The sequence below is a fragment of the Phaenicophaeus curvirostris genome, chromosome 19 (assembly GCF_032191515.1).
Source record: "Phaenicophaeus curvirostris isolate KB17595 chromosome 19, BPBGC_Pcur_1.0, whole genome shotgun sequence".
NCBI lineage: Eukaryota > Metazoa > Chordata > Aves > Cuculiformes > Cuculidae > Phaenicophaeus > Phaenicophaeus curvirostris.
The window spans coordinates 10,587,575-10,872,014 of NC_091410.1; the positions used below are offsets into that span (position 1 = coordinate 10,587,575).

The following is a 284,440-nucleotide window of genomic DNA, read 5'->3' on the forward strand; positions in this document are numbered from 1 at the left end:
TGGCCCAGATTATAAAACCTGGGTTACTAGCTGCTTGCTGGAGATAGCACACCCCAGAGTGCCCAAACGCAGAGGAACAATACTGCCCTCGGATCTGTCCTTTTCAGCCACAAAATTAATGTTGGTGTAATCAGAGGGTGACCATTATTTGCTATTGAGCATCATAAAAATGTGAGGAAAGATGTATGCATTTTAATTAAGTTCTGGGATGGGGAAAAAAAAAAAGTGTACCTGGCTAGACTCATTACATCATCTGCATCTCAGTCCACAGCCTGTTTTCCTCTGCAACAGAATGATCAGCCTCGGCTGCAGACAGGGACTTTAAAAAGCAAATAATCCTTCTGGAAGAGCCAGGCCAGCACATTATAATCCCTGCATCTCTGAACTGGGAGTCTTCATACAGAAACATTTCTAGTGAGATTGATGGAAAAGCATTCAAAAAACTTAGAAATGTGGGACAGCACTCCCCAAATCAGGGGGTCAGAAGGGGAGCCCGACTGAGCTCGCTACAGATTTTTCCAGCAGCCAGATGGCTCTTGCAGCTGCTGGACTTTTCCATAGATTACCCAGGTCTGATCTTCTGCTATGAAGGAAGCAGCGCCTGAGTTGCCCTTTTCATCTCAGGAATGCACAGCTGTGAAAGTGAGGTCCCAGTTCGTCTTGCAGAATGTGGCTCCAGGAGTGCCCAAGCCACTAAGGTCACACTGTGAATGGGGTCACATTCGTACTTACGCTGCAGGTGACAAGTGAGGGACGGGTAGGTGGCAGACACAGACACCCAGTTGCCTTTGGGTGTGTGGAAAAAAGAAATAGCAAAAGTCACCCAGAGTTTGAACAGCAAACTAAAATAACCTAAACTCTTAACAAGATCTAGAAAGTTTTTAGGGCATAGAGGAAAGAAACAGCAATCAGCAGTAGCCTCCTCTCCCCTAGAAGTCTGCTGAGCATCAGAAAACACTCAGATCCCCTGTGAAAGTCACTCTTCCTCCAACAGAATCAGATACGGTGTCTGTGGGCTTTCTAAAGATTAAATAATCCATTTGCTACGATTGCTGCTAGGTCAGAGCAGGTAGATCTCGTGCTTGAAGGCATTAGTCAATAGTCCCAGGCATCAGAGAGGTAATCCAATGTGCCTCCTGATGGCCCTGCACAGCCAGATCCACTGAGATCTCTCCGCAGACAAAAGTTTACACGTGTCTAATCCCCACGGAAGTTTTAGATGCCAGTGCTGCCCAAGGTGGAAGAGTGGCCAGAGCAGGTCAAGGGCAAAACCCTCACATTTCACAAGGAGCTGACAAAAATCGGGCAATATTTAGTCTCTATCAGTGAGATGATCTTTGCAGGCAGGGAATTGAACCAGTTCCTAGAAGCAGCAAGACCCAAGACCACATCTCTGAAAGATGCTGGCGTGTCAAAGCTGCAGAGGTTCAGCTTCGCCTAGCACGGACACAGGCTCCCGTCCTGCTGGGAAGAGCTTGGCTCCAAACCCAGCAGGCCAACCACAAGCCCCGTCTGCATGAATATATTTGTTAAAACGCTCATTCACACTGTAGCCACAGCACTGGCTGGAAGAACATATATCAGGCTTTTTGTCAAACAAAACCCATTCCAGCTGTCTGGGAGGACGGCAAAGGCTGCCATCGCGCTGCTTTGAAGGCTTTACAGCTCACTGTAGCGCTTTATATCTGCAGTTGTTTCCATAACTAAGTCCAAGAGAGACTGTGAACAGGGAGGAATTAGGCACTCATGCAAAGACCATTAAAGTCAAGGGGGCTCTTTCCATTGACTCGAGAGCATTTGGCTCTCAGCCCTGCATATCAAGGTCTGTTGTGTGGGATTTCGAGCAGGAAATGGGAGAGGGACTTTGCAGATTTGCTCAGCATTTGCTACAGAGTTTAGCACAGAAGTTCTCTGTGCCCACTTCCCCACATACAAATTAAGAAGTGACTGCTCATCTGAGATGCAAGGCCATAATAGACCATCTTTCTGTTCATTCTAGGCACCTCTTCCATCCTTCCTAGAGCAGAGTGACCTCAGACCATAAGAAGTCAGACTAGTTCATTCACACGGGCAACAAGATTCCTTTATGGGTCCTGACATGTCAACCTCTGACGCAAAACTCACATACGATGTGTCAGTCCAAGAGGCTGGATTTAGGAAAACAGAGGTGAACAAGCCCTGCTTCAGCCTTCAGTGGGAAATAGAGAGACAAGGGTGTGCTTAGCTGCAAGAAACTTGATCCCAGAAAGAGAATAAAGTAGGGTGGGGAAGGAAATGCAAACCAACTCTGCACAGCCAAGCTCTGCCAACAAACTCAAGAAGCCAGATACAACAGAAACATGTGAAGAACTGACTTCTTGGTGGCTGCAGCCTCATGTAGGCTGTGCCACTTTCAGCGGGACAGGCTTCCAGCAGCGAGTCTCATGTTGCTAAGATGAGCAGACAATGATGTGCCAGTCCAAAGATCACCTCTGCAGAGCAGCGCTCTGCAGGTTCCCTGTGCAGAAGCATCCAACCCCACACCCAGGCACCTCCAGTAGCCTGGAGGGAGATGCGGTTGTCCCACCACAGGAATTCAGGCGTGCCTTTTTGTTTCCAGAGGAAAGAGGTTTTCGGAAATGAGCTTTGCTACCACCTGCTGCAAGTTCACCGGTTTAGTGGGACAAATTGCCAAATTTGACAGGAACTAGGGTCTCGTTAGCATGACTGAGGCTTTGGCAGAGGGAAAGCTTCTCAGCTTCCATTTATAGGACAAGCTGAGAGATGCTGTGGCAGGAGTTCAAGGCAGGGCTGTGTGCACCGTTACATTATGAAGTCTAGACAGCGCTAGAGTCCTGCAAGGCTGAAGAATGCCTTTTCCCTACCCTTGTGTACTGTTCAAAACCCAGCAGCATTCCTCAACCAGGAGCGATAAGGGAAATATTTAATTCCTTTGTTCAAACAGACCTTTCTGCACCATTGCCTCCCTCAAAAACCTCCATCTCCAAAGCTCTGTCTGGAAAATGGGAGGTTGCCAGCATTGCTGCACGCGCCCCAGCATGAATTCTCATTTGACCGAACGCTTCCAGGATCCTCAGAGGAAGGAAGCAGGGAACAAAAATTTTTGAAAAACTGCCTAAGCTCCAAGTTTTTATTCCTACCTGGAATGAAAACAGCACCTTTGGAGCAACTCTTGAAACGTACGCTTTTAGCTAGCTTTATTCCTCCCTTTCTTCACTCTGAGCTGAGGGTGGAAACTCACCTGCCTGAGACTTCACTGCCTCCCTAGACCTCCAAGCAACACTCCCTCCTCCCTTAAAAGACATTCAGCTGAAAAGCCTCCAAGCAGTTATGTTCATCGATACCTGCAGCCAGGCTCAAAGGGAGCAGGCAACAGCTTGGACCTAAACAAAAACAATAACAGAAATAGTTCTAATTTATTGGAAAGATTCTATTGGGCCTTAACTGCTAAATGTGCTTTTCATGAGCTGAGGGGCAATTTGGGCTTAGATAGCATTTCAGCAGCTCCTGAAATACAGCCTGGGGGATATGTGGCAGCACTTTCCTACCCATCACCAGAAATGGGGATGACATCTGGCATTGCTTCCACACCTTTAACTGCTCAAACTGCAGCAGGGTCCGGTGGCAAGGACTCAGTCATTCAGCAGCAGTTCAAAGGGAAAGATAGGATCAAATGTTGATCCTTTAGAATTTGCTGGGATGCTTCTGACTGCACAGTGAGCACATATGCTCTTCTTTCCTTAAGTGGATTGATAAGCACTCTGAATCAGTATTAACACATGCTAGATGCTGGGGAATCATCTCCTACTTATGGCAATCACGAGAATGTCCCAGAATCCAATAAAGCAACTGAGAAGATGAGCATCTGGCTGTGGTTGTCAGGCCCCGACACAACAAGATAAATCTATGTAATAAAGAGGTGTGATATTTTTTTTTTCCACTTGAGTCATATGCCATTTAGCACTGGATATACGTGATTCCTCCTCCCTTCAAGGGTTCTCCTTGGGAGGAGATGAGCAGAGCATCCTTCCTCCGGCGGGATGCTGAGCTGCAGTCCCCTGCCCTTTCTCTACTGTAATCCAGCTGCCACGTGCTGATCCCCAATCTCAGCATCACTCAGCCATAGTTCTTCAGAGGGAACTGTGCAAAAAAAAATGCTGTACAGACATCAAACAGCACCTCCAGCCTCAAAATCACCAGGTGAGACCATCTCCCTCTCTGACTTTGTCCACTCCACGCTTCCAGCCATGGACAAAACCGCACAACTCAAGACAAGAGAATCTGCCACACGTTCAGATTTGTTAAAAAACACACAAAGTGATGAAGCAGCAAAGGCTGCTTCATAAGTCAGCCAAAAACCAGTCATTGTGCATAGTGAACACTTTGTGGATTATGCAACAGCGATTCCATCAGGCACAAACACAGGGGCAAACATATGGCTGAACAGCATATTAAACATGCCTAATGGATGCTTCCTAGAAGTAACAGCCAGCAAGTTTTATTCATGTGAAAGGCAGTAGAGCTGAGCTGTATTTAACAGAGGAAAGAAGATAAAAGTAATCTCCAAAGGTCTGATAACACAGACTCTGTGCTCAGATATACGTCAGTATATCTTTATGCAGTAAATGCCAGCATAGCTACAAGGAGGTTTTCCTCAGTTTGGATAGCAACTCATTGGTTTTAAGATCAGAAGCAGCCATTAAAACATCTCATATGTGCTGCTTCCCACCACAAGCCAAAGTGTTTAATCCCATGACTGAAGAGAGTCAGAGGTTTGATAATTTAGAGCCATTCACAATGAGCGACACATCAGCCTTTGCCTACAGGCAAGGGCCAGCCTAGCTGCTCCAGCTGCTCCCGTTGCCAGGACCTTCTCCCACCAAGCCTGCTCTTTAACCCATCCCCTGCCCTCACAAACAAAGTCTGCTCCCATTTTTTTTCCCCCAGAACTTTCTCAGACAACATGCAGAAAATAAGCTGAGGTAAAGCACACATTGGAGGACCTTCACTGCCAGAAAATCCACCCAGCTGGGACCATGTCTTACCTCTGGAAGCCCCAGCAGTCACGGTGAGCATCCTCCCAGGCTCCCAACCCTCTTACCTCACTGAAATGCATCCTTCCAGGAAGGTTTCCAGAAGACTCAGCTGTGCCTGAAGATCAGCTCCTTCTTTTCATTCCATTTTCCTTTGGGCTTTTCCTGAAGCAGAGCTTTTTCTCCTTGTAATTTCCTACAAACATCTGAAAATAAACACCATCAGCATCTGTTTTAACAGCAGCCTCCATTTAAGCAGCATCAAGCAAACCCAAAGTCACAGAATATACTTATAATGTCACTCACAATGTTAACACTGAAATAATGGTAAAAGTCAATTATTATGTAAATTTGTGGTCATTGTTTATTTTTGGTAAGATTAAAATCCTTGGCACCTGTTCCAGGTTTTCAGAACTGCGGATTCAGTTTGCAGAGGGTGCCTGGGAGAGATGCAGATGTTTTCTCCTAGAGAATAACACTGCTTGTTTGAAACACCTTAAAGGCTATGAAACCATCATTGGGGATCCTGGCTTGTGTGAAAGCCAAAGCTTAAAAAAAAAAACCCTAACATTTAGAGTCAAACTCGCCTTATTCTCTTCACAAAGCTGCTGCTTTTCCTCTTAAACCTTTGTTTAAGTTTGATCCTTTCTGTGTTTGAGACCTGCCTGTCTCTTTGTGTACCCATTACCTGGGCTAATGAGTTCCCTTTCTCTCGCCTGGGATCTCTGACAGCACAGTGTTACAACTATATTAACTACATGAAATGTGCTTTTAATGTTCCCACTAGGCAACATTAAAAAGGGGCTTTAAAGTATAAAATTAATGGCTTTGGATAAAATTCAGTTCATACACAATATTTGACTTTAAAAGCACTGTGTAAATATTTAACCAATTAATGCACCTAGTCCCATTGCAGGGAACACTGTTAAGAGGGTTTGGTTCCCATCTGAGACAGAACTTTCCTAAGCATTTGATGCAAATCGCTGCCAACACCAGCAGCTGCAAGGCTGTGCAGAGAGAGGTGCTGTGCTTTTGGGGACCCAAAAGGTCTGACTGCAGAAGCCCAGTGCTCCACGTGGCCAAGCCACCATCCCTCAGCTTAACGAAACTCAACCATTTCACCCGGTTTAGGGACCTCTACACTGTTTAATAGCATAGAGTGTTAGCATTAACCAAGACGACAGAGCGAGGCTGCTGCTGGGGTGCTTTGCTCCACTGAGGTGTGTGCATGGGAAGGAAAAGCGTGTGTTTGTCCAGCCTTCAGAAAACACACTCGTCTCAGTGCCTTTGGATAGAATCATAGAATAACCAGGTTGAAAGAGACCAACTGGATCATTAAGTCCAACCATTCCTATCAAACACTAAACCATGCTCCTTAGCACCTCGTCCACCCGTGCCTTAAACACCTCCAGGGAAGGTGAATCAACCACCTCCCTGGGTAGCTGAATGACAGAAAATCATTTTACTTGTATCAGACCAAATCCATAAAGTATCAAGCCTATAATTAGCTAGAATTAGAAATCCACCCCAGTTGTGTTCCCCCAGGCAGAATCCATACACACCCACATATGCTCGGGTGCTAAAACGATGCTGGTAGAGAAACATGGGATGATCACTTCTCTTGGGGGTGGCCTGTGTGCTCACTGCGAGCCCTTGTCCCTCACAAGGGGCAGGAGCCAACCTTACACCAAGGCTTATTCGTGACCACCCAGATGCCGAGCAAGGAAATGGTTTGTATCACAGTGTCCCTACAGCCAGCTGCCCAAGAAGCCATCCCCTCCCAGCCATGCCAAGCCTCAGGCCCAAATTCCCCTTGGATAAACATATAGTTATATTTTGAATGTGTCTGTAGCTTTTCTGTCTTTAACAAGACAAGAAAACCTGCTGATGTAAGATCCCATGGTGAGCAAAACCAAACGAATGCTCTGGTCCCTACTTCAGCCCTTCCTCTCCACCATCACTCAAATATAAACAAGCTCCCAAAACAACAATGTGGATGTGGCCAAACCCAGTGCTATTTTTGCATTGCTAATGCCCCTCAGAGCCTGTGCCAGCTCTCAGAATAACATCCAGAAGATAACGGGAGAAGCTCAGTCCACACAAAGAAAGAATCAGTTGTCGCCTTATTTTCAAGGAGATTTTGTGCTTGTGATTCCCTGGTGGTTAAGATGTGGTTAAGCAGGGAGCTTTCAAAATGCATCTCCATCTAAAGCTAAACATTGCTATATGAGGAAAAAAAAAAAATGCCAGTGCTTATGAGATCTTGATACTTAGGGATGTGGTAAAATGACAGCAACCTCAGCTATAATTACTGCCCTGTAATCTGCATGTCATGAACAACTACATAATTCAGCAATAGCTGCAATCACTGCACAAGGTTGTTTGTTCTTTGCATTGAAATAAAATGGTGGGGAAGATGGGCAGCAGTTGAGTGCTGTGTAAATATGCGGTAATTTTCAATCTTTTACCATCAATCTACAGACCTTTAACATTTTTCCTGGGCAGGTCTCACACGACAAAGAGAGCCAAGAAGCCCACGGGCTTTTCTCACCAAGCTCCATGCTGAACACCCCCCCAAACTCACCCATCAGCCCCAGTGCAAGCAGAGGGCTGGGAAGAAAGGTGGATCATTTGGAAAAGGAAAAAAAAACTTTAACCACAGTTAAAAATGAGTCTTTTCTCTTGCTGTTCTTTGAACCATTTGGTTCGGAGATGTTTTTAACAGCTTTCAAAGCACAAGAGTGTGCCACCAGGGCTTCCACACCACGGCCAAAGGGAAAATTCGCTATTTTGATCTTGCTTTGGGCACATGGGCTAAATATCCATGCTTTGCGTAGTGAAAGTTACTGAAACTTTTGATTTGGAAACCAGGAGAAGCCCCATCCAACTCATGCAAGGCAGTGCCAGGGTGGAGGTGGTGAACGGACACCTCTTGAACCTTCCAGCTCTGCTAGGAGAGGTTATTACTTCCAGCTACTTATCACATCTTTGCACATGAGCTGGTTTCCTCTATCACTTATTTTTCACAAAAAAAATCCAACAGGTTAGCTCTTCAGCCAAGCTCTGCTCTTTAAAATGCTTACAGCCTGCTGGTACCTCCACTGGACTGAGATGGGAACACTCAGAGAAGGAAGTCCACAGAGAGACCAGACGGACCCCAATCTTGGGCACAGGTGATGCTGAGGGTGACACCAGCTCAGGACCCACAACTGACCCATGTCAAGAACATAGACTCACAGCTGCATGGCAGGAGGCCCCACGCTGCAATTCCCACGGGGCAGGTACAGATCAACCTCTGCACCTACCCAAAAAGAAACCTTTCCATGTCCTCAGTGATCAGGTCCAGCAAAACCAAAGCTGTTGCACAAGACCACACAGGCCTCCTACAACTGCAATTTCCACTGCTAAATCCACATGATTCTGTTGCTCATAATGGATGCTTATTTAATTCCATACAGTTCAAGTCCTCTCAAGCTCTTAGTGCCTGCAAATGCCTCTGTGTGCATATTAGCAGCAGAAATGGACTAAATGGGCATTCAGAGGTCTTACAGATCCTTCTTTCCCAGCACCTCATTTGTTCATAGACTAAAGAGACCTTGGCATTAATAATTACTTATTTTAAATTAAATGCAAGACTAAGGAGAGAAGAAAAATCTTCCTAAGTGTGGCAGACTTCTTTATATCTCACTAAAGCTCCCTCCAGAGCTGTAGCTGTTGGTACTGAGAGAGAAGATCAGCTGAACCAAGGACTTACCACTGGAGCAGAGCAACAAGATGTGCAATAAGAAAGTGACGCCCAGTAGTTCATTGGAGAAATGTGATGCTGTAGAAATACTTTGTCTCCAGCTGAATCCATGTGTGAACATGAATTGTTAAGTGGAATAATTCATTGTGCATTGACTTTCACCACAGGCCCTGAGACTCAAATCCATGTTCTTTCAAAATTACTGTAATTTTCAGCCTATCTCCTGTGATGATGTACAGAGCCAGCCTGAAATTCCCCTGTAGCACTTTAATAAATAGTTTAAACTGAGATATAATTTACTAAGATTTAAGTGCGTGCTCAGGAAGATCTATTTCTGTTGCAGGAACTTGTACTAAAATTGGCATCCCCTCTCTCCAAGGCTCTCTCCACCGAGCACACAGTGCTTGGGTGAAGTCTTCTTGTGCCCTTTCCTGCAGAGGCTTGAAAATACAGAGAGAAAAAATGGTCAGAGGCGTTTTCCACTCTTAAAGGTCCTAAAAGAGGAGAAAAGTGACCTTCTCAGGCGTTGTACAGAGACCCTGGCTGTACCTGTTATCCAGGCTTTCATCACAGCACTTAAAACTTCACACTGCTGGGACACAGCACAGAAGGAGAAAGAGGCATAGCTTCAAGTGACTAATATTGTCCTAAAACCCAGCAAAATATGACATGTAGGAATGATTAGCCACTAGAAATTCCAGACCAGGTTCAGTGCTGACCCCTGCTCACCTGGCTGAGATTAACCAGCTTGTTCCCCATATCCCCTCTTCATAAGCTGCCCCTGACACCCATCCTGGTCCTTTACTGTCCACTTCAACCTGCTTCAGTCAACAGCTTTGTTCATAGAATCATAGAATCACTAGGTTGGAAAGGGCCCACTGGATCATTGAGTCCAACCATTCCTATCAAATGGTTGTTCTAGTGCTTTTCTCAGGGGCTATCGGGAAAACCTGTTAAATTGATGATGTGTGTGGTAAATCAGCACAGTTGTGAGCAGTCCAGGTACTTCTGTATTCACCCTGTTTCCCAGATCAACCTTTCCCCTTCAGACTGCAACTCATTTTCTGCTCTACACAGTGTTGTCTGCCCTGGAGCTCATCCAGTCTTAGTGGTGACTAAGAGTTAATAAGAAAGTCAGGGAAGGACTGAGAGGAAAAACAGCTGAATTTTCTGCTGATAAGAGTCTCCTCCTTCTAAGGCCCATTAAAACTGTCCTGATTATTTTCTTGCTTCAAAAAAATATCTTATTTCTGGTTCTATAGCAAGACAGTGTGTTTTCTGCATCAGCATGAACCAACTCAACAGTCAGGGTTAATGACCCCTAAAGCTGCACTAGAGGGGAGATTAAGTCAAAGATCATCATCCTGGCTCAAGAACCCACATGTAAAATGCTAGAGGCATTTTATAAAGAGATATTGGTACCTAAAAGAAGTCCCAGTGCCATAATTCCACCTTAATTTGATCTGAACGACACGATTGTGCTGAAGACAGACACAAGCTCCTCCCAGGAGAACACACCCAGGCTCAGCAGCATTTCAGCCAGGTGCTAATTTTCAGTTAGTGCAAGAGAATCGCTGATTCTCCTTATTTACATCCTACTGGTAAAAATAACCAACCTCAACATCGCTGTTGACTTCCATCAATGCGAGAAAACAGAAAGCAAAGCTGACAAGCAGTTAAGGACCAAATAGTTCAAACTGGTTTGATGGCAAGAAAGCCAGAGGAGCTGGCAGGCAATCAATCTGGACATCGATTACCCAGAGCCAGCAAACACATCTATTCTGAGATCATTAGAGCTGTTGTCCTCTTGAGATCCTTCCCAGCCTCTCCATTTGTTCTGATTTGTTTCTGGGTTATTTTAAAAATTTATGGTCATTTATTGCAGAATAAGCTATTTAATAAATTCTTGTGGCATAGCTCCCTATACAAGCGCTCTGTTCCAAAATCATTATTTTTATTACCTAATACTGTGGACACAAAAAGAGCTCCCACAGAAGAGTTATTGCGAAACAGCCCGTTCCCATCGGCTGTCCGGCAGCCAGCTGCCAAGCCAAGGTTAACACGACCCTGGTGAGCAGCAGAGATTAATAGAGGTAGGAAGGGGAAAAACAAATACAAACACCAAAAAAAAAAAAAAGAGAGAGATAAAAAAAAAAAACTCAGAAAAAGCTGGGAGGTGATATGGTGCTACAAAGACTGCCTGGGAAGAGGAAGGATTTTCCCCACACTGTGCTCGTGCACACATCTACAGTATCCTTACTTCGTGGGAAGGAACAGATTGCTGCTCTGCAGTTTGCTCTTGACCATCCTAATTCGCTGGTGCTTTTTAATTAACAACTTTAATTGTGGATTGAAGTCAAAAGGGCTTTCCCTCCTCTCCTCAGTTTAACAAAATACCAAAAAAACAGACTGTGATGGAGAAGTTCACACTTCTTCCATTTTTATCCCTTGCAGTTTTGAAACGTAAGGGCATTTCCAAAAAAAAAAAAATCATGATATAGAAAGGAGCTGGAATGAAACACTGATTTTTCTTTATTATTATTATTAATAGTAGTAGATGCATCCAGCTTGAACAGAAACAGAAACAGTTTCTCCATATCTTTCTACTAATAAAATGCCCATGGTTTTCACCGGGACAAGAGAGAATTGTGATAGCCAACACCAGCCAAGATTGTAGAGACTCCTCTAAATGATTTAAAGCCTTGTTCTTGCAGACAAAGAGGACTCAGCCAGCTTCCTCTATGGAGGGGCGTAACGTACAAACTACATTTAACTCATGAGATAAATTATCAGTAGATAAGTTAATGGTGCGAGGGCTTTTAAAGAATAGATACTCTTGAGGAAAAAGGTGTCCCAGATGCTATCACATTCTACCACGCCCTAAAAAACAGAGATTACCAATTTTATTATTTTTTTGTGGTCTGGATGAACTGGTACTGGGCTGGGAGCTGGAGGTTTGGGATCCATCTGTGATTCTCCCATCAATGGAAGAAAGCACAAACCCTTTCATTTCCTCTGGTTTGTAAACAATCATTGTCCCATCCACTGACACACTTCCAAATCCTTATATAGGGAGCCCCACACCAGCCCTCAGTGGTTTTACTACGAAATTGGTGGGCAGATGAGCTATTGCAAGACTTGGAAAATGTGACAGCAGCTTCAGACAGAGGTTCAAACCCTTTGCCCTCATGCTGAGTGCCCAGCCCAGACAACAATAAAGGGAACATCTGTGCCTCTCCCTAGCCCTTCTGCTTGGTTCCCACTGTACTGTCTGCTAACATAGAAAAGAATAATAAAAGTTATCTTTGAAAGCCATTAAAATTAAAAAAAAACCCTCTACAAACAATCTGCATTTTATCTTCTTAATGGCTCTAAAGCCTCCACTTGTATCCAAAAATAATTGCACTCAGCAAGGGTTGAAGAATATTTCTTTTGAATCATGGACCAGATGTTCCACCGAGACCATTCCACAGTTAACTACCAATAAAAGTAATTCAACAAACCAAATACTGATTAAAGAACGCGCACGCAGCCCAGCACCATTTGCAGACAGGAAATGTGATTTGCTGTCATTTAACCTCCAGTGACACAGAGACACTGTTCCCTTCCTCCTTGGCAAAGCGACGCCAGCCAGCGAGCCCGGCTGTTGGCGGGGACCCTTCTGCTTTTACTGTCGTGGAAATCGGATCTCATAAACTCAACGTGAGCTGAGCCACTGGCCAGACAGCCAAGAATCCCCAGTTTTGCTTAAGAGGTCAGTGCTGATTTCCAGTCATAGAATGACAGAATCACCAGGATCATCATAGATCCACCGGATCATCAAGTCCAACCATTCCCATCAATCACTAACCCATGTCCCTCAGCACCTCATCCACCCATCCCTTAAACACCTCCAGGGAAGATGACTCAAACACCTCCCTGGGCAGCCTCTGCCAGTGCCCAATGATCCTTTCCATGAACATTTTTTTCCTAATGTCCAGCCTAAACTTCCCCTGGCGGAGCTTGAGGCCATTCCCTCTTGTCCTGTCCCCTGTCCCTTGGGAGAAGAGCCCAGCTCCCTCCTCTCCACAACCTCCTTTCAGGCAGTTGTAGAGAGCAATGAGGTCTCCCCTCAGCCTCCTCTTCTCCAGGCTAAACACCCCCAGCTCTCTCAGCCGCTCCTCATAAGGCCTGTTCTCCAGCCCCTTCACCAGCTTCGTTGCTCTTCTCTGGACTCGCTCCAGAGCCTCAACATCCTTCTTGTGGTGAGGGGCCCAGAACTGAACATAGGATTCGAGGAGTGGTTTCACTAGGGCCGAGTCCAGAGGGAGAATAACCTCCCTGGTCCTGCTGGTCACACCATTTCTGATACAAGCCCACCCCAGACAAACAGTCCCGTGTTACCCACTCTGCAGAGGATGCAGCTTTGCCCATGCCCTGGGCTGCACGCAGGTCCCCACCACCTTTCTCTAGGAGTTTTGCTTCTTACAGACCCCTTTTTAAGCCCCAAGGGCTGGTGATCATCACCTGGACTTTGGACAAGAGCAGGTACCTGTGCAGAGCAGGGAGCGCAGCCAGAGCCTTCTTGGACCCCATGCAGGGTTTCATGACTTAGTAACCATCCACACTGTCCCTCCTAGGGCAGGAGGGTCTGGCAAGGGGACTGACTGTGAGAACCTGCCACAGTCACCCAAGCCTTTGCTATAAACACACACCAGCTTCAGAGACACTTAAAGGGAGAAAGGCGCAGCAGGAAAGCAAAGCTGCACTGGAAGAGGCAGCCCAGAACCATCCCCAGCACACACCAGCTGCTCTCTTGGACCAGGGAGATGGTTTTGTCTAGTTTGTGCTTAGCAGTACAAAAGCTCATTGCCAAGTAGGAGAGGAACCGCCCGGTCTCCCAAGCCCAGAGCAGCTGAGAGCTTGCTGAGGCCAAGGGGACGAGCCTGGAAGAGCAGCCAAGAGAGGTAGACAGGAGGAAAATGAAACCACGAGCCGATGGGAGCTGCTGCCAGGTTGGATGGGGAGGTGTCAGGGGGTGTTGTGCCTGGGGCATCTCTCACATTCTGCCTTCCTTATCCCGCAGCAAAGGAGGCTTCAGACTTCATTCCCACTTCGCATGTTTCCAAATGCTTCCTTTTATGCTCTATAATTGCATTTTTGTATAAAAAATAAAAATCCTCTGGGGTGAACAGGCCTCCTCTCTCAAAAGGATTCATCTCCAAAGCAAGTGGAGAGGCACTAATTGCCCTATCAGGATCTCCAGGGCTTTTCTCCATATTGTTAATGAACAAGAATGTGTTTTTAATTTAAGCGCTTAGCCCAAATATTTCATTTTTAATTACAAGCTGAGGCAGAACACGAGACAGCCAAGAGCAACATAGAGCACTTCCCTCTCCAAACCGGCACAGCAAAGACTGTGAGAAGATTTCCCACAACCCCGGGGTGAGAAAAATGCAGCACTTGCTAAGGGGAGTCAGGCAGAGAAGACCCCACCAAACCCCCAGCGTGGGGCATTACCTACCCTCTTACCTGGGAAATGAGCCCCAGCAAGGATGGAACGCTGCACCCAGGCTAGAAGATGCACTGCAATAAACACCACTCCAATAAACACCATCACAATTCCCTCTCCACCTGCTCAGAGCACTTTTATAGGCAGCACCACTCCCTGCTTGGCTCTTCCTGACCACACCTGCTGGGCTGGGCTCCCATAGCCAAGGGGCTGGCAGTGACCCCTGCCCACCACCTCCACCTGCAGTCCCTGCCTGTGCTGCCAGATGCGCTGCAGCTGGCAAAGGGAGGACCTGCTGCTCCTCAAACAAGGGGGGAACTCACAATGTGACCTGCCAGCCAGGGAGTTTGGGTTTGGCAGCCAGGCTGGGAGCGGGCACTTGGCCCCAAGAGCAAAGGGGAAAGGAGTGATGAAGCCCCATTAGGGTCTCAGACACTTCCCTGAGCCCTGGTCGCATCAGCCAGCACATCTGTGCTCTAATGGGGACCCTCCCTTATCAAATATCAGGGTGGGATGCAACCACTGAGCCTCCAAGACAGGGCAGGAGCCTGGGCCAGCAGCAGCAGCATCTTCCAAATCACATTGGGGTGTGCAAGAGGAGGGTGGTGGGTGGCTGGCTCCAGAGGAGATCCCACCTGGACTCACAGACAAAGCCCCATGGAGGATGGGAGGGAGCAGCCTGACAGGCAGGGACAGCCCAGCTGCCAAGCCACAGGGTCAGGGAAACAGCGAAGACCTCACACATGAACTCACGTTCCAGAAGAGCTGCAAATCAGCCTGGCTTTTCCCTGGGAAGGTCCAAGCTGCAGCTTTGCCTCTATTCCCAGCCCTGTACAAATGCTTGCCCAGGCTCCCTTGCTCCCTGTGGGTTTTTCTCCCTCCTCACCAGGGATACAACCTGGAATCTCCTGTCTTGAGCAGCTCCACGTGCTAAAAAGCCCTTTCCCCACCACACCGTGGTCTCCCTGTACCCCAGACCACGGCTGCCAAGGGCACAGAGGAGATCTGATATATGAAGGAGAAGCTGGACGTGATGTTCTGAGCCCTGACCAGATCAGCTGCATCCGGACCGGGATTGGAGCCGCAGCATTTGCTCAGACACATCTCGATAGTGAAGCAGCATATGCAAAACTTGGCTCCTCCAATTCATATTTTTATTTTCTTTGTAATGTTGTGTAGCTGCCTTGGCATTTAATCCTTGTGATTAATAACAGAGAGAAAGGAATCGTTCTCCTCTCTTTCTGCCTTTTACAAACATTTTAATCTGCAGGGTGGGACTGGGTCAGTTCTGTAGCATTTCAAGTAGAGTAAAAAGACAAAAAGCACCAGACAGAGGCGTTTACCTTTTGGCAAGCAAGACGTGTCTCAGAGGAAGATGATTTTTAAATCACAACGTGTGAAAGAATTCAAATTACATACTTGCATCTCCAAATATTTCAAGTTGGGCATCTGGAAAAACAAGAGGAATATCTTCTGTTTATTAAAAATGACTTTGAAAATGACCTGGCTGGTTACTCTCTGAAATACAAAGAAAGTCTTTTTTAGCACAAGATGTCATCATACATTTATTTAAAGCTTTAATGATATGTTTTGGAACATCAGCTATGCCTGAATATTTCTCCATTGCAGTTGTCTGAAAGAGGAAGGGGTTTTTTTTTCTTTTTGTCTTAAAATAGTAAATGAGGCCAATTATCTCATGGTAATTCCAAGCACTAATTTGATTCCGCTTTAGCTGCCAGTGGCCTATCAAATCAAGTTTTGCAGGTTAATTTTAGGAACACACCTACCTTTTTCAGCCCGCTTAGATGAAGCAAAGCTCATCTTCCAACACAGCCGCTGCACCCAGTCCAGACACAGCCCAGCAGCAGAGCAACAAAATAAGAAACTAGAATATGATGAGACGAGCTCCAGCAGCATCCCCCTCCTTCCATGGGACTCCAAGCCACGGCTGAGCCTGGAAGCAGAGCTGGGCCAAGCCCAGGTAGTCCTGGCATTGCAGGAGCATCGCTTTGATGCTTTAAATAATAATGAGAAAAGCGATTTTGCATTCCAGCTCGTTAGGAGCTGGCAGGCACTAATACTTTGGGAAGGACCGTGGTGCTTGAATTTATTACAAATCAATGGGATTGATTTATTATTTTTTGTTTCTTTTTAATTAGCCTCATTAGAAGCGAAATGATCTTCCTGTGGAGCATGCTAATAACACAAAGACACAGCCCCAGCTGATGTTTTGTTCCGGATGCATTTGTTCGGAATTAGCGTTGCAAACCAGGAAAGATTTAATAACGGTTTCTGGGAGAGATTAGCAACAGGGAAACAGTTTAGGGAGGATTAAGAGCGAAGCAAATATCAGCCAGTTTTTGGATGGAGCGTTTGTCAAAAGTTGCTCTTTAAGTTTAAAGCGAGTCAACGAATGCCCTTCAGAGGGCTGGCAGCCACCGAGCAGCGTTTGCTCCTGGTGATGCATTCAGGCCTGTTGAATTCAAGAGTTTCTGAACTTCAGTTGGTTCAACTCGCCTTTTTTTAAATAATAATAGAAAAAGAAGGATCCTACGGTTAGACACAGGCCGTTGCTTATTATCAGGCTTATGACGACATTGGTTTGGAGAAGCTGCCAAGCTCCCTGGCACATGGAAGGGCTGAAGACCATGGATTTAAGCGTAGAGCGTGCTGCTGCAGTACAACACCCCTTTGCTCTCTCCTAAGCTACAGAGCCAGAGGGCTGGAGATCATTTTCCCCCTCTTTACATTCACTTTTATGTCCTGAAAGCTTCTGCTCTGCTTTGATGCCAGGAGGATCAGCTCTAAGGCTGGTGGCAGCCCTTCCCATCCTTGAGCGTGACCTCCATCCCTGAGTCTGAGCCCCCATCCTTGAGCGTGACCTCCATCCCTGAGTCTGAGACCCCATCCTTGAGTGTGACCTCCAGGCCTGAAGAGTCTGAGCCCCCATCCTTGAGCGCGAGCTCCATCCCTGAAGAGTCTGAGCCCCCATCCTTGAGCGCGAGCTCCAGGCCTGAAGAGTCTGAGCCCCCATCCTTGAGCGCAAGCTCTATCCCTGAGTCTGAGCCCCCATCCTTGAGCATGACCTCCATCCCTGAAGAGTCTGAGCCCCCATCCTCGAGCGCGAGCTCCATCCCTGAGTCTGAGCCCCAATCCTTGAGCGCGAGCTTCATCCCTGAGTCTGAGCCCCCATCCCTGAGCGTGACCTCCATCCCTGAGCCTGAGCCCCCATCCTTGAGCGTGACCTCCATCCCTGAGCCTGAGACCCCATCCTTGAGCGTGACCTCCATCCCTGAAGAGTCTGAGCCCCCATCCTTGAGTGCGAGCTCCAGGTCTGAAGAGTCTGAGCCCCCATCCTTGAGCGTGACCTCCATCCCTGAGCCTGAGACCCCATCCTTGAGTGTGATCTCCATCCCTGAAGAGTCTGAGCCCCCATCCCTGAGCGTGACCTCCATCCCTGAGTCTGAGCCCCCATCCCTGAGCGTGACCTCCATCCCTGAGGAGCCTGAGCCTGCTCTCGAGGGTGCGAGCCCCCACCCTTGAGCCCCCCTCCCCACGCACGACTCCCCTGCTCCCCTGCCCGCGATCCCGCAGCCCTCCCGGGGCGGCTCCGCTCGGTGCCGGGGCGATCCCCGCGGCGCCTCCCCCCGGTCCCCGCCCCGAGGTGCCCGCGGCTCCGCCGCTCCCCGCGCGGCTGCGGGGCGATGCCGGGGCCGCGCCGGGGCCGCCGGGCCGCGCTGCCGCTGCTGCTGCTGCTGCTGCTCGGGGCGCTGCTCCTGGCCGATCTCTGCCTCCACCTGTGGCCGCGGGCGCGGCGGGAGCTGCCGGGGAGCTGCCCGTGCGCCGCCCGCCCCGCGCCCCGCGCCCCCTCCGCGCTGCGGCGCCTCTTCGCGCACCCGCTGTACCGCGCGCAGCCCCGCGCCGCCGAGCCGCTGCTGCCCGCCCGCTCCGCGCTGCGCTACTACCGCCGGAGAGCCGCGCGATGGAGCAGGTGCGTCCCGCGGACCCCACCCCGGGCTCCCCCTGCTTGGGTATCTCCCGGGCACCCCCTGCCCGGGCACCTCCCGCTGGGGCATCTCCCACTTCGGCATCTCTCGGGTACCCCCTGCCTGGGCACCTCCCGCTAGGGCACCTCCAGGCTACCCCCTGCTTATGCACCCCCTGCTTGTGCATCCCCCACTTCAGCGTCTCCCACTTGGGCATCTCCCGCTGGGGCACCTCCCGCTGGAGCATCTCCGGGGTACCCTGCTTATGCACCCCCTGCTTGTGCATCTCCCGCTTCAGCGTCTCCCACTTGGGCATCTCTCAGGTATCCCCTGCTTGGGCACCTCCTGCTCGTGCATCTCCCACTTCGGCATCTCCCGCTGGGGCATCTCTCAGGTACCCCCTGCCTGGGCACCTCCTACTAGGGCATCTCCGGGGTACCCCCTGCTTATGCAGCCCCTGCTTTTTCACCCCTTGCTTGGGCATCTCCCACTTGGGCATCTCTCGGGTATCCCCTGCTTGGGCATTTCCCACTTCAGCAGCTCCCACTTCAGCATCTCCTGGGTACCCCCTGCTTCGGCACCCCATGCTTGTGCGTCTCCTGCTTCAGCATCTCCTGCTTCAGCATCTCCTGCTTGGGTATGTCCCACTTGGGCACCTCCCCCTGGGGCATCTCCGGGGTACCCTGCTTATGCACCCCCTGCTTGTGCATCTCCCACATCAGCGTCTCCCACTTGGGCATCTCTCAGGTATCCCCTGCTTGGGCATCTCCCACTTCGGCATCTCCCGCTGGGGCAGTTCCCGGGTACCCCCTGCCTGGGCACCTCCCGCTTGGGCATCTCTCGGGTACCCCCTAACTGGGCGCCTCCTGCTAGGGCATCTCCGAGGTACCCCCTGCTTATGCAGCCCCTGCTTTTTTTCACCCCCTGCTTGGGCATCTCCCACTTGGGCATCTCTCGGGTATCCCCTGCTGGGGCATCTCCCACTTCAGCATCTCCTGGGTACCCCCTGCTTCGGCACCCCATGCTTGTGCATCTCCTGCTTCAGCATCTCCTGCTTGGGTATCTCCCGCTTGGGCATCTCCTGCTTCAGCACCTCCCGGCCACCCCCTGCCTGGGCACCCCCTGCTCATGCATCTCCCACTTCAGCATCTCCCACTTGGGCACCTCCCGCTGGGCCATCTCTGGGGTACTCCCTGCTTATGCACCCCCTGCTTTTTTACCCCCTGCTTGTACATCTCCCACTTCAGCATCTCCTGGGTACCCCCTGCTTGGGCATCTCCCGCTTGGGCATCTCCCAGGTACCCCCTGCTTGGGCACCCCCTGCTTGAGCAGCTCCCGAGTATCCCATCCCCAAGTACCCCCTCCCCAGGCACCCCAGCATGGGCAGCTCCCAGGTACACCCTCCCCAAGTGCCCCAGGCATGGGCATCTCCAGGGTAGCCCCTGCTTGGGCATCTCCTGCTTGAGCATCTCCCAGGCACCCCCTCCTCAAATAACCTCATGCAGGGCATCTCCCCGTGCACACCTGCTTGGGCACAGACCAGTTACCCCTCCCCAGGCATCCCTGCCTTGGCACCCCCTGTTTAGGCATCTCCTGGGTACCCCTTTCCCAAGTACCCCTGGCACGGACATCTCCCTGTGCACTCCATCCCCGGGCACCCTCTGCATGTGCGTATCCTGCATGAACATCTCCAGAGCACCCCCCACCTCCTCGGGCACCCCCTCCATGGGCATCTCATGCAGCACCCGCTCGCCAGGCACCCCCTTCGTGGGCTCCCTGTCTCACGGGACATTTCAGCAAACAGTGCAGGCAGGATTTCCAAGGAAGCCCTCTGCAACCAGACTGTGGGATGTGTGGGGCACTTGGGGGCTGGTGCGGGGCAGAGATCACGAGGCTGATGAGAGACGTGGGAGATGTTCCCATTGCTGCCTCAACTCGGTTCCAGGCAGGAACCAATTACGTTCAGTTTCTTTCCTGGTTTAAGCAAGTATGACAGAACCTCCCACCTTGTCCACGCTGGTGTGAATTCCTCTTTTTTCTGTGGGACTCATCCAGTTCCAGTTTCAAGCACGATTCACAGGAGGAGACAATGGGAAGCGAGAGTGGAAGGAACTGAAGAACGCCCTCCGTGTCCTGAGCAGAGCCTGGAGCCACCCTGTGTGTTCAGCCAGGGGTCACCCCTTGCGGGGCTCATCCCTTGCTCGAGTCAGTCTGGAGCACATTGCATCCTCCTTCACGTTGCTTCAAGTCCACAAATGGTGGGTTTGGGTATCCTGGGGACACGCTCCATGGCCGGGCTGTGCTGAAGTGCCACAGACTCCCCTCAAGTGCATCTTCTCAGAGCTGAGCGATGCCTCCTGAAGACAGGATTTCAGCAGCAAGACAGATGTTTCCCAAGCAAAATCCTGGTGAGGATGGCAAATTTGAACTGAAGGAGCTCACAGCACGTACTCGATGCTTCTTGAGCACCACCAGAAGCCCTGAGCACCCAGTGCTGAGCACTTGCAGCCGTGCTGGCATCACATCCACACCGGGACAGCCCCAGCTATTTGGTAAGAAGTCTGCATCTCTGACTTTATTTACTGCTTTGTTTAAAAGTGCGATTGAAACGAAGCCCTGGCTGCTCCTTGCCTTTTGTTCTGAGATTCACTCATGATGTGGCCAGGAAGAAAGCCGTGATGCTGTTTGCCCTTGACTCCGCGTTGCACCTCCAAGAAGGAGAAGGAAGGCAGAATATTGATTATTCCTCCATCACTTTGAAATGAAATATGTGGTACTCATGAGCGGGTAAAGCCTTCAGGAAGCATGCGAAGACTGAGGTGACACGCAGCCTTTCCTGCCACCGTCCCTGCAAATTGAATCTATAATAAGACGGCACTTGCCAGGGCTGATGCATTTCTTAAGACTGTGAATTTGCTGTGGGCGCAGAGGAATTTCTGCCTCACCAGAAGAGCCCATATCCTGTCCAGCGTGGTCAATGAGAGAAGGAGTCTCTACATTTGCTGAGAGGGAAGGGCAGTGTCCTCTGTGGAACCCAGGAACCCCTGGCTTTCTCTCCCAATCCATATGTTTAGCTGCTGTTGAGGACTGAAGATAGTGCTGTAGGACAACCAGATCTCACCGAGGTGTGACCACATCTGCTACCAGGCACTGCTGAGTATCCCCTCCTCGGCTTGACTGGGCAGCAGGACACAGCTCTGCATCACATGTAGGTCTGGCTGTCAGCAAAGCAGCTTTCGGAGTGGCAGGATGCTCCCCTTGAGTGTAACGTGCTGTCACTCAGTGCTTTACCTACAGCCCAGCGTGCCTGTCTTCATTTCTGTGGCCAGATGGACATCAAGTGGAGTGGGATTCTCTGCCAGCTCACGGAGTGGCCCCAAGATAGAGCTGGTTTCGGGTACCCGCGGCAGGGGAGCACAGCAGCATGTGTCCTAGCTCCTCAGAGGCAATCCTACCTTCTCATGTGTCCTACCTACTCCTGGCTGCATGCTGGCTGCTGCCCGTCACCGTGCTTTTTCCTGGCACTTCACTGAGGACCAGGCATTTGATTGCAGGATGCAGAACCAGATGGAGAGACTGGGCTTGCAGGAAGGAAACAGCAAAAAAAAAAAAATCCACACCTCTTCAAAACCAAAAAAAAAAAAAAATTCAAAAACCCAGAGCTAAAAACTCCAGAGCTTATTTTTATCCTGGAAAGAGCAGCTTCAAAGCCCCAAACTCTGTAACCCACTCAGTGCCAGGGGAGGCACCGCCTGCAACCAGCATCACCCCACGCTGTGCCCCTCGCAGCCCAGCCGAGAGGCAGGGCAACCCCGGGACTATTGTAACAAGTTAGAAATGAACACAGTTTTTATATCATTATGTCTTTTGCAGAGCTCTGTTCATACAGGAAATATTCCAGGAATCCTGAAGAAAACAGGGAAGCAGAGGGAGCTGGGTTTTGCTGGCCCTGCAGCAGCTCGCTTGGGGCAGGGACCGCGCGGGCACCGAGCTGGGAAGCAGCCGCTGGCTGGGAGCTGCCTCCCCTTGCACAACCGCTGCATTTTTTTCCCCATCAGTAACATATTGCTCACTGCCACCCAGAGGGGGAACAGCCTGCGCGTACAGGAGGCAGAAGAGCAAATATGGTAAAATATTTAGGCAGCTTCCCTAGGGAAAAAAAGTCTTGAGTCATTCTAAATTACACTGGGGACTTCATTGCCCCTGGCTGCAGCTCAGGGGTCAAGGTTGTGCCTCAAGGACTTGCCCACACAGGACTTGGAAGGTTGAGACATGTCCACTGGAGCTGACAGCATCCCATGGCCACATCTTTGTGTCCACCCTGCCAGCCAAACCTGCCAACGAGTCTTCACACACTCCTCTGTCCTGACTCAGGAGGTGTTTATGCCTCCTTTGCAGATGACCTGTGCAAAGAGCTGGACGCAGAGAAAAATGCTCCAACCCCCTTCTTCCTAACCACACACACCTGGACTTCGTGCCTGTAGCTGACCCAGTCCAGCTGAAAGGCAAACAAACTGGGAGAGGGAACAGCCTGCTCTGACCTGCAGATACGCCACATCCCTCCCTTTCCTAGATTTCTCCCAGGACTTTACTGAAACGTGTCCCTCACCCCTAGGAGGGTTCATCCCTTGCTCATGGTTAGACTGGACTAACCACACTGTTTAGCCTGCTTAGATGGAGGAGGATAATGGAAAAAAAAAAAACAACCAAACCCCAACGCTTCACTGGTGGTTTGAGCAGGGAAGTAAAAAAAAAAACAAACCAGCAGCGCCCATGAACCCTTTCCAGCCACCAGCCACCACCTCTCCTTGGTCAATAAATAACTAGGTGCATGGTTGGCACCCACCTGCTGCAAGTGTGCAGTGTGGCAAACTCCAACAGAGCCGCGCTGCCATCCCAGAGGACACGACTGGGGGTGCCTACACGTGCTCCCCGCTCCCACCGTGCTTGAAAAGCCTCCTTCTCCCCCCTGCTTTAGCTTTTCTGAACTGGGCAAAACCTTAAAAAATAGGAAAAAATAGGAAAAAACTAAAGGTGAGCAGGGAAAAGTCATCTTTCTTTTTATTTTCGTCTTTCTTTTCATCTTTTGTGTTTTGCTGAGGGTCTCGATTGGGTCTAGCAAGGCACATGGCACCTCCCTCTCTCCAGCTGCTCCATCCCAGCCTTCGTTAATGCCCCCCTCGTTATCAGGCCCCAGCTCCTGTTTCCTTTCATGGATGTATCTTGGCATTTTCAGGCAGCACAGAGTTTGTGAGACCTTTGACCATCTTAGTCATTGCCCCCTGCCTCAGTTTCCCCTCAGGTGGCACCCAGAGTCCTTACCCACCCCTTGTACCCCAGCTGTGCTCCCCAGCATCCTCCGGGCTCTCTAGCAACCTCTGGGCTTGGAGCAGTAAGGGTTTCTGTCCCAGGGCTCATCCTTATTACTGCTCTCTTGCAGGAGACACAAGCTTTACAGAGAGGAGCTCAACCTAACCTCCCCAGCAGCACCTCTGCTGCTCCGGCCAGATGCCAGTTGGCTCCAGTTCCACCTGGGCATCAGCCGGGATGGGCTCTACCCACGCTCCAGCCCCGCTGTCAACAGGCTCCTGCACGATATGCAAGGCTTCACCACCATCAGTGCTGGTAAGCACCCTCCTGCCACTGGGAGCTGCGTGGGACTGGGGGGCTCTAACCACTCCCAGGTCACTTTTACAAACAAGTGAGGGGCTGTCGCTCACCTGAGGGAGTCCCGAGCCCTGTGCTGGCTTCCCAGCAGGTTTTGTGCTATGCAGTTGCCATGCCCTTACCTTGAAATGAGAGGAAGGACTCTGCTGTAGCCCTTGATGCAGCATCTTTTGGTGCAACAAGCTTCCTCAGCTTCCCCGGGAGGACGGTAGCCCTCTCTCTGCACCGATGGCATCGGGACTGCCAGGCTGGGGCAGCCCAGGCAGCGCTCTCCTGCGTGCCCAGAGCTGGAACGGGGGTCAGCAGCAAGAGACTGAGCCCTGCAGGACCTCACTGTTCCTTCTGCCCTTGCAGACTACAGCCAGGATGAGAAAGCGCTGCTGGGGGCCTGCGACTGCAGCCAGAGTGAGTGCGATGCTTCGGGTCCCCGCTCTTCCTCCCAGCTCCATTCCTTCAGCCACCCTCAGTCCCCAGCTGCTCCCCCCTAACCTCAGTAAGGGAAACATAAAGCCAGGCAATGCCAGGCTCTTCTCCTTCCAATTAAACCCCACTGCCCCTATAGAAGCTGGGATGTGCATGGCAGGACACCAGTACACCACTGGTTTCTACTGGGTGTGGGGAGGAAATCCCCAAGAGGATGTAACAAATAGCAGTTGGGAGAAGCACAGGAGGAAAATCTCTATGGCACAGCTCAGAGAGAGGAAAAATACCTGCAGAAGCAGAGGAGAGAAGCACCAAAGCAGAGGAAAGCAGCTGGAAGGAGCTTTGCAATGCACTCACCAGGGTGGAAAACCAAATAGTGCTGGAGTGCATGGCGGCTTCTTCACCGGGCACTGGGGAGGCTTTCCAGGCTAACGTCCCGTTTCCTCCCCAAGTCGTGAAGCCCAGCGGCGTGCACCTGAAGCTGGTCCTCAGATTCCAGGACTTTGGGAAAGCCATGTTCAAGCCCATGAGGTAAGGCAGAGCCCCCACCGAGCCCCCTGCCACCCTGTGCAGCCGTGAACCAAGGACCCTCGCCAGCGTCCTTAGCAAGGAACAAGCACACCCCAGCCCCACCTTTTCTCTCCTGCACTCAGCTACCTTGACAGCTGGAAAGGTTTAATTATTACGGCTGCTTGCACCGTCCCAGAGATGCACGCGTGTTCCCACACTGCTTATTGACATTGGAAGTTTCTTGGTTCGTAGATGCTAGATGGTGAAGGACCTTGGGGCTCTTTGCTTTAGGGAGACTGCCTATTTCTCCCTCTTCCCCAATGCGCTTTGTGTTTTGCCTTGTTTCTCCTTGGATTCCCCAGAGAACTTCCAAGAAATAGCTATCAGTCCCTGTCACCTCAACCAGGAGTTTTAAATTGCTTCTGCACTTACTTGTAGCCCTTTGGGACTCTTCACATTTATCCCCAGTCACTTTACTTTCTGTGCACAAGCAGGGCAGCTGACAGCACGCCAGCTGGGATGGTTTGCTTGTCCAGGAAGCAGCCAGCTCCTCTCACTTTGGTTTCCATCCACCTCTGTGCTGTGTTCAGCAGGTTTGGAAGGGCAAAGAAAGCATCCGTGCCCCCAGCTGAGCCAGGAGGGCTCAGCAATGCCTGTGGGCTTCCCTGCGATACATGACTGCTTGGGAGGCAAGCATGCGAATTCAGTGCCCCAATATGTGTAGCATGTGTGTGACAACCAGAAAATGAAATTAAATAAGCTGGTGTTCCCATCTCAGGGATATGAGAGCATCAAACCTTGTGTGCGTGGCCACACAAGAGCTGTCCTCCAGCAGGCAGGCTGGCCCTGGGTGCTCTGTCCTTCTGCCACCACTCCCTGTCCAGGGTAGGTGCCCAGACAGGTTAACCCCCTTGCTCTCTCGCAGGCAGAAACGTGAGGAAGAGACTCCCGAGGACTTTTTCTACTTTGTTGATTTCCAGCGGCACAACGCGGAGATCGCTGCTTTCCACCTGGACAGGTAGGGGCTGCCTCCTCCATCTGCCAGCTCCTCATCCTCTGCCCGTAGACACAAGACAAGCTGTGCTGAGCTCTACACAGCTTTCTGGCCCTAGATAAGAGATTGCTTTGCAGCACTTGGGAGCTGATGTGTTATTTGGGGAGTGGGCAGCTCTGGCTCCATCCAAAGGTCAAGAGTCAGCTTTGCCTTGGTCCCTGCACAAAAAGAGGCTGGCAGGTGAAGTCCAGGTTGAGAACGGGTCAGGTATTTGCCAGCTGTCTCACAGCCACAAACACACGGTCCCTGCCAAGCATCGAAGTGCAATGATGAGCTCTGGGTGCAGCCTGGATCCCCTCCCGGTGAGGGAGTCACACGCTCAATCAGCAATCAAGGCATATTTTGGATTGAGATAAACTGCAGCGGTGCAGTTTCAAGCATTCAGCTAATGAGCAATTAACCTGGCACCTCTTCCCAGCAGGCTTTGTGTTTAATAAAATCAAAAATGCCCTTATTATAAGGGAGGGCAGCAGCCTTCTTCCCCTCAGTGGGATAAGTATTGAAGATCAAGGGAAAGGGATCCCTGATGATGATGGTGGATGAGGGTCTCCAGTTCCCAAGCTCAGCTTAAACAACAAGCAGGACTAGACTGCAAGTCCTATAGCTCAGACTCTGAGCAAGGGGATGAAGAGAGCTGAAACCCCTTTCCAGGCTCCGTGGTGGCTCTGCTCGACTCAGCTCCCATCAGCTTACCTCTTGGCATCTCAGCTCCACCACCAGAGAAATGAGGCCGGACTGATTTTCTGAGGTGCTTTGTGTTTTTTTTAGAGCTGAATGATGCTAGAGGAAACCAAATATGTGGGTTTTTTTCCTTTAAATATTGCTCAATAAGTAACAGGCATTACCCAAAGAGCAAAGCACAGCATTAGCTGGTTCACCCCATGTTACTGACTCAGCAATCAACAGCAGCTTTCCACTCGCTGACACGAATCCCATCGTGCTGCAGGCCTTGGTTTTTTTAGGAGTATTTGAGATGAATCAGCTGGACATGAGTGTGACACCAGTGTCTCTGGGTGGGGCGATGCCTCCTCACTTCCCGCTGTCTCAGCCACATTGTGCCAGGTTCACCACATCTTTGCCCCATGTCAAGCCCAACATCATAGAAGGGCCTGAAGGGCTGTTCTGTCTCTCCAAGGACCCAGCTTGCATGCGAGGGGAGGGCAGAAACCAGTTAGGGAAAAGATATGAATCCTGGAGAACATCCAATTTGCTCCAAGCAGCAGCTATTAAAATACCAAAATCTGAACTCAGCCACATTTTGGTCCGTAGGGCAATATGATCCTGGCTATTCACTAGAAAAGAGCTGGAAGGAAAACAAGGTGGTGGCACAGTCATCAAAAGGCCCCTGGTCTACCCAAGGGTAGCATCTACCAACCCACCTTGCCATCCTGTGCAGTAACATCCCTTTGCACCGCAGGCTCTGAGCAGCCGTCCCTTTTGTGCAGGATCCTGGATTTCCGGAGGGTGCCACCCACGGTTGGGAGGTTGATCAATGTCACCAAGGAGATCCTAGAGGTCACCAAGAATGAGATCCTGCAGAGCGTCTTCTTCATCTCACCAGGTAGGTGAGCGCTCGGCTGCCGGGAGCTGGGATTAGATGTGTTGGTCCATGGTGGGTGGAAGGGCAGGGTTTGCATGTGAAGTGGTTTGGCAGGGCTCATGCTGCTGAGCAGAAATTAAATTTTTGGGTGACATGGTTACAGCAGAGGTGTCCTTCAGCTTCCAGCTGGAATTATCTACCAGATCTTCTCACCTGCGCAGTTTTCCCCCAGTCTCTCCCCTTCCATGGCACCAGATCTCTCTGTTGATCAAAATCCAGGTATCCTTCACGATGTGGCAGATTCACATCCCTGCTGTGGTTACGTACACTAGAGTATATGCAGTCTCCACCACATGATGGGGTAGAGAACGATCCAGGCTACCTTGCAGCCTCCTGCAGATCACAGCTCCCCTCTTCTCCTCCCAGCCAGCAACGTGTGCTTCTTTGCCAAGTGCCCGTACATGTGCAAGACCGAGTATGCTGTGTGTGGAAACCCTCACCTCCTGGAAGGGTCCCTCTCCGCCTTCCTTCCATCCCTCAACCTGGCGCCACGACTCTCCATCCCAAACCCGTGGATCCGGTCCTACTCGTTTGATGGAAAAGAAGAGTAAGTGGGTAAATGATGCTGTTTGCCGTATCTGCATCGCAGGGAGCACACGGGAAGGAGAACGGGCAGGGGACAGATACACAGATAGAGAGTGCCCGTAATTAATCTGATAACTCTTAACGTCTGGGCATTGACTGGGTTTGACTTCCAGTCTCCTGAATGCACAAGGAGTGAGACTTACATCCTCCCCTTCTCCATCTCCGCAAGGGAGACCAGCTTTGGGGTGCTGTTGGGGCACCGCAGCAGCAGCCACTGAGTGAATCTCCCCCTTCTCCTGCCTGCAGGTGGGAAGTGAATCCACTCTACTGCAACACGGTGAGGGAGATCTACCCCTACAGCACCGGCAACCGGCTGCTCAACATTGTTGACATGGCCATCTTTGACTTCCTAATAGGTATGATGAAGGGGGAAATAGCATTCCTTCCTTCCACGTGGGTCTCCAGCACCAGTCTGTCCACCCTTCTACACCACGGGGATTCTGAAACCCATCCCTTCGGCTCCATGGATAGTTTTAGGAGACTGTCTCCCCCGAGCCAGTACAGCCCTCCTGACGTGCAGGCAAGGGAAGCCCCCAAGCCTACCCTAGCCCACTCCCCAAGGGATCCAGCAAGAAGGAACCAGCAGCTCTGAGCATCTTAGACACTGCCAGCGAGGCAGCAAATGTTTCATGCAGATCTGAAAGGAAACGTAGGATAGAATCATAGAATCACCAGGTTGGAAAAGACCCATCAGATCATCGAGTCCAACCATTCCCATCAAACACTAAACCATGTTCCTCAGCGCCTCGTCCACCCGTCCCTTAAACCCCTCCAGGGAAGGTGACTCAACCCCCTCCCTGGGCAGCCTCTGCCACTGCCCAATGACCCTTTCCGTGAAATATTTTTTTCCTTATGTTCAGCCTGAACCTCCCCTGGAGGAGCTTGAGGCCATTCCCTCTCGTCCTGTCCCCTGTCACTTGGGAGAAGAGCCCAGCTCCCTCCTCTCCACAACCTCCTTTCAGGTAGTTGGAGAGAGCAATGAGGTCTCCCCTCAGCCTCCTCTTCTCCAGGCTAAACACCCCCAGCTCTCTCAGCCGCTCCTCATAAGGCTTGTTCTCCAGCCCCCTCACCAGCTTCGTTGCTCTTCTCTGGACTCGCTCCAGAGCCTCAACATCCTTCTTGTGGTGAGGGGCCCAGAAAGTTCAAAAAATTACTTGCCACGTGCAAGGGAAACTCTATTCCTCTGTCTGCCCTTTCCAGGGAACATGGACCGTCACCACTATGAAATGTTCACCAAGTTTGGGGACGACGGGTTCCTCTTACACCTGGACAACGCCAGAGGGTGAGGCTGGAGGACACTGGGGAGGTGGGGGAGGCACCGGGCGGGCACTAAAGCTCTGCACTCTCTGCTTACCCCAGGTTCGGGCGGCATTCCCACGATGAAACCTCCATCCTGGCCCCGCTCTCCCAGTGTTGCATGTAAGTGGCAGCTTCATTTTCCTCCCCAGCCACGGTGTTCCCACCACAATGTACTGGCAGCACTGTGCCTGGCTCCATCCAGCAGTGCAGGGAAGACCTCCTGTTAATCCCAGACAAAAGAGCAGGTCAGACACCAGAGCACAGGCATCACAAATTGTCCCTGAAACAAGGATTAAGCTTTTATATCTGTTATTCATCTCTGTTGCACTGCAGCCTGCTATGGTTTCATCCAGCTGTCCTTCCTAGATACTTTCTCATCAAAGCTAAAAGGCTCTGCAAGGGTAAAAAGCTTTCCCCAACAGACCAGGAGACACTGTCCACTGGACCAAACCTCCAGAAGGGTCTCCTAGCATCTCCCAGCCGATCGAGATGAGGTGCTATCAGCCCCGTTGATCTGACATGAAGCTCAGAAATCCCCATCCAAAAGCCTGGTAGAACTTTAATGCAGTTAACAAAGTTTTTTTCTTCCCATGGCATTAAGCAGCAGGTCCTGAGTTTTACTATTTGAATCCTACCTTCTCCCTTTTATTAATTCATATAAATCATAAGCTGAAAGTTAAATTTAAGAGACAGAAAAAGCTCCTCTTTTCTGTGGTTTCTCTTTAGGAGATGCTTAACCTATTTCCTCACTGTATCTGCTCTGTTTCAGCCTCGGGGTGTTAACTGCACTCTCTCCCCATACACCTCTGCCACTAGATCTAATTTTAAGAAATGTTATTTACACCCTGTGAGTCTTTTAACTTAGAATTGCAGGCTCACAGTGAATCCTTCTCACAAACTTCTATTTTGTGTAGTTTAAATTAACTCTGCCTCTTAACTTGACCTGTATGCAGTGAGATCCACAGGTCAGAACCTTTCTGTTCTTCCAGATCCACATCCCAGAAGCTCTTCTTAATTTAGTTCCCCTTGCAAAAGACAGTAGTAAGACAACCTGCAAGTTGCACCTTGTAATAAGGCAGCTAGGGCCAAGAACAGCATAAAAGCAACTCATGCTGCCTGAGGGAGACACACAAAACTTGGGTTTCCCACAACAGCCCATCCATTTGGAGTGGAGGAGCATCCAGAAACACTTGGAAAGGAAATAAAAAGGTTTCTTTGAGTAAGCAGAGAGATTTCAGCGTACCCTAAGCAACTAGTCTGACAGCCCACCAAGCCACCTGCTTGTTCCTATGTGAAGTCAAGCTGTGTACACCTAAGCAGGACAGTCCTGCAGCTCCTCCAGACAAGAGGGACCGCTCCAGTCACTGGGATGCTGATGCCTGTTAGCTTCCCTGTTAAACACGTTCGTTCCAAGCCGAGTCCTTCTCTAAATTTGGCTTCCAGCAGATTTAAGTCTCCTGGTATTTTTAGCTGTCTCGCAGCTCCCACGCCAGCCCCTGTCCCACATGTCGCAGCCTCCTGCTCTCCCACAGTGGCTCCGAGTGCTGCAAATGGCACAAATGCAGCCATGAAGTAAGAGAGAGTCCTATTCCTGAGAGGGTCAAACCCCTCAACAAGGCAGACAGGCCTGAAGACAGCCCCCAGGTCATCTGGAGCATCTATCTCCTTGGCTGGTGGAGTCCCTAGGACTCTCTAGGTCAAATCTTCACCAATTCACTAGTACAACAGGGTTACAGCTGCCCTGTGGGACAGGAGCAGCATTTCCATCTCACCTTCCTTTCCGTATTCCGCCTGTTACAGCGTTAAATAAGCCGTTCCCTGTGGGGTCAGGCTATCCTGTTTCTCCACCTTCAAGCCCCAGCACTGTTGGGACCAGGACAAACACAGCTGGTGTTTGCCCAGAAGGGGCACGCACTCTCCTTTGCTGCAGTTCACGTCTGTGCTGCATGAAGCTTCCCTCTGCACTCCAACAGGGATTTAAAGCCTCACTGCTTAGCACTTGGCTAATAGATTTATTTTTGCAGGGCTATTAACACGAGCCTGGCAGTGGGCAGGCAGGACAAGGCTGCAGTTCACATCCAGCACCCTTCTCCCTCCCTCGTGCGACGCAACAGGCATCAGTGACCGCGAGCACGAGCCTCGCTTGGCTGCTCCAGAGCCCTCCAGCCCCTGGTGCCATTCTGCAACTGCTCAGCCAGGCAGAGCAGCAGAAACAAGCCTTTCCCCTTGCATCCGAGCAACACGTGTCCTATTAGAGTTGCAGAGAGCTAGATATTGTTCCTGTTCGATGCTCGGGGTAAATAACAGGCAAATCCTAGAGCTGGTTAAAATGTTCCTGACCACACCTTTTTCCATCTGAAAATTCTGTCTCGGCTAAATAGCTCCACAAACAGGGACTACTTTGTTTCCAGAATTTAAAGGGCAATAATTAAAACCACAGATTAACTTTAGTACCAGAGGTGCTGAAGTCAAAACGCTTCTGCTGAGGTTTAAACAGATGATTTCAGAATACTTAGTTTCATTCCCAGAAGTGTTCCAAGATTATAGCTTTTCATCCCACTTTCTGTCAAAGGGAAATAATATTTAAATCTCAGTATCTGTTGAGGTAAAAAGTCACAGTTTAATCAGTTCCAGGGAATATTCCCCTCTTCTTGCTCAGGACTTCGACAGAAGATTTTTTTTCTCGTTCTTGCCTCTTCCTTTTACCTTTCTTCTGCCTCCACCCCAGAAATGTCAACCTTGGGAAAACAGCCCCACCCTGCAGTAATCTGGAGAACCGCATCATCTCTGACTCAGAAGAAAAACACTCATTGCTGAGAACTTCTAGCTTGTTTTTCTCTCTGATGACAGAAACTTGCAGTGCAAATACTCTGCAGGCTGGAAAAAAAACAAAGGAAGAAGTAGAGGTTTCTGCATATTAAAAAAAAAAAAAAAAATCATTCCAGAAGGGAAAGTTTTTGTCTCAAAATTCTTTGTCAAGTATCTTCACCCATCTCTGTCCTCCCTCCTTCCCCTACCAGCAAGGGGCTTGTACAGCCAGTTCTTGCTAGGATGTTGCAAGAATTTTGCATTAACACATCTGATTTTTTTTTTTCCCCAGAATAAAGAGGACAACGTTATTACGACTCCAGCTCTTGGCTGAGCCTGAATATCAACTCAGCAACGTGATGAGGGAATCCCTCCTGCAGGACCCCCTGGCACCTGTCCTCACCGAACCCCATCTCTTGGCCTTAGACAGACGGTTACAGCTCGTTCTGAAAGCTGTGCGGAAATGCATAGACACATATGGAGAGGCCAAGGTGGTGGCCAACGACACCACGCAGCCCAAGGCTCCCGTGTTTGACAGAGTCAAGCTGAACACTTAAACAGTCCTTAGCTCACGCTAGAGGTGGGAAAAACCCCTGCAAGGCAAGTGGCAAGCTTTATTAGCTGGGAATTTCCATCTCCAAGCGCTTGTGGGACAGAGGGGAAGACTCTTCCAAAGATCTTCAGGAATCACACTGGGTTTCTATGCTGGGTGCTCAACCAAAGCTTGACCGTTGTGTTGGTAAGTTGTGGTCTGGCTGCAGCAGGCCCTTACACCTCAAATACCAGCTCTCTGGTGGAAAAGCGGTGATCTCTGTTTCTGTAGCTGGTCGTGCTCTTGGGAGGGTGGAGGGAACACACGGCCATTGGTTTGCTGAACCTGCATGAGATCTCAAGTCTTGCTAACGAAGGACACAAACTAGATGCAAGGATGAGGCCTGAATAAAGAGATGCTAAGACCCTTTTCCCGTTATTAAGTGTCTCTTCTGAAATCAAGACTATGCATTTGAGAAAAGAGCAATCCTGCTTCACCAGGGCAGCACCAGCCCCCGAGACAAGGCAGCACGTTGATTCAGCATCGCAGTATTTGCCACCAGACCTGGCTGTTGCTTCTTGGTCTTTTCAACAGTGAACAGCTCACACCAGTTCATCCAGTGCACGTCCACCCAACAGTCTGCTGCCTCCCAGAGCAGCAAACCAGTTTAGGTTATTAGAGAAAGGCAGGTATGCTTGCCTAGGACCCCAAGGAAACAAAACCAAACAAAACAAACTGTTGAGAGCCACAGAGGTGTGTTTACAATTCAAGGAGCCGCCCAATTCTGGTGAAAACATTTTGTCAAAATGGGGAGGATTTATCTCAGGTCATCTCATAGTTTTAAAATCACTGCAGTTGTCAGAATTCCCTGGAAAATACACACGGTATCTCCCCAACCTCATCTCCCTGCATTCTGAAGAGATGCAATAGGAACTGGAGACGAAAAGAGCATGGGGAGAGGGTTATATCTTTCAACTTGTAGCGTTCCCCTTGCCTCCCAGCAACATGGCTTAAGAATAACTTGATTACTAAAGCTCTCTTAAATAGTTTTTCCTTTGACTGTTCAAGAACGATTGCACTGAGCTTTTTGGCAGCCTAGGGAAAGTAATTGAGAACTCTGTTGATAATTTATCATCCGTGAGGAAAAATAAAAGCCCCACCATAACGAATCTACCAAAAGCTCATTCTAAACTAACCTTTAAGTTAAACAAAAGCCATCTACAAACACTCCAGACCTTTCAAGGAGAATCCTAACACCATTGTATGAATATTGTCAGGCAGCAGTTGTTACCAGGCTCTCAGCAAGCTCCGGCACTGACCCACTGGCTCATTTTCTTGCAGGCTGGCATTTTTCCCTAAAGGGAACTCAGTGATGCTGGCAACAAGAGCCTGGATCATGCAAGGAAGGAACAAAGCTTTTTTTGTCCACAGGTATCATTTTTCACAGGTACCATAGCGATGCTTAATTCAGCTCCAGAATAATTCTACAATACACCTGTCTCCACGCTGTAAAACTACAGGAGAGAAAGTAGTTTTGAGTGTGTCCCTACAGGTGCCTATTCTATTCCACTTATTTGTATATTTGAGGAAGTTTGGAGTGTTTCTACTAGCAAAGAGATTCTTCCACCATGCTGAAGCCACAGAGGTCACCTAAAAGCCCCCCACAAAAACCCAACCAACCAAAACCCAATAACCCCACACCGTGCTCCTTTAGTCTCACCTGACTTGCAATTCAGCCCTGTCCTTCCATTTCCAGCTTTCACAAAAGAAAGGTTTCAGTCAGTCTCAATCAAAACAGAAAGAATTGCTGACTTGCAGGGGCTTAGAGACTTTTTCACTCTTGTGGACAGAGAATAGATGAAAATGAAGAGGTTTAACTCACTCACAGCACGTGCGGTGCGGCAGTTAGAACAGGATGCTGCATTCCCAAAGTTTTATCTCCCTCTACCGGTGACTTTTTGAGCACTTAGCACACATGACGAGCCAAAATGTTATTGGTGTCATGGAATGGTCACCGTTGGCTGCTTGAACAGGAAGAACATGGCAACAGAAGATAAGCTTAAAAGTTATAAGTTTGGAAGGGGAAGTTTCAAAGTTTTCTTTTAGATAATAAATAAGTTTCCAGCCTTTTTTTTTGTTGGTCAAAGGGATACAAGAAGGGAGAACCCGAGTGAAGGAAACAAACCCACGGATATTTAAATGGTTGGTACATTAACAAGGCAGTTGGTGGAAAAGTTGCTTTCTTATACATTTCTTATACTCTCCCATACATTATAGTTTTTTAATTTCTCTTCAAACTGCGGTTCTCAGAGCTCAGTGCAAAACACAAGCAGCCTGAGCTGCTTCGAGTCACCACTTCTCAACTTTTCCTACTTCATCATAGTAGGAAAATCCCCCTTTTCTATTTCTCACTGTCTGTCCACCAGAACTCTTCAATGATTAAACATCACATGTTCAAAACTTTCATTAAAGCTACACATAGATGGGAGCAGACAACTCACAGAAGCTTCTGAGCTCCAACAACAGTGGCTGTGACAGGAATTCACAACTTAACAAGGGATCAAAGAAGCAGACCTTGAGTTCTTAAAAGACACTCAAGCAAGACACAGGTACCTTCTCACTTCACCAGCAGTTGTGCACACCAATGCCAGAACTTCAGAGAAGGGCCCAGGTCACAGGCTGGATCATGGAGACCAAACTCCCCTACAGGCTCTGGAGCAGAAGATTCAGTTGTGCTGTAAGCTGGGACTCGAATTCAAGCCTCCAGAGTCGATACAAAGCTAATCCATTAAGATGCTTAGTTTCTACCACCTCATTAATAATGTATCCTCTAAGGCCAAAGGAAAACACAATACAGGGATGTGGGGGGGAGGAAAGAGAAGAGACTGATTGCATTTAAGAATTTAAATCATTTTATTGCTTTACCTGCCATTAGGACAATCTATAACAAAAGGAATATAATATAATATATTAGCACATACAGTAAATCAGACTTATAGAGTCAGGTAACAATACAAAAATGGTCCTCTGGTTGACTATAGCTTTCTAGGGCAATAGACTTCTTAAATTCGCTAAAGGTGGACTAGCAAAAATTACTTCTAAAGCCCTGAATGTTAGCTAAGGCAAAACTATGCCAATTGTGGTTTCAAACATATTTAAATTGCACACAAAGGTAAAGCTGTAATTGTGATTAATATTTAACTCAGACTTAGATTTATCTTAAAATCTTGTAGGTAAAACTACAAAAGGGAGTAAACAGCAAGCTAAAAAGATGCAGTAGTGAAACTTGATTAGAAAGCCTTATATAAAAAAAAAATGTGCATTTTTTTGTGGAGCACTACCTAGTTTACACAGTTTTTGGTGCTTTAAAGTAACACAAAGAACGCATATGAAGAAAAAACCTGGATAGAGTCAAAACTCAAGAAAATAGTTTTACCAAAACAAAAAAAGAAAGGTAGCATTTGCTTACTCCTTAAGGACTCAGGCAGAAATCGTCTACTCAACATATCCTGAACAGAGAACTCAAATCATAAGCATTTAAATCCCGTTATTGGGATTTCAGGTTCAGAAATACCCTGAAACCTTTTGTAAAGGCTTGTTACCCTCAGCTTTATTTCGCATCAATTAGCAGAATCTTTCTGATTATCTACACGCCTGGGAGAAAGTGTGTTGAATTTGAATCCCTATCACCTCAGAAAGGAAATAAAATGAGGGCTCCATCATTAGAAGTAGTTGCACAACAAATGCAAAACTGCTTGCTGTCACTCCCATATACAAACCTACGCTACTTTATATAAATTACAGTTTAAAGGAAACCTTAAAAATTACCTACCATTATTGACCTGTGGAATTCAGTAAAAACTGTTGGGAAGTATTGATGCGCACAGAATAATGGAACACAAAGCTGGTAAATACTGAAATACATTTAAGACTCCGCAACATATTGAACTTGGAAAAGAGTGAGTATGAAATATGTGTCGTGTGAATTCATTAAGCAGGGAAAGAGAATGCACCCTTTGTGTTTAACTAGATCTACAATTAACCATTTTGAAAATTATGAAGTGGCTGATTTAAAAACTTAAAATAACCAAGTGTTGCAGAAAAGTTAAAACATTCACTTTCTGCCTCACATTCTCTACCAAGAATAATGGCATCTATGTAGACCAGCAATCCTGCCACCTGCAACTGATGCTGGCCATAAATACTCAGCATTTATTTTCCCTGGTAACAGAGTCACTGGAACTGATGATCCTTTAAAAAGTCAACTGAGGGATACAAAGCAAGCAAAAGTCACAGGGAAAATAAAGTATTTGCTTCCAACCTCTACATCAACCTAAGTACTTGAACATGACTAACAGCCTGACAGCTGCACCATTCTCACACCCATCTATGGACTAGAGAGCAAAGTTAGGCATTTAATGTAACATTTGGTTCTTGCCACTTTGAACAGGAAGTTTTAAATGGCCTATCTATCGCCAAAGAAAGAACGAGAAAAAAAAATCAGTTAGGGCAAGTCAGCAAATTAAGTAACAACTGCAGTAGTTCACCAGAACTATAAACCTTGAAAGCTTTGATTTACACTTGACAAAAACATAACTAAGCAACCTTAAACCAGTAGACACAGGAACAATGATACTGTTAGATTCCAACTGTGGCTTTCTTAGCAGCTGATGCCTCACGACTGAACCCAGGATTACAGCACCCAGAAAATTAAAAAAAAGAAGACGACCTCAAGCCCCAAGAAGCTCAATTACAAGGGCAGTTCTCATTTGAAAAGAAATACAGCAGATTATGACTTTAAAATCTGTCCAATAACTCAAGAAACACCTTTAAAAACAAAATTTCCCCCCCATCTACTGTCACCTCCCTTCTCTATGGCAACTGGCATGGGGCCAGATTTCTCCCTCACAGAAGCAAGGCTGCGTTTGCCCAAGTTGGACAAAGTTGCACAGAGAGAAGCCATAAGAGCAAACGTCCCCATAGAACTTTCTCTATTAATTTAATGGGACAGAGAGCACAGAACTAATATGCTCTAAACTTAAAAACAGTGCCATGAGAAGCATTTTTTTTTCTTTTTTTTTTCTTTAAAACAGACAGGAAGCTGCAAATGCCAGTGGCAATGTGGCTCTGCACAAGGGTAATAAAGCAGTCTGCGTTCGTGAAGCAAGTTTTGGAGAGGGAGGAAGGTTTCAGACAGACAGTGATACAAAACTGTTGTACTGCTGGATGTTTCGCTTGAGAATATCCGAGCACGGACCCAGGACACGTTCAAATCGAGGTCGATCAAGCTTTACACATTTCAACAGGCCACGAGCAACAACTGTGGCGGCGCGGGGACGATTCATCAGCAGCGCTATTTCACCTAGAGCAACATGAAAGCGTGAACAGTGTTAAAATCAACGCACAAAAGAGCTGAAGAAGTTACCCTATTGTATCTCAAACTGCTGCAGGAACTTTTTTTTTGAGAGAGAGGGAAGTTTTCAAACACTAAATAGTAGGTTTTGAACAGGTTGCTTGCTTTGTTTCAGAACTGCAAGCCACTTTTCTTCTAAACACAAAACAAGGCTACCAGGAATATCTTGTTATACACTGTTACATTATATTCCAGGAATGCTCTCATTCTACACATCTAGCACTTATTTGCAATCCAAAACTAAATCAACATGCACTGGACAAGTGATTAGTTCCACATGAAGACTACTTCAAAGTTTTCAGAAGTATGTGTTTACAGTAGGATCTTAGGCTTTCTCTTTGCCAGCATCCATAAGCTTTTTCAAGCCAAAGCAACTTGCATACTATGTAAATTTAGCTGAGTAAGAACACCTTCAACAGAGGGGAAAAAAGACCCTGATCTGGACTTGGGAGACTATGCCCAGAGCATCCCACAGTTTTGGGGGTCCCAGTACAAGATGCCGACAAAGCAGAGCAGGCCCAGCAGTGCCATCCAGATGATAAGAGGACTGCAGCACAGGGTGAACAAAGACATGCTGAAAGAGCTGGGTTAGTCTGGCCTGGAGAAGAGAAGGCTAAGGAGGGAATCATATTGCTGTCTTCAACTATGTCATCAGTGATTATAAAGCCAAAACTAGTCTGCTCTCTGCACAGTGGAAGACAGGCAGAAAGCAACAAGTTGTAGAACAGGAAATTCTTGTCAAGTTTAAAGACAAAAAAATTATTCACAGCAAGGCTGGTTAAACAGCAAAAGAAACTGCCCAGGGAGGTCGTGGGATCTCCACCTCTGGACACATAAGAAACCCAACTGGACACAGCCCCGAGCAATATGATGCAATTTCCAAGTTCGCACTGCTCAGAGCAAGGAGGGGTCTGACCAAATCCCACCAAACCCCTTCTACATTACTGTAGCCTAGATCTCTGTGACATGCGTACACACCTGAATGCCAGGTGACTCTAATACTCACCTGACATTGAGCAAAACCACAAGACTTAGCCAAAACAGCAATTATGCAAATCCATCCCATCGTTATCACCCACAGTACCCATCAACACAGCACAAGTACAATGGTGACAGGAGCGTTATGTCATCATAGTTGTCACTACATAACTCACCAAAATAATCAGAAGGTGCCAGTCTGCCCACTTCAACAAATTCTTCATTTTCTGATCGACGCTGTAACACTGCAGCTGTGCCCTTTAATAAATCACAGCAATTAAACAACTGGAATTTCCAGTTAAAGCATTGAATTCCACAAGAAACCAGTTGCTTTGCAGAAATAACTGTTATGGTGTCTCAAGTCTTAAAAAATTAACACTTCACACAGCTCACCAGACAGCTCTACAAGAGCAGCTGGTCCTCCCTCCTCTCTATGTATAAAATGCTTTGGGTATTTACCTATCCACAGCACCAACTTCTTCCTATTATTCCTCATAGTACAATGAATATTATGGTATGGCTAACAAAAAAAAAACAACAAACAAACACCCAACCAGCCCAGACAGAAGACAATGACAGCACTACCAAGACATTACTACCCATGTAGAATGGGTCTCTGCCCCCCTGAAAAAGATCAGCTGGTTTCAGCCAGAAACTTGTTACTTTTTTCTTGGAAATACTATTTGTAAAAATAGCAAAACTAAATATAAGCTTCTGCGTGTCAAGCAAGATTATATTTCTTTAGGAATTCTCTATAATCCTACATTTCATTTTCCTCCAAGTGACTATTTAAGGGTAGAATAAGCCACGTTAAAAAAAAGTAGTAGTAAAGTTTTTTAAAGAGCTTTTACTTTTGATCTTCCTTACCTCCAAGATGATGAAGAACTCATCTCCTGGCTCTCCTTGGACCACAATCTTCTGCCCATCCTCAAATTGTACCGGTTCCAATGCATCAGCTACAGTGAGACGCTCCCACTTGTCCAGAGATTCTGTAGAGTTAATAATAGTTCATTAACAAAGGATCTTTTCTAGGCACGGATTATACTTTTTACTCTGCTTTTATACAGAGGAAAACCTATTTATGGCGACATTTGTGCATCAGATATCAAGACCTGAATTAGAATTGTTTCTGGAATCATGCAGAAAAGCAGTTCAGGCTTTGGAGTCAGTTTTAACTGATCACCACAACAGCTGTAATCATAAAAACGTTAGGTAACAGCTTTATTATACATGGCAATTTGTTCCACTTCAAGAGTCTTCTCACTTACCCAATATGGATACTTTACTAAGGAATTCCTCATACATTTTTCTCTTTCTCAAAGTACTTCCCTACAAGAACAACAAAAAAAAAGCACACAAGGTAAGTTTTCTTTCTACCTCAGGTTTTACACGAGGCTTCAAGTAAAATTCAATACAAAAATAAATATAACCAGACATACCTCATTCCTGTCCCACAGAGCCCAAATACACAACATTAAGTGTTTCCAAAGTTAATTATTTCAGTCATATTTCAGAGTTCAGCAATCTTCATAAAGTGCTTGGCATTACTGCAGCCTTAATGTTTCTTAAATGCATTTGAACCATATAACCTTACCAAAACTGACAACACCTACTCAAGTTACAACTGTTCACACATACTACTCACAAACAGCAAGCTAAATGCAGAGCAGAATCAAAACATCCAAAGCGTTTACCAGCAGGTATTACATTTTCACTCTAGTTCAATACTGCACTGGCATTGCTTTGTTCACTAACGCAGGATTCCCCACATGCCCGTGCCTTATAAATGTATGCCAGATGATCAGCTTTCTGATCACAACAGCTAGCAGGATTTTGAATAAAAAACTCCAGCAAACAACATGCATAGATAGGAGCTCAGATGACCGGAATAAGTTGAGTAGATACTAAAACCAAAAGCATAATTCCAGGTTATACACAGAGCTATTGAGTCAGTGGCATAAACAACACATCAGCTAGAATAACACTTGCCATCAGAATCCTTCTATAGCTGTCTCTATCAATGCCCCACAACTTCACATTCGTCTTCGCTTTGACGGTTGCAGCACGAGGAGTTCCATATATAAGGGCAAGTTCTCCAAAGCTTCCACCCTCACCAACACTGGTTGCCCACTCGTTGTTCACATAAACCTGAAAGGCAGTATGTGGTAATAAGCCAAGGCCCACAGTGTCTTGTCAGCTGGTCAGACAACATGAAGGTCCATCCACACTATTTCCTTTACAGTAAAGGGAAATTCTCATGTCTGTACAATCAGCTGACCATTTCACGGCTTCATCAACACTTCATAGACAACCACAGCCCCGGTTTACTTTAATCAACAAAGGGACTCTCTTCTAAATCACATGCATGGAGACTACACCCTTTGTTGAGGCTTTATTTCCTATCCAAGCCTCTGCCAGAGAAAGCTATGGATTAGTCGGACTGGAAAACAAAAGGCCTGGTCATCCCTGAAGCCTGCCCCACACTTCAATTAGGTTCGACCCTCCACTTGTAAAGCATTAGTATTACGTCAGTGTTGGAATCGTTCATTTTGAAACTCAACTCTCGGTCTGTGCAGTCAGACTGAGCTGCTAAGGAGCAAAGCGGCTCCAAAGCAAAACAAGCTTCTACAGGTAAGAACTTATGAGAGAAGCTGCTACAGGAAGAACCTGTAGAAGAACCCTGCAAAAGTCAGGCTGTTCTACTATGAATGAACTTATCATTAATAAACTACACTTACATCCATTTCTCCTTGATCAACAACATAGAAGTTATCTCCTTCATCACCTAAAGAGGAAAAGAAAAATTGAATACATGCTAAGAAGAAAGCAAAGCTATGCACATATTCACATTTCACAGAACTCGCATCCCTGCCAACTTCAATGTTTAGAATCTAATAAGGCAGAGACAAATTTTGCCCAGCTTACAGGGTGAAGTATCACATTTTCCTGATTTCACACTCCTCTATGTCCTGAGAAAGTGGCCATCTACTGGTATGTGGGAGATCAGCACCACTTACAACACTACTGGAAAGGCATACTGACTCCATACACTGACATGACGTGTTCTCCGAAGCCACCACATCACCATCTTTCCAAAAGAAAACACATGCAATGAAACTACATCTTCCTACTATTGCTTCAGTCCTTACTTTCACATGAGCTGTGCTTCAGGTAACTTAACAAGAAAGGGTCACTGTATCCAGACAATGTTTTTATTTTCACAAAACCCCCAAATGAGCAAGAGGACTAGGCCAGGCTCTGCCCACCATCTCCAACTTATGCATCGATAAACATTGTCACTTGCCTTGCTGTATGACAGTCTCTCCAGCAATGTAAGTGACAGGGAACATCGCATCAAAGATGTCACTGAAAAAAAAGATATCAAAATTAGATGACTGTGTGGACAGCTGTCAGGCATGCATCCCACAGCCCACCAGTACCGCTCCTACAATTCTGCACCCCCAACCCATCGGTACTGTTACTGCAACTCTACGGTTACACCAGCTGCTGTGAAAAGGTTGCACAGCTTTGTACATTATGACACATTCAGCCCTTCTGAAGTCTGCATTTCAAGACGCTTTCTTCAAGCCAATAAAGATATATTCCTACCTTCTTTCATTATCATCAAGATGGGCAAACAGCACATTCTTCTCAATAGCTTTGGCCAAAGCAGCCATAGTCTTATAATCTTTTGGAATAACCTAGGACAGAATCAGAAACAAACTGATTAATTTTGATGAAAATTTTCTGCATTCTCCTGAGTAAATAAACTATTCAATTGCTACAAAACGCTGGCTGAGCTTTTCCAGTTTCTTTCAAGCATTATAGAGCTAAATCCAAATAAAGTCAACGCTTACAGCCAGTTTATGCAAAAGGTAAATAAAATCTTGTTGTAAAAGCACCATTCCACACTAAGTTTCTAAGTTTTTTTGCAAAAGTGTATGTATCTGTTCCACCTGTGTTTGCCTATGAATAGCAAGTCTGCTCTGCCATTAGGCAAAATGTAACGTTGGTGCAGCTGTCAAATAACTGGAAGCACTTTGTTTATATATATAACATATATGCACATATAAATATATATATACTACTTCAAAGGGAACAGGTCTACGTTATGTATAAATGGTTTAATTACATGCCAGCTTATTTCAGCCTCCAATTAAACACCTATATACACGTCTGCTTTTTACAGTTACCACAAGACTTTAACAGGTTACAGGAGCTGTGTTTTTTAACACACTGGATAGAACGTGGTCTCAAATAAATTCTTGGATTGTAGATGCAATTTTAAGCAATGTTTAAAAGTTAGGGCACCTTTCTAACGTAAGATGCAGCATCCTCTTCTGTATAGACTTCTGCACTGATGGCCCCACGCCTTCTTCGACCCTTAACCACAGGGTTCATGGGAGGAGGAGGAGAGATTTCATCCTCCCGTGAGTCTGAGCGCGAACCAGACTTCTGTTGATTCAACAACTGTTTTGTTTCCTCCTAAACAGGAAGGAAGACATGTTTGTGTCACATAATCCAGCAAAAAAAAAAAAAAAAAAAAACAAACCATTCCACATTATATTCCGATATAGCCTGTGAGTGCAAGACAGCTTCCTGTGTCCTGTTACTCTGGTGTTAAAACAAACAGGAGACTACAGCAACCAAGATCAAAGGCCTTTCAAAACAGATGGCAGATATGCCTTTCACTCATAACATTCATGCCACAATGATATTTATTTTCATAAGCTACACTACAGTTTAATAAATGAAGTATAAAACAAATCGACTCTGCTTTGCACTAGCATATTTAACAGACAATGAAGAAATTCTGCAAAGGACAAAGACACTTTCCCAACTGTAAATTCAGCAGTTCTTCCTCACTGCTGCAAGGTGTTAAGCCTTTTTTGATTTGAAAGGCAGAAGAGCAGCTCCTCAGAAATCCATGTTACATGAGAAGCTTTTGAAACAAGGTCAAGTCATGGACCAACTCAATAACCTACAGTTATTTTAGGAGACGGAAACATGAATACCACTTACAAAAGAGCTGAAGGAAGGATGCTAGAGGCCTAACAGCAGGTTTGTTCCTCAAGCCACAAATGTGCCAACTTTGTAGCATGTTACACCTTTTCCTTGCTTCCCTCAGCTGCCTGTCCTGCGGTGTTGCAGTGATATAGTAGAAGACTGGTGTACTTACAAGCAAATGAAGTCTAACTCAACACAGAAATTTCATTCTTCTGTGTACTAGAATATTCACCTTAATCAACTAAAATCAAATTTAAAACAAAAAAAAGCAAACCTTGAAACCTAAGCATTTGCATAACAGACCAAATTACTTTCCCAGTGTTCAGGAAACACGGGTTGGGGACATGCCTTAAAAGAACAAGTTGTCATCTGTTCTCCAAGAGCTCCTCACACTTTTAAAAGCTGGGTTTGTCCCAGTGTCCTTGACCAAACAGTCCCCTGCCCAGCTGGACAGCTTGCTGCCTGGCTGCCATGCTCCACTCCAGGGGCACAGGGGCTAAGTATAACAACAACACTTTGAGGAAAGGGACATTAGATAACCATTGCAGCGAGTTTACATTTTACATGTCTCTGACAGCCAAAGAGCAAACACTCATCCGCTGAATTACATTTCACTTCCTGCTTTTTGCCCATTGATAAAATAGTGCCACATTTGCACATGGGAGCAAAACATATTTCAAACCTTGCTTCTACCTTCTGATTTTAGAGAAACAAGTTTCAACTGAGATGAGGTTAAAAATAGCTTGAGTTGTACTAAGCATTGGGTTTAAACTGCCTCTCTACAAAGCATGCAACACCATCAACCACAGAAACACGTCTGTTGATGCATTAACCCGTAAAACACTTACACTTTTTAAATAAGTGAGCACCAGTTGCTCTATTTTCTCCAGTATCTCATAAAGCAGTGTTAAAAGCTCTTCCCTAAACTCGCACTGCACAGTATCCTCCTTAATGACTATATTTTGCAAAAGAAACACTTAAGACATCAGAAAATATTCAGGTATATATCTGTGGATGCAGGGCAGGTGATGGGAAACAGTTACAACAACCAGATGGCAACTGCACTTCCTACTTCCAGCTTTCCATAGAGCCTAATATGCACATAACTGAATTACAATATTTCAAACACACACTTATTCCAGTGGACAGCCATGTCCAATATCCAAGATTCATCTAGCAGGCTGTAATAACGATCTCTACATCAAATTTCCATAGCTGAAACTACATAACACGGCCAAGCACGGCACAGGATAACTATTAGCATTTTGTGTGCACTGGTTTTACCAGACATGTTTGCACAGCAAAAAGAACAGAGGCCTTGGTACACCACAAACAGACAAAATAAAAACATTTACAAAATCAATGTGTAGTAATTAGATTCACATAACAGCTTTCATAACTCTGAAAAGGACATCTGAATTCCTACCATAGCTATAACAATTGCAGACACAGTAATTTTAATGTTTCTGAATGTAAATTCAAACGCTTATTTAAATGCCTTCAATATATTTAATAACATGACAGTGAATCAGCTCTGTGTATGCTGTGGAAGAGATGACTTCTCAGGGTAACTAGAGAGAAAATAGCAACTGCACTTCAGTTTTAAAAGGTGTTCCTTCAAAATTCAGTCTTAAAATCCCAACACTATATCTCAACCTCAATTTTATCCAGTCTCACGGATGAATGGATGTAGAAAGTACTTTGGAAAGCTGCTCTGAGAAGCTATTAAAGATGTAACAGGCATCAGTTCTGGAAGGGGAAGCAGATTCCATTTCAAACATTTGTGCTCTACCAGAGCTAAGGACTGGGCTAGAGGTGGTTAATAACTATACTGCGCATCTGTGCTTTCCAGACACAGATGTCAGAGGTGTTTGCTAACACAGCACAGGATGTTCATGTTCTGTTATTTGATAGCTATTAAGGTACTGCATTTCCTGGTTAAACAGAGATCAATCCATTAGACTGGATGGTGAAATTCCTTAGAGAAAGCTGCAGCAATGTTTGCAGAAGGCAAGAAGAAAAATGCTAGAGCTTCACTTTTAGCTATAGCTGCATTAATAGGAACGTATTACCCAGGCCAACACAATGCATAGAAGATCATGACCAAAACTGTAAGAGCAATTTAAGCAGAAAACACATTACCTAAACAGTTTTATTTTGAGCTTCCTTGTAGGCTGATAGAGTACGTAAACAGCCTATTTGCACCAGAATAAAATCATCAGGAGTTACTCAGCTCCCGAATATATGTGATTAACTTCAGAGCTAGACTTGCTGTCCTGCTAAAAACGAATTCCACTTCCTTTAATCTTAAACACAGTGTGTTGACCAGAAGTTGACCTCCCAAAAGCATCCAAATATTCCTATTTTATTATATCCCTACATATGGATTGGTCTACAATTTATTCCAAGTGCAGTAATGCAGTTTACTTTGTTAAGTTTTGTCTATCCATACTTGTGGTGATTAGTGTCTAAACTAGCAATCTATCAGTACCTATAAACTCAAGAATCCAGGGTGGAAGAAGAGGCACAGTAACAGAGAGGGATGACGGATTTTTAAGAATCTGATCAGTACCTGTTTTGCTGCTGGCATTCTCTCTGAGAGAGAAGGTAGCCAACATGCAGACAAAAGAAGAAACTAACATTCAATGAACAAGAACTCTGTAGTATAAGCAAAATGTTCCTCAAATACACAACAAGTATGGGAGGTCAGCTTGCAGCATCTGGTCGTTTTCTAGTACCTACTTCGGATGCTTTGGTAAAAGATAATTTCCACTACACACACATGATCTCTAGCATCAATTTTTCTCCTTTACATCAGCAATTAATACCCAGCCTTTCCTCTACATTAGCCTTTAAAACTTCAATTTTCATAGCATCACAGCAGCTTCTTTCCCATGTATCAATATATAAAATTAACAGTTCAAAAGAACATGAAATAACCACTTCAAATATGACCACCGAGATGACAAAATACTTTCCATTCTCAAGATCCCAGAGTGCTTCCAACAACAACAAAACCACCTAAGAGACCTTAAGGATAAACGCAAGAGGGACAACAAAGCAGAACACCAACACCAAGCTCTGAAAAAAGGCAGAAACAGGCACAGTCTCCTAGAGATTCAGAATGCAAATACTTCTGTGGGACTTGAGCTAGACCTGAATAACTACCACAGGCCTCCTGCTTCTGTGCTGTGTTGGAATTATTGCGAGCCATTTGTCTCAATATAAGAAACCAAATGCCTATTGCCAGTGTCTAACCAAGGTCAAACACCATGGTTATCATCCAGCTACAGACACAGTCGTGTCTGCTATCTGTTAGCTTCCATGAGTAAGCAGTAGACAGGGATTACACCTACATCCCAGCTGAGTGAGTCTCCTTGCCAGCCCATGTTCTGCCCTACGTGCTTTGTTGCGACAGAGATGCTTTTACACAGTGATCAACAGGCATCAATTACTGGAAAACAGGACTTGCTTTCCAAAAGCATCAGTTCCAAACAGCCAGTACCAACGCTAGTCAAATCTGAAGTTCAGTCTCCAAATCACAATGAGACAAGGTAAAAGTTCCACTCTCCTTCCATCCCGCTAGGTATTTTTACCTTCTCCAATCTTTCAAAATATTCTCTGAGGAATCCCATGGGTCTTTCAGGTCTCACTGTGCATAACTGTACAATGCAATCCTTCAGAAGTTGCTGGATGTTGTGTTTTTGGACGTAAAGCTCGCATTCCCGAAGACTACGCTCCTCCTCACTGCTGCTGCTGCTAGAAGCTGCCATGGCTGAAGAGAAGAGAAAGAGAAGGTTAAAAATCCAGTGGAAATACTGCTGGCAGTTAGGCACATTCTGCTGCATCATCTACTGACATCACAGTATAAAATTACCCTTATCTGTAAGACTAATAACTAAGATAAAGCATGAAAGAACTTATTTAGCACCTGGAAATAAAAAAAACCCCAACACTGGGTGATCTACAGCCACAGGCACAAAAGGAAAAGCATTTGACTGAGCTGGAAAAGCTTTAACAACTCAAGCCCTGTGAGCAAAGTCAGGGAAGCTTCCAGCTAAACTTTCTGCTGATTAAATCTAGCATCCTGGAGGATCAGAGGTTACTTTCACAGAGCTGTATGGGATCACATGGATGATGACCAGGAAACAGGTGGGTGGAAGCTGGGAATCTGAGAAGCAAATATGAAAAGTATTAGGAAGTAAAGCACTTAAAGGTTGAAGATGAAGCCAGTTCGCCAAATGCCGAGGCAGAATCCACCAACGGAAGTTATGTAATTAGCGGTGTCACTCTGAAAAAGCTACTCTCTGGTTTAAACTGCTCCATACTGCCTACCTCCACAGATACATAACAATCTCAAAAATATTTCTTCAACTGAAAATAATCAAAAGTACATCTCTAAACACATCTGTTACAATGCCAGCTTTTTAAAAGACTTCAAAATTACGGTGTCAGCTGTAACACTTCCTAAAGCACTCTTAAGCAGGCTTTATCCCCCCTTTCAGGTTACAGAACCATTTTAACATATACTTTTACATTTTATACATATATATGAAATATAAATTTTACGTCAACACCAGGAGAGCTAAAATAGAAATAGGAAAGGATTTCTTGTGGCATTTTTGATGAAACAAAGAAAGTTACCTGGTACAGGGACAGTGGCAACAGCTTATGAATACACAGCAAGACACGTTGATCCCAGGATCAGCTTTTGAAAAGGAAAAAACAGATTCAGAAGAATTTTGAGAAACAACAAGTCACTGAAAAGCCAAGCAATGCAATCTTGTTACACTTACTACCCTACTGAGGCAGCAGATTGAGAAACGCCGGCAGAAAAGCACTGTGCTCCTTCAAATTATACTACTGGAGATTACTGGTGCACTCTAGTTAATACGGAATTGCTAACACTTCAAACAGGTTTTGTTCTTGTCACAGTTAATCCCCACATAAGTACACACGGGCAGATGCATTATGTGTTGCATAAACACTGAGTACGGACTTCACATGGACTGAGAAAGTGTCTTAAAGCTCTCCAGTTACTTCTTTTGTTTTGACAACTCACATAGTGAAGGTCAGTCCTAATTAACAGCCCCAAAGAAAGCCGGCTCCATGTCAGCCTACAAATTACAACCCAAGGAACAGGCCCTGCTGCTGTTCCTCAGAAGAGCAGGAAAACCACAGAAATAATAAAAACACCATCATTTCACACAGTGTTTTTCCTTCACATCACACACCCACCATTCCCCAGGGCCCCTGAGGCACAGCTACACTCCAGCTCCCCCAAAATCGCAGGATCGCTTGCCCCAGGGTTAACTCTCCAAGCCCAGCCCACCCCTCACTGTGGCCCCAGGGTGAGGGGCAGCACTGAGGCAGTCCTGGAGGATGGAAAGAAAACTATAATCCCACCTCTCTTTCTTTTTTTCTTCCTCCTCAGTAATCAATTCAGATATTGATGGAATAAATCATCAGCCTCATATGGTGATTTCCCTCTGCTTCAAGCTCACCTTAAGTCTCTTTTGTTGGAATGAAGCAGAAAACAGGATGCTAGGAGGGCTCACAGTGCTGGGGTTGCATAGATAAGTTTGGATGATATCAGAGAGGATCCTTCTCAATTAGATAGGATCATAGAATGGTTCAAGTTGGAAGGAACCTTTCAGCCCACCCAGTTCCAACCCCCTGCCATGGGCAGAGACACCTCCCACTGGATCAGGTTGCTCAAAGCCCCATCCAAGCTGGCACTGAACACCTCCAGGGATGGTGCAGCCACCACTTCTCTGAGCAACGTGGACCAGGGCGTCCCCATCCTCGTTGTGAAAAACTTCTTCCTAAGATACCATTTAAATCTTCCCCCCTACCAATTTAAATCCCTATGGTTTAACAGTGGGCAGTCACAGCCGGAGTGGATGATCATAAAACCAAAGAATGGTATGGGTTGGAGGGGATCTCAAAGCCCATCCAGTCCCAACACCTCTACCATGGGCAGAGAGACACCTCTCACTGGATCAAGGTGCTCAAAGCCCCATACAACCTGATCATCATAGTATCACAGAATGGTTTGGCTTAGAAAGGGCCTTAAAGATCAATTAATTCCAACTCCCTGCCACGGGCAGGGGCACCTCTCACTGGATCAGGTTGCCCAAAGGCCTTGAACCCCTCCAGGGATGGGGTAGCCACGGCTTTAGATAACGCCAAGGGTGGACCTGGATAGGCTTTAAGGTCCCTTTCAACCCAAAACACTCCGTGATTCTACGATCGCCAGGTCGGACGGGGCTTTGAGCACCCTGACCCAGCGGGAGGCGTCCCTGCCCATGACCGGGGTGGGGTGGGATGGGGCGTGGAACTGAACGGGCCTTGAGGCCCCTTCCCACGGCAGGAGGGGCGGGACTGGCCGGGCTTCGAGGCCCCTTCCAGCCCGAACCGTTCTATGATGGGAGACGGGGGGGCGGCGGCCCCGAGGCTCCCCCGGGTCTGGGGCCGCGAGAGGGAGTGGGGGCGAGCACACCCGCCGCAGGCCCGCTCGCTGCCGGCCCCGGGCCCGGGCCCCCGCCCTCCGCCCCACAGAGCCCCCCACCCCGCTCACCTGGCGCGGGCGGCTCCGCCGGGCCCTCTCCGCCCCCCGCCCGTCCCGGCGCGGCCGCGGCCTCAGCGACAGCAGCGGCGGCTCCGACCGGAAACCGAGCGGCGCGGCCAATCAGCGCCCGCCGTGACGTCAATGCGCCTCGCTCTCGCCCGCACCCGTCGCCACGGTAACTCTTAAAGGGGCAACGAAGGGAGGAGCCAGGCCCCTCGAGGCGAGGGCGGCGAGCGGGATGGGGCCCGCGCGGCGCAGAGCCGGCGGGCGCTTTAAGGCGCGCGAGGGCGGCGGGGAGGGGCCGGCAGCGGCGCCGCAGGAGCTGGGGGCGGCGGCCGAGCCGGGTTGGGGCGGGGCGGGGTTCGATAAGGGCTCTGAGGGAGTGAGGCTGGATGGGGCTGTGAGAGGTGCCCCTGCCCGTGGCGGCTGGTGGGACTGGGTGATCGTAACATCACAGAATAGTTTGGGTTGGAAGGGGCCTCAAAGCTCATCCAGTTCCAGCGTCCTCCCACTGGATCAGGGGCTCCAAGCCTCATCCAGCCTCGCCTTGAACCCCTCCAGGGATGGGGCAGCCACAGCTTCCCTGGGAAACCTGGGCCAGGGCCTCCCTCCCTCATGGTGAAGAAATTCTTCCTTATATCTAGTCTAAGTCTGCCCGTGTCCAGTTTATACCCATTGCCCCTCATCCTCTCACCACAAGCCTTTGTGAACAGTCCCTCCCCAGCTTCCCTGTAGCCCCTTCAGGAACTGGAAGGTCGCTATAAGGTCTCCTCGGAGCCTTCTCCAGGCTGAACAACCTCAACTCTCTCAGCCTGTCCTGATACGCGAAGTGCTGATCATCCTTGTCGCTTCCTCTGGACCCATTCCAACAGTTCCATCTCCTTCTTACACTGAGGATTCCAGAACTGGACACAGTACTCCTGACAGAATGGTTTGGGTTGGAAGGGACCTTTCAGCCCACCCAGTTCCCCCCTTCCACGGGCAGGGACACCTGCCATGGATCAGGTTGCTCAAAGCCCTATCCAGCCTGGCCTTGAACACCAAGGATGGGGCAGCCACAAATTCCCTGGGCCAGGGCCTCCCCACCCTCATCATAAAGAATATTTTCCTAATGTCTCATCTAAATCTTCCCCTCTCCAGTTTGTGCCAAGTGATCCTTAAGGTCCCTTCCAACCCAAACCGTTCTATGATACCTCCGAGCACCTCACTCGCCTGTCTTTTAACCACCTCCCTCTGGGCAGCTGGTTCCAATATTTCACCACGCTTTCAGCAAATAAATTTTTCCCCAAGATCCAATCTAAACCTCCCCTGGCACAGCTTGAGGCCGTTTCCTCTCATCCTATCACTTGGGAGAAGAGACCAACACTCACCTCGCTACAACCTCCTTTCAGGGAGCTGCAGAGAGCAGTGAGAATCAAAATCGCTAGGTTAGAAAAGATGCTCTTGGCCACCTGGGCATGCTGCTGGCTCATGTCCAGCCAGCCATCAGCCAACACCCCCAGGTGCAATGACATCCTCACAGAGCTGCCGTGGGTGGCAGCAAATGCTCTGTTATGCGTTAACTAGAAGCCAAGGATTTTCTGACACCACGCCAAAAGCTAGAGGTTTTACAGAAAAGAAATCGATTCCATCTCAACATGACTTGTAAGGAATCATTAATGCTTGTAAAATACTGTCAGAGTGCAGTGTTATTAAATGTCAAATCTACCTGCTTACCAAGTAACACAGATTTTCCTTCTGTAACTGAAAACTACTGGAAGCTTCAGAACACTGGAAAAAAGTTGTGTGCATTCCCCACTACACACTTTTTTTCCCCCTTGCTTTTTATCTTCCCTTTTTGCAGGCTGCCTGCTAATGTCACATCTCACTCTTCCTTGTTTGGACAAGTCTTTTTGGGATAGATCCCATCTGGAATAAAGATCAGACCCATACGTAAAACCTGCTCTGCAACATTCTCTTTATTAAGAAAACAAGTATTCTGTTGTACAGCCCCTGATGCAATCCTTTCTCGAGCTCTGGAGCCAGAGAGTTCAGAGGGCAAGGCAGGAGTGTAATAAAGGGAACAGAACCAGCTTTCCAAAGGAGCCTTGTGGTGCCAGCCTGAGGTCCCTCTTGTTAACTGTGTGCAGCTCCTTCATCGTGACTCAGGACCAATTTATCTTTGAAAGTTAGCATATGTTTGTACATATTCATATGCTAATTCTTACACTGTCAAAGACGTAAGAGCAATTAAAAACAAAGCAAAGCCTGTTCCATTTGGTCTGGATTACAGTCAGACCTAGGCCTTAACTGTCTAATTAAATAATAAGCATTCCCAAGTAAATAACTTGCATTACCGTCAGTACTATTCCCACAACTTTCATTTCAAACAATTTTATGCATCAGAGTCTCTCATGAAGCAATCTGCTGCCGGAGGCTGTGGCTGCTGAAGAGCAGAGCTGCCCAGGCTGCCAGCACCGTGCACCACCACGAGCACCAGAGACACGGCGTGACACCTCTAGCAAGTCACCAGAAAGGGGGATGAGGTGGAGAACCGTACCGGCTGCTTATGGTTACATTTACTATGAACTCCATAGAGCTTTTTCTCTAATTCGGTATCATCTCCAATCCTGAAGCAGAGCCTGTCCAAAAGCATCACTATATCAGGGGAATCATCATGTGTCACAGCATGGACTTGCAGAGAGCTGCATATAGGTCTTCTTGATTTTAGCAGCCTAATTGCTCTCATTTTAAAACCAAGAAACACTGCCTGAAGTATGATATTTCTAGGCAGATTCTGGATGAAGGTGTCCACAGATATTTAGGTCCCTGCAAGTTAAGAGGATTTGGCTGCCTGACTACCTTGGAGAACCTGGACATCTCACCCATTCATTTTTGTAAGGTACTCTACTGTTGGCTTTAAGTATTTAGCCACTTCTGCTTCAGCCTCATAAAGAGGAATCAAAAGCACTATTTTCATGATTGAAAGCACCAGCCCTCTTCAAGATCATCACAATTTCTTCATCGACTGAGTGATAATGCCACCTCATCATTCTTGGGCATTTGGCTCATCTCCATTCTGCATTAAGTCACGTAGCATACATATTCCTGGTCTCATAAAAGACCAATAAATTTGTCTTCAAAAAGCATCTGAAATATCCCAAGTGGGAAGATAATTTGTTTGCTTTTTAACAAAGCTTCCCAGAAGTCCTTACAATGACTAAATCTATTACTTTAATTTTTATGGTGCTATTTATCAACACAGTGATCAACAGTAATAGAAGCAAAGAATGGTCACTGGGAAGGAAAGAAGGCAAGGCTTTTTACTGTGCTTACCATTCTGCAATCATACAAACCCCTCAGAGATACTGCCTGACTCAGTATTATCCTGCAAGCATAAAGCATTGCGGCGTTCACTGAAGGAGTACACAGCCATAGCAGGTTAGCTGAGGAGAAGGATATCCAGGCCAAGGCAGCCGGGTAAGAAGCCTGAGCATGGAACAGTGAGGACCACATGGGAAAAGAGCACAAGTAGCAGTGTTAAAGGTGTATAAAAAGCAGCTTGAAGCTGAAGCGGCTTTTGGATCCATCCGAAAGGAAAACAAACAAAAAATCATAGACTAGACCAGAAAAAAATACCTCCATGAGCAATTGCACTCTGCCAGGAATAACAGTGGGGCAGCGATCGTGGAGCTCAGGGGGAAAACGGTTCTATCACTCACATGAGAAATAAGAGTGTAGACACCATCCACTCCTGCAGCGTGAATAGAACAAAAGAAGCTTCCTGACGGGTACTTCAGTGGCAACAAAATTAACAGCAGTTGTGGGTATCACTGGGCTACACGGCAGTTGTACCAGCAGGGTTTACACTGAAGATACCATCCCAACTTAGTATCATGCTCTGCCTGTGAGGTACCACCATCTATCTCAGGCAAGCCACTGGGACTGAAAACAAATGAAGAAGTGTCAGATTGAAACAGCTAATATTCGTGTGCGTGTGTCCCCAAGTTCTACATGTTAAATCATGCAAATCTACCATCCCTAATGTATAAACAGATCCAAAGAGGCACAGCCCAACATGAAACACTTGATTGGGGTGACTGCTGCATATGCACCATCTTGGGATGAATGGGAAATGACGAAGTTTAGGGTACAAAAAGGTTTCATACACCAACAGGAGCTGCCGTTAGCCCCAACAGCCCTGAAATCCACACCGACCAGCAAACAGAAAATCAGTGGAACAAAAAGCTGTAGCATCACTGCAGACCGTGATGATGTCAGAACTAGAGTTCACCCTGTGTCCTTTGGGCACGTCTTCTTGCATTTTGTTTAAGCTTTAACGAGCATGGAAAATAACAGCCTATTGCTGCTGCACACCATGTGTTGCTGAGACCATACACTGTGATTCATAGAAAGATCCATGGATTAGGAGCCAAAAAAAGAAGGAAAAAACTCATATTCCTGTTTAACAATGGGCTATTTGAGGGCTTCTGGGTTCCAGGCCAAGCTCTGGAGTTGACTGTACAAACTTGACAGCTTTCAGTGTGACGTTTCAATATACCTGCCTGAAAGCAGAGAAAAAGGGTGCTTGCCACACAGCACCCAGCAATGCACAATGTTTGCAAAGTAGATTGAGCTCCTGGATGACTTGCAGCATAAATAAATCTGGTATCCAGGTCTAATTTTGCCACAAGAAAGGTGACAAAGAAACAAAGCAAGGAATTGATGCAATCAAAAACCACACAGTCTGAAAGACAGCGCTTGAGCTTCTGCTCTAACCCCATCATGACCTGTGCCATGGGCTAAAAACCCACTCTGGATTCTGAAAGATGGTGCATGGAAGTTGGCTTTGGTTTTGCTGCACGTCAGCTGGGCAGACAGCTGTGTGAAATGGTCCCCAGCACAGAACAAGCTGGCTTTGAGCAGCAGATCTCAAATCATTTCCATATGTTACTTTGAAGAAGTAAATGACTGGTAAGACTCAAAACAGAGTAACCAAGAGCAAAGAAAAAGAATGCCCTGAAGTGCCCAGATCTTCAAGATAGGCCAGTCAAGGAATCCATTTACATCTGCAAGACGTGCCTGCTGCGACACAGCCCATCACAGCTCAGCGTGGTTCCCTGCTGGAAGGCTTCCAACAGCCAAGGAGCAACGTTGGGAACATTTTACCTCCCTGAGTAAATGCTAAACAGCTCAGAAGCATGAGGGAGGCCGTGCAGCTAGCCTCGTTATTATCTGAGTTATGTCACATAGCTCCCTTGTGTTTGCCTAAGGACAGGCTCAGTGACACTTAGAAAAAGCCATGACACCCTGATTAAATTCTAACACGGATAACTGCCTGCCACCCAACCATGCTTAACTTGAACTCAGTGTTCTCTCTTTCTTCTGACCTAAGGAGTCGTGTCTAGACCAGCAATTAACCTGCACCTCAGCAGTGGGGTAAGACATTTCTAGGCACCCTCCTAGAAATATTTATTGGAAACTCCTTGCCTAGGTGTCCGTGCACAAGTCAAAGGACTTTAGGGACTCGCTCTGCTCAACTCCAAGTGAGGACTGTAATTAGCACAGTGAGAAACAAATGCATGTCAGAGTGCTAAGCTGCCTCACAAGAGCTGAGAGACAGAAAACGGCAACCAAAGCACCACAAAAAAGACCCCACAAGGCTCAGTCCTCCAGAGAGAGGGAAGGAGATGGGAGAGCAGCAGGTCTTGCCTCCTGCAGTTTGGATGTGAACTGTCTTTGCATTGTTAGCTTTGTACAACGTCTAGGCTGCTTCAGCAGTTTGTGAACTGCCCAAACATCTGCAAATGTGATTCTTGACTTTACAATCTGACGCAAACAGAAGAGCAAAGAGATAGCGTGCAGCCACTCTGACTTCTTTTCCGAGAAAGCATGTGAAGTACTACCAGTGTTTGTTTTGTAATAGAACGTAAATACTCCCATTCAAAAGAATCCTCAGTTCCCGTGCTTTTAACACAGAAGCAGTCTGGGGAGAGCTCCCTCTTGGAGCATCATCTGTGACACAGTTCTGTTGCAAGCTAAATGCACACATAGAAGTCTTCAGAACAGCCATGTGCTTGTCTCTGAAAGCAGGTGGCAATATAAACACATCATGCAGTCGGTCAGATCCACTATTCTTGGCCTGGACTGACACCTAAAACAATGTCTGGACCGACATCTAACAAACTGGCTCCAGAATCAAAAGATTTCTGATGCAAGTTTCTGCCTCCCTCCCCCTAAGATAATAGAGCATTTTCCCAGATGGAAGGAACCCACTTTAAAAACAATAGGTCTTTGAAATGTCAGCTATGGCTTGCTTGGCATGCGCTGTGTGCCACAGGAATACAATATAGCCTTTTTCATCCTCCAACTGTAGCCCTTAAAACTGAATGGGCAAGATTATTAAGAGACGCAGGTCTAGTTTCCTCCTCTGCTACTGATTTCCAGCCTCTCTGTGGAAGTGGAATCACCCTTTCCCCCAGCAGGATGAGGATAATAGTGCTTTCTAGGCAGATAAAGCCACGCTCATGAGATGTTTACATGCTCCAGTAAAGGGGATCAGTAGTTGAATTGCTGGAAGAAGCTTTAAGCCAGTTACAAGAGAACTGGTTCTGTATGGTTTGCAAAAGAAGCAATGAAGCTGCATCCCCATGAACTTGGAGTCTGTAGTGAGCAATAGCCACGGTTACCTTGACTGTGTACACCACAGTCCAGTAGGCAGTGTCCATGCCTCCCTGCACTCTCTCTTTGAACAAGAACCAAGTTGTTTCTGCTATGAATGTATGCATTATACTAACATTTTGTGCCATTTGTCCCCAGAGCTCCTACTTGTCTCCTCTAGCATGAAAGGGGAGAAAGTCACCCAGGTCATGAGACTTACTTATGTGCTAGGAGCTTGGGCAGTGAGCCTCTCTCTCCCACAGTGCTGTCCCTCCACAGCCTTACCAAGGGGAGCTGCTTCTCTGGTCTAGTAACACCAGGCTGTGCAGGAACCTGATGTTCTTCCATCTGTTGGGACCTCTGTGTGCTCTCAGACTCCCTCTCACAATGTTACTTGTTCTGATCTCACGTAAGAATATCCTTTGATCTTTAGATAATTGCAGAGGAATTGCAATTAGTGCTGTACCTAAGAGTTAAAGGGAAGGCAAAAGTTTCTTGCCCCCCCATTCCAGTTTTAACTCATTTGTTCCCTGTGGTGCAGGTCCCATGGTTCTCAGCTGAAGAGACCAAGACTTTAAAAAGCCCAGTGTACACCCCAAAGGGACACAAAGATCTGCCACCCTCAGCCCATATCATTGCCGTAAGCAGCATGTCAAACCTCCAGTGAAAGCCTCCAGCAAGATAATCCCTTGCCAAGGTAAGTGTGATGTCCTAATCCTAGTTAGGGAAATGGGATGTTTGCCAAAGTGAGGACAAGATAAGGAACATTAATCCAACTTACAAGGAAACGCAGCCTTAGGTTGCAAGCCCTTCTCTGACCTTGTTACGCACTTCTGAAAGGGCTGCTCACAAATGACAGCTCGTTAAATGGCACGACCCAGCTCAGGGTCAGCATCTAAAACTGAAAAGGAAAAACTGCAAGAAGCAAAGTTCTCAAAACTTTGGTGACATTTAGACTGGCTGTGCAGTCGGGCACAATGTTCCTGTCCTTCTGTCACCCTGACTGATGTAAGTGCCAGCAGATGGCTCTCGTCTCAATGCATCTTTCCCAGATTTTATACCTAAGGAGAGTGCAAAGCACATGGCACATACACTTCCACTGTATCCCCCTCCCCACACTAGGACAGTACCTGTCCAGTCAGTTTAGCAAGACAAGCCACTGTGCTGGTGACTGTCATAAATATGATCTGCCCATTGTTTTGCTTTCCCACATTATGATATCTGATACAGGAAACATGATACCAAAAAAAATGTAAAAAAGCTTTGAACTGATGACTTCTCTCGTGTCTAGATCTTATGATCAGTGTTCTTCCAAACAGAGTGGCCTCTGACGTGTACACCCCAGCCCTCCGTTTTCTTCTCACTTTTCCACTGTATAAAAGATAAAAACCTTATCTGTCCTGATATAAACAAGAAATAACTCAGGGCAAGACGAGAATCCAAGATACAAATTCCACATTCCTCTCTACAGCATTCTATAAGCAGGACACTGTATTTTCCTACAATAGTACTGAAAGCTAGTGGAGGTGCAGGTAATCCACTGGATAATCCAAAGAGTGAGCAAAGACTGCTCCCTCCTTTACACAAGTAAAGTGTAGAAACATCACTGAGTACTGGTGCCAGGTCGGCACGGACAATGTGTGCAGCCAGAGTCGGGGCACCAGATGGCAGCATTTATCGTCTGGAGATCCTAGAGCAGCTGGGACTGGCAGGTCAGTGCTTGACAGTTTATGCTATTAAAGCCCCTAACGGCTGTAGCCCCTTTTTCCCCTACTGCCTCAATGACCTTGACACCACTTGGTAAGGGTAATAGATAAGAGCTGAGCAAAGTGTATGTTCCTCCTCTCCCCAGTCCTTCCACATGCCAAAGATTGTTTCCTTGCTATGAGAAATGCTTACTCTTCTTATTAGATGTTTACCTTTTGCCAGTTCCTTTCTGTTTTTTTAACCTGGAAAGCTCATTAAATAACCATTGTAAGCAGCTAGCTGAAAGGAAGCTTGACCAACACAGTTGCGTCCCTCAAGCTAAAGAAATAACTGTATTGCCCAAGTCTCAGATGTTTCAGTGGCTCTGCGTTATCAAGGCTTCATTTTAAAACCAGCTTCTGGTTTTAAAGCAGCAAACATCCAACCTAGCAGTTGCTCAGAAAGTGTTTTTTGAAATACAAGGCACTGACTCTCTGGTTTTATTTGCTGGGGGGAAGGGTTCTTAAACTTCTTCCTGCTCTGCAGCCCTATTTTCTATCTGACATCCTTGTTGCAAAATCAAACTATGCTGATCCACAGGGACAGTCTCAGGACATTCAAAAACAGCTTTTCCATTTCATTTCTGGGTTTTATTAGAGTGTCTTACCAGGCATCTATTGAGTAGATGATGTTTTTCCCCTAACCGTGATGATTCCCCTCCTGTCTTTGCAGTGTCACTCACGTACTCTGTCCTAAGGACAATCCTTAGCCTCACTCCAAGCTGATCCTGTTTTGAAGCTGTGTGTTTTGATGCTTCCTCCCAAAAATCAATCATCTCCACTGATGCAGTTTTAAACTCTGTATCAGGGGGATACTACAGACACTCAAAGGTCCACATGCCACAAAGGGGGAATTAACCTAGGCAGATATATGTGTCCACATGGAATCTGTCTCATTTAGATGGCATTGCCTGTGGGGTCTTTTATTTCCCCAAAAGTCCTGTTGTGCACATCAACTGATCAAGGCCCAATGACTTCAGCACTCACATGAGGATTACTCATCTAATTAGGGGGTTTGCAGGCTCTGCCCCTGATGCTGTGCACTGTTAATGTCGTTGTACCAAATTCTGGAACATTTGCCTTTTAACACCAGCTCTGGGGTTTTTTTTTATTATATATTTCACCAGGTAGATTTGACTCCATGAGGCAACAACGATGTTAATCAGGTGAACAAAGCTGTTCTGTGCACAAACACATGCAGTGTAAAGTGTAAATCTTGCGAAGAAGGGAAAACCAGCCCCATCCCAGCACAGTTTAGCTCTTACGGAGCTGCCTCAATTGCCAGTCAGCACCATCACTGCTTTCCCTGCACCACTGAGCCATTCCTCACCCCAGCCCCTTTCCCCGATGCCAAATGCAGCCCCTACACCCCCTTGTTGCTGCCTGAAGTGTCAGGGCCTGATATGGGTGACCCATGGATAATTCATGTTGCATCGCTACGTATACTGTTCCTTCTGTAACTTTTCACATGGCTACAACCAGTACATTTGTGCTGCGCTATTCTTAATACTTTAAGAGTGTAAGGAAGTGTTTTATTACCTGCATGTGCTGTGCTATTCTTGCTCCAAGAAAGCATGAGAAAGAGAGGCAGTGAGCAGCTGGGGCCAGAGACTGCATTTTGGGGGGGATGCAAGTTGTTTGTTTAATGGTATAAAAGCTAAGCCCCCCCGCAATGGCTGGGAGACCTCACCCACAAGTGAATACACTGCGTGGGGCTCCCAGTTGCTGAGACAGCCTCTCCAAATCCTCGCTGTGAAAAAGAAAGCCCCCCCACTCCCCAGACTGAGGGTCTGGATGATAAGAAAACAACTGGCGATGCATCTTTCTTAATCACTATACTCTTGATTAGATGCATTGCCTTTACGAGCTATTGCTGTTAAGATGTTGTTGATCACTACTCATCATTTGTTTTCATTCTTGTTGTAATGACTTCAGTAAAACTTGATTTCACAGAGTATTTGAGAGTTTGGGCTTTTATAGAATCATAGAATAGTTTGGGTTGGAAGGGATCTTGAAGATCATCCAGTTCCACCCCCCTGCCATGGGCAGGGACACCTCCCGCTGGATCAGGGGCTCCAAGCCCCATCCAACCTGCCCTTGAACACCTCCAGGGATGGGGTAGCCACAATTTCCCTGGGAAACCTGGGCCAGGGCCTCACCACCCTCATGGTGAAGAAATTTCTCCTTATGTCTAGTTTAAATCTGCCCCTCTGCAGTTTATACCCAATACAGCTCATCCTATTGCTCCAAGCCTTTGTGAACAGTCCCTCACCAGCTTCCTTGTAGCCCCTTCAGGTTCTGGAAGGTCACTATGAGGTCTCCTCGGAGCCTTCTCTCCTCCAGGCTGAACAACCCCAACTCTCTCAGCCTGTCCTCGCACGGGAGCTGCTCCAGCCCTCACATCACCCTTGTCCCCTCCTCTGGGCCCGCTCCAACAGCTCCATCTCCTTCTTATGTTGATGCCTCCAGATCTGGACGCAATCCTCCAGGTGTGGTCTCCCAAGACAGGAATAAATATATGATGAATTTTTGATAAAGGCTCCTGGGGTCAAACATCGCCCCCACCCCTCAAAGCCGCCCCTCCCGGGTGTGCTCCCCCCCTCACAACATCTGCCGGGGCCGGTCTGATGCAACCACAACATCACCACGTGGCCTCGCGCAGCTGTTCCCCCCGCCGCCAACCAATCGCAGCAGCCGCCGCCGGCTGGGGGGCGGGGCCTCTCCGCACTCCGCTCTCCGATAGGCTGAGCCGCGCGTCCATCAGCCCGCGAGCCAATGGGAGGCGGCGACGCCCGCACTTCCCCCCTCCCTTCCGCGGCCTCACCCCCCCCCCCCCCCAACCCCGGCCGCCGCCAGCGGAGCCGGGGCCGCCGCGCCCGCTCCATGGAGGCTGCGGCCGGGGCCTCGGCGGGGCCGGCAGCGCTCACCTGCTTCTCCTACAACCAGGACTGCACGTAAGCGGGGCCGGGGAGGGGCGACGGCAGCGGGGGGGGGCGGTTCTATAGGGCCCGGTGCTCCCCCCAAACCTTACGGGCCCACCCGGCTCTATAGGGCCTGGTGCCCCCTCCACATACGGACCCACCCGGTTCTATAGGGCCCGGTGCCCCCCCCCCCCCCCCCCCCCCCACATACTGGCTCGACCCCAACGGGGCCCCTCCTGTCCCATCAAGGCCGCCCTCCCCGCTGCCCCCCTGGGCTGCCCCAGCCCCTCTCGGGGAAGCCCAGGCCCCCACTGCACCGGGGAGGCAGCCACCCGGCTTCTTTTCCACCCCAGCGCCCTAGGAAGCCGTTTGGGACATCAAAAAGACAGCTTCTTCCAATGGTTTTGTCTCCTGACAGCCCCTCCGTGCCAATATGTGTTGTGGCCACCTTGTAGGTGGCCAGGTTGCCCAGGGCTTCACGCTGAGAGCCCTGCGCAGCCCCTGCCAAAGTGCCACCGCCTCGAGACAGAGGGTTTCCTTGGAGCCTCTCACCCTCACGGTGTTGTTGAAATACAGTTTATCCATTTCAAAGCTGATCATTTAAAAACCGTTTCCAAGTGGGACGACAGACATCCTGAAGCCACGATTCCAACTGGGACAACAGGCATTCTGAAGCATCGAGGTGCACGGCGTCCAGCAATCATAGCCCAGAGCAGCCTAGGCTGCGGGATACCAGATAAGAATTGCAGATACTGGTCTCACACCTGGAAATGTCATTACCCTCGCATTTACTGTGTCTAAACAAAGAGTGCTTTGATGGGTGGCAACGCGCTGCTGACGTGAACCTGCTGGCCACCGCCACAAACACTGTGTGTTGGTATTCTGGGTCAGCTGTTGATTTAAGACCTAGACGTTGCTGCTTGCTATATCTAGAACTGGGCAGAGCCAGCACTTGGCATGACTGCACCTTGTGCTGTGTGCCTGCACCCACTGCCCTGAGCAATGAGAGTAGAGCTTCCCCAGCCCTCACAAGTCAGCGCGCTGCTGGAGGTTGCAGGGACCTTAGATGGAAGGCAGGATGTTTGGGCTTGTAACCTTATATGCTTTAGGTCGAGAGTGGAAACTGAAGTTGCGCCTTTGCAGATCATTGCACCAGGAGCTACACATTTCCTCTACCTGCAGGAACTCTTGCTATCACCTGGATGCCACAAGATGTAAACTAGCAAGCTTTTGTCTTGTCTTTGCAGCTCCCTGGCAATTGGAACAACAACTGGATACAGGCTTTTCTCCTTAAGTTCTGTGGAGCAACTGGACCAAGTCCATGAAAGCAGTAAGTCTCCCGTTTCACTGTGGTGGAATATCAACTGACAGACTTAACCGGTGTTATTGCGCTTCCTTCTGCCCCGAGGGGCGATTCTGCTCACCACCATAGCACACAGCATCCATTTCTGCTGTACCCATGTCAGGAAAGGAACAGTTCTGGTTATTACCCTGCGCACAGCAGCCGTTAGAGTGAGCTGCAGCCTGGGAGAAGTTTCTGAACAGTCAGCAGTACTTTAACATTAAAGGAATCACACGTGTTTAGAGTCCAGCTTCTTTTTCACTGCTGTCAGTCTGACAGCAGCAGTTTGTCCTGCAAACCAGCATTCAAAGGCAGTTTACCACTAGAATGTTTCAGATACACAGGAGGCTGCAGAATCCCAGCACGGATGCTGGATAACTCTTAGGCTTTTAGTCCAATGTAGTATTTACAAGCAAGATGTTTTTAACAGGTTTTCCATGTAAGAAGGTCATTCACAGCAGGCTTTCAGCTATTAGCTGTGTTCAAAGCAGCATGCGATGCATTTAACAGCCCAAACAAGACAAGCCTCTGGTTCAAACCATGGCCAGAAGTGTTTCAGCTGAGATGTACCAGATGCACCTCGCAGTTGGGAGATGATAGTCTCTCTCCACCGGCTGCAGAGGGAACCTCAGCAACTAGACACAGCCACATTACCTGGAACAAAGTCCAGACTCCTGTCCTCTTTACCCCACAGGGGAACTCAGCTGCTGTAGAGCAGCAAGCCATAGATGATTTGTAAAATTATTTAGAAGCTTTGATTGCCCCCAGAGTCAGACCAAGAGCCAGGGAGAAAGAGATCCCTGCTAGTGACAGGCTCAGGGTGATGATGGGCTGAGATCCCAGCAGTCCCTGTATCTCCAGCCCAGCCCAAGCACTGAGCACCATTCAGGGCTGTCTACACCAGGAGCCATAGAACGTGATTTAGGTACAGGTCCACCAGGACTGTTGTAAAGGTGCTGTCTCAACAGAGCAGGAGTCATCCCAAACGTGGTCTCTGCAAGACACTGCACCACTGTTCACCACAGCCATGCTAGGGCTTTCTGTACAGAGCAGAGCCCAGTAACTGAGAGGTCTTAAGCATATCAGCCTTCCCTAAGGAGTCTGGGAAGAAATCAGGCACCATGCAGGATAAACACACAGCTTGTTCCTTACCTCAGTGAATTCTGGCTTGTTTGCTTCCACTAGGAAAGTCCCTGACCACATCCTCCCTTATTTTCATAAGGGTGAGCTCCTCCTTTTTATATCCCCTTCCCAAGAATTAGATTCAGCTGGAGGGCCCTGCCCAGAAGAAGCACAGCAGCTCTGTCAAAGAGGGCTGGCTTCAATTCTGCCTTCAGGGAAAGGTTCATTAACCTCTTCCTCCTCTGACTTAAATACTTTATGCCAGGTATGAGACATTTTTAACAAAAGCAGATGTTGAACACCTTAGCACTGAGTATTCCAACCTGATTCCCTCTTGAGTTGAGTCTTACTTCTTGTTGCAATCAAACCAACCATAAGCCAAGCTAAAGACTCTGTCTTGCTTCCCTTCTGTGCCCAGATGAAATCCCAGATGTTTACATCGTGGAGCGTCTGTTCTCCAGCAGCCTTGTGGTTGTGGTCAGTCATGCCAAGCCACAGCAAATGAATGTCTACCACTTCAAGAAAGGGACAGAGATCTGCAACTATAGCTATTCCAGTAAAATACTCTCCATCCGGCTGAATCGTCAGGTGAGAGGCTGGGAAAAGGGTTTAGCCAGAGTTGTCCCGCTCTTTGCTGGTGTTGATTTTCCATCTATGACTCCGCTTTTCCTCTTCCTCCCTCCCTTGGATTCCACATCCTGACTTCAGGCCCACTTCTGCCATCTTGCTTGCAAATGAGACCTTCAAAGTTGGTAACAAAACCCAGGAGTAACTTGAATTCTGAGGTAAAAGGCTGCTTCTCAAGTACTGCTAGCAGCCTTGTTTTATTAGTAAAGTTATAGAAAACATTCAGGCCACTTAGAAGAAAGCCTTTAGAGTGTTATTCTCTGAACTGACACAGCTTCATGCAGCCCTGAGCCCTTTTGGAGGATTTTAAATCATCTTTTCTTTTTGTCCATGCTTATTTTCAAAGTATATGCCATAAGAAGCAGTGGACATTTTACAATGAAGAAATAAGCAGTCTGTGTAATTGTATATAATCAGCCTCTCCTCAGTTAGCAACAGTGAGTCCTGCAGTCAGGCTCTCATAAGGAAACTCTGGGTTGAGTTTCCAGTAAAGCTGTGTTTGACCCAGAAGTTCCTGTACTACAATTAAATCTGTCCTAAATTTTTTTTTTTTTCCTGCTTAAACTTACGATGGAGCTGGCAAAATGAGGATTTCTTTGAATTGCAGATAGGTGTATAAAAATAAACTGGGAGGTGCTGCTTAGCAGCTCTAGATCAGTGTGAGAATAAAATAGGTTCAGGCTTTTCCCCTTGTGCTCCTCTGGAGGTTGCTTGAAGATGATGCATGGGCCTGGCTTTGCAACAGTGCTTCTTGGCTGCTGTATGAGCTTGGGTTCAAGTCCTGGGCTTAGCTCATCCTCCATCCATAACACAGACAAACCTGGAGAGATTTGAAGATTTTGCAGATACTTGGGTAGATAGATGAGAAATCACTGTTTCAATCTACATTCAAGATTTAAACTGGTGGCAGTTGGGTTCTCTGTGTGCTGTGACATTGGAGCCTTCTGCCTGGGCTTCTGTATGAAAACTCTTATTCATTAGAAGTCCATAGAAAGCCAATTTACAGTGGCAAATTAAACAGGAGCAGGTCTCAAACTAGTGTGCATGTTTCAATTTGATGCCTCTGTGAAAAAGTCCTCATTGTGCAACTGAATAAGTACCTCTGTTGTTGATCCATGAGAATTCTTTGTTCCAAGCTCTTTTATAACTCTGAAACATGTTAAGGTAGATCGTGATTTCTTTCAATGTGGGGAATAAGGCTGTGCTGTGGGACCAGTGATAAGCTCTCTTGCAACCTTGCTGGGTTTTCATTCTCTGCTGAAACCGTGCTGAGCATTTTGGAGAGGTTTGATACTTTTCCCTGGCTGTATCCATACCCGGCACATTCAAATCCTCAACATACAACTCGGTTGTCTAACACGATTCATGTCAAACTGAAGTACCGAAGAAAAATACTGGTGAGCGGCAACATTTTATACAAGGCGCAGTGCTTTGAACTGTCAGTAGCCATCAGAGCACCAGACACCTTCTCTGAGGCTCTGTCTGTGTGCATAGCTAGGATAAAACCCATTCCTCATCTCAACAGGGTTTAGATGATGTTAGCGTGGGCTACAGGGCTGCATGGAGGGATCCAGCCCTCTCCAACTCCTGGTGAGCTTTCCAGGTCTCCCTTGCCTTTTCACCTTCCATGCCCATCACTTTCCTGGATTTTGTCCCTGTCAGTGCTAGCATCTTTTGCTGCAGCTCTGGCTGCTGCTTTACCATCATCTGGAAACCTCCCTTCACCTGTACGTGAACAGCAGGGTGTTTCGCAGTTCTGGGAAAGCCCACGGTGGCTTTGCCAGAATCAGCTGTATAAATATTACTCTGAAGGTCTCTGCTAGCAAGTTGATGGCTGTTATTGTAGAAAAGGCAAAGTCTTCCTGGAAATGCAGAATGGTTCTGACACAGCCCCAGATGCTGTGGTTAGCAGGAATAGAAGTGGGAAAGAGTTTGATCTGAGAGTAATGGTGGAGCAAGGCAAAGATTTTCTAATGTGGCTGTTTCAAGTTAGTGACTAAGCTCCACATTTAGATACTAAATAAGTGGCCTTATTTCTAAAGAGGTGGAGGCTTCCTGTACATGGATTTGGGTGCTTCAACTTAAGGAGCCTGGATGGAGTCTGACCTTACGATTTTACTGGGAGGTTTTCAGTGCTTCTGGACACTTGGCACTAGCGTGGGTGGAACTGTGCACCCACTGGACTTAGAAAGCACAACCCTTCAGCAAGATCCGAAACCTGGTCCCCAAAAAAGCCTCTATGCAAAATGCCTCTGTAGTAACATAATAGAGATCCAGACCAAGCTGAGACACAAAGCTGAGTGGGCATGGAGATGGCAGCCTAGTGCTAAGGCTACGGAATTAGGCTTCCTTTTTATTTATCTGCTTTTCCTGCTCATTGCTTAGCAGCTCCTCTCTTAGCAGCTGCCTATTGGCTGGGTGGGTGGGTGTTCCTGATGAGTTCAGCAGAAGAGATACAAGCACATTAACTTGGAAACACCCTGCCCATCTGCCAAGATGGTGTAAATATTCAGTGTGGAACACAAACCACTGCAGCTTCCCTGAACAAATGTATCCCAGCCCAGATTTTATGCAATTCTGCTGCACAACTTGGGGCACATAAAGCAGAGTCTCATCTGCTGATGTCAAATGGGAAAAGAAACATTAATTTGCTGAACAGGTAGGTTTAGCAGCAGTGGGAGGCCCATCACCTGAATGTTCACTCTCAAATCAGGAAGAAATCAGGGCAAGAAGCATACTGTAGGCATACTGACAAGCAGGACTGGCAGCCTCTCTGCTGCCACTTCTTTGTGATCAAAAAGTAATTTGCTGTAAAAAGAACTGGGAAGAAATTTGGAGTAGGAATAGATGGTGATCATGGCCTGTGGCTAGGGTATAACCCTGATGTGTCTTCCTGTTCCTGGGCCCCTGGGATGCAGAAGATCAGCTCTTAGAGTAGCAAAGAAGTCATGATGTTGTACCTGCTTTCTAAAACAAGAAAAGATGCAGGCAGCTCTCAAAAGCAGAGCCGTACAAAATCGAAGGCTGTCCAGTAAGCGGGGATGGAGGAGCAGAAGAGATCATATTGTTATTAAATTTCAGTGTGTGAGGTTTTCTGGCAGCAGAGATTTGGGTTTGTGAACTGAGGGAGCAGCAGACACAGGCACCGTGCCCATGCTGGTGAGGTTCTGTACGTGTCCCTTCTGTCCTTGCAGAGGCTGGTTGTTTGCCTGGAGGAGTCAATTTACATCCATAACATTAAGGACATGAAGCTTTTGAAGACTGTTCTGGATATACCTCCAAATACAACAGGTAAAGCATGGGAGACATGTGAAAGGGAGAGATCAGCTTTGCTGGAGCCTTGCAGAGCCACAACACTTGTGTTAGAATTTAAACAACCTTGTGGTTTGTGTATGCTAATTCAGCACCAGGGAGCCAGAAGTGCATGGAGGTGGTCAGCTGGGTTGGGAAGAGCAGAAACCCTGCTCTGTGCTGACCAAATGCATCAAAGGAGAACAGAAATGGTCAGTGTGGTTTGACTTCACTTCCCAGGTTTAGTCCCTTCCTGTCTTTGCCTGGGATGTCTGTGCAAGCTCACAGCTTGCCACAGTGTGCCTTTATTCTCTTTCACAAGCAGAAAGCCGTAAGGCAGGCCAGAACCACAAGTTTCCCTCCACACGTAGGACAACTTAAAACTCTCTCTCCGGGGCTCACTGCCCTTTCTTCACCGTGCCCTGCGTCAGAGAATCCCGCAGCATTTTTGCTGTCTGGACAAAGGAGCCCCGCGTCCCCAGGCTGCCAGCGTGAGTCAGCTCTGCAGCGTCACGCTGTGCTGCAGAGCTCGGCACTCCCTGCAGACATGCGGTTAACCCAGGTTCTCTCTCAGCCAGGGACAGGCACTGCCATGCTAAGGTAGGAAGCTCCTGTCATTATTTACAGGCTTGGGGTCAGCTCCCAAACTGATTCGCACTGTGAAGATCACCCAGGGCAGAAAACACAGCCAGGCACAGTCCTAATTCCCTGCCAGGGAGTTCCCAGGAGCCCAGGCTGCCACCTTATATTATTCCACATACACTGCAAACCCGAGGAGCAGGGCAGGTGTCTGCAGAACAGATCTTCTCTGTGCAGAGTAGGGTGAATCCGGCTTTCCTGCTTGTGGAGAGGAGCTATTTTTAGCCATGGAGAGGGAAACTTGGCCGAGTGCCTGTGGCAGCGCTGCTGTGCGTTGCTGTGATATCCTAGTCGGTCGCAGGCTGCAGCATCGTTTCACGGGTGGTTGATTGGGAAATTGCTGATGTGCTCACGCCTGGCTTCTGGGCTTTCAAGGGATGGTCTTCCGGTGGCTCCCCTGACCTACTTCAGGTCTCAACAGATGGCCTCTCCATGTGGATTAAACATACTAAATACAACAAATATAATTAAAGTTTAAAACCCTCCTCAGAAAACCCCGCAGTGGCAGGAAGGGCAGGGATGCCCAGGCCTGAAGCTGTTATGCAGTGGGGCTGAATTATTAGATTGTGGTTTAAGAGGAACAGCAATCATCACTCACCAGGACAGGACTAGGCTGGTGCGGATCACAGGACTCCATAGGGGCTTAATTTTTTAAAACCCTTTTACTGCAGCAGCTGTCATTGAAATGAGCTGAGCGACAAGTGCTTGCCATGCGTGCTCCCTTTGTCCCTGGACCATCTGCTTTGGTCCCTCACCTGACCTCAAGGGCAGTGCATGCAGGAGGCCAACACAGTCAAGCCTCCTCACTCCTTGGACAACCCTTTCAGAGCAGGGATCTGTGGTGGAGGGGGTGTAGGATCACACAGCAAGCCTGTCAACCCCTCCAAAGTGTGCACCAGGGGCTCACGAACGCCAGCACAGTGAGAACTGGGGTTTGCTGCACACCCACTGACCAGTTGCAGTGAGACCCTGGCGTCCCTGGCCAGGACCTGGCTCCTGGTCAAGACTCCTCCATACAGGAGAGGAAAATGCCCATGGTGGGTGAACCTGTTATTTTTCATGTGTGCAAAAACATGCTAGTTTTCATGAGGCTTATTTGCACTGGGGAGATTACAGTGCTTGCACCAACATGCGTGCCACAGGGGCATATCTTGGGGAGAACTGAAGTTTTGGAAACTGCCTCACATGGCTCTCCTGAAGTTCCAGATCTGCCTGGACCTGCTGGCCTGGGGACAAGGCCAGGCGTCTTGGATGTGGTGGCTTTTTTCCATGCTGCTCAAGGAAGCTACCTGCGATGTGTCCTTCCCAGAGGTGCCATCCTGAGCAGCACCAGGCTGCCTCCTCCCTCCTCAGCCTGACACTGCTTGCATCAACCGTCGTCAGGGCTGTGGGGCTGCTGAGAGCAGAGGAGCATCTTCAAAGGCTGCTCGTGCCCCTTGTGATCCTTGTTCTTTGTGTGTCCCTGAGGTCAGCTCAGTACACTCACATCTGTGTTTTCCCCTGGCCTGGTTTCCCATCCGCCTCTCCCAGCCAGGCGCAGAGCAGAGGGAGCGGGTGACTCACACCAGTCGCTCAGAGCTTGCTTTGTTTAGCTTGGGTGTGCTCTAGATCCTCCACTTAGAGGAAGGGCTGCACTGATCCCCCCCCATAATGCTGTCTGGGCTGGGGGAAGCCCATCCTGAAAAGACAACCTTGCTCATCACCAGCAAGGTCTCTGCCTGGGCTGTCTCTGCCTTCCTCCTATCCTTCCCTCTTTAGGTGCCTTTTAGCTGCCTGCACTTAGCTGCTGCTGTTCCTCTTCTCGTAGTCTCTGGCATGATGTAAATGCCTCTGATTGATAGGGAGTGGATCCCTGGGGCCTCTGGCCGATCCTGCAGCTCCTGGCTCCACTGCGGTCTCTTTGTTTAGTTATAAACAATGACCTAAAACGAGAGTTTGAGCTGATCCTTCTCTGCTGCTGGGCCTGGGCCAGGGCTGTGTCCTGACACGACGGGTTGCACGGCATGTGTGCGCACGTCCATGTGCGTGTACGTGCACGCATGCGGGTGTCCGTCCTGTTTGGGGAGTCTGGCAGCATCCCCAGCAGCCTTTAACCCCACGGCTTCCTCCGCACGTGGGACTAGGTGGGAACTTCAGTGGGGGCCAGGAAGCTCAGGTCGTGCTGAAGCCTTGAGTCAGATTTGGGAGGACTGTGATCACACGGATGTGGCGCAGGAAGCAAGCAAGACCCATTTCTGTATGTGACAGTATTCACTGGTATGGGTCCTCAGCCAGTGGCAGAAATAAGAGACAGGATGAGATGCTTTTTTCCGAGGTCGCATGGGGGACAGGCAGATGGACACATCCATCCATTCCTGTCTCATCCCATAATTCCTGCTCGCTTTGGGAGGGGTGTTTGTGAACCTTTACACTAGTGTTGGCATAGAAACAGATGGTTTTTATGGAAAAGAATTCCCTCTCTGGTTAAAATTTATCTAGGTTCAAGTTCCTTGTCAGCCGGAAACTCTTTGCACAACTGTGGCATTTGCTTTGTCTTTCTTTGCTTCCCTTTTCCATTCAGAGAAAAAGGAAATGACACTGCCCATCCCCACAACCACTGCCTTGCTGTGCCAGCCTTCAAACCAGGGCTGCATCCACACTGCGCTGCTCTTGTGAGCTCCTGACCTGGCAGCGCACGCCCTGCACACATCTGGAGGCCCCCAGATGTGTCTGGACAGGAGTCCTGTTAGCCCTGAGACCAAGATGTCCCTTGCTGTGTTTCATGCACCTATTCCTGCCTTCTCAAAAGAGACTATTAAGGGAGAGAAACCAAGAGTGTGACCAAAAGCAGGACCTTCTGAGCAGGGTTTGGGGAGGGCGGTGGCTGGGCGAAGGAGCCGTACTGTCCCATACCAGCAGGTGTCCCCACGGCCGAGGCGCTGCCAGCTAGCAGCCAGACTGTGCCCAGTGCCGGACACTGCCCCAAAACGAGACAGAGCCTGAACCCCCCGCGGTGTCCATGACCGCCTGTCTGCTTTCTGTCCTCCACCAACAAACAACCTCAGCTGCGTCCTTCTCGCCTTGCCAGGTCTGTGCGCTCTCTCGATCAACCACGCCAACTCCTACTTGGCTTATCCCGGCAGTGCGACCAGCGGAGAGATCGCGCTTTACGACGGAAATACTTTGGTAAGTGTGAAGCTCGCCCATTTGGATACCGGCAGGGACTGAAAACAAACAAAACCACAGCAAAGCCAACAAGGCCTTTGGGAAGGATGAATAAATACACTCCACTGAGCTAGACTGCGAGGGAATTGCCCGGGGCAGGCACATTCCCCAACCCCTTGCTTGGACGCCATGCGAAGCAGACGGCTTCTTTGAGATCATCTCCCAGTACGGACATTAAGGGAAATGTGACCCCTCACCTTGGGGACGTTGCCAGGCTGACACAGGGCTTCCTATAGGGGCTTCAGCAGCATATCCCGTGGGATTGATGTGACCAGAGTGGCTCAGGGAGGGCTGGAGCTGCTCCAGGCGCAGCACGGGACCTGGAGCAGCTGCTTTGCTGCACCACAGGCTGGAAGGGATGCCGCACGCAAAGTCACAGAGAAGGTGAGGTGTCCAGAGGCCCCTCAGGAAATCTGTCCCTGGCTAGAAGGAGGGTCATGATTATCTGCTGTTTATGCCAGGACTTTGGATTACATAAGGCTGTTGCTCTGTACGTGCAGCAGGAGCTGAGTATCTGCACCAGGGGAGGAGCAGAGCACAAGGGGAAAACACGCTGCTGCTGTGAGAGGTACTAGCAAGGGCCTGGGCTCCCTGCAGGCATCAGGGTGGTGTCGCTGCAGCAGGATTTGCTTTTCAGCCAAGTGAATTGCAGGGAGGCCAGCTCTGTCTCTGCACAAAGAAATGCCAAGCTTTGGAGAGGGCTTATCTGCGATCCCATGGCCTGCAGCAGTGGGGAGCTGAGGACTTCTGCCCCTGAAAAGAGCTTTCTGGAATCACAGAGGCCTTAGTAGATAGGGAGTGAACTCCAGGCAGAGCAGAGATAAGAAATGCTGAGGATGTTGAAGGGATACAATAAGTGTGATACGATCCCATGAATCCATATCAGCAGACCTGGATAGAGTGCGAGGCAGGGAACGCCCTACTCTTACACAGTCTAAGGAGGAACGTGTCTCTTTGCACTCATGTTACTTTCTGCCCTACAGAAAACAGCCTGCACGATTCCTGCCCATGATGGACCCCTGGCTGCTCTCACCTTCAACTCCACCGGCTCGAAGCTGGCAAGTGCTTCTGAAAAAGTGAGTGAGCACTGCTGCAAGCACTGTCCCTGCTGCCTGTGCTCTCTGCCCACATCTGGCAGGGGAGTCCCAGACAAGTTGGCTGCCTGGAGCATGGAGAGTGGGACCTCCGAGCAGCCCTGTTCTAAACAGCTGACAGAGCAGAGGCAATAAAAGGACTCTGCCTTGTTAGAAGCTAGCGTGTTGGGTTCAGGCTGACCCTGACTGGCAAAAAGGAGGAGCCTTTGCATATCCTGAGTTTCCTGGGTGTGTCAGAGAAAGTGATCGTGCTCTTTGCCCTGCTCCTGCCTGATCTTTCCATTTGCATTTTTTGCAGGGCACGGTCATTCGTGTATTTTCTGTTCCTGGTGGGCAAAAGCTCTATGAATTCCGGCGAGGGATGAAAAGGTCAGTTCATTCTTCTGTCGGTGACAAGTACACAGAGGGCTCCCGGAGCAGAAGTGTAAACACAAGGACAGGACAACGTCAGATCCTGGTGTCTTTGGCATCTTTTGCAGAAGGAAAACAAGAGCGAGCATATCAGATAGAAATGTCATTGTGCCAGACAGCCACACTGCACCCAGCAGCCTCCGGCAAGTTTAGTGATTCAATTCATTGTCGCTGAACAGGGCGATTGCAGAGAACAGAGGTAGATTCTGTCCATTTATTCTGTTCTTTTTTGTTTCTTACTTGAAATAAGTCCCTAAAGTTGTCAGCCCAACTCTTGCACTCTCAAAGGAGCTGTTTTGAGGCTACCAATTCATTTGCACAGAGCCCAGCAGGTATGGGCTCCTGCTGCCCTTTTGCAGGCTCCCTCAGATATTTTCAGTAGATCCTTCCCTGACTTCTCCCTTTTCCCACCCCAGGCTGCCTGTGGTTTTATACCCAGTTCTGGAAGTACAAAAACTGCTGTGACTGAGACACCCCAGCCCAGCTGAACCTGCACAGGAGGAGATGCCACATGTATCCCATTATCCAGCACTTTGGTTATCCTCCCAGGCCTTTGCAGTACCAGAAGCCTTAGCTGCTGTAGCAAGGCTGGCACAGATGTTCACTCCACGGGCAGTTCTGTGAGCAAGGGCATTTCCACCTCTGGCTGTTTGTCACTACCTCGAGGCTCCCTGCAGCTTTGCTGAGCACAAGGATTAGGGAAATGCTAGTCAGTCCGCCTGCAGGCTCAGCAGCAGCCAGGCAGGGTGCTCCTCACCGTGTATGGGTCTCCTTCCTCCCCATCCTCTCCTCTGTGAGCTAAACCAAACAGTCCTCCAGTCTCGTCTTTGCTTCACCCTAGGTATGTGAACATCAGCTCTCTGGTGTTTAGCATGGATTCTCAGTTCCTCTGTGCTTCCAGCAACACGGAGACCGTGCACATCTTTAAACTGGAACATCTCACTGACAGGTGAGGGCGTTAGCCTGGGTTAACCTGCCTGCGCCAGGGGCTTCAGACATCTGACAAATGCAGCTGGCCTCCATTTCCTCACCACATACTCCATGAGCTGCAAACTGTCTCTTTGGCTTTGTGTCCTTTGGGATTCGCTCCTTGGGAAAGCTACACGCTGCATCCCTGTGAGCCTCTGCAGGCCTGCTCTGGGTTTATGAGCTGCCGCTGTCCCCAGCCTCTTTCCCATGCATCCAACTAGGCTGGTGCACAGCATGCGCAGGTGCTTCAGAGAAAAGCCTTCACATACCTGAGATAAGGATCATTTTGGCTGTTCCTGATCTGTTTTGTCACGGCTGACTGTGGTAGCCCCAATGATGGTGCTTTGTGACCCCCTCAGCCGGCCAGAAGAGCCTCCAACCTGGAGTGGTTACATGGGAAAGATGTTCCAGGCTGCCAGCAACTACCTCCCTGCTCAGGTATCAGGCATGATGAACCAGGATCGAGCTTTTGCCACTGTCCGCCTGAACGTGTCTGGACAAAGGAACATCTGTGCCCTCTCCACGTATGTATTGACATCTGTATCCCCTCTGCAACTCCAGCCTGTGAGCAGGCACAACTATCTCTGCTCAACACCACTCTTGTGGCCCCTTATCTTGTACTCACGCCTGTGGAGCACGCAGCACAGCTGTGTGCAGTATCTGCATGCGAGTGCAGAGATGTTTGGACTCATGACACTTTTCTCTTTAGGATTCAGAAGCTGCCTCGACTGTTGGTGACTACGTCAGATGGATATCTGTATATCTATAACTTGGACCCACAAGATGGAGGGGATTGTGTCTTAATTAAGAAACACAGGTAATTATACCTCCAGGCATATCTGATACAGAGGCTGATTTGTAAAAAACTAAGGGAAATTCCACCTGAAAGCACAAAATGGAGCCCTAGAAGCAAGAATGTTAGAACTGGCTTTGTGATTTCAGCTGACTGATCTGACAGATGTGGGTGAGAATCACCCAGCAGGGGCGTAGGGCTTCTTGTAGGAGAAAGCAGAGGCACCTCAGATGCCTCCAGCAGTAGAGTCCTGACTGCTGTGGTGGAAGGAGAGCAGAGCACCTTCCCCAGGCGTGAGTGGGTGCAGGAGAGCTGCCTTGGAGAAAGGATGGTGTGGAGCCACACTGGGAGCTTCCGTAAACAAAAGCCCGCACAGAGGCACGCCTGCAGGCATGCAGTGCCAAAGCAGAGTCTTCCCTGCTGCTGTTCAGTTTGTACATAAATTTGTTTCAGCATGTAACCTTCCCTCCACACCCCCCCCCCCCCACATCTGGGCTACTTGGCTCCAGATGTGAAGCCTTTGGGGTGGGGTGCAATGTAACATGTGCTCTAAGCCGGGAGGTGGCTGACAGCCAGGAAAATGCCAGCAGCTTTTTGAAAAGCCACAAAAGCACTTCAAAGCTGCGCTGTCCAGCGTGCTCCGGCCGCCCCGCCGCCTGCAGACACCGCTGACGCCCGCCTGCTCCTGACCTGAAGCAACCATCCAGAGCTGGCAGGCCAGCCTCCTGTGTGGGTTCCTCTTAGCATCAGGACTGAAAAGGGCCCTTGGGTCATGAGTTGCATTACATCATACTATATCTCTGCTCAAACTCCATCGTAAACTAGCCAGGGCTGCTCTTCCCATCTAGTCTGCTCCTGTTGGAAGCCCTTTGGAGCCCCCTCTGTGATTAGAAACACTGGTTGCCTTTGTAACCTAAAGCTTTTGTGGTCAGTCTGTTCCCTTCTATTCTCATGCCAGCATTGTCCTCCAGCCGAAGTGGTGCTTTCCCTATCTTCTGCCTACCCCCCTGCTTTACTTGTAGAGCACAATGCTCTCCTCTGTAGTGCTGGTAGGGCTGCAGGAAATGCCTAGATGCAGTGATGCGGATGGGTGATGTGCTTCAAGAAGATGCGGATTTACACGGTTGTCTTTGCTGGTGCTGGGGGTGGAATGGTCAGGGTTGGAACTAATTCTTCTCCTCTCTCTTGCAGTCTCCTTGGCTCAGGAAAGATGGAGGAGAACAAAGAAAACGACCTTCAGCCTCCATTACCTCAATCTTATGCAGCAACTGTAGCCAGACAAAGTACAGTGCCTTCAACTTCAACCATGCCAGGTAAGCATTGCGTCTACCCTTTCTCAGGCAGAAGCAAGAAAGCCACCTGGGGCAAAGTGGAAAGTCCCCCAGCTTCCAACAGTTCAACCAGAAACACTGTCTCTGCAATGCAGACTGGGGCAGCAGGACTCTCTTGAACTCACTCAATTCATCCCCTGTCCAAAAACCAGGGGCTTCCTGGGACCCCTTACCAGTGCTGCTCCTCCTTGTGCAGAACTGCACCCCAAAAAAGCCTGCTGACAGTAACCACAGCCGAGCTTCACAGTTTGTCAGACAGCACCTGCTGCCAGGATGGTTTCCAGGAGTTGAAACCATGTGTGTAGAAGTCAGATCTCACTATTTTTAGGGCAAGATCACTACAGGTTCTCCCAAACCTGTTACACCTTTCCCTAATGAAGGTAGCGCTGCAGGAGAAGAGTGGGTGACTACCTCATTATAGTCTAACAGTCACATACAGATGCGGATCTTATTCTGAAATTGGTGCTTACATTTATGATGGGAGGAGGAAAGCTTCTGCCGCAGGAGGTAGCCATGCAGTCTGTTCCTTAACCTGTAGCGTGACAGAGATCTGACAAAAAGCCAGAGAAGGCAGCTCTGTGCTAAAAAGGTGATAAAACAGTGTATCCACTGTTTGTTTGCAGCCTCCTTCCATCCGTTCATCCATAACATTTTGTATTTTCACTTGGACAGGTTATTCGGAGGACGGTGGTGCCCTGCGAGGAGAGGTTATCCCAGAGCATGAGTTTGCAACTGGACCAGTGTGTCTTGATGATGAGACTGAGTTCCCTCCTGTGAGCATTCGGGACCCCTAAACCTGCAATTCAGCCCTCATGCTAAGAAGAAAGTATTAACCTCTTGCAGAAGAGATACTGTTGCCCCCACCTTGTCCCAGCTCACTGTGAAGCCTAAAATAACTAACTAAGTTACAGGGACAGTGCCAGGAAAAGTTTAACCCTGCTAAATGGCAGCTAGGGATGGGGCAAAGATGAACAAATCTGATAATTAGAGATGGATCTGAACAAACTAGTTGAATGAAGTGCAGATGCAGAATGACGTTCAGATCCAGGTCTGACCTTTGTGCCTTGTGCAGATTTCTAGTATTACCAGGAATAGCTTTAATTGGAACAATACCATCATTTAGAAATAAAAACCTAGTACTCCCTGTTGCATTTACAGTCAGTTGTATTAGTTTATGGAATGCAACTGGGACATACCTGAACCTCACCAGTCTCTTCATTTCCAAGTTAACTGAAAAGGAAAATCCTTTTCCAAGCACAAAGATGAAAGTTTTAACAGTTTTCAACTGTTTTATGCTTTTTTAATGTGGCACTTTCTCAGTTACTGTTAGAAGAAGATACTGGCTTTTTAAAATCTAACTTAAGCCTGGCAGTGTCTCTCCTGCTCCTGTTCCTTTTACACAGGCATTTGTTGTGTTTAGTTCCTAACCCCTGCACGGACAGATGTTGGTACCATGTTATGATCTTGTTGTAATAGCAGTGTTTTCATAATAGTAATGCATTAATACAGCAGAATATTGTACTGGATTTCAAACTGTAGACTTGGCAGATTGTTGAAGCCCTTACTCCTTTTTTACATATCCTGCTGCTGGAGTTTTGCTAGAAAAGGAGGACGTAAAAACTTTATTAGGATCCTAGGATTTGTTCCATGTGCTGAGGCTGACGTCTGTGAGCCACTTTCCTATTACCTCATGCAACAAGTTGTTTAGATAAAAGATGACCATAGCTTCCTTTGAAACAACACTATCTAGATCTTACTCAAGTCGCATAAACCTAAGGTTTATGTTACCTGTTACATAACCTGCTGCAAACCAAGAACAAGACTTTTCTAGTTGTCCTACTCCAGTGACCATTCTGGTCAAAGTTGTGTGGCCATGGAGAAGCTGGTGGCGCAGGCACCTGGAAGGAGCAGCAGGGCCAGAGAGAAATCCTTTGCTTCCTTCTAAGGAACCTGCTCTGGAACATGTGGTCTGGGGTCAGGCAAATGCCAGCAAGCAGGAATCACGCTGCTCCTGATGAGCCTTCCTGCTGGGACTACGCTGTATAAAAGCAGCCCCAGACCCCTGCTGTACGACAGCAGGGGCTTTATTAAATGAACTTTGATCTGTCAAAATGCTGTGCTGTAATTAACCTGACAGAGCAGCTTCCCTGTGTAATCTTAGGGAGGAGGTTGTGTGGGAGGGAAGGTGCTTTCCAAAATTACTCCTTGATACCGTGGCTTAGCAATTGGAGCTTCCAGATAGTGTCTCTGTCGCTAGGACTTCAGGTTTGCCCCTCTGTTACTGATGGTAATGTGCTTTGCATCTGGTTTACCAGCTAGTGTGGTGCTGGCTGCTGCTGCGTGAGGGCAGAAGGAGAGTTGGTCAGGGTGTTTTGATGCTCTGAATTTCAATGCACTTTGCTGTTTTCTCAGCACTGAGATGTTCAGTCTCAATGATGGTTCAAAGGGGGTTTCAGGCATTGGTCACATCTGTGCAGAGAAAGAGGGAGAGAAAACCTGACCTTATCCAACAAAAATGTTTTGACAGCGTTCTGCTTTGCGGAAAGATGGGAAGGGTTTTGTTTGTTTTCCAGCATGCAACAAAAAGACATTTAAAAACCTCAAAACTTGTGACAAAATGGAATATTCACCCACAGCCCACGCCACGAGTATGGCTTTGAACTTGGACATACTTTTGGAGAAACAGCAGTGCTCAGACCCAGCAGTTCCTCTCCATTTTGAAACATCTTGCCTTCTCCTGACCTCAAGCAAGACTTCAGAGGCTCAGCTGTTAAGAGCAAGGAAAAACAGCTTCAGTCTAACATAAAATCTGCTGCTGATTGTTGAAAACTGCCTCTTCATTAAAGAGAAGGAGGGACAGATCAGAGAAGAGATGAAAAGCCCATGGAGGACTCATAAAAGTGGCCTCAACAAGAGTGAATGTGGCTGTTGCTACTGATGGTGCCAGGACTGCTCAACAATCCTGCTGCAGGAGGTTAAATTAAGTTCAATCGTGTCTCTTGCTCGCATTGATGGGGTGGATTAAATGCATTCAGGTCCACTGCTGACCTTGCGCAGAATGGACTCAGGCATTATTGAGATGGCCAGCAGGTTAAAGCCTCAGGTGAGGTGAAGGTGCTGTGCTTGAGATGTGCTGGGAGGGAGGCTGCATCACCTGTGCTTTGCATAGTCAGAAAGCTTTGCTGGGTGGGAAAAGCAAACCCAGCTCTGCCTGCAGATGGTTGTGGTGTTTATGGCTCTTTTCTGGTTACCTGCCTGAGCCACTACCACCTTTCTGTGGGTTTATCAGCATTGGTGAGTTTCGCAGTGGTGTCAGGAGCTGTTGCTGTGTGCTTTGCGCCAGGTGGGGCACCATTCAGCCAGTTTTACTTTTGGGAGCTGCTGTAGTGGCTTGCTGCACCAAGGCATGGTCAGAACTGCTTTTGGGTAGGACTGTGAGGTTTGACCAAGGAAATCCTACAGGATTTAGCAAGCAAGATGGCCTGTGTGGACCTGAGGAATGCACACCAGGGGATCTCTCTTAAAACTTCAGAGATTGAGTAGGAAAGGATTTCTTCCAGCAGATTGCTTGGTGTTTTTCTCGGTATACGTGATCCATCCTGAATTTGGCTGCACAGCGATGCTTGTCAGCTTTAGGACCAGAGTTGATGCGAAGGTTTATTGGGAGAGTGATTTCATTAAGTCAGGCAAGATCGCGTACAGCAATCAGCTCTTCAAAGACAGCTTCCCCTTGCTGATACAGTCTTAAAAACTACCTCTCTCGCATCGATTTTTGGCTGCCTCTGCAACTGTTTGGGCAGCCTGCCTGTGCTGCCAAAGGATGCGGCATTAGTTACGGGGTGCGCAGGGTGGAATAAAAACTCCCCCTGGCAGCAGCCCCTTGCTGCAGCTCCCACTCCTGCCTGCTCCCTGGATGGCTGGGCAAGAGCACGAGCTCAGCACCCTTGACATCCTGGCAGCACGGAGGAGAAATCAGTGCCCCGGCGTAGAGTCCACACACAACCCTGCTGCTCCAAACTATGGATCTTAAATACAAGCAGCCAGGTTGCAGGCGTAGCTTTGGTTCCGCAGGACCGGCATTTGCTGGATTGTGTTTCACCTGTTCTGTTGCACAGATACGTGACGCTAATGATTTTAAGTGATTTTTCTTCTCAACAGCTGGCTCTGAGCTCAGGAAAGGCAATAGATGTTGTTGTGGAGTTCTCCTAATAATCACGTTTCGTGGAGGATGAACAAGTTTGGCAGGACCTGACTGGCCTCTTCTTCCTCATGGCAGCTCGTGCCCCAGTAGCTCAGACAGGCATTTGGGGCAGCTGGGGCTTGCAGAATTAAGCCAAGTTTATCAGTACATTATCTTGGGAAATGTGCTGTCCAGTGCCAATGCCTTGCGCCTCAAAATGGGGCAAGTCCTGGAGCCCATGGAGAGACCGATCCTGGGAGGAGGAGCTGGCACAGACCCTCCTGCAACTGGGTCTGCGGGGATCGCATCCACACGGCTGGGAGACGCGGGTCACATCTGCCAGGACTGGAGCTGATAAAGGCAGACCTGTGTCTGCAGAAGCACCTGCCTCAGGCCCCATCCAGCAAGAGGTGTACATCCTACCCCAAGGTCTTCAGCCTCATCCTGTGCCAGGAGAAGCTGATGTGAAGTGGTTCAGGTTCCTTGCTGTTGCCCGTTTCTTCTATGCGTCTGCTTTACTCTTTCACTCAGAGGTTTGCTGATACTTGAGTGAGGCTTAATCCAGTCTAACATGTAGGTGTTTTAACTCTGGGCTCTGTCTGGAGACCCTGGAGAGACAAGGTGACGCATGGCATACCCCGTTCCCTTTCACCATGCCAGAAGCTGAACTTCTTGGGAAGACTTAGCCAGGCAAACAGACCTCACCCCCAGTTATTGAGCTCCTGCAAGCGTGGCTGCGCTCTGCCTAATGCCGGCTGGAGGCAAGACCCACTTACCACCCAGCCAGAGAGTTCCTGTTCCCAGAACTGTGAATTTGGGGAGGGGGGACCATAAATAAATCAACCACTCACAAATCTGCCTTTGAATGGAAAGTAAAGCACTGCAGGACATCCCTCCCCCTTCTCCTCCCATGTACGTAAAACCAACTTGAAACACACCCTGTTGCTGGGAAAAGTAAGGCCGTTCTGTTTTGATTTTGGTAGATAATCTTGTGCCGTGGAGGTCAGCCGGGCAAAGAGAAGAGGTCATGATGAGGAGCAAACATCCGCACTTAGGCCAGCTGCTGGGAAGTGCTTTGGAAAAGCCAGGAATTTCGAAGAACAGCTTTGTGAGTCCCCAAGATGAGGAAAAAAAATAAAAATCAAAGGTGGGCCACTGCTTTTTCCTCCTGTTTAAGTGAATACATGGCCCCGTTAGCCCCTTGTTCTAATTTGTGTCTGGGTGGGGTGTCAATGTACTGTATGCACATCACTATATTTAACAAACACTATGTTAGAACCACATTGTAAATGCTGATTTCATCAGATTTGTATGTAACCAGAATTTTATATACCCCTTTGTCCCTTTTCTAATTTATGCTGGTTTATGTGTATAAATGTACTTACAGCAAGATATATTAAACTTATGTCTTTGTACAGTATATACATACTATTTTACCCAGGCAAAATATTTTTGCATCAATATTGGAGAAGATGCCACCTGCTAAGTTTAAAGACAGAATAAAGTCACAGTCTGTCCCTGGCAGCTCGCTGCCCGTGCTCCTGCTGTTCTGTGTGGGGCCCTAAAGATGTCAGTCTTGATTAAGCTTTACGGGTTGGTGAGTGGGTCTGAGGGGCTGGTGCAGGACAGTTCTTCCACCCAACCCACCTGGCCAAGTTTGCACAAGCCCACTTACAGCTTGTCCAAAGAAAGATCTGTGTGCGTAAATCAGAGCGCAAAATTGTTTCAGAAAACCCTCACTCAGCTGCTGAGAAATCCCGGTGGTTTCTAAGTTTCAGTTGCACCTTCGATTTTGCCTTTGCACCTGCACAGAAATGCCCATCAGAGCTGTTTCCCCCACCCCTGCTGCCCCCCTGGCACTGCATTCTGATTGTCAGAAGCAGCTTCTCAGCCTGGAACCCCATCTGCTGGGAGACCTCGGGGCAGGGACTTCTCCTGACCTCCCTAAATAAACCACAGTTACACCATTGGTCTTCCCATGCAGTTCCGATGGGGAGCAGCCACTGCCATTCTGCACTGCACATCTCTCTCCTGTACCTTCCCTAAAAAAAGCCTTTTCCAAACACTGGGACTTGGGTGCTTGTCTCAGCATAATCCCTGACCTGCGCTGTGGGAATCCCAAGCAGCTGCAGGACAAGCCAAGCGGCCTGTCCACCAGGAGGGCAGCAGCCAGGCAGAGCCCAGAACCATCCATCTTTTACAGCCAGTTGGGTATTTGACATAATTCCATTACTAAACCTCACTCAGCAGCTGGTGGGACAGGTGCTCCATTTCCCAAAGCACTTGCCTCCTGCCAGCCAGGAATTTTTTCTCCACAGCCATGGACCTTCAGGGTCTTGGTACCGGAGGGGTTGTTTGCTCAGAGGCTGCGGGCCCTGTCCTCCCCTGCCTTGTCCTCCCACCAGCCTGTTCCTGTCAGGTTCATTTTAGAGGAAAGCCAAGCAAATTTCCCAGAGAAATTCTCTCCCAAAATCAACTCTCACAGAAGAGAGTTTTAATCCAAGACCTCGCTCTTTCTCAGCTAAAGAGCCTGTCTCCTTCCACGTGTCCAGAGCGACCAGGTACTGCAGTGCCGAGCTCCCCCAGCCACAGTCCTGGTAGGGGAACACTCCTGCTCTGCAGCAAATGGGACCCTCCGTACGATCACAGACTCACAACCAACTCACCTCCCTGCTTCACAGCACGGAGCAAAGGGGACTGCAGCTGCCACCCCTTTTCTCCACTTCCAACCTCTAGCACGAAGCCGGCAGTGCCGTTCACAGAAGGCAGACTCGGGAAAGGAGCAGCCTGAGCGATGCCTAAAGACAAAGACGAGTTGCTCTTCTTTCCATGTCACGATCCAGCATGGATCCATGATTCTCAGGCACTTGGCATCGGCAAGCCACGTGCTGCGCGTTGCAGCAGGGGGTCACAGATGGGTCTTTGGAATAATCTGCAACTGAGACGTTGTCTGTCGCGATGTCCTCCAGAGCCTGGGCATAAGCTCTGCTGATTGCAGGGAGCACTGCCTGATACTCTCTAGATGCCACTTCCAAAGGCTCTTGTTCCTGGATATCACGATCCAGATTGAAAATGAGGGGTGGCTGGTGATGCTCAGCTGGCCCAATGCTCCCATCACAGGCTTTTGCCCCTCCTAGGGAGGAAATGAGGAAAAAACTGGAGTCACAGGCTGCCCATGGATTACCTCTGTATTTTTCACTCACCTGACATGGCCCAGTCCCACCACGTCCCAGCTTTGGGATCCTGGGTCCTGCTGTTGGTTGAAAGTGCTTCTGACAACTCTGGGCTGCAAAGCCATCACACAGACAAGGGGGGCACATACTTATCCCTGCTAGGCTTGCTCTTGCTTGAATTAATGAGTTGGTTTTTACCTGTGTCTGCAGGGAACCAAGAATTCCAGACATTTTTTCCCCAGACTTGGTGATCTCTAAAAGGGACACGGTACCTGTGGTGTAAAACGCCTTGTACTGGGCCAGCCGTAGGGTCTCTATCCCGCCGTCCCTCCCAGCTGCCCCACTGTTGGGGTGGAGCAGAACCTGAAGGATGAAAAGAAATGTGTCCATCACCCCACTGCAGAGAAAATGCAGTGGCAGGACCAGTCCTCAAATCCTCACATCCCTCCCCACGTACCCGGCCCTAACAAATCTGCTGCAGGAAAGGGATTATGAAGTTGTGAGGACTTTCAGCAGAGCAGGGCAGGATATTGTGGAGCTGGGGCAGTCCCGGGTGCTCTGTGTCACCCACCCATGCCAACAAGACACCCATCTCTATGCTCCCAGCTCAGCTAGTGTCAGAGATGTCTAAGGGAGCCAAATCATTGCCTGGGGGGAGCAGCAAGCCACAAGCTGAGGCTGAGCTCATGCAAAGCAGAGGCTCCACGGGTAGGTGAGGTGCTGGAACATCACTCCCAGTCTGTCTCCTCCGCTGACTCACCCCGCTGTGCAAGGGCTCCCTTCCCTAACAACAGCCATCCCGGCACGGGGAATGGGGGCGAGAAGGAAAGGAAGAGGGGGAGGGTGGGTCGAATCCCTCTCTTTTTGTATTTAGGACACTTGATCCGCACAGGATGACAGCTTTGGCACACGGGAGCGAGAAGACAAGTGAGCTGGACTGTTCACCGGGCTCCTCTGACAGATAATATCTGCTGCGGAGCCAATGGCTTCACTGAGAGATGAGTCACTTGAGGTTTCCTCCCTGGGAATTGAGTTTAAAAGTGATTCAAGAAATTTCCACTGTGCTAGAAATTAGAAACATCTGCTGAAGTTGTAGGCAGCTGCGGTGCCAAGTTTAGTAACAGCGTTCGCAGCTGATCAGCGCGGTAACGCCTGAACAGGTGCCCGGTGCGAGCCCTGTCCCAGCACGCAGCCCCAACGGGCGCTCTGCTCGGGTGCCCAGAGATGTTGTTCTGCCCTGCCTGGGCCAGATGTGGTTGTGATCCCAGGGGTCAGTGGTAACTCATCCAAGAAATGCCAGGATTTGGGGTGAGGGGTGATTTCCAAATGCTCTCAGTAGCCTTGATTGCCCTCCATTGCAAGGTAAATTAAAAAAAAAAAAAAAGCAACTGCCTTTTGGAATTTGGGATAAAAATTATGGTTTAGGGAAAAAAAATAAGGCTATAAAGTGGAAGAGGTGGTGAAGTGTGAGCCTGCTACAAGGAGAAAACCCATGTGACAGAGTCCCTTTATGCTGACGCTCCTCGGTCAGAACAGAACAACTCTGGAGTAGAAATCAGCAAATATTCAAGGGCCCTTAAAGCCAAGGTACCAGGAACTGAACCAATTCATCTGCTTCCAACCCGAAAGCTTTGCCTCCACCCTGTCGCCCGTCAGCGTTACCTTTAGCGCCACAGCTGGGACGCTGCCATCTCGCTGTAAAACTCAAACCTCCCTTGCTACCTACAAGCACGTTCCTAAACCTGCCTCGTCAAACCCCATGCTAAGAACATTTATCATCACTTACTACACAATTAAGAAGCTAGATTCTGTTCAGCCCTTTCAAGAAGCATTCCCAGACCTGCAACGCACCTAGTAATCTTCAACTGTGTTATTTGATAGGGATGGTTGGACTCGATGATCCGGTGGGTCTCTTCCAACCTGGTTATTCTATGATTCTATGATTTTAATTTAAAAAAAGAAAAAAACAAAAGAAAAGAGGGGGCGGGGGGAAAGTCTTCTCTCCACAGAAAATCCTGAGTCTGAACTCGTGTGCCTGACACTTGTACCCTTGATACATTTTGTAGGATGTGTTTATTTTCACTGTAAATAGCCTTCACTCCAAACAGGACCTTGGCATCGCCCCAGCCCCGTCACAGGTTGTGCCAGCGCCGAGCACGCAGGCTGGGACGCCAAGCAAGGTTACCCCGGGCAGCTCACGCCAAGAGCCAGTTAGGAAAGCAGCTGTCGGCATGCGGAAACCAGGCGGTGGGGCGAGCAAAGGAACTGCTCTGGGGAGGATTTGTGTCAAGGAAAACCCTGCGACATCAAAGGTGAGGCTGCTATCAGCTGCTCGCAAGCGGGAGATGAAAGGCAGGGAGCCAAGAGGGAAGGCAGCAGGGACACGCGCTTGCTCCCGATCCCCCCGTGAGGCCAGAGCACCTGAGTACTGTGTGTCCCCTCCAAGATCATCCTGTCCCACACAGCGTGGGCAGCTGGATTGCATCCTCCAGGGACGCTCACCCTGCTCCTCCTGCCAGGATGCGCAGGAACAACCCAGCTGTGCTGCCCAGCTCCCAGCCCCACCGGGGTTGATTCACCCCTGATTGCAGCTTGACCACCCCAAAAAAGCACAGTGCCAGGGCGATGCTGGGGAAGCCCAAGGGAGCTGGCGATGCATCGCTGCTCAGGACTATTCCTTGGTCTGAAATATGCAGGAATGGCTGGCACGAGCTCATATCCCTCCACCGTGTCCTGACACCCAGCAAACCATCACTCCCAGCAAACCACCAGTCCCCAGCAAACCACCAGTCCCCAGCAAACCACCAGTCCCCAGCAAACCACCAGTCCCCAGCAAACCACCAGTCCCCAGCAAACCATCGCTCCCAGCAATCCACCAGTCCCCTCCTCCCAGTGCCACACATGCAGGAGAAGGGGGTTAATCCTGAGGAGCACAGCGGAGCACGCTGGCAGCATCCCATCTGCTTCCCCACTTTATCTCATGGTTCAGCAGAGGGTTCCATAAATACGAAGCAAATACCAAAACCCTGATGGACGCGAAAAGCAAATCCAAGATCCCCGCTGGGAGCTGGCTCGTGGTGCTTGCGGGAGGCTGGACTTTAAAAGCAAAATCAGGCTGTATCTGCAGGACTCCTATTAATGCCACTTTTTTTTCCTTTCTTTTTCTTTTGGTTCTGCAAAAATCTTGTGCAACCCTGAGAAAAATGCCTCGCCACACTGCTTGTCCTGCTAACTGGGGTTTTTAGGTTAAAAGAGCTGTCAGCAGCTCCTTTTGTATGGGCAGAGCTGCAGGGTATGGGGTGGGCTGCCCTGCTTGAACTTCAGTAACGGGCACGTTCGCCAGCCAAGGGGCTGGGAGAAGGAGGGCTTCATTATGTCTCGGTCTGGCAAGATAAAGTGGATACAACTAGGTCTGAGCCCCCGGGATCTTTTGTTTCCCACGCTGTTGTACCTTTTGCAGTAGGAAAGGAGACGCCGTGCTGGGCACCGTGGGGCTGCTGTGCGGGCAGCCAAGCCCGAGCATCCCATCCCCTAGGACGGTGTCCCCTGGGACAGCCGGCACAGCCCTGCTGGCACGCAGCGAGGCTCATCAGGCTGCCTGCATAGGGTATTTTCACCCATAAGCCCGGTATTATGAACAAAGCGTAAACCAACTCTTCGTTAATCCAAAAGCCCTTTTACCCTGGCACCCAAAGCCCAGCCTCGGAGCAGCACCCGTCTGTCTCTGGCTGTCCTTTGATGCTCCACGAGGCTCCCGTGGGTCTGCATGTCCCCAGCTCGGAGCTTTTCTGCTCTCTGCTTACCTGTTTTAGCTCCGAGGTGGCAGGACCTGCTGCCAGGAGGAGGATGTCACCAGGGGAGGTGGCTTTGCCTTACCTTGTGCCCCACGTCTGACCACCCAAAGAGAACAGGGGACACGTCCAAGCCGTCAAAACGCCTGTTTGGGGGAAGCGTTGCCCCAGCCAGAGCCACCAGCGTAGGAAAGATGTCCAGAGTACTGGGGAAAGAGGTGACTTTCATCAGAGCAAGGAGCGAAGCACCCCGAACCCCACCTGCACCCTGGAGCCCCTCACTCAGGGCAGAGCCTTGGGGGTAGGAGATGCTTCCCAGCACCCATCCCAACAGCTGAGCTCTGCAGAAAAGGTTAAAACCAGCTTCAAGCAGCGACTCGGCCCCGGCAAGCCCTCGTATTGCACATCTCCCACCCCCGGCACCGGCTGCTCGCCAGGCACTGCGGGTTCAGCCAGATTCTGCCGCTCCCCGCGCCCGACAAACCCCGCAGCCACGGGGCAGGGGCACCGCGGGGCGTGGGGCAGCCTCCTCCCAGCCTCCTGTCCTCCCGCCTGGGGACACACGGGCGAGGCAACAGGTCACCCTCCGGAGAAAGTGCTAGCACAGGGACTTTTTACGCCAATGACAGCAGATCCCGTTGCCCCAGGAAAATGTGGTCTCGCTTTTGCATGGCGCAGCACGAGCTGTCGCAGCCAGAATGGAAAATGAGAGCGGTGCTATTTTGCGCGCTCCCACCAAAACGCCCGTCAGCATTTCCACCGTAAACCTCTCGGGTTTGTCAGGGGCCTCAGCCACAAAAGAGTGCTTGGGGCTCACCCTTGGTTGCTTCCCGGTGCAGAAGGACCCAGGGGAGGAGCAGGTGACCCAGTGTCCCTCCGGCTCCATAAGGACGCAGAGGGTGAGAGTCTCTGCTTCCCCGCTGGCTACCTGTGGCCCCAGGGCCACTGCTCAGCCGCGGTGATTCCAGCCGCTGGCACATCCCCATGGCACAGAGGGGCTGTGAACCGAGCAAAGTCATTGCTGGGGCGGGACAGGGACCGCTGGCCACCTGGCTTTGCCACTAGCTCCTTGTGCAGCCTGAGCACGGGCTTCCCACTCCATTGGCCACGTTGCCCAGCAGGATCCAAGCTCGACTCCGGTGGGATGTAGGACAGGCAGCTCACAGATTCCATATCTCGCCCCCACCCCCAGTGTCCCTTTCCTGTGAGGGACAAGCTTTCTGTCCCTCTTGCCACCAGCAGGTGCGTCCTTCCCTCTCACAGACGCGGGCACGGGTGACCCCACACCTCTAAAAGGAGCCACCCTTCACCAGCGCGTCCCACGAGCCAGGGGACAGCGGGATGTCAGCATGGACAAGTGACACATCACAGCACTGCCCTCCCCAGGGACGAGGCCGTGGCACAGGGCATGATGAGCTGGCAGAGCCACCAGTGCCAGGCAGCCCGTGGGGACACAGCCAGCATCCCTCTGGCTGCAAAACCCTCACGCCAGCAACTCAGGGGGTCAGTTGGAGCAGGGAAATCGCTGGGGGAGGCAAAAAACACCAGGTCCCCCAACCTGGAGGCACCACAGTGCTGCCACCACAGTCCTGCCACTGCGTTCCTGCTGCCCGCTGCCTGGTGGCTGCGTGAGCAGGGAGAGAAAAGAGCCTGGGGCTTTGGGGCCCCTGGATCTCCCATTCACGGAGTTTTAATTTAGCTGCTAAGAGACGGAGAGAACAAATAAGAACAAACACTGCTGAGAGGCAGCCCCGGTACGGTGCTGGCGGAGACGGCCCCAGCGGCCAGGAGAGTCGGGAGGCGCTGGAGGAAATTCTGGCTCCCTGCTGCACCCAAGACAGAGCACAGCCCTGCGGGCACCTCGCTGGGGTCAGGCTGGCACCACCCAGAATGGCAGCCCAGGGCAGGTCTCAGGCAGCACCTGGGGTCCAGGGGTGCTTGGCACCCTCAGGATCCGGCCCCCAGCAAGGTGTATGAGGATGCTCACACGGTTGCACCAAGTGGCCCCAACGCAGCAGGTGGGACTGCTGGAAACCGTCACTGAGGTGGGAGGACAACGCGTTTGAGGGCAGAGGTGGTTGAAGATCCTCCTGGCTGTGGGCAGGTGTAAACCATGGAAAAAGGCATGAAAAAAAAAGGATTTTGGTTCAAATTTGGCATCAAAGCGAAGACCTTGCCAGCAGGCACCTCCTGGAAGCCGAGCTGGGGAAGCCGTGCTTGCAGGGAGAGGGGAAGCCACGCTGCCAACCCCCTGCCCTGGCCAAGAGAGATTTAACAAACAAAGTCACTTGAATGCTGAGGGGAAAGAGTCTGGTAGTGCCCAGGGACAGGCAGCTCTGGGCACAGAGCTGGCAACGAGCATCCCAGGCACAAGAGCGGATCAGGCGCTGCCCTGCCGCGGAGAACGCGGCACAGGCAGCTGCAGGCAGCTGAACCAGCTCTCCCCACGCCCCAGCCTGCTTGCCCAACCTGCCCAGCCCCACGCCGCCGGCACAGCCCGAGTGGTGCAATTTGCTTCTTCCCACCCTACTGACCTATTTCTTGCATGCCCTACTTTTGGGTTGGGGCAAGGAAGGGCAGGAGCACGGTGGGTGGCTTTGACAATTACATACAATTAAGAAAAGCCAACACGGCAGTTTTTGGTAGAAACCAGCATGCAGGTGCAGGTCTGTGGCAATGCATCAGCATTTCTCTGCTGGCTCCAGCTTCCCCGGCCCCTGGGCACGCTCACCCTTGCTCACCCCTCCACTCCCTGTGCCAGGAAGGATGCGATGCTGGGGAGAGGGTGAGGTGCATTCCCTGGCACGCTCTTCTCCCAAGCCAGATGGCAAAGTTGTCAGCGTTTTCATAACCTCAGGGGGAGAAACAGGCTCATGCAGGCGGTCAATGCCTGTCCTTGCCCAGCTCCTGCTCTTCTCAGGGGATCCCACCAGGCAGAGGGTCCCTCCTTGTGTGCAGGTATCTCCCAGCTGCACAGAGATTTCATTCCCTCTCTAGATTCTTGGTCTTCCCTGCCAGCTGGGGGGACAAGCCTTCAACCACCCTATTCCATATGCTCACACTTTGAAGGATGTCCCCAAGGGTGACTGTAGGTGCACAGAAAAGCCACTGCGAGCACCGAGCAGCCCTTGCCTCCTCATCCCTCCACATCCCCTGTCCCCGAGCTCAGGCTGCGGCCAAGCCCACAGTGCTAACACCTTTCTCAGCATGATCTGTGGCTCGTGTTCCTCAGGCTGGCTCTGTGCTGCGCCCCAAACAGGGAGTTGCCTCTTCCAGATGCCAGGGCGTCACCCTGCACCATGCAGGCATGGCCCCATGGCAATGCTGGACTGGGCTGGGGAGGACACTGGCTGTGCTGGGACTCCTGGGGAGCTACAGAATAGCTTTCTGAGTGCCCGGCATGCAGCGCAGCCTGTGCTGCCACTGCCTTTCTAGATTTCCAGCTGTCCATCCTGCTGGACTGGAGCTGGGAGATGCGAGATAAGGTTTTCAAGGAGATAAACGGGATGGCTGGGCTTGGTGGCAGCGGGAGGAGGGGAGCAAGGAGGCTGGTGGGACAGGAGGGTGCGGATGGGCACTGATCCTGCCCTGCGCTGCCCTGGATCCCCGAGCAGGCACGGGCTGGCAGCTCTGCCCCAGGTCCTGCTGGCTGGTCCGTTGCCCACCCATGGAGGGGAAGGGTTTGGAGATCAAACCCCGAGGGTGATGCGTGTGCCCTATCCCCTCCGCCAGATGTCAGTGACTCAGCTTATGCCTCAAACCTTTCCCTGCTTGCAAAAAATCCAGCTCCTAGAGCTGCCCTCAGGCCCTATAAGGAATAAGTAGCTCCAGCTTATCTGATGGACCTTACAAACACTCAACACCACCCCAGGGCTCACCAGTCAGGACCTGCTTCCAGCAGCTGGGACACTCTTTCCCAATGCACAACCTGGACCTCCATCATCGCGTGCTCAGAGGGATTAAAGAGGAGAGGACACCCCAACCCCACTGCACCAGCCCAGGCTGTGCCCCTTGGTGCATTTGCTGCAAAGGAGGGATGCAGAGATGGCTGCAGGTGCTGCATGCACAGGTGCGACTGCTGCAAGGAGAGGTGCAATATAGCTGCAATAAAGCCCCCTCCGCGCCACCCTTCTCCGGCGAGAGAAATCTCTTCACTGTCAGCAGAAATGGCAAAAGTCGCTCGCTACCTCCCAGCCCGGCCGCATCCTGTGCTGATTGCAAGCAGCATCTCTCCAGCCAGCCTTTCCCACAACCGCACCCTCCTCCACATAAAGCCATTCGCAAACCACAAAGCCTAAGCCTGCTTCTTGGTGGAGAGAGAGAACATCATCATCTTTTAATTATCGGGAGGCAGTCAGCCACCGCGGCCAGGAGGCACACGGAGCCCGGTGGCTGCTAATGCCAATCCACCAGCCTCACAAAAAGCCCTTTCAACTCCTCTTTGCTGAAGCATTAAGTCTTACGGGATTGGGAGAGGACAAAAGTACAAAGTCTGGCACAAGGCAAGCAACAACCAGCACAGGCAGCTACTGCTGCCAAATCCAGATCATCACCCAGGTCCCAGCACGGGGATGGTGAATCCTTGCAAACAGGGACACGGGGGCTGCCCTGCTGCCCGATGGGATCCAGTGAGGCTCTTACCTGAGTAGAGCGCGGCTCGTCTGCTTGGCAGGGATGTGGCCAGGCCAATACGCCAGTGCCGGCACCCGGTGTCCTCCTTCCCAGGTCGTTTGCTTTGCTGAGCTCCCGCCTGCAGGAGAAAAAGGCAACGCTCAGCATCCCACTGCCCATTGACTGGAAAAAACTCGGACCCTGAAGCTTCCCTGGGAAAAGAACTACTCAAAGGCAGAGATGGAGTAAATGGTCCCAAAGGAGGGTGATCTCGCTGGAGAAGGAGCTGGGTCAGGGGAGGAAAAAGAGTCACAGGAGTTTTTAAAAGAAATAGGGAGAGGAGAAAAAAGGGGTCTCAGTTTGGCACTGTTTTGTGTTTCTCCCCTGCTTCAGCAAGCAACGAGAAATGCAACCAGCTGTCGGAGGTGCCCCATTTCCATCCACTTTTGATGAGAATACGGAGCAGGTGGGAAATGTAGAAATTTATGCCTGGGGCTGCAAATGGTCCTGTGCAGGTAGCTGCTGCCCTGCACCCAGTAAAGCACTGAGAGCCCCCCAGCCTGCTGGAAACCTGCTTCATTAAATATACCATCCTGCTGACAACCCTCCTGCGACTAATTAACCTGTTCAGTTGTTTCCCAACACAGCCCTGCTCTGCCTTTGGGTTTGAGACACAGGGCACAGGGAGGCTGCCCGGTCCCTTCCCTCATCTGGGATGCTGAGCACTGAAATAAGGGTGCTGAGCACTAAAATGGGGAGGCTGAGCACCAAAATGTAAGTGCTGAGCATCAAAATCAGGTTGCTGAGCATCAAAATGGGTGGAAGGGCATCAGAGAGCCTCTGCTCTGGCTGTAGCCCAAAGGGCCCCTGGCAGCTTGGGGGTGGGGAAAAGGCTGGGAATGGGGCAAACAGAAAATCCCAACCCGATTCACTGAGCAAACTTCCCAGCAGCAGCCTTTGTGTGCCCGCTTTTCAGCGTGCACATAGCAACGGCACTCGCCCAAAGCCATTTCCTCCAGGCAGAGCCAAGAGAGAGGTGATGTCCCTGCTGCGGCACAGCCCCCTCGCACCCCTCCGTGGCCCTGCGCCCGTCCCCATCCCAGCAGAGTCACCAAATCCAGGCATCTGGGTTGATCCTGTGCTCCCAAGCGATGCCACCGCACCCACAGCCCCAGAGCGGAGGACGCATACAGCACAGATGCCACGGTGATGGTGGCACAAGAAATAATCCAGGGAAGAGGATCCTCACCCCACTGCCCTTAATGTCACCATACGACAGGCATTCCCCCAGTCTCTCCCATTCCCCACACACACTTTTAGCATTTCACCCCAGCGAACATCTCCTTGGTCCCAACATCAGGGTCTCCTGTGGCTGCTGGAAACATAAAAGCGCTTCCAAGGTGCATCTTTTACAGCCTTTCCTGCCTTCAGGTGCCCTAAGAAATGATAGCAATTACTAGCAACCACCACCTCAGCATGTGTATTAAATAACTCATCCTCTAAGTAAAGCAGCTGTGTTTCAAGGGCTTTTCCAGTGGTCAGGGGTCTCCAGGAGGACTTCAGGTGGGTATTTCCCCCCAGCCATCCAAGTACCTCTGGCTGGGCAGGCACTGGAGCTACCTGTGAACAAGCTCACGTGAAGACTTTGGGCAGTAAATGGGGCTGAAACACCCCAAATCCAACTAATCTTTTGTTCTCTAGAGCAGGGATGATGCAGTCCTGCTGCTGTGGGGACTGTGACTTTCCAGGAAAGCTGAAGTGAGCATTCCCTTTACCAGGATGAAATCCCTGGCCCCACCACGCACAGCAGGTCCTCAGCACAGGATCACTGGGCCTGGACTCTCCCAAAACTGCCTCAAAACATCATCGCATCCCTGAAATGTGCATCTCCATCCCAGAACTGGCCCCGAGGTGGGAGATGGGATATTGAGGTGTGGGAAGCTCTCCAGCTGGAGAATGGAGGGCAGCACATGCAGGTGTACTGCTCCTTCCCAGAGAGGACTGACTCCAGTGACCACATAACATCACTGAAAAACATCCCTGGAATTTAGGTCGGACCCTAAAAGGAAAGGCGAAGCTACACAAAATGTATGGAGTCCTGAGCAGCTTGTCCTCCCCTGCCCTGCTGCTCCTCAAAGAGCTCTTCCTCACCCCTGGGATGGCACAGCCGAGCATCCCAGCCACCCAGCAGCCACACCTGTGGGTGTTTGCAGCGTTAGACCCGCCAGCAGCGGACAGTAAGACCAGACTGGCTTTCAAAACATCCACACAACAACCAGCCGAGGGATTTCAGAAGTCATCCTTCCCAGCTGGTATTTACAGCCAGCTTCTCCAGCCCTGCCAGCCTGACCTCCTCCCGCGGTGGCAGGGCTTGGGGAGTTTTTGCAGGGCAGTGAGATGCTGGAAAGGGGCTGTGTTTTCCTAGCTTTGTTCCCGAACACTGGACTGCCTGTACCATCTGCTCCAGCTTGTGACTGTTGGTTGCTCAAGAGCAACCCAGGCCGTCAGCAGGGTTTGTTTACTAAAAAAAAAAAAAAAAAGAAATTAAGGTTACAATTTCATCCCGGGGCCAGCCGAAGGAAGGGCTCTGGGAACGTGAAAGTGAGCCAGCCGAGCACACAGTTTGCCCAGGGAAGCGGCCCCGGTTGCATCGTTGGGGTGTCAGGAAGCGGAGGAGGAAAGAGGCGCCCGCGGCCCCTCCACCACCACTCCCTCGCCGCTGACCCCGAGCAAAGAGGGGAACCAAGCGCGCGTTTACACTGCGTAATACAAGCAGAAGTGGGAAACGCCTGACTCATGCATGCTTCTGGCCACTCCGGCTGAAAAAAAAAACCCACCAAGCAGATGGCTTGGCCGGAAAAGGAGGAAAGGCAGAAAAAATAATAAAAAAAAAAACCAACCCAAAACATTGGAGAGAAAGAAAAGCAAAGTCCCACGGCACTGGGAGGGCTGCCAGGAGCTCTCCTCCAGCAGGGTGAGGGGCTGAGACCCTCATGGAGCTGATGGACCTGGTGCTTGGGTAGCAAGAGCATCCGTCTCCGAAAGCAGCAGCCACTCACCTTGAGCTCCAGGATAACAGGGACCTGAGGGCAGCTCCCCCTCAGCAGCTTTTTTATGGGAAAATGTGACTGCTTGAAAGACAAATCATTCCGAGGTGTCTTCAAAGTGAGTCAGTGCAGGGCAGCAGCCAGCAGAAAGGCTGGGGGTGAAATGCTCCCCATGTCCCCCTCGATGGGCAATGAAGAGGTTTGTGCTTGTCCCCTGTCCCGCACCCCTGGGGACAGACAGCACCCCCCCAGCCCGGTTACCTCGCTGTCTCTGCCAGGCGCCCACGAAGGGCCCCACGCGTCCTGCCAGCTCGCACTTCTGTGCCCAGGGCCCATTGTCACCTGCAAGAGAAAGAGATGTCACCGTGGACAACACTGGGACCTGGTGGCTGGGTCACTTCAGCAACGGGAGGCAAGCGAGGACAAGCAACCCCTCCACCCCTCCTTCCCATCTCAGTGATGCTTTCCCGCATTAGCAAGAGCAGTGGGTTTATTTATTTTTATTTGTAGAAGTTTATTTTCCAGGGCCTGGGTGAGGAGCTGGAGCGGAGCTGGGGCACAGAGGGGGCAGCTGCCACCAGCTTTGGGCGTTAATGAGCAGCGGAGCAGTTCCTGTCAACAGGAGCACGACATCCTCATTAGGGAGGCTGTTCAGTGAGAGCGGATTTGGGCTTCTTAATGAATGAGGATTTGTGGTTTAATTAGGCATGGCCTTGCTGGCTCAGGGCCGTGACCAAAGGGGGGTGGTGGGGTGGGCACCTGGCTGAGTGACCACAGCACCTTGAGAGCCCCGTCCCCATGACGTGACGTCTCCAGGCAGCTGATCGCTCCCCAGGGGCATCGAGGGCAGGGGACAAATTGAAGGGAGACATCACTGCCTACAACTATCTGAAAGGAGGTTGTAGAGAGGTGGATGTTGGTCTCTTCTCCCAAGGAAAAGAGGGAATGGCCTCAAGCTGCACCACGGGAGGTTCAGGTTGGACATCAGTTAAAATTTCTTCACCAAAAAGGTCTATCAAACACTGGCAGAGGCTGCCCAGGGAGGTGGTTGAGTCCCCATCCCTGGAGGTGTTTAAAAGACAGGTGGGTGAGGTGCTCAGGGATATGATTTAGTAGTGAGCAGGTATGGTTGTTCTTGATGATCTCAAAGGTCTTTTCCAAAGGTCTGGTCTATTCTATTCTATTCTATTCTATTCTATTCTATTCTATTCTATTCTATTCTATTCTATTCTATTCTATTCTATTCTATTCTATTCTATTCAATATGGGTCCTGTGCCCCTCACACACGCACACTCCAGATCTGGGCCAGTGCAGTCACCAGCATCTCCCACAGTCACCACCACCAGTTTGTTTTCCTGCTGTACCTGCAAACCAGAGGAGAGTGTTGCCCTTTCCGTGACTGTCCGCGACCCGCTTTATCCGTCCCACCAGGGCATCCATCTCGCTCAGGGAGGCTCCGTAGATGCCCCTGCCCGAGGTGTGGGGCAGGGGGACCTCCAGCGGGACGTGCATATGGGCCAGCGCCAGGTAGAGGAAGAAGGGGCGTCCGCTGTCGCTGCACAGGGAAGAGGGGGAGCAGTTCAGGGAAGGGGAAGAGCTCACTGGGGTGGTGGCACAGCTGACCTCTGCCACAGCTCCCAGGAGGAAAACCACCCTGTGTGCATCAGCCGGCTGCAAATCCTCAGGCACCTGCTCCCCTTGCCTGTCCCAGCATGAGCTACTTCTCTGCTCCTGCTCAAACCTCTCCACACTGTCCCCTCATTGTTGACTGTCCTCCCATTGGGGACAGGCTCGTGCCTTCCTCCGGAACACCTCGCGGACACCCCTGCCACTCACACACCTCCCTCCTCTCTCTCACGGGGCCCATTTTGGCCCTTTCTCCCCCCGCCCAGCAAGCACTCGGCCCCTGACGGTGATTTTAGCAGAGCATGAGGATCATAAGGACACCCACACCAACCCCAAGCGTGGCCTCGGCACTGTCAAGCAGCCCCAGACAGGGAGAGCAGCACGTTTGCTCGCCACGCGCTGCCCCACTGCCTGTTTGCTTTGAAATCGTCAGTGGACACGTCCTGTTTTCTTGTTTACGACTATATTTATCTCCTCCAACGAGGTCTGCTCTTCCTCAGGGACCTCTGAGGGGAAGGGTGGGATGGCAAACGGTGAGGAGGGGCCGGATCCCTGGGACGTGCCCCAACCCGCGCACGCGCCCGGCTGCCCCATCGCTGCCTCCCGAAAGCTTTCGGGGCCTCTTCAACGTGCGTTTCAGCACTTCCTTCCTTTACCCGTTACCCACCTGAGGATGGAAAGTCAGTAAATCCCATCCTGCCTGGAGCTGCCTCATCCTTCCCCAGAGGTACCAGAGCCCCGCAAAGGGCTGTGGCCCCCCAGCATCCTGCCCAGCCCCTGCCAAACTCTGGGGTTCAGGGGGTGTCGATGCACCCCTGAAAAACTGTCACTGCAGCACCTTTCCCCTTGGGATGCCCGAGACCCTAGAGCGCTGGAAGCTGCTTCCCTTCCTTCATATCCTACCCGGGAGCACCGGGAATCCAGCAACCAGATACTCGTGCCCACAGCGTTCCCACTTACTTTTCACATCAGCATATCAGAATTCTCTCGAAAGCTGAGCAAACATTTAATTAATAACTTAAGACAAATGCCCTTGACTTTTGCTCCCATGCTCACCACGCATCTTGGGCAGAGCTCAGTCTCACCGCCACGAATTGCTCAATTTTAACATGACTGGTTAAAAAAACACTGAGATGACAAATCCGGTGTTCTTTTGTTGGCCCATTATGAATGAGTCAGGCGGAGGAAAACTGGAATAAGCCATCAAAGAGAAGGAGAGAAAAGGCAGGCACCTGCTTAATCCTGTTCTCCGTGAACGCAGATAACCCCAAAATACTACTGGGAGTTTAAAGGTTTTTCCTATTAACCCAAAGCTCACCTGCTTGGTTTCACTGTTTAACAGCATCTGTGCAGCCCGGGAGCCTGGGGGTTTGCACAGGAGGAGGGACAACTGCTGCCCTCCAGCCCTGTTACCGGCACTCATCCTGACTGCACAGCTCGGCCACGCTGAGGCCAATTCTTGGAACCCAAAGGGGATAAACCATAGTTATTGTGCGAGCGAAACAGTACCCAGGTTTATAAGGAGCCATTTCCCTGCAGGCTGCTCCCTGCTCAGCCTTTCGTTGTCCTGCGTTACACAAACCTTCCCCTAAGCATCCCACAGGACCCCCCTGCTCTGGTCCTTCCTCAGGTCTGTGTTATCCCTGGATGCAGGCACGGGATGGGCTCTGACACGGCTGCCCGGCAGCGCTTCCCCTCCTCGCACGGCAGGGACGTGATTTGCAAAGTCACAGCTCATAATCCGCCAGTAATAGGGATTAAAATTACACAACTCATCAGCAGGGATTTGGGGTTGTCGTCTTGGAGGAGTCGCTTTGCTCCTTGGGGAAGAGCACACCTGGGCTCCTCATGTCCTTGTGTGGCTGGGGAAGGCAGACCCTGAAGCTCAGGGGTCTCAGAGCACTTCACCCCCAAAAAGGAGCATATGGGGTGGGTTTAAGCACCTCTGGGTGCTGTTCTGGCCTTGTGGGCACCCATTTAGTGTCATTCCCCTGCCAGCAACTCCCACCTCCACTGCCCCGCAGAGCCACCTTGCCTGGTGCCACCACACAGAGAGAGGGATGGAGGGATGGAAGAGAGAGGGATGGAGGGATGGAAGAGAGAGGGATGGAGGGATGGATGACAGAGGGATGGAGGGATGGAAGAGAGAGGGATGGAGGGATGGATGACAGGGATGGAGGGATGGATGACAGAGGAGTGGCAGCGTTATCCTCTCTCCCATCCTCACTGCATGCTACCCCTAGGAAGGAGGCACAGCCCAGCTTAAAGGTTTTGACCTTCCTCGTAAACAGTGTTTTTAAAAGCATGTGATCCCTTTAGAGGAAATGCACCAAAAGCCCTGTGAGACACCAGTGACAGCCCCAGTGGCTTTCTCCTCCTGAGCTGGGAAGCCAAGCCACGGAGACCCCAGATCTCCTTCCCAAGAACTGTGGGGCAACACCCATTTCCCCCAGCATCACACCAAGGTGACGCAGAAGACTCTTGCGGTGACCCATCTCACCTTGCCCTCTGGATGAACCGCGATGCCTCCTCTGCGTAGCGCGCCGCCAGGCTGCTGAGGTTGACAGGCTGTTGGACAATGGTGACATTCTCAAAGAGAGGAAGGGCCACCTCCGTGTAACAGTCCTTTGTGGTCACCCTGCTGGGAAAAAGCCACCGCACCCTTGTCACCAGAGCAGGCACAGAGTCCAGCTGCTCTCCTGGCTTTGCAGAAAGGAGCAGCCAAGGCAGAGAGTGGGAAAGAGGATGGTGCCAATGTCCCTGTGGTATGAGGTGCTTGGGGACCAACCCACCTCCCTAACCTGCACACTGCTGTGAGGTGCACAGGGCAAAACAGAGTGCATGGAGCATAAAGGGAAGTGACCAGGGCAAAGCGTAGCTCCTGGGGATGGGGATGCTGGTGCAGCCGACTGAACACGAGCCAGCAGGGGCCCAGGTGGGCAAGAAGGCCAAGGGCATCTTGGCTTGGATCAGAAATGACATGAACAGCAGGTCCAGGGAGGTTCTTCTCCCTCTGTACTCAGCACTGGTGAGACCGCTCCTTGAATCCTGTGTTCAGTTCTGGGCCCCTCACCACAAGAAGGATGTTGAGGCTCTGGAGCGAGTCCAGAGAAGAGCAACAAAGCTGGTGAGGGGGCTGGAGAACAGGCCTTATGAGGAGCGGCTGAGAGACCTGGGGGTGTTTAGCCTGGAGAAGAGGAGGCTGAGGGGAGACCTCATTGCTCTCTCCAACTGCCTGAAAGGAGGTTGTGGAGAGGAGGGTGCTGGCCTCTTCTCCCAAGTGACAGGGGACAGGACGAGAGGGAATGGCCTCAAGCTCCACCAGGGGAGGTTTAGGCTGAACATTAGGAAAAAAATTTTCACGGAAAGGGTCATTGGGCACTGGAACAGGCTGCCCAGGGAGGGGGTTGAGGGACGGGTGGACGAGGTGCTAAGGGACATGGTTTAGTATTTGATAGGAATGGTTGGACTTGATGATCCAGTGGGTCTTTTCCAACCTGCTGATTCTATGATTCTATGATTCTATATTCTATGAAACGCCCACCTCCCAGTGCTGGCACTGGAATCGCCCCCACACCCCAGTACCTGGCAGCCACACCGTGCCGCAGGCAGGATGGGCAGGGCGGGAGGTTGTAGCCAGGGGTGTCCGTGCAGCCCATGTCATTGCTGTAGGGGATCCCGAAGTAGTAGTCGAAGCCTGAGGGGCAAGCAAGGGTATCAGTGGGGACAAGGTGACTACGGGGTGATCGGCTCATCCCTGCTGGTGCAGAACTTACCACGGAAGTTGGGGTGATGGTGGCCGTGATGTCCCAGGTGCCACTTGCCTGTGCAGAGATCACAGAACATCATTTCAGAGGTAATTGCAACTACAGCCACCACCAGCCATCACTCACAAGGTGCCCACAGTGCTGGGGGCTTTAATCTAGCAACAAGAAAGGCTCCTTGTTTGTGCTGGCTGCACTTCCAGAATGCCTTTATTTTGTAGAAACACAGAAGAAATGCGTAAGGTATCTCGTGCCTGTGCAAATCAACTGCCTTCAGCCCTCAAAGGCTTTCATGCATTTGTATTCAGAGGACATGACTTCCTAACCCCTCCAGAACAACCAGCTTCATCCTCTGACCTCTGGCATGCGCTTGCTCCCACTGAATGCACCAATCCAAGAAGGCGAGCAGCAAAAGCTAAGTAGGAAAGGAGAAAGCAAGGACTTTTCTGCCATCACAATGTGTGCCAGCAACAGGAGCTGCAGATGCAAAAGGCTCAGTACGGGCTGGCGTTTGCACGGGCTGGGGGACCCACGGCAGGGTAGAGCCGCTGTGCACAGTCATGTTTGCTAAGGAAAATCCAGTGCATTCCATGTGAGGTGAAGAATTAGAGCTTAAATGCAGAACTAGGGTGGGTCTGAACTTCAGGCAACTCTGTATGTTAGAAAATGAGGATTTTAAAGTTTAGGATTGCAAAATTCAAGGGGGACGTGCAAAATCTCTCCCACGTGATCCTTTAATTCCAAGCATTTCCCCTGACTACCTGCAGTACCTCCTTCACAGGAGATGGGCATGTGCATCTTTGTCCCCCCAGCATCACCCCCCACCTTGGAGGTGCCTCCGGCACAGCGTGTGTTACCTATAGCCCCGGTGCTGTACCCGGCTTCCCGCAGGACCTCAGCCAGGGTGGTCTCGTTGAGGGGGAGGCCACCAACCGACGTGATGGCGAAGTTGTGAGTCACCCCGTTGCGTGCCCCGAGGCGCCCCGTGAGCAGAGAGGCACGGGACGGTGAGCAAGTGGAGGCAGCTGAGTGGAAATCCACGAACCTAGAAATCAAAAGGACCCCTGCATGGTCTAACACTGCCGTTTCCCAGCCCTCTCCTCCGCTCACATCCCTTTCTGTGACAGGGATGAGGATCTGCAGCAGGGAATGAAGCTCACAGGTCCCAGCAGGGATGAATGGACCCTGCCATATCAAGCTTTGACCACCCTCCCCATGCAACCAAAACCACAACAGCGAAATCTCCTTTGCCTGCGAGTTGCTGAGGGAGGGAAACCCCCTTTGTTGCAGGACAGAGTAAGCAGAGATGCTTGGAGAGGGGTGGAGAGGGGGGACAGACATTACCTCATCCCTTCAGCAGCCAGCTCATCCAAATGTGGGGTCTCCTTTGTCTCTGCCCAGTTGGCCCCAAGGTCACCCCAGCCCACATCATCCGCCAGGATGACGATGAAGTTGGGCTGCCCGTACGCCGCTGTTGGAGCCGAGATCCCGGCCAGCACCACCGTGAGCACCAGCACTGCCAGCAGGGAGAGGGTCCCCATGGTGCCACACATCCCCTCACACCCACACTGGCGCACCGGCGGCTTCGTCTTTTCGACACTCCCTCCGCTGTGTCCCTGCAGGTGCAGCTGAGCTCTCCACAGGTCCTCTCAGCGATGCCAACGTCCCCCGTTTAGCTGCTCCTGCAAGGCCAGGGGGGTCGCGCTTGCACCTTCAGCTACTGACCAAGCTGCAACATCTCTGGTTTTCACACCCAAGTACAGCTGATATTCCTGAAATCAGTGCCAGCAAAGGTGTTATTCTTAGAAGTCAAAAACACCCTTTGAAGTCACTGCCACCCTATTTTTAACTTTTCTTCCTTCCTGGTAAATATCTAATTAGACACCAAACCAAAGCAGTATTTTTCCTTCCAGAAGCGTTCTCGGTCTGTGGCAGCGGCTCCTCTCCCCTCACCGCAGCCACGGGGATGTTCGTGTTTAAAAAATGGCTCTTTCCCTGCAGACCCTGCTCCTCAGTTCATGGCAACACCGGCATCCCTTGCTTCAGGTGGATAAGCAACTGCTGTAGCTCTGCCAGCTTATGTCGGTCTGTCCTTCACGTTGTACAATTTCACTACCCTGTGAAAGAGAAACACAATCAGGACCTGCAGAGCCCTTCTGCCTCCCAGCCCAGGGCAGAACACCTATCTGGGCACTAGGATAAGCCTTTGAAGCTGTATTTTTTCACTGCTGGCTCATGATGGCTCAGCTGGAGAGGACTGGAAACAGAGTGCCCCTTTCCTCATTAATTGCTTGGGCTGGGGTGATTGGGAATCAATCCTTGGTGCTGTCACCCCCAGGGAGCAGCGCTGCTCCCTCCCGGCTTACCAAGGGCTCTCACCAACCCTCCAAGTGCTGCAGGGTGCAGGGCTTTGCCTTCATTTACAAAAAAACTGAGAGGTTTCTAAAGCTCCTTTTTTTTAAATGTAGTTCTCCTCGTGGTGGACCCACTCCTGCCAGTGGGTCAGAGCACCCAGGAGCCCAGTTGGCGGCCACCAGGATGGAGCTGCTCCTGGAGGTAAGAATGCAGGAATTCAGGCAAATCCAGAAGGCAATAAAGCCCAGAAATACCCAGGCTTAGAGGATTAAGCATATTGTACGTGGATTTGGCCTCCAGTGGTGGAAAAGGCTCAAGGACAAGAACCCAAAGACTGACGGCAGAGATGGAGTTGTCAAACACAACATCTTCACCCCAAAGTTACAGCCAAAGGGAGATGAAGCTGCAGAGATTTGCTAAAACCCTGCTCAGCCCTGCAGGAGGAGCTTGGCACTGGTCATGGGGATGGTGTGAGGATCTGTGCCCAGGTGGGGGTGGCTGTGGGACCAGTGGAACCCAGGTGGGACCAGTGCTGTGGCAGATGTCATCAGCTGGCAACAGCAGCCTTGGGGGAAGAACCTGCCCTGGAGGATGCAGCCCCCATGGAGCAGTGAACACAGCCAAGCAGGGGGATGTCCATGAATACAAACTGGGAGGGTCACAAGAGAAGAGAGTACTGGAAAGTAAAAGAGAAGAAGGTGAGAATGAGAGAGCAGGAGATGGAATAGGATTAGTCCCATTCACAGGTCAAGAGGTTTGGCAAGACAAATTATTCCCAGGTATCATTGTTCACATCTTTAAAAGCTCTGGGCCGTCGCTCAGAGCACCAGCTTCAGGACCATCGGCGCAGCACTCAGAGATGTGACTCCATTCATAATTCACAGCCCAGAGCATCAATTTATAAACTCTTATCTGAGGGCCTCAAAGCTGTGAACTAGCAGGGTGGGATGTGGTGGGTCAGGGGGCTGCTTGAAGAAAGCCCACAAGCCCAGCTCCCGTTCTGCACCCTAACTGCAAACTCACAGCACACCCCTCACACCCTGAACTGCCAAGCAGCAAGAACCACCCAGATTACATATGTGGATATGTTTGACAGCAGCTAAGTTGCTTTTCTTTTCCCATAGAAAACCTCCCTTTGCAATTTCTTTGGAAAGCCCTTGGGGTTTCTTTGGGGACGGGGTGTTGAAAGGAGCATCCCTGTCTCAGCCTAACACCCCCATGCAGTGGTTGAGCCCAGCTGGACTGAGGAAAACATGGACTTGAGCCACCAGCTTCATAGAAACAGCATGGATTAATGCGGGCATGGCCTAGGGGCTCTCAGCAGGGCGATGGAGCAGGAGGTCACCCAGCACTGGAATTGGTTTGGGGGGGGGAAATAAAGCAACAAAGTTCAGCTTAGCTGCACGTAACCATCCCAGCTGAGCCATGCCTAAGGCGGCTGCTGCTTACCCTTTCCAGGAAGCTGCACCCTCTGGCACCTTCACCAGCATCCAGCAGCTCCTGAGCCATTTTGCCAGGCTAAGCATGGTCACCACACAAATCTCCAGCCTCTCCAAGCACCCTCCCCACGTCAGCCTCCATCCCGTTTGACCAGGGTGGCCACACACCACACAACGTGCACAAGGGACGCTCCATCAGCACCTGCAACTGCCCAGAAAAACTGAGCAAAACCGAAGAAAGCCAAATCCACGTTCGCCCACGAACCTCTGTCTTTCCCATTTACTCTAGCGAGGGACACCGGGATGACACGGCTAACAAAAACAGCCAAATCCATTTGCAAAGGACACTCTTCTCTCTAAATCGCAAGGGAAACTCATGCAGAGCTGATATTTATGCATTAGCATCAGATGAAACTTCTTGATCTCTGATGCTCAGAGGTCATTTGGAGGAGAGGTGGAACTTGGCCCGTGGAATGCGGGACACATGGTGCAGCTCTTGCCAGGCTCCTGCAGAACTGTCCTCATCCCAGCAGGTCCAAACCCCAGCAGAGCACGAGGCCGCCCCTTGGCATCAACTCCAGCGCGCTCTGTTCCGCACTCCTTGCAGAGCAGCCTCTCCGACCCTTTTGATCTTGAATTCCTGGGCGAGTCCAGGCTCTGCTGGGTCTGCTCCCACATCATGCTGTGCACGACCTCCGGCAGTGCCAGCGCCGTCGAGGGGAGCCTCCTAGGAAGAGCTGTGGTCCTCGCTTGCTGCTGCATCAGGACCAGTGCAGAGCTGAAAGACCAACTTTTAGCTATTCTTGCTTTGACAGCATCTCTGCTCCCTGTAGCTTTGCTGCAACCAGACCCACGCAGAGCTGGAGGACCATCTTTCAGCTGTTTTTGCAAAAAAAAAATAGTGATTCAGAAGAGATTGCCCCAGGCTGATGACAGTGAGGAGCTGGCTGCAGTGGCACCTCGCTTTGTGCCAAGCAGAAAATACTGCACCGGTTACAGCTCCAGGAGCTACCTGGGTAATATCACAGCCAGGAATTGAGGTCTCTGGATAACCAGCACCACACTCCTCATCGCGCAGCACTGGGCTGCGAGTGCCCGCATCGCTCTGACTGGATGCTGAGCACCTGGGCTTCACAGCACTCACCCTGTAGCAGGAAAGAACTAAACAACTAAAATAAGGTGCATTTTTGCAAGTCAGATAAGGCGGCTCACAGAAAGACATCAAAACAAGATAAACCAGTTTAGAAAAGCTCCAAAACCAGTACTGCTCAGGACACCCTGGGGCTGGCCCCGGGGCAGGGCAGAGGAGATGCCTCCTCGCTGGGGATGCCACCACCAGCCATACCACCACTGAGCAGCCGCTGTCACCAGCCCAGCACTGGGAGTATCTGTCATGTATTTATTACACATTAACCAGAAGTTTACAAATCTTGGGGCCAGCACGATCATTTTCACATTTTTCACATTCTTTCACATTTTCACGCCTGCCTGGAGAGCAAAGCAGCAGTCGGAGCCCAGAAAAAACCTGCTGCCCTTTGAAGCACGCTCTGTTGTGCTGGCTGTGCCAAGCTGTCCCCTGCCAGCACCAGGGGCTCACACCCTGCCTGGGGCATCACAGCTCCGACCTCCAGCCCAAACCTGCGCCGACAGCCCTGCTCTCCTGCTGAAAAACCCAGCAGGCATCCCCGGCGCGGCTGCCAGGAGCAGGGAGATGAGGACACAGCGGGCGATAAGAAATTCAAAGCAGAGTGGGCACCCGCTATTATCCCAGGACCACCCTGGGGGTCCCAGCATCACCCCTCGTGCCAGCTGGGGTGAGGGAAACTGAGGCAGGCAAGCAGAAGTCATCACGCAAGCTGTGAACTGACTCCGCAGCCACTGAGTGATGCAGGATGGGGATGTGGCCCGTGGCACTGACCCCAATCCCACCGGGGAATGCCCAGCCACAGCCTGGAGGGGATGGATGGCGGCACATCCCAGCAGGGACAGCTAGGATTTCAGGGGGAGGAGGAATAAAATATCCATGTTTTGTTTGCAAATTAGCCATGCATTGATATTATTTTTGCTTTGAACACAGCAAAGGGCAGCAGGTGCTTTCTGAGGGGTTTGTCTGTGGGACAGAGGGTACACAAGCTCTGTCTGCCTCGTTAGGACTTGTTGGTATCGGTATGTTTACCAGCAAAGCTCCATTCCGGGTACAACTGTCCTGACAATGCTCTGAACAGAGTCAAGACTTTATTCCAGGAAAAGGTTTTCTACTGGAATAGTTTATACTAGTTCCCCTAACAGAATAAGCAGCACTGACAAAAACATACTTCTGCAGATTTACTAGGATTTCTGCCAGCTCCTGAGACAGGAGAATGTTTTTCACCCATCTAACTGCTAGGTCTTTCAGAAAAAACATTACACATGCCGAGCAGGGTTGGGTGAACCCCAGCAGAATAAATGAACTGGAAGTCCCTGACCCATCCGGCGACAGAAAGCAGGGGCCCACGTTCCCTTTCTCTTTGCAGCCCGCCCTGTTTTCCAGCTCCCAGCTGATTTATGCCCAGTGCCGGAATGCTTGCTCTCCTTTGCTATGAGCTACACAGCCTTCCAACATCAGCCACGCAGCTGGGACTGGTGCAGAAATCCCTGGGAAGATGGAGCTGCACATCCTGGTCCCAGCTGCTGCCTGGCATGGGACGGATCCACAATGGATGCACCGGGGCGAAGTGTCCCAGCAAAACATGGCCAAGCCCTCTCCAAGGGCTACAGCAGGGGAAATCCCATCAAAATTGATCAATAATGTAAGGGGAAAAAGCATTTCATGGCAGAGCCATGAAGGTTGGAGAGGCTGTTGCCACCAGCCCCATTCCTCCTGCCCCCTTCGCTCCCCAAAGCCTTATTGCACTTGGAAAGCCCAAAGGAAAAGAATGAGAAGGTGAAGCAGAGACAGATGCAAAGCACTGACAAGAAATACCAAGGAGCAAATGGCTTTTGTTTTTTCATGCCAAAGATATTTGCATTCTTATTTCTCCCCTGGAGGCACAAACCTCTTTTGTTGTCCCACAACCACTTGCACTGGCTGCCAGGGAGGATTACAGCTCGGGGAGGGTGACCCATTCTCACGGAAAAGCTTGTGTAACGGGATATCAGCTTTTTGAGGCCAGACAAGGTGGTTGGCCTTTATCCATACCCCCGAAAGGCACAACCCCTTGGAGAAAGGGGTTTCCTGCAGGACGAGGAGATATAGGACTCCCCAAGGACACCCAAGACACAGTCCCCATCAGTCCCAGTGCCCAGCACCCGGATTTTGGCTTGTTTAGGATGGGACTGCGAGGGGCGAAGCTGCTGAAGCCTCCCTGCAAGGACAAGAGCGTCAGCAGCTTGCTGGAGGCAGCAGCCGTTGGGCCAGCATCGCCATAAGATATTAGCAGCAGCTTTTTCAAAGTTGCTGAGTGAAAGAGTAGCTAATTTGCCTGATTTGGTAGAAGTTTGCAGTGTTTTGACCCCACTGCCCCTACCTGCGCTTCCCCAATAGCGACTCCCATGGTGAAACAAAAAAAAAAGCCACGGGAAGGGACTCCTGCCAAACCAAACACATCGGCTCTTGCTGACGAGTGCGGCACTGAAGGAACATATTTAACCTGGGTAGTTTATCCAGGGCTACGAACCAGAATCACCAGGTTCCACTTTAACCCAGCAAACCAAGGTGGGGTCTCAGGCCAGCGCTGGAGGGCAGGCGAGGAGGAGTCTGGTCACCGTCCTCCTCTGAGCTCTCCGCTCTGATCTGTGGGCAAAAGTCACTTTCCCAAAAGCCCTGAGGAATGGCTCGAGAAGTGGCTCCGAAACCTCCCTGGCAGCATCCCTGAGCTCCCAGCACATCGATGCCAGCACCAGGATGCAGTGGTAGTGGTGGCTGTGGCACAGTGAGCCAGGAAACACAGCACTGTCAGCTTTTTCCTCTCTTTTTTACTGTTTTCAGGGAAATTTAGGGGAAACCCTGAAGTGCTTATTGCTTTAGTTCCATCCCCTTTGCCGGGCGCTGCGGGAGACTCTCCATGCTAGATGTCTGCCCTTCATCCCCCATCCATACAGCTGGAGAGACGATCTCGCTTCCAGTTTGACTCACGAATCACAACTTTTTCAGCTCCCTGCACAAGGGAGATGTTTCCCCCTAAACCAGAGACAAGTGCCGCCCGCAGCGCTGGAGAAGGGGACCAAGAGCACACTGGCATCCTCAGACACAGCATGTAGAGTGTTGGCACATGCTCAGCTCCATCCTGACCGCTCCCGTCCCGTCTCCAGCATCTCGTATGGCAAAAAGGACAGCGAGTGCCTGCTCTGCTCTGAGCCCCAACCCAAGGATGCTCCCAGCACCGCATCCCGCTGCTGTGGGGCAAGGAGGAGGGAGGCAAATGACTTAAAGCGTAGAGGAATGTCATTTGCTGGCACCTCAATTGCAATATCTCATCCCATTAGGTGTCAGGTGGGAGGTATCGGATCGAGGCCTTTTCTACAAAGGGCTTTAGACTTTGGCACCAAAGCAGAGACATTTCAGTGGGTTCCCCCATTGCTCCCCCTCGTTTCTCACCCCAGCAACCCCTGGGGTGTGTTTGTTTGTCCTTTGCTGCACCCCCTTGCCTGGCAACCCCTGAACTGGAGGCATCCTGCTGCTGCCAGGGCATCCAGAGTGAGGTGGGGGAACTGGGGGGAGTTGAGGGGAATTGGGAGGAGATGGGGGGAGAACGAAGGGAGACGGGGGGCAGGAGGGAAGTGGGGGGAGGTAGAGGGACAGGAGGGAGATGGGGGGACATGGGGGGACAGGAGCGAGATGGGGGACTGGAGGGAGATAGGGGGGGCTGGAGGGAAATAGGGGGAGGTAGAGGGACAGGAGGGTGATGGGGGAGACTGAGGGGGACTGCAGAGAGATGTTGGGGGACAGGAGGGAGATGGGAGGGACTGAGGAGGGCAGGAGGGAGATGGGGGCAGGAGGGAGATGGGGGGACAGGAGGGAGATGGGGGGACATGGGGGAACTGGAGGGAGATGGGGAGACTGGAGGGGGATTGGAGAGAGATGGGAGGGACTGGATGGAGATGGGGGACAGGAGGGAGAGGAGGCAACCGGAGGGAAGTGGGGGGAAGTAGAGGGACAGGAGGGAGATGGGGGGACAGGAGGGAGATGGGGGGACAGGAGGGAAGCGGGGGGAGACAGAGGAACAGGATGGAAATGGGGGACAGGAGCAAGATGGGGGTACAGGAGCAAGATGGGAGGCCACGGGGTGACTGGAGAGAGGTGGGGGGGATTCGACAGAGATGGGGGAGAGGAGGGAGAGGGGGCGACCGGAGGGAAATGGGGGGAAGTAGAGGGACAAGGAAGGTGATGGGGGAGACCGAGGGGGACCGGAGAGAGATGTTGGGGGACAGGAGGGAGCCGGGGGGAACTGGAGGGAGGTGGGGGGACCAGACGGAGCTGGGGGGCCAGGAGGGAGCTGGGGGTGCGGCAGGGCCGTGGGGGGAGCCCGGAGGGGGACGCGGGGGTCGGGGAGGGGACCGGCGGTCGGTGCGGGGAGCCGGGCGGCTCCGGCAGGTGCCGGTGCCGGGGTGCGGCGGGGGCAGGGACTCTGCTTCTCCCCCCACCACCAACCCCCCAACCCCCCCCCCCCCCTCCACCCCCAGCGCCGCCCTCCGCCGCACAGGCGGGCGAGCCGGGCCGGGCGCGCACATGGCGCTGCGGAGCCGCCGGCGGAGACCGGCTGCAGCCGGTATATAAGGGGCTGGGAGCGAGCGCCGAGCAGCAGCAGCCGCCGCCGCCGCGGGCAGCGGGAGCACCGGGGGCAGCGGGGCCGCCTCCACTCCTCGCCCCGCTCGCCCGGCCATGGGCCGCCCCTGAGCCCCTCCAAAGCCCCTCAAGCCCCGCTCGGTACCCGGTGAGTGGGGTCCCCGCGAGGGGGGAGGGACTGTTTCCTTTTTTTTTTTTTTCCCTACATTATTCCATTTTTTTCCATTTTATTTCATTTTATTCCGTTTTATTTCATTTTATTTCATATTTCCCCCCGTCCTCTCCTTCTCCGCATCCTTTTTTATTTTTAGCCGGAGCCGGTGCGGCGGCGGCGATGCAGAAATCAGGTCTGAAATGTTCGGAAAGTGATGCAGGGGAGGCGGGTGGGGGCTCCTGAGCTCTAGCATCTTAATTTTTCTTTTTTTTATTTATTCCCCCCCTCCCATCATCATTTCTTTTAATTGCTAAACGCACATAACACGCCAGCCTTTGTGGTTGGGTTGTTTTGGGGTTGTTTTTTTTTTGGCTTTTAAATAGCGTGCTTGCTTCTAATCCAATCTCCCCCATTCCTCGTGCGGTGACACAGTAATTCCTTCCCTCTCCTGGTGGGGAGGTGGGGGGGGGAGATCCAGGCACTTCCCACAAACTTTGGGGCGAGGGATGATGCTGCTGCCCCCCCGGACCGCAGGGATGCTGCTGCTGCCCCACGCCTCGCTCCATCCCGAGGGATCCAGCCTTCCCGCAGGGAGCAGGGGTGCAGAGAGGGGCTGAACCCCCTCCTACCCGGCTCTGGGGACCCCTCGGGTGGGTCCCCGCATCCCCCGCCCTGTATCCCGGGAGCGCGCACGGACTCGCCTGGTCCTCCCTCCGCGCCGAGTCGCCCCGTGGGCTGGGGAAGCGTTACCGGAGCCTCTCAGGCTTCTCTCCCTCCGCCGAGAAAGTCGTGCCGATGATCTGCTGGAGAAAATGGAGGAGGGAAGTGCCTGGAGGCTGCTGGGGAGGGAACACGCCGCCCGCGAGAGCCGCAGGTCCCCGCTGCGCCCCGGGACGCAGGAGCCAGCAGCCCCCGGGGTCACCGCCTGGGGTGGCCGCAGGGAGCCAGCACTGAGGTTTGGCCCCAGGACTGTGTCCCCTGCTCAGGTGTGGTGCTGCTGGGCTTTGTCACCGAGCCCCCCCGCCCCCGCGCATCCCCAGCTCCTGGGGGGCACAGAGCGGGGCTGAGAAGACACGCCCCCCCCCGTGCCTTCTTTGTGATGCCATCCTGCCTCCTCTTGCCCTGGGAGGTGGCAGAGACCCCCAGGGGCTGCAGGGGACAGACCCGTTGGCAGCAAGGTGCCCCCCTGCTTCTGTTGCCACGTTACAGCAGGAATTGCCATCGCCCCAAGAGCCAGCGGTGGCCTTGGAACGCACCGGAGCACCCTGTGCTGTCCTATCGCTGACCCCTCCTGCAGCGAAGAGGTGGCCCCGAGGTGGAACCAGCCACCCCCTGGCCAGGCCAGAGGGTGCAGCCAGGACGATGGGTGCTCCTGGGGAGTTCCTGCAGCTCCACGAGCCCACGCTGGGTCCGACGACGGATCTTTCAGGAACTGCACCCATCCACCCACACGCACGGATGACAGCTACCGGGCGCTGGGTTTTGCTGATGGGTGCTGAGCACAGAGTTTCTGGTCCTGGGCTCAAAGAGCACCAGCAGAAATGAGCCCAGTGACCCAAGACAGAAACTCCAGCCCAACTCCTGCATTTAATCCCAGCTAGTGGTGCCTTTGTGATGTTATAGCTGCTAGGCCACGCTTTTTTTTTCAGCAAAATTCACCTTAAACTGATGCCTGGCTCTTTCTCTCCTCTTTTCCAGATCACAAAATGACTGTCAAAGCTGTAAAAATGTCGTGCACCACTCCAAACGTTTATACTAAAGTGCCTGATGGAGGATGGGGTTGGACAATTGCTTTTGCTTTCTTCTTTGTGGAAGCTCTAACGTATGGCATTTTAAAATCATTTGGTGTCTTCTTTAATGACCTGATGGAAAGCTTTGATGAAACCAACAGCAGGATATCATGGATATTATCCATATGTGTGTTTGTACAGACCTTCACAGGTAAGAAACGGGCATTCGGCGTGAGTATAAGGGGCAGTCATATTGCTGACTCGGCATACGAGGACCTGGTACCTCTGACTTCTAAGGGCTCCATTACATAAGTAAAAGACTTAAAGCCCAGAGTCTGCGTGCTCCTGAAATAACAAGGAATGTCTTGGCCCAGCGGTCCCTTTTGAACTGAGTGGCACATGGATGTGGTCCATGTCACTGATCCTGGCCCTGCCACTCAGCTCTCATCAGCAAGGGGTGAAACCAGAGTTTGGAAGACTAGTTCTGTAGTGAAAAGGATTAGAAATAACTTAAGCCCCACTGAAAGTCGCTGGTGTCTGTGAATGCTGCTGCAGGTCTGTCCCAGGCTGCGATGCACCCGTCTTAGTCTCTCCTGATGATTTTTTAGCGCCTCCTAAATGCTGTGAGCTGTGCCGTGCCCCCAGGATGGCTCCAGGGCAATGCTGAGCTGTGTGAGGCCAGTTGGCAGGGGAGGTGGCGTGTCATGGGGACCTGGGCAGGGGTACGAGAAGAGCCCTTGACAGAGGTGGTAGCTGGTGAAGTTGCTGACTTGGGCGTTGACCACCGCTCTCCTCCTTTTCCACCCACCCAGCTCCTCTATCAACAATCCTCAGCAATCGCTTCGGTCACCGCTTCGTGGTGATGGCCGGAGGGGTGCTGATCAGCACCGGCATGGTCACTGCCTCCTTCGCCCGCACTGTTGTGGACATGTATGTCACCATCGGTGTCATCTCTGGTGAGTCATCCTGTTCCCATACGTGCAGAATTCTTTGCTCGCTCCTGCGGTTTCCTGCAAGCCTGGCTCTGGCCATGGGGTTTTTACTCCCGTGGCACTGGGAGTGCTTCAGAAATGCTGCTGCCCTCCCCTCCTGGTCGAGGTGATGAGCTGGGCTCAAGGCTTGGCTTTCTGCGCTGTATCCCCTTGGGGACTGCCTTGGGACTTGGTGCCGCAGAACCACTGCGCTAGTGCAGCTCTACCGATTGCTTCTGGTTGACTGGGATCGCTGGGGAGATGAAAGCTGTTCACAGGGTCAAATCCTTTAACCTCTCTCTCTCTTTCTGGTAACTTTTTTCCCCTCTCCAGCCTGGCCTGGGTGTCCTGCTCACATCCATGGCCAGGAGCTTGCCTTGCTTAGGAGAGCAATTGCTACAGGCTCAAACTCTAAGCAGATGAGGTCCTCAAAGTGGACCCCACTGCCTGTTTGGGAGCAGAAGTCATTATTTATCAGGTTTGGGAGGTTGGGTCTCTTGATTTTTTTTTTTAATTTTTTTTTAAATTTTGTTTCTTTCCCCCCTCAAATTAAAAAAAAAATAACATTCTGGTTTCCCCAATGATTTTCTTCCAGGGTGACTTGCTGGCTTGACCGAAATGATACTGTAATCTCACCACCGGGAAAGCTGACTTAACGTGTTCTTGCATCGGTGTTTCCCTCTCCCTTACTTGTTGTTATGGCAATTTTTGGCATTTATTCACAGGCCTTGGATACTGCCTCTCTTTCCTCCCGACTGTCACCATTTTATCACAGTATTTTGACAAAAGACGTTCGCTGGTCACAGCAGTAGCATCTACCGGGGAATGTTTTGCTGTTTTCTCCTTTGCACCAGGTACAGTGCCCCAACTACCTGAGCTCCTATGTGCATCCCTAAAGCACCACGCTGCTCCAATCCTTCTCCCAAGCAAATGGGAGCCAAAGGACATTGATACCACGGGATGGTGCTCAAGGATCTTTCCATGAGCTGCCAAAGCCCACAGGTGGTTGCTTACACGCCTGTGACACTCATGCCCTGCAGGCAGGGTTACAGGTAATCCTAGAGACGGGTCTAATGATGCCCAGCTCTTCCCGGCATCGCCTGCCAGAGCAGGACGTGCCTCATGGATACGCAGCCCGCTGGGTTCCCCGTAATAGATCTAGCAGGCTAAAAATAAGACCAAGAAATTTCAGCTGTTTAACACACATGCAATTCTCGTTGCTGCCCCTAAAGGTTAGTGGGCTTGTGCTTAACATGGGCTGCCAAAGTGCTCCAGCCTTTTGGGGATCTGTTATTGGGCACACATCCCTGTCCCTGCCTGTCTTCCACAGTTCAGGTGATCTGCGCATGCTTGTTTTCAGCCAATACCCAATGCAAAGCAGCTTGGATTGCAAACCAAGGCTTGTCATTAAGCGGTGACATGCACCTTTGAGGAGAGCTAAGAGACTTCCTCTAGAAGTTGGTTTCAGGGTGGAGTCACCCTGAGAGAGGAAACTCAAATATTGCGTTTGCTCTCATTCACTAAAAATAACGCCACCTTCATCCTCGTGCGTCCCAAACTCACTGGAACCTCAAAATTGGCTATGTAGAGGCTAGATTCTCTTAGCCAGATGTTAAAGACCACTTCTAGCTCATCTGCAGCTGGTGGGAGGAACATGGGTGCCAGGCCCCTGGGTGGCCCTGGGCAGGATGGACCAGGAGGGACCCCTGCTCAGCCTCTACAAGAGCTGAGGTACTTGGGACCTTGTAGTGATGAAGCTGCGGTTACTTCTCTATCTGTAAATTCAAATAGTTCCTTGGTATTACTACAGGCTTGTCTAGTTACACTTTCTTCTTCTGCCCTCTCCCCTCAGCAATTACTGCTTTGAAGGAGCAGATTGGCTGGAGATACAGCCTCCTTTCTGTTGGGGTGCTACAGCTAAGCATCATAGTCTGTGGATCACTGCTGCGACCTATTATCATCAAAGAGCAAGAAGAAGTGAAAGCGCAGCCTCCAGAAGAGCCCACAGAGACAAAGTACATGCTTGAAAATGAGCAAACACGCACCTCAATAGAGTCCATAGACTCAGGAGTAGAAATAACTACCTCACCCAGCAATGTGCCTGGAAACGCCAAAGCAGAGCTGAAAAGTGAAGAACCAAAGGAACACGTACAGACACTTGTTGAAAATAGAAGCACCCCTCCAGAACCAAAAACCAAACTACTGGACTTTTCTGTGATGAGAGACTGTAGCTTTATCTGTTATGCATTCTTTGGCCTGTTCGCTACCCTGGGCTTCTTCGCGCCCTCCCTCTACATCATTCCCATGAGTCTCAGCCTTGGCATCAGCAAAGACCACTCTGCATACATACTGTCAGCCATGGCAATCGCAGAGGTCTTTGGAAGGATTTCAGCTGGCTGGGTTCTCAACAGAAAGCCCATCCGCAAGATCTACATCGAACTCATCTGCGTTGTTCTGCTCTCTGTAGCATTGTTTGCCTTCCCTTTTGCCTCTGAATTCTGGGGCTTGATGACATGTAGCATATTTTTTGGGTTCATGCTCGGAACGGTCGCGGGCACACATATTCCCCTCCTGGCAGAAGACGACGTGGTTGGCATCGCAAAGATGTCTTCTGCAGCTGGAGTCTACGTCTTCATTCAAAGCTTAGCTGGGTTGGCGGGACCACCCCTCGCAGGTAACTCTTAAAACTATCTTAACTAGCTTTTTGCTATGTTTGACAGCTGTTGGTGCTGATCTGTCTAGAAAGTGTTCTGGCAGCGCTAATCGTAGTACTGTTCTAAAAGCCCTGCAACTAGTATTAGGAGGCTCCTGGAGCTACAAGACTGCTGCAATGCAGCTCTGCAGTGTCCCACGGATGAGGCAGTCTCCAGTGAGGAACCTTGGAGTGAAGGGAAATACTGCAGTGCTACCCTGCTCTTCTTAAAACCTAAAACTGGCACCACTTCAGGCTCTAGTGAAGGTAGAAACAAATTGCTTTCACTGTGCGTGGGTTTCTACCATAGACTGCAGAAAGGTGAAGGCTTTATAGTCATAAAGAAACGCTTGATACATGTCAGGCTTGTCGTCCCTGCAGTGCCTGAAGGGTTTCTGACTTGCCCAAAGACAATGCCCCGTACCCCTGAACACAGTGTTTTTACTTTTTTAAGGTAGCATCTGTTTGTCACTGAGCATCTTTTGATTGCAAATGAAATGATGCAGTGGCACTTGGATTAAAATTGTATAGGAGGGAATGGATGGGCTGGGGAGAGGGAGAGTCAGTTGTGGCTAACTGCTCTATATGTGTTTTTCATAGGTGTCTTAGTGGATACAACCCAGAACTACAGCTCAGCCTTTTACTCCTGTGCTGCTGGCATGGTCCTAGGTGCGGTGTTTCTGTCCCTGGTGAGACCGTGCAAGGTTGGGCTGTGCCACCGCCAGGAGCAGTGCGCAGAGGAGGGGGTGATGCAGGTAGTACTGGACTTGCCAGAGGACTTTATTGACATGGATATTGCAAAAGCAGAAAATTCAGGAAAAGGCTCCGATGGCGTGGCATAAAAAAACCTGTTCCTCCATCTAAAGTACTCTGAGTAAGACCGGGGAAAACATCAGCTCTGCTCCATGTTTTAAAGCTACATTCTAAAGGGAATGTGAAATTTTAAATGTGAACAGTTGCCACCAACAACTCTTTTTTTAATTATTAGAAAAAGACTTTTTTAACCAACAATGGAAAGCTCCATAGAAAATACGGATAGCCACATAAGAATAACCTCTGTCTAGCATGAAGATGTGATGCACACTCCTGCTTTCCTGATACCAAGCATAGTAAAGGTTCAACACATCCCAGAAAAACTGACAACAGCAACAGCAGAAGTGGCTCAGCCTCTGACTGTCCTCACCCATTCCCAACCTCAAATTCCACACAGCCAAGAAACCGATGATACAAACTGGAGTTGAGCATTTTGTACGCCACCAGTAGCCAACTGCATCATCCTCTGGAAGAATATGGACTCGCATTTTAGATTTGAGGAGAAGGCTAGGCTAGATAACTGACTTAAACCATTGTTAATGTTCTTCTAATTAACTTGAAACATCACAAATGCTGGGAAATCAGAGGCTCCATATGTCTTTATGGCCAGTTATTACTGCACATATTTCATAAGATGATTTTACTTCTCCCGATTGATATCCTTAGGACTGTTTACTATTGATAGTCAGATCTGATGTACTGTTTCTAATTTAACTAGTATTTATTAATTTATTCTAAGATTGTTAAAGGAGGTTAGCTTAAATAACTGGAGAGGAAAAATCATCTTTTGCATAACGGAAAGCTGCCTTGACATCAATCTCTTCAATACCTATCTTGTATTGCTAGCTTGTGAAATTGTTGGGAAACTTACTCTTACAGCATAGAGTGTAGCTGTTTTTCATAGGTAGGTCTTAGGTAACCCAGTTGTTGTTTTAAAAGGAAAAAAAAATAATAAACTACAGCTCCAGCATCTCTTTCCATAAGGCCTCAGCTGGTGCCAGCGGCCCTCGCTCCGCTACCATCACCAGCCCACCCTGCAGGGAGGATTTGGCCCAGTATGTCTTAATGTACCTGAAACCCTCGCTCACAGGTGCACAAGGAAACCTTTGCCGCATCACCGAATGAAAGTGGAAGCCCCCCTCTTTCCCCAGCCCCTCGCAGCGGGGCACGGGACGGTTGGTCTGAGCTGTACCCCCTGCCCTGCCTCTCCCTGCTCCCCCAAAGTCAGCTTTTTTTTTTTGTTTGTTTGTTTTTGCTGCTGACTTCAGTGAGAAACGAACTGGAACCTGTGCACGTTGAAGGCGTGAAGGGAATGATAAGAGACAACATACTAGCTGTTCATTTAGTCTTAACAGGAGAGATTCCTACTCACAGTGACACAAGCTTGCTTACCCCACCTATATGCATCTTAACGCCTCTAGGCAACTCAGGGGGACAAATAAAACGAGTCTGTTGTGGTTTGGAAAACACCCAAACCAACATTTCTGTGTATTTAAGTGGAAGTGGCATCATGCATTAACTGCTATGCTGACCTGTCTGTATTTTTACCAGCCATAGAAATGTGGGACAATCTGTAAAAACTCTTTTTTGGGAAGGTGCTTGATTTGTTTTTTTCTGTTAGATGTCCAAAAAAAAAGAAAAAAAAAGAAAAAAAAAGAAAAAATACAAATGAAAAAAAACAACCAGGCACTCTTGCAACCAAGTGGCTAGAGCAATCCATCCTCACTGCCCGAGACCTGTGGTCTCGTGTCCTTCCTCTGCCTCAGCACTTTATCACGGCCAGCAGAACCTCGCTGCGTTGCACCCAGGACTGGAAGACCCCTTACAGAGAACTAGAGTTTTGTGAATCAGTGAGTAAATGAACAAATAACGCCGTTGCATTAAGATGTACTTTTTATTTATTGTTAATTTATGATACTTCAAGCATTTTGGTAAATGTTCTGTAGACTATAATTGTAAGATTATTGAAGTCTGTGTGAGGCGAGAGACTACAGCACTTTGCTATTACAACTCTGCTTGGAAGTGAAATGAGGCCTCCAGGTTTTGTGTGTGTGTGTGGAAGCTCCCTGTTCTGCAGATTTGCAAGGTTCTACTGTAATTTAATTTTTTTTTTTTTTTTTACAACAGTTTCCAATACAGATCAAATAATATTTGTCACTGACCTCACAGTACGTTTCTGTTCCTGTCTGTGTAGCAGCACGAGCAAGGGAGCGAGTGAGTATGTGTGTGTGCGGGCACAGCAGACCCAGAAGCAGGCTTTAACGCGTTCAAAGCAGGATTTACTGATCTGTTTGTAATGTACCTAGTGGAAATACTCTAAAACACTGAGTTTTGCAATAAACTGATTCTTTTTTTTTCCTTTTTTTTTCTTTTTTAATAAAGAAAATGAAGAAACTTTCCTTTTCTCCCTCTCTCAGATGAGGCTGGGTCAGCCTTCGCCCCGTGGGCTTGGCGCAGGCTCCAGACGCCGCTTCCCCTCCCTGAAGGGTTCTCGGAGCGCGGTGCGGCTGGCATACGCCTGGCTGGCATCTGCCGCCTCCTCAGCCTGAAGAAGCGTGTTTACCCTGCAAATTGGGCAATCCTACATTCTTGTAAACGAGTTGCTTGGGAGCTGGTAGATGAGCGCTGACCTCAAGGGTGCTCTCGTAAACCCTTACCCGGGGAGGCCTGATTAGAAGGAGCCTTTTCTTCTTCTGAGTGGGAACTGAATTGGTGGCACTTAGGAACGTTATCCTCGCGTCTTCAAGAAGCATGCCATCATGTAATTATTTTATCATCTCTGAATTGCAGAATACTTTCTCCATGCCAGACTAGGCGGCTCATGTATCGGGAATCAAGCTTCTAAATAGCAGGATAGTCAAACTAAAGGGCAATTTTCTCTCCCTCAAACCTTATTTTTACACCAGCTGAGAAACGCCCTTCCCTGCTTAGCCCATAGCGCCTAGCATCACAAACCCCTATAAAACTTAATGCTGCCTTGCTGCTTAATTCCAAATACCAATGCATGTATTAGATTTGCAAATGAACTACTTGTTGAAGGACTCATCATGCCACTGATAAGTGTTAAGTGCAATTTGTTTTCATTCTGGTTGCAAAAGTCCTAGAACAGAGGTGATCACGTATGCAAGTGGAGCAGACAACGCAAATACCAAAGTCCCAGGAAGCTAATCTGTCTCCAAATTTGACTCCAGCTCAATTACAGCAGTGAACAAACACTATTTGCAACAGCTTCCTCAAAAACAACCCCTCCTCCACCCACCCCCAAAAAGCATTACAAAGGCCACACGCTGTTCACATAAATAAAAATGCATAAAGCTCAAACACTATCAGATGTCTCTCTGCACAGAAACAATTTGGAGTAATTTTTCCCACCTGGTTTAAATCAATTGCCTGTGGCCTCCTCTTTTCTCCTGGCATTAAGGCCAGAACAAAACAAAAATACTTCTACAATGCCACTACTTCGTACTAGTAAATAAGAGCACAACACGGGGCAGAACTCACTTGTGCAAGGCTCGGTATTCCTCTCAGAAGCGGCTGCATAACCTCTTGTAGTCAATGAGGCCAGTGCCAGCCAAATGTAAATAAAAAAATATTACACAAGGTCAGCTTGCAGAAGGACAAAAAGCTCTCAGAGCATAGGTATCTATCCTTCTGCAGCAGAAAGGAAGCTGTACATGCCTTTTTTGTTGTTTTGGGGTCTTTTTTTTTAAAAAAAAAGACAACAAACCCATTTTTCCATTTGAAATTCAAAGGAAGGGCAACCTGTTCTTTTTCACTTTTTCAGATAAGCCGACACCAGGTACTTAAGAGGACAAATGGACCTTTAAAAATAGCTAAACTGGCTTTGGCAAAAAGTAAAGTAGGTGCTTACAAAACAGCTCGAATGTTTTAATGCTTCCCTTCAGATGTTACTTGTTAGCATCTGAGATCATCATTTTCCAGCTGCCTGTAGTAAACATGACCTGAATTTTCACTGTGATGCAAGCCCAAGTAGCAGCCTCCCTGCTTCCCTTTTCAAAGCTCATCTTTAAAGATGCTTCACAGGTTAGGAAAACATTCCTTTAACTTCTGGCTTGGTTTGAAAGCTAAGAGAGAAAGTGCTGCTACCCAGAGGAATTATTTTATACTTGATGCCCACACCAAAAGACAGGACCATGGTTGCCACTGGGATACCACAGTGGCACTGCGCAGGAAAGGCTCCTGGGCATCCTAAGATGCCTTCAGTTGAAGAAGCTGCAATGCATACGTGCCTCCCTCCAATCCAGACAACTTCTGGGGATCTCTGGCAGCAAAACACAGTTTTCCCCTCCCCAGTTTCACTCACGGGGACTTTTACTTGCAGGATTTGCAGATTCGTGGCTGCGCTAGCATAAAGCTCGCTCTTGCAAATTGCAGTAAGCCCTCTAATAAATCAAACCCAATCCCCCACCCTCCTTCCTACTGCAGTTGTCAAGCTCTAGTTACAACAATTTGTGGTAAAATATTACTCACTAGCACTTTGGCCCATGTGAGCAGCTCTGCCTCTGTAAAGACAGCCCCCTAAATCACTGCTTTGTCACAGAAGCCACAAGCATAACCAAAAGACTTATTACACACAGACATTATGAGAATAAGGCTGAGCAGACAATAGTTTCTCTTGCTTCCTTTTTGTCAAAGCTTTCATTAATGTTGTGAACGGCTTTTTCTACTTTATCTGCTGCCGGCTGCTTGCCGCAGTCAGCCTGGCAGAGGCACAGCCCAGACCAGTCCCAAATTGCCTGAGCAGCAGCGAGAGCAAGTCGGGCGACGGCAAACCAAGGGGCTGAGCATCACCCTGCGCTCTTGCTTCAGAGACCAGCTCTCCCCAGCAACGCTGGTTCCCACCAGCTTGCCCCTCTGCTCCGCTAGTTGGCTTTAATCACCACCACGGGAAATTATCAAAATTAGGCATTTTAAGCACTTGAAGCACGTCAAGTCTTTGGCATTTTGCTCCTGATGTGGCTGCTATTTTCTTTTTAGATGTTGTGAAATGAGACAAAGACTCAAAATCACCACTTAGGAGAGGAGACCATTTGTGAAGTTATACCTGGAGTTGGAGGGTGGCAGGAGGTGGGCACAGGGCAGCCAGAACCAGCTTTGCATTCCCACTGCCGTCCATGCACAGCATTGGGGTGATGCTGCTGCCTAAGCCCAGCATCCTCCTAACCCTGGCCCTGAGCACTGAACGAGCATCTCCTCTAGCATTCCCCTAACCTACAGCTCAGCAGCCTGTACATGTGGTCCTGGATCTACTTCATGCGATGGCAGGGAAGGGTATAAAATGACTGTAAGCAAATGACTAAATAATACAGATCGCCTGAAGGCTACAAAGACAGGTGAGAAGGTCTGATTCTGACACTGCTGCTCAGACAAACCTATTTCTCAAGCCTTTTATCCCCTCCCAGACACAGCACTTGACCAAAATTACCCAAATACTTCCCGTCGCAGGTCTGCGTCCCTGCTTTTTGCTGCCAGCAGCAGGCGTGTGTCCCTGGCAGCCAGAGCACAGCAGGGATACGAGGACACTTGGATGCGCAAGGCTACTTCTACTCAAGATGCAGCATCCACAGCCAGCAGCTGGCACAGCAATTACCACACCTTGACATTCCCACATTGCATTCTCTTAGAGAACCCGTACCAGGTGTGAAAACAGCTTCTGGTTTGCACAGAGAGGAGGGAAGAGTAGAGCAGGACGCCTCTCCCTATCCCAGCACTTAGAAGCCAGCCTTGACGTAGGATGGGATGCATCCATGTGGATGCAGGACGGGATGCACCTCTGCCGCTTCTCTGAAAGCAGCACTGAGGGACAAGCCAGCTTTTGCTAAATATCGCAATGTGAACACTGGGAAACTTGAAATTGGAAAACATATGGAGTAACAGTCTAGGCCCTGCTTGGAGTTGAATCTGTAGGAAAGCCAGCTCCTTCCCACTCACCACAGAGATCGCTGCCCACTGTGAAATCCTTCCCTTCCCCTCCTCCTGCTGCAGCCCTGGGGCCTCTGGTTGAATAAGTTTGCCCTCACTGTACCAAACAACAGCCACCAAACCCCCGCTATGCCTGTATCTTCCCCCCCTCACGCACCCTGGGCTGCAGCCACCCCTTATCGTCCTCAGCCGCACGCCACCACGCCCTGCACCCCGCTGCAGGTCACCCCCGATGCTATCAGGTGCTCCCCACACCGACGGGATGGACTCCGGCCAACGGGTCCCACCAGGCTAATGACACCAGGCAGTTTGGTATTGCTGGGGAAAACAAAAGCGAAGCCAGGTCCCCCTCAGACCCAGTCAGAAAAGCCTGAAGGAAAAGCCTGTACGCTCATAGAATCACAGAATCACCAGGTTGGAAAAGACCCATCAGATCATCGAGTCCAACCATTCCTATCAAACACTAACCCATGTCCCTCAGCACCTCATCCACCCGTCCCTTAAACACCTCCAGGGAAGGGGACTCAACCCCCTCCCTGGGCAGCCTGTTAATGTCATGGTGCAGAGCTGCACTCCTCCCTGTCCACACCGAGGGGAGGAACGTGGGCAGAGGAGCCCACACCACTGCCCCACGGCGAAGGGTCCCCTTGGTGAGCCCCCATGGGCGAGAGCAGGCACGAGAAGGGGCACATCCCACTCTCAGTGCCGCTGGAGGAATCTGCTCCCGGGCCTCCAGCAACTCCTTGCACCACAAACATGAAGTCATTCTCTTGCTGCTCACAAAAAGCAGCCCTTTCTGCTAAAAATTCGCCTGCACATCATCCAGCAAGGCTTTTTGTCCCTGCCCGTGCTTGAAAACCCCAAACTGAAGCTTCAGCAACACCTGTGCCCACCCTTGCCTGCATAGAAACCCCATCAGACTCACGAGACTTTCCCCTTCTTCAGTAACTCAAACAATTCCTAAATAAAATATACTTAAAAAGCTGTACCTTGAAAGGACTCTGCAGGCACAAAGGCAGCTTTGCTGTTTCTTCTCCTTTTTGCTGGCTGTTTGTCTCCTGCCTCTGCTGGTGGAGGGGTCAGAGCCCTCCACAGCTTCTTCCAATATCGCAATCAAGGGAGCTCAGCAAAGAGAAGGTGGAAACTTGCTCCCATTACAGCAAATCCTCATGTAAACAGATCCCCCAGATATTTAAATATAAAACCCCATTCAAGCTTAGTTTGTAAAATGTTTTCCTTGAGACAGCCCCTGTCCTACCCAGATCTACAGTGGTATCCTCACATCTCAAAGATCTTTATTCCATGTCTTTTGCACAGCTTTGAATGAGACAAGAATTCCAACTGGAGCGTTTGTCTTAAAGGAGTCTTGCAGCCTGCCCTGCATGTTGGATTTCTCCCTGATAAAAAGCAGAGGGGGCCAAACTGGTCAGCTAACAGTGTGTAAAGCGATCACTGGACATAAACTATATACGTAAGTCAAATTCAGTTTTAAAAAGCAAGGAAACAACAGCAATAAATATCAGAATGTATAAGTAATTCTGTTTCAAAAGAGTAACTTTATATATAGATGCATGCTGGTGTCTACTTTTAATAGCAGATAATTCACACAGTTTAGAGAATTTAATTGCTCGGTGTAAGACCAGGAAGGGAGCACAAAAGAAAACATGTGAAGCAGAGAGCAAAAATTAATCCCGAAAATTGCACCCAGTGGGAACTCTTCCCCCATCAGCCTGATCTGGGGCTTGGCACGAGGGAGTCAATTTACCAGCACAGAGGAGGAATCGTCCTACCTGGGTGATGTGACGTAAAAGGGAAGCCTAGCCAAATCCTGGTCACAGTAATTAAAAATAACATCCTGACACAGGAAATCAAACCTCTCGCACAAAGCACCAATTAAATCTGTGAACTTATTTTAAAAAAAAAAAAAGTAACTATGTACTATGTAAATAACCTGGATTAAAGCTCAGGACATTGTCTCTTGATCTTCATGCAAACTCTTAGATGCAACCAGACTTTGCTCCTCTCCTTGCAATCCACACTGTGGACAGATCTGGGTACCAGGAGACTCTTGGGACAGCAGGCATCGTGTGCTCACAGGCTGCCTCTCCCCACGTAGTTCCAGCACCCATCCCCAGATATTCATTCCCAGCTGCCTCTTTCACCTGCAAATTCCCTTTTACTTCTACATAGGGACTCTCCTCCCAGCAATTTTATTATTAAAGTCTTACAAAACACCAAGAATTAAGCAGCACAAGTTGCCTGCAGCTGGTGATACAGACCCTATTTAGACCCTATTTAGAAAAGAAGCGTTCAAGAGTGATGAAGACAAACAATCCTGGATCTGCGTGGCATCAGCAGAGACCAAATACTGTAGCATCGCGTTAGCAACCAGTGTCAGCCAAGAGATGATACAAACATGAGCTTTGCAGGGAAGAATTTTTAGTGTATTGGTAGTTTCTTGTCAGACAGTAAATTTTAAAATAGCCCATAGCAAGTGACAGAAAGTAACCCTTTAGATAGGGGGGGATTTCTACATATCCTACACAGTCTGCTTCTATGCCCTAGTTCTGCAGCACATGAAGGCATTTTCATAATCACTCCTTGAAGGGCTCTTGGTGAATGTATTTGCGTTCCTTCCACTGTTTTGCTATCATCTTCACGCATTCCTTGATAGTAAGGTCTTCAAGATGTAACACATCAAGTGAAAATGAAATAAGAAAGTTAAAAGTCTTTAAACTTAATGTTGAAAGACTAAAGCAAAATCATTCTTTCTATCCACTGCGTTCTGCTCCTTGTATTTAGAAACTATATGGTTAATACTGGCTAGAAGGTTTTCAACCCCACAATACATGTGCTCAATGCAACCCTTCTGCCTTCTTTTCTCCAAATACCCTGACTCTTCTGCAACACCTGCTTCTACTTAGCAAAACAAATAAACAGTTACTAACCACAAGTATAATTCTCTACCACTGACATTTCTTTGCATGTCTCAGACCACAATTTCCTTTGGAAACCCTGAACTTATGTGCTCCTTCAGTTTTTATGTCTGTAGTACCATAGAAAGATGAGAAAAACAAGAAAACACGCACAGACAGAAGCTGCAGTATCTACAGCAACAGCTGAAACACAAACTAACGTAGGGGTTGTGAAAGCCATCCTGCAAGGAAGTTGAAGCGTGCAGCTGACTGATGCACACCACTGGTGTTGTAATCCAGTCTCAAGTGGGAGGTGATGGTTTCCAGGCAGAGATGGCTTCCAGGTACCCACTTTCAGGGCTCTGCAGCTCTGCCCCATCCTGGATCAGGCACGCATCCAGCCATGTACAAGGTTCCCAGGGAGAAAGGTGCCCAGAAATCTGCCCAGAGCAGTCCGGTTATAACACTGCTTCTGGACACCCTTGTCTCCAGGAGGCCTTGGGAACAGGTGATACTGTAGCTTTGGAGATGTGCTGCTAACACTGATGAGCACTGGTTTCTGCAGGGCAGTGGGTGAGCTTACTGGGAAGCAGCAGGCTAGCAGTGCCAGCACACATCCCACAGGTCTGGGCTCTTCCATCTCTCTTGTAACACCAGCACCAACTCTGGAGGTGTTTAAGGACAGGTTGGAGGGGGCCTTGGGTAACCTGATCTAGTGGGATGTCCCTGCCCAGGGCAGGGGTGTTGGAACTAGATAATCTTTAAGGTCCCTTCCAATCCTAACTACTCTATGATTCTATGATTCTAAATCTGCTGGGGTCTGCCATGCTAGGCACGGTGGGCAGCGATGCCCCATGGAAGGGGGTCAGTTGCAGCGCTGCCAAAGGAGAGGAAACATTGGGTGTTGGCTCGTGCAACTGCCCTTTCTCCATATCCTCTATTTTCCTGTGATGTCAGAGCCTACGGCAGCTTGAAGCTCGCACAAACAGTTTGAGCAGGGGTGCAGGGGAGGTCTGTCCACTTGCTCCAGGTGTCTGGAGCCCTGCATCATGCCCTGCCTCTACAGAGGGTGATGGACACCAAAGGTATTCTCAGTTTCATAAGTCAGGGTCTGAAAAGCAGCCTGTGTTGGGCAAACCTGTATTGGTTGAGGGAGAAGATTCTCCCCCTCTACTCTGCTCTCATCAGACCTCACCCAGAGAATGCAGGACTGGAGTCCTCAGCACAGGAAGGACGTGGATCTATCAGAGTGAGTCCAGAGGAGGCAACAAAGGTGTTCTGAGGGCTGGAGCACCTCCTGTATGAGGAATCATAGAATCATAGAATAGTTTGGGCTGGAAGGGACCTTAAAGATCACTCAGTTCCATCCCCTGCCATGGGCAGGGACACCTCCCAGTGGATCAGGGGCTCCAAGCCCCATCCAACCTGGCCTTGAACATCTCCAGGGATGGGGCAGCCACAACTTCTCTGGGCAACCTGGTCCAGGGCCTCCCCACCCTCATGGTGAAGAAATTCTACCTTATGTCTAGTCTAAATCTGCCCCCCTCCAGTTTATCCCCATTGCCCCTCGTCCTATCACCTCTATGAACTCCCCAGCTTTCTTGTAGCCCCTCCAGGACAGGCTGAGAGAGTTGTTCAGCCTGGAGGAGAGAAGGCTCCAAGGAGATCTTCCAGTATGGAAAGAGGATCCGGGAAAGCTGAGGAGAGGCTCTTAATCAGGGAGTTCAGGGATCAGACGAGGGAGAACAGTTTTAAACTGAAAGATGGGAGATTGAGATGAGATGTTAGGCAGCAATGTGTTGTTGCGAGGGTGGGGAGGCCCTGGAGCACGCCGCCCAGAAAGCCCCATCCCTGGAGGTGTTCAAGGCCAGGTTGGATGGGGTTTGGAGCGACTGGATCCAGCAGGAGGGGTTCCAGGGCTGGAACGGGACGGGCTTTGAGCCCAAGGCCGCCCACCCCCGGCGGCTCGGGCTGCGCGGCCCGCGGGCGCCCCCTGCCGCCCCCTCAGGCCCTCCCTCCGGCCCAGAGCCGGGAGCGCGGGCGGGAGGACAGGCGGGATGAGTTCCCCCCCCCCATCCTCCCGCACGCGTTGTTTCCCCTCGTGTCGGCCTCCTGGGAGATGCTGACCATCTCCAAGAGCCTCGAGAGGCCACCACGCGAGGACCTGACCCACCAAAACGCTGATAACCCGCTGGAGAGCGCATCAGGCGCGAGGTGGAAAAGATGAGCTTCAAGGCAGGCTGCAGTTCAGAGAGTCATAGAATCACCCGGCTGGAAAAGTTACCTCTTGGATCATCAACTCCGACCATTCCTCTCTGCCCCTAAACCATAGAATCATAGAATCACCAGGTTGGAAAAGACCCACCGGATCATCGAGTCCAACCATTCCCATCAATCACTAACCCATGTCCCTCAGCACCTCATCCACCCGTCCCTTAAACCCCTCCAGGGAAGGTGACTCAACCCCCTCCCTGGGCAGCCTCTGCCAGGGACCAATGACCCTTTCCGTGAAAAATGTTTTCCTAATGTTCAGCCTAAACCTCCCCTGGTGGAGCTTGAGGCCAGTCCTGCCCCCTGTCACTTGTCACCATGTCCCTCAGCACCTTGCCTACCTGTCTTTTAAACTTCTCTAGGGATGGTGATTTCACCCCCTCCCTGGGCAGCCTGTTCCAGTGTCCAATGACCCTTTCCGTGAAAAATATTTTCCTGATATCCAGCCTGAATCTCCCCTGGTGGAGCTTGAGGCCATTCCCTCTAGTCCTGTCCCCTGTCACTTGGGAAAAGAGCCCAGCTCCCTCCTCACCGCAACCTCCTTTCAGGTAGTTGTAGAGAGCAATGAGGTCTCCCCTCAGCCTCCTCTTCTCCAGGCTAAACACCCCCAGCTCCTCAGCGGCTCCTCCTTGGGATGCTAGAGCTCACACAGGCAGCGTGGGCTGCAGTTGGGACGCTAAAGGCAGTACAAACACTGGCATCCTCACTTTTCAGCTTTTTAAAGCTTTCATTCTCACTAACGTCACCGTGGGGTTGCTGCTGTCCCTGCCCGCGTAGCCCCCTGGCTGAACCCGCACTGTCACCCTGTCGCTGTAAATGCACCTCACTGAGCTGCACAGCCTGAGCATTCAGACCCACTCATATTACAAAGATCACATCAAATAGTGACATAAAATAGAGACATAAAATAGTGAAAGACAGGGATCCTGGGATTCCTGGTAAGTATGGTTGATGTAGTGATAGAAATTGGATTTCACACTTTCCCGTAGGGTGATATAATTTCTCCTGTAGCCTTGTTGCGAAGCGGGGTGTTATCTGCTGGACCCAAAGCTGTTGAGCGAGCACGGCTGCTATATTTAGCACTCAGATGTTCCTGGAATCCAATCTTGTGCTCAGATCACGGCCATTCTCCCTCTGCCTTGTGGCTGCTCCACAATGATTTGGTTCGAAGCGAGCAGAGACAGCTCAGGTGTTTCTGACACCTCTCAGGGCACATTTGTGGCATTAATGCTGGCACCACACTGCCTGCTGGCTTCAAAGTGCTATGGGGCTCAACCAGAACTGTGTGCAGTGAATAACCTTGCCATTTAAGTCAAGCAAACTGACTGTGCGTTGCAGATCTGCTGTTTCTCTTGCTAAAATGTTCGGCTCCGAAGTACTTTCCATAAGCATGGCAGTAGGAACCCTTCCCGGGCAGTCTCGGCTTACCGCAGTGGGTGAGATCTGAAAATGGGGTGACATTCGTGTCTGCACAAACAGAAATCCTGTCGGATGGGAAGATGGAGGAAAAAAATCAGCCTATGCTGAAGGGATGTGTGAGTCAAAGAGGTCCAGCTGTGGAAATAAGCATTTAAATGAGGATTTAGTTATCCTTTTTTTGCTTTTAAGGAACTGTAAAACTCATGGGGTTATTTCCTACGCCACTGCCAAGATCTGGAGCCCTTTATTTGTAATGGTGTGTGACTGTTACAGAAGGGATCGTGGAGTTGGGATGGGAGACATCCCACCACGAAAGGGTACTGGAGGACCCTGCACTGAAAATAATCCTCAGCAAGAAAATAGCACTAGATCCTTCCTCCACAGATCTCAGGAGTGCTCTGTACTGACACGTTCACACCGTACTGCCTTTCTTTATCAGGGAAATAGAGCACAAAGGTGCTGGGGCGGAGGTGGTTTCATTTCACTGGAGGCATTTGAAAGTGCCGTGACCATGTCTGGGCTGGTCACTGCTGAGAAGTGACTCACTCGACCTACTTGGGACACAACTTCAGGCTGGGAATGGTTCTCCAGAGGTGATTTTTTCTGCCTAATAGTTACAGACAGCCCTTGAAGCTGTTGGCTCCAAGAAACATTCCCAAAACGTGGTCAGCGATTCTCATCCAAAGGAGAGCAGCTCCCTGCCTGCCTGGGGAATCGCTGACCTCCACTGCCCAGAACAGCCCCAGCAGTAAAAGGAGGTGCCAGACTGTTTTCCTTCTCTGCTCTCCTGACTTTGGCATCATCACAAACATTTGTCTTGCTACAAGTAAATGAGACAGGGTATGGAGACATGGAGTGGGAAGCCTGGCTCCAGCGAAACGGCTGGCTGGCTTCCAAATGCTTTCATATTCAATCCCTGCTTCTGTTAAGAGGGAAAATGAAACACTTTACCTTGCTAGCCTCTTAGAGAGAAGAGACTTTTGGCAAATATTTGCATATTAAATATCTAAATACTCTTCATGCATCTATTCTGCTGGTTCAGGCACCCGGGGTTGCCTTTCTGAGGGAAGAAATCTCAATGTGGTGTCAATCAGTGCTTTGGCACAACAAGGAAACAGCCACAGTGACTTGCTGATGACGTCTGGACACACAAAAATGTTTCTTTATCCCAGTGGCATCTCCAGAGAACAGGTAGTAGAAATGATGGTGCACTGTTTTATTACAAGTGCAATGAAAGGCGACATTTAGCTGGAAACAAGAGGAGGATTTAGGATTTGCTACATGCTGGGGAAACGTATTGAGTAGCATTTCTCCTTGAGTATTGCAGAGGTGAGAGAAGAAACAGCAGAAAGTTTTCCTGTGCTGAGCAGAGAAATAAAGCCATCAGCAGGGAGAGACACGGGGAGAAGAGGAGGAAGGAGAGCTGATGCAGCTTTGGCTGTGGAGTCATCTCAGGCTGGTGTCCCCTTCCCAGGCAGCAGCCAGGCTTGTGGAGCACAGCAGATGATAAAATGAGAAACTCTGAGGTTGGTTTGGTTGAGGTTTTATAAAGGGCATCTCAGGTTTAGATCAAGCAGGAATTCCCTGAGCGGTTGGTCCCATGGCTCTCGGGCTGCATCACCTCCCCTGGTGTTTTCTCTGGAGTTTATAAGCAGGAATGGAAGAGATGGGGAAGGAGAGTCCGCCTGGGTCTTCTGCGTGAATAAAAGAGGAAGTTTTCCCCTTAATTCTAGACAATTTTTAGCAAATGCCAGACATGATGTAAGAAGGTTCTTGCTGCTGCTTGCTCAACTTGTTCCCTTGCAGATCCTGATGCTAGTAACTCTTTGAAAACGCTGGTTTCACCAAAGTTTTTTGGTTTGCTTCCTTTTTCTTTAGGGAAAAGGGAGGCTACAGCAGGAAATGGTCATCAATTCACAGCTGCTCCCACCATTAGGCTTTGGATTAATGTGAGAAGATCCTTCCAGTACTTAAAGGGATCCTAAATGAAAGCTGGAGAACGGTCTTTATTAGGCAGTGCAGGAATAGGATGAGGGGGAACGATTTTAAGATGAAAGAGGAGAGATTTAGATAAGATACTGGGAAGAAATTTTCTCCTGTGAGGGTAGCCCAGGTTGCCCAGAGCAGTGGTGGCTGCGCCATCCCTGGAGGTGTTCCAGGCCAGGTTAGATGGGGCTTGGAGCCCCTGATCCAGTGGGAGGTGTCCCTGCCCATGGCAGAGGGATGGAACTGGATATGACTTGAGGTTCCTTCCTACCCAAACCCTTCTGTGATTCAGTGATCCAGCTCATACAGAAAAAGTGCAAAATGGAACAAGTGCCCAGGCAGCCATGCAGACATCTGTATCATTTATAGACATTGTTTTCAGCTGTTATAGAAAGAAAAGGCAAAGAAGAACACCCAGGCAAAGACTGTGGTTATGCAGCGCACTCAGAGCTCAGCCCACGTCAGGGCTGGTGATCACACTTACTAATTGTGGAAGTGCTCACTGCGTAACAGCCCCGCGCGGTGAGCTGCTGCAGATGGTTATTCACAGTTCATGTCGTCCCACAAACGGTGTTCGCATGGCATACACAGAACAGTCAACATGGAAAAAGTCATTCACTCTCAGCACAGAAGGCCTCGCTGGGGAAGTCTTAACTTTAAAATACATGCCCCCACCTTTTTTTTTTTTTTCCTCCTTTTCCTACTGCTACTTCTCCTTTGAATCAGATAAAGAACTGATTTTCTGCTACATAAGAGAAGTTTACTTCATCTTCCAGGCTGCAGGGAGACAGAACACAGGACAGAGCCTGCAGTGTGGCTGAAGGTCATCCAAGGTTTGGCCTGGTGCTGGATAGGAGAGAGAAATGGAAATCAGGCAGGGATTTTGGCTCCAAGCATTGCTGCCTGTCAGTGCAATGAAGGCAGGGGACAGAGCCAGCATCTTCTACATGTGCTGTGTTCAATATTGGAATAGGGAGTAGGGAAAACTCACTTCGCGGGTTGCATAGAGCCTGCTCTCTAAGTCCTGAATTAATAAAACCCAGTCTGCACTGATTAGTGTCATCTTACTGGGTCACCACGTTTCAAACCATCCAAGCAGAGAAATGAGATTTATTCATTTGCTGCATCTGCTGACAAACACGTTCCTACCTTATTCTCCAGTGCCCGACAGCCCTCGCTGCTGGAGGAACAGCAAACACACAACTTGTGCTTCCAGCCAGGGGCAGAGAGGACACAGGCTTTAAATATTAACCTTTATACTAAGTCACAAGCACTAAAGTGCATCTCTGCTCACAACGGCCCACCCCAAATCCAGGTTTGTCAGATCCAGTGCTCAACGATTAATCAAACTCTCCTCCAGGGAGTGAAGCAGAGGCAGTAGCTTGGCTGCATGCATGGGCGGGACTGCATCTCCAGTCTTGGTGTGCACCTCAGTGCTCCTGGATGTTTCGATTCCTTATCTTCAAGTCATCTGCAGCTTGTTTACCATGCCAGGGCATCAGGACGGGCTGCCATGGCACTTTTCACAGGCCAGAGCAGGGCTGGCTCGGTGATCTTGCAGGAGCTCCTCTTAGGAGCGAGAATCCCAAAGCCCATGAGCTGCTGCTGGTGGAAGTTGCGCTCCAGCAGGAGCAAATGTCTTGCTCCTCTTTTTAAAGTGTGCATAAAAGCACTTTCTTCCAAAGCAAATAAATCCAATAGTATTCAAAGTTAAGCACAAATAAAACAGCATCGCAGAACCCCGTGTGACTCCATCGATCTGGACCCTTCTTATTAATTTAATCGAGTAATTCAGATTTATGGCCAGTGAAAATGTTTCAGCTCGTGTGGAAAATGCACCAAGCAAGGTATTAGGTGGAATGGTCAGAAGTAACTCAATGTCATCACCTTTGTGTTGTTTTAGAGACAAAACCAGCAGGGTCTGGGCTAGCACAGACCCCTGCCCTGTTTCCAGCTGCGTTCCCCGAAGGGCCCTGCTCACTCGGCAGCCGCTCCTCCAGCGCTTTGCCCTTCAGCTGCTCTGCAGCTTCAGTCAGGCCAGCTCCCTGCAGGAACAGGACTGTAAAGGCCAGCTCCGAACCCAGCTCCAGCTGCTGGGGAAGCTCTTGCAGCAGAGCTCCACTCCATTTTCACTGCCTTATGTCAGTTATTGTGTAATCACCAAGTTGCTCGAACAGGAAGGAAGAGGCTCAAAGACCCAGCCTACATCCAGCAGTACATGCAATGAGGCATTTTCTAAATCAAGGGCTTTGTGAAAGTGAACAAACTTCCACTTTCTCACATAAATCCTGTAACACTCTCCATCCCTGCCCCTCCCCTTTGGCTCTCCCACCGCTGTCAGCCTCCAGGCGCATCAGGGCAGTGAGGTTTGCAGCCCTGCAGGTTACCACACCACCACAAACCTATTTCTAATGAGATCCTTACTCAACAAGAGCTTAACAAGAAGTCTCTGCAAGCCCTGATGCAATTACCCTTGTAATACTGGGCATAGAAAACCCCACCACGGTCCTTCACGGCGAGTTCTCAATGTTGTTAGCTCTCCTCGGGTGGCTGACTGTACCTCAGGAAATCAGACAAGGTAAAAAAGCTTTCAAAAAACCTCAACGAGATTGGTTTTGAAAGTCAGAGCAACATCACAAATGGTGTTCATTTGATAGAACTGCTCCAGCGCAAAAAAAGTGGTCAGGGGACGAGGTGACCCTGCATTAAAACTGCACTGTGGAGCAGAGTTAAGTTTCAGGACAGGTTTTTCACTCTGAATTTCAGTGCATGGAGGTGGCTTCTTCCCAATGCAGAGGCCGGGGGTGGGCAGCACAGGTTCCCGCTGCCCCACAGCAACACTCACATACGCCAGGAATTCTTACATTTTATGTATTCCAATCATTAGGACAAATACTAATGTATTAACTCTACTAATGTATTAACTCTATAAACAAACAGGACTTGGTCTACGTATTTTCAGAGATTCAGTGTCCACAGCACGCCAGCCAAATCCAGGGGCTGCTGCAGAAAAAGCAGCATCCCAGGCCTAAAAAACCTGACATACAGAAATCAATGTTCTGCTGCAATATTGCAGCCACTTGCAAAGCAGCCAGCGATGCATTTCTAGAGGAGGCAGAAGCTGGCTGACTCAGAAAACAGCTTAAAAATAATAAATCTACCACTGCAGTGCTGAGATACATAATTGATATAGAGGCTTACGCCAGAGCACACGCAAACGCTATCAATATTTTAAATACAGAGCACCAAACCGGTAGTCGAATGCAAGTCAGCAATTTCCTTTGCCTCCCTACTGGACAGAAAGCACTAAGGCTAAACACGAACCTGGCTGAGCCCTTTCAGCAGAGCTTGCTCCAGAGCAGAGACTCGTTACCCATTTCATTTGAAAGTGGAGAGGTGGCAGCAGCAGCGCCGCTGGCCTCAGCCAGCCAGCACACACCTCAGCTGGCTGCCTCCCTGCATTATTAATTTGAGAAAAGAATTTCATAATACCACCGTCAGGCTGTATATGTTTATTCATCGTCAGTAATTTTTGTACACAAGGCAAATATTAATAGCTGAAAGGCAACACTTTTGGAGAGTATGTACAGAGCAATGTACAAGCGAGTGTAAGAGGCTTTAAACTATTAATCAATTTAACCATTTTATAAAAAAGGAAGTGATGCTTTTTCTTCTAGGACCTCCCTTAGAAATAATTTATTGCCAATCTTAAACTAAAGCAAGGAAGGAAAAAAAATTTACAATAAAAAGTAGTCCCTGGAAAGTTTATAAAAAGTTAAACATATAAAATTGTAAGCCACAAACATTTATACAAAGCTAATACAAATCTTGGTTTTGTTAAAGATCTATGAGGTTGTTACAAAATATATTTTTACATAAAGGCTTCACGTAAGGTAAGCTCTCACTGCTACTGGAAGCGCAGGAAAGCGGTTTTAAATAGTCTGCAATTCAACTTATTTTCAAGTACAATGCAAAGAAATTGCAAAATGGCACTGTATTGCAATGCTGTGTAATTAAAAAACACTATGTTAATGGTACCATCAAACAGACGAGACCTGTAAAGTCAGCTTGTGAACAATTCAGCGTGACATGAAACTTCTGATCATTCTGAAACAGGAAATATTGTTGGAAAATGAACCTTCTGCAACTGTCCTTAAAGAGCTATAACCGGAGAAAGCTTCCGATGGCAGTGGACATGTTAAACACGCACAGTGCTCAGCCATTCAGCAGGGAGTTACTCCCAAACACAGTGATCAAGTGATCTGGGACTGATCATAAATACTATTCTTAGCCAAGTGCCACCAAGCATGGAACGCCCACCCAATCTGAGCAATATGCTACAATAATTCTGACGGGCAAAATTTAAAGCTACTTCCTAGACAAACAAGTCCCATATACAGCCTGTGGGATCCATGAGCCCACCTGAACTTTTTTTAAGAGCATATATTCTAGAAGAAAGCTTAAGTTTTACACCAACTGATGGCTTATGCTCCCATATACAATATAAAACCAAAGTAAAATTGTTAAAGCCCTGATGAACAGCCACAGTTTTCAGGTATCGGTCAATGCCCTTTAGCACACTGCAGCAGGGAATAGTCGCTAAAACACCAATTTCACCTTCAAGTACAGGAGGGCCGTACAAGACAGTCGTACATCCACACGGTCAGGGATCGTGTTGACAGAGCTCACTCCATCAAAGAGAACTAAGGAAGTTCTGGGAAATGTGATTTTCTTCCTGCTTTCCCACTTTCACCAGAAATGCATCCTGACAACCCACCACAGACTGGTTTACATGAAGAAGCCTCACTCTTAGTACCCATCTTTGACTCAATTGTTTGCTTCAGGATAAAAATCAGTCTGTTCAAAATACCTACCCTCCAGCTCTTGTACCCAAAACTGTATCCTGCTATAATGAAGTAGTATTTAGAAGCAAATCTAAAAAGCAATACAACAGTCCAGGCTATGCTCCTTTCTAGGGAGCTAATGAAGACTAATTGTGAAGATGGAAAAACCCAATGCTGCTTCGGCTTGTTTACCCAGCATGTTAACATAGGAACCACGTAAACAGTTACATCAAGGTAAGTTGCCTCACCCCCTCTCAAGAAGTGGGAGTGGGAAACCCGAGTGATTTGACTCAGTCATTTCATTAAAAGAATTTATTTCTGCCTGAGATTCCTATAGTGCTTTTCTACCGGGGCCTGTTGTGTCAGAAGTGACCCAGCCCTGCGGGGCCCACCCTGCCATCACACAGGCTCTGGTGTTCACAGGGAAAGCGATCGGAAAGGATTAAAACCAGGTCTTTTGTGTAGATACAGGAGAGAAGCCTGCTGAATGTTCTTCCCACCTTGGTTAACATCAGAAGTGCCTGGTGCCATGTCCTTAAGCTGACATCAGGTTTGAGATCTTTAATAAGTTAACAGGTCCCTTAAAACAAAATTCATCAACATTTTACATAAACAAATTTGTTTAGACAAATCCCTGGTGATCTTCATATCATCCCCTATCCAGTCTTTAGTCTTTTCTGCAATCATCTAGTCTGACATCCTGCAAAACACATACTATAGTCCCTCTCCAAATTAATTCTTTTAATCAGAGCAGAGATGAGTCCCTTTCAAAGAAGAAACTTGTTCAGACAACTGTCAGCAAAGGAGAAAACCAAACCTATTCCTCATCTTGTAGACTACCAAGGGCATGGATTTGCTAAACTTCTGCTTTCCAACAGTGGACTCTGTTCAAGACAGAGCTTTGTTTTCTGCTTGTGTGGCACTTGTAGCTCAACTCAATCAACCGTCATCCTTCTTCAAAGAGGGAAGCTGAGAACTTCTGGGTTCCCATTACAGGCACATTGTCCAACCCTTTAAATAGCCTCACTAGCCTTTTCTGAGGTCTCTAGTTCATTGAATTGCTCACATATGACCCAAACACATCAAACCAGAAGTAATCATATCCATGTCCAGTAAGGAAGCAAAATTTACATTTAATATCTCCATTTAAATAGTATATTAATCCTTCTGATATCAGCGTTGCACCCAGACTTCATGTTTATGTCTAGATTATGCACTGTGACTTCTCCCAACCTCTTTCCAGAATTCTTTCCTCCCAAAATAGTGCCTTATTGCAGCAATCGCAGACTAATTTATAACTAACTCATTGGATGATATAAAAAATAGAGGTCTTTCGAAGCACCTAACTAAATAAAAATACACTATTCTCCTACTACTGACAGGAGAATGAGGTACAGAGATGTTAATACAACTTACAATCACAGTAAGTAAAAGGCTAAGTTCAGAAGATGGGCAGCTTTCCTATGTCCTAGCAGGGACGCTGCTCCAAGCAGCGAGAACATCACATCACACCGCTTGCCACGTGTGCGGTATGTTAATAAAAATTCATTTAAGAAAGTATTGGCCAGCATCACAATCCACAGGAACTGCCCGCTTCCACGGGGCAAAGTAGCAAGCTGAACTGCCTGCAGGACACTACAGTCTGGGGGAAACTTGGTAGCGGCACTACTTTTTAAAACACAATCTCACAAGCTCACTCTCGTTTAGCAGAATACCATGTGGCCTATGAGGATCTCTGGGCAAGTAGTATTTTTTTCTTTCCTAATCACACGGCGACTGTAGCATCCCCCCCACCCCCCTAAATATACAAAAAAAGAAACTGCAATGGAAATGAAACTGCAATGGAACTTTTGGTAACATATTCTTAGTCACAAGTAGCACTCAGGAGCGTGCTGTGCAACATATTTGGCTCAAGTACACTTAGGATTGCTAGACCCAATTGGAAAGTCTCAGAAAGAACCTCATCAGCTGAAGCACGTCCTGTTGTGACATGTTCTTTTTCCCCCCTGAAAAAAGACATTCATCTTCATGGTGTCAGCTACACAAGGCCTCTGCTGGGAACACACATGCTCACATAAGGCCACTGAAAATACCGCAGGAGGACAGAACACAAGGAGGCACTTAGGTTTGCAAGTACTTCTATCCGTCACCAAACGCTTACTGATTAAGATGAGGCACAGTGTAAGACGTCATGAAGAAAGTAAAAATAAACCAGTGCTATATTAAAGTGCCTCAAGAACAGGCAAGGTACCTACACATAACATCTGGTTAGTGAAGATAAGAAATACCAGTTTAGCTTACTCCCCCCTCCCCACATCGGAATTTCAAGAGGACCGTATCATAGTGCTCTGTGCTTTGCCATGGCTCTTAGACGTACATACAACACAACCGAGTGAAACCGTGTCCTTTGCCACTCACCAATTCCTCATCACTGGACTTGTGCGTCAGTACTTCCTGCCGAGTATGTCTGAAGCCCCCAAACTCAGTATTTTTAAAGCATCTCCTCATCAAACCCCACACAAAGATTTATACTTCAACAGGAAGCATGCTACACCCAGGAACTGCAGCTTCAAACAGATGATTCCAGCAACATGGGAATTCCTAACCAACAACAGACCTGAGAAAACATAAGTCAGCTATGGTATCACAGTCTTCATAATGAAGTCAGATGTGAAAAGTTTCTTCGCGCCCCCCCAGCCCCCTTAAATTACTGCCACAGTCTAACAATTGCAACAATTTCAATGAAGTTTGGACTTGGAATTCTGAAGGTGGAATGAATTTTCTAGGATAACATACATGTTTGTAAAAGGTCAACTTTATCGCTTTACAGGTAACTTAGACATAGGTCTGCTATAAAATTACAACTTGAGTCAACTTGAAGCTACACTGGAAGAAATTAAGCCTGAATTTCTGCAGAAATTGGCAATAATGTGTTCAGCAGCAGCTTTTAGCCACATCTCAAGAAGTCTGACAGGATCTGGATTTCTCTATTCCTGCTGTAAACTTCTAGTTAAAAAAACAACACACAAGTTACTCAAATAAAAATGTCCTTTTGCACATCACTGTAACATCAGCTGCTTGAGGTTGTCATGAAGGATGGTATCTTTAACGTCACGGAAAACTAGCCGGATGTTTTCTGTATTAATAGCAGTGGTGAAGTGGTGGTAGAGGGGCTTCTGCTGCTGGTCCCGGCGTTTAGTACGAAAACAATCCACCAGGAATTTCTGGACATCTGTTAAGCAGTGGGGATCCCCTTGAAACTCTGGAAAATAGTCTTTGATGCTCACTTTTTGTACTTTTTCCTCAAGCAAGTCCGTCTTATTTAAGAAGAGAATGATTGAGACATTACTGAAAACCCGGTTATTGACTATTGTTTCAAAAATGTTCAGGGATTCCGTAAGGCGATTCGTTTGTCGATCCTCCATAAGCACTTGGTCAAATTCACTTGAGGAAACAAGGAAGAGTATCGATGTGACGCTGTCGAAGCATTCGAACCAACGTTTCCGTTCTGACCTTTGGCCACCTACATCAACCATTTTGAAAGGAACATTTTTTATTTCAAAGTCGTACTCATGAATCCCTTTTGTAGGCCTTCGTGCCAGCAGTATGTCTTGCTGTGAGGGAAGATAGTCCTAAAAACAGAAAGGAGAGTTTATCTATTAGGATACCAGTCACAGCTGACTTGCAAGAGAAAAGCTTACAGAGGAACAACATGATGTTTTGCATAAATACACACGTACATATATTTATATGCTAACGCTGAGGCATTTTGGAAAGCTTGAGAGTCCAAAGCAGGAAACACAGCCAATATTAAATCAGAACATCTACCCCGGAGAACTGAAGCTCTCCATTTCCTTCGTGACCAGGACCCATAAACAACCCAAGAGGTGTACCATCAGTCCCTCATGTCGGTTTCCCACATTCTGGATTACTTTATGCTCCATTCATCCTCTTCCCACGCAGCTGGGAAACACGCTGGTGGCCAACACTGCAATGCAGCAAACTATCTAAAAGAGGTTTCTAAAATCAGAAGTAGTATCTTCTTCTAACCCTGGGTGCTCAGGTCCTCACATATTCTGTACAACTGCTGTTAGAAGAAAGAGCTGCTCCACCAAGTAATTTAAAAGTCAATTATTCCAGAAAAGCCAAGCCTGCTGTGTTTGTGCCATGGATCTTCTGCATCCAGCTGTCTCAGTCCAAAAATGTCCCTTCTATCACTGTGCGCCACACCTGTGAGCTCACACAGCCTGCTTTTGTCCAAAACACACTGTGCAATTAGAAAAGGAGACTAAATGGGCAGCTGAGGACAGCAGCTCCTTCCAGCAGTGCAGCCTCAGAGGGCGCCCAGGAGAGCTGTATCCTCAAGTTCTCCAGCCCACCTTTCCCCCCAGGATTAAAGAGGCAGGATAAGTGGTTTTTCACTGTTCATTTACTGTTACATGAACAGTCATCATCAACGGAAGGAGATGCTAACAGGAAGAGGATTGCTTATTAGTCAGCTTTCAACAGCATGAAATTCAAGACTCATAGTGGGGATTTGCTCATTCTTAGAATTACACTTTTGCATACGGTCCAAGTCCTTCTGCTATTTCAGAAGTGCATCTGCAACAGACAGCTGGTTGACGCTGAAGTTTAAAGCTTTGTTGCTCACTTGTTATGGAAACTCTTCCTCACATTTTTCAGGCGTTTCTCACAACTTCAGAGAGAACACTTTAGGTTTCAGAACTGGAATTTTCATGTCCTCTTAGTGAATGATCTACAATCTTCCTTTGACGTGCCAGTTACCAGACTTGCAGATTTTATCAAGATGTGTAGGACCATGGCCCAGACACTCTGATTCAACTAATAAGCTGGGGCAGGGAGAACAAACACACAACTGCATTGCACTTCAAATACTGGTATTCCAAGTTGAAGGGAGCTGGGCAAGTTTGATCCACAGCCTTTAAGAGAGCAGTTTTAAAAATCATGAATCAAGTGTAAAGCTCCAAAAGCTCAAGGACCACTTTGCTTTACTGTGTAAGCTCAAAAGCGAAACTAGCTAGCTAGACTTCTGTCTGAATTCCTAGGTCTCTCTATTCAAGCTGCCTGTGAATAAGGCACCACTTTAATCATGGTACAAAAATTACAAAGCCCCTCTTTGAAGCACAGGCTCCCCACCCGGCACTTTTTTACTGCAGTACTACTACACAGCCAAAACTTGCAGCACCTACACCTGTAGAAGAGTTGACCTGCCAAAGAAGTATCATATTCCCTCCAAACTGAGCAACAGGAAAGTGCTTCCATCCCCTTGTCTGATTAAAAGAAGCATCTTTAAAGGGTAATAAGATTTTCCTCTTGATTTGTCACATTTATTTTGGGTCCTTTTCTACCAAAAATTGTTAGAGGGGGAGAACAGAGGAATGAAGCAATGACTGCACCAAATGTCATGCACAGGCAGGGATTTTGAATAAAGCTGACTGTAAGCATTTAGACAAGAGAACACCGCAGGTTCAACACTTATCCCACATCTCAAACAGAAACAGATAACCTTGTGTTATTCAGGAAGTTAGTCTCAAGTTCTCAGAACAAAACCAGAATGCCTTAGGGAAAGCTCAGGAGTGATCAAAATTATTAAAGTAAATAAATAAAATAACTCAACACACAAAGCCATATATAACTCCAATACTGAAACACAAGCACAAAGCAAACTCTTCTGGGAGGTGGTCCATAATGTTTATTCAGTAACACTTTCAAGAACAAGGAGCTTATCCATAGAATTCCTTGCAAAGTCCCCCTCGAGTATTATTACTCATTTGAAATTCCTTCCAAACTTGCAACCACAAATAAAATCCTTTCAGGTTCTACAGGCATGGAAGACCTACCATGTCTTATACCAGATAACGGCTAATCTGATGAAACACTCTGCAAATGAGTGCACTCCAAGTCAAGCACTTGGTATGCAGCCATCATTTGGCTACAGGAAACTAAATACAACTTCTAACTAAAAACCTGAGTGATTTCTTATCTTTTAGGTTGGGGGTGGTAGTATAGGGGTTTTTTGTTTTACTTTCTGTGCGGCTCTTCCCAAAGATACATATCAATATTGACCCAGTACCTGTGCTTTCCTTCTGAATTGTCTCCTTCCTAAAACTCATTAGAGCCTTTTACCTAATGGGCTTCTTTTGGTATTCTGGTAGCTCTTTTGGCTATCCCATCACTGTTTGCCTAGTTAAAACTAGAATTTATGTTGTGAATAAGATCCAATCACAACATGGAAAGCAACATCTCTTCAGGAGATATTTTGAATAACATATAGTCTGCACTGGCAGTTAAAATAACAAACAGTTTCAAGGAATCCAGCTGATCCCACGTGCCTATCCCAGCCAGCTCCTCTTATTTTGCTGATCTGATTAAATCTGAACATTAAGTTCTTTTCCCCCATACACTGTTATCAGCTCCCTTTTGGCAAGAGGCACATGAATCGCAGGTCTATCTGTTTGTAAGCAATTAAGTTCCAGGCCAGCCCACTTGTATCAGACAACAGATAAGAACAGTAAAATACTTCTATTAATACATTTGGGGAAATAATCACTAGGCAAATCTTGCATATAGATAAGAACAAATCAGAAGAACCTACACATCTTTCACTCAGTAACAGAATGTAGCCAGCACTTTGTCCACAAAGACCTAACATTTTCTGCCACAGTAAGTCTTGAAGAGTCCCTCTGTATCTCAACGCCATTCATGCAACTTTAAACCAGAAACACTAATTCAGAGCTCTGCATTCCCACATCAACATTAGACCATCAATGTGTGTGCATATGAAAACCCTAGTGACTTCAAGCTGCTCCCTTTAGTCAAAGAAGGGAGCGAGGTTTCTAGTAAAGAACTTTGAAAAGAAGCTGCAAAAATCTTAAAGCAAATATGTGCAACTGTGGAAAAAAAAACAAACAACCTTTTGAAACTAAAGTGGAAATGGATTCAAAGGCCATGAGAAATCCACCATTAGCAGAAAATTTAGCAGTTCATTAAAGTAAGGGTGGTTCTCCTATTGCCTTATAACTCAAGCCCAAATCAAAGCTCAGAGAACAAGTGCTGAGTTCTCAAGTGAGAGATCTGGGAAGCCTGTGCTTTCTGCAAGATGATCAGCAGTGCTCTAGTCAGAAAAATGACAATTGAAAGCAGAAAAACAGTCTGGCTTAGAATTAAATTTATATCTGTTAAAGAGGAAAAGAAAAATGAAATTAAGCATGATGTAACAGGATTCAATTGAAGTGGTTTGGATTCCTTCATCATTTGTTAGCCATCAGCTGGAAATGACCATGGAGAAACTGCCTCTCTATGGAGTCCAAGCTACCGCACCATTTTAAATGCAGTTTTTTTTTCCACGTGGTATTTCAGCAACACACAATTAATGAGCATCAGCAGACAACTTCGTTATTCAAGCAGTAACCAACATTCCTATCAAAAGTATTCTACAGAAGTTTTAGCTTTCCCCTAGAGAAAACAGATGTTATTCTGTACCAAGTTTGTTTATTTTAAAGTAGGTACTACAGAAAGGTACCGCTGACCTATGCACTGATTTAACTTACTGTTCCTAACTGGATATGCAAACCTAAAACCAGTCATTTTTAGTGTGGAAGTGGTACTTTAACAATATTCCAACTGGACAAGCACTTAACTTCTTTTCTGTTCAATTTCTACAGAAGTTTTACTTCCAGAAGGTCTCCTGGCCCTTGCATTGCCCTCTGGTTTTGACATGTCAGTGATTAACTGCTGAGATAAAGGGGCAAAGTTAACTGAAGATAAAGTTATTTGAGCAGACACTAATTGCATTTCATTTGTTTAAAACTCAGAGATCACGACTACTCAAAACTGAAAAAAAAACAAAAAAAAACTTACTTGTTCTCCAAGTTTATCCAAGTTGTCCAAGAAATACTTTACAGATTCCCCCTAAAAACAAAGCAAACAATTATTTAAACATGTGGCACCCTTGATCCCAACAGTTTACATTCTGAAGACCAGTTAATTAACTGAAATCTAGATCTTTTTAAGTGGCTCTCTTAAGAGCACACCTGACATTTTAATTTTATACTAGTTAATTTTTAAGCTTAAAAGCACAAGGAGGCACATATAGTTATAGCAGTTAAACTCTTTCCAGGTTTAGAATTGCTAAATAAATCCTATAGTGTTTTCCACAGTAATCAATGAAGCTACCACACCTTCCTTATGAAAAGATACATACAATTATTCTAACCCTTTGAAGCATCTGCACATACAGGCATTCAGGTATAAGGATTAATTACTGGAGATAATTTATAACAGCGTTGCCATACAGTCTCATTCATACAGGTTCTTCCCCTGAGCACAGCACGTGACCCGCAGAACAGAGGGTGAGAAACCACAACAGATGAAGCATTTTATTAAACTTTCCTATCAGAGGCCATGCTGAACAAGAACTCCTTAGTCTGGTACTAAGGAACAGAGCTCCATGCTGCCATGCTGTCTGACAACACATTTACCATGCTGGTTACGTTCCAGATTCAAGACTTGCAAGTCATAAATGCATTAATCCCTCATTAATCCCTCCAGTAATGTGGAACTAAACATTTTTTATTGTAAGCCTGAACTATAGTCAAGTCCTCAGAACTCCACCATCAGGGTGCTTGGATTAAGGAAGAACTGTTACAAGGATGTTGCCGAACCTGAGTTCACTCACAATAGGTAACAAATTAATTGTATTTATTACAAAGAAAAGTAGCACCTTTTAATGATTCTCTGCATCATGACAGAAGCAGAAACACGCTTCCTTTTGAAAGCTCTTGATTACCAAGCTGTAACCTACTTTATAGTAAATACAAAAAATAAACCATATGTGCTTTCACTCTGCATATGGAAGAGCAGAGATTCTGAATGAAATTTTCTTGATGAGAAATTCTCGAGGCATCCACAGCTGGAGTGACTACACCGAGGCCAGACAAGTGAATTAAGACAGCAGTTACACCCTGATAATGATTTCCCCTCACTTGAATTTGAACTCTGCGAATTTATCTAGGAAGAATATCAAACCTCAATATTAAACAGTGTCATCTAAGCACCATTAAAGTAGGGTAGGGTAAGTAACAGTCCAAAAAGGGTTCCGGCAGACATATAAGCCAGGTTCCCTGGCAAGTTTTCCAAGCACTAAAAAAAAATTACATAGTACAAGAGGATACCGCACCTTTAAGCATGCAATTTGAACATCAACGTTTAATTAGACAAGACTGAGACTCTGGTTGAAACATGCCTTGTGCTCGACACACCTGCAGGGAGAGTCCAACTCTCAGCTTAACATCACCGATGTTCTCTAGGGTGAAAAACTGCAGCACTAACATCAACTTTTTTAAAGTCTGGCAGCACACAGCAGCAACCACTTGCAATCACAGCAGTATTTCATACCTACATCCTTTTCAGCACTTCAGAAATCCATTCCAGCCTCAATCTTGTAAGGAGAAAAGCATTCCTATTCCACAGAAAATAGAAATACACAGCCTGGCAAGCCTCCCTCCCCAACAGGACTGGCTACAAGGCAGCAAGGATGCAGGGTCATTAAGTGGAGATATTTATTCAAGAATATCTGGGCCTCAGAGGCAGTAAGTAAGCATGTGTGTGTTCATGCATAATATTTTAATCTTAGACAGTTCTTTTTTATGCTACTTACAGCAATGTCTATTCCCTAAAGAAGCATTAACTCCGCAGTACTGGAAGGCATGAGTTACTACCTCGCCTTTAAGTCCTGGGGCTTACTGCTACTAAAGTGGATTGAGCAGTTGGAGCAGAGGAGTAAGGCACAGCCCATGAAGGTCACAAAACAGCTCCAGAAGCCACTTCCCAAAAGAGGGGATTTCCTGAAAAGACGAATGCAAAACACATTGGCCTGCAGCAAGAAAAATGCTCCAGAGCCACATATCCAACAGCAAAGTAACGGGCAGGAAGCACACCAAGAAGACTGCCTGGTTTTCTGAGCTGTCATGTATCAAAGTCAACAGCAGACAAGTATCTTGAGTTTCAGGATGGCTGTCTTGAGATTGAACTATAAATGGGATCGGTTACAAGCATAATACAGTTCATAAAGCAGTGACATACCTGCTTCCTTCCTCCACATCTTCAGCTCAGTCATTGGGTTCTTCCCTTATGAAAATCTACTTGGACAACTAATACAACACACCAAGCAAGTACCAATGTGACTCAATTCTGCATTTAAAGACAGAAGTCGTTCAACCATTGGCTTTTATCAATTTGCACACCATGAAGAACTTACAACAGCTTCAAATTTGTCATCTGTTCTTCCACCACGTTCCACACTCCTCTTCATATCACCGAGGTGCCAGCCAGTGCCTTGACGAGTGGTAATTTTCTATCTGACCTGGACATCTTTGTATCAGCAGGCTAAGCTCTGCTAGCTACAGACACTGTCAAAGAACAAACTACCCGACTAACAGATTTTTATCACAATGCACTACTGTAGGACTGCAGAGTTTTGACTCATTTTAAACAAGCTCGAAAAGGTGGCATTACAAATCAACCAAGCAGGATCCTTTTCCAGAGGGCTAGACCTATGTATTTCTTGCAACAATCAAGAGAAACTCACTGAAAAACCCACCACACAACACGGAAAGCCCTAATGCCAGCTACTGTTAAATATGAGTAAGACACAATCTTGTATGACAACTCCACAGACGCCTTCTGCGTCAGGTTATTCTTTTTGATACCAAATACAGAACCAGATCTCACTCTATAAACTGATTACAGAGGCTATATTTAAATGGCTGTGCTCAACAGACAGTTGTCGCATTCTATCATTTCCCTTTAGACAAACTGTAAACTCTCCGGTTCAGCCAAGATGACTCGGAAAAAAAGAAACTGGCTTTCCCCATTCTGCCCCACTGACTTTAGTGTGGCTCACCGTGTCCAGCCCTGCCACGTGGCTGCTGCGGGACTCAGCCTGCTGCCCAGATGCCATGAAGAAGCCATGGCAAGGACGAAATCAAGAGGAGATTGAGAAACTGCAGGATCTGTCCCAATTAAAAAACTCTGTAGCTCTCCACTACATTCCGTTTGTCTCACACCCATGTTCTGTGACCACGTATGACAGCAATTTAAATTAAAGATCTAGTTAAAAAAATAAAGTGATGTGAAGGTCTTAAATTAGTCAAAAATGAAATTACCGTTTTTTTTTAAATGCAGGTGAAGCCTTTAAACTGATTTTTACAGTTGAGCAGTTCTGAGCTGCAAACTTCTGAAGTGTGGTTGAAGCTCATCAATGAGCTGTTATACCATCCCATTGAGCCACACTTGCCCACTTCCCGCTGCCTTCTACTCAACTTAAAGCACAGACCCAAAAACACCAACAGAAGTGACAAAGTGAAACGCAGGCTTGAGCAGCTTTCTCACATGTATGTTGACACACTGCAATAAAGCAAACTTCTCAAACACGCTTCAATACAACAGAATGAACGGCCTACAAAGAGGCTTCAAAGATCTTCAGTGTGAGGTGACTGTGCTTTTGCTTGTTTAATACAGTATTGAAATAAATCCTAGGAGAAAATCAGATTTTAAGCAATCACTTTGATCGCCTATAGACGGTGTCCTTTTTTGTTCAGATGGAGCACATGCAACTCAGCTGCAGCCCTTCAGCCTCCTCCTGATGCAGAAATGCACGTAAACCACAGGAAGTTGACTGTTAAATAACTTTATTCATAACTGTCAAGTACTCCATTTTCAGAAAGGTTTGATTCAAACCAGCTTGAGTGCCTCCTGGAGCCTTGAGATCTTTAGTGAAGAAAGCCAAGCCAAGGCATTTCAACATGAACGTATAAGAGATTTACAAGAAAACACAACTAAATCCTATTCCTATCAAGTACTTCATGTTTCCCTTATAATGCCGCATTTATTTTAACCAGTCTTGCTCGTGCCCGTAGAATGCAATATCTCTATTTTTATGTAATGCGCTCTTTCTACAAAGAAAGGATTACAGCATGCACCAGTCATTTACCCGCAGTACAACAACATATTGTAGCTGTTCCTGTGGTCTTCTTAAGTAAATCAGATTAGTTATCTTTTATAAACAAAACATGGCACAGAGAAAGATCACCGTCTGAAGAGTTGCTAGTTAGTGCCTAAAGCAAAGCAACCACAAACATAGTTTTGGGGAGGAAAAAAGAAAATAGACTACATGAAACACACAACAAACACATCTCTTAAACCCAGGAAGTGGCACCAATTTATTTGGTTTCCATGAAAACTATGTCAGCAATATGATTTGCTGAAACCTTACCACAGCCAAAAAGCTTTTTAGCTGTTCGAGGGGAGCACAGACACTACATTTTTTCCAACAGCGATCACTTAAAAAGAGAGAGAAAAAGCATCAAATCAAGATTTAGTCATCACAAGGTTTAAAGAAAGAAACATGCAATTTATCAAACCATCTAAGTTTGGCTGCAAGTTCAGTGGAACATACTGAACTGACAAGATTTAGTAAGTATCTGAAAGAATAAATCAGATATTTAAAGAAAAGAGGAGACATAACTCAATAACTCTAGATTAGAATTATAGGAACAACTAAGCATTTTCTCTTCCTGACTTGAATTTCTGGGAAAAGAAAAACAAAGATTTCCCATTTTATTTAATAAAAAAACCACAAAACCACAAACAAACAAAAACAACAAAAAAAGCTTTGAAGAAAGCCTAGTTTAGAACAAGAACAGGTATATACACTGGTTTTGGGCTGGCATGTACATGTCTGAATTGACATGCAAACCAAACTAAACTATCCATAAGATGGGAAAGGCAGCTTGAAGGAAGGAACATGATGGTGGAATAACCAGAGCCTTAAAATTCTGCATCTTACAACACTCTAGTAGCCCTTGCAGCATACACTTCATTATATGTAGTATTTTTTTGTTACTGGTTTAAGCTAGATAAATCCATATCAGAGGATTTTGGCAAAGAATCCAGAGAAGATAATATCTAAACTTTATTTTCGTGACGCCCTGCCCCAAGCTGATTTGAAACCAGACTGACTGCAAATCAATACTGCCACTACTGACGTTTCACCAGATGTCTTCTGAAATTTCAGCAATAAGCACGGAGACAACTGATGGATGTTTTAGTCAAATCAATGCAGATTTCCTAGCGGGAGAGGTATTAGAGAGCAGCTCAACCTCCTCTCCCTCCACCCAAACCAGGGATGTCTGTAACATTGCACAAAAGAAGCAGATGATCCACATGATACGTTTATGCCATGAATGCACCTTGTCCTGATTGTATTACTGAGCTCAAATCCACAATTGTCTTGTTTGTCAGACCAGTAGAAGTTGAACTAAATCTTGTGTCGAGACATTAAATTGGTTTGGTTTCTTTTACTGGCCTCAGACTTGAAGGTAAATAAAAATAATCTTGGTTCCTTCAAAACTTTCAGGTTTCTACAAATTAACTTCTCTCACCAGCCACTGTTCCCAGTGCCTTCTAATGAGAATTCCTCTTTCAAACATGCCCCAGACAACAGAATAGGACAAAACTTGTACGCATGCATACCTATAACATTTTATCCAAGGCATTATATTTAAAAACCAGATACATTTCCTAGTTTATAGCAGAAGTTCAGCAACTTGCTTGATGTTTCCTAAGGTGAGGGGTAATAAGTTTTTTTCCAATTGCCACCCCATGCGCTAATGCTTGATACAGTGCGCTCTGTTTAAGCACCAATTTTATTAGCAGTGTTTGGGGAGTTTACATAAGCATAGATAATAACTAATTTTTAATGACAGTGCTAAAGGCAACAGATGAATTTTATCTTCTTGGGATTAACTGCTGCTTCTTTGTAAGGCTGGAGATTTTCAGACATAGGCTACATTTGCTCATACAGGAGCACAAAATAATCCTGTTCTCCACCAATACACGCAACAAATACGTCACCGTTCATCCCACCGCCGAGAGCACTCCCCTATTTCCTCTTTTTGGCACTTCCTTTATGCAGTTTAAGTCATATTTGACTTTGGTCAGAGCAATCAGAACAGCATCACACGGTGTAGAAGTGAAACCTGCCTTGCGTTCAGGTCACACATGCCGAGTATCTGTCCCAAAAAACAGAAAGTTTGAAATCCTGACTCACAGAAGTAATGTTCTGCAAAATGTTTTGGTAGCACAGCATAATTTGTATTCAGAACAGTCAGACCATATTGGGTGGAGAAAGCTCAACAGTATGAAGCTACAAAGGCACTGAAAAAGGAAGGAGTCACACTGAGTTTATTTCATGACTGACGTTTTACATCTTGCATAATGGCATTAACAAAGAAAGGTGAAGGGGTTTAAGAAGGGTTTTAACCCAATAATATCCCTTTAATCTATTATCCCCTATTTACCATGTAATCCAATTAATCCACAATTCTCAAAATGTGGATAACAAATGAAGGCAGACAGAGCACGCCAACCTGAGCTCTTGCACCACAACCACCCGGCACCACCTGCAATCTGCTGGGTACCCAGGAGCATCTGCTCCAGCTGCTGCACGCAAGCAATTGGGGAGCAAAAGAGGAGAGCAAAGCCAAGCTGTGTGCAAGTCAGTCCCAAATCAAGCAGTCCAAGTAAGGGTTCAGCGCCAGCTGTTTATTATTCTTGCACTGAACTCAGTTCTGCACTACCCCTCAAAGTGTGTCATTCACACTCTGATTTCCCCCAATCAGTAGAGTCTTTCCACTGTTTCAGACATAAATGCAATCTGAACTAACCAAAGACAGGACCAAGCACTAGGCAGAACTCAATGCCCACGTTAGTACATCACAGAGCAAACGGTTTCAGTATTGAATTACTTTCCTAAAAGTCGAGAAATCCAATTTCACTTTTTCTTAGCTAGGTATTCCACCCCTCTCCTGAAAAACTGATGTAATTGCCAGGTTCTTAAACAGATGAAAATTCACTACAGCTTTTAGGCATAAAACACCATTCCATTAAAGACTACAGAACTACAATTTCTTCCATTCAAGGCACTGTTATTGTACTTCTAACTAATTATGAAAGACTACTTGAAAACCAGGATGTGCCATATTCTATAAACAACTGGGCATTTTAAGAAATTGCATAGCTTTGAGTGGTATGAAGTGATGTTTTGTTTGTACAACATAAGAGCAAAACCCAAGAGTCCGCTGAGATCCTTTCATACAATTAAAACCCCTAGGAATATGTACTATTTATCCTCGCATCTCACTTTCCTTAGAATTACCAATGCTTCCAAATACGAAGCAAATATGAAGCAAACTGAAGTCTACAAGAGCACCTTCTAGGGATCACAGCCAGTTTAGGAAATGCATTAAATAATCCTTGGGACATAACACATGCAGAACCAGAGCATCTGACAAAGATACTTCTGTGTGCCAGAACCTGAACAGAATTAGTCCATGTAAGCAAATTAGGATAAGCTGTCCACAAGATCAGGTGCACTTTCTTTCTTCAAAGATCTACTGTCTGTCTCAGTAAGTTTACAATCCAAACATTTCTCCCAGAAAGTTTACTGTAGGAAAGACACAGATACTTTGCAAAAGATTTTCAAATTTCATCGATGAAAAATCTTCCAAGTCATGGCACATATGCAGACCTAGAAATCATAGGAACACATGCACTGACCAAGACGAAACAGCCACCTCCCAATTACTATTTATACTCTGGGAAGCATCTGTATAAACTTCAGATGTTTTCCACACAAAACAGACTGGAACCAGACTGTAAACATTTGCTTTTCTTTCAGTGCACTGACCCACTGGCTCCATGACTTCATGCGTTTGCAACTCAAACTGCATTTAATCTAATGCTGAAGCAGTAGTGAGTCTGCAAATCTGCCATCCATCATTTAGAGCTTTAGTTGCTTCCAAGTTGTACAAGACTGGCAAAGGCTCCCAAAACCATGACAAATATTTGGCATGTGAAAACATATCAGTACTAAAGCTGGCCGTATTGAACTTTAAGATGCTTGAAAAGCCCATTATTGCATCCTCTGTAAACTAAATCACAGCATTTCAGAAGCAGAACCCTACACAAGAAACTGATGCATGCACTGAAGTATCACTAGAATTCAGCTTTAAAGAACATTTGGTTTCTACTTTAGCCTCATGAGAAATCCAGATGACCAAACGCTATTTAGTTCCTTCCTCTGCCTCAATTAGCAGAATTCATTTCAATTAAGTTCTTCTGGTATTTCTTTTTGCAAACAGTGACGTGCTAATGTATCAGTTCTTCTTACAGGCTACCTGACAAGATTCAGTGATAATTCACTATGTTTTGAGAAAGAGCTAGGTATTCCATTAGATGAATGTTAGCGTGTTTAAAAATAAGTAAAAGCTAGTCTAAAGCACTGAAAGTAATAGTGAAGTACACAAGATCCCCAAAATAACAGCAGCATCCAAGAGGCTGCAAACACTTCATTCACTTGTAGAATTTCATAATAGAAGTTAACTAAAAACCAGAAAATCTAGAAATTAACCACTAGAGCAATAATGTAACTGTTTGCTAGTGAAGACAGTTAAAAGTCCCAGTACTATCCCCATGCAACATTTTAGAAAAGCACTCTACTGAGTTTTACATGCTATCTTGTGCTGATATTTTTAATTATAGATTGTGTCAGTGAACAGTGTTTCCTCGCCTGGAAATTCTCCATCCTCTTTATTTGGTCATCAGCAGGTGATCAAACACCGTCATGTGCCCAGGGAGAAGCGCTTCCAGGCAACCTGCTGAGACTCCTGTCCATTTGGTTAAAATGATTTCTCTGGCACCACTAACAAAAGGAAAAAGATACGGAAACTCATGTGTGATTACACATTCCTGTACACATTCATCCATAAAAACAATCTGGGGTCTTTTCAGTTCCTCTTAGTCTCCAGGATTATACAGATATTTTTATTTGGATTTATTAAATTAAATACATTTATTGTTTGAGGCTACCAAGTTAAATAATATTGTGTTCTATGACCCATTTATTCACCTTAAGATATTTTAACCAAAGGCCTCATACTCCAGAGTGCTACAGAACACTGCTCACGATCAGCTAGACTCCATCAGTACCACCAGTGATGGAGCTTTGCTGCTCTGCACAAGGGCAGGCTCTGCACCTTCTCAACTTCTCAACCGGTTTGTGGTAACTCTAGATACCTGCAAAAAAAAGTGCCGGTAAACACAACTCTGCTATGGAGCTTGCCTTGCTTTCTATGTGAAACATGAGCGCAGTCATTCTATTGGTCATCTTATATGCACTTAAGTTTTTGCATATTTTTTAAGCAATCTTCCTCAGCTACCACAAACTGAAGCTTCCTAACACTTTCCTGGTTCTGCATAAGAGGTACAGCATGAACACAGAACGTTTAAATAGCATCTATCATGCACTGAAGTTTAGGTCAATAAAGACAACAAAACCAGCCATCCAAACACAACCCAAGTATAATATGTACTGAGCGAGAGCAGACTTAGCTAGCCTCTAAGGCTGATGTCTTGTTTCAGTAGGCCTAAATTAGGGAACAGCAGCACAAATCAACACTGCCTCGGGCATTGCACTATAAACCTAAAGGATCCCATATTTACATATGAAAAAGATCACTCCATATTCTTTGCCTCAGGTGCAAAATTAGTTTCACCTATATAGATGGAAGATTCACACCACATGTTTTGCCAGCATGGAGATTTGCTGACAGCAACGGAAACTGTGATTTCGTAGTGCAGATTTGTCTTATACTTAGTATGTAATTTCTGCACAGAGAGAACAGTGTAGCCACTGTGACATTTAAATTCTGTGAAGTAATGTAATGAGACAGTTCTACAGGTAGCAACACGTTGGACCTTGCAGCCAGCAAGGGAATGGGCTCTGGATGAATGTATGTACCAAGGTCTCATGTTACACCACAAACAACAGAAGCAGCAAAAGCTCATCTAACACCTTTGCACCTATTTAAAGGATCTGCTGAGAACAGGTTCACATATTCAAGATGTGTGAAAGGCTGAGAAAGTCTGTTCCGCTGAAATCTTTAGAGGCTGTTGGCCTGCACGTTATAGTCAAAGGAACACTTATATTTTACCTTGATTTAACCAAGGCTCAGTTACAGAAATACAGATTTTTGCAAAAAGTAGGTCACCTTTTAGTCCTCTGCAACAGAACAGTTTGGAGACAAAGGCACGCGATTATCAACATAATATAGCTTGTTCAAGGCAGAGTATGTATAAGAACACATCACCCTGCTCCCACAATGTACTGTGAAAGTCTGCATTTTAAAAGCAGCAACTCTCATAAACAGATAACCGAATCCACTTCAAATCAGTATTTCCATCCTCAGAGGTTGCATTGAAACCACACAGAAAAGATACACAGGCTAAGTGTAGTGCACCACACTCTGAAAAGCTGCTAACATCCTTGGTTGGAAGACAACTTGTCATGGCACAGGCATGCTGGGCTAAAATGTCCACAGCAATACAGCTCCCACTGAAAAAAACCCTCAATTCAGAGCCATATCCGTGCTTAAAAATAATTGCAACAAGAGAGTTTAAGAAAAAAATAGCAACATACAGAAAAAATCATGGCAAATATTTTCTTCAGTAAAACCAGTCTAGCTTGCACTGCAACACTGATCATCAATACAAGACCACTCCTCTCCAAATACCCCAGTATTTTACTGCTAATGGCAAATCAGCAGGCAGGAAAAGAAGAATACTGGAAAGGGAAGAAGGCACTGGGACGAAACAGCTTTTCAAGGCACAGTGACGCACACGGGCTGAAACAGAAATCCTAACCCCGGTTCAGAAAATGATAAAAAAATGGCATTTTGTGTTAAAGCAGTATCAGATCACCTGAAGATTCTTCACCTCAATCAAATAGCACGGTCAGTCCCCCTTACTAAAGCAGTACTACACTTACTGAAGGGTTTCTGGCCACAAACCAGTAATAAGGGAACTCAAGCATCCTTACTATTTGACTCTAGTGTTAATCCCTATATGGAGCCTTATTACTACAAACTCAAAGCCAGCATTATCTTGTCATTGGAGCAAGAAAAACAGCAAATCCTCAAGAACTCCAAGTCTTCTCTGAGGATTTGAAAGGCTCATTTTTAAGTATAAATTTCTAAAGCACTTTTCTTTCCATAGTTACAGCAACAATCTCTGATAAACCCTTCTCACATGAAGACCAAAAGATGGCAAGAAGCTGTAACTTTCCCAAGGCTTGAACGACTCAGGCTCACTGTACACATGCCATCCTGTGATTTGATGTTTGGCAGATCTATTAACCGGGGAAAGCAGGGAAAATATTTCATATTTCAACACATACAAAGCTGCAGCTGTTTTGTTTTCCCCACAAAAATCTAAGCAGTGTTCAGTGTAATTACAACACTGTATTGAAAATCAACTCTGAATTATATGATTAAGTGCCCAAAGAGACAATGCACGTGTTTACAGAAACACTGGGTGATTTGATCTCAAATCCATAATAGAGAAGGTTCCTCTATCGGTCTGAGAAACTTTCTGCTGGCAGTTTAGCACTCAAGCATGTCCCAGTAGAAGCACCACCTACACACTCCAAGCAGAGCAGGACAACTGAACACCTAAACTCAGAGGTAAGAGATCTGGGAAAGGGAGGGAGGAAAGATATCTCCATGCGTTGCTTATGCACCTGAGAGATATTGCTAATACTTTGCAGTGGCCATTCAAGGACTCGTTATATCCAGTAGAGCTAATTTAGTGCTCTTGTGTGCATGACAGCCCCATCAGCATTCCAGATAGAATCCAGAAAAGCTCAGCCAGAATCAGATAAAATACAAACTTCCAGTACCCAAACAACACTCTCCAAAGATACTACTCTGCAACACAAAAATACTAGAGAAGCTGCAGCAAAACTAGCAGTGGAACTGCAAGCTGAACACGCCTTTTCCTGTCTTCTATAATCTGATCTAGCACTTGCAGACATGTCACAGAAGTAAACAGGATCCAGAGGTAACTGCGTATCCAATCATCCTTATTGCATCACCATTTGCACCTCTATGCAAATGCAGACAGAAGAAAGTGTCACCACTGCCCCTGTGCACTGCAGGTTTGCGGCATAAAAAACCCCACCGACATTCAGTGTAATTTCCAAGAAGGGCAAAAGCGATCTCTCCAAAGATCAACAATTGCTGATAGCAAACATCCAAACCCACCCAAAAGTTATCTTGAACGAGAACTCTTAGAACATTCAAAGCTTATCGTGCATCTGAGCAACTCAGCTCTCATTCCACTTTTCCATTCTCAGAGAACTGGCAGACTCCTGGAGGCTGCTTCAAAATGCTTCCCTGTTAACAACTGTAGCAACAAATTCAAGACACGCAAGTCCACAGCAAATGCACAGAAGTGAGAGGCAGTGTTCAACAGTGCTCTGACACAGGAGTGCTTTCCTCGGGTTACCAGCACCAGCACTTGGACTCGTCTCAGCTGCCAGTGCCTCAAAGCAAATCTCCATGAGAACGACAAACCTCTACCACCACACAATTGAACAGCTCATGAATATAAATAAAAAAGCTAGGAAATGCCTAGTTAAATCGGTTTGTGTGTTGCAGAATTAAGATAATGGGTGTGTTTGCCCAAGTCATTTCAGGAGGTTTTTACCGGAAATCATCTTGCAATGAGAAAGCTGAAATGTTAATTACATGTCAGAAAGCATTAGGCTAGCTCTGTAACTAATCCACCTGAGTTGTCTGACTACAGGCCACAGCAGAAATTCGCTCTGTAGATGAAGGAGAGAAAGCTTGAGGAAGACTAGAATCCTAAGTGTAAGTTACAGGAACTAACTAACCTGCAGAGACAAAACAGTTCTTCATTAACTATGTCAAGTGGCACAATTACCTGAATGACTGGTTCGTAATAAAATGAGGGATTGTAACATTAACCACCTGAGAAGTATTGAAGTGCCATATACTGTACTAAGCTGTAATTAGCTCTTTCCAGTTTTAACGCACGACACAAAGGTGAACGAATTAATTTTCATAAATGCTGTTATTGGCCAGAAGGCCCCTACCTCCTACTTTTATATCAATGTAAATAAATCCTATTGACTATTCCCATGATCAGCCCAATTAAAATTTGGAAGTATGCTCCAGTGAACTAGGCATGGAAATACTGATTTCCAAATCCATTAGAATACAACCAATTTCTGTTTTTTCCCCCTCATACACTGCTATAAAAAACCCACGTCATTTCTTTAGGCCCCTAGCATCACCTTTAGCATTGCAAATGAAAGATGATGGAGAACAATTAATAAAGCAATAGTTCTAGGGTCTCTCACGAATGTACATTTATCTTTAAGTTTTAACCATGTACACGCAGAAATTTTTATCTTAAACCCTCCTTCTCTGTACTTTCTACCTGTCCAAACTACAACTGCCTTCTAGAACTACACACTCTTGCTTCCTTTTCTCCAGGATTTCTATATAAAAGTTGACATTTTTCACTGCTTACCCATCACAGCTCTGTTCTTCAGCTGTTCACATCTACCTTCGTCCCAAAGTGCCCTACTCCCATGACAAGACTTTCCCAGCATTTCTGCCTGTGCTCTCGTAACAGGAACCATGTTTTTCAGCGCTGTGTCAAACACAGTCCAGTGAAAAATCTTACCCAACAGTCTGAAAAGAAGCTAAAGTATATATAGCCAAATAACACTTTTCTACCATGTCAGTCCCAGCATCTTACGCTTTTTATTATGTCATTTTTCCCTCTCCTACTCATCCAATGACTATCAACCTCTCTCCTTTCATTACACGTATTTTGCCACAAGGAGTTGAACTGGAAGCAGAACAGTATTTCTCCTCTTAATTCCACATTCTACAAGGTGAACAATTTTGTCTTGGAGCCTTACTTCAAGAGTCAGCACTCAACACAACTGAACTGTCTGCGTCTCTTCCAACTTCCCCCTGTTCTACCTCCTGACCCAGTCATTCCCTCCTTAACCATTTGTGTCATCCTTCCATATTATGGCACATAATAAAGCTTTGAACGTTCTTCTACAAAGCCTCTCAGCAGGTACAGCAAAATACAAACAGTTTTCAGGCATTTTCCACCATTGTGCCACAACTGTCACAACTTAAGCTGAATGCTTACTGGGCTAATACTGACACTTCATGCTTGGCTGGCACTGATCACACTGTCTGCACACAATACAATGACATCATTCAGCTTCTTTTATTTTTTTTCATGTTTATAACTTGGCATAAATATCTCTGGTTGAGATTTTGAAAGGATTTAGGAATTAAAGCAATGCAAGTATAAATAAAGTAGCTTTCTTTCAAAAATTAGTATTAGGATAATCCTCAACTATTTAAGAGCACTTTAAAAGATAAGTTCTTGAGTTCTGCTTAAGTACAAATTGATCCATACATATTTTTGCAGACAACATTACAGAGATTTAGGGATTTAAAGAAAAAAAAAAGCAATATTTTTTTCTGTTGGATTCAGAAAAACACATTCTTCAAGTCTTACTCAAAGTGGAACTCTACAAATGCTTCAGTTATGGAAAGAACCTCAGAGGCTCAAGCTGACAGAGAGGCAATAGCTCCCTTTCCCTTTGCTACTGAGCCTGAAGTCACTAGACATGCCTAATTAAAAAAAAAAAAACCACCCCAACTTTTTTTTAACAGATTTTAAAACCAGATCACTCCAGCTGAGCAGTGATGTCACTAAAAGTCACATCTGCACCAGATGATCATCTTGACAACAGCAAAGCAATTACACTTCTATGATCACTATGAAGGCAAAACACAAGGAGCAACAGTTTCACGACAAACTGATTTGCAGAGCCCAGAACTGGGCTGGGCAGGTGACCAGCTCCTCAGGCACCTGCTCATTCTACAGTCTATAGAAGGCATTTCATGATCAGGGCAATACACATTTATAGAGTATTTACACAACCTATTTAAGTCAGAGTACGATTACGCAACCGTTCATAATAGCTCAACAGGAGACATCATCAGCTATTGTTCCGATTCACACTAACACAAAGGTTATTTTTAATACAGAAAAACACAAAGCCACTTAGGTTTAAGAGACCTACAGGAACAGATTTAATCTATTTTAAGGTTCTCAACCCCCACCCCTACAAAACCCTATGCCACTGGCATTTGCTACACAAGTGTAAGAACAAATAAACAGCAAATATAACTCATTCTTCATTTCCTTTTGCGGCATTTGCATGGAAATGGAGCAAAGGGACTTTCAGCTGTCAGGGACAGTTAAAGTTCTCTCTCTAGAATCAAGACATTTCTTTTTCCTTTCTAGCTCCACTATTAAATTGAATATGCTCTCTCAATCCCACTATTGAATTGTATATTCTATCTTCAGCTGAGAAGTTCAATTTAACAAAAATCTCATTACAGGAGTATTAACACAGACATTCAAAATTAAACAGGAAGTATACAGAGGGAATGTTTGCTAGATGGCTCAAATTGGAATAGAGAAGGGAGTGGTTTTTAAATTCTTCTCATTAACCCATGCATATCTTTTCTTAAAAATCACATTAGTGTTAAAGACTTCCTTTATCGTAAACATTTTTCTTTAGTCAGTGCACTAGTTCATGAAGAGTTAAAAATCACCATATGGTAAAAACACTATACAGGTACTACCTTTGTTACAGAACATAAAAGCCCTCTATACTTCAGCTTTCTCACATACGAAATGAGGACAATTATGTCAGAAGCCCTTTATTATTCTTGGTTTTTAAAAAAAGGGTAAGGAACTAAATGCATCTGTTTTAATGGTAGACTGTGGTATTGCAAAAACACTTAAGATCCGCAAGGAGGCTGCCTGATCGGTGTTTTACAGAAAAGCAGCACATACACAAGAATCATACGCTCAATTGAAAATACTGAAACACAAATCTTACCAGCTGGAACTCTCTGCGCCTGTCATAGGCATGCTGGATCCCACTATCCGCCCAAAGAGCCCGGATGGCTGGCAGGTACTGTAAAAAAACCGCCGTCTCCACCATGCCTTGCACCACCGTGACGGACCGAGTATCAAATGCCATCATCGTATCTCCATTACTCTGGTTAGCAGGATCTCCCCACGGGATATGAAGTTTCTCTCTGGCATCGACAAGGACTCTCACACCTTTAAGAACATGAAAGAGCATTGCAATTTGAGTTTCTCAGCATCTACTATTTCACTAGCCTACAAATCTGCACAGATTGAAACAATGCACTCACTCTGTAAAGGCTCAATAGGACTATCGACCCAGTAGGGAATTGGAAAGCTTCTGAAATAGTGTCTCAAAGCACTCCGTTTTCAGGTAATACCAAACCACATATATTAGCTACCGGAAAAGCATGGCCACAATCAACAGCATGATATCCACAGCACAAGTTTAACTTTTAGAAAAGAGCTACTTTTAATTACTAAATCGCCAATCCTGCCAGACTCATTTCAGAATGTCAAATCATCTGATGGTTTATTTTAAGGTTCTCTAGTCTCTGTATTATTAACTTGGTATCTAGTTGTATCTAGAGTTATCACAGTCTTTAATGCTTCCAGAGACATGAATCTCAGAATCCCAGGTTGGAAGAGACCTCAGGGATCATCTAGTCCAGCTGTTTAAGTTATAGTTTAAATGAAGACAGCCTTTACTAAAATCACAGCACTTTATAAAAAGTATATTTTTACAGAAGGAGCTGTATCACCTAAAGACTTCCCTGCACATTTGTTGTTTTAGTAAATATTCTGTAGGGGAAAGTGTATCTTAAACTTCTCTTATACAAGACTTTAAAAAAAAACAATATTGGGGTCATACTGGTAAGGATATGCAGGGAAATGAATTCCAGTACTAAATTTACTAGTGAAAAAGTAAAAAGAAAGTAATAAAACCCAGAAAAGATAAGCAACTGTAAAGCCATGGAGAGAATTATAAGGAATCAAGATGTAGTAACAAATGGCTGTATAATAATAAACTTGCCCAAAGTACTTTTTCAAGCTTCATGCTCTTTCCATAATTTTTTTTCTATCTGTCAAGAGCAAAGACTGCAGGAAAGCAGCCTTCAAGAGAGCTGCAGCTCTTACATGTATACTTTCACAGAGCAGGAAGTACCTTACTTTATTAATAAAGTTATAACCTGGTCATAATCCACACCCGTGATTTCTACTGCCTTGCTATTTATAGTTTTCCAGGCTTGATTTGTAGACACTTGTTTAAAACCATTCTCCCTAAGAACCCCTGGACCTCGGCCCCCTTCAAGAGCAGGACTGAGTGAGGCCTGACAATGTTTTGTGTTTGAGAAACTGAGCTTAGGCTTTGTCCAAAAATTACACAGTCCAAATCGAAAATAAGTTTAGATGAGAGGAAATAGGTAAGGATGAGCAATTAAGCAAGGATGACAGCAGTGAAACCAAGAGCCAGCTCCAAAGGCAGCCAAGCGTGGAGGTTTTGGCAATGTGACGATGGTTTAGGATGCTGTTAATAACAGAATCACAGAACGATTTGTGCTGGAAGGGACTTTTAGAGGTCATCTAGTCCATCCCCCTTACAGTGAGCAGGGACACATAATGATGGAGCCTGGGGTCCAACAGGAGGCCAACGCTTCCCCCACCCTAGTGCAATGCAGGGTGTGCATCCTCCTCAGGCACAGAACCCTCCTGCCCTCCTATATACATCTGTGCCCATCCACTACCCCTCATCACTGCGACCGCATTCCCAGGAAAGGGTGCAGCTCGGCACCTTTCAGGCTGACACCACGATGGGAGCCACAGCCGCAAAAAATTAAAACACCGATCATGCCGGGGGTGGGGGGGAAGGCAGCAACCCTTGCCCCGGGGACCCCTCTGCCCCAGGGACCCCTCCCACTGCCACCCTAGGGACCTCATACCTCCAGCCCCAAAGACCACCCTCTCCACCCACGTTGCCCCCTCACCCCAGCCCCAGGGACCCCCCATTGCCGCCCGAGAGATCCCACAACTCCAGGGGCACCCCCCCAACTGTCGCCACGCTGCTGCTCCAGGGACCCTTCGCTCCAGCGGCCCTCCTGCTGTCACCCCAGCGACTCCACAAGCTCCAGCCCTAGGGATCGCCCACTACCACCCCGCTGCCCCCGGGGCCCCTCGCTCCAGCCCCAGAAACCCAGCGTTCCCACCCCTGGGAACCCCCCCCCAGCTCTCGGCCCCGGGAACCCCTCGCTCCCGCCCCGCTCACCCACCCTTGATCACGTTGCTGTAGATGGTGGCGCGGAACTCCTCGCGGGCCGCGCGGTCCCAGTCCTGCCCGTGGATGATCCTCATCTGCTTGAGGAAGGTGGACTTGCCGCTCTCGCCCGCGCCCAGCAGCAGGATCTTGACGAGGCGCTTCACGTACGTCTTCTCGCGGTTGAGGCACTTGTCGATCTCCTTGGACTTGCGCTGCTGCTCGGCCTCGCCGCTGGTGAGCAGGCAGCCGGGGAAGCAGCCCGACAGCACGGAGCGGGACGGCAGGAAGTCCGCCATCTTAGCGAGCTCTGCCAGCGAGGGGAGCGGCCGCCGGGCCCGCCCGCACCAGCGCGCTCTCTGCCCGCGCCTGCGCCGCCGCCGCCCGCCCACGTGACCAACGCCCCGCGCCGGGCCCCGCCCCGTCACGTGACCGCCCGCCGCGACCCGCGCCTGCGCGTTGCGGCCTGCCGCGCGCGGCACCCCCCCCCCTATCACGTGAACGACGTCACGTGACCGAGCGCGGGCGGCACCACCCCGCTCTCTCTGCCCCGCTCCGGAGCCACCCGCGGCACTCCCCCCCCCCCCCCTCACGTGTCCTCAGGGCACCGCCGCCCGGCTCAGCCCCGCCCCCCCCCGCCCTTCCTTCTCCTGAACCGCGCACGCCCCGCTCCCGCCCGTCACGTGACTGACGTCGCCGCGCCCGGTCACGTGAGCGCACGGGCGGTGGCCGCCCGGCCGGCACCCGCGGCACTCAGGCCGCGGGGGAGGGGGGCTGCGTCACGTGACCGCGGGCACCACCGCCCCTCCCGTCACGTGATCAGCGTGAGGGAAGAGAAAGGCCCCGCGGGCGGTTAGAGGCGTGTAGGGGCAGGCGGGGAGGGGCTTTGAGTGTCTTTGAATTGGAAGGAGGACGATTTAGATGAGGAAGTAATTCCTCACAAGGAGGGTGGGGAGGCCCAGGTTGCCTAGAGCAGCCGTGGCTGCCTCATCCCTGGAGGTGTTCAAGGCCAGGCTGGATGGGGCTTGGGGGAACCTGATCCGGTGGGAGGTGTCCCTGTGCATGGCAGGGGGCTTGGAACTGGGTGGGCTTTAAGGTCCTTTCTGACCCAAATCAATCCATGGTTCTATATATTGCCTAAAAAGGTTGGATCACACGATCCTTGAAGTCCCTTCTAGCCTATCATTCTATGAAAGGAGGCCCAGGTTCAGCCTGTCCCAGCGGTGGCACCTTTGCTGCAGCAGGGAAGCAGGCAGGGCTGCTGTCGGTCATGGGGGCAGGATGAAGCTTGCCAGCTATGCAGTTTTTGTTCTCAGTACAGAGAGAAATGAGCTCGGTTAAAACATTTTGAACAGTTTGGCACATAGTTCTCTCTGCAGAGCCTTCCAGTGCTGCTGGCATGTGGCTGGGCAAACACTAGTTCTAGGCCTCACGTGGGGGCTGTGCACAGGCGGTGATAAAAACTGAGTGGAACTTATTATCTATTGTCAAGTTAGAGGAAATAAAGACTGTTTTTTAAAGTGCTTAGCAGTAAAATTTTCCTAAAAGTTGGCAACTGTTCATGTGACGGGTAGAGCAAACAGCAGGCTGAGTGACAAGCGAGGGCTGAAAACCCTGGTTTTGCCCTGACCTGCCCCTGAGCACAGTTGTTCTGTCCATCATGCATCATGAGCAAGACACTAACTTGCCATCAGTTACACCAGCACAGCGCAAGGCCATAAAACCATGCTGCCCACGCAGAAATACAGAGGCTGAAGGTGTGGTCTGTAAAATTAAAGGCAAAACGATGGTTACCTTTTGTATTCCTTTAGTTATTGATGCAAAAAAATGAGGAAACTGAGATGAGTTTAACACAAGGAAATATCACTTTGCCTCAGCTGGGCAGACCTCCTTCATGAAAGTCTACCACCAGTATCAGTGTTCACACCATAGACAGGGGATGGCCCCACATGGGGATAAATTCCACATGAATTATTCCATATGGCCTTGGAAAAAAAGGATTTCTCATGACAGAGCAGGATGTGGTATAAAATTCATACAGTCTTCCAAGAAGCACATCCTGGTGGTCTGGGATATGGAAACGAGTCACTCCTGAGCTTTAGTCCAAGTTCTAAAAGGGAGTGATCTTTGCTGCCTGGATGCAGCTTTCATCGTACCCCAGAAATGCAGAGGACTCCCAAGTTTCTACAATTCGCCTTGGAGTTTATTAGTTTTTGGTAAATGAAAATCCTACCAGTGTTTGTCCTTTTGTGCTTGTTATCTGCAAAGTGAATCTGGTAACAGCATTTGTGCTTTCCTTGAAAAAAATTAATGTCCTTGCTAAGGGACAATGAACATTTACTTTCTCTTAGTGAAAAAGAGAGTTGAAAACAAGGAACAAGAACAAAACATAGAAACGTAGAAGGAGTTACCTATTTTTTTGAGAATCTAACTAACTTATACCAGTGAAGTGTAACAAAAAAAATGTAAGTAGTAGAAGCAGGTCAAGAAAATCACAGTTGTGCAGCAAGGAAGATAACCAACAGCCAAGCTTGCACAAGAGTCCTTGCTCTCCAGACCAGCAGTGAGATGCACCTAAGCCTGGGCTGCAACAGTGAAGGATGAATGAATGAAGAGTAAAAGCTGATTTCACCAGAAACCAGAACTGCTTCAGGACAGACAGGCATCTCCTAAGGCTCAGCAGGGGAAGCCAAATAGCTCAGTCCTGTATCAGGTGTTAACCCAGCTGCATCCTCTCGCCCCAGCAGCCAAGCTTCATCTGTAAGGCATGGAGTGTAAGGTCTTTCTCTCTTTTGCTATTTTCCTTTCTCTTTGCCACTTCTTTCCTTTGCTTTCCTGTTCCTGGAAAGTCCAGGAGTGATGGGAAGCAAGTGCTGGCCATTTGTGCTGACAGCAATTCCCATGTGGCTGCTAAGGAAGCCTCTCATTTTGAGTGCTCATGCCCTTCCAGGCAGGACAATGAACTCTGGAGATATCACTGTAACTATTGCTTTGCTGAGAGACCTAAGATCAAGTCACATCTCTCTCTATGCCGCTACTTGCACTGTTTAATTTTTAATTTTTTTTTTTTTTTGGTAAACTGCTTTAAAATCGTCCTGGAAGGAACTGCGTACTGAAATTCAACCTCCACTTGCGATGCTCACAGTACCATTCTCATTGCTTCACTTACGTTACCCCTTCCTTCCCCTCAGGGCCGTCCCCAGTTTCCTTAGATAGAAAGGTAGTTCACTCACCACATGCCTTTTGTGTTGCATGATTCAACTTCTGATGTGTGAAGAAGGGGCAACCACGTAGGAAATGTGATCTTTGAAAAAAAAGGGGGGATTCCCTCTGCAGCATTTCCCACAAGAGAAACTGTCGAGAGTTGTGAGCAGGTCTGTTGAGAATGATCACAGCTTATGGGGGCTTCACAAGGAGAACAGAAGGACAAAATTCAACCCTTATTAGACTTTTTCCTGGCCAGGACACACTACGTGGCCTCAGGTGCAGGCTGAGAGGAGTCTGGAGAGCTCTGGAGAGCCATTCGAGTCTCTTGCTTTCTTGACTGACAAATTCACACATTAAACAACCAGACTCTGTCAGAGACTGTAGAACTGTTTGCTGTCCACAGGTGTGGGTTTCGTGATTGAAGGCCCAGGAGCATCTGCCTTCACAAGCTTGTGTAATCTGATTTAAATGCCTCGTGCTTCACATGGCAGATCTGCCGTAGCGCATTAACTGCTGGGGTAGTTCACCTGGACATCAGGTGAAACGCAGTTCATCTCTGATCTTCTTGTGTTTGGTGATTTAGGTCATTTACAGATGTTATCATTGCTGAATTTACACTGGACCTTCTTGATAGCAAAGACACGCAGTTGCTTTGTAATGGAGAGAGATACTCCTAGGCTTTATTTTAGCTTGTCAGAGAAAAATAGAAACTGAAAAAAATCCACACCTGAGCTACGAGCGGGTGTTGGCAGCAGATCAGCAGGATTTAAAATTACTGTCAGCTTTGGAGCTCAGCAAAGTTGAAGAGCTCACACTTCAGCTTGAGCTCTTCAGAGCTATTTCTCCTGAATCTCCTGCAAGGGATTTTTTCTTCTTTCTGAATTCATTTGTAGACATGGTTTTCAAACGTCTCTCATTAAAATGACACTTGGATTTCTCAAGGGAACTTTTAAAGTCAGTATTTTAGGATGAAATGACCGTTTTTATTCCTTTAAGAATGTGGGGCACATGCAGTTGGTGATTGATCCTTTACTTAGACTAGTGTTCACACCTCACCTAGAGTCCTTCCAAGTCCTTCCACCACCCAGGAGAGGCAAGGGAAACAGTGGTTCTGAGGAACCATTCGTAGTTTATAACAACTTTTCCTGGTTTGCTTACCAAACCAAGAAATGGAGCTGCATCTTGTATGCTATTTACTCTATTATGTCCAAAAGAATGACTTAGCTGTGTACACATGCCATTCTCCTGTCAGTATCTGCCTCTCTCAGAGATGGAATCACTTTTGTGATTCCATGATGTGATATCATCATCATCATCAAAAAGCCTGCTTGCCTTCACCATCCTTTCTCTTGCTTCCTCTGAATCCCCCTCTCCTGTTGTCCTGCAGGAACAGCTGTGCTACTGGAGGGGTTGTCACCTTTGCCATTTCAGAAGGCCACTGTGATCTGAGCTTGGTTTCAAAGAACCAAACAGAAACACAACACTTGAATTATGAGACACTGCAGAGGTGTGAAAAACACTCCTCCTGCTCCTTTCAGTCCCCAGCTGATGCCTTGAAGCGTGAGGTACAATAATTTTGATGCTTACATGCGGAGTGGCAGAGCTTACTCATAATCATTAAATCACCTAGCAGCACGGAGCAGAGGAGGGAGGAAAAGCCGCCTGGAAAATAAGGAGTGGCTGATCCAGCGGCTGCTGTGACTCACAGGGGGATTTCACATGGGTGTGACTTGGAGCAAACACAAGAGAAAGGCTTTCCAAAAGCACCGGCTTGCACAGATACTGTGAAGGAGCAGAGATAAAGATGAAACACTTCCACAAGGGCAACAAAGCAACTGGGAAAGCAACCTGTGCCTTCGGGATATTACTGTGAATGGAAGAAGGCTCTGCTGGAGCTCAGAGCCGATGCGCTTTCTGGAAGTGTGTGAGCCACGGATTGTACCATCAGGACAGTCGCTAGCAGTGTGGTTGGGGAGGCACTGCCATGAGAAACAGCTCTGCACATGTGGGAAGCGTGAGCTACTCAAATATGTAGTGTGTGATGTGCATGAGGTATAAATGTGCCCGTACAACCAGTGTTTGCGTGTCCGTGGGACGCGTGGGAATGTGCTGAGTGGGATCTGCTTATGGCGAGTGCAGTGTGAGTGTCTGCTCACGTATACACATGGCTCTCCATGCACACCACGGCGTGAGCACACCCTCTCGCGAGGGAGAGTCTCTGTGGTGTGCAGGAAGGTGTGCACACAGTGCATGTAGATGCCCCGTGTGCAAATGGAAATGTGCCCACGTGGCTAACAGGGATTCCTGGGAATGCTCGTACGAGCCTTGACACAAACAGATTCTCCATGAGTGCAAACCCAGCCATCTCCTCCTGCCCAGCTGTGCTGGCAGGCTGAGCCCTGTGTGTCAGGAGGAAATCTCACTGTTTTCTGAAGAAACCAGAAAACCAGAGCTTTTGGTTTCCAATGCTGCCAGCCGGGTACAGTTCCTCACCTGCTGGCATGAGACAGCTCTGTTGTGAGGAAGCACTGTGGAGCCCCGTGATCTTCCTCTGGTCACTGTTAGTCACCATTTCCTCATGTGGCAAAGCCACTGACTCCCCAAAACCACCCAGCTGGCTCCTGCCTCCGCAGCAGAGCTGACCTGGGCTGAGCCAAGCTGCGCTGACCGAGGCTGGCGGCAGTCCAGGAGCTGATGCCTGAAGCACTGCTTACCTTCTGCACATGCATGACACTCTCTCACCACAAATTGCTCTTGGGTGCCCTTGCATTACTCTGACTCTAGCCTAGGAGCGTTCTGGGGAGGATTTTCCTCTTTCTCCTGCTCTCGCCTCCCTAACACCACCTGCTCTGCACAAACACCTTCTTTTTGTAAGGACCAATTCCAGTGTGACTACCAAGCTTGGTTGGCATGGACAGCACCGAGCACCTAGTACCCTCCAGAATCACTGTCTACAACTATCTGGAAGGAGATTGTAGTGAGGTCGGTGCTGATCTCTTCTCCTAAGTGATAGGTGATAGGTGACAGCACAAGAGGGAATGGCCTCACGTTGTGCCGGGGAGGTTCAGATTGGACATGAGGAAATGTTTCATCACCAAGACAGTTCTCAGGCACTGGCAGAGGCTGCCCAGGGTGGTGGTTGAGTCCCCATCCCTGGAGGGATTTAAAAGACAGGTGGATGAAGTGCTTAGGGATATGATTTAGTAGTGGACAGGTACAGTTTGACTTGATGATCTCAAAGGTCTTTTCCAACCTAGTGATTCTATGACCCTCGTTGCTCTTTCCATCTCCCTGAAAGGAGGTTGTAGCAAGGTGGGTGTTGGTCTCTTCCTTCAGGTAACAAGTGACAGGATGAAAGCAAATGGCCTTAAGTTGTACCAGGGGAGGTTTAGATAGGAAATTAGGAAAAATTTATCTGCTGAAAGAATGGTGAAGCATTGGAACTGACTTCCCAGGGAAGTTGTGGAGTCTCCATCCCTGGAGGTGTTTAAAAGACAGGTAGATTAAGTGCTTAGAGATATGATTTAGTAGTGGACAGGTATGGTTGGGCTTGATCTCTTTGGTCTTTTCCAACGTAGTGATTCTGTGAATCAGGCTACACCTCCATCAGCTCTCTCCCCTGTTCCCAGTCCAAGCCCTGGCCCAAGCTCTGTTCGCAGCACCCAGACCTGGTCCCAGCACCCAGACCTGGTCCCTTACACCCAGCTCTGGTCCCTTGCACCCAGTGTTAGTCCCAGCACCCAGCCCTGGTCCCTTGCATCCCCCCCTGGCCCCTTACACCCAGCTCTGGTCCCAGCCCCCAGCCCCAGCCCCCTCCTGCCCCGCCCTCTCAGCCCCCGCCCCCTTCCACCAGACCACACCCACTTCCACAGGCCCCGCCCATTCCACAGGCCCCGCCCCTTCCACAGGCCACGCCCCTTTATGCAAATCACCCTGGGCGGTCTGTGATTGGCTGCGCCGCGCGGCGCTGTCCCCGCCCCTCCCGGGGGGCGCGGTGCCCGGCGCCAGGTGCGCCCGGTGGGGGCGGCGGCTGCGGCGGCTCCGGCGGCACCGGCAGCATGACCGTCACCCGGCTGGACCATGGGCAGCGCTACCGGCCCAGGATGGCCTTCCTGAAAAAGGTGAGGGGGGGGAGCAGCGACCGGGCGCGGCCGCTCCGGCTGGGGCGCTCCCGGGCTGCATCCCGGGGCGGGGATGCCGTGTGGTACCCAGCGACCGGTGCTCCGGGCCGGGGGCGGGACACGGATCCAGAGCATCCTGCCCTCTGAGTGCCCCGCAACCTGTTGGATCCCAAGGGTTCGGGCTGGGGGGCTGCGGGGAGGCGTGTGCCAGAGTCAGGGTGGATATAAAGCTGTAATTTTATTTATTCAGTTTAGCCTCAGCTGAATTATTCTCCTGACACGTTTTTTCTCTCTCCCATCTTTTTTTTTCCCCACAAAACCCTCAAGCCTGTCGTTTCCCAGGGGAAAAAACATCACTGCCCAGTTCAGCTCTAGTCCACGGCCAGTCTGGCATGTGCATTCCCAGTGCTCCCAGTCTGTTTTCAGAGGATGCACCATGGCTAGCTCTCTGCCTCTTTCCTTTTTTTTCAGCAACGAGTGTATTTGTGGCCAGAAACAGTTGAAAGAGTGGGAAGATACATGCCTACGCTTTTGGATGTGATGCGTAATTTCGTAAAGCATTCCGTGTGGTTTTTTTCCCTGTAGCATTCATTCAAAAGTGGAGCCGGTTTTAGTATAACTAGTATCTGCAGACTGTAAAAAGCAGAGTGTTAAGCTAGCTTTTCTTGCCCCCACCTCTCTTGCCTGTGGCTTATCCTGTTGAGTGGAATTAACTGAATTTCCAGTGACAGGTACAGCCACCCAGTTGCGCTTGGAGTTGTAGTTAGCTCTCCTGCAACACCCATGACCTAGGGAGGATTCCAGGAGGGGAGAGGAGGGGAAATTTGGGGCTATTTTCTGCTAAGGTGTGAACCTGGCAATATAAGTACTGTACGTTTTATTCTAGAGGAAGTAAAGAAGCTATTTTCTTTGGTGCTGTGTTTTTTAAGGTAAATTTGGCCAAATTCTGCACTGAGTGCTACCCTGTGGACTTGTGTGCGGGGGTGCAGAGGAGAAGCTGTGTGCTTTGAGAAAACAACCTCCAGCAGCTGCGCGTTAGCTGCTCCGTAGGAGCAAAATGCTCCAAGTTCCTCAGGTGGGAAGATCTATTAAATACAGCGATGCGCTGTTAAAGCGCCTGTCACGCTGTAGGCAGCAAGAAGGTTTTGGTAGTTACGGTGCTTTGCAAGTCTAACACCTGTTAGCACAAGGAAAGGAAGCTCCTGGATGGTCAGCAGGCTTTGGCTTTCATCTCTTGCTTCCTTCTTCCTCTGTTTTTTCCACACCTCAGGGAGGTGATGGAGGGAGCCTCAGTGTGGTCTGGGTACAGACAGCTGTGTCTTCAGAGCCCTCTGAAATACCGAGCACCTTTACTGGTTGCCTGTGGTGGGAGCTGAGGATGCTTGCCATGCATCCAGCAAGCGCCTTGCAGGCTGAGATCCGTGAGGAGCTAAAATCCTAGAGAGAAGCTTTGTTAATTGCGTAAGCGTGCTCAGGCTTTGCCACCAGCTGGCACATAGGCTGGAACCGTGGGTTTGTGGCAGCCGCACGGAGGGATTCCCGCTGTGCTGCAGGACCTGTTGCACCTTTGCAGCTGCAACACGTTGCCGCGCTGGTTCTTCAGAAGCAGCTTGTGACTGCAGCAATCCTGCTATTGGACGGGGAGAGAGGAAAAGGGGTTGCTTTATAGGGGTGGGATAGGGCTGTGTACTTGCTGTGAGGCTGCTCTGCACAGCTTGGGCTGGATGTAGAGCTTGGTCTTCGTGGCCAAACCACGGGGGGCATGGGGAGCCCCCTCCAAAGCCCTGTAACACCTGCTAGTATGCAAAATACCCATGACTAATGCTTAGGTTGTTTTATTCTATTTTTTCCCCTCTCCTAAACTGTCTTTGTAGGAAGAATATTGGCACAAAAGTCTGGTGGGACAGGGAGGCAGCTTCTGAAATGCAGTTTGGCCAGATGCTGGGAGAGCTTGAGCCAGCTGAAGCTCTTGGTGCCTGTGCCTGCCCAGCAGCCAGGATCTGGCCTCCGTTGGGCATCAGCTGGCAAAGCAGGAGGCAGCGCGCAAGCAAGGTTGTGCTCTCCAGCAGCTGCTGGGCTGTGCATTTTTCCTTGCTGTGCTACATGAGCTGCCTCGTGACTCATACCTCGTGGGTAGGGCTGATGGATGTTGCCTGCCTTTTCCCTCTGCCTCCTCCTTATTCTGGTCCCCAGTGGCTCCTCTTGAGGCAGCGCAGCAGCCAGGGAGGGCTGGGGTCTTCTCCAGCCTGGCTTCCATTCACCTGGCTTAGACTTCTCAGTATCTCCTGGCCCTCATCTGCCTGGACGTTTCTTGACACATGTCAGCATCGGAATTGCGTTTTTACTGGAAGGATCTAACCGTGGGATTCCTGCTCTCTGTTTAAGTGAGGCCCAGGGCTTAGGGAGCTGAGCCTTAGCCCAAGCTCAGGCTCATCCCATTCTCCCTTTCCCTGCCCTAGGCTAGGACATATTGATGCTACACATTTCTGCAGAGCATCGCTTAGAGAGCATGATGTGCTCCCTGGTGAGAGGCGATGTGCTCAGCCGGGCAGGACTCTGCTTTGGTTTGGTTTTGCGAGCTCAAGTTTTGCTTTGCACTCAGTGAACCTGGTGACTTCTTGCAATCAGATGGGGGACAGACAGTTTTCCTGTTGTCTCCTCTGTGGCTTTCAGGGTGAGGTCACCTCTGCGGAGATTCTGACTGATCTGAAGGGACATCTCAAGGGGCCTCATGTCTTGCGATGGCTCTGCTTGAGGTGCGCTCACCCAGAGCCTGGCTCCTTTTGAAGTCCTCCTGCTGATATTTACCTCTGTGTGCGTCTCCACCCACCAACCAGTGTCAGGAAGTGGCTTCTGGCTCTACAAAATTCAAACCAGACGGTGCTTCCCTGGCTGAAAGCATGATAAAATGGGCTAGAGCCCTTAGCAAAGCAAGCAAATGTTCCTGCTGTATTTTAACCAGCCCTCCTGGCCTCCTGTCACCAGGCTGGTGCTGATAGCAACTCCTACTCACCAGCAACCCATGATCAGTAGTGTTTCCTTAGGAGAAGAGGAAGAGACGAGGTGAATTTTGATGAATAAAGTGCGTGGTTTGAAGCCAGAGCAGCAAACACCCCCTAACAGCAGCTCCCTGGCTCATTGCACTTATTTCTTTTGAATATATATTATTTCTCCAATGACAAGAGGGAGCCTGGTGGGATACGAATGCAATGAGACTCTGGAACTGTTTTGCTCATTGAAGGCAGGGAACATGCTGTGCTGGGAGGCTGTGTGGGTTTCTGAGCCAATTCCCTGCTCTCAGCTGGTAAAGACCTGTCTCTTGAGCCCACTGGGAAGCGAACGGCAGCCCGGTGCTGGGGCAGGCTGGGCTGAGCCTGGTGGAACCTGCCTGGTGGTATCAGACTGCAGCAGGGTGGTGATAAGCAGCGCTGTGGCTACTCGCAGGATCCCTGCATGCTGACAAGATGCTGTCTGCACAGCAGACACGCAGTTACAGGGAGTAGGGGACTTCCCCAAGATCACCCTCATTTCCTTAGAGGGAACTGAGTCCAAGTTTCCTAAATTAGTGCCCTGTCTGCTAGACCATCCTGCCTCACCTTGTCTCACAGGGCTACGTGGGTATCTCTCCACACCCAGCCTTGAGCTTACTGAGACCAGTATTAGGGGTTCAGGTAAAAGGTCTAAAAAAGTCTTCTTATTCATGACTTTGAGTCTGTTTTGCTATTTTAAAATATTTTACGGACGTATTTATACAATTCTTTGTGTGAAATTTTACCAGCCTTCTCTATTGTAGTATTATTTTGACACTGAGTTTAAAAACAGTGGAGAATCCATTTTTACTGTCAAGCCCAGAGTGCATTCTGTCACTACAGACTTAAATCCTCACTAAACTTGGCAAGACCTAGGACCAAAGTCACTGTGGTGTCTGTGAAGACAATACCCTTCATTATGTGTGAGTGTCATCAAGTCACACTCTAATCCTAGTTAAAAAGCTACAGCCTAACCCAAAATAATGTGCAGAGAGACCAAATTGGTCCTGTGGGACCAGTTTTGATTGAATGTCTCTGGAAGCAGAAGACAAAAAGAACAGCATCTTCCACAAAGCTGATGTTCTCATGGCACTCAGATAATCTAAAATGAGGAGATGGGGAGCGTGCCCCAACTCAATGCATCCGAGTGGAGGATTCCAAGTGCAAGAAGGAGGCTCTTGTGCTTTTGGGCCAGTTCTAGTGAGAAGTCAAATATGAGAGGAGGGAAATACATTTGAAAATCTTAATCTTTAAAAAAGTAAGATTGTTGGGAACCAGAGATAAAAGAAGTCTGGCCCTGAGGGTAAGACCTATCATCCGTAACAGGATCTGTTAAAACAAGTCATCAGCATCCCTCACCAGCATCCCTCAGGAATCAAAGGCAAGAGATGCTGCCAGATAGGAGGGTGAGTCGCTCTGGATGGTGGCGCTGCCCCATCCCCAGAGGGACTGAGCTTTGCTGCCCACAGAGGAGGAGTGAAAATCCCAGGTGGGTGGGTGCAGCTGCCCACAGGAACAGCCAGAGTCCCTTGGACACCTCCTCCCTACAACCTGGGCTCCATTTCTGCGTTTGCAGACTGCTTTCTGACATGTAAATTCTGGTCCCTGCTGTCATCGATCCTTTGCCAGCTTTTCAAAGCCTTGGCTGGGGCTGGGGCTGTGCTTTCTCAAAGGATGGGTCATTTGCATCCCTCCCTGCCCTGGATCTGAGCTTCTTGCTCAGCCTTGGAGCAAAGCGATGTGCTGTTCCTGCTGCTCTCCTAAAGTCCTGTTTGGTTATTATCTGCAGGCCAGAAACAGAACCTTTGCTGTTTGGTCTGCAGCCAAAATATCGCTTATTTTCTTGGTGTGTGATGCAGTATCTACAAGTCTGTGCAGAGCTGAGGTATTTGTGCAATAGAAGCACAGATTTTATTTCCTCCCTCTTTTTGCTTTCTTATTGCCCAGTGAGCCAGAGAAGAACTTTGATGGGTAGCAGAGATTATTTATTTATCATGGAGTGGTTACATCCTGTCCCTCCTCTGCTAACCCTGGCTGTGCGTGTGTTTCTTCTGTAGGAGGGAGGGACACTGTGAGTCAGTGCGAGAGCTGACATGGTTTGGAGGTGGCATCTCTGATGGCAAGGGGAGGTTCAGAGAGGACTCTGGCTGTCGCATCGGTTCCTGTAGCACTCCCTGGCCCCCCAGATGGATGGTCCTGGGGCTCTGCCCGTCCACTCTTGTAATACATCCCAACCCCACCATGCCTTGCAGATCGAACCCCTTATGATGGAGATGCAGGATCCAGACAAGGGCGTCAAGACGCAGACGCAGAGGGTGATGATCACGAACATCCCACATGCTGTGACAGGTAAAAACTTTGCTGGGACAAGGGACCGGGCCAAGGACGTTTGTCAATAACCAGCTGTGTGTGGACCCCAAGGTTCCCAATAAATATTTGCCATGCATCCTTTGAGACATACTTGCCCCCTTTATCTCCTCCTCACTGGTATCTCATTTCACTCCTTGTTCATCAAATCAGAGACACAAAAATAGATAATCATGCACTTTTAGCTGTGTCATGTGAGTTTAACTGAAGTGATCTTGCTTTCTCTTAGCACACATGGAAATATGGGTGCTTCAGCCTCCAGATCTGTCATATTCCTGGTGGGGCTGGATCACAAATCAGGATAAATATCAACATACAATTAAAACAGGCAGACTGGAGTCAGACTGAACTTCAGAAATGAACAACAAATAATTAGTCTTCCTCTTAATGTTTTCTGCTAATAATAGTTTTTCTTCGGTGTGCGGGAAAAAACCAAAATATTCAACCCATTGCCTATAAATGGCAGCTTTTCCTCTTCTAGCAGGCTGAAGAAACAGCAAATACACTAATTGGCTTCTGGGTGCTGCAAAATACTTTCATGTTAGTGAGGGAATGGTGAAAGCATTAGAGTAGTGGGCACAAGCACTGGAGAGAGCTTTGCTATTCACGTGTAGGAAGCTAACTAGTTAAATTCAGAGTCATTAAACTGGCTTACAGCAGAAAAGGCAAATAAACCTCCATGTTAAAATTGCACCTTTGGGGGAAAATGCTTACAGAGAGAGCTGTCTAGAAATGAGTGATGAGATAATCCTTTAATTTCATCTATTTCAGGAAGCAGGCAGTAGGATAAGAGCTTTGAGCCCCTATTAGAAAGTTAAGTCATCACTGCAATGACAAGAAAGGTCAACACCTCAATCTGCAGTTCTAGGCATTGTTTGGAGGAAAAGACAAATAATTGATCAGGGGATGAGTGCATTTAGAAGGAGGTTTGTGAAATTTGCTCCCAGAACGTGGAACTAAAACTGCTGGGGGTTTATTCTGACCGTGGGTATGCCTGGCCACACCCCACCAGAAGAATGGGGAGAGATGAGGAGTCCAGAAATCTTGTTTCCCTTTGATATGTCCTGTTCCCACTGCAGCATGGATCTGAGACTTGAACATCACTTCTGCACTGAAAGTCACATCTCTTAAAGGACCCAAAATGACCCGTCACTGATCTGTTACCAAAACTGGGCCAGGACTGTGCTCTGTGAATCTGGAGATACTTTGCATTGAATCTTTAGAGGCAAGATGGTGTAAAACTAGGGGCACTTCACCTTCCCTGGAGTGGAAGCTGTTGCATTGCTTAAGTCCTTTCTAAGCTGATGATAAGGGTTTAAGTGTTGCTCAGGCCACGTGTGTTTCTGCACACTCACACTGTGCCACCCCGAGGTCACTGCCGGCCTTGGGCTCCCCCTCTCAGGGACTGATGCTTGTTTGGTTGGAAGAAAGGCTGAGTGACAGCTTGTCCAGTGAGATTTTACCTCTTTATGCACCAGCAGTGCATTTTATCTCTGCTTCTCTTGCACGGTGCATTTGCAGGAAGGGGTCTGAGCACTTGGTGGGCTCCAGAGCACAGTAAAGGGTGAGGACTGGAGAGGTCTCATTTTGACCCATGGATTTTGGGACATTCCCAGCTTCAAGCACCTGACATTTTCTTTGCTTTACAGGTACTGATATAGTGCAGTGGATTCTCCAACGCTTACAGATCACTCAGGAAGGTAGGTAGAAATATAAAAACTGAGGCTTTTCCAGCACTGAGTTGTAAATCTTTAAGGTCCCCATAGACAAAACCTCTTAGATGAATTCTTCTCTCCCGAGTATCATCTCAATTTTCAACTAGAGTGCAGTGTTCCTGTGCAATCAAAACATCTGTCTTGTCCATTTTCAGAGGCGCTCCACCTGGGGGACCTGTTTGTCAAATATGGATATATCTACCCTCTTCAGGAGCCAAAGAATCTCACTCTTAAGACAGACGGCAGCCTCTACAGGTTTCAAGTGAGTGGCACCTTGTCTAAAGCTGTTGAGAAGGGGGTCAGCATGAGTTTGTAAACCAGGCAGCTGAGGCAATTCCCCAAGACTTGTACTTGTGAGACCGTGCTGTGGAGCTGTGCTAGTTGTTCAACAGTGAAGGAGGAAGGGATCCACGGAGTAGCTTCAGGCCAGTTCCCCTGGTTCTGTGTGTTAGATTACAGTTGACAGGGAAGCTGTGGTACTTCCTTCAGCTAAATTAGTGTACTTGTTCTACTTCAAAATAGCTGTGCTTTCTTCCAAATATGTGTTTTCTTCCAGATCTTAAAGTGGCTCGTTGAAAATAGAACGATCTAGGGAGACTGAATAATGAGTACAGAAAAAGCACAGTAATAATGGGATGTTATCAGAGTTCATGGTTGGACCATTTCCAGTATGATAGGAAATTAGAGTACCCTCGTTGGTACTTTAAATGGGGACTCTGATTTCCCCATGGTGGAAACTCGGCTTCAGCATCTCAGTCTGAATGCGCAGTGAGAACTGGCCACGTTAACCGATTGCAAAGCAGAAAGGGATTTGACATTGGCAGCCTGCTGGCATCCATTCTCCTGCTGTAGCTTGCCCGAGCTGACACACAGCTAAGGAGCTGAGGCTCTGAGTACAGCAGAGGAGAACTTTCCTCTCCCTCCAGTGTCAGCAGTATGAATTCAAGGCTACTGTGCACTAACAAAAGGTTTTTGTCTTTCTGCAGACCCCCTACTTCTGGCCAGTGCAGAGCTGGCCTGCTGATGACACAGACTATGGTGAGTGACAGCACTGTACGTGTTTAGGAGCTGTAGTGCAAGCCCAGGTGTTTGTGTGCACAGTCCTGCACCGCGTTTGCTGTTCATCTTTTTGTGCTGTGTGCCCACATGCAACAAACAGCCCTTGCATTTTCTTTCATGCTGTTCTGTGAAGAGCTCTCAGTGATGCTGATTTGAGGGAGTGCTCTGGATGTGACCACATTGTGGTGGCTGTGATGAGAAAAAGTGCTTAAGCTTCTCTTACGTTCCCCTAAGATCGATCAGACTGGAACACATCTGAAATACTCTGCTGGGTAGGAAAGACTTTAAACACAAGGTTAGGTTTCCCTGAGTAGTTAAGTGTATTCCTGGACCTGAGCCCAAGGCTGTCTTCCTGTAGATTTGGATCAAGCCCTGCATTCAGAGATAATTCTATCTTTGCATAATGTTCAGTGGCTCCTGATGTCTCCTAATGGCTCTTTCCGTATAAATTTTTTTTTGCCTTTATGATGCTTTTTATTATAGTGCTAATCGTGAAACTTGGGCTGATCAGCTTGGTTTGCTCCTGTGGGCTGTGCAGTACACAGACTGATTTGTTTATATCGAGACTGTCCTCTGAGGCTTTTATCTGCCTTATGCTGCAGATCAGGAGAAATGAAAAAGCCCATTTTAGATTGGAGTGGTTTTAGTAGAACTTGTAACAAAATGTTGGCCTGTGTTTGAAAAACTTGGAGGTCAAATGCTGAGGAACCATCAACATTTTTCTTCCATGAGCCTTTGTGAGCTTGGAGCTTGTGCCTGGGAAGATGATATAACAGAGAAAGATTCCTGTGCTTATCACATGGGTAAATTTTTAATTATTGAATGTTGGTCTAAGCATAACTGACTGCTTATTTGCTTCTCCCTCCACAGCAATTTACCTAGCAAAGAAGAACATTAAGAGGAAAGGGATTTTAGAAGAGTATGAAAAGGTAAGGAGATGATGTGATTGTCCCACTGCAAGCTCCTCATTTGCTGTAGCTTAAGCCCTTTGTTGCTAATGAAGAGAGCTTGGCAAAAAATCCCTCTTCTGTTGCATGGGGTTTTACTCCAGCAGTGTCAAAAGCCAAAATTTTGGAAGTGAAAAGTGCCCAGCACAGGAAAATACTCTGAAGTCCATGATAATTTTAGCAGAGGTAATTGCTCTCCTCATAGTATCGTTTTTGATCTGATGAAATTCGTGTAATTACGTTCAGAACAATCCAGATTTCCTGGCTTGGTTGCCAGCCTGGCCCAGCTGAGCTACGGAGAGTCAGGACAACCCTAGCATGGGAGCGCCTTGTCCAGGATATTCACACTAACTGCTTTTTTATTTTTGTTCCAGGAACATTACAACATGCTCAATCAAAAAATAAACTACAAGTGGGACTTCGTTATTATGCAGGCCAAAGAGCAATATAAGTGAGTTGACTTACATTTCCTTGTTTGCTTCACTGGGGAGGGCATGAGGAGGCAGAGCTTCATTGTCTTGATACTTAAATTACGGTTTAAAAACATAAACTGCAGCTTTGAAATAACTTGCAAGTGCCCCTCAAGGTTGTGAAACAAACCTGCCTTTCCTCTCAGTTGGGGGATTCTCTGTTTAGCAAGGAAACTTTGTTCTAATTTCACACATGGAGGGAAGGATTTCAGGCATTGTTAAATGACTGGATGCCCATGTGCAAAGCCTCACCCACTGAACTTGCGTTTCTCTCCCCACCTGGCATCTGTCTGCCAAAGATTGTGGAGTCGGTGTGGTTTGTGAGAGCGACAGCGCAGGCAGGCTGGGTGCCTTTCCTGCTAACCCAACTGCCTGCCTCTTTGCAAGTGGTTTTCGCACATGCGTTAAGTATGCAAGGGGAGGTTTAGATTTTGCACCTGATAGGACTCCCTGAAGCAACTGGGTTGTGATGCTGCAGTGTGGAATCCCTCATTAGAGACAGCTTCTTTTAGCTCAGGGTTGTCTACAAGCGTTTGTGGATCAGGCCACTGGATTTAGGACCTGTTATTGGTCTGGTTCAATTATTGCTTACACATGTCTCACAGCTGAACCAAATGTCCTGAATCAAGAAGCAGTAAATGTTCCCAGGAGGAACTTATGGAGAAAACTCTGAAGTGCATGCTTAGGCAGCCAGCCGAAATTACTTGATTTGCGGAGCTGAATCCTTCAAATTCCCAGGAAAGTTAGTGAACGTGAGATGGGATTACTCCTTTGGAGATAGGATCTTTCCTGCTTCTGTGGACTCCTTTTACCTTTTTTAGCTCCTGGCACGGCAGGCACTGCCTCTCTGTTCAGCAGTGTTTCTGTCTTCACTGGGATAGTAGCCAAGTCATCAGAATACAGCTCATCTGATAGCTGTCTCATTAAACACGAGACTCTTGTTCTTGTAAATTGAGGTCAGGCTTGGGCTAAGAGATGCCAAATGCAGTTTTAAAGTTAGATACTGAGGCTGTGTCTGAACTAGTAGATTAACCATGTCTGAGGCTGTTTGATGATGGTGCTGGGACAGAAAGATGCATAATAGCCCGCATCCACCCTGTTAACCACAGCAAACAGCCTTTTGGGAATGCTCCTTTGCCCATGCTAAGTCCCGAACTGTGCCCAGGACTTGTCTGGGAAAGTATTAGTTGGTCCAAGTCCAAACCATGCTGGTGCTTCTTTTATTTAATAGTAGATGTGATTTGGGTTTTAGTGCCTGGGGACTCTGCTTGGCCCCATTTCCAAATAATTTCTGTGAGAAATGTTCCCCTTTACTGTGAGGCAGGGACAAGATGTGTCTGGGATGTACCTCTGCGTGGCAGTTCTCAGATACTGCCCGGGGAAATCAGAGACGGATAAACAGGAGGCAACAGGACTGACCACAAGTAGCGGGTTGTTAGCATAAAACTCTACCAAAGGACTGTCTGTCTAATCAAAAGAGGATGTGTCTGCTCCCAGCTGAGCTCGGGATGATGATGATTTCTCAAAAGCTACAGTCATGTGTGGCCATGTGAACAGCATGATCTGCAGTCCAGAATTAGCCAGGGTAAGATGTGGTCAGGAGGCTGCATCAGAGCATCGCGCAGTCAGGCTGGGACCCAGGGGGCGGGGGAGACTGGAGATGTGACTCCTTTCTCATCCCACTGGTTTTAGGAGGGCAAAAGTAATTTAATCCCCTGATAGAGTTAAATCCTGTTCTTGGCTTTGCAGGGCAGGGAAGGAACGAAAGAAGGCGGACAGGTACGCCCTGGACTGCCAGGAGAGAGCGTACTGGCTTGTGAACCGAACTCCTGTAAGTAGAGGATGTTAGCATGTGGCTTTAGTGCCTCTGTGGTGCCCTCCCTGCAGCCACCTGGGGCAAGCCCTTCAGGGCTTGGGAGTCTCCTCATGCGTTTGTATGAACCAAATGAGTTACAAAGCTATTGGTGTTTCTTGTCCATAACAGCCCGGCATGCTAGATGTCCTAGAGTACGGAGTAGACCGCGTAACGGATCCCAATGAAAATAAGGTAAACCAGGTGAGACAGGGTTGTTTTTTTTTTCTTTCCACACCTACTGAATTTCTTTGGAAGGAGCCAGACAATGTCCCTGGGATAGTGGTTTTCTGGGCACCGCAGGCTGAGCGAGTTAGCTCAGTTGTGACAGCCAAGTGGGCCAGAAGTTGAAGCTGTCTCATTGTCTGGGGTGTGGGGCTCTCAAAATAGGCTTTGGCAGCATCTTTTGGCTTGAAAATGTTTTGTCAGCTTTCTTGCCACGCCACTTAGTGTGAGTGTTTAGCTACAGGACATGTTTTTTCTGCTGGTGAAGCTGAATTAAGGAATTCTCTACCTCCAGATGCTTCTTGCTGCCTTTTTATTAGGGGTGAATGGACTCGGGGGGGGGAGGTGTAAAGGATCAGAGGAAAGATCCAGGTTTAAAATAAAATGACTGAATACCTCCAAAAGGGTAATTTGTGGCAAGATGATGAAGAAGTTGATGTGGTGGATAGGAGACCCAGTATGTTGCCTAAGAATGCATTTCATGTACCTACACCATAAAGAAACAGAATTAATGAACTGGGATCATCAAGGCTGTAGCTGATTGGGACTGATTCAAAATCCACAATAAGACAAATGCAGTCAATAGATGAGGAACTGGAGCTGCTCTTCTCTTTCTCCATCAGAGTTTTTAATTGATCTTGCATTTGTGCACTTAATGGTGTTCATTTGGAAGTGAAGTCAAAGTGTTATGTTACTGTGAGCACACTCACTGTATTCCCACAACTTCTCATTTTTATAACAGCCTTTAAACAGCTCAACAGCCAGAGGCAGGATAATTGCTTTGGCCAACTGTGTTCTGTTGCTATAGAGACTGAAAATGAGCAAAATGTGGGGTTAGGGTGTATTTTATTTTATTCTTGTAAGCAGCAGCTGCTGAAAGCCTCTTTTATCTTAAAAAAGAAAGAAAAGAAGTGGAGGAAAGGGAGAGGGATGGAAAAGAGGAGTAAGCCAACTTCTTGCCCACAGTTTTACAGCTGACATGGAAGGAGATTTTAGGTTTGCAAACCAGCTGAAAGCCCGTGGCCATCTGCCAGCTGCTCGGTAGCACAGAAGTAGTGAGCTGAGGGATCTCTGTTCAGTTCCCACGCTGGACATAAGAGCGATGGTCAGTCCCCGCTGTCAGCAGAGAATCCAAGGGAGGCCTGAGCCAAGGGACACCAGGTTGGGGTGACTTCACTGCCTTTCTCCTTTATGCTGGTCTCTGAGCTGTCTCCTCTCTGGAGGCTGAGCGGAAGACGGAAGGTTCTTTCTCCTATTTTGCATTTGAAAGAGTGATTGGCAATAGATGAGATGGCCAGAAGCCCACATAGACCCCCCTTTGGACTAGCAGCCTGGTTTTATTCCTGCAGACTGCTCTCAGCAGCCCTTGGTAAGTGGAAGGGATGGCCCAAGCTCTGCAGGTAACTGCTGAGCCGGACCGTGCTTTGTTGGCTCTATTTTACCCCTGCTGAAGGCAGTGCAGAGTTTTATTGATATTTTCTGTGCGCCCCGCCTCTGCCAGAGGTGAAACGGTGAGAGCAGCAAATGAGTGCATGAATCCAGTGCCCATTTATTTGATTTGTGTCTTTGTTCCTGCTCAGTCTAGCTTCGCTTGGCTGGCCAATTAGTTGTCTTTTATCTTGACAGCTGAGAAAGAAAATATTCCCGGTAATAATTAATTTCTGACATCAGAATGACTTCTTTGAAGCTGACAGTGGCACGAAGGTGTTTTTCACTTGCCTCAGTCCCTTTGGTGGGCTGCTCACTCTCTAATTGATAGAATCCTCTGAGGATAAACAGGTGCTCAGCCAAACATCTCACTCCTTTGATAGGGACTTCTGTTACTGACCCACGGGCATCCTCTGGGTTATAATGAGTTAGGAGTTGTGGGTACTGGAGGAGTAAGGCAGAAGTAGCCGGTCATTGAACAGCTAATTAAGGGATACTTTAGCCTTTTGTTACCTAGGTCTCAGGCTCCTGATTGAGCTTCACTGCTTAGAGAGTTACCAGGCAACTGCCAGAGCCTGCGAGTACGCATTTAGCTTTTGCTGTCTTCTGTAACCAGAAAGTCTTTCTGAAAGTGCTTAACTTAGCCAAAAATCACTGTTTCTGGTTCAGGGACTACTGAATGAAATGCTCTGGCTTCTTGTACACAGCAAATCATAGAATCACCACCAGGTTGGAAAAGACCCATCGGATCATCGAGTCCAACCATTCCTATCAAATACATAGAATCATAGAATCACGAGGTTGGAAAAGACCCATCGAATCAGACACAAATAATCATTGCTGACCTTTACTTTCATAAGCCTCTGTCAGATTGGCTGCCCGATAAACACATAATTTCTGCTGTGTCCATCACATCTTTTGAAATAACAGGGTCAGGACCAGATAAGCAAGATAGGGGAAACGGGCAATTTGAACAAAACTGGGCACAGGGTCTGTTACAGGTTTAATTTCGAGCACAGTGGAGATGCCTGTTGAGACAGTCTTAAGCAAGGGTCAGAATTTGCCTCTGGCTGCAAGGCTTCCAGCTGGCTGGGTGTAGGGAAAAGTCACATCTGCACTGGACAAGGGATGTTGGTGCAGAAGCAGAGCGGCGTGCCTGTTGCAGTGCTGTTTGCCACTGCAGTGTCAGAGAGGCTGTGCCCTCCGTTTTTAGCTCTGGCTGCAAGGTGGTGAGCTCTGAGAGAGGCCAAGCCCTGCTGGCACTGCCCAGTGCCCAGTGCTTTGCTCAGGATTCCCATGGGCACCCTTGCAGCTGGCCAAGCTGCGTGTGGACAGAGAGCCCTGCAGCCGTCAGGGCAGAGCGTGGTGTGATTTGCGGTGCCCTGGCCCAAAATGAACTCTGGATAAGTGGTCTATGCTTGTTTTTCACTCCAAGCTCTGTCCGGGCACACACACAAAAGCTGTGCTCCAGCTGTTTATGGCCTCTGTAAACACTGGATGGTGGTGAAAACATACTGGCCATTATCTCCACAATGTGGTTGGGAAGACCCACTCTAAGAGCAGAGGAGGTCCATGCAAATGGTTAGCTGGGAATCAGCAGATGTCCCAGCTCTTGTATGAGCTCCTGGCTTCAGCCGTGTGGATCGGCTCTTGAGCAGGTCCTGGCTGGCTCCCAGCTGGGCTTTGCAGCCACTGCCTGAATATTTGGCAAGTGCAGGGTGCGACGAGGCCGTGCAGGGTGTCCAAGTGCTGCTCTGTGTCTTGGGGAGGCGGATGTTTAACAGCAAGCGATACTCGCCTGAGACAGACTGAGGTCTTTCACTAATTGCCATTTGGACTTGAAGCCTGCAGGGCTGGGGAGCTTATCCATGGTAATTGCAATAAGTCACTCGTTAAAGGCATTGCAAGATTAATCTCATTATAAAAAATTAGTCTTTTGTTCCAAATATTATTTCCTTCCAAATGAGGGAGGGTGGGTGGGTGATAGAGGGCACTTTGGCACTGCTGCTGCCGGTAGCAGGGGTAAGGGTGGGTGGGGTAGAGGAACAACTGGGAGTGCTCAGTGGGGGACACAGCATTCAGGGTCCCTTGTACCAGCAGTGAAGTTGGAAACTGGTCACAGGAACACTTTCATAGAATCATAGAATCATAGAACCATAGAATAACCAGGTTGGAAGAGACCCACCGGATCATCCAGTCCAACCATTCCCATCAATCACTAACCCATGTCCCTCAGCACCTCGTCCACCCGTGCCTTAAACACCTCCAGGGAAGGTGAATCAACCACCTCCCTGGGCAGCCTGTTCCAGTGCCCAATGACCCTTTCTGTGAAAAATTTTTTCCTAATGTCCAGTCTAAACCTCCCCTGGCGGAGCTTGAGGCCATTCCCTCTCATCCTGCCCCCCGTCACTTGGGAGAAGAGCCCAGCTCCCTCCTCTCCACAACCTCCTTTCAGGGAGTTGGAGAGAGCAATGAGGTCTCCCCTCAGCCTCCTCTTCTCCAGGCTAAACACCCCCAGCTCTCTCAGCCATTCCTCATAAGGCCTGTAATTTGGGAGAAAGGGAAATGTAAAAGTACTTTGGGAGAAACGGTAAGTACTTTGGGAGAAAGGGAAATGAAACGATGTGCAGCTCTGGGGTGAAATAGTTGAGATCCTTCCCAGTTACTGTGGATTTGAGAACTTGAAAGAGCTGAGCACAGCCAGCACCTGCAGCCCTCAACAGAGTGTTCAGCACTGGGCTCCTCTCTGATTCTGCTCCAGTTCAGTGTGTGCCACTACTTGGTGATGCTCAGTCCTTCTCATGCCACAGCCCCCTTTTCTGTGCGAGCCTTGGCAAATCCCCTCTGCACCGAAGCCCCAGCTGTCCTGAGTGACGACCTGCATGCTCAGGCTGTGGTGGGAGGGGATCCTTGGTATGGGATGCACTTTCGAAAAAATCTTTCCCTGTTTGCAGACATGGCATTAGCTTTGTTTTTTACTTGCCCACGTGTAATTTTTTCTGTAGTGATGGCAGTTTAATTGATGCCCTTCTTCCTCTATGTAACATTTAACTTACTGGGTTCTTTTTTCTCTTTCCCACCAGCTATTTGTCTCGTGTGTGTGTGGTGTGCTGCCTGCCTCTAAGAGCCCTGTAGAAGATAACACAACTTTCCTGCCGTGTGAGCTGCCTTCAAGCCACTGTGCCAGCATCCACCTCTCCTCACCCCACTGCACCGAGGCACCCACTTGACAAAACACAGGAAGAAATGAGGGGCCTTTTAAAACCACCTAGTAATTTTAATGCGTTGATTTTCCTAAAGTAAATGCCTTTGCCACGCTTAAGTTCCATCAGATGGAACAGTTCAGATGATGGGGTCTGATTTGTAACTCAGGTTCCCCAAGGACACAGGGAACTCCTGGTGTGCAGGAAATAGCTGTCCTGAAACAGAAACAAAGCTCTCTAAAGAGGATGCTTCTAGGACAGTAAATGCAGTGAGTTTCTCCGCACAAGCAGCTGATTTTTTTGCCTTCCATTTCTACAGTCTGTCTGAAACGATGACACTGTAAAAATGGGAGGGAAGAAGTGGTGCCTAGATAGAAGCTGGCCTGGCATCAAGGGTACAGCTGCAGGGTGAAAAGCTGTAGTCCATGTGTCCTCCATCATTTATAAGATGTCTCAGGAGGCTTTGAATCAGCAAGAGAGGCTGTATGGCCCTGTGGGCAATGATCCTGTTGTCCAAGAGCTTTTTCCTCTCCCCGATGTATCAGCCCTTACCCCGGCACACGCAGTTCCGTGTGTGTGGCCAGCAGAGCATCGCAGCTGGTGCAGCTCCTGTTTGCTTTCCTGTTTGTCCCTGCTGAGATTACGTTCGCTGCAGTCATTCAAAGCTGGTAATGGTATTTGCAACAGAAAAAGCCTCCTCCCTTTGCAAGGCCACAGTGAGGATTTCTGTTTGTACTACACTGGATTTGTGTTAAAATCACATGAGTGGCTTCATGGTAGTGCTGTGCAGGTTGGCTGATCTGCATATCTGACTCCTGCTGCTGAAATGGTGAGTGTGTGCTCTCAAAAACAACCAAGTTCCAGCAAAATGTGCCTATTTTTCTCCCTCATGAGCTAGTGATGGTGGTTAAAATGCAAAAGCAGATCTGCACCAGTGTCCCCACAGTGGTCCCCTCACAAAGCAGCCCCGGGAGAGTCTTTTGCCTTTCCAAAAACAGGGGCAGCTCGGGGTGCAGGTTCTCTGGTGAGAAGAGGGGAGAAGCAGGCTGCCTGTGGCATTGGATACCAGATGCTTCATCCCTCATTGCTCACAAACTGCACTTCACCACGGCACTCTGCAGAGTGGTGCCTGCCACAGGGTTAGTTTGACAGAAGAATGCTGGGATGCAGATCTTGTTGGCTAAAATGGGAAACGAAGAACTGAAATGCTGTGTAAGCCTTTAAAGGCTTGCTGGGAGCATCATTGACTTAGCCTGTCTTTCCTTCTCCCTCCCCAAGTTTATTTCGCTCAAAGTAACTGTTCTTCAAAGGAAACTCTGAATAAACACCCTGCAGTTAATTTCTTGCCTTCAATTGCTTGTTCATTTGTGGATGACATGTAACATAGTCTGAGTTACTCAAATCACAACGTAAGCACCCTTTGCACAGCAGATACTGCTTCTGAGGCTTTTAATTGTTGTGTTTATATTTTGCAATGTGTTGGTTCCTGTCTCCTTTAGCTAATATTGAATGATCTAATCTGTGTCTCGTAAATGAATCTATTTTAGCTCCATTAGAATAACCCCTTAATTGAAGGCACGCAGGCAGCCTGTGATGGAAGAAGCAGTGCTAAACAATAAATACAGCTAGTGGAACGATTTACAATGTATGGATGCTCTTAGCTTTGATGATACCCTGATTAGCTGAGCTGCTGTGTTTGATTTTAATTGTAATGAGAATTAATTGGAGAGTGCTGCACAGTGGCAGCAACGGTGTTTTCATGACTCAGAAAAGACGAGTGAAAGCACCCATCCCAGTTTAAAGATTTTTATTTCTTTCTTTTACAGAAAAAAACGATGGATGTTTATAGGAGAGAGGTAAGTGGTCCTTCCCTCACTTCTAGGCGTTCATCCTTTATGTGTTTCTTCCATCAGTGTTGCTTGGAGGCCCAAAGGGATGAGCTGTTTTAAAAGTTCCTGTGTCTGGCTGGCAGAGTCTCTGCCCTGTGGAGCTTTTGGTCAATGTGTTTTCAGGATGTTTCCTGCCTCTGCACCTCCCAGTGCAGGCAGCCAGCAGCTCTCCCAGTGACGGGAAGGATCAAGCAAGGACAGACAACAGGGCTAAAACCCAACAGATCAAAATTAGTGGTGGAGAAATCATAGGAGATGCATCCTGTGGCGCCAGTATAACAGACAGCCAAGGATCAATGATAATTAGATGCTAAATCATCCAGAGCATTTGTAGGTGCCTAGGATGGTAGCTGTTAACCAATTTTTGTATAGCATGGGAGTGCTTTTTAATTACTTGCACATTGCAAAATGCTCTTCTGACATTTGCAACAAGCTCAGTGAAAACAGCCTTTTTACTGAGACGGTTTAGGGATTCTCTAATTCTTTGGACACCCAATAAGTAGGGAAGAAGCAGTCCCTGTTGTAGTTAGCCTTACTCTCTGGGAGAGAGCATGTTTGAGTTCAGATAGAGATGGCCTTGCCTTCATGTCTCTGTGCTCCTAACCATGGATGTGTCTGGTTCCTCTCAGATCATGTACTATCAGCAGGCCATCATGAAGTCCAGAGTGAAATCTTCTGTCTCTCTTGGAGGGTAAGTCCCGATTGCCTTCTGTCCGCACATTAATTAGTCTTCAGCGCTCATCTCCTGATGAGATAATTAAGCTATCTGCTCTGGCAGCTAGTGACTCAGTCTGAGAATGGATGTGGTGGCCACACACAGTGTTGTTTGTGCTCTCAGGGCTGTGTGTTGCCTGGGCCAGGAGGCAGAAGGCAGAGGAGGGGTCAGAGCCCCAGTCATGATGAAGAGTCTCCCTTGGAGCTAAGGAGAGCTTTGCAATGAGTGTCTGTAGAGTCTCTCGCCAGTCTCTCGGTTGAGATTCCCTCTGAAATCAAGAGATGTTCAGACTGGTCAGGACTGGACTGTGGTTCTTGGGACGCAGCACGGCTCTGCAGCCCTGAACGGCAGCTGTGTGGAGGCTGCCTTGCGAGAACGCAGCAGTTTGTCCATCGTGTGGCTGTTCCTCTGCAGGATGAATAAGCAGCAGGGACAGACTGACCCTCCTGTCCCTGATCCCCAGTCCACCCAGTGAGTCATCTTGCTTGTGTAGTGATGCAGAGCTGGAGAAGCTTCTGGTTATTCCTTCTTATGAAGGAACACACATCTCTCCATGAAAGTCCAAGCTATTAACTAGCAACTTGTCTTCTCAGTGGGAGTCTTTCCTGATCAGATTCTTACATGCTGGCCTGTTCCCTAAAGATGCAGTCCATGCCACCTCTCTGTTTTACATAGTTATTGCCACCTAGAGATTCATATTGAATCTGAGATAAACGTGGTGGTCAGGGCTGTTCCCTGGGAGAGGACAGTTGTGGATGAGTGAAAGGTGAGGATGAGTCTGAGAAGCAGTGCTTTGTTCTGAGAACCACAACTTGCAAGGCACTAGCAGATCTGCTTCTTTCATCTGTGACTGACTCCCAAGTCACTTAAAACTCCCCTGCCTCGGTTTTCCAAACTGTGAGCTGGAGCTGGGGACACCTGACTGACTACCTTCCAGGAATTTTGTGGTGTTTAACTGTTTGGTAATGGAGCCTTTTACACGCTAGTCCTTGTCTTCTGATGGATAATGCTTATCACCTCAATCAAAAAATCCTCAGGAAATTTGGATCTCCATCTCAGCTGCAGGATTGGGTCCACTTCATATTATTATTGATGAGCATAAGAGCAGCAACTACATAGTGTGCATGTATGAGAGGATTGCATTGATTTAGTAGATGCTGCAAAGCACTAATCATTAAAAGGACAGAGCAATGTTACCTGAGTTGACAGGTTTAGATTTGTAGCTTGATTAAAAGATATGGATTGGAGTGAATTATGCAGGTGCTGAATGCTTTGGCATTTCCAATGAGAAGACAGGATCGAGCACTTCTGTGCCAAACCCGTGGTACGCTTTGTGCAGCAGGAGCTCTGCCAAGGGGCCTGTTAGCAACGGGCCCTTGGACAGTGCGCTCCCAGCTTTGGGCACATGAAAGCAGTTTGGCCTGGAAGGAATTTTAAACACAGAAACCAGATGATTTTATTTTCAAGAATCAAAAAGGGAGGAGAAAGCTAAAATTCCATTAGTGAAATCAGTTGTAATTACAAGTCTGGCCAACTTAGGAGGTAGAAGAAGTGTTTGTCTGGTTCCTGCTAGGATAGAGACATTTTTGCTCTGTGCCAAGCCCTCGGCCTCGTTTGCAGAGGAATGAGCTGTGTGGAAGGTGAGCGGAGGAAAGGAGAAGCCAGGATGTGCCCTCAGCACTCCTTCACCTCTCCAGGAGCTCCCTGTGCTCTTCCATGCCCCGTGGGAAGGCTGCAGAGAACCCACCCTGAGAGAACACAGGATTTGCTTTCCTCTTCTCTGGCACTTCCCTCTCTGTAATGTGTGGGACAAAATAGGATCAGACAGAGACAGAAGCCATTTAGGGGCTTAGAACCACTTCCTTGAAATGAAGAGGCAAAAGGAAGTGATGGAAGAGAGTCGTGTATCTCCCAGCACTTGAGCTGGCAAAGTCACTGCTTTGAAAGACAACTGGGAGATTACAGTTTGGGAAATGGAAAAGATTAGCTGAGCTAATGGATCAGTTTCTCCAGCAAGGCAGGGGCCACTTTCCAGATCCCTGTGCTGATAGGGCACCTCCAAGGACATCTATAGTCTGCACGTCCCTGCCCGTGACAGGGGTTTGGAACTGGATGATCTTTAAGGTCCCTTCCAACCCAAACCATTCTAGCTTCCTGTGATTTATTTGGTTGTAATGGGGCTGGCTGCAACTCTACTTGCAAGTTTATATTTTGATTTTATTGGATTTACTTGCAGACTTGTGAAGTACTCTGAACAGTTCCTCTCCAATGATCCTCTCCTGTCTGGATGTCTCCCCAGTAACCCTTGGATAACAGATGACCCTGAGTTCTGGGATCTCAATGCAAAACTGTATGTATTTATATCTCTGGCCTGCTTGTGGTTTACACTGACCTTGATGCTGATAGAAATCAAAAAAATGGAACCATTGATTTCATCATGATGTCTGGTCTCCGGTCACGAGCAGGGAAGCGTTCCCTTTCTGACATAGCTTGTCCATGCTGAAGAAGCTATCTCTTGGAACTACTCCATGCCGAGATTCCACTATTATCTTTTTCTAGTGGAGCCTTCCTTAATATGTCACAAATTCCTGAACCGATGATGGGAATATGCCCTCAGCCCCCACTGAGTGGGTCTAATCTTCCCCTTGGATAAGTGAAGTCCACTTCTGCTAACACAGGGATGCACTATGACCAATTATGTTCAGGGATAGCCCTTGGTCTAGCATTAACCTTGGTAAATTCGATGCTGCCAATAGCGTAGCGATTCAGGGCTCAGCTGCTGATCCTTGGTGTCAGGATGCTTTCTTAGGAGAGAGTTTGGAGGCACATACTGGTGGTCCATCCCTTCTCTGAGGTCTCCCCTGGTTTTCCATTCAGATAATATTTGCTAATTATACAGTGACAACTCTAGGCTTGAAGCATACAGCTTATTACTGGTTCTCATTTGAGACCAGCAATCCTGTTAGAGTGCTAATATCCCATTAAACAGCCCCAAAAAGTTCACAGAATGCCCTTATGAGAAGCGAAGCGTTGGGCAACAACGAGTCCCTCTTCCAGAAAGAGATAAATCCTGATCCCACTGTGTACCAAGTTGTTTAATTACAGTTTACTTAGTGGGCTGACTTCAGCTCATTACAGCATTCTGGAAAACACAGAGCGCTGAGAAGTCTCTTGGCATTCCAGCAAAGGCGCGTTTTGGATTTAATTAATCTGCTAATTAGAATGGCCACATGAAACCGGCAGTGCTGTCTGTTTGCAACCTGTGCAGAGTGGAAATCCCCACCAAAATGCGTGTGGAGAGATGGGCCTTCAACTTCAGTGAGCTGATCCGGGACCCCAAAGGTCGGCAGAACTTCCAGCTCTTCCTGAAGAAGGAGTTCAGCGGTGAGTCTGCTGTGGCTCTGTCTCTGTCCCTGCCTGGGCCACAGCTGAGGCAGAGCAGTGGTGGAAACCCACACCTTTGCACTTGGTGCTGGGAGCTGAGACAGTGACTAAGTCACAAAGTAAAGGCAGTAGAAGTGACTTTGGAGGTGATGGCTGTGCAGCCAGCGCATGCAATACCATCTAGTGGCACAGGACACAAAATACAGCCCAGGACACTCCCTGTGCAGGGAAAACCCTGGATTCACACGCTCTTAGAGGTGTCGTTTCTCCCTGAGCAAAGAGCAGGAGAAAGCTGTTTTCTTCCTTCAGTTGTAAGAGGGTGTTCAAGGTGGCCATAAGAAGTGAAGAGAATTGGGGCCAAAGCATATTGAGTCAAACATATTCCATTTAAATTTAATAAATGGGGTTGCGCGTTCCTCAGTCTAGCTCTCTGTTGACTGAATCCTTGTTAATACAGGAGAGAACCTGAGTTTCTGGGAAGCCTGTGAGGATCTCAAGTATGGAGACCAGTCCAAGGTCAAAGAAAAAGCAGAAGAAATTTACAAGTGAGTGTGATAATTTTACATTCTTAAACTCTTTGTACGAGAGTGTCATCGCCTTCTTTCACATTGTTGTTCTCCAAGTGATTTGCTCCTGAAACTTTTCTTTGCAAGCTATCATCAAATAGCTGTTCTATGTCTCCATGCAGGAGAAGAGGTTTTGAAGACGAAAGCGTAAGTATTTAAAGATATTGGAGAGGAGATTGACTGCTCAAGCTCAGAACGGCAAATTGTAGTGGGGAGCCAAGGGACTTTTCCTTTCATGCAGCAGACAGGGGAAACTCCACGAATTCTCCAGCAGTTAATGACACTGTTGATTCCTCTTCCTTGCAGGCTTTTCCTGGCTCCAGGAGCAAGGCGCTGGATTAACATTGATGGCACAACAATGGGCATAACCGTCAGAGGCCTCAAGCACCCTCATCGTTATGTTTTAGATGCTGCTCAGACCCACATTTACATGCTGATGAAAAAGGTTTGTTATTTGTTTCCAGAGCCTTAGGGGGATTCCGGTTCTCTGGGCCTTTCCCTGCCTTTGTGTGCTATCAGCTGTCACTTTCAAGTGGTCCTTCTTTGAAAATCCCTCTAATTTGCTGATTTAAGCAACCACTGGTTCTGGCCCTTGTGTTTTGCTGCTTCTTCCCTTGAAGGCAGCCCAAGGTGGAGGAGGTTAGGTGTCTGCTGCAAGTCCTACTTTCAAATAGCAGCTTGGTCACCAGCTCATTAACAAATCTTTAACCTCACTCAGTACCACTTCGTGTGCCACATCAGGTATCCCTGTGGTGTGATGCTTGGATTTCAGCAGCAGATGGGAAAGGCATGACTTCTGTACCAAAAGCATAACCAGACATGGCCCATCTCAGCTTTTGCTGAGTTTTTCCCACATTTGTCTGCAGTTATGTTGATGGACACCAGTTTTTAGGCCTGTTGCAGCAGTCTGTGTGCTGATGTCAGCGTACAGTATGTCCTGGTTTTCATTAGATCGTGGTGACCATAAATAACCTGTAACTCCTCCTTATGAATGCTACAAAATGCACTTAGCAGGGGGGAGCATTAAGGGCCAGAGCAGCAGCAGATGTGCGGTGATGCTGAAAGCAGCAGAATTACACTGTTTTTTGCCAGTTGCTGTAAAGTTTGGTTCCTGAAACATGAAAATTTCACCCTGCAGTGACTGTGAGTCACCCCGGGTCTGGGCTAAGCTTGGCTCAGTGTTTTGGTCTGTATCTTACCTGGGACGGTTTATTGTGAGATGGAAAATCATGGGAATTTTACACCAAGATGAAAGAGTATTGGTTTAAATAGCTACATTTGCCTGAAAGATGCAAAGTCCCCTGGGTTGCTGAGGAAGATTAACCAGTTCCCAGCCTCCCTGGCTCCTGGGAGCAGCTGTATTTGGTGGTAATTTTAATAAGGGTGTTTGCCGCCCATAACTACCAGTTTCTCTTTTTTGCTCCTAGTAGGACTCCTATGGTCGCTATTTAAAGTCTCCAATATACAAGGAAATGCTGTCCAAGGCTATTGTGCCACAAGAGACGGTCAAAAAAAGGCAAGTGAAACTGTATGTAATCATGGGGTTTGTTTTTCTTGTAGGAAGGGTAGAAAAAGCCTGAGTTGCAGCAAAATTACTATGATTTAGATGTTCACTTAATTAAATAAAATTTTTCACTAAGGAGATACCTTGCTTTGAGACTGGCAACGCTGTTTATTTGTGAGCCCTACGGAAGAGGCTTGTGTGCAGTCGGAATCAACTGCTGCCTTGTCTGTTGGGTCTGCTTAGAAAGGCTGTGATTGTTGAATTAATCGTGGCTCCTTTGCTGAAAGGGGAGATACAGGGCACGGGGAAAACTCCTGCCCACAGAACATTAGCTGCCAGAGGTGACACAGAGCCACCGCAGTGTCCTCCAAGGGCTCTGCTCAGGACAGAGCCACTTACCCTCTGGTGAAGGGAAGGTGAGCGGCAGCCACATGGGAACAAACAGCACCTTATTTGTGAGTGACTGTTGGCACGAAGTAGATGGTCTGAGAAGAGGCAGCCTTGAAATGGCTTTTTCCCAACCAAGGTAAAGGCTGTACAGCAAATTTAGGCCACTTGAACTGCAGTTGCATCTTAAAGCTGAGCGTGCAAGGTCAGAGCTGATCAGGGTGGTGCACTACTTTCTCTGTTCCTCTTCCACTTGTCAACCTAGCAAGCAAGAAAGAGGAATCATAGACTTTCACACTGTTGTTTCATCTAAAATGCATTTCAAGTCAGTGGAAAAACCCCTCCTGCTGACTTGCTTGGGGTTTGGTTAGATTTTCCCTTAGCCACCCATCAAAAGGTCGCTGGTGGCTGCTGGTTGATCGTGGTGAATACCTTCATGTTTGTCAGTGCTTGTTCTGGTCACTCAATACTCAGCATTCTGGTTAAACTAAAGAGCTGGTACTTCATCCAGAGGTAGTTTAACTCTTCTTTTGATTAATGCTGGTAATGGCTTTGCTGAAGCAAGTAGCAGGTGTTTTTTTGGCTTATCAAAGGCACCAGAAACACCCAAACTGGTCCTTATCTTGATCTCACTGAAAGCACTAGAAAAAATTCCACTGACAGCATTTGTTTGGCTTCACACTGTGTTAGATGTGCAAACACAACGAAAGGAGTAATGTACTTGCCATCTCCTGGCCCTGGAGTCCCTTGCAAGGACGAGGAACAGGACTGCCTTTACATCTTTAGCTGCTTTAAACCAGCTCATCTGCATTTGCACTACTTCGATATTGTGCAGATGACAGTGGCACGTCCGTCTCTGTGTCTGAGCTTGCCCCCCTGGCTGGTTTCGTTACCAGAGCTGAGGTTTTGGTGCCTTTCTACTTCTCAGTAACACCTTGTTTCTTTCTGCCACTCTCTGCCCAGCTCTGGTTTCCCATTCGGACGCCGTCACCTCCGCTCCAGCCCCAGCCCTGTCATCCTGAGGCAGCAGGAGGAAGAGGCCAAGGCCAAAGAAGCTGCCACGACTGTGGACATCACGCAGGTCATGAGCAAGCTGGATCGCAGGAGCCAGCTCAAGCAGGAGCCTCCCAAGTAGGCTCTGAGCCCCGCAGAGCACAGTGCAGGGAAAGTACAAGCTGAGGCTGGTGTTGAGCTTCGACTCCCCTTCCTGAAGGTGTCAGTGCTGCTTTAGCTTTCCCAGGCCGGCTCTGCCAGCAGCCTGCATGTTGCCATGGCTTCTGGAGCAGCAGATGTCACTTCCCAGGCATGTCAGGCATGGGAGTGGTGCTGGAGCCAGGCTGCTGGCTCTGCCAGACTTGGAGGGCAGGGCCCCAGCTCCCTCCCCACACACCTTGGAGTAGGGATGCCTTCTGGCTGCTCCGAGTCCACCTGGAGGTTGGGTGTACCAGCCACCTTTCCCTGCCTTCTGCTCCTCCAGGAGATGGGATGGCACAAGGCAGAATAAAGTTTTGCTACCCCAGGTCTTTGGGTTCAAATCAGCCTTCCTTGAAGCAGAGGTAGCCAGCCCCGCAGGGAGCAGGGCGAGGAGCTTCACCTAGGAGCACGTCCATGCTGGCATCCATCCTCTGGAAGGGGTGTGGACCCTCCCACCCCCTGAGAGGAGGGCATCCCTCACTTCAAGTATCCTGTATCTCCTAGCCAGTGCAGCACAGCCACAGGCAGAAGAACCTGTTAGACTTCTTGTGAGAACAGTAGGAAGAGTTTCTGCAGGTTCAGTTGACCCTTTGAATTTAAATGACCCTCCCAAGTTCCCCCTGACACGTTGGAGATGATCAGTGGAAAGCTCAGCTCTCCCCCATGACTTCTCACGATGCGCTAGGTGTGCAGACACAGGGAGCCTGCAGGAGGGCCTGAGAGATGCAGCCACAGCTTCGTGTTTCTTTTATCAAATCCTTTCTACCTCTTGTCTTGTCTTTTTCCTGCCCTTCTATTTTCTGTTGTTGAAAAAAGGACCTAACAGGAGGTAGTTCTAGTTGTCACTAGCTTGTAGCCCAGAGGCAAGGAAGAACCAGGGTAGAGGTGTTAAGAGCTGATTTCAACTGTAAGTAGTGGATTTTTTTTCTATTTGCTCTGTCTCTTTTGCTGTTTAGAATAAGGCAATCTGAAATGCTAAGTTAGTGCTAAAGAGCTCAGGGAGATTCCAGGCTTTGCTGGGAAACCCCCCTGTGTCTGGACCAGGCCAATGATTACCAGAAGTGGGAAGATTCCTGCAAAGCCCAGTCAAGGGAACTGGGGCTGGGCAGAAAAGCTTCCTCAGTTTGTTAAAACTTAGGGGAAGCAGAGGAACTGGGTGGGAAACACTGAGTTCTGGGAAACTTCATCACTCCAGTTTGTGGTCTTCATCCACTTTTACAACTGGTTGATAATCTGTCCATAGCTGTGCCCCGCACAGCTTTGAACAACGGTCCTTGCCCTCCCTACGTGTGTTATCAGAGGCTGAATCAGGGCTACGTGACCTGATCTGGTATCACCGCAGGACCAGTCTCCTTCACTTTGCAGCTGAGTTAGGCAGATTTTCGTGACCTCTGTTACCCTAATGGTGATAAACCTTCTTAGAGGAATTGAAACCAAGTTGCATGAGCCTTTTGCTCTGATGTCAAGGTCTGTTTGCTACGTCTCTGCTCTTAGTCCCAGTGGAAACAACTGCAAGTTTGGCAATGTCATAAGGGTGAGCAGGCTCAGACTGTAAATTTTTCAATTCTGCTTAAAACCACAAGGTTTTAAGCGAGATACTGAGCACCATCAACCTACCTTGACGTAAGAGCACTGAAGGGTACTCAAAAACTTGCCAGGGTTGGTCCAAAGCTACTTGGATGTGATGAGCTCTACAGCCTCTTCAGAGCTGGTGTAATATGGAGCACTGAGCATGTTCGATTGCCATTATGTCATAACACATGGAAGATCAAGTCAGGGTGTAAATAATAAATAACAAATCTGTGTGTTCCAGTCAGTCCCTCTGATTCTACTTCTGTTTTGTTTGCAGTTTTGCTTTTTATATTCTCTCTATCCATTCATTTCTCTGATTTTTCATCATCTCAGCTTTTCATCACTGTCCTCCTGACATGGGTTAATTCTACACGCTCTGGAGTCACTGTGCTTGTGAAACACCAGGCCAACAGTTGCCAGCAGAAGCTGGTTCCATTTTGCTTATAGGCTGAATAAGCTGGGATGACCCAGTGTGCGGTTCCTTGGTCCCTTGCTGTTCAATGCCTGAAGAGGAAGGTCACCTGGTACAAAGTATGACCACAGTACAAACTGAACTTCACTTTGTGCCAGGCAAGAAACTGTTTGTTTCTGTTGAAAATCAGAGCAATATGTTGTTTTGTTTCTTGGCCATCACTTCCATGCATTCATCTGTCTAATAAAACTAAATGTAGAAAATGGAAAAAAGAATTGAGTTCATCCTTCCCTGTCTTGTCAGTGTGTTCATCATTCCCTGTCTCATCTCTCTGCCATGCGTGCATGTATTTTCTGTGTGTGCCTCTGCTCTCAGCACTTCTCTTTGGACACTTGAGCTGCATCTCATTTCTGCTGGAAGCAAGTCTTCAGGAAACTTGAGGGGAATCCCAACATGCAGCATGTCCTGTGATGATGAATCTGTACTTGGGCTTGTCCTGAGGGCTGAATTAGCCGAGCTGAAGGCTTCATGGCACCAGCCAGGGACACTGTGGGCTGCAGCACAAAATGTGGATTCTTATATTATCAGTCAGCAGAGTTTGGAGCTCAACATCATATTTCTTGGCCGCCACAGCAGCCAGCATGTTGGTGCTTCGGGTGTGACGTGGTTATACAGTCCATAACCAAAATCACATTCTCGGGATAGCAGACTCCGTGCCTGGAGCTGATCCCCGTAAGGACTGAGATAAATTGGCATCTCCTGCAGGATCCCTGGGGTCTGGATCCATCAGCACCTGCTGAGGCTGGTAGCCACGACCCATTTGCTTTCCATGGGCAAATGGTGACACCTCAGGTTTCCCTCAGGGAAGGGGAGAGGGGGACACACAGGGTTGCCTGGGGTGGCTGTGAGCTGCCTCCTAGCTGAGCCTCGTCTCTCCTGGAAGCAGGAGAAGGCTTCTCCTCCTGAGGAATCCTGGGGGAGCCGGCCACCAGCATGCTACCCGCCAGGCCTGACCGAGCATCTCTCCTTTTCCTCCTTGCAGCCGTGCCACCACGCTGCCCATGCCCCTCGCCCCGCTGTCGGCATCGGCACCTGTTGCCCCCATCTTCCCCCCACCAGCCCTGCCCCACAGCACCGCCTGCCCCTCGCCCGTCAGCGTGGCCCTCGGCAGCACCGTGGGCGCCGACAAGGAGCGGGAGCCCGAGGGTGCCAGCCCCAGCCCCGTCCCCTCCAGCAGCGCGAGGTCTTGCGTGGCTGCCCTCTCCTTCGGCCGGTTCCTCAAGAGGGGCTGCTGGACCTCCCCCGGCTTCGCCACGCTCTCCCCCAGGTGCCCGGCCGTGCCGCACGGGAAGGTGCAGCCGCTGGGGGAGCGTGAGCAGCAGCTCCGGACGGACACCAAGGCGGTGAGCAGGTAAGCACCACGCGGGCACCTGGACACCCTCACGGAGGGCTCTCCTCCCAGACCATTTGTTGTATCAGCTGAGCCCATCGAAGCAGGCTTTGTGCTTCATATTGAGGCTCTGGAGCGAGTCCAGAGAAGAGCAACGAAGCTGGTGAGGGGGCTGGAGAACAGGCCTTATGAGGAACAACTGAGAGAGCTGGGGGTGTTTAGCCTGGAGAAAAGGAGGCTGAGGGGAGACCTCATTGCTCTCTGCAACTACCCGATTTCCCTGATTTGGGAAAGCAGTAGTATATTTGTGTTTGTTCTCCAGCTCTGGTTCAGGTTTCGTTTAATGATTTGAAAGCCAGAGGAGACCTGGAAGCAACAAAGGAGGAGAAATCTTGAGGGAAAGTTACGAAATGTTTGTAATTCTGGAGCAGGTTGTGTAAAATGGGGCATTTTTTTCCCTGGAGAGGCTGTCACTATTGAAACCAAATCCTGGCCATGTCCCTCACTAAGAGCAACGCGTCCTCAATCTCTTTTAATCCACCTCTGCTGCTGACCAAGTGGATGAGTCCACATTATAAATTCTAAAGCACGAATCTGAGGGCTCCTTCTCCACCTGGCTCCACGCTCTGGCTGTGCTGGAGCTGTATCACACAACAGTTTTGCTTCAGAGGGGTGGGAGTGCACGTTTCAATTGTTTTCCATCTCGGCGAGCTCGTGCCCAGGAGTTTTGCTTTGGGATTTGGGGTTTGAACAGCGGAAAGCTCAAAGCCAGGCTCCGTGCTGCACGCTCGCTGTCTCGGAGAGCACATCAAAAAGTGCTGTACGCGTGGTGAGTTTTTATTTCACAACCCAGCTTCTTCCAAATAAAAATGGATGGTCCTTTGGAGAGCAGAATCTGCCCCATAGACTCTGAGGAGGGAGAGGACAACCACCACCGAGCTTGTAAGGACTCTGCGAAGGAGGTGATCTGCCCTTGGGAGAACCCCATGGAAGAGGGGAGAGCTGGGTAACGAGCAGTCCAGACATGGACCCTTTCTAGACTCTTTCCAGGCCTGAGACCATGAGCTGTGCCCCGTCTGGCTTAGTATATGGACCATGCTGTTGGAGTGTGTTAGAGCCATCCTTCAGCATCGAGGAAGCTCAGACTACCACGGCGATGAATAACGGACCCTGTCGTCCCCATCTGTTAGTAATTCAAGAATTTGAAGCATTTCTGGACTGATTCTCATTCCTGTCTTTGGTATTTTCAGATCTATTCAGTACAAACCTCTTGATAAATGAAGTTCGTTCCTTGCCTTATAGCAGATGGAGAATTTCTGTGTGTATATATATCCTGGGAAATGGTGTCTTATCTGAATTACTTGCTTGGCCATGAGGTGTCAGCACACTGTACACAACACAGCTGGAGCAGAGCTTGCAGGCATTTTTCAGAGTAGGACTCAGACTTCAATAGGAAGATCTGGGCATGTTTGTGTCCCCAGCTTGGGTCCATCTCTTATTATTAATAATTTTTTTAATTTTAAAGGAAGTTCATTAAGAGATTGCTGATTGCTGGGGAAAATAAAGTAAACCCCTCATGAGAAGCTGTGTACTGTACGACATAGCATCGTTCCTTAATCCGAATCAAAAGTGATCCCAAAGAGCAAGTGGTGCAGAAAAGCAAAGGCTCCAGGGCACGGCGGCGTTAGCTCCAATTTCCCTTTTGTGGCCTCTCACTGCTGGGTTTCGAAACCATGGCTTGAACTGCATCTCAGCAACACCTGGGAAGATCCCAAACAAATCTCTGTTTTGGGCCTCTCTGAAACGAGACTGATGCTTTGCCGCAGTCTTTAACTGTGTTGTTATCAAGAGTGTTAGAAGATTGCTTTCGTTATGTCAAAGCCATTTGAAGATGGTTTTTTTGGGTCAGGTGGGGAGGGGTTTCCTAGACGTGTGTGATGTGGGTCGTTAGTCTGTAATTTGGCCTCATGACATGTGACTTTTGATATCGCTATTTTGTATTTCTAATTGTAAGAGGAGCTTTGCCTGTGTGGCTGGTGTGGCTCATCCTGCAGACTTCTACTATGGGATTTAAAATTTCTCCTCACGCGTACTCAGTGGTCCCTGTTTCCCATAGGTCTGGGATGACACTTCTCATCATAGGACCGTTGGGGAAAATCAAGAGGCTATTCGTGTTTCCAAAGACTCTTTCTCAGTGGAGCAGAAAGATGCACCACCCCCAAAGGAAAGGTCGAGCAGGAGGGTGCTGCCCCACACTGCCCGTGATGCTTCTCTTGTGCCCATACATGTTTGCTCTTGCTGGCTTTGCTTTGTCAGGAGGATTTGATTCTGCTCTGGCAGCCACTAATGGTGGGCACGAGAGACAAATGCAGTGTCTTCTGTGATTATTTCTGTTAATATTATTACTCAGCTGCTCCTGATGGGACACTGGTGATATATAATCCAGGAAACATGTCTGGAAGACATTGTGATGTATAGGAGTTAATAATATAATATTTAATATTATGATTATGTTATAAGAGCTATCCTACTACTAAGATTTCTCTCAGTGATTTGGGGTTCCTTTTGTGCAGACACAGAGGGAAATATTTGTAGAAATACCAGTGGGTTTAATTCCAGTGGCCTGGGGCAGTCAGTGTTTCGTCTCCAGACACAGCGTTGTGGTTGCTGAGTGGAGACCAGGTTGTGGCTGTGCTGGCTCTCACACGGTGCACACCTGGGGGATGGAAAGCTCATGCTCTCTGGTGACCTGTTCTGCCCCTTAGGGGATGGACTGTGGAGATTTCTCCATCTTTGCTGAGGAATTATATAGCGCCTTGGCTTCGTGCTTATCTTCTGAACCAGAGGAAGGACTTCAGGATCCAAAACTGGCTGCACCGTCAGTCAGTCAGGGCTTGGACACCCTGATGCAATCACCTCCAGGCAGAAATGTCCCGGTGGCCAGCACTGGGGGTTCCCAACATTTATCCATTCAGGGCACTGCTCTTTTTCCCCGATAACTTTCAACTGGAGGACTTTTTTACCCTGTGAGGTCAGGCCCCCATGTCATGCATCTCAAGCCCGTGCTTTGCTTGCTTTCCTACCTCCCTTCACCTGCAGACTCCCCAGGTGCCTGTGCTCTGGAGGCCCCAGATCCCTCCTGCCACCGCGCTGCGCTCGCACGGTGACATCTGAGGATCTCACCCCGCTGGAGGCCTGCCGTGCCGGAGTCGGGAGCGCTTTCAGCTCTTGCAGTTCAAATCCCCTCGCTGTGCAGGAGCCCATTTAATGCTGCCTGGAGTCACCTGGAAGAATTAGCTCGCTGCAACAACTTAGACATCCAAGGTATTCTGATAATGTGAGGGATGTGTAAGGTTAATGACTGGAAAAACTGATCGCTCCCTGTGGGCAGTTTCTCAGAAAACTCCCTGCTGCTTGGCTGACAGAAGAAAGGAGTCTCTTGCAGCAGCGAGGAAGCCCAGTGCCCTCGCAGCAGCAGCTCTGCTCTCCCACCTCCCACGGCTGCGGGGGCTCGCGGCTGTCACAGGCTTACGCAGTGGCTGTGCCCTGCTCTGGTTTGAAGCTGGTGGGGAGCTCCTGGAGCTCCAGATCTGAGCCGGTGTGCTGCAGGAGGGGCTGCAGTGGTCAGCCTTTGGGTACTGTTTGAATGATCATGGAAGGAAGATGCTTAATTAGCCGGGCAGTTCTACAAGGTTCTCTGGTCCCACACCCCACGTCAGGGTGGGTTCCTCCAGCATCCTTTGCTCAGGCTCCAGCTGATCCAGGGATGCTGGGTTTGTTGTGAGCTGTCTCTGCAGCAACGGACCAAACCTGAAAAGCAAGAGCAGCTTCTGGGGTTCCCCCTAAGCGTCTGTGAAGGCTCTTCCCAAGCTGCCTCAACCATCAACCTCAAGGGGACAGTGTTGGGATAGGATGGGAGCCAGTCCCATGCTCATGAACCTCAACCTTTTACAGATGGTAGGAGGTGGACGCTGGGGCGTGGGCTGCCAGCTTCGAGGTGAGCTGCCCTGGGCTGCTGAGCTGCGGCTGGGGCTGCTCTGAGGTTGTGCCGCAGGGCTGGGGTACACACCACGCTGCACCCAATCCGTGGGGTGGAAGGAGAGGAGGATGTGGGGGCACGGCCAGCTCGGTGAGCCCGATTAAAACATCCAAATTCCTGGCGATCGACATCTCTCAAATCTCCCTTCAAGAATAACGTTTCACTCTCTCCTCTCCAGCTGGGACATACAGCCAAAGTGCCAAAACCACGGAGGGCCTGTTTTCTTCTGTGAAGTCTGTGCATGGCTCAAGTCTGGTTAATTTAAAAATGGAACAAAGAATGCTCAGCATCCAGCAGGATCAGGCCTCAGGAGCAGGAAGTACCAGCTGGCTCAGGAGAGGGCTTGTTCCCATGAGATTCCCAGTGTGGTTCTGGCAGGCGGCGTGGTTGGGATAGCTCTGCGAGCAGGCTCTTCCTGCCTGAAATGCCAGCCGGGGCACAACAGCTGACTCAGAGCACGACAGCTCTTCACAGCATCCCCTTGTGAAAGGAGCCATCAGAAACATTCCTGACACTGCCGCCTTTACGAGCCCGCGTCACGATGCTCTCGGAAACGCTGCTTCTGTGGGTGGAATTCACCTCTCTGCAGGGGCTGCATCATGTTACATCCCACTCAGGTCCCAGAATAGGATGTCAGCCGAACTGAAGTGGTTCGTGGTGCATTCACCCCGACATCTGAATATCTCAATTATGATACATGTATTATGAAAGGATCACCATGACTTGGCTTTTTGGGGTGCAGGAGCCTCAGGGTTGTGGGAAGAAACCCAGTCATTACGGTAGTTTTTCCCCTTGCCTCAAGGGATGCTTTATGCATTTTGCAATACACTTGACCCAGAAGCAGAGGTGAGCACCTCATAGGATGCCTTTTAGGGTAAAGGTTCCCAGGTTTGTTCTGCACCACACTAAAGAGGAAAAGATAAGCTCTTGCAAGTCAGTTTACTTTTTAAAATTCATGTTGCCATAGCAGCTTAGCACACTGTCTCAAGTCCTCCTTCTTGCAAAACTTTGATCACCATGAAAACAGAATTATGTTGTTCTCCAACATGTTCTACATATAAATATATCGAAGTTCCCATAGTTCATCCTCCAACATTTCTGCAAAGACCTCTTTCATTTCTCACTCACAAAGCATTTCTCTGGCCAAAGGACGGTATTTTAAATCCTCGAGCTGCGTCGGGCTCACACTTGGTGTAAGTTCGCTCCTCTGTGGTCCTGCTGCTCATGTTCCCAGCTGAGTTCTGGTTCCAGTGGTTTCTAACACTCTCTGGTACACCACAGCACTGAGGCCCAGCCACCAACTTCTGTCTCCAAAACTGCAGGAATACCCTCCTCCCTTCCCTCTGCTCACTGGCCGACAGCCTCGTCTCTTCCCTGGAGTATTAAAAGAGCACAAATTCCCTTGAAATGCTATCTATTTGTTGTATCCAGCAGAAGCATTGGGCTGTATCATCCTCCCTCACTTTTAGTCCCATCAAGCCGGGTCCCCTCTGTCCCCAGGGAAGGAGTCAGTCACACCTCTTAGGATGGGATGATTCAGCTTTGGAAATGGCTTATTCCTTCTGTCCTCTCTAGGGGACTAACTTGAGGTTGGATACAGCTTCCGTATGGGAGGATACAGCATCTGCATGGGCAGGTTTACCTGTTACCAGTGCATTTAACGAGAGTTAGTGCATCCAATGCATAGTGTGTGAGCACCTGCTGCAGCTCCAGGTACAGCAGTCTGGCTCTTTGCGAGCTCTGCTTTAAGCCTTAGGAGACCTGAGTTTATTTTCCTTGTTACCTGACACTGGGCTGCCTCATTCTCGCTCCTAAACTTTCCCTGTTGCATTTACTAGGAGCAATGGAAGGAACTCGAATAAACACCAACGCTTTATATCCTGCTTGGAGCAATCCTTTAGTTTCCATCAGGTGTCCCATTTTTTCCAGCTGCATTCATGCTAGCAATATTGGAAAAAAAACACACAAAAAAATAAAAAGAAATTAGGCCACATGTAGACAAATTTGCAACAACAACCTCTGCAGTCATTTAGTTAAACAGCTCATTACCCCAAGCTACCTTTTTGTTGTTGTTGTTCGCATGAATCTATCTCCTCACCCCAGAGAAGATTCTTCCAGACCAGGGCTGGGGAAGGTCAGTGGGATTTTTATTAATGTTCACAGCCAGAGTTCTTCCAGTCAGCTTTTTTTCCCCCCAATCAACTGAAGGGAGGAAAAAAAAAAAGAATAAGAAAAAATTGGGGTAAAAGTTGAAGAACACTTTAATTTATAAGAAAAAGAACTAAATAATTGATGTACTCATGGTGCCAAAGGTAATTTCTGCTGCTCCCTCTATCTCACAAAGACATTTAGCATTGATTGAGATCAAAGTATCAAAAACCCCTGCTGCTGAGCTGAAAGGCAAAACTTTCGGCTGCCTTTCTCCGCTCTAATAATATCGTCTTTATGTAGTTAATAAACTGCACACTTCAGTCAAACTATATCATTACAGAAGACTTAGGGAGCTAATAATTTAAAAGCAAAGAATTGCCTCTGTTCTTCGCTTTGAACTAAACAACATTCTGTTGAATGAGGGGGACATCAAAGCTTTGTTACTATTACCAATGTGGCTGGAGCATAGGGCCGCACAGAGTGTGTACTTCAGTCATCAAGAGAAAAAAAAAAGATTAAAGATATTGGCTTATCAACCCACAGGCAGAACCAGGTGTTTTCTTTTCTGCTGTGCAAGCATCAGGTGGTTTGCTTATCAATGAGTTTTCTTGTTAAATAGATGTACATGACTTAGGTTGATCCCTCCAATCCTGTGGCCCTTTTATTTTCTGAGTAACCTTTGAAAAAGTTGGGATGAGGGCTGTTTGTTTGTTCAAGGACAGCTAATCGGGCCTTTTGTGAAAGGCCAGCTCCCGTTTTTGCTCTGTTGATGCTCTCCTGTTATGCTTGTGCTCTGCTGCAGCAGGTCTCCTCCCCGCATCCCACCTTCTTTCTGCATGTGTGCTGTGGGGCAGCCCTGGAGCATTTGGGGCAGCCTCATCCTCTGCTGGAGGTGCCTTCATCCCTCACCTGCCATCTCATTCCCACCTTTCCAGGTCCTTCGTGCTCTTGGCAAAGCAGACCCTGCTTTCCCAAGTCAGGAGAGAGGTGTCCCCACAACCAAAGAAGACCTCTGGTGTGCCTGGGAGAGAAGGAGGCACCAGCCTGCTCCACTTCTCTCTACATGGAGAAGAACGAGAGGACCTGCTGTCCTGCTGCTGCCTTCTCCAGCTGCATCACAGACAAAAAATGTGTCTGTGTCTTCTCGTCCACCACAAAAAGGTTTGCAAAGATCTGATCAGTGCCAGGAGTGGGTATCCATGGAGGATCTCAAGTATGAAGATCCTAAACTCATTCAAGGGTGCACGACTTACTAATGCAATGCTTCCTTAACAGATGTTTTTGCTCCAGGCACAGCACCATGAGAGAGAAAGGCTTGCTTTCATAAATTCCAGTAAATACAGAGTTTTTAATGAGACATTGGACAGGGACAGGATCAGCAAAATAGTTCAAGGTGACTTCTTGAGTGCTCCTCCGTCCCTTCCTTGCCATGGCAACATCTGCCTGACTTGAGTGTCTATGTCTGACTCCAAGTTAGACCTTCCACACTCTTTGGCTGGAAACATTTGAATACAGAGCTGTGGTGTGAGCCCCAAGATCTCACCAGAAGAAACAAGGTGAATCATGAGGTCAGCACCTGAGAGGACAAGGCCACTAAACCCTCCTGCTTTCATCTGATCTGGATGGACCCCTGAACATCCCAGGCAGGTCTGGTAGCTGGCGATTTGTTGTGGGCTCTATTCTGGGATACTTGCACTTCTTACGCTGCCTTTCATTTGCATCAAAAACTCTCCTTGGTTCTTGGCAGTCTGGATCTCATGCCCTATTAAAGACTGGAATTTAAAAAAGCAGAAAATAATGGCTTATTTCAAAGTAACAATTCAGCTGCTTTTTGAAATGCTGTCCTTATTCAAAACCACTTAAATTTATACATATTTCTAAGTCTTTATTATCCTCAGAGGCTGAACCAATTTGGATCTTGATTTCTGCAAGTCTTCTCCTTGATTTCTGTGTCAGAAAGTTGAGATGTAATATGAACAGATTGGACGTTAACCATGGGTAACAAATGGTTTCCTGGGACTTATTGCTTAAGTTATTCTTTAAAACACTTTGCAAAGCCTATTACTACACTGAGAAAATTCAGAGCAAAAGGGACTTTCAGAAAGAGGTGGTGTTCAGCTTTTCATCCTGTTGAGCCGCAGGCTGGAGCGTGTGCCTGAGCGCACGTATAGATACGTGTGCATGGGTGTGTGGCTTTGTAAGCTTCATTCTGTTTTCAGTAAAGTGGCTTTACCACGCACCGAGAGTGCGGTTCTAGCCCTGCTGGTGTGTCCTTTTGCCCTTCATTTTGGCAAGACTAAAATTTCATTTCTGAAATGGAAGAGGGTCTTCTAGCAGGTGCACACACGACTGACGCACATCTTAAGATCAGGATAAAATAAAGGTCTTCTACATGCTCTGGCTCAGACAGCGTATGAGTCTCATGCAGACATAGTGCCAAAGTTTTAAGAAACATTTTCTGAAATGTTGGCCTCATCTGCCAGGAAGATTTTGAGTTCATCTGAGCTCATCAGACAGACACCATTCCGGGAGGATGAAGCGCATCACAGTTAAGTCAACTTGATAGGTTTTCTCTTGGAGGCAACCGTCAAGCCAACGAGACCCTGATGTATTCTTCACTTGTTTGGACTTTCACTAATGGGATCGATTGTACACAGAACCAAAGATTTGCACCCAGAAATCAGAACACAGCGAGTAGTATATAATACAGCCTCTAGAGCAAAGTACCTGATGCAGATACTAGAGCACAGCATCTGCCTGCCCATCTGTCTGTCTGTCTATCTACCTCCCTGCTACAGGCAGATTCATTCATGGAACGACTATTTCTGTAGCATTTAGAAATGCTCCCGTGTTCAAAACAGCGCGATGCCAAGAGAGCCTTTCTAGCTGGACAGAGATGCAGAGCTAAAGGCTCTTGAACCTCCCTTTGCAAGATCTGGTAATACAAAGATAATAAAGCAACTGATGGGAGTGCAAGGCAGACTGAAGCTGTCTTTAGCCTTTACCAAAACCAGTGTCAGTGCCTTTGCCTTTTCACAGTGCAGCTCTTCGCAAAGCTAATTGGGTTAGTGCCTTGCAGGGGGTTTTCAGTGTCTGCAGGAGATGGGCTGCTGCAAACACCTTCCCCTTCAAGGCACGCAGCATTGCCTTTTTCACACCACAGCTCTCTCCCTGGCTTCTGTTCTCAAAAAGCAAAAGTCCCAGGCTGTTCTTCAGTATCAGCCATTACAGTGTTTCAGTTCTTTCCTCCCAGCCATTTTCAAATGTTCAACTTAAAAGGAAAATGTTTCATTTTAGGCCAAATTCCCCCCTCCTCTCCCTTTCCCCTCTCTTCTCCTTCATCCCTTCCTCCCCCCCTTCTCTGGAAGAAGAACAAAGTCATTCAAATCAGGAAGCTGAGGAACTCCATGTATACTTTCCACTGGGACCTCGATCCCTACTGGTTTGGCTTGATTTGATTGAAGTGTAATTTAATCCTTCATCATTTGTCATAATGTCATTTATATATAAAAACAACACTGCATCCAAACTTCAGATCAGCACCGAGGAGCTCTCCAGGAGGCACGAAAACAGAGCTGAGGAGCAGGCTTTGCTGATTGCGAGGAGGGTGAGAGGCTGGCAGGCAGTGCCTACTCGCGGGGAAGGCACCAGGATGGAGCGTGTCATGGTTAAAGCAGGTTGCATTGTGTTAGCGAAGCAGGGTCCGGATTCACAGCTAAATGAAGGAGTGATTGTGAGCACATCCATGCAAAATAATCCAGGTCACGTAGGTGAAATGTGTGAGAAGAGGTGAACAACCTGGATTTCAGCCTAAGTTAGAAAGTGGACTATGTTTGTGGGTGCCCTGGTAAGCACAGCAATGATAATGTCACTGCCTTCTGTTACCGGCTGGAACAGGGTAGGGCTGGAGTCTGTACACCTCAAACCACATCTTTATTTGTAGCAGAGGAAGGGAGGGAAAGGGAAGGGCCTCATGGTAGGAAATGTCTTCCTAGCTCTGCTCTGCCACTCTGTGCAGGTTTCCTTCATCCCCTCTTCTTACGAGTGACCTCTACATTGTTGGTTCTTGCCTTCAAGTGCTGGGGTTGGGGTGGCATTGCTTTTGGGAAAACAGCTCTTGCAAGCCCCAGGGCTTTTGTTTTCACCTTCGTGCTCTGCTCAGGCAGGGTTTGCTCCCCATGCTGCAATCTAACATGCAATCAGAGGCACCAGCAAGGTTGCCTCTCATCTCTTGCGAGCTGGCTGGCTCACTGCTCCTTGCCTGAACATTTTTGGCACGGTCTGGCCCCGCAGCTAGGCATGTCCTGGGATGCACTGTGGCCACCGCACAGCAGGAAGGTTACGGCTAATCTGCAAATGTCGTGTGAGGTGGTTTTGGAGAGAGGCGCTGAACATCTTTACTTTCCCCTTCCTATCCATCCTCTGCACACCCTAAAAGGAAGCATGAACAAGGGGAACTGATAAGCCTTATCCCTCGGAAAGAAAACATTCCTGCAGTCAGAGTATATAAGCCAGACATCGCCTGCCTATCTTCAGCCTGAGCTGTGTGGGTATCAGAGCAGCTGGAGCCTGGCTCCCTGCTGGGGCTTAGGACAAGAGCCAGAGGTCGCAGAGCCGCTGGGTGAAGGCTTCCATCACAGCCCTCCCTCTCCTCACTGCCCTCCCTGAGGGACCAGGCTGCCAGGTCGCCTGCAATCTGCTCTGGGGAGCTGGGAGGACCTGCTGTAAAACCCTGACCAGGAACATCAGCAGAGAGGGTTGTGTGAGGGCCCCGCTCCCCCCCTCAGGCTCCCTGGCTCCCTGTTGCACTGCAATCAGGGTTCTGCTCCATCCCTCCTCTCTGACAGCAGAGTATCTGCTCACAGCACTTGTCAAAAATTAAAGCAGAACCTTCTTTCAAATGCTCCATCTGTACTTGACTGGCAGAAAAGTGATTCTTCCTCAAAAAAAAAAAATCTGCATTTAAAATTCCAAATATGCACTTTTGCTCAGACGAAAGAATGTGTGTTCCCGCTTTCAAGTCGGGTTCTCTGTGACCTCTAGGTTTTAATAATTTCAGCAAAGTGTCATTTGACAATTCAAATACAGTCGATAAGCACAGGAAAGTAAATGTCCTTTAAGATAAGCGCATATTATATTGAGAGCTGATGATGAGAAGATTTCACCTACAGCTAGAAACTTCAGAGTAATACGTACGACACTTCAGCATATTAAAACGCTGCTTTGGTGAAATACTGGTATTTCCAGATTTCAGCTTCAGCAGTGCTAAAAATGTTTCCACTGTTTAATTCATAAGAAAGTGTGATGGCCTCGTATGTAAAGGTTTCACTGTTTAGCTTTTGCTTTCCAATTAAAAATAAATCAGTGTTCAAAGAAGCCTGATGCTGATCCGAAAGACCACGATCAGGATGGTCAGGAATTGCTTTCCCTTGCCACGGTGCCCTGGCTGGGAGATGCTGCAGTGAGGCCAGGGGTGTCACTCCTGGTCCAGGGATGCACAGGAGGCCAGGACTGACCCCGCTAGGTCTCAGCTCTCAGCCCCAGGTGGAGATGCTCGTTCAGCTTTGCGTTCCCACCTCCTGCTCTGGTTTCCTCAGATCCTCTCGACTTTATTGTGCTCTCCTGAACCCCTCGCACAGAAAGGGCTGTTATCACATGCACCCCTCCACATGCAACTCAAGCCACCAGTCACTCGGCAGATCAGCTTGTCACAATAATTAATAGACCTCCCTGTGGTTCCTGGTAATCCATCCCAGGACTGCACAGCGCTAGCTCTGTTTTACTTAGGTATATGTAAGCCTTAGAACTGCCCCAAACAGAGCCTTTTTCATGAAACTGCTTCATTCAACACCTTATAAGGGCTGTGGGCGCAGGGAGGGGGCAAGTTTACACAGATGCTAGTGTCTCAGGACTTGCTAGCAGGTGTCTCCTAACTTTACACAGACCACCCTCACACTAAAGGGACTCTTTTGCTTTGAGCCTGTTTGAGTTACATGACTTTGGTCTTTGAGTTCCTGTTCAGCGGGCGATTTATGACTTTCCTTATTGATAACGCTCCCGTAAGCAGAGGGATGGATCGTTAGCTGGTGGTGTGGGTTTCACAGCATCTTCGAATAGCTGAAGTTCCCTGACCATGCAATTCCTCAGGCTTTCTAGGGAAAGGAAAACAACAACAACAACACCCGTATGGGCTCTGGAAGTTCTCATTTGTTTGTTTGTTTATTTAAAAGGGGTGGGGGGTGGGAGCTAATGGTTGGTTTAAGAAGTTTCCTCTGAATTTGGCCATTTTCTCTCGCTGAGGTCATATGACAGCTGGGATTGCACAATTAGAAATGTTTTAAGGCATTCCTTCAGCCTCAAGAGGGAAGAGGGAAAAATATATTTAGGGTTTGCTGCTTGTAGCTGAGGGAAGAAACCTCTGAAGAGCTCTCCTACGTAGGGGTGATGGTGGAGGCTGTTGCCTCGTTCTCAAGGGATGAAGCTACAATGCATGGATGAGCTCAAGCTGCTGTTCCTGATGGAGAATTCAAGGTCCCTCAGGCTTTAGGAAATTTGGGCTGGTACAGGCTGTTTGATCCTGGCAAAGGTTTCTTGATGATCAACAGCTGTTTTCATGGCAGGACCATTGAGTGGGCTACATCAAATGACCTCTAAGTCTCAGTCCTTGCAGACAAATATCTCCAGTCAGGCCCTAATATTACAACTGTGCCTCACCAACTAGTTCAGAGGCAACAAGAGGCGCTCAGTGGTATAAATACTTCTAGTTCAAGTACTTATCTGGTGCAATGAGGAGTAGGCAAAAGATTCATCTCATTCTCCCACTTTATCAGCACCCTCTAAAAAGAAAGGGGGAAGACCTCCTGCTGATCATGGGGAGGTTATTGGCTGAGTTTATTCTTGGCTGTTTCATAACTTTATGCTTCAGCCTAATCCTTCAGATCATTTAACATTTTGCTCCTGACAGAACTGTAGAGGCACCAGTTGAAGCGCAGACCATGTGTGTCAAGTACTGGATGTTCTCTCGAAAGGCAACTGGTGCCATTTGTGAATGGTCCTAGGAAGCTGTAAGGATGTGTTCCCATGCTCCTACCCCCCCCCCATCTTACACAGATGCTTTATAAAAGCTGTAAAGGGGTTAGTTTGGATAGACATGATAAAAAATTAATGACTTTGTTGTGCTTTTGGAACCAAATAATGCTTTAACAGCAGAATCCTTTTTCAAAGTTGGTAGTTATGAGTAAGCAGTACTTTAGGCAATCCAGGCATCTGCTGCAGGGACTTTCCCTCGTAATTAGTTAATGAGCTTGATGTACTATTCCCATCTAATTAAGGTGCCATCTTTTTAGCTTTGTTAGGAAAGGTAAAGTTTTGAGACATATTAGAAACAGGTTCCCCATCTAACCCTTGACTGCACGCTGCTGTGAGCCAGCAGCTCATCCTGGATGGGCACCCTGGGTGGGGAGGGAAGGTGTCTGTTAGTCTCTGTGTGGGCAGAGACGAAGCAAGGAGTGCAATGCTAAAGAAGAAGAGCAAGCAAGAAAAGTCATGCTTATTTGAAGCGATATCCTAGATCCAAAGAGAAGCAGCACATCTCACCAAAGCCAGCGGTTCCACCAAACTCAAAAGAAAGAGCCTTTTTGAAAGACCTCTGAGAGCCAGGAAGCTGCAAGCCCGATGGTTGGTCAGAGCTGTGGGCTGAGAGTTTTCTCTGGCAGCAAATGAAAGTGGTATCAGCTACAGTAGCTGGAAGCTGCCTGTATACCGGAGTGCCAAAATATAGGAGAGCACATTGTAAGCACGAAACCAAAAGGAGAAGGGCTGGAGTGCTTGGCAGAGGGATCACTAAGCGAGGAACCTGCCAGCCCTCATGCTGGGTTTGCAGCAGCACCATCACCAGGGTGGCAGGATGCAGGAGAAAGAAGCGCTGACAGTCAGAGGTAGCTCAGGGGACCACAGTCACCCTCGTTTGCTCTGTCTGGTGCAGAAATCACTCTGGCTGACACAGGAGGGAATAGTCGTGGACCTACACAAACTTCTATCACCATTATGGCTCTGAACCTTTGTAAAGCACAGGGATCTTGGGCACCAGTCTCTCCTACTAATGGCAGGTGGAGGAGCAGCTCTTTCGCAGAGCATCTGGTGCACCAGATCCACATTAGGATGAAGGAGACTTGGTAAAACAGAGTAACTTATTGCCTTTCAAAACCAGAAAGTGAACTGGTGGCTGCACTGGGGTTTCTGCCAGCTTCTTTTCCCAGCTGACCCCGTTTTTATATGTTCTCCCTTCGTAGCTGGGTTCCAAAGCCTGGATATATTTCCTCCTGGCCTGCCATCGTGCTGATGGGATTTAAATATGAAAAGCATTGCTCTCTGTGCAAGTTAAGCCTTTGGTTAAAAGTGCAGGATGTTAAGAGGTGCCGGATTTTTTTAGTCTCTTGTAAGGTCTTTTTCAGCGTCTCCTTATGAGACGGTGCTGAAAGTCTGTAATATAATGATCTCACACACTGTATATGCAATGTCTCTCCTCCCTTTATGTGGAGTTTTCCTAGCTAATTTCACAGTATACTCATTTAAATCTCCATCCTTTACTGTGAACTCTGGAGGTTCTTGCTGCCACATGGTGCATGTGGCTGCTGCTTGTGTATCTGCCCTGAATAAAGGCAGACGGGCTTCATCTCCTGCAGCCTTTTCTTGCAAAGATCAATTGGCTTAATCCTTGGCCTCCAGAATCGGACCCCAAAGCCACACAAATCCCTTCTAGTGAGCTTTCTGTGCCTCTTACCCTGTGGTCCAACTTTTTCTTGGCAGCCTTTGAGCAAAAGTTTGACCTCCTTCAGTGTGGGGAACGTGAACTCCAAGAAACTCAGCTGAATGAACCAGGAGGTGTCCCTCAGCCAGCAGAGAACCCTCTCCCTCAGCCACAGCCTGCTTGGGTCACCGAAGCTGGCATTGCTCCTGATAAGTGGCAATTAGCAATCAACCCACACCTTTGCCATTGCTCATCTATGCCCAAGTTTGGAGGCCTGAGGTTGCAGAAAGCTCCCTTTCCCCCTAGAAGCTTCAGAATAAGGGAGGGAGGGAGGGAGGGAGGGAGGAAGGAGGGAAGGAAGGAAGGAAGGAAGGGCCATTGTGGATTTAGGACTGCTGGCAGCACTTTTCCAACAAAGATAATTTTTCTTCTCCAGCCCATCACTAAATATTCATCAATCAGCCCAAGGCTTCATCCACAACCCAGTTCTGTCTGTGGTGTTCTTCTCATTGTGTTAAGTGGGCTATAAATCCAACTCCCTGAAGATGACCCTCAGCTGCACCCTACTGTGCCCTCTGGGATGGCATTGGCATATGAGCCCCAGCCATAAGGCGAGGATGAAGAGGGAACCGTAGGTCAAGCTGCAGCTTTTTACATTCACGTGGCTTCCTCTTGCTCAAAAGGACAAAGCAGAGCTGAGAAAATGATGAAAGAAGAAGCGGGGAAGAAAAACAATGGGAGGAGAAGTTTATACCTATAAAACTTGAGCATAAGCTTCTCATACAAACTGCAGATACACTGCACCAGGGTGAAGAAGGAGGCAAATTCACTTCTTGCTCCCCAGCCTGGGCTCCTCGCAGCGCCTCTGTGCCACCTCGGTCCCCGCAGGCGGCCGGCCAGAAGGGAGGCTGCCAGTCATCCGCTGCTGCTTTGATGCAGGCACAAAAGAGCAAGTCATTTGAGACACTTCCTGACTGGTGGCCTGTATCAGCTTGTGAATCATCTGAACGCTTCTGCTTAATCCGCTTGTGTATCTTTGAAGCCTTTTCCGTCTCGTAAACAAATGATCAACTGCCACTTATTTTTAATCCATTAAAAGGCTCCAGATATTCCCCCTGTAAAAACAAAATACCCAGCCTTGGTACCTCGTGGAGGAGTGAATTTTTCAAGTATTGATTTGGTCTCCACTGAGCGCAGTCAAATATTATCATCAATTTGTGAGTTACTTGCTAGGAAGAAATGTCAAAGGTTCAGCTTTTACTGTGATCTAATCCTGGCTATTAAAATACTGGGATCTCAAGGAAAGTAGCTGGAAGACAGAGTCAAAATGCCTTGGATTGCGGTGTTGTGTATCGCACGCTTGATCCAAGGAGGCTACAAAGTCCGGTCTGGTGCGTGGAAAGAAATCCTGGCCAAGCAATAAAGGGACAAGCTCAAAGCAACTCTTCCACTGTTGTCTTTCATTCAGACATACATACATGGAAGGACACCGCTCTGTTGCGAGACTTTTATATACCTACCCTCCTGTTAAGTTTCATGTGAATTAATTGCTGCTTTCCATTCCTTCTTCTATATTTTGCTCCAACTCTCTGTTTGAACAAAAAGCTAAAATTACAAAATCCAGCTGAAACTTAATTGAAAACACGAAGTTCCATCTGGCCTCACATAAATTATGGTCGAAATTGCCATTTTAAAGAGCAGTTGTTGTTGTTGTTGTTTTTTAATGCTGAACTATAAATCTGCTCAAATTGAGTTCAAACCAGCTTGAAATTGGGACCAGGTTTGCTCAAAGAGTTTGCAGATTTGAGCAAAAGTCTTTGGGCGAAGCTCAGCGGAACACTGAGCTTTCAATGAGCCAAGTGAGCACAGGGGTTTGTATTGAACAAATCCCAGAGAAGTGATTTGAACAAAGAGGCATTTGGAGTTGATTTGTGCCCAGTGGAGGATGAGGAGGATGGTGTGGGTGGGGATGTCCCTCCATTTGCAAAGCAAAGAGGAGAGGAGAAGGGAGCTCAGGTGGGCACATTACACGTGGAGGGGAGGGCAGTGTGGTGCAGGTGCTCCTCATTTTGCCTTGATGGGTCTGTGAGCACATTTCCCGGGGACCCTCCTCTTAAAAGTGGCTGCAGCAGCACCTTTTTCCTTCCTGGGTGTGTGGGTGGCTGGGAAACCTGATATCATGGCCTTCCACCTGACTGCTCAGCTGTGACAGTGGTGGTAGCGAGTTGTCTGCTGTTGCTGCTCTGGTGAGCATCCTCTATGAAGCCAAAGGATGATGGGGCCAGGGGGTGTCTGATGTCAGTCGGAAGGAAATTCTACAGCTGTGCAGGTAAGCTGGGCGTGCTGAGGTGTGCGAGGACTTGCTGCCAAGGCTTGTGACAGAGAGTGAGCTGTTTGCATTTGGGTTGAGGTCTTCTCGCAGCCCTGGGACTGCCTGGAAAGCCCAGCTCTGTGTATAGAGTGTGCCTTGTGTCCTGGTACCTGTGTGAGAGCTGGCAGAGGGCTCTTCCCTGCTCTGAGTCATCTGATGTTTTATTTAATCTTAAAAGATGTTGGTTTGAGGGTGTTTTTAACCATATATTCTAAAAATCCCTTGCATAGCACTCACTTTTGATTATGTAAGCAAAGCAAGTCTGTATTTTACACCCTTCCTTGGCTTTCTTGATGCTGAGGAGGTGTAAGCAAGCTTTTGTCTGCAGCCCCCAGCCTGGTTTCTGTGTTGTGGTGCCAGCCTGGCACGAATGTGCTGCTGTCCCATAAGCTACAGGCAGTTGTGCTGCTGAAGCATGATCTGAATGGTGAGAATTAGGCCCCTAGACACAAAATGTCTCTGCAGCATTGTCCTGCCACTCAGCTATAGACCAGCTCCTGAGAGGCTGTAAATAATGCAGGAGAGATCCTGTGGGATGGTTTGGGAAGAGGAACCAGAAGTGAGATTAATCTGTGACATTGGGAATGAAAATGCCTATTAACTCTTTAGTGAGCAGTAGAGTTAATAATTGCATAAAGTGTGCATAAATTGTCTGAGTGTAAGATGCCACTGCCCCTGGGAGGCTGACTAGGTTATTTTTTGATATTTATTCAATGGCTGCACATCTTTAAGATACAAATACTCAGCTGATCGTTCTTTCTTTTTGGCTGGCTGTGTGTCTTCTGGAGTTGAGCATTCTCCTGTGATGTGTAAATGATGAGTGACTTCTGATGATCAAAGACTACTGGCTTGATAGACATATTTCAGCTTCCTATTTGGTACCCATATGGCATTTCATATCAGCCCTCTCATCCAACTGTATCTTTTTTAGAATGTGCATTTACTAGTTTAATTCTCTTCAGGCAAGCAGTTAAGTGTAGTGTTTCCTTCTGGTTTTTGCTAGACTGGCAAGTACCTTTTCGTGTGTAACTGTAGGTACCTCCCTAGCCCCCCGGGATGCAATTCAGATGTGCAAATTCTGTCTGGAGCAGAAGTAGGGGATTAGGATCAAGTTACTGGGAAAAGCGCATGAACAGAGCAAAATCCCAATCTCCTGCCATGCAGAAAATAGGGTGGGGTAAACTCCATCCCATCTCTGTGCGTGCAGTCGCTCTGTGATGGTGGTGGTGGAGCAGCCACCTACCCTGGCAAAGGTTTTGTGCAGATGGAGGCTGTGTTCAAGCAGCCTGGCACCTGGCTGTCCCTTATGCCAGGGGAGCTGGTACCTGCAAATCTTTTGATGGGTTTGCTGGAGGACTCTGAGGAACTAAGCGCTTTGAACCAAAGCTTTTCTCTTGATGCAAATTCCAGGTGTGAGTTGGAGCAGTTTTGCTGTAGCTGGTTGGAAAACATGTGGTAATTCACATAACGGGTCAAAAGAAATTACGTTTTATCTTTCTTTTTAAAAAAGACAGTTATAGTTAACTTTCTCCTTATGTGTCAAAGGAAGATTGGAGTCCATACTGCGTGATGAAATGCTTTAGCCCCTTCCCTTTCTGATACTTCCTTTTGTCTTTAGTGAGAAACAAAAGGCAAACCAGCGTTTGCCCCTGCCACAAGCTGGAGAAAGATGGTGTAAAGAAAGTGCTCTGTGTGCAAACCCACGTTACAAAGGGAATCATAGGGGATTTGTATTTAAATCCAAAAGGTGTTTTCTGTTGAGAGGGGGTCGGTCTGTAGAACCATTGCTCAGCTTCACTTTATTTGTTCCTGCCTGCTGGAGTGCAACTGATGTGTTTGGGAGCTGGTTGAGGTTCAAGGTTGGAACACTGCGTCTTCAATCGCTGCTGTTGCTGCTAAGAGCGTAAAGCACTCTAAAATGTGGTGAGCAAAAACCAAGCCAGAGCCAAGTGATGATTACAGCCTGCATCCTCAGTTTAGAGAGATCTGTGTCCTCAAAATTGCAATATGGTGTCTGCTTTGGAAAATTGTTGCTTGGTTTTTTGTCCCCTGGGAACTGAAGGGTCTTCCTCCAATGTTTTGAGAAGTAGTGCGTGGGGCAGAGACCATGGGGCTGTCAGAAGCAGATCCTGCTTGGTGTAGAAATGTTGTGGTTATATGGCCAGTTGCTACCATATCAGTATTTAACCTTCTAAAATGAGGAGAAATACTTCAGACCTCCAAAAGCAACAGTAAAAACCTAGCGTTGGTTCCAAAATGTTACAGAAATTGCAAGGACTTTGATTCCCCATCACCCCACCCCCTTCTGTTTTCTGTTGTTTAAGATTTACCAAACATAAAAATTCACCTTTGTCTTGCTGCAGATAATCATTGAATAGTGATAATAACAATAAAACTCCTAGGAAATCTCCCTGTGGCAACAAGTAATTGACCCAAGAATTTTCACTACAAGGAATTTTTTTAATAACCACACAGCACTAGAGATGCTTGTTCATCAGGGGATACACCGCTATTGTTCTCATCAGTCCTGATGCTTTGCCTTCACCCTTTGAGTTTTCTCAAAGGATTGAGATTATTTGGTTTCTTTGAAGAACAAAGGATAAAGAATTTTTTTTAGATGACTGGCTATTTTGATCTGCAAGGTCTGTGCGCAGTGTGAGGGAACAAACATCACTAAATCATTAAGGGAAAAGGGAAGGGTATGCATAATGGAAAGGAGAAACACAAAAGCCACCGAGTCCAGTGGTTAGAGGAAGGTGCTGGCAGCCAGTGCCTGGGTGTTGTTTTCAGCCCTGTCGCTGATCCAACGTGAGGTTCCCTACCTTGCTTTTCCGGACCTCAGATTCTCTTATCTATAATTTTGCAGGATAAATCTTACAGTCACAAGAATTTCAGGTTAATTTAGCTATAGTTTTTGATTCCTTGAGGCTTTAGAGAAGCAGACATTGTATAGGATGACCTATTTAACCAGTCCTAATGCCTTCAAATGCAGCTAATGCAAGGTCTAAGATGTCATGAATGTATCTATGAAAATCCTACCAGGCTGCTTGACCTCCCCATCCACAGATGGACACAGGGCCGAGGGCACCAACCCTGGGTACCCAACATGAGGCCCTGAGCACCAGGATGAAGGATGTTCATCTGGTCTGTAATGCTGTAGTAATGCACGGTCCTCGGTGTGATTCTTCCCCTGAAAGTGTTTGTCCCCTTCTTGGCAGTAGGGGCAGGTTTTACAACATGAGGGTCTACGTGTCAACTGTTCATATTTAAAAAAGCATCTGATTTAGGAGCTGTCAGCCCCTGGCTTGCTGATAGTTTGGTGTCATGTGGGAATCCTTGAGGGAGGTGTAAGTCAGACTGGTGAGACTCAAGCAAGGACTGGCCAAACCAAAATGCCTCCTGTTCCCCTGGGCTGTAAAGCTTTAGAGCTTGCCTTGCTCTTTGCCAGTGAACAGCTCTACAGAAAACTGAGATCCTTCTGTGGGCCTGTACATCATAGGATAACACACAAATGTACTTCCCATTTAGATGTGCCTTTTCCATTTTGGTAGATAAGAAAGTATCATATTCTGAGGAAATAAGGTTACCCTGTAATTAAGTAAAAATCCTTCTATTTAACATTTTTTCTTAAAGTGTGGGTGTTACCTGCTAATTATGGGGTGCACAATATACCTAGTGATGTCTAGTTTGTATATGAGTGTCTATTCTTTTTCTATTTGAAAATAATTAAACGCTAATACAGTCATTCATCCAGATGCACAGTTAAAAAAACATCTAGACTTCCAGGTAAGCAAACAACATCCTCTAAGCTGATAGTCCATCACTGCTTCTGCTAGGTGGTGATACAGCAGATGATGCCGTAGCTGACTTAAAAATAGTGTCTGTGCCCAGTTCTTGGTGGTCACCTACAGGGGAGCACATGCTGTTGTGGACCATCCTTGGATTGAGCGGGCTCTGTGAGACTGTTGTGGAGCTGGAGGCTGTGACGCATAGAGAACAAGAGCCCTGACACTCAGGGAAGTTTTTGTCTGAATCCAAGCTCTGCAGTGTGATCCTTGGCCAGGACCTGAAGCCACAATGGGCTTGTCCTGGGTTTGTGGAAAAACTAAAAACCTCGTGTGGTCTTGACAAAGTTTGGACTTGTACAAGTGAGCTTGTTGTGGTTAAACTTTTCCTTTTCTCAGTGGGTCTTGGGAAAGGGTTTGTTTGACACTCTGGAGGGCAAGTGAACTTACTCTCCTCAAACTTTGATTCCCCCATTTCCCATCAGTTTTAGATTTAGTCATGAATGCTGCAAGCACTTAAGCACATGTTTTGCTTCACACACTTGAAGGGAGTACTTGGTTATATACAATTAAACATATGCACTGGTTTTCATGGGATCCAAGAACTTGCCACAAGTATTTCAGGTTCAACTTCCATTTCACATCCCTTGAACTGGAGCTGGTCTTGTTCCAGAAACAGTCTGCTACCCTAATTACTCACTTTGATGTGCTGATCTGCTACCTGCCCTTTGGACATATCAGCATAAGCACATCCCTAATCTTCACCAGGGTCTTTCTGGTGACTTCAGGTTCCATACGTCTACTTGAGATGAGAGAGTGCTCCTGACAAACACATTGGTAGTACTGTGGTGGTCATGGGGTTAACCAGAACAACTTCCACAAACAGGTGAAGGGGGGAAGCATCATGATTGCTGTAGTGCCGCTGCCATGTGTGAGAAGTTTCCCAGCTTCAGCTGTCTGCCCTTGAAAAATGAGCAGTGCCAATGTGCTGCTCCTCAATACATTGACTGCTAACCTTGCACAGCATGGCAACAGGACAAAGGGGGTAGTAGCTGAAGGAAGACCATGCTGGATGGCACCTGTTTTTTCAGGAATACAGAGTATTTCCCAAATCCAGCAGCGCTGTTTAGCTTGCACCAAGCCTGGTATCTGAGCAGGTTGGCTTCAAGTCCGCTCTTGCGCGTGAGCTTTAGGTGCAGAATGTAGGGTATTGCCCCATATTTTGGGGGAGCAGGGTAGTTACCCTACTCCCCATTGCAGGAGGACGATGCAGTGTTGATACTCCTGAACTCTTGCTTGATGAGCAGCACAGTCCTTGTGCCTTGGCTTCCTGGTTGTAGAAAGGAAATACTAGACCCTACCTTGTAGAAAATTGAGGCTTCCTCAATTAATAAACGTGCTCACAGGCTTGCCAGATGAAAGAAATGCAAAATACCTTGATAGCTTCTTTTATGATCATTAGTAATAGTATAACCTACCTGAAAGGCACAGTGCATGTCCCCAGTGGGTTTTGATCTCTTGTCAGGCCTGGGTATGTGGGCTTGGGGAAGGTTCTGTCTCTTTGGGGAATTGTTAGATGAGAAAACAGGCGGCAGATATTTCTCCACCCCCTGCTTCGATCTATTCCCAAAACTGCTTCACTCTCAAGGATCAATATCTGAACTGAGAAGTTATATTATTAAGCTGCATATTGTAATCGCACATCAAGTAGAGTCCACTTCCCCCTCCTTGGCACGCATTGACATGCCCTGGTGGAGTGGGGTTTCTTTTGAAAAGACTAGGAGCATCAGCTGTGCAAAATGTGGGGTGTAGGAGTGGGGCAGTCCTTCTACAGAGCATGTCTGACTACTTTGTGTGGATTGCTCCTTCTCAATTTGCATTACAGAAAAACAATCTTTTATTTATTTAAGTTGGAAATCCCTTTGCATCTGAACTTCAAGTGTGCAGCAAACACACTTTGATCATTTAATGCAGAAGTCACTGGTTTACAATAAATATTGTGTTTTCTTTTCATATTTCTTTTTGTTCTTTGAGCAGATTAGAGCAAAGGAAGGAAAATAGTTTTGACCTGATTAGAATCGCCAAAAGAAATGTGCAGAATGAGGAAGATGCTGGGCTCCAAATTGTCCCAAACTAAGGACAAATTACAGCATTGATCATGATTCCTGTTGTGGTTTATTAGGACTGGGAGGAGTGTTGTGGTAGGTTGTGCTCTGCTGGCAACACAGCCTCCTTGCTGCTGCCCAAGGAAGTTTTAGTTGGGATTTGCAGAACTTCTCTCCCATTTGGGGAGAGGAATAGATATAAAGCGGATACTTAACCCCAAAACAACATCCCACCAAATAAAACCAAAACACAGAAACCCAAAACTCAAACAAAAAACTACTCCCACCCCCAAAAACCCAAAGCTAGGGATAGAAATCCCAGCATCCTGGGGGAAGCCCACCTATGTTAGTACCAAACAGGGGGGGTTCCAAAGCTCAGGTGAAGACTGACACAGGGATGCATGAGCCAGGTGATTGCAGTGTGAGAACCAGAGGGCTCATGGAGAGCAGGGCTCCATCACTTGCTCTGCATGGGAAACAAAGCCCTGGGTCCCCTCCTTTCTCCCCAGCACCAGCTGACATGTTTAAAAACAAACACTAGTTTTCACTTAAGCATCATTTCCTGTCAATTTAATGGGATTTGATCATGCAATTCCCTTCATGTGTAATTTGCAGTGAGCAAGTTTTGCTGGGAAAACACTGGATCTTGGTATTAGAGTAGGTCTGAATTCCTTCCTCCTTTCCTGTAAGTGGATTTAGCAAGGCTGTTTCCATGGACAGCACCAACATGCCCTGAGAAAACTCCATCAAAGTCCAGACAATGTTTTCCAGTTATTCTCCAGTGGCTGAGTTTAAGTTTCCCATTGATAATAAAGCAGTGGGTAAAAGGAAGTGATTATCAGTCTATAACTATAACTTGCTTCCTTCTGAGCGAAGCGCTCTGCTTTATTTAGGGGCTTGGAAGTTGAACTGTACAGTGTATTATTTGATCGTGCATCCTCTGTTTTGGAAAAAATCTCCATACGTTTTGTTTCCATGTTATCTGCATGGTTATAATTAGAAAATGATGTGCCTGCTACATGACCTCCTCATAAAGAACATACTTAAAGTGAGACAATAATATTCAATTCCCTTTCCAAACCATCAAAAAGAAAATGGTTTTCAAGGCATTTCTTCCTTCTTCCCAGTTCCTTCTCTTCAGCCACTTGGGTGGTCTCATTTGACAAGTTCTACAACAGAGGATTTTAATTTTTTTTTTTTTCCCCTCCATGGACAAACATGTAAGTGCAGGAGAAAATCTGGAACTGGGAAACAAACATTTCCACTCCCTTTCCCAAGAAAAACTAAAAAAGGCTGTATATCAGCAGGTCCTTCCACTGCTGCTGGCCAAGGCAGGGTGAGAGGGAGACTACCTTGCAAAGGGAAATCTGCTCAGCCCCCTATTTTTTGCTGCTTTCCTGTGTTACTGTTATGAAACTTCATAGTCTTTGCCCTTAGGAGGGAGGAGCATGTGCATGCCCAGGCCCAAGGAAAGCTGGGAACAGCGATGGGAATCTCATACAGGCTTCCCAGCTGAGATCAGGTCACCTGCATAAGAGGTAGGAGGAGAGACACATGCAGCAGGACCTCAGCTTGTCCTTGCTCACTGTTGTATTCCTGCTCCTGTTTTTCTCCAGCAAATCCTGCTGTGGTGGCCCTGTTTGTAGGAGTGACTCACTAAATGGATCGTTTGGAACAAGGTCTGGAGGAGAATCGGGTCCAGACACTCCAAGCCTGGGACTGAGTAACTTGCTCAGTAGGAACGTGTCTCTGGACTGAAGTGCCCAGTCACTCTTAGCTACGTGACATGAATTGCTAATACGATACGCTATGTTGAGCCTCTCCTGTTGTGAGTCATACCTTAGTAGATGGGGAAACAGATCAAATACTGTTATAAAAACATGGAAAAAGCCAGACTCTTTTACAGCTTTGTGTACTGTATGTCTGTCTATCTGGGCTTACAGTCTTTGACATGGAAAAGACAGCAGGGATATTGTGGATATTTAAAGCCTAAGCTAGCATCAGCGTTTCCATTTAGGTTATAACTTTGTCTCTGGCAGGTTGGCTTCACTGCAAATGAAGTTTGTCCTGGTGGACAAAACCTTTCTCGGAGAAAGGAAAAACAGCCCCAACAGCAGCTTCAAAGCTGTTGGAGTCTCATGTAAAAATGGCAAAGCATCTCTGAACCTATTGGATTGTAGATCTCAAAAATGTGAATTGGACCAAAATTTTTGTGTCACCAAGTCCTTCTACTGTATCTGCTCACTCAAAGCATCATTTCGTCTTTCTTCTGCTTTTTTTTCACCTTGTTGCTTGTAAAGCAATGGGACAAAGTCTATCACCGGGGCATCAAATATGTCTCAGTTCTGGGGCTGTGGTGGAGCAGGTACCCCAGGGAGGTCTCTGTGCCTGACCATGGGGTCAGGACTGCTGAAGCCTCTGGGGGACAATGCCACTTGCTTTACTTTGGTGCCCAAAAGAGGCACGGGGGATCCTGCTCGTGAATGAGGGGTCACAAAATACTCTTGCCTCTCTCCACAAAGGAGCTGGATGAGGGTGGCTCTGCGAAGCAGGAATAGCTCCAGATTTTCCCCCTTGGGTTTGCAGTTAAATGTACCAGGTGCTCAGGCAGAAGCTGGGTATATGAAAGATTAAGGACTAGCTTTAAGACACTGTAAAACACAGAAAGGGGCAAACAATGGAGATTATCTCCTTCCCATAGCTGCTTCTGTACCAGTGCCAACTGCATGGACTAATTTAGATAGAGATGCATAACCACCAGGTTAGTTCCATTATATTTACGGCCAGTTTTTGCTCCATGTATCCCTGACGTAGGCTGTGTTAAAAGTGCATCTGTTTGGATTTTAGTACCTGGGGGCAGGAGGATGCATAATGCAGAGTATGGTATCTGGATGCAAAGGAGGTTCCAAGGTGAAGGCACTGTGAAGTCAAACCATCTCCCTATCAGCCTACTTGAAACTTTAAATGACATTTTTTTACTATTGTATAAGAATATAATATGTCCTATATCTGTGGTAGATCTAAGAATAGTTTTCCTCTCTGCCATTTTCAAGCTTTTTCATGTAAAAGGTGAGCTCTCGTTGATCCTCCTCGATAAAAAGCACTGCCCAGAGGTTCACCATGGAAAATACACACCCTAACAGCCCTGTTTGCTTAGGGTACTGTCATCCTTTTTGTGGTCTTCTGTAGAATCAAACCTATGGGATGGTTTTGTTTACACGGAGGACAGACTTTGAATGACAGATCAAATGACCAGAGTTTGGTGTGATTTAGGAAAATTAACTAATTTGGCTAGCAAAATCAAGGTTCCCCACGGAGTTTGCAGGGTAAAACTTCCTTCAGATGGTTCGTAAACAAAGGGATGTGTTGCTAGGATTGCTAGGTTCAATGGATTTTGCTTTTGCAACCTACTGTTGCAGTTTTACTTTTTCCCTTTCTGTTTGGGAGATATTTGGTTGCCTTTCAGTTTTATGTTTTCCTTCTGAGTTTCTTTTTATGTTTGATTTTTTTTTTTTTTATTATTTTCAACAATGCAAACAGCAGGCTTCACGTTTGCACTCTGTTTCAGGAGACAGGGCAAAATCAGATGATAAATAGCGAAAATATCAAGCGAATTTCAGCCAAAGATATGTTGGGGAGCCTGCTGAACCGAAAGCATCTCTGCAGGTGGCTGGGCCAGGTCTGTGCTTCTATGTGCAGGTGGCAGGGGAGATAAGCAAGCAAAGGGGCATGAAGCTGTGAGACGAATGTATGGGGCAATTCTATGCCCCGACATTCTCTTTCATAGTTGCCCTTAGGCACAGTTAAACTTCCATATCAGGATGTCTTGGCCTGTCTCCCTATGCCATGATGTTCCTTAGCGACTCTTTATATTTGTTCTTTGTCTGACATTGCACAACAGATCTGGATTCCTTGATCTTGCCTTGTTTGGATTCTTTCATGAATTGCATCCATGTGTCCAAGGCATCGAGCCCTTTCACATAATTGGGCAATATTTTCATTAAGCTCAACAGTTCCTCCACAAATGAGTGCAAGTTGTTGTTCCTTCCAGTCCCAGAAGTGCCAACGTGGAGTACAAGACTTTGGATCCAGACACGCGGCTGCCAGTCTGGGACATAGGGCTACAGGGTAGCATTTGTACCTTGTGTTTTTCCCTGCAAGCAGCTGTTTTTTCCTTTTGGACAGAACGCTGGCTATGTCTGAAAGCTACTTAGAAATTGTAGGGACTGCAGGAAGCAGTAGCCTACCTATTAAAAGAGTTTCTTGCCAAAATGTGTTACTCATAAGAGCTCTGCGCTTGCAGTTAATTCTCATGTAAGGTTAAAGATTGGATTTAATGCTGAAATTCAAGATGGTTTGGGTCTGGTCACATATGGAACAGCTTCTGCTCCTGTGGATAACGTGTCAGCTGCCACCAGGCAACAAGCATGGGCTAACAGCCCCTCTTGTGCAAAACAGAGGAGGAATGGGGTCTAAAGATCCATGGAAAAGGCTCTTTACATCCCTTTTAACAGGTGCTCATGTGTGATTCACTAACTAGGTTTGTCCAACTGAAATTATTACGGAAGCCCCATTCCAATAAAATTCTGATTTCATGACTATTCCCAGATGTGGTATCTGAAGAGGTTAGAAACTGAGACTGGTGTCAGCTGGGACAAAATTGTCATTTATATGTTTGTGCTGCTGTCTGCACAGCAGTGTGTGAGATGGATCTACAACATGTACAAAGATGGCTGGGTTTTCATATGATTTCCTTAGAGAACAGTGCTTTTTATTCCCATCCAGTTTTCATCCTTTCTCCTGCTGTATGTCTGATTTATCAGAATGGCTTAGCATGTGTTTCTTCCCCTGTTTCTCCTCCTCTCTCTTGTTGTTACTCACAAGCAAATCACTACTGTTTCATGGGAAGTGAAAGATAACAATGAGCGAGGTTCTTGTGCAATGGAGATGATGACTGAAACTGCTATTAATGATTGCTCCCTGCGTGCCCAGGCATGACTTTATTTTTTTTTTTTTTTTAGTAATTCCAACTACAGCAGTGTGCACTGATTGTGTAGTCAGCAGCATCACTGTTTCTAGAATCAGCCTAAAAACATGAGTTGTTGTTGCTGAGGGACATGGTTTAGTGACTGATGGGAATGGTTGGACTTGATGATCCAGTGGGTCCTTTCCAACCTAGTGATTCTATGATTCTGTTTGACAATGATAGACATTAAATAAGTGATTAGTTCTTCTAGGAGTGTGTTGAGGTGTGCACATGCCAGGATTTTGGGTGTAGATGGGCTCTGTTGTGCAGGGTAGATGTGCTCAAGAGAACCATAGGTTTTGTTTTTATTCAGCAGTCTCCTTGAAATAACTTTTTATATTTATAACAACTGGCTCTTGGGTTTTTTTTTTCCTCTACCAGGGATGCGCTATCGGAGCTAACTAGCACTAATTGGAGAGGGGGAGGAGTGGGGAAAGGGCATAAAACCCACTCAGGAAGAAGAGGGGGCAGCGTAGCTCCCAGAGATTAAATTTAATACCATTAAACTTGGATGGAAATAATGCTCTTGCAGACCATAGAAACATGCCTTTTACTGTGGGAGTGCAGGGAGAACAAGAGGAGAGATACGATAAGGCTGGTGAAGTGAATGCAGTTGGTGCAACAAACCCTGGGATGTTTCCCTGGATGAGCTGCCTTACAGAAGTTTCCTTCTGTGGGAAAAATCAACGACTGGAATAGGTCGGTCTTTCTGCCACAGCAAACCTATACTTAAGTGTGATTAAAATGCTTTCGGCAAAGGAAATACCCTGTAGTTTCAGCCAAACATGGGGACATCCTTTCTCCCCGAGATTGATGTTATGGTGGTTTATGTGGCGTACTACATTCTGAACCAGACCCAAGTCAATTAGGCACCATTTCAAAGTATTTTCTCATGCAGCCCAAGGTTCTGCTCGTGCCAATGAAATCCGAAACTCGGGGAAATGATAGCAGAAATGAATTCTGTGAACGAGCTCAGTCAGGCCATCGGGTTAGCAGGCAGCAAGCACTGCAGGAATCCCTGCTTCAGGGATCAAGCTGCCTTTTTCAAGTTGTGAGATTTAATGGCCTTTTTGCTGAGATCAAGTGTAGTATTGGTTTGATATCTGATACAAGCTCTATCAGGAAAGTGTATCCTGCCTTTGCAGAGAGGGACAAGGCAATCTAACTATAAGGTGATCGTATCCTTATAGTTCTTCACTACCCCTAGACCAGGTGGGATTTCTGCCCCAGAGACACCATCTAAAACCCATTTATGCCTTTGACTGTTAGAAGATTTCAGACAATCAGTGTGGGAAAGGACAGTCCTTATAAATCTTTTGCCCTTTCAGTCCTGAAATATTCCTTGTGATGGAAGAGGGTAATAACATGAGAGCACCATCACAAGTCAGCCAGCAAAGGAAATAACAGGGTGACCTTATAAAATCAGTGCTGAAAAAACCTCCCAATTATAGGGTTAAATGCCACTGAAGTAATGATTCTCCTGGTTTATCTCATCCATGATATGCTGCATTTTAAATCCTGTCACTGAGGACATGTGAAATGGTGCTTAAACCATCAGTGGAAAGTTCCTTCGTATAACAGACGTATTTCCATGTATTCCAAACCAGCCCTGGAGTCTGGGCAGGCAATGAGTGAGCTTAATGCCTTCCTTTGTAGCAGGAGATCTTTGAAACTCTTATTTGATCGTTTCCCTAGATTAGGATGATTCCGCGCTGCTTTGGAGAAATGCGTTCCCCCTGCCCACCAACCTCCTCTCCCAAAGTGATAAGGCATCTGTAAACACTCTCTGAAACTCTGTACAGAACCTCCTCTGTACACCTCTTTGAAGCAGAGCTGTATGAAGACCTCTGTACTGGCTGAAAATATCTTGCAAACTGATAAAGAAGTGCAGGTACAGCTAAAATCCACTGTGTAATAAGGATTAGCGAGCCTAAGGAGGTTTGTTTGGATTGAAGATTGACTTGAAATGTACGAAGCTCGGATTCGACCAGAATTAAACTGAACTTGGGTTTCATCAGATGCTGCATGGCCCCCTCCTGCCCTGCTTCTCCTCACCCCACTCCACATTTGGAGTAAATACTCAGAGCTCATCCTTTTAAAAGGAGCGATTTAATTTTCCCACCGGCCCAGGTTCTCGTTAAATATGTTGGGCTTCAGTACAATTCTCGACTTTCCCAAGCAGCCCTCGTCTATCTGCATCTGTCCTCCTGTGTGCTGGTCTGTATTGATCTCGGATATGTGGGCAATTGCTCCTCCGAATACAGCCTGAAAGAACCTCATTTGTTCCGATGATGATACTATAGCAGATATCCTGGCTAATTGTATCCATGGAAATCAAGTGCACTTTAACTAATGAAAAAAAAAAAAGATAGTGTGGTCAAAGCTTATTTGAAGAAATGACATGTTTTAAAACCTGACATGACTTAAAACAGAATCATATAAGTTCCTTTGCTAAAACACTTTCAGGATGTATTAGGTATAACAATAGTTTTCTACATGAAAATGGCTTTGAAATCTTAAAAGAAAAGTATTTTAAAAGAAAAGAATTTTTGCGGTGCATTAAATTGGATGTGAATATGACAGATTTCAAAGACTGTCAAAATAACGAATTTACATCATAAATGCACAGGCTCCCTTTTTAAAGGCCTCTTCAACAACTCAGGAAGGCGTTTAATGGTGAGCAAGTTCAAAGTGTCATGGACTCCCACTGGTATAAAAAGGAGGCAATACCCACTATACTCTCTGTGTTTCAGATAATGTATCTGTCTCTTTTCAAGTTAATAAACTGCACTCCTGTCAAATTGCAGATAAATGAAAGCGACCAAGACATTGTTTTCCCCACATATTGCTAAGAAAGATATCTCCCAATATTTCTAAACGACCAGTATGCTAAAAAGAACTTGAAATGAATCCACCCTGCAGTTATTTTACAGCATCAAAGACAATGAAATTTCCACAGAGGCACTTTCTGAAGTTTTAAATGCTTTATTTCTGATAGCTGCTCATTAAGAAGCTTCGAAAGCTTTTTATTGTTTCAAAGGCAGTCATCTAAATTTTTAATCATTCACTAGTGCTATATGGTCACGATGTTACTCTCTAGCTTTAAAAACCCTTTTTTATTTTCTAAACAGTAATGTCAACATAATGTTTCCTTGAATAATTGTTAGGTACGGCCTTACTCAAAGAGCAACTGTGAGAAGGAGAAAAAGAAAGAAAGAAAGAGGATTTTTCCGGCTCCCTTTTGCGAGGGAGAGAAATGAGACGCTTCAGGAAATTAAAATCCAGGACCAACAGTTTGCAGAGCTGGCCGCTGACTTAAATCACTGGTCTTCTGAGGTGGTTTCAGCTCAGTATTTTATAGCAGGGGAAGTTTGTGAAGGGTATTTTTTAAGCCAACAATGATGCCTTGCGAGCCGGTTCTTGCTTTGTGACACATGAGTGTCCTTAGGGATTAAAGAGGATTTAGGGAAATTTCCTGTCCCTGCCCTTCGGAGCTGCCTCCTACCCCACCCACAGTGAGCGTGGGAGCAGTAGGGCCAGGTCCATCTCTGGGGGAGATGATGCAGGAGGCAACATCCCAATCCCCAGCCGGTGACTGCCTCCCGTTAGCCGCCTGCACCAGCCGCAAGCATGCGCTGAGTCCTTGCAAAGGAGCAGCAAAGTGCATGAGAGGCTGGTGCACGTGCCCAGCAGCCAGCCCGCCTGGGCTAATCCTGCCCTTGCATCTGGTTTTGCTTTTCTCCTCTCTCCAGCACTCATTAAAGGCAGGATTTCTTTCTTGCTGCCTGGGACTGTAGATTCTCACACGCTAGACGTAGGGATGAGATTGCAGTTTATTTACTCTACAAGCTTGTATTAAATTTCTCCCTCTAGAAACCACAATCCAGCCTATCTCTTCAGGGACTGTGAGTTTTCCATTCTCAGGATCTGAGCGTTGGACTGAACCCATGTTCCAGCTCAAGCCTCTTCCGTTTCCTCTGCCTATATTGCAGCTGGTCCAGCTCACTGATAAAAGCGAGCAGCAAGGAAAGATGGGGACAGATCTAGGCTGCCTCTGCTTATTGAGAAAGTGGATCCCCCTGAACACAGGCATTTGGCATTTCCACCTTCCAGTTTTCAGCTGGGGCAAACACAAAAGAGAGAAATACTGAGCAGTAGGAACAGCCCACGTACGGGGCAGTATTTGGACATTGCCTGTGAGAGATTTCAAGAGAGGAGGTTAATAAATGGTTCTTGCTAATGTAATGCTTTGCCCTCCTCTAGTGGTACTTGTGATCTGAGGCTCTCAAAGGAATTATGAATATTAATACAACAACCTTCTGCTGGTTGTAGCCGTTCCCCCCACACAGCTGAGGCGACTGAGCATGGGTTGGGTGAGCTCTCCTTGCTATCCAGCACCTCTTACTTTGTCTCCTGGGTGATGGAAATGTAATCCAGGTCTTCAAAGGATTACTTTTTTCATGCCAAATGTATAATTGTTGCATAGATCTCATTAGTTTTAGAAGCTGTATGTAAGCATTTGCCCAAGTACAGGAGTTCTGAAATGTGAATAGTTTCAAAGGCATGTTGGCTAACACAGAGACAAGAGACGAGCATGCCCACTGCCCCCAGGCTGGCTCTGGCCCTCAGAGGCGCAGCGAGAGGAATTTTGCTGGTTACAATTAACTAGTGATATCATGGGAACAATAAAATAAAACGAAGTGGTTGCTCTGCTTGTACCAAAGGCTTGGGAAAATGCAAGTTGCCAACTGTTTCTGTTGGGAGCAGAGCAAGGGCTGGCTGGCTGTCAATGCTGTGGGTGTCAGTGCCAGGTCTGGGAGGAGGGAGATGCTGCGTGCACTCTGCGGTGCAGCCCATGCTCCAGTGAGTGCTCTTTCAGGCTCCCAGACAGCGTGAGCTCTAGTTCATTGGCTGCAGCAAGGCTGTGTACAGGAATCTCCATTTGTTTTCCTGCCCAGCCGGAGCCCAGATTACTTTCCCTCATCTGCTTTGTTTTGTTCTGCCTGGTGTGGTCACTGTTGCAATTTCTGCACAGCCCTGAGCTGTGCATCTACCCAGCCTGGGGCTCTTACTGATGAACCTGGGCATGCTGCCACCAAGAATTAGTGCTAGTCCTTTCCCCTTCTCCAACAAACCTTTTGAGGAGCCCTGCCTCTCTTTGGAAAGCTTTGTCGAGGTTATAGTTTGCTCTGAGGAGTCAGTGTTCTTGATTCTGATACTGGAAAAATTGAAAGATAACTGGGAAAAGAAGTGATGTCCTTAGCTGGTATTTGATAAGGTTCACTGCGTTTCCTGACCACTCTGGAACTCATCAGTGTGTTAGGCAGATCCTTGCAGTGATCGAGCTCGCGGGATAGGGATAAGCAATAATCCTGCCAAAACAAGACAGTCATGAGGACTGGAGCTGCAGTTAATGTTACATACACTTAGAAGTCCTGATGAAAACCAAAGATAACATGACACTTACTGTAGGAAATTCCTGTTAGAGAAGTAGACTGTATCCTGTGTGGAGTGTCGAGCTTCCATCTGACTGCAGCAGTGTTGTGCACGAGTGTGAAGAACCTGATCTCAGAGTGATGGGCTCTGCAAGGCTTGTCCTACAGCAGAAATCACCGCAGAGGAGTTGGGCAGGTACAGCAGTTTCATCCCTTTGCATGGAGGAGCTGCTGCTGATGTTGGGTCCCACTGCGCTGGATGCTAGTGATGCTTTGGGAAGAGTGTAGCAATTGGATGAAAGGTAGCAGCTTTTAGCTGAAAGAGGGGACATTTAGAAGAGAGATTAGGAAGAAATTCTTTTACCATCAGGTTGTTGAGGCACTGGAACGGGTTGCCCAGAGAAGCCACAGCTGCCCCATCCCTGGAGGTGTTCAAGGCCAGGCTGGATGGGGCTTGGAGCAACCTGATCCAGAGGGAGGCGTCCCTGCCTGTGCCATGGGGGTTGGAACTGGATGGGCTTTAATGTACCTTCCAACCCAAACCGTTCTATGGCTCCAGGACAGCACGAGAGCAGAAACCAGCCCTTGCTTGCATCAAAGATGGAAATGCAACTGCTTGCCCACAGGCTGCTGGCTCCCTGTACCGTTTGGTCCTCAAATACTCTGTGCACTATATTCCTGTGTTGTAATTACCGTTTGGGTTCCTAACGGCTATAAAGCTGTCCTCAGGAGGGTGTGATGGATGATGTTGTGTTGTTAGAGTGGCCTTTTCTAGGGAGTGTTGCTAACTTGCTGGCGTGTTCCTTGAGCTGGTTCTCTGCTGCTACGTTGCTTCAGAGTGAGCCACAATTCTCTACCGCTTTCACTTCCCAGTTGTTCTGAGGCTGCAGTTGATGTTTTCAGTGCTGATGTTGAAAAGAATCTGAACTTTTTCCTTGAAGCAGAGAGCTTACCCTAATGACTCAACAGAGTCATCATAGCTCCAGACAGTCAGTTATAGGGAATACCACCTCTATTTGTTATTCTAAACTATGTGCATGTCTTTGTACCTTATTTCTTCTCTCTAGTTATTCTGAAAGAGTTAAACTCCATTGTTCCATCAACGTTGGCAGATGAGCTCTGTGATACGGTGTCATTTCTTTTCCCTCCTGAATGACTTAGGTGATTGACTAACAAAACACTTAAAAATACTTGATCTGAAATTTGCCTTTGGGTAATGTTTAAGGGTTTAAACTTCAAGCTCCATTACTGGAGAGCCTGCCTGCTGATAAACTCTGAGCATTCTGGCAACACACCAGCCCAAAGCGCCTTGCATGCTATCACACTTTCCTGTCTTCAAATTCAGAAAAGAGCTTGCAGTACATTTCCAGTGTGACTTACTAAACTCTACAATGTAATTGTGGAGGGTTGGATCTCTCTGATTTAACTTGCACAGAACCTGACTTTTAAGCAGATGAAACTAGACATCTTGGCTCCCTTTGTGATAAATAGGCAGAGGTAGTGCCCCAAAGGAAACTGCTTCAGTCCTTAGACTGATGTCCAAGGTGAGGTTTGAGGAGATGTGCCCCAAGGTGATGTCCACTCTCCCCATTGATTATAAGTTTCCTGTGTGACTGGCTAAGACCTGAGTTGCACGTGGTAAGATGGGTTCTATCTGCACGCTCACATTTTTAAAGGTATTTACGTGCCTAAACAATCAGAAGACACCTTGCAGGATTTATAGAAAGGTTCTTCGGTTCCAGTGAAAAAAAGAAATCTAGTTTAGATAAGGCAGACATTTGGGAAGTCTGATTTTTCACGTATTCATCTAAACACTTCAGAAGAATGTGTGCCTGAATGTTGTCTCGAAGTAAGGTCAGATTTGGCTGACAGGCATTTAATATGTTTGATCTTAACATGACCCTCAGGAAATAACAAACTTTTAAAAAATAAATGCTTTAGGAATGGTTGGACTCGATGATCCGGTGGGTCTCTTCCAACCTGGCTATTCTATGATTCTATTCAGAAGAATTGAAAATAGAGCCTTTCTCACTGCTTCTTTTCAGTGATTGTTCCTTCCCAACGAGGTCTCAACTATACCATTCTGCCTTGTGATACCCTCTCTTGATGGTAAGGGGGCAGGCAACAGGCTATGAGTCCAGTTTTACCTTGGGATGTGTAGGACTGGAATAACTATCCTATTCCCTGTATAGACTACGTATTTCTCTCTTTTCCTAAAGCACTAGCAAAAGGCACTGTCAGCCTTGAGTTCCAGCTTTCATCAAGTCCCTTGACTGTGAAGCCCCATTTCAGAAAGGAGGCAACTTTGTGCTAACTCATAAAAAGTCCAAAACAACAACAGGATAGGAAACCCAAGCAAAACCCCACGTGTACTAAGGTCCAGACGTCCCTCCTTGAGTTGTAATTTGTGGCTGGCTGAGTGTTTTGGAGTTGTAGCACTGATTTCCTCACTCCTCCTGAACTCCTGCCACCTCTCCCCAGGGCTGGACAGGGGCCACTCAACTTGCTCCCCTACAGGGCTGCTCTTGGACATGTAGCTCCTTTCTTGAAAGCTCCAGGGAGTAATAAATCACCAGCAATGTGATAAAGCTGCATGGATTCAGGCATGCTAAAACCAAATACAGCTCCTCTTTCCTCTGTTCATGCCTTTTGTGTGGGTACTTATGATTGTGAAAGCTGTGCTACATCAGCAGGTGTGTGTGTTTGGATCCAGCTGCTTGCCTTTTGCAAGGTGGCAAGGAGTCACATCTGGTTCTCCTTGATTATACTGCTGAGAAATCACCTTGTTCTCATTTTGAAGTAGCAAGAATGGCAGAAGGTCTCTTTATTTACAGTAATCAATTCTAGTTGGAGGGTCCTTTAAATTTGCAGACAGAAAAATAGCAAGATCCAGTAAGCTGGAGCTACCAAAGGTCAAAGCAGAAGTAAGTTGAGAAGCTTTTGTACGGAGTGTAATCATCACAACACCCTTTTTGGATGTGCGGTAGATTTTCTATCACTTAAAACATTAAAATAATGACTGAATATTGGATTCAAGACAATCAACAAGTTATGGGGCAAATCACAGAATCATGGTAAGAAATTCATAGCAAAACACAGCACAGATTTTTTTTTTTGTACTTCAGCTTTTATTGAACATTGCTGCCTGCCTGAAGGATCTCACTATTAATGAGTTAAGCTTGGTGTCTCTCTCAGCACCTAAGGCTGATATTGCCCATCCAGGTGGCTGATACTGCCACCTGGATCCAAATATGTGCAGAACTGCATGTCTGTCTGTAAACCAAAACCTGCTGGAAGAAGAAACACTCGTGTGACACAAACAACTGCCTTTCAGAAGCTGGCACGGTGGGTGCTCCAATTAACAGTGCTGCAACGATCGCTGTTGCTTATGAGTTCATTACAAAAGACAGACAGACATCTGCAGGGGTCTTACAATAATGACTCCTTTCATCTGGTGATTGGCAGAGGTGGGGTAACACTGGGCTGCTTATCATAAACTGGCTTTTTCATCTCTTTTTTGGATACTCACAGAACGTATAATGTGGGCGCTTGAAAATAGCAGCTCGGTGGAGGTTGTCAGGGCTGCAGCAATCCTTTACTTCACTCACCCCACATTAGTATTGTTTTCCTGAAACTTTCACTCTTTAGCTTGAGCAGCAAGTAACCTTTTTGGTCTCCACTGCTCCTGAAAGCTACTGATGCTTCCTCTGCAGTTTTCCTTGCAGCACCAGCATGGTAGGAATGGTTGAACTCAATGATCCGGTGGGTCTCTACCAACCTGGTGATTCTATGTCCTCAGTGTGTCTCTGTGGCAGCTGCATGGACGAGGGACCCTGGGCTCACCCAACTGCCTCATGCTGTGCTGCTCTGGGCTCTGTGGTTGGGTCCATCACCATCATGACAGTTTTCTGAAGGCCAAGGCATTGCTCAAAACATGAAATAATGGCAGAATGCTTTGAACTATCCTCTCTTCCCAAGGCTGTACTGCTGTGATGTCGCTGGTGGCTTTTCTAAAAGCAAAGCAACTTCACTTTTAGCCCCTTTAGTCTTTCTAACTTGAGAAACAACCTGAAATTCTTCAAGGGGATAACAGTTTCAGGGTTGCTCCTGTCCAAATCAATCACTGGGATGTCCATATGGGAAAGACTTGTGCCAGTTCAAGTTTCTTATGAGTTTTCTGAGATTCCAGAGGTTTTAGAATGATTTATTTTTCTTTAACTAGGCCTGGCAATAGAAAATAAGAAGCTATTAGCTATTTTGTAATTATATTTTGACCTTCTACGGTACTTTTCAGTTAGAGACTTCAAAGCTATTTGCAAACTTCCATGAACTAAGTCTCAGCATAAAGAAGCGCCACCTTATTTTTCCAGGTCAGAAAAGTAAAGTGTTTTCCCAAAACATATGAGGAGCTGAGCTGGGATTAGACCCCAGTCCCCCAGCTCACAATCCCTTGCTTTAAGTGCTAGCTTAGCTTTTGCTCATTCTGGCACTGGAAAAGCAATTGGGAATAAGAAGCTATTACTGGGGCAGGGAGTCTATAGGGGATAGAGTTACAGTTTTCACAATAATGTATTATTTAGGACTGGGTTGTGATTTGAGAAGGACTCAAGCTGCAAATTCAGAGGCATTGCTAGGATTGAATACTGAAACCATCAGAGCAGAGAAGCACTTGAGTTTGAGGTGTGAGATCTGTTACTGTGGATTTCTAGAGATGTTCATTGCAGAGGTCTACAGCACATCTTCTTCAGGACTTATCTCTTACTCTCAATACTTCACTTTGCCATGCAGAAGAGATGGGAGGATTTTTTAGCCATCTTGTTATTTTTCCTCACTTCTTATTGACCAGCTCAAGCAGAATTATTTACAGAACTAATAAAAGGGTCAAGACTTTCTCATTTTTTTTTTCTACCTCCTGTTGCATAGCTGCATATTTGGAACGTGTGTTGAAGTAGAAAAAAGGGATGCTGATGTGTTTTATTTGGGCTTTCATTTGAAGTTTGTGGGCTATTTTCAAACTGAACTTAAGCAGAAGGCCAGAATAGTTTAAGCCTGATTAAAAGGATGCAGGAGAACATGAAATGCTGCTCTCCAGGAACTATCAGACACCCTGTTAATCTGTGCTGACACCTTTTGAGCATCAGGGTTAAGAGACAATAAAGAACATAGGGCAAATGGGATCAAGACAAAAAAGTGAATTAGTGAATTAATGAAGAAAGATCTTGAGAAAAAAGTCTTTGATACCTAAAAATAACCAATGGTGTGTATTAGTTTAAAAGCATGTTTTCAATGCAGGGATAAGTGCACGCAACAGGGAAGAAACTAGAAGAGAGAGGCTGTAGTAGAGAGTGTAGAGGGTGAATTTAACTGACAATAGATCACTAGAGCCTGTGGTATCACGTTTAGAGGGTTAAAAGGCTAAACATCTTTGTATTTAATGGAAGATGCTCCTAGAATTCTCAAAAGCAAAAGGCAGAAGGAAAATCTGCTGCCTGGGAACTTGAAAGAGATGCACTTTTGAGCCCAGAGTCTGGAAAGCTGCAAATCTATTCGATGGGGAGACCCAACACATCCGTTTCTTCTCTTCAGCACTGCAGGGAACAGCCTCGGTCCCAGGGGTTTTGCTGTCACCGAGACAGTTCCCAGGTGTCCTGTCCCATGTCTGAATTGCTCCAGGATTAATTCATCTGCAGTTTAGGTTCAGAAGAAGAGTTTTCAGAGTCTTTCAACCTTATTCATAGCAAATGGTCTCTTGATGAGCAAATGAGGAGGAGCCTCAAACAGGAAAGATTTGCTTTGTGTGGGAAGTGTTTGCTGACAGAACGTCTGTTGGGGCACTGCAGTCTATCTTTGGTTTCATAATTACTTTATACCACTTTGCTGAAAACTGCTCTCTTGTATTAATCGAATTGGAGTTTACAGGGCCAATCTGAATGATAATAACTCAGAAAACTACTATATTTTTTTTTTTATTAGAATTCTACCACATGTTATTTGAATTGAAAAATATCTCTTTTTTTCTTAGGGAAGACCTACTCTGTAGGTCACCTGCCCTCACTAAAAAACAATATAAATAACTTTCTTGGAGAACAAAGATCCAAGGATGTTCTATAGAAAGAAATAACATGAGCAAAGCTGTGCTATGCATTAAAATTGGCCAAACTCTCTAAGGCAATCAAATGGCTTTTTTTTCATTAGTATTGTGTTATGATGCTAAACAGAATGTGACAACTGTGAATAAGATAAAGGTCTTCATTGTGCATGAAAAAATTTAATTGTAACTTTAAGGAAAAACATTTTTTTAAACACTATAAAACATTTATGATAACATTTTACAAAATTAGGAAGTGGAGGATTGGCTTGAAGTCTTCTAAACCTATTAAATATGCATGCTGTTGTTCAAAGCAATGGTTAAAAAAAAAGCAAGAAAAGGAAAAGGTCTGGAAGGCATGAATATATATATATTTAACATCTATTTGACAGCTATATCTGAGAACCAGAAACCTGGTACTTGAACCAGTTTAGGGCTGGACAGAGGTTTTATTAGTAGGTGAGGCTATGGTTGTCAAATTTCTGAACAATTAGTTGCTGAGGTGGAGAATGAGCTTTTAATGTTACATAGAGAAGATGAGAATTCCACGTAGATAAAGCCCAGCCTGGAGATGAGCTTGCTGTGTGGACCTCTGCTGAAAGTTCAGGAAAATTTTTGTGCATTATCTGGAGCACCTCCCATACGAGGCCAGGCTGAGAGAGTTGGGGTTGTTCAGCCTGGAGAGGAGAAGGCTCCACGGAGACCTTATAACGACCTTCCAGTACCTGAAGAGGCTACGAGACAGCTGGGGAGGGACTGTTCGCAAAGGCTTGTGGTGACAGGATGAGGGGCAAGGGGTATAAACTGGAGAGGGGCAGATTTAGACTGGACATAAGGAGGAATTTCTTCACTGAAAGTAGTGAGGCACTGGAACAAGTTGCCCAGGGAGGTTGTGGCTGCCCCATTCCTGGAGATGTTCAAGGCCAGGTTGGATGGGGCTTGGAGCTGGATGATTTTTAAGGTCCTTTCCAACCCAAACTATTCTGTAATTCTATGACCAGAAATGGTGAGTCTCCCAGTCGAGGTGTCTTTAGACACATTTGCAATAAGTTACCTCCTTGTAAAGCAACTAGAGCAAGGATTATGCTCCAGAGAAAGGATAGGGAGGTGATAAAACTGCTGGCTCCAATGCAAGCCCTTGGTGAGACCAGCAGATCTCTCCTGCATCTGTAGATCAGAAAATTTGGAAATAATTGCCCAAGGGAGTGCTGGGAGTGGGCCAAGGAGCAGCTGGGGTACAGGGAAAACCATGCGTTGCCAGAGCACATGCAGTGAATATCACACCTCCCAGTATTCCAGGGCGATGGGTCCTCATCACCCATACCTGCCCAGGGAACGAGTGTGTGCCAGCCCTGACCTCCTCCCTGGCTGCTGGGAAAAGCCTCTCTGAAGGCAATCGACTCCCGCGCCACCCACCTGACAGGAATAGCAATTTGTTCCTTTTTTAAGAAAAATTAATTGTGACACAGGAGTAAATACAAGGACTTCAAACAAACCAGTGACTCCGACTGGAAAAGCTGGCACTTGGAAAACAAACACGAGCAGCAGCAACATCATTGTGTGTCATGCTGAACTCAGAGAGAGACTTTTGAAATCCTGACTCTCTGCACACTCTGGTCGGCAGGAGCGGTGGGAAATCCGCTCACTGCATTTTGCTGGTTAGTAATTACGTTTTTCATATTTTATTTATTTCCTCAAACGAAACAAGTAATTATTACACAATCCTTTCCCCATACCACTTTGGAAGATTTATCAATTATAATCTAGGAGAACGGCCCTGAGTTAGACTTCAAATGTGTCTCATTAAAGATATTTTTTAGGAAGAGTGGTGGAAAAACAAAGAACTGCTGTGCTGTTGTCTTTTACTTCTCTTTAATGTCGGGTTCAGAAGTAATGATGTTGGGAACAATCATTCTTCAAGCCTCTGTTTCCTTGTGTTTACTCATTAAACACGAGAACCAGGTGCTCTCACGGGGAAATGCTCATTCTAACATTGGCTTTAGAAATCAAAAGTCTCTTCACTTTCACTAACAAGCATAGCTTCACAGGGAAGGGACCAGGAAAAAAGTAAGCAGGACCTGCTTTAAAAATGAAATATTGGTACCCAGCCCTGCCATATTAGCTCATAGATGTTGTCCTGATGTTTTAGAGATATTGGTGGGAGGTACATGATTAGAATATTCATGCTGCCTAACATTCAGTCTTAGCATTCAGAGCTCCCTGCATTGCCCCTGGTAAGAGAGGGGCTCCTTTAGGAGCAGTTCCAAGCAGGGAAAGTTGGCTCCTGCTCTCATTCTCCTCCAGAGGTACCTGTTTTCTCTGCTGATGAGCTGAGGTAACCAGCTCCTTCACTTATGCAGAGTGCATATCGCTGTGGAAGATAGTTCCAACTCTGTGATGTCTCAGGAGCAATTCAGTGACCTAAACACAGGCATCTCATGCCTATTTGCACTCAGAGCATGCAGGAGACGTGCAGGCTGGTGAGTGCTACACCAACCAACAGGACACTCGTGCCTTCTGAGAGGGCACAGGAAAACTCAGGATAAAGATCTCAAGCTGATTTTCTCCCATTAGTTTTTGATATGGGGCATGGCTGGTTTTGACAGCCCTAGGGAAACTGAGCTTATCTGTTGTATGGCTGTCAGCACCAAGGCTGGGAGGGAAGAAAATTAAGGATCTGGTGCAAAAGTCTTATGAGGAGTGGCTGTGGGAACTGGGATTGTTTAGTCTGGAAGAGAGGAGGCTGAGGGGAGACTTTATCGCCCTCTACAGCTACCTGAAAGGAGGTTGTAGTGAAGTGGGTCGGGTCTCTTCTCCCAAGAGTGATTGGACAGGAGGAAATGGCCTCAAGTTGGGACAGGGGAGATTTAGACTTTACATATGGAAGAAATTCTTTACTGAGAAAGTGATGAAGTATCAGAAGATGCTGCTCAGGGCAGTGGTTGGAGTCCTCATCCCTGGAGGTGTTCAGAAAATGTGTAGACATGGCACATTTGGCATGTGGTTTATTGGGTATAGAGGTGTTGGGCTGATGGTTGGACTGAATGAGCTTAGAGGTCTTTTCCGACCTTGCTTCTATGATTCAGTGAAAATGCTCTCCCTTTGGATGGATACAAGAAGGTGGAACGAATGCATAAGTACAGAAGGCAAAGAAAGCACGTAATGAACTTTCTGTGTAGAAAAGTCCTTGGGCCTTTTGGTTGAATAGTGAAAACTTCCATATTCGCACAAACTGCTTGAAATTTTCAACAAAAAGTAAATTTTTCTTTTGTTGCAGAGTATAAAACTCCAATTTGCAAGTTTTCAACCAGTCCTAATTTTAGCACCACTTCAGTAAAGCTCAGGGCTGGAGCTTTATTTGCGCTGATTTAAACTAATGCCTCCTCCCGGCTGTGGGTGACAGAGTGGCCAAGTTAGCATGTGCTCATGGCACCTGGCAGTCCATTCAGGTGTTGACCTCTATTAATACTCATTGAAATGGCCAAACAGGTCTAAATGAGGTTTGCTGTGGCTCCTTGCTGCAGGGCTGCTCCCGCTCCCAGCCCCGGCTGCTGCTTCACAGCTCTGCTCGCCGAGCCCCTGCGCCTTTGAACGATCCCATTGATGCAGAACCTGAAGATCTGTGTCAAAAGCTGTGAATGCTGCTCTCCCGCTTCTAGCCCACCTTCCCAGAGCCAGTCGCTTAAACTTTTTACTTGTCCCGCAGCAAAGCCTGTTAGTGGGAAGATATCAAGGGGAATCTGTATAGATCTGATTGGCAAGCTGTGTTCTTAGTTCTTGGTGCTTTTTTGAGTTGTCGTCTTTTCCCCAGCAGTGCCTTTTAATTCTAGTTTTATAGCTGACCTTGTTACTGTTGTTAGTACAGTTTTTTCCTTTCCCTTTTTTTCGGCGTAGCACTTCTGTAAATGTTTTTGTTCTTTGTTCTAGTTCACTGTCCCTTTGAGGTTCCCTCTGATGTCTAGTCAGTGGCGTGTTTTTGATAAATTCTTCCCTAGCTGGTGTATCTTCTCTCCAGGTATCAAAAATCAGGGCAATGGTTATTGAAGGGATGCTCATTAGAGTGATCTATGATTTCAGTGCTGCTGCCGCCTCTAAGGAGTGGGTGCCTCCAAGTCAACAAATGGGCCAGCATTTAAACAAAGAAGCAGGAGACCTGCCCTTTCAGACCCTCCAGGTAAAACCTCAACCGAGCGCTGGGTCTTTGTACGTGGGGCTTTGATTGCCACACGTGTGATGGGGAAAGCAGCACACTCTGCAAACTACCTGCCAGCCGCATCCCACTGGCAGCCTGGTCCCATTCCTACCCTCAAGGGGTGAGAGCAGCCTCCTGCACAATTTCATAGAATCACCAGGTTGGAAGAGACCCACCGGATCATCGAGTCCGACCATTCCCATCAATCACTAAGCCATGCACCTCAGCACCTCGTCCACCTATCCCTTAAACACCACCAGGGAAGGTGACTCAACCCCTCCCTGGGCAGCCTGTTCCAGTGCCCAATGACCCTTTTCATGAAAAATTTTTTCCTAATGTTCAGCCTAAACCTTCCCTGGTGGAGCTTAAGGCCATTCCCTCTGGTTCTTGTCCCCTGTCACTTGGGAGAAGAGCCCAGCTCCCTCCTCTCCACAACCTCCTTTCAGGTAGTTGTAGAGAGCAATGAGGTCTCCCCTCAGCCTCCTCTTCTCCAGGCTAAACAATCCCAGTTCTCTCAGCCGTTCCTCATAAGGCCTGTTCTCCAGCCCCTTCACCAGCTTCATCGCGCCTCTCTGGACACACTCCAGAGCCTCAACATCCTTCTTGTGGTGAGGGAGAAGAGCTATGTTTGGAGGCTCAAAGCGACTAATTGAGAAATGGGGAGCAGGGCAAAATGAGGTCCATTTTGTACCTCTTTACTGCTTACAAGGTCTTCTTGCAGTGTGCATGAAGGGGGCTGCGAGCTCCAACAGGACTAGAAAGTTCCTAAAATCCTGCTGGTCCAACAGACGTGTTCTGGCATTGGCCTCCAAGCTGCTCCATGGAAAGCTGAGCTGGTTCTTTCCCCCTCCGTGGGTAAGCTGACCTGAACCAAGTCCTTGGCTTCAACCTCAGCCCAAAATAAAAAACTGAGCTGAAGTCATACGCAGTTCAAAGTGGTTTCTTTACATGTTATGTATGCAGTGTGTAAAGCTCTGGCTCCCTGGGAACCTCCTTTTGTATCCACCTGTCCCCAGGCACTAAGAGATCACCCACTGTACAAGGTGTTTGTGAACTTGACAGAAAATTTGTTGCATCTTCTTGAAGTCCTCTATGGACAGAGAGCAGAGCAGGGAAGACCAGGAGCTTCAGGTTCTTTGTACCAGCCTAATGGAGAACCGGGGAATCTGGGGATCCTCATAAAAGAGAAAGCAGCAGTCCCACCTCTGTACTTTCCTTCCCAGCACAGACCTTTTGTCTTGGATTATTCAGGAACCTTTCTTGTGTTATGCATGGTAAATAGGCTTTCCTTGAGTCTCTCTTATGTTAGAGGTTTAACAGCGCAAAGGGCTTTGTTCTGGTTACAAGCATTGCAAAGAACATCTCTGAGGTTTGTTTACACCAAAGGGCAACGGCATAATAATCCTCTGTGCATCATGCAAGGGCTTGCAACAGGAAAGGTAACATCTAATGACCTTAATTTCTTAAATGCCTTCCAAGCTCCTCCTCAGACACTAGAGGGTGAAGCTCTGCAATTCCATTGAAAAGTAGGTAACAGAAGGAAAATGAGCCACCGAAAGGTCAAAGCCAGGGGACTCGGCTGCTTTGATTATGTCAGCACTGCCCTGTTTTCTAAGAATCTTTGGGAAATTAAAGATACCGAGCCGGACAAAGCTGAAGTTAAAAACAAGACTGAGTGGTGTTTGGTGATGCCTTTTGTATTTCTGAAATACTCCAAGGTGCTCCTCCCTGACCAGCAGGCCCTGCTGGCAGTGCTGAAGATCCAGCAGAAATTCTGCTGGAGTCCAACCTGATACCAAGTCCCTGAACTGTCAGTAAAGCAATTCAAAAAACGGTAGCCTTAAAATAAATTCAACCTTAAATTATCTTAATGGTTTCACTTTAGGAGTCAAACCAGCTGCCAAGTGCAAACACTGGAAGTAGATTCCTTAATTTAACATTAACTTTTGCTTGTTGCAACTTGATAGACATACTCTGAATGCACCGGTACTTTGTTCTAACTTTAATTCATTCATCCACACCTGCCTAAGCTGCTGGTGACTTTCTCAGTTGGATGCACATGTGCACGTCCTGGTGTTGAGCTGTGTCAGCAAACGCTGTGCCTTGTTGCTCTAAAAAGATTGCAAAATGCTTGGTTGGTGCCAATGAGCAAGCTTCATGCAGCCAAAAATGAAATGCAAATAGGAGGTTTGGCCCATTGCTGGTGAGACTCTTCAAAGCAGGACTCCCCTTCCTGTGATGTGAAGACTTTGAGATGGAATCCCCCCGAGCAAGAACAGCTCTCAGAAGGGGTGCCAGCACTTGGTAAAATCAAAGCTTTGAAGATGGGCCTCCCCACTGATAGAAGTCTCTGCATAAGTATCCTCCTATCTCCTCTGATGCCTTTCCAGCGTCAGCAAACTGGAAGCTACAAAATCAGGAGAGAGGTGGGATCCCTCTGATGAGCCCTCACTGGAACAGCAGGTCTTGGGTTTGCTGGAGGCTACTACCCAACCTCATGGATGGATAGGACTGTTTTCTGTCTGACTAAGGGGTCTGGCAGGTGAATTCTAGCAAATCTTGCTAGAGTGGTTGGAGATGCTATCATGCCTTCACTTCCCCTCCTACCTGTCCTACCCCCTGCCCGCCACTCCCTTGCGGAGCTGGCAGAGGGGAGCTCCGCTGGCACCATAAGCACTTGAGGGAAAACCCAGCGGCTTTGCTGAGATGGGTCAGGAAAGGAAGTTTTCCACCAGACTGCAGGGCTAAGCCTTTGATTCCCTGAGCCACAGGAGAAGAAACCTCCTGCAGGGCAGGGTAGGGAGAGAATAAGGCACTAACAGCACTGAAACCTGTTGCAGATCTTGCCTACTGGAGACCTAACATGTGAAGTCCTCCTTTTTAGGTCTCCCTGAGGGAGGTGATGGTGTGGCAAAAGAGGGTAAATAATACAATTCATCTTCACCGTATCACTGTGCCATCTTCCTGTGGAAACATGACACTTTCAACTACCTCCTCCCCTGACTTTCTTGAAAGGAAAATCAATCACTTCATCCTCTTCCCAGAACCAGCTTCTCCTCCTCTTCCTCAGGCTGTTCTTCTCCAAAGCAATGCTTTCCCTGAAACAGGCAGGATGGCTCACAAATGATTTTATTATTATTTGATTGAGTACCCTTTAACTTTAATGCATGACCTGCTGAATGATAAGGAAAATTTATTTTCTGGTCTAAAATCTCTCTTTCTTGTATTAGAGCCTTAAAGCTCTCATTTTCCCTCATTCCTGAAAGATTCCCCTTAAGAGGGCATTTGAAACAGGAAGGGGCGAGGCTTCGTCTCACTTTCCATCCTTTCCTCTAATCAAGTGACACTCCTTAGCACCCTGCAATACCTGTCTTTGAGCCTGTTTTGAGGTGAGGAGTGGCCTCTGGCAAGGAAGCAAAGGGGTGGAAATAAAAAGAAACCGCTCAGGCTCTCCCTGGGAAAAGAAACCAGGAGTCCAGTGGCTTGGGCATGCGGGTCAGGAGAAAGGCATTGGCTGATGAAGTGTCCATTTGCATATGGATAAAAGCCACAAGGAGTTCATGCATCACTTTCTGGATGTGTTCCTTAGGAGACCAACTTGGTCTGCATTCCTGAGAGCACAGCCAATAAGAGATGTTTCTCCTTGGCTTGTCTTTCTCTGTGTCTTTGGAGATCCAGTGTTCCTTGCTTTGAGGTACTTTGGGAGAGAAACTAATGCTTGCATTGAAATACCCAGGAGGCTCCTGTGGAGAAGGGGGTCCCTCTCAGGGTCTCTCATGTAGAGCTTGGCTACTCTTCAGTCTTGACAGAGGGAAGCTCAGCCTCACGCTTGCTCAGCGGGATTATTTTGATAACGTCAAAATGTTTCGCTTCTGAACAAGAAATTCACTGCTTGTGGCCACCAGACTCAAAACTGGAGCTCTCTGTTACATATGTGATTGATAGGAATGGCTGGACTCGATGATCCGGTGGGTCTTTTCCAATCTGATGATTCTATGATATGAAACTGGAAGTATGTTAAAAGCGCATATTATGCTCGTAATGAATTATCTGTTTTAAAACTGGGAAAAAAGTGAAGAATTGCTGGCGTAAGTGTGGAATAAGATTTTTTTCAAAGGAATTACCCCAGCCAAGGCCCAGGATAAAAGTATTTTCAATAATAGCATTAGACCAAGAAGCAGCACAGCAAGAAATGCCAAATGTAGTCTCTAAATGCTTAAGTAACTTGAAATCTAAAGATGAAAAGGCACTGTACACTAACTATTTACTCTTATTAATGCTGAATTGTACAGAAGTACATTTATATTTTATACCTCTTTGAACTGAGAAATATGTATAATTCCCACAAGAGGATAAAGTACTTTTGCACTGAAGGATTAGAAAGGTGCTGTCTAAAAGACAATTTAAGGTACAGCTCTAAAAGGGACTTTGACAGCAGGTCTGGCTGCTGTTCTGGTACTTTCATTAGTGCCCCAAATTGGTGGATCACATCTGCATTTTGTGAGCAAAAGCAGTGGAGGTGAATGTGAGTAGTCCTAGTAGATCTTAAATTGCTGGGTTATTTGAAGGTGGAGTTCTGCTTAAAAATCAAGGGGTTGAGAAATGTCTTTGACTTCTTTCCAGCCTTCATGACAGTCTCCACTGCTGTGACCCACTGGACCTCATCTGTCTGCAGCCACAGCCTTTGTAAGGCCCTTCCACTGTGGCGCATCTCCTTGAAACTAGGGACCGAGAAGTGCTTGCTCTTGCTGAACGTTCCTGTTTGAACCCAACCCATCGTCTCCTTAGATCCGTTTCTCTGTTGGAAGGTTATTAAGAGTGACAAGCCTCTAGTAATGTAATCTATCATTTGAATAAAGGAACCGCTGTGTTCTGCAGGTGACTCCTTTGTGGTCACGCTCGGACGAATAGCATAAGGAATGATCGCACATCCCTTCAAACTTCATCATGGTACACAAAGGGTAGAAAAGATAAATAAAAGCCAAACAGTGTTAGCTTGCACTGTCAAGTTAACAAGCTTTATCACATCAGCTGGAACAGCTGAAAAAGGATACTGCCCTTTCTGAAATGAGGCAGCACCCAAGTCATTTTTATATGCTTGAATATATCATCGGATCCAGCCTAATAAGGCCAGAAACGTTTTCTCGGGATGACGCAATCCCATTTATCTGAAGACCTTCTGTCCCATGATTTCACTTGGTCTCTGGCAAGGCAGATGAGGTGATGCCAGGGGGGCTCAGTCCGTGTCTGCTCCTCTCAACCTGCGCTCCTGTGAGCTTGTGTTTATTCACCACAGACCCACCACTTCAAATGTGCTCTAGCCACGAGCTCGATGCTGGTGTGAGGGAACGTGGCTTTACCTCCTTCGGTCCGGGGTGCTGCAGCTGCCAGGGATGGAGGACAGCAATTTCTAACCAGCAAATATCAGTTTGAAGACTCCATTGTACCAATCCACCGTGGGGAGGGGAAGAGCAGCAGATAATGAGCTACTGCATGATCAACGGCGAGAAGAAGGTATAAAAGATATAGACCATTAGAAAAGAACAAGGCTTTAAATGCCATCTGAGATTTTAGCTGAAAAGGCCTTTATTAGGTTAAAAAAAAAAATCTACATTTAACAATATAGAGTACCCAGTCCTGTAGATTTCTACCGCAAACTCCTCTGAAGTAAGCTACAAAGGATTGTGATGTTTCTTCTTTCAGACTTTTTTTTTTTTATATGAACTTTTTTTTTTAAGGCACCGTATCCCAGTGAACTATCCTCCATTTCTTTTTCTTGCTGAAGCTGCAGATGTACATTATGCTAGTGTGAAAAAAAGCTAATTAAACTGCATAGGCTCTGCAGGAGGCAGCGAGGGCCTGCAGTGCACGGGGGATGATTGATTTGGACTGTCACACAGCTCTGCTGGGTGTCATAACTTAGTGACAAATAAAGGATTACAGTGTCCCAGAGTAACTCTCTCCCTTTTATTGTTCACCAGACATCAAAGCACAAAAGCATATTAGCATTTTTAATAAGTAGTTAGGTCAGTTGTGGCTTACAGTTTGGAATTACTTTATGTAAAACTAAAAAATGAAAGAAAACCCAAACTTATTGGTAGATTAAAAAATATAATACCCGCAAGGCAGGAGCAATTCTTCCATTGCTTTCGATTGAGAGTGTGTTATTTGTCTAAAACATCCAGGGAATGTGGGTTCCCAGCCCATTGTCTGAAAGCTGGATTTCTAGCTATAAAAATAAAGTAAGTTGAAAACATTTTATCAAAAAAAGCCATTATTGAACTTCCAGCATTGGAGGCCTGCGTGGCACATTATTTGCACATTTTTTGTGAGGAGTTCATTGTTTTCTGCTTACAATTAGCTGTATAAAATGATTTTTTTAATCACCTTATCTGTAATGAACATGTATCCCTAGAAATAAAATTGTGAGTATCTTGTGTTTTTAAGACAGCATGATTTGAGAGTGTTTACTATAAATAAACAGAACTTAGATATGAAAACATGAACTAGGATGGAATAATGAAGCTGGTGTTCTTATCAGGATACAATTAGGAAGGCATAATTGCTCACAATTCCCTTTGAAGTGGGCAGAGGCCCTTTTGATGGAACTGGTCTGCTCTGTGGAAGCAGACGGAATGGCATGACTGGAATAATGTCTGTGCACAGGACGCTGGTCCTGGGGCTCTTGGTTGTATCCGTGCGTTCACGCTCGCCGTCTCTGCAGTCAGCAGCAGCTCAAACCCATCCCCTCCTCCGTGGAGATGACCCAAGTGACAGGAGCACGATGACTCCCAGCCATCAGAGGTCTGACACTCTCTTGCTGGTAGAGAGCCTGCTTCCAGTATTGCATGCTTTAAGATGTTTATAAATACCATATGGGGTTTGAGCTAAGTCTTTATGTACAAGGATCTTGGCTGGAAACACCGTTCTTTACAGTGGAGCTGATCAAATCCAGAGATGGAGGGAGAGGTGAGGTTGGATGGCCCCAAAGCTGCTTTTCCATCCCCACCCAGCCCTGTGCCCGCAGGCACAGGCAGCTCCTGTCAGTGAGCTCTGGATCTAGCCCCAGCCAGGATGAAATCCCCTGTTTTCCCTACAGAAAGGCTGCAAACTCCACTTTCCTCTGCTCCCTTCTCAATGGCATGAAAGTCAACAAAACGTTATCAATGTGTGAGATGCAGTGACTAGAAACAGTTTATTCACTCTAAAGCACCAGCACACCTTTGTGATTGCTGGTGTCACTGTTATCAGTGGCTATTGTAGCAGTGTCATTAATACAGAGCTATTATCTTTTATGCTGGTGCTTGGGAAATTAACCCTTTATTTACTGCCCTCTTTTATCTAGATATTTGCTTCCATCCCTTGCTGCTACCGCACGTTTCATTGCAAGCATGATCTAGCACTAAGAATGTCACGGAAGTTTTTGGTGTCTGGAGCCAAGTTTTTTAAACCTCCCCTGCAAGACAGGCATGGAACTCAAAACTTTCTTCAGCAGTTTATGTGAAAATGCCATATTTCAAGGAAACATTTAACTGAGCTCATCTCAGACGTGCCTGTCTTGTCCCCTTCATCCAGATGTCATTGTCACTGGTGGGCGCTGATGGTGCCACCAGACTCCAAGAAGAGGGCAATTGCATCCTTCCCCACGGACAGAAGCCTGTCCTGGGGGGGGATCCTCCCTTATCCTCAGTTACCTCCTTAGATGTAAATTTCTACTTTTCTTGCCCCTTCCTTACTTTTTTGCAGCTGTTTGGGCTGCCTTCCTGCCCTGCTAGGACAGATAGACTTCCCTCTGTCAAGGACAGCAACTGCTGGGGTGGAAAAGCTGCATTAGGGAAGAATAATATGTATTTTTAAGCCATCTCTTTATATAGTTTCGGAGCTGAAAATGAGGAAGAGAGCCAAGATGTCTGTGGAGCTCTGGCAAATATGCCATGGATCATCAATGGTGCAAGACCACATTTAGGAAACTGCTGGAACAGGCCGTAACAGCTGTAAAGCAGATACAGTTTTCATATTATCCCTGGAGAGATGTTTCTTCTTTTTTATAGCAATCCTTTTTAATACTTTTTAAAATGAAAACTTACTTTTCTTGGTATGAAATTACCTTTTTTTAAAAAAATCAAAGAACTTACCATGAAGAAAAAACCTGGCACTTGGATACCTGTGTGATAGGCACCTTATAAATACCTGTGATAAATAAGAAAAATGGATGTGAAAATAATCTTAAGAATCTGTCTTTCATTTTTAAAGACAAGAAAATATTTCTTGGTTAAAGATGCAATCATGTTATTAACCCATCACCTAGTGCCTACACAAAAGACAATTAAGATATGGTGAAGATATCCTAAGAGAACAGAACTGTATTTACCACTGTGTAGGTGCCAAAACACTGAGAGACAGCACAGGAATTTTTGATGGTGGAATTTCTGCCTTAATTTAATTTCCTTTCTTTGGTTCCAATGAAATCCTTCATTTGATTTTGATGTAGTGCGTTTTAGTAAATCTAAATTTACCAGACTTTGGGGCATTTAAACCTACAACCTGCACTGAATTTTGCAATGTGAATCCACCACCAGTATTTCTGTGAGTTAGTCACAATATGTTTTGATTATTGTATGCTCTTGGGGCTACAAGGGTGTGATGGAAGAGTTCATCTTTGTATTACAGAATATCTCAACAGGACACGGGATCTGAATGTAGGAGTCAATCTTGGCAGGAGTCTGCGAGTCCTTTCTGTACTCACACTACAAAAGATGATTTGCATGAGGATTGTTACAAACTCCAGTCCTCAGGATCTTATTTTTTTGCTATGACTTCTTCCTTCCCCCAGAAAAGAGACCACAGTGTGAACTGATTTTATTTACTGTCAGACTCATCAGCATAATTTATGCATACCTGCTCTGCATTTCCCAGTTATTTCTCCAGACCTTTCTGGGGTCTGGGAGTCTCTTTCTATTTGCAAAGCCTGTACGCTCGCTCACTCTTGTAAGTTGGGAGGCTCCTGCATATTTGAAAATGATGGCTTCATTTGTTTTTCCAAGTTCTTACTGAATCACTTGTTGGTGTACAAGTGACATTCCAAGCACCGGATTAATGAAAGCGCCTTTCTTCTTTGTACAAGTTGTATTACGTCAGAAATTTCTCCACACGCACACCAGTTCCAGTTATCTGATTGATATACTTAGACATCACGCATGAAATATGCCTTTATTCATGTATTTGTGTCTGTAAACTGAAAAGGACCCTTTATTCTAGAGGAAGAGTCCTGCAGCTAGGAGCTGAACTGTACGGCTCCGTCAACAGTTAAGCTGGCTGCTCGCCAATAAACAGTCTTATCTCCTCCAGCAAAATCAGTGGAAGGAACCACAAGAGTGAATTTTGAAAGATCCATTTGGAAAAGAACCCACAAGCTCATGATGTCACTCAGAACCCGCAGACGCCGGCCGTTATACGTTCCCTGCCAGCCGCGCTCTCGGCTGTGGGGGACCCTCTTGGTGCCCACTGGGACGGCGAAGGGCAGAGTTTATCTGACCCTAAAAATCATTACCTGAGGGCTTTGCTCTCGGGGCTACATGCTCCATGTGCTGCTCAGCGTGGATCGGAGAGGCTGGGAAAGCAGCCAGCTTCACAGGTGGAAAAAGACTCTTGTGGGGCCAGCCCACCTTGGACGTGACGCATAACCACATCCCAAACCAGCTGGAGCTTGTGCCCGTCGTTCCCGTTATTGCCTGGTGTGGAGATGAATATTTGTGGTGGATATTTATTGTATGGGAGCCTCAGCCAGATGAGGGCACCATTGGACTTGGGCCACAAGCTCCTTTCTGGCTCACAAGGCAAGGCCTAAGAGGCTGAGGAGAAACTAGAGGAGAAGAGGGAGAGTGCAAATAACAACACTCTAGTTATATATAGGAGCCCAAGAGGAAAATCACAGCCATCACCTGCACCTCTGCTCTGTGAGGTTACCTGAGCTGGACCATGGGAAGCCAGGGACCGGCTCATTAACCGCCTGCAAACGAGTTGTCTAACGGCAGCCTAGGAGAGGCCTGCAGGTTATCGTTGCTGAGGGCAGCACAGGGTTCAGGATGACATTTCGAGGTTAGATTTATGGCCTGATGCCTTCGGGCTGCAGATGTCCTCCCTGCTGGGACCAGCTGGAATCAGGAATTCTGAGCCTTCATCCAGGACAACACAGATCTGAGGGCACGATATGACCTCTGGGGGCCGATTCATTCACTCTTTTTATCCCAGGCGTGGACATTTTGGAGAGTTTGGATATGAAGATGGAGGCAAGTTGAGTTGGCTGTAGTTTTGACCAGGTAAAACACTAAGAATGTAGTTTTAGCTCTGCAAGAACCACTAATGTTCTAACTGTGACGTGTCCCACCAAGGTCTGGAAACGTTCAGTCAAAGCAACCCTGGCAACTATCATTCCAAACCCCATCCGAGGACTTCGACTTCCTCTTTGAAAAAGACCCCAGACAGTGCTGCTCAGGGGTCCCTTTTGCTAAAGGATTCCCTTAATCCACCAACCTCACACAAAGTGGCACTTTAGCAGGCAGACTCAGCAGAGAAGCCAAAGCCAACAGGGGCTTAATTTCTCTCCTGTCCCTCCTCAAACTGGGCAACAGCTGATGGCAGAAGAGTTTTACCCTATTACTGCAAGAATCATAGAATCACCAGGTTGGAAGAGACCCACCGCATCATCGAGTCCAACCATAGAGTATTTCAGTCTCAAGCTTCCTGTGTACTTTATTGCTGTTAACACTCTGCTGATTCAAGCACGTGCTGGTCTGGAAGGAGGCAGCAGCATTTGCAAAAAAAAAGCCTTTTGAGAAATATTAGTGCGTTCTATGCAAAAGCAAAGCCTATCAATGGTCAAGAAGAGAAGCAAAGCCCCGAAGAAATTTTTAAATAGATGCTCCAAAATATAGAAGGGAAAAAGCAAAGTGATAGCAGGTCTGTGCAAATACCTAAATATGGTTATGTAAGATATATTACAGACAATACTCAGACTTACAGCTATTGTAGGGAGCACTGAACTGTTTTCAACCTTGTGCAAAGCAGAGGACTTCTTTTTTCCCCCCTTCACATTTCAGCTGAGAGACAAATAAGCGAAAATGACAGGGACAGAATGGAAAAAAATAAGCAGGCTTGGATCTGGACTAAATATACTAGCAGGATAGAATGTTAATTTTACCCAGATTGGGGTTAGCTTGGGAAAAAAACACCACTTTGTCTCTCAGAGCCATCTGCATAATGTATGAATGTGGTGCTTCCCAGTGTCACTGCTGAGTTGACAACCACGGCCAGGTCGGCTACCTCTGTTCTAATTACCCCCCCACTCGAGATATTTTATATCAGCACATGGCCTCTCTAAATACAAGAGCACAAGAGAGTGAGGGATGAAGCTGGGAATCTTAACTCCAAGGTTCCTTCCTCTTGTTGGCTTCATCAGACCTTAATTAAAATGGGAGTATTTGGGAATTTAATTAAGAACATTGAATCAATTAATAAGACACAGAAACGATTACGCTATATTAGCTGTAAACAGTTTGATACTTCAACTCCTGCTTTAGCTAATTCCTGATTTGATTAAGATTTCCAGCCATTAAAAAGGCTCAGGCTCAAGTAATCAATGTTCATCGATGACAAAAACTATTTTTAACCACCCACCTCTTACTGACTGCACTTCTTTAGCCTTTAGAAATGTAACTTTTCTGATATAATTCAGAGAAAAACAAGGAAATTTCCCCTCTAAAACAGTTTAAGGAGAAATTATGGCAGAACTATAAATGACAATATGATTTTTTTTGTTGTTATACATTTTCTTTCATAAAAATTAGTATACGCTTGTGTGATGGCGTGTGCAAAAAAGCCCTGACTCTGGTGTCAGGTGTATTTTAGGTCAAGCATGTGAGGAGGTGGAAAAAGCTACAGTGACAATGCTGGTAGCCACCTAAGAGGACTGGTGTTGCTCTTCTGGGGTATGATCTGGTACAGCTTCTCGTTGTGGGAGCTTGTGGTGGCCTGGTGGCTGCTTTGCACCTTGCAGATGTCCAGGGACATCCAGGGGCAGCAGGCAAAGTGTTCTTCCCTGAGCAGTGCAGGGGAGAGCTTTGGGGTAAGCACCGAAATCAAAGGACTCCAGGACTGCTATAGGGTCTGGCAGGGAAGATTATATCGTACATTATAGATCATCTGTGGTTCGCAGCAGCGAGGAGATAGGGAAGAGGAGAATGACCCTGTTTGTAAAATCCTGCTATCCTTTCCTCTGTGGCATCAGCTGATCCTGTTGAGCAAGGAGTGGTTTCAGCGTAGGGAAGGTAATTTCTGCGTTGCATTGCACACAGAAAATCCTCATCACGTGTGATATGAGGAGGATGTCCAAAGGGGGCCTGACCTCTCATAGCAGCAACATTAAAATATTCTGTTGCAAGATCACAGTGACATCTGAAACTTTTTTCAGCCATTTTCTTTCCCCCTCCTTTTTTCTCATCTCTTTGGGTCCTTTGGCCCATATGTTGCTAATTTTCTGTCTTTTCAAAGCATCGTTTCATTTAAAGTCAGAATACATTCTATTCATCACCATGAATACTAGGGAAAAAGAGATCTCAAAGGTCAGTGGTCCCCTTAATATATAAAATAAATGAGCAAAGCACTGTGTTTTTTTTCCTTTAGCTCATTACTTTTCTTAATCTACTTTTTAGGTCTACTGTGTGAGATCACAGGAGGGACTTAAGCTATCGCTCCTAGAAAGGCTTCTTATATATACTTGCAAGAAAGAAGTCCCTCAAAAATGTGTGCCTTTGTAGTTTGATCTGCTGAGCCAGACATCAACCAAGCTAATTACTGGTCAGCAAGCTGGCATGCTGCTATGGTGACGTGCACAAGTACAAGGACTTTCCTCACCAGGAGCTCACTTTCACTTGCTGTCCATCACATTTACCCAGGAAAAGAATTACTTCTTCTTTGCTGAGATATTGCACCTTGAAACCTGTGCAAGGGAAAATAACAAGAGTAAACGGTGGCATTCAGGTTTTTGAAGTAATAATTCAGTAGGTCACAATCTTAGCAAGAATCAACTTAAACTGTTAAAATCACGTGAGAACAAGAAAAGTATCCAAGATGATCTGCTTCTTTAAATTCTGTTGTGGTAGAGGAGTGGTTTGTTTGTAGAAGGCCATCATGGGATTAGATTTGCGGAAGGATTTGTAGCAGATTGCCATGCAGCCTGCAAAGTGTTAATCGTATCAGTAGCCCACTATTTTCTTGTTTCTCTACAATGTGAATTGACAAAAGCTGATCTCTCCCCAGCTGTGACAGCAAGAGCAGAGCTTGGGCTTGCTTGCAGCTTGCAGGCTGGAGTGACCTAGGAGACACAGCCAAACCCAAAGTCAATTTGAGAGCCAAATGAACCTTTCTTTACAAAACCTCAGACCACATGAAAGTGCCTGGATTCATGTTCTGTTATGAACCTGGAATTTGGGCCAAGTTAGTTAAAATGTTCATCAAGACTCATCAAGAGTCAGATCTTTGTAGTGAATCTGGGCCTGAGGATTGAACTAACCCTAGTTTAGACTCTAAATCAGCCGGGAGGCAAGTGTTGTCTGCGGTGGGATGAAGTGCTGAGTAGATGGTGGCTGGGTTTCCCTAGCTCCCATGCTGCATTGCTGCTTCTCACGGAAGATGGATTTGTTTGAGCCATGGGGACCAAAATGTTGAGTTCCTCTGAAGTTTTGCTGCTGCTCTTTTGCTCAGCCACTTGGCCAGAGCAGGTCCAGCTGAGGTTGCATCTTCCTCTCTGGCTTTTGATGGATGCCAAGCATCAAACCTTCTGTGCACCTTCACATAGTAAGCTCCTTTGGGCAGAGACCTGCTGTTTGTTCAGAACACTCGGTGACTCTACTAATAAATAATCTCAGGGAAGTTCCCTTCAGTGCTATAAGATGCCTACTTTCATCTGGCAGTACTTCAGGGCTGGCATTTCATCAGTAGATGAACAAAGCCAAGTAATACAGTACAAATAAAGCTATTACAAACTGGGATATTTCCAAAATAAGATCCTAACCAGAAAAAAAAAAAAGAAAGAAAGGAAAGGTGGAAGGAGCAAGCAGGGAACTTTGAGCTGTAAATTTGGTATAAATAACATTTCTGGCTGTGTTGAACCAGTATAGAACTTGCAGATCTGTTAATGAAAGTTCCTTGCTTCGCAGAATGCTTCTATCAATCTAAATTAAGGGAGTGCAGTGGGAACCAGGAACGATGCTACTGAAGAGATCACAGCCTACAAAGCAGTTAGCAGGCAGGCAGCTGTTCTTGGATGCCTTTCAGGTAATGGGCTCTTTTTGAACTACAGGCCTGCCACATTTCTACATCTGCAAATGAAAACACTGTGGCAATGAAAAGAAGGGGAGTCTTTTAGGTCTTGTTTCTGGCTCTACCACTACCTTAATGCATGACCTTGGGCAAGTCAAAAAGCAGCTCTGACCTCAGTTTACCTAGTGAGAAAATGGGAGTGGTAACACTTATCAGCCTCTGCGGCATCCACGAGTTCACTTAATACATTTCCTGAGACAAGTGAATCATCATTTTGCCTCCTTCCTGCTCTGAAAAGCAACCTCCCTTACAGACCGATGGTAACACATGCTCCTAACACGGTGTTGGAGAGAATTATAACCTACTTGTGACCTCTGAGCATTTCCAGGCAAGTATGAGCTGGGCTAATCCATCATGATATCATTCTGCAGATCACCTGATGCTCTCCATGAGATACACTCCTTGCTTTCAACCAAGAAACAAAATTGCCCTTAGAAAAACACACACATTTTAAAGCCTGATTTTTCCATCTCGTGCCATGTTTGGCTTGCACACAATTAATTTAACACCCAGCTGGTAGAAAAATTAGGTGCTTCCTGAGCATTATGTTTTTTAAATTGCTTTCTTAATGCTTTCTGCTCTGTCAGGGCTGTCCTGCTGAGGAAAGGACTAATATCTTCTCCCAAATTCAACTGTTCACTCAGCATTGCTCTACAACAGTGAACAATATCACTGTTATAAATGTGACACTTTGTCAAAGATGCCCAACAGGCTGTCTAGAATTCCTGCAAGTCTTCCACATCTCAAGGTGGTTTCAGATCTGTGGCTTCTGGGTTTGTTAGACCTTACATGCTACTCACTTAATGGCGATACTGTCCATTGTGCGTCCCAGAGTGGGGAGAGTGACCCCTCAGCCCCTTTACCAGGGGGTAAACATCCAGATTTTCACATCCAGCTTAGAATGTTATTGCTGCTCTCTGAAATAGAGATCGAATTCTGGCTCTGGGAGCTGTGGAACCAAGCCGAATGGCAAGCAGCAAAATCTGTAGCGAGTCACAGTAGTCTCTTTAACCCACAAGGGATGGGGGGAGGGAAAGAAGGACCCTACACAAGACATCCTGTGTCTGAATACACTCCATGCATCCACGGCTATTGAAACTCTCTGATTCCCTTGTTTGAGATTTAGTTGCAACATCCCATTTGTTACAAGCAGATATGTTAACTCTCCGTGGTATTCAGGTTCATTTAAAGATTTACATTTTGTATTTCCTTGCTCTTTTTCTGATGATGTACATTAAACAGAATTGTAAATGTTTAGGAAAATCAAAGCTATTCTTAGATGCTTGCAGTTCCACTAAGTTTGTATTCTCTAATTTGCACCATGAAAGGAAAAGGAAGTGTGGGAGAGGAGCTTGTAGTTTGCTTTTTGAGGTTTTCTTTATTGCATTTCCATTGAAACTTGGGGCTCAGAGTTTTGTTTCCCAAGGCAATTTGGAAGTCTTCTCAGTAACTGTTCCCTCTGAAGGATGCATCTGCAGCCGCCTCTCCTACCATTTCATGGAGCTGTAATGGAGAGTTTTAAAGTTAATTGCAACAGAATCAGCTCCAGCAGATGTCCAGAAGCTCAGCTAGACTCCTCTACCCTGGCAAAATTTGCAATATGGGAGTAAATCCTGCCTGGCTTTTACATAAACACTATGATTTTCAGGGTAGAGTGCAATGCCCAGCACAGTGCTGAGGTGTAGCCGTGGCTGTAATAAACTTGACTCTTAATAATGTGAGCCAAAATGCCAATCCATCTCTTCCCTGGGTACTCGGCCAGCCCCATTGTGTGCTAACAAATTCCTGGTCCATCCCTGCCTACTCAGAGATTGTAAACTGCTTTGAGAGGAGCGGAAAGAAGTGGTTTCAGATTAGGATCTCTGGAAGACAATCACTCCCTGGGTAAATCCAAGCTAGATGAAATCTGCCCTTCTTTTTTTTTCTTCTTTCCCCACAGTCAACACCTTGAGAAAGTTCAGCCTCACGATACCAACTGGGAAGGGAAATGCTGAACAAAACTCCCAACCAGTAGAACGAGAATTTTCAAAAGAATGAGAATCACATTCCCCGAAGCCAGCCCCAACTTTGCTCTTGGGTCTCTGCTTCTGAAGCTGAAATTTTAAAAAAACAATAATAAAATAAGTAGAGTTACTACTTCACCCTTTGCCCAGGTTTGCAGCTCTGTGGGAAAAGTAGGTTGACCCAAAAAAAGTCTTTCAGTGGCTGTGTGGCTTGATGAACAGAGCTCTGGAGTGGAATTCAGGAAAACCAAGCCCTCTTTCCTGCTCTGCCACCAGTCTGCTGGAAAAACTGAACACTTTCCTCTCAACATGTGCGTTAACGGGAATTTCCAGTCCAGAGAAAATTTCTCATATCTAAAATATTCCTCTGAATTAAAAAAAAAATAAAAATTCTGATATATGGAATTTTCCACAAATGGAAAAATTCATTTTTGGAGAACGCAAATGAGAACATTCCTCTGCATCCAGATTCAGCTGCCAGCACAGCATCCCTGGGTTCTTCCCAGCTCCAGGGACCAGCAAGGTCCCACGACTCTGGCTGGGCATAGGCAGCAAGGCTGGAGCTTGCAGAGGAACCTGTTCTGAGGCTACCAATGAAAAATTTCATAGAAAAATTTGACATAACAAATTGTTTCAGGCGAATATTTTTTTCTTAAACCACAAACATGCTACCAACTGGCATGGAGAACACACGTGCTAAAGATAAGCATGTGCCTGCTGTAGGGGATCTACTAGCCTTATTCAATGAAGGACAAGCCAAGCTTGTGACTACCCCTTAGACAAAAACGTGTTGAATGTCCCCTCAGCCTGGCTAAGCCTGGCCAAAGGGCAGACGTTCAGCACATCTTGGGGAATTTAGAGGAATTTGGCATGGTGTTTTACCTTTGCAAGTAAGTTTTACCTTATTAGTTTCAGGCACTGGCCCCTGTGTTGTTATGGCCTTGATAACTTTATTAAATTCAGCCCCAGCTTATTCATCTCTCAGAATGGCCCTAACTATTTGTAGATATTTTAAAGTAGCCATCCTTGCACCGTGATCGCTTCCAGACCTCGCTGAGAGACACGCATGTGTTTGAAATGCCTGCTTTCCTTCTCTATTTCACCATAAAGTAGCCAATTTAATTTTGCACAATACCATTTGATAACAACCATGTGTGTGTCTTCAACGTTTATATACTTCAGAGAAGGTACTGCTTGGTCAGTGTGAGATAATTTCACAAAGAAAAACGGAACCAGATGTTAACTCCTTTTTATTTGGCTCCTCCGTCCGCCTATCTTGTTTCTAATGTCAATCTCCACTCAGGTTTTCCATTACCTCGGGAAGGAGATATCTTTACACTTTATGTTTTCATTACCAACGTGCCTGACAAAGTGTGCAGAGTAGCTGAGGTAGATGATTATCAGCTTAACACCTCTGAGATCATTATCAAACAATAATGATGCTCAGAAGACAAACAGAGGGAGAGAGTGTATGTTGGGTATATTTTTGGAGGAACTCTAAAGGGAAGGGCAATCTTATGGACTAAACCTCATGGACAGCATCTGCGTGCATGGGATGCGGCCTTGAGAACTCTGAGGAAGAATCATAGAATCATAGAATCACCAGGTTGGAAAAGACCCACTAGATCATCGAGTCCAACCATTCCCATCAATCACTAAACCATGTCCCTCAGCACCTCGTCCCCCATGCCTTAAACCCCTCCAGGGAAGGTGACTCAACCCCCTCCCTGGGCAGCCTCTGCCAGCGACCAATGACCCTTTCCATGAAAAATGTTTTCCTAATGTTCTGCCTAAACCTTCCCTGGCGGAGCTTGAGGCCATTCCCTCTCGTCCTGTCCCCTGTCACTTGGGAGAAGAGCCCAGCTCCCTCCTCTCCACAACTTCCTTTTAGGTAGTTGTAGAGAGCCATGAGGGGACCATCAGTGACTGCAGCACAACCTGCATCCTCTTCTTCAACCAACCTAACACAATGTGCTGGTGGGCACCAGGGTCTACGCCCTGCCCAACCCTCAGAGCTGAGCAGTCTCCATTCAGGGCTGCCAGTTGTGGTCCATCATGTAGCTTATTTCCATCTGGGCTGTGAATCTCAGACTAGTCGCTGCTGTGTCAGGCAGGTCCTGTGGACATATCACTCTGCAGCAGTCTGGATTACAGTAGCTTTGCTGCTGCTGGTTTGGGAAGAAAAGCTGTGCTTCCACACTAGAAGCATGGGACTCACAGCTTACGGTTGAGGGAGAGGACAGAGCACGTTATCTGCCTGGATATCAGAATCTGGGCAGCAGTGTCCTACAGGTGACCCGTCCTTGTGGCAGTGACACATTAGCCCCAAAGCCACTGGAAAGAGCAAGACCAAACATGGATGAACCATATGCAGAGGCTTGCGAGCTTGAGTTGCCCAGCAGTGTTACGGCAAGTCTGTAAAGTTATGTACTGTCTCATTCGCAGGTGCTTTTACCTTGACTCCAGCTGTTATTAACCTCCATCATAAGAACAACACTTTGTGATCCTCCCGTGACTCACTAGTCTTGTGACATCCTGGCAGATGAAAGCACTTGGCCGCCTCTCATGCTGGCAGCCCGAGAGGCTCTTGGAAGGAGCCGTTATTGCAGGGAGTGTCCAGCCTCGCTCATAGCTGCCTTTTGGCAGGGAAGGATTCCAAAGCAGTGCTTGGTTCCTCTGCCTTGTGCCCATGGAGACCTGCAGATGGCTCGGAGAACAACTGCAGGATTCTGTTAGGACCTCCAAGAGAGATCTGAGTCTTTTGGCTTTGAGGAGGTCACATCCTTACTGCTCACTGCCTTTCTTCACCCCTTCGTATTTTGGTTGGAATATGAGCTCAACATGAGCCTTGCATGTATTACTTTTAGTTAAATCACCCCAAATTTGCAGAAAACCTTCTAAAGGCGTGAGCTGATCTTATGAGTCATGCTTATTGCCATGAATACTGTTTGACATATGGTAAAGCACTAGAATGGGACATATTCCCCAAGCAGCTGGCTGGAGTCATGCAAATCCTGTTACCGGGTGGCACACAGGCCAATGAGCAAAGGTCCTGCAGAAAGAGGTCTTGATAATCACCATTTCTTAGGGACTAATCCTAAATGGCTTTTCTCCCTGTCACTGCTTGCAGTAATAACAGCAGGTGCCCATGCAGAAATCCTTTTCCCAGCACCTTCTTCATGTCTCTGCTTTCCAAGAGGGAAGTTGAAAGACTTTCAGATAAAGATACAGAAAAAAACACTATCAATTTTTTAAAAGTCTTTTTCTCTTGAATTGTCAACTGTTTGTGATTTTTTTTTTTTGCAGATGCTAAAAAAAAAAGTAGTTTTGTCAGTCTATGCACTTTCAATCCAGTAAATTGTAGGAAAATGTAATTCCACTGGAGGCCAGGAAGGAAGGAAGGAAGGAAGGAAGGAAGGAAGGAAGGAAGGAAGGAAGGAAGGAAGGAAGGAAGGAAGGAAGGAAGGAAGGAAGGAGGGAGGGAGAGATATTTGCTTAATACATGCTTAACTGGCAATCGCCTTGGCAATGTCTTAGCCTCACTGCAGTCAACGTGGCTTTCATCACTGGAAGTATGATTTGTCTCTGCCTTTCCAACTGCTCCTTCCTCCCTTCCTCTCATCTCCTGCTGCAGTCTACTTGAGCTGATAAAAACCCACCTCCTTCCCCAAGCTAGTGAGGTGCACAGGGATGAAGAACAGTGCCCTGTGCTGGTTGATATGGCTATAACTCTAAATGATGTGCCTACTGGTGAAGTAGAGCTGTGTCTCTGCATTACAAGGCTGGCTGTGACCTTTATTCCCTTCAGGGCTTGTTGGAGCAGCCACCCACAGTCAATTGTTCCATTGATTTCAGTGGGTATCAGATGAGATCTTCAGTTCCTGAGGGTAGGATTATCAACCTGGGATATCTAAGGTGAGGCCACAGCTCCACAAAAAGGCAAACAGATAAGGAACTGGATTTTTAGAAGGGTGAGTTCAGGTGTTTAGAGTCATTACAAATTCTGTTTACTAATTTAGGTACCCAAATCCTCATCCTCAGGTGTGTTACACGTGGCCTCAGATGTGTAACTCTGGTCAGCCAGTCTGAAAACCACAAAATTCCACCTCTGTCTACAGAAAACACTTTATGTAAAGAGAGGTGTAAATCTTTGCCGCACTCCACCGAAGTCCCCACACTGTGTGGAGCCAGCGGTGCCACCCTGCCTGCCCACATCACCTGCCTCAAAGTCCTGATCTTCTTGTGCTATCACTCCTCCAGCCAGCGAGAGTGGTGTAGGACTGTTTGTGCCACTGAAACTCAGTAAATATTAGGACGGTCTTCATCCAGTTGCAGAAATGTTAAAATCTAACTTAGACTGTGTCATCTAAGACACTTTGAAAAGACCTGGAAAAGTGTCTTTGGAAAGAGGCTGGTTAAGATCTCCAAGCCCTTGTTGTTCTTCCTTGTCCCACTGTCATCCCAACGCCCTGTCCTTATTTTCTAGGTCATCCAGGCGTGGCTTTCTCTTCTGTGTAAATGCTCAGGTCATTTGTTAGTGACAACAGGAGACAGATCTTTGGTGATGTAAATCAATGTCACTTCAAAGCTTCAATGGAGCAATACTTATTTACACCTTCAGCTATCAGATCCTTGCCTTGCTTTTATGTGTGTCAAGGTTCTTTTTTTCTGAAAGGTAACATTTTGTTGCAAATTTCTATAATTAAGTCACCTTGTTTCTATGGCAATAGACACTATACAAATTAATAAAATAAATATTCCAGCACTGTTTAATTCTGGCAAAACCAAGCTAAAAACCTTTCCATCATTCCTCATTATGAAGGCAGCAAAACGTGCTTAACAGGCTATCTTATCAAAATTAGTGAAAACATTAAACTTCCCAAAAAAACCTTCTTTTGAAAAGTTGTTCTAAGCAAGTTTCTAAAATCTCAGAAGTATTAAATCCTCATTAATATAAGCTCAATGTATTTATGGTGTCAAAAATGTGTTTTATAAAAGCCAAAAGCAGAGTTGCACAAGTTGCCTCATTATCAATAATCTAGCATCGTCCCTTTTATGTGTCATTTCTTTACACAATATACTATCATTTATGACTTTTAGCAAATACATCATGGCAAAGGATTACTCTCATCAGAGGCAGTCTTTGAAAAGGATATGCTAATTTCTAGAGAGCAAGAAAACATCAAAACAGTGCCAGCAAATAGCCAAGGGACTTTCATGTCTTAATATCCTTCAGAAGTGCTTTATCTCCTAGTGCAACGTGTATCATAGTATAAACAGGAAATGAAACAGCCAAGGCATCAAAGAACCACCAGTGCATGGCTGTAATTTTAGATCAGGTTTAATAAAGGTTATCTGCAGCAGGCTAATCAAACAAAAGGGTGTATGTTTTAAAGCGCCATTTGATAATTTTCATTTAAGGCTCCCGATCAAAGAGATCCTAACAATGTCTTACTGACTCCAGATAGATCCCTTTGCCTCTCTTTTCAAAGTAGCTTCGTTTATTGCTGGTAAAACTGGTTTTGATGTTCTAATTTTTTAGGTGGAGGAGAGATCAGAAACTGCTCTGGTTTCCTGTGCACCTTAATTTGAAAAGCAATAGAAAGAGATCTGAGAAGGAAATAAGCAAGTGCAGCAAGGGTCAGGAAGATCTCAGGGTCACTTCTGCAAGCTCGCAGTGGACTGTGATGCTTTGGCAGGAGCTCCCATCCCAAACATGGCACAAGGAGGGCAGAAAAACCTGGCCAAGATCAGGCCATTGACTAGTTAATGTGAAGGCAAAACACCCTGGAAGTGAGAGGCAGAGGGGAAAAGAATAGCAGCTTGATCTTGGCTTCTTGCTCAGGCAAGGCAGAAGATGCCCAACTGGCTTTTTTCATGACAATTCTCATCCTTGGCCACCAGGAGAAGCTCCGCTGGCACGATGCATCGTGACCAAGAAAGAGAGAAAATTACAATCTGACTGTCCTATCCTGGGACAAAACCTGCAGCTCTTTCCCCTCTTGTTCTGCGACTCATTCCTTGATTGCACTTTCAGGCCAGATCTGATTCCAGTTCCTGAGAAAAGATGACTGTCTGATGATTTCTGGAAGTGGAGTAATCCTAATAGGAGAGGCTGAGAGAAGCTACCCTCTCATGGCAAGGGGGAGCCCTTCCTTGGGATGCAAGTGTAGCCTTCAATATTCCTGGTTTATTAAATATTCCATTTGGGGAGCAAAGAGGGAGCTGAGAAATTTCTCCAAATACGAGCTTTATCAAAATTGTTTCTGGCAAGATTGAGATATGCAAGGAACTAAATGTAGTTCAAATGCTTTGTCAAAGCTTCCTACACCACTTGAGCCCAGGGATGTCACAAGCTGGTTTTCACACAAAGGTGATACTTCCCCTTAAATGTGAACTCGTCTTGAATTCAGACTTAAACATATCTCGCTGGGGAGGTACAGTGAGTTGGCTCCTGGAAACAGCAGGAAATCCTCCAGCTGTTCCAGCCACCAGGTCCTAGCAGGTCTGATGGTTTGGAGGAGAAATCTCAGCTCTTTGGGACCAGCCTTCCCCCAGCCGTGTCCAGAGGAAGGTGCTGGCAGGGCAGCAGCTGCTGCTCAAGCAGGGACTGGGCAGGCTCAGCGCTTTCTTCGCATCAGCGGCGGCTTTGTGAGTTGTATGTTTGTAAAGCCTGTTGTTATTTTTCATGTCCAGAAATTCAAAGCACCACAGGGAGTTGTTCTAAAGAAAAATTCAAATAAATAAGAATTCACCCTTGGGTGCACTTAATACGGTTGGTAAGAAATGTGCTGACTCCCAAATGTTCTCCTTCTCACACACTTCACGAAGTGCTAGTTCTATACATATATATGTGTCTATATTTCCTGCTGATGCTCTCTTAAATATTTCAAAGTATTCTTATGAACCAACATACTTTTATCATGGCATCCGTAAGAGCAAAAGACCTTGGTTGTACCCATACAGCTTCGGTTTACTTCTTTTTTCTTTTCAAGTAAATTTTAAATTACTGAAGAAGTGCTGATTTTCACAAAAATCTAGTTATTGGCCATGAAAGCTCAGGCATAAATAATCTCCCCCAAACCAGCCCCACAAAATATTCATGCTTCAGGAACGCCTTTCCATGCAGGACAGTTGCCTCCGAAAGTAAATGTTTCGGGAGAAGAGAAACGGTGATTCCTCTGTTTTGAGAAACGACAATGCTGCTAAAGAGTTTGGTAGAATAATCTGCTAAAAACCAAAATACAGGACTAGCTTATTAGAACACCCACAGCAACCATTAGGCTCCTATCACGAGCACCAGAGAGAGTGGTGCCAAGCAGCATCCCTTCGGCCAGCCTCCATATCGATCTTCGACGCATCCGCAGCTGCCGTGGACCCCTCCCTGGCTGGATTACCAGCTTCAGAGTAGACACCAATCAATAGCGGATGAAGGCTGGTAATGACCAAATGCCAGAGACTTTTCAGCAGCTTTTTTGAACTAATATTGGTACTTCCTAATCCTGTTATCAAAGGATACCATGAAAAACACCATGACGGTGGGTACGAGTTGCCAACCTTTTGCAGATTCATATACTTGAAGCCAGAAGAAGCCATTCAATAATCCTTTTTCTGCTGACCTTTATTTCATGGGCCATTAGATTTCATCCGTATCAAGTCCAGTAACTGGTATCTGACTGAGGCACAACTCGTGCTTGTCAAAAGCATATTTTCAAAGAAGGAAACTGGTCTTGATTGAAGACATTGGAGCTAGACACTCCACCACTCCTTGGCAGTTTAGCTCAGTGGCTATGACAGTTTATTTCTGGGCACTCTTCTACCCAAGGAAGTAAACTCAGGGAGAGGGAATGTGTGCAAGTAAAGAACAGAATCTCTTTCTACTTAACTATCTGCAGATGCAAACACAGGCACAACAGTCATTCAGTAAAAATCTACAATGTCTAGAGGCTTTATTTTGAATTTTTCTACCCTAGGTTTCATCTATTAGTCTTTTTCAATGTGTTCCTCTCCCAAGATGATCAGAGGGCTGGAGCACCTCTGAACTGGAGCCCCTCTACAAGGACAGAATGAGAGAGTTGGGATTGTTCAGCCTGGAGAAGGTTCCAGGGAGACCTTAGAGCAGATTCCAGTACTGAAAGGGGCCTACAGGGAAGATGGAGAAGGACTCTTTACCAGGGAGTGCAGGGATAGGACAAGGAGTAATGGTTTTAGGCTGAAAGAGGGGAGATTTAGATTAGATATTTGGAAGAAATTTTTTACTGTGAGGGAGGTGAGGCACTGGCTCAGGTTGCCCAGAGCAGTGGTGGCTGCCCCATCCCAGGAGGTGTGCAAGGACAGGTTGAATGAGGCTTTAAGCACCCTGATCCAGCGGGAGGTGTCCCTGCCCATGGCAAGGGGGTTGGAACTGGATGATCTTTAAGATCCTTTCCAGCCCAAACCGTTCTATGATTCTGTGATTCTATGGTTCTAACCAAAGAGCTGTGTGGTTTACCCTGGCATGCTTCCTCTTCTACTTACTAACAGTCCCCAGGGCTGGGTCATGGTCTAATACCTCTTCCAAATATTTCTTGTCTATTCTGAATTGGCTAAATCAGAGCTGGCAAAGTCTTGGACGAGCTGTAGTCAGAGTAACTGAGACATTTCTTTAGCTTCATGCATTCCTTGCCTACTGAGCTTGACTCACTGAGCTTGGAGGGGTTCTGTCTGCATCATCAGCCAAACAGACACCTTGTCATGTGTGCATGTGTCTGGCATGTGAATCTCTGCAAAGTTACTTGCAAGTGTCACTGTGTACAAGCCTGGGACCATGCTGGAAATGTTATTTAACAAGAGGCGCTGAGCTATGTCTGCGTGCATGCCAGGCACTCAGGCTGTGCACACCCAGCGCAGGGTGTGGGCCATAGAAAATGTCTTTTGTCAAGGTTTGTCCGTGACCTCTAGACTTTGGGAACATGCGGACACTAGCTGGCAGGTGGCAAATAAAATATACACGATGCAAAACATGCCTGAGCTCAGCAAATAGTGTGCCTAAGTCCTAAAATTATCCAAGACAGTCTCCATAATCTTTATGGGAGAAAATCAAGTCTTCAAAGCAAGAAGGAATTTAAACCATCCCTGGTTCAAAGAAAATTGCCACATGCCGACAAACATTAAGAATGATAATATTTTGCTAAAGCCCCAGTAAATCATAGTGTGGTTTCACTGCATTTCCTTTCCCATTGCCGTTCCTTGCTCATACATCCACATTCACACAGGGAGGTGAAGGAAGAAAAACTCCCTCTTAAAGAGAGAAGAAAAAAATCATTTTAATTTGATACAATGCCCTGGGATATGGTTTTGACTGAGTAACACTGCTTCCTGTGCAGGCTGCCTCTTCCAAGCATCTCTGGAGCATTTGCCAAGTACCAGAACATCCCAACCTAAACACAAGCTGTCAAAAATCTTATCAATCTGTCATATTAACATCTGTAATTGAAAGCATTTAGCAAATGCCCCAAGAGCCTCTCTGGAACAGTGCTATAACCTGTGTTTACCTCTGTGTCAACTTAATGTCTTTAATTACAGTTCTAGATCATTAAATGTTTGTCTGTGCTCAGAGAACATGAATGAAAATGAGAAAGACCTAATAAAAGAATTTTTGTGACAGTTTTTGAAGTACAACATAATATCATCAATGCCCCCTTAGCAGCAAAGGAAACAAAAGGGAACTCAAAGGTAGAGAGAAAGGAGCTCACACTCCTGATGGGGCCAAACACAGCTCTTTTTCACAGGTCAAGGGGTGAAATTAAGGTTTCCTCCTTCCTGCTCCATAGCATTTTTGCCCCCAGGCATCTTCAGGATGAAGTAAGTATCTGGATGGCTTCATGAAGCAGGACAGCAGGAAGAGACCCATCTATCACGAGGCACCAACCCCATATCTCATATTTCTTGTTGTCCCTCACTTGTGACTTTGAGGCTTAGGCACTTCAGGAGGCAGATTTTTAACATTTGTTTATTAATTGACAAATGAAAAAGTCTAAAGCAGAACACATGATGCAAACTCCCCCTCCACACACCTTTTCCAGGAGGCTGGAGCTAACTCCACATTCACAGCTTGATCGCATATGTGTGAAAGGGATCCAGACTTGAGAGCTTTAGGCTGGACCAACAGCGGTATGAGAGCTGTGTCTGCCTCCATGAAGAAAGGATCTAAGTCCAACAGCAGGGAAGGACCTGCCTCCATGCAAACTCTTCCTCACTCCAATTACTTGCCAGTTAAATCTTCTTGCTCATGCTCCTATAGATCTTCCAAAGTGCTGAGTAAATCTGAGTCTATATTTTAATTCAGAACCAAATTCCAATTTATTTCAGTCTAAACAGCTACAGAGACTGTTGTATACATGCAACAACTGAAGACAGCTAATGGTTATCATAAGGTTAACATCCAGTTGTAAAAGTAACGGTAATTGAGTAATAAGTCTAGAAGAGCTCAGCCTGATCCAGCAATGCCTCACTTACATAGCTGCGTACAGAGACAGTAAATCAGGAAAGTCAGTTCCCATTATGCAGTTTTGCCCTGAAGGAGCTTAGCTACTTTGGCAGCGCAGATGACATTAAACAGATGAAGAACAAAAAATGGCTTGAATGTGATTATAATACATATGCGTAGCTGTCACAGCCCCCTTTCAACTTCCACCATATGAAAATAACCTCATCAAAACAGAAAGACTTTTAGGGCTGAGGTTAATTGCAAAAAAAAGCTCAAAATAAAATACTCACAAAGCCCCAAATATTGTTGTTAGGGTCAGGCAGCAGCTTGCTCTGAACTTTACAGAACAAAATATTTGCAAACCTTTCTGTGAAACAGACAAATCATAACTATCTGCTGGAACCAACCAATACCTGGGTTTTAATATGCACCAGGTTGCTTATTGTCTGTGCACCTCACTGGCGAGTCCGAAGTCAAGCGCTGGATAATCCATTGAGTGCTCAGCAACAGGGAAAGGGGGACGCATCTGGACCCAACATCAGGTCCCCCTGCATCCTTCTTCTAGAACGTGCTGAATAAAACCTCCAATCTGACCATCGCCTTTAAACTTAGCAAAGAATTGAAGGTGGGGCTAGGCTTTATTGCTCCATTACAACCCCATCCAGAAAGCTTGGCATCAGTTTGCATAGGGCTGGGTTGAATCTTCATCACAAAGCTTAAAAACCACATGAAGATTGCAATGAATTTTTTTAATGTGTCTAAGGAGCAGAGACCATCAGAGAAGATTTGTGGCCCTTGCGACCACCTCGCGTGCAATTTACCGTTCCCCCTGGTGTGAACGCGAAGCTGGGTGAGACTCAGAAGTTCTGACAGAGTCTTGCTTTCAAAGTTGGGCTTGTTTAAGTGACTCAAAGGGGTGCTGAGCCGCCTGGATCAAAGCCAAAGAAAATGTTGATGCAAATCCTGCAAAGCAAATCTACCCCCTCCTGGAATCACGTGCTGTTTAATTGTTTTCTGTTTTAATTCATGCAACATCCCCAATCTATCAGTGTGACAAGCAACATGGTTTCATGGCAGCATGGAATCATTTCTGATTTTCTTTCCACAAAGCTGGAAAAATCTACCTTCTTCTGGCTCTCACCTGCCAAATGCCTCATGCTTCAATTTTTAAGAAGCTGTATAACAAAGTTGAGAAACTGAATCAGCTTTGAGACCAAATATCCCCAAATATCAGGGTAGTTCACATTAGCTCCTCCATATACCAGGCACTGGAACCAGCTGCCCAGGGAGGTGGTTGAGTCCCCATCCCTGGAGATATTTAAAAGACAAGTGGATGAAGTGCTCAGGGATATGGTTTAGTAGTAGACAGGTATAGTTGGACTGGATGATCTCAGAGGTCTTTGCCAACCAAATGATTGTATGATATGACTCTGAAACTAGTCCCTGAACTTTGATTTGGGCATCTTCTTAATTTCCCATCCCTCAATCCAAGGCAGCTTTAGCTCATTACAGCATCCCTCCATTCAGGATGATCCCCCAGGTCCACTCTTCCCACATTTCTCTAGAAAGATGTGGGAGAAATAAAATCAATCAATAAGCGTCCCCTCTTTTTTTTTTCTTTAATGCCAAAATATGGTTTCCCATCACTAGCTAATTGATTCCTTAGCACTGTATGTCAAGCTGTGACAGTTGTCTGTAGGAACCTGAAGCTACAAACTTTCCAGTCTTAGCAAGAAAGACAATGACCTAATAGCAGGCGATGAAGAGGCCAACATAACGTAACTGGAGAGGTGACTAAAGCTGCCTCTGCAACGCTTCTCCTCGCACTAAAGAACATCTTCTGGAAGCAGCTCAATTTCTGGCTATGAGAGCATTCATGGCATTCCAGGATGAAATTCTTCTCCCTCAGCAAGGGGCAAGCATCATGTTTGCAGGCTGCTTTCTTCCAGCACTTTTAGCCAGGAATTGTCTATAGGATTAAGTAGTCATTAGGTTTCTTGCTCAAAAACTCGGGATGTGATACTGCTATGCGGTCGGGGAGGTGGGAACATAGGAAGGCCACTAAAGATGGGAGAAAAGAGCTCTTAGAACTGATAAAATTGACTTGACTCTTTATCAAAGCTGCTTATCAGAAAATGGAAGAGTCACACAGCAACATAGTATGAGGACAACTGCTCTTCCCATCCCACTCCAGCACAGAGGAGGTGGTGGGGCAAAACCAGTTTTCCTATGAACTAATACTGATCAACCTGATCTGACTAGGGATAGCCAGGTTTTTATGCTAACACTTTGGGTGGAGGAGGGGGCAGAAATGCTTCTCTCAGCTCCACGTGGGTTTGTTAATTAAGATAAATGCTCCCAGCTGGGCAGGTAACGAGTGCTGCTGGGGCTGCCTTGGGACTCCTGGCAGGGAAACTCCTCTGGCACCTGAAACAGCTGGTCTTGCAGCTCTATGGGGACTTCTTGGAAGGTAAGATCCTAAATTTTGCTCTTTCCTGTAATGAACTTTAGTGCTCCAAGGTGGAGAGCGAGTTCTGCCTTTGATGTAGACCTCATCTTTTTTAGTATTGGAGCTACAGGGAGCTTGCTGCTTTTCTGGATGTTGCAGAGGCTGGGGCTGGTGGCTGCTGCTTTTTATTTCCAGTGGGAGTTGATGCAAATAAACCCTGCTGTTTTGATCCACGTGGGTGACAGCAGCCCTGGAGGTTTGAAATAATGCTAAGAACAAACTTCATTAAACTTGCTGTATGTCATGTGACTTTTATGCAAAAAATCAAAACCACTGCCAGTGTCCACAGTTTGATCTTCATGCTTACGAAACTTGGGAGGCTCTATGGTGGACTCAGGTTGGACTCGAAGTTTGTTTGGGTTTTTAGGATGCATTGTCATTCTCTTTTATTGTGTAGTTTTTACGGACCTTCTAAAGTAAAGTGGCAGACCTTTTGAAGTTTGTATTGTAGGAAATTAATTCAAAATTTTTAGGATCTACCTGCAATGGGCTCAATAATGTGCAGAAGGAGCAGCCTGCAAACCACCTAGAGGGTTATGTCTTCTCCTAGTTTGGCCAGGGACACTGAGTATTTATCAGTCAGCAAAACACACTGTGTTTTGGAGATGCGAGAGATCAAGATACTCTTCAAGGGCTGAAAAGAACCTAGTGGGGAGATGGGACCTTGGACAGAAGAGACTGTGTGTGTTTGATAGATCAAGAACCTGTTTTGTTTTAATTGAATTTGCTCCTATATTTGTGTATCGGTGGTATATGAACCATGAAACGCACCTGTGGTCTGTATGAATCAGCTGAGAAGAGATGAACTCTGTTTTGCCAACCATAATTCTCTTTAGAGTACGTGCTTGTCTTGGTTACTGAGAAGAGCTCTGGGTTATGACAACAGAGAGGGGCATTCTGGAGCCATTAATGACATCTGCAGCCTTGCAGGAATGTGTCAGATAGTTAATTATTGTGTTGAACTGTAATTCTATCGTGCGAGAACATAAGTAGTTTGTTTGGGTACCCTTTCCTCCCCTCTTTTGCTGAAGATAAAGGAGTTAAGTTTAATCATTAAATCTCCATCATGATCCATGTAGGTCACGCACTGAACCAAAGTCAGATAGCGTAACATTTAGCAACCTTATCTCCTTTACAATAAAGAGCAAGTAGGAAGCTGACTCTGTTGTCTGTTCTATTTTTTGATATACATTTATTTAAAGAAAAGCCATCTCGAAAATGGGGAGGGGGGGAAATCTTCCAAACAGCAGCTTCTGTAAACAGGATGAAATCAGATAAAGAAATTACTGTAAAAATATTGCCTCATCTCTAAAGCTCAGAACTTTTTTTTCTTTTGCTCTTTTTTATCTTTGAGAAAGATAATGAAAGAGGAAGCTTGAAACCACATTTCCATTGATGTTTGAATACACAACTGCTGGATTTAAGAACTGGAGGAGATCAAAGAGAATGGTTTTCATTCCAATAAAATTATAGCAGTTCTGGTATAGGGTGATGGGCTCATTTATAAACTCTACGACGCAAATAGTTGTTAAGGCACCTTTTTTTCCCCCCTTTCCTTTGCTATGAAATGAAAAATGCCTGGAATTCCTAAGGATTAATTAGAAGTGTGGCTAATAATGTTATAATAGATACATACTAAGAGCATCCGTCTCTCTTTACAACATTCTCTGGGAGCACAGAACATCTGTACAGTCCAAAGGGAATAGGAATGCCTGTTCCTTGCTACTGTATATTACAGTTCACATGACGTGAAAACTTAACAGCATTAGGTTACAGAAGTCTGTATCCTGACACCACACTACGGTGATTTAATTTTTTATTAACGCATGCTCTGACATTCATTACTAAGTATAAGCTGCAAGTTAAAGCCTTTCTTGAACGTTGAGAAAACACAATTATTTATCACAGGCTATATTATCCTTTTTAAAGTGTGCAATAAAAGTTATCAGGAAGGGTCTCTATAAAATGCAGAATGGATACATCTGTGATTGAGCAGAAGATCTAAGGCTGCGGTCCTGTAGTACATTCATGAAAACTTCCTGTGCCTGTGGAAAGATCTGTTGACCTGAGAAGACTGGGCTTCAGTTGTTGGGAGACTTTTTTATTTTTTTTTCTTGAGAGCTGAGGATTATATCAGGGCTTGTGTCAGCTGCAGCTTGATAACCTCGCATTTGCATGCCCTGAGGATGTGAATGTGCTTTAATGCAGTTCACGCAGAAATGAATTTGTCCATGCCGGTCATACAGCCTAGCTTGGTAGAGAATCCAGTTTGGTGGATATTGATCCACTTTTTATTACAGTTCAAATTTTGAAGTTTCACAATAATCATATTCCGTGTTGGTCACAGGGTAGTAGGAAAAATATGAGCTTTCCAAACTACTTTTTTTCTGTTTTGTTTGAGGGAAGTCTTGGTTGGTTGGTTGGTTTACTCAAATTTTGGATTTAGAGGTGGGGTTTTTGTTTGTTTTGTAACTTTGATATCCAAACCAAGTTGGAACATTTCCTCTGCAGACAAAAAAAATGAGGGCAAACTGGTGAGGGGGTGTATTTCGCTACGAGGTCACTTATTCACATGGAATTTGCAGTAGGGCAATTTATGCTTTACCAATGCCAGCATAGTGTTTGCTCCTGGTCCTTGGTCTGTTGACCAAGCCCACTGTCTCCTTCTTTCTCCATTAGTCTTCTTAATAAAACCTTGTGCAGAATGTGGTTCTTGTGGTCTCACTTCTACAGAGTGTTTATCAGATATGGCTTGTACCTCAAAGCAGCCCAGGAATGGGCAAGCTCTTACTCTGAATTATTTTATTTAGTTGCTTTGCTAGCAAAATTCCCCACGTGACAGCATGCTGAGCTGCCCAGTAGAAAGGAAAATTTTGATTCTACTTAAAAATAGCTTGCGTTCAGGGTGAGCACAGAGGACAGCTTGTGCAATTAAAATGGTGATTATCAAAGTCATGCCTAATAAAGTCATCTGTGGCTTGCTGAACTCAAGTTAATGACCATGAAATCCATGGTTAATAACAGGACAGCCATTAGCATGATTGGTGATGTGCAGAAGGTAGCCAGTGGAAGGCAATAAATAGTATCATATGTTAAGGTTTGGCAGTTTAAACAGTCACTTGAAAATTTTATCCCCATGTTGACTGTTTGAAGTTTGCATTTTACTTTTTAAATGTCTCTAAAAGCTTCTTGCTAGCTTTAACTTTCTGTCGAGACTCATATTTTATTTGGAGCTGTGCACTGAGCTTGCTCAATGGTGTCTGAGCCTGTTCTTGTCTTTCTTATGTCCAGTTTTGGAGCTGGTTGAAAATTAACAAAGCATCACCAACCAGGTCTGCATCCTGCTCAGTAGGAACTGAAGGGAAGAGTGGAAGGGGGCCTACAAGAAAACTGGGGAGGGATTGTTTACAAAAGCTTGTAGTGATAGGACTAGGGACAATGGGTATAAACCAGAGAGGGACAGATTTAAACAAGACATAAAGAGGAATTTCTTCATGATCAGAGTGCTGAGGCACTGGAACAGGTTGCCCAGGGAAGCTGTGGCTGCCCCATCCCTGGAGATGTTCAAGGCCAGGCTGGTTGGGGCTTTGAACACCCTGGTGCAGCTGGAGGTGTCCCTGCCCATGGCAGTGGGGTTGGAATTAGATGATTTTTAAGGTCCCTTCCAACCCAAACTATTCTGTGATTCTATGAATTGGAGGCAGAGCAGTAAATTGAGGAAAACGCACATTGAAAGAGCAGACAGTGTGCAAATTATAGGGAGAGGTTAAGATATGCCCAAAGAGCACATCTGAGACACTTGCGCACTGGCTGTCTTTGCGTGAATTCACTTTGCAAACGTGGGGAGAAACGTAGGATTTGTTTGTAGCCTTCAGGGAAGTAAGGTTCTGAAACACCTTCCCTAATAGAATCAGTTAGAAATACAGCCTAGTTTAAAACTAGAGCTTGTGAACACGCTGGATGGATGCGGTACTAATGGTGAGATGGGACCTAGACCTGTTCTCCAGCTGAGTAACACTGCAGCTAATAGTAGTAACAGTAGTAAATGCACTTGCAGGACCTGAACTTTGAGTGTCTCTGCCTTAAAAGTGATGGGGCTGTTAAAGAACACAATGCTGCAAAACAGCTTTAAATTCCACTTGAAAAGATGATTTGTTTATGACTTCTCAAAATGTGTCAGTCTAGCATGGGAATGCAAACCACTTCATAAATACTGTAGCAATGCTCAGCAATAAACCTGCGGCACACAACAATAACTAGTGCAGCTCAGATATTTCTAATTACCCAGGATCTCTGATCCCCAGGGATATGCTCACCTGCCATAGAGATGCAAGGATTTCCCAAACTCTTCCATACAGAAGAGATCTTGTTTAAATGATGAAACGGACTGCGAAATAAAGAAAGAAAACAGCAGTGACCAAAGGATATAGGAAAAACTTTTTCATGCTCCTCCTAGAAAGCCAGCAAGGGTGGCTGAAAGGGTTTTGCTGTCGCTTAAGGACAGTGGGAAGTGTTGCGGCAAAGACCCAGCATGGGAAACCTGAGGTTTCTGAACCCAGGAAAGAAATTGAACTTCTTCAGCCCTTTTACAAAGCAATTCTTTTCATATGGCAATGGTTTCCTAAGTGCTTAGATGTGGCAGCCGTCCTGCTGCTCCTCCTTCAGCAGTTTGCACTGTTTGGCTTTGCTGTGTAGCATCCTTGCTGGTTCATGGTGGGCACTTGGCTTGGAGAAGGAGGAAAGCACAAGGGGTGGATGGACACGGGGCTGCTCCTCATCCTGAATTCATTTTGGTCAGTCCGCAGCTGCTTGTGCAATGGTTTTGATTTTATCTCTAATCCTAGTTGGAGGCAGCACTATATTGGTAGGAACAGGCAGCTCCTTGGTACCATGACCCTGCAGCGTGCACAGAGTGAGCTCCTCTTAACCATGGGTGAGCTCAGCAGCACCAAAGATGCTTGAGTTTGCAAGCAGATGGCTCAGGATGGGCAACCAGCTGGAATGTGCTCCTCGGTTGGTGTCCTGGGCTTGCACAGGGCAAAGATTTGAGCTTTGGCCCAAGGTGGGATTCACAACTGCAGGCTTAACAGCACCAAAAAATGAGCTCACACCTATGGATATAAACAGCCATGGCAAGGACTCTCTCAGTAACGTTCTCCTTTGATAGAGGAATGCAATATTACATGCAGCACGAGTAATATTCCCATCTAACTGTAAATAAGATGGTTTTTCTCTACTAAGCATCCCGAATGTTCTTTCCACAGATCCAGCTGTTTAGGAACAGGATTACTGCAGGTACTGGTGGATGCTGGTAGTGACGCATGGTGATGGCTGCAGACAGGTCCTGCCACCTGGGATTCATTTAGCTTCCCTTTCCACTAGCATCTTGTGAAAGGTTTCAACCAAAAATAGTGTTTTCTTCCACCTGAAGAATGTAGAACAGAGTTTCTGAAAACAATGAGCAAAAATACACCACTTGTTAAGGTTATTTTGGTCATTCAGAAATTACTGACTTAGATAAATGCATAAGAGTTAATAACATGATATCAATTTGTTCCAGCTCGAAATGATCTATAGTTTTTCCTTTTCACTGGGAATAAAGTTTAATCTATTCATATGCTTAAAAAAAAAACAAAACCAAAGCTGTTTGGGCCAGTAAGCAATCATTAATTATTTTTGTTGTAGGTGGCTGGAATGCCATTGTAATGAAATACGCATTTCCTTGTACTTTTCAGTTGTGTTTATGCATATTAACATAGTTAACTTCCCCTGGGAAGGGTTACCTGATGCATCAGGAGGAGAAGCAGAGCAGTGGTATCCAACAGATGAGAGAGCCAGTAAGCAAGGTAGAACAGGCTTCTCAACTAAAACCCATTGCAATGGAAGGACCAAACCCTTAAAAACACAAGAGCATGTGTGTGTGTGCAGCTCTGTGTTGCTCCCCAGCTTGTTCTACATCATACTATCCTCTGTTGGGGTGCTCGGTGCAGGCTGAGACACTGGTAACACCCCAGCTGCTGTGCCCCAGAGCCAGAGGTGGTGCGGTGGCTCCCCAGGGGTGCTTGGGTGCACTGGGCTGTAGGTGCAGCACAGCCTCCAGGCAAGGCTTGCTCCAATGGCATGGCCCTGCCTGCTAGTGGATGCTGGTTGAGTCACTGTTTCTTCCCTGGAGGCTTACGGGGTTCAGCCTCCAGCACGGTCCCCAAGTCCCTTTCCAGGACCTGCAGCATCTCACAGCTTCCATTTCTGCCTCAGGACAGGAGCTGTGTCAAGTCCAGGTTGAGCACCTTGCTGCTTTTACTGGCTCTTGCTCCTCCCTGATTGTAAGTGCTTCTCCTCTTGTTGTCACGTCGTGGGAGTGCTGCATTTCATTCGTTTCCAAGGTCTTTGAAGGAGCTCAGGAGAAAGGGGAGACCCAGCACTTGCCATGCAAGTTGTTTGTGCCCCCAGCACCAGCCCAGGAACTCTCCAAAGTTGAGCACAAACCTTGCATGCAGGGCTGGATGGCTACTTGGTCCCATGTCCCCTGCCTGAGAGCATCCCCTTGGTGCTCTCCCTCAGCAAACTCTGAACAAGTCCCTCAGGGAAAACAGATGCACAGACCATGTTCTTGCTGGAGGAGGAGGGGCATAGCCAAGTCCTTGTGATCTCCTGTTGCTGTGTCATCGTCTTGAAGTGCTTATAGCACTTTCTTAGAAGTGCATTTTCCATATAGATTGTCCACCTGAGGATATGGGATCCTTTTGTAGGCATTAGGTAGTTTAATTTAGTTTCCCCATACTTCTCTGAGGCAGGGAAGTGGTGTTCCCTCGGTTTTTACACCTGTGTGAACTGAGGCACAGGTAGGATATGCATCTGCGGGAAAGTCCAGGGGCATTTTGCAAGAGATCTGGTTCAGGGGATAGTATTTCCTTGGGAAAGAAGAAAAAGAAGTAAAAAAAATAAAGAAAAAAAACAGGAGGGAAAAATCCAAAGCCAGAAAACCCTCAGAAAAAGGAAAATAATTTTTTGGAGAGCCACACATTGAAGCAATTTTAAATAAAGCATTTGGAAATGAAGTGTAGCAGTTAGCTTAAAATTAAAATCTTCTGGTAGGGAAAAGGTTCTGCTTCAAACACCACAGTCTTAAACGTGGGTCAGCCCTAGGTTTAAGAAGGAGCAGGAGGATTTTCAATTCAAAATTAGAATTGTCAGAGGGGTGAACAGCATAAACAAGAGAGGGGAAAGGGTGCTGGAGGAAAGGATGGAGGGGAGCTGGTCTGAGCTGGGGCTGTAGAAGCACAGGGCTTGTGAGAATCCCTCGGCCTGCCTTAGAAAATGAGTTTTGTTTAGCTAAGCCCCAACTCAAACACACTTGAAAATTCAGAGTTTTACCAGCCTGGTATCGAGCTGTGAACAAGTCGCTATTGTTCGAGTGAAGAATGATGCCCCTGTCACCCGTGTTTCGGGGATGCTGGGGGGTAAGTCTGGCTCCTCTGGGCAAGGCAGGCTCAGTGTAGTCTTGGAGTGGAGCTGCATGCATTAAACACCACCAACATTTGTCCATACAATAAGCAATGCCAACCCCTTGTCTTGCTCTGCTTGCTCCTCTTCTCCCCAAGGACTGATCCCACACTGCTGAGTGACCCCCTCAAGTGAGAGGAGCAGGAGAGAGGAAAGGTTTCAGCCTGGTCTAACCTAAGTCACCTAGGAGCAGGCTTTATCCTGCTTTATCCACCAGCACGTCTAGACCAGTTGGGGACTGACAAAGAGGGGTGTCCAGCCCCCTAGATGTGTTGCCACAAGCCTCCTGACCCTTATCCGAAGGCTGCGATACTCAGCATCACTGTGGAATCAGGAGAATTAGAGCTGCAAATGATGCTCGTCATCACTTTGCAGAGCTTGGGGGTTTATCAGTGGGCAATTCACATCCCACAGAAGCCGGGGAAAAGAAAGCAATAATTGAAGCTCGTGCCCATTTAAAATACCTTACATCAGAACGGAAGAACTGAAGCTGTTTTTTTTCCCTTGCAGAAATTATTTGGCCTTGAACCATACAGACCTCACTTGCTATTCTGCAATTGAAAAGAGTCTTTTGTGAGGATTTTTTAAAATAATTACTACAAAGTACTTCAAGAAGAATTCTGATTGTCGTCTATTTTTCATTTCATGCTTTCATGACATTTTTGTTCAAGGATGAATCTTTTATGAAATGTCTATTTTAGGTTACACCCTCCAGAACCTTATTATTTGCCTTAAAAAACCCATCATGGGCAGGAGCATATTCTTTAAGCTCTCCCATTAGTATAACTAAATTCATCAGAGCAGTATTACTATTCATGCAAAATAGGTGTCGTCTTTCTTTAAAGCTCTTGGCAAGTGGTTAAACTGATTTTAACAAGTATGCAGTGCCAACTTCTTAAAGCTTTGAAAAGTCTGAAGATTCCCAGGCTGCAAAGGACTATTTACATGGTTAAAATTATACACATATCCCCTCTACTTAAAACTGTCCCCTCATCGCATAAGACCCTTGCAAATCCATTCTGACTTCAAAAGAAGGAAAAGTTCCTCTTCCAAGAAATGTTTTTTCCCCTGTTAGCACAGCCAAGGCTTTCCATGTGCAAGAGCCACCAGATTTAGCTCGAGGGCCAAACTGAGCTTGTAGTTTCATAGGTGCATCTCCTATTGAGAGAGAAAATTAATGAAAGGTCTTGTATTTTTAAAGCCTGTTGTAGAGATAGAAGACCTAAAAGATTTTAGAGATCTCATTGTCCACTCTTGTAATGCATAACCACTGTGAAAACATCACAAGTGATGCCACAAAATATCCTGTGGGACGCTTTCTTCTAAGCTGATTATCAGGTTTACAAATTACACCTTGACTCCTTGGCTGTCCTTACTCCTCTGAATCCCAACTCCTTTCCCGCAGTCCCTGCAATGAATGACTCTTAATGACCCTGATGCTCACAAAAGGAAAACTTCAAAGTTGCATCCTCAATGAATTCATGGGAATTAATTGTTTTAATTCATAGAAATGTTCAGGGCAGGGTGTTTGCAAGTTTATTCAGCCTAAGAGCAGAAAGCCATGACGTGAGTAGCACAGGCAGGCATAGTTACAGAGGCAGAACCTACCCAAAGCATCTGCCATCACTCCATAGAGTAATAAATCTGAAATGCCATCAGAAGATTGGAAGAATTGTTCTCATCTGAGATCTACAGGTCACTGGGCTGTATTTGGGGAGGTGCTTTGGCATGAACTATCTATCTGTATTGCCTCTGGGCCTGAAAAACTCTTGAACAATTAACTGAAGCTCTGATTTTCTCATGAAGGTATCAACATAATGTCTGAATCCTGTAGTTGTTCAGAAACCTTGCCTTGTCTCTAGTCCTGTACTGGAAGATGTTTCAAGCACTAGGAAGTTGCTGTGCTTATCCTAGCACGAAAAAGGGGGTTTGATACAGTGCTCTGGCACAGGGTTCACACAAGTTGGTGCACCTACTACATGAGCTCCTACTGTATTCCTGCATTTAATTTTATTTTCTAACTGGTTTGAGCTGGGCTCGTCTGCAAAATGGAGTAATAATTTTCGGGAAAATACTTGAAATCACATGCCAAGCACATTTGTGTAAGTCCTCTCATTTTTACAGATCTAAGTGAGAAAACTGAGATGCCAACAATTGCCTTGAAGTTGAAAGTTGTTAACATCTTTTTGTTTTGATCTGGGTCATCGTTGGAAAAAACCAAAAAATACATATACACATGATGTGGTGAGGGAGTGGGATAAATGGTCAACCACAAAGCACAGATCCAGATTTGGATCTAAATACCTTTAAAGTTCAGGAGTTCTTGTATCCTGGGAGCTGATTCAAAGCCATCTCTAGATTACATACACCTGTCTGATGTACTTGTTGTTATACCTGTTGGACTTGAAGAGCAACCAGAGGAATATCTTTCTTGCAAGCCTCTCATTAGAGAAAATGTGAATTACAGAAAGTAACTCAATACTGACTTAGGCTTGTTGCCATTCTGCTTTCCCACTTTCTTCAAAGGAAATTTATCCTGTATTTTGTGTGGATTCAAACCAACACAGAAAGGAAAATATGCGTGCTTGTAAGCCAAGCAGTCAGATGAGAACTTGCCCTATGGGAGATGGAGAGATGCTGACTGCAATGTAGTCTGTTCAAAAAGTCTTCATCTTTATTTGCTGCTAAGAGGATCAAGGTAAAATACTGTTTGAGAAAAAAAAATGTACTCCAAACAAACTAATTTTATAAAGCATTATGTGTGCCACTTGTCCAGAGGTGAAAGGTGCGCTGGCTGGTGGAAATATTTTTATTGTACTTTATGGGTGAAACAGGGCGTTGATGGAGCATGGGGCTTGAGGTGACACTGCTGTCATTTCATGGTCCTGTCACTTGCTCAGGTTTGTGTAACATGCTGCAATGGATCTGGCCTGGGACTTTTTTTAGGTGCTTTTGTAATCAACAAAAACATTAGTGATAGCAATTTCACCCGTTCCTCTGCAAACAGGTGATGTACGTTCATAGAATCATAGAATCATCAGGTTGGAAGAGACCCACCAGATCATCGAGTCCAACCATTCCTATCAAACTAAACCATTCTTTAGAGTATAATGATTTTTTTTCCTCGTGGTTGAGCAGTATTTGGGCAAGCGGCTTCGTGAGCAGAATCGCGACGGCAAAATCCGAGCTGGCAGGCCCCTAACATTATTTTGTAAAGCACCTTGGGGTACCTGGGGGCTGAAAGGAAACTCTTTTATAACATATCAATCCCCGTGCTTTTTATAAAGTGCGCGGCGTTTATTTGCAAGGCTTCTGAGACGCGTTTCATGGTTTAAATCAGGCCATTAGGAGAATCCCCAGGAGCTGCCGGCAGTAGCAGCCGAGGCTGTGCTGGATTCGCATCCCCAGGATGCGGCAGCTGCCGGCAGGAGTGAATAGCCGAGCTCCTTCGCCAGACTCCCAACCCTCAGTGACCAGCTCATGACAGCACTAATTAAGAAGCAGTCAACTCTCGCTTTCAAAGCGCAAATGCTGTCAGCAGGCAAAGGGAGAAATCCCTTTCCATTGGCAGGAGGCTGGCTAGTGGGATACCGCTGGACAAAACTATGGAAAACACAAAGCTCTCAGCCTGCCTCTCTACGTACAATGAGATGGGGATCTTTGAAATGTAAAAGTTACGTGGCTGTCGCCTTCTGCAAAAAGGAGAGAAGAAAAGTGAAGAACGGAACCCAATTGCACTACTCTGATTTTATTTTTATTAAGGCTGTTTAAGAATCTTTTGATCTCACCGAGGTATTTATTATCGTGGACTATTTGTTATGAATGGTGCCATCATTGGGAACCAAAGAGAATTAACTTTGTACTGAAGGGGGATAGCTTTACAGCAGAAAGCCTTAGGGCTTTGTAGCATGAAGGGCCCTGGGTGAGGGCCCTCGTCAGAGGGGGCGAAGAGCAACAGGACCATAAAACAGGCAGATCCCACCTCCTGATAGTGCATCAGAGGGATGGGACTCCCCGACCATGCCTGAGCCCCATACAAAGCTGTGATCAGCGAATTAGGTTTTCATGCCAAGCCTAGCACGGACTCTTAAAAAAAACACTGGGTGTGAACTGGTTTTCGTCTGTTCCCTGGTTTCACACAGGCACCACCTCCTTTCAGCATGTCCCCAACCCTCAGTAAGAGGAGCATTGACCGAGTTTGCTTTCAGATGCGATAGGTGTTAAGGGCAGAGCAAAGCTCTCCCTGGGAACCACTGGAGAGGAGGGTGCTTTGCCCACTCTCTGCTCAAGTCCTTTCCCCCCCGTACAGCAGTTCTGGGGGAAAAGAGGCATGAAATGCCCCAAGGGTGATGGGTGTGTGAGGCTGGGATTGGGGTGATCACAGCCAGGGAGCAGGCACCCACCGCTCTGCACTAGCAAGATCTGCAGGCTGAAGGGGTACAAAGCCATCCCCAGCCAGTCCCACCAGGAGCCACTGCCAGGGAGCAGCAGGGGAAGAGAGCTGGGATG

General features: G+C 47.2%; 7 protein-coding genes and 1 long non-coding RNA gene across 12 annotated transcripts; 4 read left to right on the forward strand and 4 right to left on the reverse strand.

Annotated features, from left to right (window-relative positions):
• Positions 1 to 3,246: 3,246 nt before the first annotated feature.
• On the reverse strand, positions 3,247 to 21,164 carry LOC138728808 (uncharacterized). 3 transcript variants are annotated; one of them, XR_011338765.1, is made up of 4 exons: positions 20,262 to 21,164; positions 15,613 to 15,718; positions 5,102 to 5,239; positions 3,247 to 3,383 (listed from the first exon to the last, which is right to left on the reverse strand). It is a non-coding gene; the product is annotated as an uncharacterized lncRNA (long non-coding RNA). The 3 variants fall into 3 exon arrangements; XR_011338766.1 differs by lacking the exon at positions 15,613 to 15,718; XR_011338767.1 differs by lacking the exons at positions 15,613 to 15,718; positions 20,262 to 21,164 and adding an exon at positions 13,310 to 13,389.
• On the forward strand, positions 17,974 to 33,162 carry FAM20A (FAM20A golgi associated secretory pathway pseudokinase). Its single transcript, XM_069872424.1, has 11 exons — positions 17,974 to 18,260; positions 23,696 to 23,880; positions 24,277 to 24,327; positions 24,798 to 24,876; positions 25,781 to 25,873; positions 27,355 to 27,470; positions 27,876 to 28,056; positions 28,341 to 28,450; positions 29,295 to 29,376; positions 29,454 to 29,513; positions 32,494 to 33,162. The coding sequence occupies exons 1-11, from the start codon at positions 17,974 to 17,976 to the stop codon at positions 32,756 to 32,758; spliced, it is 1,509 nt and encodes a 502-aa protein (XP_069728525.1). The 3' UTR covers positions 32,759 to 33,162.
• Positions 33,163 to 35,627: 2,465 nt separating this feature from the next.
• Positions 35,628 to 50,849, reverse strand: PRKAR1A (protein kinase cAMP-dependent type I regulatory subunit alpha). Its single transcript, XM_069872425.1, has 12 exons — positions 50,712 to 50,849; positions 48,776 to 48,839; positions 47,728 to 47,906; positions 43,436 to 43,609; positions 42,734 to 42,825; positions 42,429 to 42,490; positions 41,863 to 41,909; positions 41,114 to 41,272; positions 40,393 to 40,453; positions 39,992 to 40,113; positions 39,301 to 39,382; positions 35,628 to 38,095 (listed from the first exon to the last, which is right to left on the reverse strand). Exons 3-12 carry the CDS (start codon positions 47,902 to 47,904, stop codon positions 37,923 to 37,925), a joined length of 1,149 nt encoding a protein of 382 aa, XP_069728526.1. The 5' UTR covers positions 47,905 to 47,906; positions 48,776 to 48,839; positions 50,712 to 50,849; the 3' UTR covers positions 35,628 to 37,922.
• An 11,073-nt stretch (positions 50,850 to 61,922) lies between these two features.
• Positions 61,923 to 82,534, forward strand: WIPI1 (WD repeat domain, phosphoinositide interacting 1). Its single transcript, XM_069872761.1, has 13 exons — positions 61,923 to 62,040; positions 63,255 to 63,337; positions 64,890 to 65,059; positions 68,293 to 68,389; positions 72,096 to 72,193; positions 73,216 to 73,308; positions 73,625 to 73,695; positions 74,579 to 74,686; positions 75,066 to 75,230; positions 75,416 to 75,523; positions 76,691 to 76,812; positions 77,503 to 77,603; positions 81,994 to 82,534. The coding sequence occupies exons 1-13, from the start codon at positions 61,970 to 61,972 to the stop codon at positions 82,039 to 82,041; spliced, it is 1,335 nt and encodes a 444-aa protein (XP_069728862.1). The 5' UTR covers positions 61,923 to 61,969; the 3' UTR covers positions 82,042 to 82,534.
• Positions 82,535 to 82,542: 8 nt separating this feature from the next.
• On the reverse strand, positions 82,543 to 103,138 carry ARSG (arylsulfatase G). 2 transcript variants are annotated; one of them, XM_069872760.1, is made up of 11 exons: positions 102,368 to 103,138; positions 101,881 to 102,068; positions 101,036 to 101,083; positions 100,845 to 100,956; positions 99,760 to 99,897; positions 96,998 to 97,188; positions 95,894 to 95,974; positions 92,616 to 92,724; positions 88,060 to 88,180; positions 84,456 to 84,546; positions 82,543 to 84,143 (listed from the first exon to the last, which is right to left on the reverse strand). In XM_069872760.1, the coding sequence occupies exons 1-11, from the start codon at positions 102,574 to 102,576 to the stop codon at positions 83,809 to 83,811; spliced, it is 1,623 nt and encodes a 540-aa protein (XP_069728861.1). In that variant the 5' UTR covers positions 102,577 to 103,138; the 3' UTR covers positions 82,543 to 83,808. The 2 variants fall into 2 exon arrangements, with proteins under 2 accessions (XP_069728861.1, XP_069728859.1); XM_069872758.1 differs by having other exon boundaries at positions 99,760 to 99,900.
• Positions 103,139 to 110,506: 7,368 nt separating this feature from the next.
• On the forward strand, positions 110,507 to 119,299 carry SLC16A6 (solute carrier family 16 member 6). 2 transcript variants are annotated; one of them, XM_069872423.1, is made up of 6 exons: positions 110,507 to 110,729; positions 112,434 to 112,676; positions 113,278 to 113,421; positions 114,162 to 114,290; positions 115,289 to 116,110; positions 116,729 to 119,299. In XM_069872423.1, the coding sequence occupies exons 2-6, from the start codon at positions 112,442 to 112,444 to the stop codon at positions 116,968 to 116,970; spliced, it is 1,572 nt and encodes a 523-aa protein (XP_069728524.1). In that variant the 5' UTR covers positions 110,507 to 110,729; positions 112,434 to 112,441; the 3' UTR covers positions 116,971 to 119,299. The 2 variants fall into 2 exon arrangements, with proteins under 2 accessions (XP_069728524.1, XP_069728523.1); XM_069872422.1 differs by lacking the exon at positions 110,507 to 110,729 and adding an exon at positions 110,894 to 110,928.
• A 15,673-nt stretch (positions 119,300 to 134,972) lies between these two features.
• GNA13 (G protein subunit alpha 13) lies at positions 134,973 to 162,892 on the reverse strand. The gene is made up of 4 exons (XM_069872426.1): positions 162,509 to 162,892; positions 160,210 to 160,436; positions 144,201 to 144,251; positions 134,973 to 139,951 (listed from the first exon to the last, which is right to left on the reverse strand). The coding sequence occupies exons 1-4, from the start codon at positions 162,789 to 162,791 to the stop codon at positions 139,379 to 139,381; spliced, it is 1,134 nt and encodes a 377-aa protein (XP_069728527.1). The 5' UTR covers positions 162,792 to 162,892; the 3' UTR covers positions 134,973 to 139,378.
• Positions 162,893 to 169,716: 6,824 nt separating this feature from the next.
• Positions 169,717 to 201,631, forward strand: RGS9 (regulator of G protein signaling 9). The gene is given in 20 exon segments (XM_069872901.1): positions 169,717 to 169,820; positions 175,102 to 175,198; positions 176,866 to 176,916; positions 177,087 to 177,193; positions 177,918 to 177,969; positions 178,861 to 178,919; positions 179,312 to 179,388; positions 181,157 to 181,238; positions 181,392 to 181,454; positions 187,942 to 187,971; positions 188,634 to 188,695; positions 190,956 to 191,069; positions 191,988 to 192,103; positions 192,561 to 192,648; positions 192,976 to 193,114; positions 194,100 to 194,185; positions 195,524 to 195,641; positions 198,781 to 198,848; positions 198,850 to 199,149; positions 199,982 to 201,631. Coding segments are annotated over 20 exon segments (1,929 nt in total). The 5' UTR covers positions 169,717 to 169,757; the 3' UTR covers positions 200,139 to 201,631.
• The last annotated feature ends 82,809 nt before the right edge of the window (positions 201,632 to 284,440 follow it).

What these genes read in the sequence shown, in the direction of transcription:
- FAM20A (XM_069872424.1), top strand. Translation starts at nt 17,974, where the DNA reads ATGCCGGGGCCGCGCCGGGGCCGCCGGGCCGCGCTGCCGCTGCTGCTG. An exon ending in GCCATGTTCAAGCCCATGAG is followed by an intron (nt 24,877 to 25,780) that starts GTAAGGCAGAGC and finishes GCTCTCTCGCAG; the next exon opens with GCAGAAACGTGAGGAAGAGA. An exon ending in CATCTTTGACTTCCTAATAG is followed by an intron (nt 28,451 to 29,294) that starts GTATGATGAAGG and finishes TGCCCTTTCCAG; the next exon opens with GGAACATGGACCGTCACCAC.
- PRKAR1A (XM_069872425.1), bottom strand. Translation starts at nt 47,904, where the DNA reads ATGGCAGCTTCTAGCAGCAGCAGCAGTGAGGAGGAGCGTAGTCTTCGG. An exon ending in TAGTAAAGTATCCATATTGG is followed by an intron (nt 40,114 to 40,392) that starts GTAAGTGAGAAG and finishes TTAACTCTACAG; the next exon opens with AATCTCTGGACAAGTGGGAG. An exon ending in AGTTCTTCATCATCTTGGAG is followed by an intron (nt 39,383 to 39,991) that starts GTAAGGAAGATC and finishes GATTTATTAAAG; the next exon opens with GGCACAGCTGCAGTGTTACA.
- WIPI1 (XM_069872761.1), top strand. Translation starts at nt 61,970, where the DNA reads ATGGAGGCTGCGGCCGGGGCCTCGGCGGGGCCGGCAGCGCTCACCTGC. An exon ending in GGACCAAGTCCATGAAAGCA is followed by an intron (nt 63,338 to 64,889) that starts GTAAGTCTCCCG and finishes TTCTGTGCCCAG; the next exon opens with ATGAAATCCCAGATGTTTAC. An exon ending in TTCAACTTCAACCATGCCAG is followed by an intron (nt 76,813 to 77,502) that starts GTAAGCATTGCG and finishes TCACTTGGACAG; the next exon opens with GTTATTCGGAGGACGGTGGT.
- ARSG (XM_069872758.1), bottom strand. Translation starts at nt 102,576, where the DNA reads ATGTGTGGCACCATGGGGACCCTCTCCCTGCTGGCAGTGCTGGTGCTC. An exon ending in CGGTTCATCCAGAGGGCAAG is followed by an intron (nt 97,189 to 99,759) that starts GTGAGATGGGTC and finishes TTCCCTGTGCAG; the next exon opens with CGACAGCGGACGCCCCTTCT. An exon ending in CAAGGCGTTTTACACCACAG is followed by an intron (nt 84,144 to 84,455) that starts GTACCGTGTCCC and finishes TTTCCTCCCTAG; the next exon opens with GAGGGGCAAAAGCCTGTGAT.
- SLC16A6 (XM_069872422.1), top strand. An exon ending in TGTTTTCTCCTTTGCACCAG is followed by an intron (nt 114,291 to 115,288) that starts GTACAGTGCCCC and finishes CTCTCCCCTCAG; the next exon opens with CAATTACTGCTTTGAAGGAG. An exon ending in GGCGGGACCACCCCTCGCAG is followed by an intron (nt 116,111 to 116,728) that starts GTAACTCTTAAA and finishes TGTTTTTCATAG; the next exon opens with GTGTCTTAGTGGATACAACC.
- GNA13 (XM_069872426.1), bottom strand. Translation starts at nt 162,791, where the DNA reads ATGGCGGACTTCCTGCCGTCCCGCTCCGTGCTGTCGGGCTGCTTCCCC. An exon ending in CTACAGCAACGTGATCAAGG is followed by an intron (nt 160,437 to 162,508) that starts GTGGGTGAGCGG and finishes ATGTTCTTAAAG; the next exon opens with GTGTGAGAGTCCTTGTCGAT. An exon ending in GGCGCAGAGAGTTCCAGCTG is followed by an intron (nt 144,252 to 160,209) that starts GTAAGATTTGTG and finishes CTTTGTTTTTAG; the next exon opens with GGGGAATCTGTAAAGTATTT.